General features: G+C 33.8%; 2 long non-coding RNA genes across 2 annotated transcripts; one reads left to right on the top strand and one right to left on the bottom strand.

Moving 5' to 3' along the window:
* LOC110256465 lies at positions 80,318 to 119,609 on the bottom strand. The gene is made up of 4 exons (XR_002338011.1): positions 119,484 to 119,609; positions 108,934 to 109,098; positions 93,521 to 93,701; positions 80,318 to 82,199 (listed from the first exon to the last, which is right to left on the bottom strand). It is a non-coding gene; the product is annotated as an uncharacterized LOC110256465 (long non-coding RNA).
* Positions 119,813 to 254,839, top strand: LOC102164036. The gene is made up of 3 exons (XR_002338010.1): positions 119,813 to 119,938; positions 179,280 to 179,344; positions 252,626 to 254,839. It is a non-coding gene; the product is annotated as an uncharacterized LOC102164036 (long non-coding RNA).

The following is a 288,358-nucleotide window of genomic DNA, read 5'->3' as shown; positions in this document are numbered from 1 at the left end:
ATTGATTGGCTTTTTTGCTATTGGGTTGTATAAGTTGTTTATATATTCTAGAGATTAAGCCCTTGTCCATCGCATCATTTGAAACTATTTTCTCCCATTCCGAAAGTTGTCTTTTTGTTTTCTATTGGGTTTCCTTTGCTGTGCAAAAGCTTTTCAGTTTGATGAGGTCCCATGGGTTTATTTTTGCTCTAATTCCTATTGCTTTGGGAGACTGACCTGAGAAAATATTCATGATGTGGATGTCAGAGAGTGTTTTGCCTATGTTTTCTTCTAGGAGTTTGATGGTGTCCTGTCGTATATTTAAGTCTTTCAGCCATTTGGAGTTTATTTTGGTGCATGGTGTGAGGGTGTGTTCTAGTCTCATTGCTTTGCATGCAGCTGTCCAGGTTTCCCAGCAATGCTTGCTGAATAGACTTTCTTTTTCCCATTTTATGTTCTTGCCTCCCTTGTCAAAGATTAATTTACCATAGGTGTCTGGGTTTATTTCTGGGTTCTCTATTCTGTTCCATTGGTCTGTCTGTCTGTTTTGATACTAGTACCACACTGTTTTGATGACTGTGGCTTTGTAGTATTTCTTGAAGTCTGGGAGAGTTATGCCTCCTGCTTGGTTTTTGTTTCTCAGGATTGCTTTGGCGATTCTGGGTCTTTTGTGGTTCCATATAAATTTTTGGATTGTTTCTTGTAGTTCTGTGAAAAACGTCATGGGTAATTTGATAGGGATTGCATTGAATCTGTAGATTGCTTTGGGTAGTATGGCCATTTTTACAATATTGATTTTTCTAATCCAGGAACATGGAATATCGTTCCATTTCTTTACATCTTCTTTGATTTCTTTGATTAAAGTTTTATAGTTCTCGGCATATAGGTCCTTTACCTCCTTGGTCAGGTGTATTCCAAGGTATTTGATTTTGTGAGGTGTAATTTTAAAAGGTATCGTATTTTTGTATTCCTTTTCTAATGTTTCATTGCTGGTATACAGAAATGCGACTGACTTCTGAATGTTAATCTTATATCCTGGTACTTTGCTGAATTTATTAATCAGTTCAAGTAGTTTTTGGGTTGAGTCCTTCTGGTTTTCTATGTATAGTATCATGTCATCTGCATACAGTGGCAGTTTGATCTCTTCTCTTCCTATATGGATGCCTTTTATTTCTTTTGTTTGTCTACTTGCTGTGGCTAGGACTTCCAAAACTATGTTGAAGAGCAGTGGTGAGAGTGGGCCATCATATGTATTTACCAAAGTATACATATATTTTGGTAAATTTAACTATGTTCTGAACTAATTAAGAAATAAAGCACAAAAACCAACCAAGAAAAACAACTCATTGATACCCCGATACCTTTCAGCTTAAGCTAAAAAAAAAATAGTCTAAGGTATTAACTTTATTGTTGATAAATATTATCTAATTTGTTTATGTAATTTATTATAAGAGACTTTTTTTTTCCCCTAGGAAAGATAACGCTGAACCTGGGTGGACTTCAACCTCTCCACTTTTCAATTCCTAACCCCTCAGAGGCAGACAGAGGTAGAATTTTCCTAAAAGGATCAGCAGAATGTATTTTCTTTTTTTCAAATAGCTTGCTCTCAAGAACAAGAATATTTTGAAGTTGTCTTGTGGCTCAGCATATTAAGGATCCAGCCTTGTCACTGCAGCGCTTGGGTGCACTGTTCAATTCCTGACCCAGGAACCTCCACATGCTGAGGGCATGGCCAAAAAGAAAAAAATAGAATAAACACATTTTAAGAATGTTAGCTTCCTACACTCTACACAGCCAAAACTTACTACTGGCTTTACAAACTTTCATCTGGCTTTCAAGTCACTGCTGAACTCCATGACCTAGGAAGCAGGTTCCTCCCTATAGTAAACCAAGATCAAGATCCACACTATGCTAAAACTTAGTCACCCCTCTACATGATAAAAATCAAAAACAGGCCAAAGGATTCTCTAAGAACAATCAAGGTTAAAATGCCTTGCCCCTTCATAAATCTTGTAGCATAAGAGTATGATGTTAAGTAATGCTCTAGCAGACCTGTTTTAAAAATATATTAATAGTGTTTCAGGTAGGAGAAATATGGCCACAGAGGAAAACATGGAAAGCTAGAAATAAATGAAGAGCAACAGAGATGGCAACTGTACAGTTAAATTAATATTCACTTAAGATTAAAACAAAGTTATATTTTATAGAGGAATAGAATTCATTAAAGCAATCACATAAATGTTGTGGGGGTAAAGTGTTTTAAGGTCATAATATTATCTGAAAAATGGTAATATTTCTCAATTGAAGGCCTAATATGCCAATAATCCATATTGCTAGGGTAACACTCAAAAATTAATTAAAGAGTGTATATTTGTAAATAGATAATACACAGAATTTTTAAAATCTTGATTAATCCCAAAGGAGCTAATATAGGAGAGAAGGAAGCTAAGAATTTGAGACAATGAAAATAAAATATAAAACGGTAGACCGAAATTCAAGTATAAGAAAGATAATAATGTATTTCAATGAATTAACTATTTGAATTAAAATATAAAACTTGTCTGCCCCACTTGTATGCTCAATTAAACCAGAAAACAGACTAATAAATTTTCTGTTGTTTCATATACATCTTTTCCTCCTAATTTTCTTTCTTTCTTTTTATTTATTTATTTATTTATTTACTTATTTATTTACAGCATGTGGACCAAGTTACACATACATGTATACATACTTTTTCCTCCCATTGTTGTGTTGCAATGTAAGTATCTTGACATAGTTCTCAATGATACACAGCAGGATCTCATTGCTAATCCATTCCAAGATAAATAGTTTGCATCCATTAACCCCAAGCTCCTGATCCCTCCCACTCCCTCCCTCTCCCCCCAGGCAGCCACAAGTCTATTCTGCAAGTCCATGATTTTCTTTTCTGTGGAAAGATTCATCATTTATGCCATATATTAGATTCCAGTTATAAGTGATACAATACGGTATTGGTCTTTCTCTTTCTGAAATACTTCACTCAGTACAAGAGTCTCTAGTTCCATCCATGCTGCTGCAAATGGAATTATATTGTTTTTTATGGCTGAATAGTATTCCATTGTGTATATATACCACATCTTCCTAATTCAATCCTCTGTCAATGGACATTTGGGTTGTTTCCATGTCCTGGCTATTGTGAATCATGCTGGGTGAACATGTGGGTGCATGTGTCTTTTTTAAGGAAAGTTGTTTTGGGATATATGCCCAAGAGTGGGATTGCTGGGTCATACGGCAGTTCTACGCATAGCTTTCTAAGGTCCCTCCATACTGTTCTCCATAGTGGTTGTTCCAGCTCACATTCCCACCAACAGTGCAGGAGGGTTCCCTTTTCTCCACACCCCCTCCAGCATTTGCTATTTGTGGACTTATTAATGATGGTCATTCTGACTGGTGTGATGTGGTATCTCATGGTAGTTTTGATTTGCATTTCTCTAATAATCAGGGATGTTGAGCATTTATTCATGTGCTTGTTGGCCATGTGTCTATCTTCCTTGGAGAATGGTCTATTCAGGTCTTTTGCCCATTTTTCCTTTGGCTGGTTGGCTTTTTTGCTGTTGAGTTGTATAAGTTGCTTGTATATCCTAGAGATTAAGCACTTGTCCATTGCATCATTTGACACTATTTTCTCCCATTCTGTAAGTTGTCTTTTAATTTTCTTTTTGGTTTCCTTTGCTGTGCAAAAGCTTGTCAGTTTGATTAGGTCCCATTGGTTTATTTTTGTTCTTATTTCTGTTTAATCTTTTCTCTATGGAGATTTCCTATCATATGATGATGAGATTGATGGGAACTGTCGAAAGACATATATATGATATATTTTTAATACTAAGCTATATGAACATCCAAAGATTTTGACTCAAAGTAGACTTTAGGTAATCAGAATTTGATTGTTCCATGATATACAGATTTAATCATTCTGGTCATAAAAATTCCATTTTCAAAATAAAAATGCCCACACATGATATTCTAGCCAAGGCTATTCTCCTAGTTACCCCAAACTTGAGAGCCTGGCCACATGTTACTTACTCATCACACACAAGTAATGGGCACAAAGTTACCATAATACATTTCTGAGAGTCTCTATGAGCCTGGTAGAATCAAAGATCAGTGTGTTCATTAGGCCATCCTTAACAAAACCAGATTTGACCCCTGAATATGATTTATTTCATCAAGTTTCTCTATCTTCAAGTTCCACATTCAAGTCAAGCATTGTATTTTAGTTAGCAGTTAATCCTACATATCATTTAGTATACTTATATATGGTAGATATACAACAAAAATACTTACTGAATTGATTAATTATTAAATATTCTTCCCTAAAAACAGAATTTTTCCAGGCATCCGAGAGAGATTTTTGTTTCAATTAATTATTTCTGTATGTTTATTAATGATAAAATGATTAGTAAAAAATAACAAAATATTCAATGCATCTTGAACAAAAATAATCTTTTAATTATAATATGTTTTTCTCTCACAAATGAAGTGACTATGAAATATTTTATAAGCCACTGGAAAAAAAATCCCCATTCATTCTTGTTCCAGGTTTTTAATTAGTTCTGCCACTTTTGTTTTCTTCAGTTAATTTAACTCTCAACATATTGCAGCAATTATTGCTGCCTACTCAAGCACATTTGTAAAATTGCTACATATTATGAATATTCATACTGATACATAAAAGTTAAAGTAAAATTGGCCAGTAAAGGACTTGTACAAGAAAATTTACCATCAGACTGATATCTCATACATAAAATATAATGACCAATTATCTCACACATACATACACACACACATACAAATACACAATTTGTGTATGCACAGAAATAACTAAAATTATGAATATGAACATGTAAACATTAGCACTGCCATTCAAAGAGTTTTAAGAAAATGTAATTTAGTTAATGCCATGACATTAACACAAAATAAATATCATCCTCTTAGAAAGCTACATTTTTTATTGAATAATAGAATGCAAAGCAGAGTAAATTAAGAAAAAATTCAGACAAATAAAAACATCTAAACAAAACAACTTGAAATGTGAGTCAGGTATTTTGAAGATCCTACTGAATATTCTAAATAGTATTATTAAGATAAAGCTCAATTAGGAGTCCCCACTGTGGCTCAGCAGTAACAAACCCAACTGGTATCCAGGAAGATTCAGGTTCTATCCCCAACCTCGCTCAGTGGGCTAATGATCCGGCATTGCTGTGAACTGTGGTGTAGGTCCAACATGAACTCGATACTGGAAACTTCCATATGCCACAGGTACGGCCCTAAAAATTGAAAAAAAAAAAAAGAATTTCCCAAAAAGATCAATTAAATCTATTTTACCAAAAAACTTATTGATAGAAGAATCTTAACATCTAGTAAATAAAATCAAATATACACTCATTTTTGAAAAGCTAATTTCTAAAATAAATAAATAAATAAATAAATGGCTGGGAATGTAAAAGAATTTGATCCATGTAAGAATTCATTAGGACAATTAAGAGCAATTTATTTTAGTGTTAAACTACATAATACATGGTATGAAGTTTTAGAAAAGAAAGTTTGAGAGTAAAATATAGAGTCATGTATTGTATATAAGGATGTTATATTTGTTTTTTTGTTTCCTGCACAATAAGCATTAAAAAGTGGATATCCTCAGAAAACACTGAGGAAATAAACTATCAAATCTGTGTTGAGCACATTTGTGAGAGAAACAGGATTCAGAAAAACCTGAAGAAAGGCATACAAATATGGCAAAATTAATAACTGTTCAAAATAATAAATGGCAAATTACTATCAGTAGGAAATTGCCAGGCAGAAAATGACATTGGAGATTGAAAAGAATAATTATGAGTTGGTAACTCCAAAATTGGATATTAGGATCACCACTAATATTTTTAACTGAATAGGAAATTGGGAATTAAGAGCAGTTTTTAGTAGGAAAAGAAATTATCACTTTGCTAGCCTCACTGAAATCACTGTAGATCAAAATGTACAATATTGAGAATGAACCCTGACTTTGGGAAATATGGTCTTTGGGGGTGACTATGTTGTGTCAATATAGGATTAATCTTTGGTAAAAAATATACCATTCTGGTGAGTGAGCTGATAACAAGGGAAGCTATGCATGTGTGCAGGGAGGAAGCACATGGTAAAGCTCTCTATCTCCTTCTCAATTTCATAGTAAACCTAAAGCTGCTTTTCAAAAAATAAGGTCTTAAGAATTAATTAAAAGTTTTAAAGGTATATACTAAACCATTATGAGAGATTATTTCTCAGTAGAGAAGTGGAAGTGGGGGCTCTAAGAGCACATTTTAAATGGGAAGAAACAAAACTAAGAACAATGATTCTGTTTTTCTATTTAAATTTACCTATGACTTATGTTACACAAATTACACAAATACAAAAATATTTTAAAATTTCCTAAAGCATTGTACTGTTACATATAATATAATAGTTAAGCACACAGTTTTAGACTCAGACTAAATGAGCATAAATTCAAGTTTCAACTGTTTTAGCCTTGTTTCTGTAGGCATGCAGTTAGCATCTCTAAATCTTTGTTTTCTCAAGTATAAAATAAAGATAATAATCACATTTTTCTAATAGCGGTAACCTGGATATTAAATGAGTAAATCATGGAAAGAGTCTCAAAAATGTTAGCTGTTTTTATTTATAATGTATAAATTTTTGCATAAATAAGCATTCAAGATATTAGCACTATTGTTCTAAGTACAATTCTTAATGTTTAAGCCTATCATCTCTTAAAGAAAAAAAATCTGACCAAGTAGGTATCTGCTATTGGTGTTATTTTATTATGTATCTGTAACTGCAGGAATGGAGAGAGATGAAATTAACTTCCTCACATCATACACTCAGTGAGACAGGGGTGAGAATTTGATGCCTTGCCTGTGTTGTAACCAATACATACACAGCCATATATGTATACAAGTATACATAAATTTTCACTGTCCTGCCTCAAATTATCTTTGGCTTTTTCTTATATGTTCTCCCTTTATATACTACAAGTTAAATATCACCCATATGGCTAAACAAAATTACAACAGCCTTCTTAATTATTCATAATACTCATCATAAACTGTACATTTCTTATATTATCCTTATTTATTGTCTGATTCTTTAACTTGCCCACCTAAAAATATCTTTATTAAAAAAAGGAGGAAGACTCTCTTCCTACTACGTGTGCATGAATCTGGCAGAGAGGATATTTGGTATATTTTGTCCCATGAATAAATATAAGTATACAAAGGTCAAGTGAAATTATTCATTCAGTAGACTGCATGATTGTCTTCACTCATTTACCTACCTGTCCTGTGTCCACTCTTTTTGCCATAAGATTAGTAGACTCTCCTATGAGAACAGTAATTCAACTTGGTATGCAGCTTGTGACTTGATTGGGCCATTAAAATGAAATGAGCCTGACAGTGTGCCAGCTTAGTTCTTAAGAGATCTTGTAATTTTTTTGCTTTCAAGTAAAAAGTGCCTGCCATCACCTTAAATCTTTTTAAGGACGTACATTTAAATCCCAGGTAGACTTCAGGGTTTTTGGCCGGAGCACCTGGAAATATGGGGTTACAAATAACTGAGTTAAGAAAGCCTGTCAGAGAGCAGGTTTTGGGGAGGAGTTCTGGAGTTCCAGTTTGCAGATGTTATCATTGATACCTCTATCATAGATCCAAACGGAAATGAGGGGAAGGTGGTAGGATATATATATGAGTTTGAAGTATTTGAGAAAGATTCTATCACCATGAGTTTTAAACTTTGTCTGCTAATAGTTTTCCTCTTGTTTATTATCTTCTAAAACTCAACTTAACTACAGACTACTAGCCATAACAGAACATGATAATTATAACTATTATAAAGTTATATTCCACATGACATTGCTATTAGAGATGAAGCAAGATTTTAGTTTAGGTCTTTTCATTTCAGTTTTATGTTTTCTCTAAATCTCCAGGAATTTGGGTGATGTGGATTGCTGATGGATGTTGGTGCTGTTGTGTTATTGATTTGTTGTTCATATTTTTCCCACAAAGGGGAGTGCCCAAAAGTCTCGGAATACATTTATCCCCCTAGGATGCTTTGACAATCGCCACAGCACAGCTTCCCTATGTTACCTAAACTGGTGGCATCCAAGTTATCTCACTGGCTTCTCGAACTTTACTCCCCCTAAATTTATTGCTCATGATAATTTTTTTTTTAATGAGGATACAGACATATTTCCAAACCTGAGTTAATAGACATGGGTAAAGTGAATCAGTCAACAAGGGTTTCTAGTCTCATTTTTTGTAGCCAAAAAATTCGAAATTCTCCTCTGTCGTGGCTCTGCAGAAATGAATCGGACTAGTATCCATGAGGACACAGGTTCAATCTCTGGCCTTGTGCAGAGGGTTAATGGTCCGGTACTGCTGTGGGCTGTGGTGTAGGTCGCAGACATGGCTCGGACCCCACGCTGCTGTGAATGTGGTGTAGGCTAGCAGCTGTAGCTCCGATTTGACCCCTGGCCTGGGAACTTCCATATATCATGGGTGAGGCCCTAAAAATAACAACAAAAATTCTCCTTCCCACTTTCTCATTTACAAACAACTGTAAATAATGATCAATCTCATCTGAAACTAGGACCCAATACTTGGAAACTGGGATTTCTTTACTCTATGTACTGAGGCCCTCAATATTGGGTATAGTTATAGCTGAAAGTATATTGAAGGGTGGAGGCAGAATTACGTACAAGAATAAGAAAGTAGAGTTAATCACCCACCTGCCAGGATTGTTGGGAGTTTAAAAGGAGGGGAGATACACTGTTGGTAGAAAAGTAAAATGGTAGAGCTGCTATAGAAGACAGTGTGGATATTCCTCAAAAACTAAAATACAATTAGCATATGATCCAGAAATCTCAGTTTGGGGAATTTATCCAAAATAATTGAAATCAGAATCTCCAAGAGATAGACACAATTCCATATTCATTATACCATTTATTCATGTTAGCCAAGATATAGAAGCAACCTAAATGTTCATCAATGAACAAATGGATAAAGTGTGGAATGTTCATATACATACAATGGAATATTATACAGTCTTAAGAAAGAAATCCTGTCATACACAACAAGTATAGACCAAGTTGGACCGAAGGACACTACTGTAAGCAAAATCAGCCATTCATAGATGGACAAATACTGCATGAATCTACTTATACAAAGATCCAAAATAATCTAACTTATAGAATCAGAGAGTAGAATGGTGGTTGCCAGAGGCTGGAGGGATAAAGAAACGGGGGGTTGAGTTGATGTTCAGTTGTACACTGATGTTCAATTGATGTTCAATTGTTTCAATTGTGCAAGAAGAATAAGATTTAGAAATCTGCTGTACAAACATTTTGCTATTGTTAACAGTACTGTCCTGTGCAATTAAAAATTATTATGAAGGTGGGTATCACGTTAATTGTTCTTACCACAATGAATATAACAGGAGAATGTTTATGGAAATTGACAAGCATATTGTTTGTAATTATAGCTCCTTTTATTCCTTTATTTCTTATGGACTTAGTTACTACCATCTCTTCAATTTGGAATAGAGAAAACGGCGCCCTTGCTATTTTGATCGAGAAAATGGTGCCCTTCAACCCTACCTTGAAAACCACTGGGTTTAATCCCAACTGAATAATGAGTGGTATGTTACAACAAAATTTGCTATCTTTGAAAGGGAAAGGAAATAACATAAGTTCTTATGGCAACAGAGCTTAAGATGCTTCACATATGATTTGTTCATATGATAGTGGTTAAAAAGTATTTTAATAAATTCCTATATCATTGTAAATGAAGGAATAATTAATTTAGCCCTTTATTTGACTCTTCCCATCCAAGGAATGTATTTACCTTTAGTTTCACTGTAAACATATTGGTGATCTTGAGGGTAGAAGAGGCTATGTTTCTGGAAGATCCTTTATTTTAGCCTGCACTTTCTTTGGACTCAAAAAAGCATAGCTTCAGGCAATAAACTTATACTTTGACCTTTGATGAAAACTCAGTCAAAGCCCAAACATAATAAAAAAAGGAAAAATCATAATAGAAGAAATAATAGCCTTAGGCACAGTTATGGAGTCCCTAGAGACTCCATAGTACCTATAAACACCTGAGAGGGCTATAGATGACTTTGTGTCCATGTTTAGTGACACTTGAAAATTGTCATCAATTGAACACCTAATAATAGAAGGATGATTGTGTTGGTTTCTACCACAAAAGATTTTTTAAACTAAAGCCCCTCTCTTTCTTTTCCCTTTAATGGAATGTTGTAGACAGGACGCTCTTTTCTCCTATCGTGCCAATCTCCATCTTTGTTGAACTATTTTCAGTATATATTGAACTGTGAAAACACCATGTCAAGGAAAATGCATTTAAAATTTTAAAAACAATAAAGTAAAACCATTGTTGAGCCATATTTAAAGTTTCTAACATTTTTTAAAAGGATACCCAAAAATGATGTCTTAAAATTTCAGAAATGTCCTTGTTGGGAAAGGAATATATGTTTATAGACAGTGCTCGTTTATTTATTCATGAAGTGCTCTACTTGTGCTTACACACTTGACTCAGATCTTTTCTGTGATTAAAAAAAAAATCCAGTTATGTCTGGAAGAAATAACTTCTATAAAACAGATTATTCATCAAGTTTAGCTCTAGATTTTTTTCACTGACTTTTACAGTAGAATGTATTTCTGGGTATTTTCATTTATAGACAAGCACTTTTTACATTTTGATTTTAGAAGAAAATAGATGTTTGTGATATGAGATATTTGTATGTCCTTACTTGAATACCTGTATGTTTATAATACACATATGAGCTGTGAGCTTATAAACACATGTATTAAATACTACAATTTTAATATCTTTGATACAAGATATTAGAGATATTTAGAGATTTTTAGTAGATGTAAACCATGAAAATATTATTAAAGTAAATACATTTAAGTTAAAATATCTTGACATACATATTTAGTAGGGAAATTATATACATATAAATAACATTTATATACCTATTAGGCATATCTGTGATATATCTTACTTATCCACTGAAAGTTTATTTTGTACTATTATTGTGATACTAAGAATTGTTTGAGTAGTGGCTCCTTACCTTTATTTACTTAATATCATTCCTGGAAGCCCCATCTGGGGTACTTCCATTTATTTTCAGCACATAGCCTGCTCTAGGGGCATTGACAACATATCCCCACAGTATTAAATCTATGTGTATGTGCAAATTCCAGAGACTAGCACTGGATACGTGCTCCATTACCTGCTCTCTACCCCACTGCTGTCTTCAGTCAAATTCATGCGCACTGACCAAGTTTTATTTAAATTTTGCTAATCAACTTACTTATTTTCCTCCAAGCATGTTGTGTTTCATTGTTCAGGTTTTTTTTAAAATCAATTGAATAAAAAATTGGATATCTGTTGTTATAATCCTGTCCTAAGTGTAGGAACTTTTATAAAAATAAATATACTGTATACTCTCTAAAAAAATCTGGAAAAAATTGACATATATGTTAGAGATTATATAGTGTCCATATCTTTGGGCATTTCAGTAATTTATAGGAGATGTGGTAGTGAGAGACTGTTCTAAAGATATCAAATTCAGAACTTCCTCAAAGATGGTGGAATAGAAGGACTGGAGCTCAACTTCTCTCCTAAAATCAACAAAATTCACAACTAAAGGCTGAGCAATCTCCACCCAAATGGACATAAAACCTTAAAAAAGATATCCTACTCCATAAGACAAAGAGAGGCTACATCGAGAGGCATGAGGGGTGATTATGTGATATAAGCAACCCTAATACCTCCTGTGTAGGAAGTCCCACAGACTGGAAACTGGTTCACAGAGACTCACCTACAGGAGTGAGAGTTCTGAGCCCCACATCAAACTCCCACCTGTGGGGATCTGGCACTGGGAGAAAGAGCCCCTGGGGCATCTGGCATAGAAGGCCAGTGGGGCTTGAGCACAGGAGATCCACAGGACTGGGGGAAATGGAGACCCCATTCTTAAAAGGTGCACACAGACTTTCACGTGCACTGGGTCCCAGGGCAGAGTGAGGTCTCCACAGGAATCTGGGTCAAACCTGAATGTAGTTCTTGGAGGACATCCTGGGAAAACAAGGGTGAATGTGGCTTGTTGTGAGGGAAGGACACTGAAAGCAAAGCTCTCAGGAATATTCAGCAGCTGCCTTTCTCTGGAGGTGGCCATTTTGGGAAAATCTGGCCCCACCTGTCAGTCAGTGCTGAGAAGCCCCAGGGCAAACAACAACCCAGGTGGGATCACAGCCACACCCCTCACTAAACAGGCTACCTAAAGACCTCTCAGGCACACAGCTACCTCTAATCCCATCCAAAGACTAAGCCCCACCCACCAGAGGGATTAGAATCAGCTCCACCTACCAGTGGGCAGGCATCAGCCTCTCCCATCAGGAAGCCTACAGCAAGCCCCCATACTGACCTTCAGCCACAAGGGGGGCAGATGGCAGAAGTAAGAGAGGCTACAACTCTATTGTCTGTGAAAAGGTCACCACACCAAAAACCTATCAAAATGAAAAGACAGAGAACTATAACTCAGATGAGGAAGAAAGAAAAAACCCCAGAAAATCAGCTAAACGAGGAGGAGAATCTCAGCCTCCAGGAAAAAGACTTTAGATGGTTGATGCTGAAGATGATGCAAGACATTTGAAATAAACTGGAGGCAAAGATGGATAACTTACGGGAAACACTGACCAAAGAGATCCAAGATATAAAACTTAAACAAGAAGAGATGCAAAATACAACAACTGAAATAAAAAATTCACTAGAAGCAGCTAACAGCAGAATACAGGAGGCAGAAGAACGCATAAGCAAGGTGGAGGACAGATTAGTGGAAATTACGGATGCAGAACAGCAAAGAGAAAAAAGACTGAAAACAAATGAAGAGAGTCTCAGAGAACTCTGGGACAACATTAAACGCACCAACATCTGTATTATAGGGGTGCCAGAAGGAGAAGAGAGAGAGAAGGGGACAGAAAAAATATTCCAAGAGGTAACAGCAGAAAACTTCCCTAACATGGGAAAGAGATCACTCCCTCAAGTCCAGGAAGCACAACGAGTACCATATAAAATAAACCTAAGGAGGAACACACCGAGACACATATTAATCAAACTAACCAAAATTAAAGACAAAGAGAAAATCTTGAAAGCAGCTAGGGAAAAGAAACAAGTAACATGCAAGGGAACCCCAATAAGGTTATTGGCAGATTTTTCAGCAGAAACTCTGCAGGCCAGAAGGGAGTGGCATGATATACTTAATGTGGTAAAAGGAAAAAGCCTCCAAGATTACTTTACCCAGCAAGGCTCTCATTCAGATTTGAAGGAGAAATCAAAACCTTCACAGATAAGAAAAGTTGAGAGAATTCAGCAACACTAAACCAGCCTTACAACAAATACTAAAGGAACTTCTCTAGGCAGAAAAGAAAAGACAGCAACAAGAAACAAAAATACCACAAATGACAAGGCTCACCAGTAAAGGCATATATACAGTAAAGATACGAAATCCTCCATGCACAATTATACCACCAAAATCAGAAATTGTGAGAAGAGAAGGGTAGAAATGAAGGACACTGGAGATGCACTTGCAATTAAGAGACCAAAAAACTTAAAACATTCTCTTATATATATTGACTCTTATATCAAAATGTCAGAGTAACTGCAAACCAAAAATCTACAATTGATACACAAACAAATAAGAAAAATCAACTCAAATACAACCAACACTAAAGATAGTTATCAAACAGGAAGAGGAGAGAACAGGAAAAAAAGGGAAGAAAAAAGACCAAAAAAAAACCAAATCAAAGCAATTAATAAAATGGCAATAAGAACATACATATCATTAATTACCTTAAATGTGAATGGACTAAATTCCCCAACCAAAAGACATAGACTGGCTGAATGGATACAAAAAAAAGATCCATATACAGGCTGTCTTCAAGAGACCCACTTCACTTCTAGGGACACATTCAAATTGAAAGTGAAAGGATGGAAGAAAATATTTCATGCAAACGAGGATCAAAAGAAAGCTGGAGTAGCAATACTCCTATCAGACAAAATAGACTTTAAAATGAAGAATGTTTTAAGGGATAAGGAAGTACATTACATAATGATCAAAGGATCAATTCAAGAAGAAGACATAACAATTTTAAATATCTATGCACCCAACATAGGTTCACCACAGTACATAAGGCAACTGCTAACAACCTTAAAAGGAGAAAATGACAATAACATAATAATAGTGGGGGACTTTAACACCCCACTTACAGCAATGGACAGAACATCCAAACAGAAAATCAATGAGGAAACACAGGCCCTGATTGAAGCATTAAACCAGATGGGCTTAATATATATTTATAGGACATTCCATCCAAAAGCAACAGAATACACATTCTTCTCAAGTGCACATGGAACATTCACTAAGATTGATCATATCCTGGGCCACAAATCCAACCTCAGTAACTTTAAGAAAATTGAAATTGTATCCAGCATCTTTTCCAACCACAATGCTACACGGCTGGAAATCAACAACAAGAAAAACACTGCAAAAAACACAAACACGTGGAGACTCAACAACATGCTACTAAACAACCAATGGGTAACTGAAGAAATCAAAGAAGAAATTAAAAAATACCTAGAAAAAATGTCAACAAAGATACAACACTCCAAAGTCTATGGGATGCAGCAAAAGCTGTTATAAGAGGAAAGTTTATAGCAATACAAGCCCACTTCAGGAAAAAAGAAAAAGCTCAAATAAACAAGCTAACTTTCCATCTAAAGCAGCTAGAGAGAGAAAAGACCTAAAGTTAGTAGAAGGAAAGAAATCATAAAAATCAAAGAAGAAATCAATGAAATAGAAATGAAGAAAACCATAAAAAAGATCAATGAAACAAAGAAAAAACGGGTTCTGTGAAAAGATCGCAAAAAAATTGAGAAACCCTTAGCCAGACTTATCAAGCAAAAAATAGAGAGAACTTGAAATAATAAAAGTAGAAATGAAAAAGGAGAAGTAACAGACATCACAGAAATACAAAGGATCATAAGAGACTATTATATGCAACTATATGCCAATAACATGGAATACCTAGAAGAAATTGACAAATTCTTAGAATAGTACAATCTTCCAAGACTAAACCAAGATGAAATAGAAAAGATGAATGGACCCATCACAAGAACTGAAATTGAAACTGTGATTAAAAAACTTCCAACATACAAAAGTCCAGGACCAGATGACTTCACAGGCAAATTCTATCAAACATTTAGAGAAGAGCTAACACCTACCCTTCTGAAACTATTTCAAAAAATTGCAGAAGAAGGGATACTCCCAAACTCATTCTATGAAGCCACCATCACCCTGATACCAAAATCAGACAAAGACTCCACAAAAAAAGAAAACCATAGGCCAATTTCACTGATGAACATCGATGTAAAAATCCTCAACAAAATACTAGCAAACCACATCCAACAATACATTAAAAGGATTGTACATCATGATCAAGTGGGATTTATCCCAGGGATGCAAGGGTTCTTCAGTATCCGCAAATCCATCAGTGTGGTACACCACATTAACAAACTGAAAAATAAAAACCATATGATCCTCTCAATAGACACAGAAGAAGCCTTTGACTAAATCCAACACCCATTTCTGATAAAAACCCTTCAGAAAGTGGGCTTAGAGGGAACCTACCTCAAAATAACCAAGGCCATATATGACAAACCCACAGCAAACATCAGTCTCAATGGTGAAAAGCTGGATACAAAATTAATACACAGAAATCGACGGCCTATCTATACACTGACAATGAAAGATCAGAAAGAGAAATTAGGGAAGCACTATGGTTTACCATCATATCCAGAAGAATAAAATACCTAGGAGTAGACTTACCTAAAGAGTCAAAAGACCTGTACTCTGAAAACTATAAGACACTAATGAAAGAAATCATAGATGACACAAATAGATGGAAAGACATACAAGGCTCTTGGATTGGAAGAGTCAATATTAGCAAAATGACTATACTACCTAAGGCAATCTACAGATTCAATGCAATCCCTATCAAATTACCAAGGACATTTTTCACAGAACTTGAACAAAATATTTTAAAGTTTGTTTGGAATCACAAAAGACCCAGAATAGCCAGACATCCTGAAAAAGAAAAATGGAGCTGGAGGAATAAGACTCCTGGACTTCAGACTATACTACAAAGCAACAGTCATCAAAACCAGATAGTACTGGCACAAAGACAAAAACATAGATCAATGGAACAGAATAGAAAGCCCAGAATTAAACCCACTCACTTACAGCCAACTAATCTATGACAAAGGAGGCAAGAATATACAATGGAGAAAGGACAGCTTGTTCAGTAAGTGGTGCTGGGAAAACTGGACAGCCACATGGAAAAGAATGAAATTAGAACACTCCCTAACACCACACACAAAAATAAACTCCAAATGGATTAAAGACCTAGATATAAGACCAGACACTATAAAACTCTTCAAGGAAAACATAGGCCAAACACTCTCCGACAAAAATGACAGCAACATCTTCTCAGATCCACCTCTTAGAATGATGACGGTAAAAACAAAAATAGACAAATGGGACCTAATCAAACTTAAAAGTTTCTGCACAGCAAAGGAAACCCTAAACAAAATGAAAAGCAACCCACAGAATGGGAGAAAATCTTTGCAAGTGAATCAACTAACAAGGGATTAATCTCAAAAATTTATAAACACCTTCTTCAGCTCAATACCAAAAAAAAAAAAAGAACCCCATCAAAAAATGGGCAGAAGATCTACACAGACAATTTTCTGAAGAAGACATACAGATGGACAAAAAACACATGGAAAGATGTTCAACATCAGTCATTATTAGAGAAATGCAAATCAAAACCACTTTGAGGCACCACCTTACACCAGCCAGAATGGCCATCACCAAAATGTCTACAAACAATTAGTGTTGGAGATGGTGTGGAGAAAAAGGAACCCTCGTACACTGTTGGTGGGATTGTAAATTGGTGCAACCAGTGTGGAAAACAGTATGGAGATTCCTCAGAAAAGTAAAAACAGAATTACCATCTGATCTAGCAGTCCCACTCTTGGGCATCTATCCAGAGAAACCGTGACTTGCAAAGACACATGTACTCTGATGTTTGTTGCAGCACTATTTTCAATAGCTAAGACATGGAAACAACCTAAATGTCCATCAACAGAGGAGTGGCTTAAGAAGAGGTGGTACACATACACAATGGAATATTACTCAGCCATTAAAAGGAATGAAATACTGGCATTTTTAGCAACAAGGATGGACCTAGAAATTATCATGCTAAGTGAAGTCAGTCATACAATGAGACACCAACATCAAATGCTTTCATTGACATGTGGAATCTGAAAAAAGGACAGAATGAACTTCTTTGCAGAACAGATACTGACTCACAGACTTTGAAAAACTTATGGTTTCCAAAGGAGAGAGGTTGGGGGTGGGGGGATTCACTGGGGGTGTGGGATGGAAATCCTATAAAATTGGAATGTGATGATCATTGTACAACTGCAAATTTAATAAACTCATTGAGTAATAAAAAAGATAGCCCCCAAAAAATAAAAATAAAAAAATAAAATTAACTTCCTCACCAAAAAAAAAAAAAGACATCAAATTCAGATTTCCATTTTAAGTTACAGGACACCATGAATTTCCATTTGTTGTTTGACAAAATTAAGTAAATAAAGACCTTAAGGAATAGGAAAATTGATTGTATATGAGGAAACAAAGTTGTAATTATTAGTTTTAAATGTTAACAATTTGAAGAAATTTATGTATATTAAACCAGTAGAGCTAAACTTGATGAATAATCTGTTTTATATAAGTTATTTCTTCCAGACATAACTGGAATTTTTTTAATCACAAAGAGCTCTGAGTCAAGTGTGTAAGCACAAGTAGAGCACTTCATGAATAAATAAAAGAGCACTATCTATAAACATATATTTCTTTCCCAACAAGGACATTTCTGAAATTTTAAGACATCATTGTTGGGTATCCTTTAGAAAAGGTGTTAGAAATCTTAAATATAGTTCAACCATGGTTTAAAATTTTGAATGTATTTTCCTTGACACGGTGTTTTCACAGTTCAATATATACTGAAAATAGTTCAACAAAGATGGAGATTGGCACGATAGGAGAAAAGAGCGTCCTGTCTACAACATTCCATTAAAGGGAAAAGAAAGAGAGGGGCTTTAGTTTAAAAAAATTTTTTTGTGGTAGAAACCAACACAATCATCCCTCTACTATTAGGTATTCAATTGATGACAATTTTCAAGTGTCACTAAACATGGACACAAAGTCTATTTTTTTATTTTATGTATTTTTTCCACTGTACAGCATGGGGACCAAGTTAACACTTACATGTAAACATTTTTTTTCCTCCCTTTGTTCTGTTGCAATATAAGTATCTAGACATAGTTCTCAATGCTACACAGCTGGATCTCATTGTAAATCCATTCCAAGAGCAATAGTTTGTATCCATTAACCCCAAGCTCCCAATCCCTCTCACTCCATCCGTCTCCTCTATTCTCCAAGATTATTATTTTCTTTTCTGTGGAAAGGTTCATTTGTGCCATATATTAGATTTGATTTGTAAGTGATATATGGTATTTGTCTTTCTCTTTCTGACTTATTTCGCTCAGTGTGAGAGTCTCTAGTTCCATCCATGTTGCTGAAAATGGCATTATATCGTTCTTTTTTATGGCTGAGTAGTATTCCATTGTGTATGTATACCACATCTTCCTAATCCAATCCTCTGTCAATGGACATTTGAGTTGTTTCCATGTCCTGGCTATTGTGAATAGTGCTGCAATTAACATGCAGGTGCATGTGTCCTTTCTAAGGAAACTTTTGTCCAGATATATGCCCAAGAGTCTATTTTCAAAGTTATAATCCAGCCTTAAATTATAAATATAGAAAGATTCTGGAGTTCCCATCGTGGCACAGTGGATATGAACCCAACTAGAAATCATGAGGTTGCAGATTTGATCCTTGGTCTCACTCAGTGGGGTGAGGATCCTAAAGACCCGGCATTGTTGTGAGCTGTGTGGTATAGGTTGCAGACATGGCTTATATCCCATTTTGCTGTGGCTGTGGCCTAGGCTGGCAGCTACAGCTGCGATTTGACCCTGGCCTAGGAAGCTCCATATGCCGCAGGTGCCTTAAAAAGCAAAAAAAAAAAAAAAAAGAGAGAGATCATGAGTCATCTAAAGAACTATTTAATGGCTGTGTTGATTTTCATCATAATTTCAGAGGATAATATCTACAAAGTAAAGTCATAATTTTTTTTGTAATAATTAAGATATTTCTATAGCTTACAACGTATGACATACACATTATATTTTCTAAACAACCAGGAATATTTATTCATAGGCTCTGCTTTTGAACATTTTCATTGAAATTTTATTTTATTTATTTATTTTTTTGTCTTTTGTCTTTTTAGGGCTGCACCTGTGGCATATGGAGGTTCCCAAGCTACGGGTCCAATCAAAGCTGCTGCTGCTGGCCTACACCAGAGCCACAGCAATGCCAGATCTGAGCTGCATCTTTGGCCTACACCACAGCTCATAGCAACGCCGGATCCTTAACCCACTGAGCGAAGCCTGGGATCGAACCTGCAACCTCATGGTTCCTAGTCAGATTCATTTCCACTGTGCCATGATGGGAACTCCTCATTGAAATATTAATATTGAATAAATTATACATTGCAATTCTACTGTTCATGTTAAGAGAAGAAGCAATATATTTCATTTTATTACAAGGGGGGCAGAAGTGCTGTAGCAAAGGCAAACTAGATTGGGACCAAGTTGGGAAAATAATTAAATTCTACTTAAAAAGGCTTAAACTTCAAATTACATGCTCTAGGAAGCTGGGGTGAGTTTTTTGAGTAATGAAGTTCACTATCAGATTTCTACATTAGATGGTAAACATGGAGGCAATTTGCAATACATAATCTAGCAACAGAAAACTGTATGATTCTATTGCAATAAAAGCATGTTTCAAAACAATGACATTAAATGCACAAGGAATCAGCTCCTGAAAAATGATGCAAAGCCATTCTCTTTTTTATCATAGAGCTTTACTTTGACTGAAAATAAAAGGAACAACTTAATATTTTTTTTTATTTTTTGCCAATATAAGCCATATAATATTAACATGCAAATTATAGAAAATTATGCAAATAATAAAATAAAAGAAAGCTAATATATATTGAACACCAGTGATGGCCTAAATTTTTTGCATTTGTAATCACTCAATTTTGAAAAAAAATTTGTGATGTAAATATTTCAATCATGTATAATGATTTATGACATACATGTTGTAAGTCAAGTTGTTTGGTACTCCCAGATATGAATAGCAAGGCCCATAGCTGGTCCCATTTGCTTTCAAAGCCCTTCCTCTGTCACTGTTTGCTAAACTGCCTCCCCGTAACTCTCTAAGACTCTGGAAGAAATAGCAAGGCCGTGAACTCAGTCATTGCCACTTCAATTCTGAGAACTTCAAAGAACAGTGATAATTCTTCTAGATTCATAAAAAAATTCAACAATTCCATGTTTTCACTTCATTTTGTTTTGCCTTATTAGCCTTTTCTTTCTTATGCTACCAGTTATATAGGACCTATTGAAAGATCAATGTATTTATTAGTGTTACTGGCTCTTAAAACATTATCAATTTAACTAAAACAAATTATGAAAACTGAATTGAATGTAAGGTCATTTATTAAAGAAAACAAGATTTTTTGGTGGCAAATCAAACTGTTAATGGTATAACCAACCCCGACATGGGGAGAAGGATATGAAGGTATCAATTTGGATCAAAGATATATAGATTGAAATAGTGCATACATGACATTTAGTTTGTATGAATAATGGGAAGTAAAGCTGTAAAAGTTCTCTTTTGGGGGTAATTCAATTATCTAAAAGTACATTTATTCTCTAAGTAATTCAGGATCAGTTTACATCATTGAAAATCACCTCATTAAAAGGAAACTATTTTTCCATTAATCCTATGACCACTATGTCACTAAAATGTCCTTATTCATTTCCCACTTTTCATACATATCTGTCAGCTTCTCTTTCCTCAGTCTCACAAGCTGTTCGCTTTCCATATTTTTTTTTCTGAGATGTTACTGGGGTCTAGAATCACTTTTCAGATTTGGTTCTCATCTTCACAGTTCCTATCAGAGAGACATATGGGAGTCATACACTTAGCCCTTAACACTTCTGAGATATTGAAAACATCCTTACTTTTTTTTTTTTTTTTTTTCTTTTTAAGGCCACACTCACAGCATATGGAAGTTCCCAGGCTAGGGGTCCAACTGGAGCTACAGATGTCAGCCTATGCCACAGCCACAGCAATGCAGTACCTGAACTGCGTTTGTAACCATGGCTCACAGCAATGACAGATCATTAACCCACTGAGCGAGGCCAGGGATCAAATCACGTCCTCAATGGACATTAGTTGGATTCGTTACTATTGAGCCATGATGGGAAATCTGTATCTTTACCATTCTTCAACATTTTAGGTCTTGTAATTTATTTTTCTAAGCAGATATAAGTACCCCTTAGACATATAAAAACAGACTTGATTTGCTTTATAACATGATTATATCAGTTTCTGGACAGGCTGGAGTGAGACACTTCCTCTCCTACCTAAAAGGATTAGCCATGACCTGTTTTAGCATCTAGCATCTAATCTTCCTTATCTTTATTGTAATTTTTATTATTTTTCTTCACCTATATAATTCCCAGTTTCCTAATCTATATATCTAAGATAAATATTTCAAAGCAGCGTTAGGAATTAAAAGAAATTAATTATGTAACAGAATAGCTAGTATATAATTGTGTTTCTTATTGAATCTCACATACAGTCTTAATATTTCTGAATCAGAAATTGCCCAGTAGAGAAACTGTTTCATATAGGTTTGAATACTTTATATGAGTTCAATGAATAGTAAATATCATTCCTATTTTGTACATGCTCTCAAAGGAATTTATGTTGGTCAAATGATAATAAAAATAAAGAAGAATCCATAAAACTATATAGAGATAGTGCAAAATAAGTGCTATAACTAAAGAAAGAAAGATAATATAAAAACAAAGTTCCATTACAGAAACCAAATTTAATTGGCGGCAAGAAAAAGATGGGATGAAAACGGAATGGTAATAAAATCAGTAAGGAGAAAGAAAATTGTATAAATAAAAAGTATAGAAAAATGGAAATAAAATTGATTTGAAAGAAGGTTGAAGCTGTGTATAAAAAATAAAAGAATAAAGGCGTTCAGTCCCTAAAGAAAAACTATTGCGAATGTAAGAAAATCTGCATTGAAAGAAATACTAAAAGAAAACATTCCCAAAATAAATTGAATTAAAGATATATGGGGAATATTCATTTATATTTAAAAAACATACCTATATTAATAACTTAATTCTAGAGAACTGATATTGCTTATCTGCATCAGAAAAGAAAATAAAATCACCTTCATAGATAGATTTTCCATGAAGTAAAAATGCTAGTTTCAGATTTCTCAATAAGATTCAGTGTCAGAGAAGATTAAAGTCTGCAGATTATAATAATTCACTTTATTTTTATGACATTTTATCAATAGACCACATCAAGAACTTTTAAGGAGAGTAGAGGAGATCAATGGGACCGACTGTGCTCATCCATTATGAAGCAAGAGCCAAATAGTTTTCCACTATAAACACTGATCGGTAGACTAACCATTCAAATTTTGGAAGTGTGGAAGAGGGTGGAAGATCACAGAAGTAATAACAGGTTAATTAACCCTATAGTGGAGACATCTGTTCCAAACAAAATCCTGGGGGAAAACAATCAACCAAATGAGGTCAACTTAATAAAAGTTTAATCCAAGTGTTCAGCAAGATTGAAAGGATCAGTTAAGTAAATTATCTTTGATTTAGGCTCATTTCCGAAGACTTTAAAATGCCAGATGATTTTTTTTTCTCAATAATTTTCATCCTAGTTCATATACGAATCAAATGGAAAATGTTCAGAAGAATTAAAGAAGTCAGATAATATCACTTCCATGAATGCCTCTAATAAAACAAACCAATATATAACAACTCAAACTAAGTAACACAAATAACTAATTTATTATGCTACCTACACAGGCAAAAGATAATTCAAAAAGACCCTGGAAACACCATTTCCAAAATGCTTATTACTTCTCCTACGGAATTTACTTAGTGATAATGGACTAGTAATTTGGATCTTCAATTTTGTGGGAGAGTGGTATTAGATCATATAACATTAGGAGATAGAAAAGTTGGCAGTCCACAGCTTGTGGACCAAATCTGCATTGCCATCTAAATTTTATTTTCCCATAAGCTACTAAAGTTATGGTAGTAAAATTTAGATTTTTTTTTACATGGAGGTCATCCAGGTTTGTGGAAAAGCAAAGAGTTTTATTTTTCCTATATCGAGTTAAGGATGACCAGCAACGTTAGACATCAAGTGGATAGCTGGGTGTACGAGTCTGGAATTCAGGGAGGAGGCCATTGTTGTTGCTAAACAACTAGTGTTTCTTTAATTAATATTCTTTATTTTTCAGAATATGAACCCTCTGTATTATCATTTTAGATTTTTATGTCATTTGTTTTTGCAATGTTTCCATTTAAATTCAGTGTTTCTTGGAGTTCCCGTCGTGGCGCAGTGGTTAACGAATCCGACTAGGAACCATGAGGTTGCGGGTTCGGTCCCTGCCCTTGCTCAGTGGGTTAATGATCCGGCGTTGCCGTGAGCTGTGGTGTAGGTTGCAGACGCGGCTCGGATCCTGCGTTGCTGTGGCTCTGGCGTAGGCTGGTGGCTACAGCTCCGATTAGACCCCTAGCCTGGGAACCTCCATATGCCGCGGGAGCGGCCCAAGAAATAGCAAAAAGACAAAAAAAAAAAAAAAAACAAAAAACAAAAAAAAAAAAAACAAAAAAAAACCGATGTCAGAGAACATTAAAAAAAATAAATAAATAAAATAAATTCAGTGTTTCTTGATTTGATAAAGGTAAAATTGTTTATGAACCTAGCAGTTCATCTTGATATATTTAACAGCAGCACTATATAGTTTCTATTCAGTTTTATCATTTATTTTTAGAGAAATGCACTTTGTGATTCAAAACTAATGGAGAAATTTTAAAATAAGGGCCAGAAAAGGTCCACCCAATTCATTAAAAAATGGATCACTTTATGAAATTATAAACTTTATGATATAGGCATAAATAAAATAAATTTTAGAAGTTTTATTTCATTATTTTGTTCTTTTTTTATGGCTGAGCAGTATTTCATTGCACATATATATATATATATATATGTTGAGTATGTGATATATATATATACATATATCACATACTCAATCCATTCATCTGTCGATGGACATTTAGGTTGTTTCCATATCTTGGCTATTGTGAATAGTTCTGCAATGAACACATGAGTGCATGTGTTTTTTTCAAGGAAAGTTTTGTCTGGATATATATCCAAGAGTGGTATTGCTGGGTCATACTGGTAGTTCTATATATAGTTTTCTAAGGTACCTCCATACTGCTTTCCATAGTGGTTGAACTAATTTACATTCCCACCAACAGTGCAGGAGGGTTCCCTTTAAAATTATATTTTCAGCTATTTATTTTTATGATAGAATTTTTAGATTAACTAATAACAATGTTTCTCAAATTTTTGGGTCAAGATAATCTTTCATTTTTAAAAATTAGTGAAGGCATAGAATACATTTTATCTGGGTTATATTTATTGCTATTTGCCATATAAAATTAAAATGATTTCATAAAATATTTACATATTACTTTAACAAATAAGAGTAATACAATTAGTAATAACATATTAATATCAATAATTATATATATATAAATTATTATTCTTTCCAATACAAATATTAGTGTGCACAGTAATATAATGTTACACTTTCACACTGTCCAGTTTAATAGAAAACAACTAGATTATCAAATCTATGCCTTTGGGATGTCATGAGTCATGAAGAACCTCTAGAAAACCTTATTTTACCATTGAGAAAATGAGAGTGAAAAATGTCTTAGTGTCATTAAGCAAATAGTTTGGAATTTGGAGGTAACTAAATTTTGAGACTTCTGATTTGTAATAGCACATTATTCTCTTTTTATTCTCTATTTTTCTCACCTCATTTTACTTTTTCTTTTTCAAACTTATTTCAGCTTTCAAATCTCTCACACACTTGAAGTGATCCAATCTTATTTGAGTCAACATCCTGAACCTTTCTATGGACATGGCCAGAACTGACTTAAAAGTAGGGATTTATCATCTGTGGTTGCTGAGATCAAGAATATTTCTTGGGTCACCCAAGAACTGGCTTCATGTAGAATTTTTAAGAAAGATGCTGACTTCTACTGTGGTGTTTGTGTGTGTATGTTTGCCTAAATTCAAAACAATTGCATATTGCCAACTGGGAATTGGCCATATATTTATTATAATAATTTAATGTTCTAAATTGCATTCAAGAGTGAGGGAAGATTTACAACTACACACATAGATGTTCCATGAATGAACGATGAAATGTTTGTAATAATTATTCCTGAACCATCTTTCTCTCATTCTGTCTCCATCACTACTAATTCCCATCTCTCATAAAAGTAGAATAAGAGAATTTCAATAGCAAATAAGAAATGCACTATGTTGAGAATTACTTTATAACTGCATAGACTTGAGGCCACATGGAAGGAATCAAGATATATAAATGCCTTTTTTGTTCTCACATGACTGATGTATTAGTGACAGTGTTGAATATAATGGGAAATCTGTGTTTGATTTTGAGTGATTTCATTTGTGGTAAATAACTAGGTGAACACAGAAAATGACACCGAGCTGACCCAAACTGTGTAAGAAAATAAAAATGGACACAACTCAAACATCTACCAGCTACTTAAGTTCAGCACATGTATTACCCTATAAGGCTTGTTTTACTATGCTTTCACAGACACACAGACACACACACAGCCAAGAGGTGAGATGGTAGTGAGAAACTGGAAATGCAGTTTATTTTACAAGGGCAAAAATGGGAAGCAAAAAATTATCTTAAGATATTTTGCCATGGGAATTCCTGCTGTGGTGCAGTGGGTTAAGAATCTGACAGCAGCAGCTTGGGTCACTGTGGAAGTGTGAGTTTGATCCCCAGCCTGGAGCAGTGGGTTAAAGAATCTGGCTTTGCCACAGTAGCAGAACAGATCACAGCTGTGGCTGATTCAATACTTGGCCCAGGAGCTTCCATATGCTGCATGTGCAGCCAAAAAGAAACAAGAACAAAAAAATTCTGTGCAATTTACACATCTGTATGGAGTAGTGGTGTATACACAGATATGTCTGCAGGTAGGTTTGTTTTTCTTATACGAATGTTCTCAAATGTTGTTTTCTTTTGCTTTTTATTTATTTTTTTAGAGCTGCATCTGTGGCATATGGAAGTTCACAACTTAGGGGTTAAATTGGAGCTCTAGCCACCAGCCTAGTAGGTCACAGCCTCGGCAATACTAGAAGAGAGTTGCATATGTGACCTACCCCCAGGTCAAGGCAATGCTGGATCCTTAACCCACTATGGGAGACAAGGGATCAACTCAGCACTCTCATCGATACTCATCGGGTTCATTTGTGCTGAGCCACAATGGGAATTCCTCAAATGTTTTTCAACATACATAATAGGAATTCTCATTATGGCTCAGCAGTAACAAGCCAACTAGTATCCATGAGGACGGGTTAAGGATTCCATCCCTGGCCTCACTCAGTAGGTTAAGGATCCGGCATTTCTGCGATCTGTGTTGTAAGTTGCAGATGAGGCCTGGATCTGGCATTGCTGAGGCTATGGTATAGGCCTGTGGCTACAGCTCTGATTTGACCCCTAGCTTGGGAACTTCCACATGCCGCAAGTCAGGTCCTAAAAAGACCAAAACAACAACAACAACAACAAACGTACATAATATACAACATTCTCACAAGACAAATTTTTATGTTTGCTTTCCACCATTTTACTGTCTATGGACCAGAAGAAATGGGCTGCCAGCGGTGCCAACATATCCAATAAAGTAACAAAAGAGTGACTACTGTCCTGCTGACTGATTCCCAGTTGACCACCATTTTATATGATATTATTTTATAATCAGTGCTCTATACATATGATAAACCAAAATAATGCCACTATTTTTGTTTGAAAAGAAGTGAAAGAGAACTATTTCCATAGTATTTGCTAATGTATCCAACTGGTTTCATGAAAAAAATAAATATATATATAAGAAATCAGTGAGCTGTCTGTAAAGAGAGATGGTGAGAGCGAAAGTTCCTGACTGGAGTCTCCTGGTGATTGTATTTGCCTGTTGGCCTCTCACTTTGGACATATCTCAGGAATATCAGATTGTCTGACACACAGAATAATTATCTCATATTGACTTATGCTAGCATTTATCATCTCTTTTTCTGCAAATGAAAATGCAATCACTTGCAACAAAGAAAGAGGGAAAATAGGTGAGTTAGTAATTGGGAAAAGAAGATTATCAACATGACTGATTCTCAATACATTTCTGTTATTTTAACATTACTCTACCCTACACACAGTAGGACTCACTTCAAAAGAAAACCCTGCATTCATGAACTCAATGCTGTAAAATTTAATTTCTTATTCTTTATGTAACTCCTTTTACTTGTTTCTTTCCTCTAATTATGATTTTTCTAATTCTCTTTTCTGCCCATTCCTAGGTACACAATAATTAAAAATGCTTATTTGAAAAATGATGTACTAGACACTCTCATTGCCTATCCCTTGTTTTTAGCATGGAAGCCCAATTATTATTATTTTTTTTTAAAAACTGTAACTCCTTAATTTTAAATTCTGCTTTCTGTGTAATCAGGTTGTCCTTTCTAGATTAGCATACCATAGAACTTTCTATAGGTAATGGAAGCTGGAGTTTGCAAACACTGGCACCTCCTTGCTTTAACTCTTCTCAGTTATCAAGGTCCTTTGAACCCAATTAATTTTGATAACATTCAACAGTGAAAATGTATGAAAAACCTCAACCCTATTCTTATTTGAACCTGTTCTTGTACGCTTTCCAAAATAAATATGAAACTACTGTATAAGTCGTTTCAGTAGTTGCAGGTCATACTTTAAATGATCACAGATTAAAATTAATGTCTAGAGGCATCATAGATGAAATAATGAATAATATAAACTTGAACTTTGAGTTTCAAAATGGAATTCAGAAAATGTGGAGACTACTGCTAATGTAAAACTTCCATTTTGGACTAAGTCTTGCAGTTAACCTATGTTTCAAGGTGTCCTTTACTTTAGTCATTTTTTTCCTATCCATTTAACTTACTTATTAATCACCCTATTAAGCTGAATTTGAAATTTAATTGTCAATTTTTGCTTGAGCCCTTATTGAAAAGAGGGTTTAATGACAGCACAAGATAAAGTTGAAATGGTGAAAAAATCTCAGGCAAAATAATATGGTATTTTAGTCACTTTTGACATGTGTTTCTAGTGTGTATAATAAGATGTGGTGAAAGACAGTTTGATATGCAAACCCTTAGATAATTTAAGATTATGCTGTATTGGGATTAGAAACTTTGTTAAATGCTTCTGTTATGTCACCAGAGTATAGTATGTGACACTATTGTATCATATTTGTTAAGAAAAAATAGATTTAAATGCTTATATATCACTTTGGGCCAAAAACATAACTTCTTTTGTCTAATATGGAGACTATTTTTCTTCATTTTTAAAAATGTTTCAGTAAAATTTTCATCATTAATAGCACAATGATGGCAATGTCATGTAAGGTAAATGATCACAATCTCACTATGCAAGAATAATCAGTATAATTATTTTGGAACTGAATTCAGAAATCAAATAGATACTCTGCAATGTTATGCCTATCTCTTTATGCAATTCATTTTCCTCTTCCTATTGAGAAAAGACATACTTAAAGTTTGACTCAGCAAGTCAACACTGGCAAGGCCTGATCAGTATATTTCATTCTAATTGTTTTTCCTTTACAGTGGATATATTTTTTTCTCTCCCATTGCCACTTTGGCAGGTTACTTGTCTCATCAGTCATTTAGGCATAACTGTGCTTGTTAAGCAATCATCAGAGTAAAATCAATATAAGCACTATGCTCTCTGCACTGTAAAAGGGAGAGTTGATAGAGCCAATCAACACAAAACTTGGTGATGTTTTGACCTAACTCTAAAGGTTTTTCAGGGCAAGGCAAGTTGCCTTAGAGTTGTGTGGTACTAGATTTCCACTCTCCTTGTCTTTATTTACGCCTCTCGACGCTCACTGTTTGTCACCCACTCGCATTTCTCCCAGGGGCCTGACACTGTAATAAGTGGTTTGAGATTTACAATTTTTATTTGCTCTTTGCCCTTAAAAGGCAATTTAATGGGATGAACAAATACAGGCAAATAGTTTATATTGCTAGGTTCATATGCTTAGAATAGGAAATAAACTGAAAAACAAAAACAAAGAAAAAATATACCAACTGAGGATGAGGTGTCTAAGACTTTTAGGTAATTCTGAGCCAGCTGGGGACGATATATACTTAGGCTTTGACATGAGATACCCATGCTCACTGCCCCAGAAACAAACTATTGTTTCAATCATGAAAACACAGAGTAGACCTGAACACATAAAATATATTTTAGGTATAATAGACCATTCACGGTTAATCTAGCAGGTGACAAGCAAACCACACAGAAAAAGAAAAAACATAAAACAAAAAAACAAAAATCTAAATAACCAATCTTCATAAAGTGAAAGAAAATAAATTATATATCTGGTGTAGTAATATCAGACATCTAAAAATCAAGAAGTATATCAAACACTGCTACTCTCTTGTTTCAAATATCCATACATAAAATAAAAGTACATTTCATTAACATATAGAAAAAATAATGTGAGTAGAAAGTCAGAAGCAAGGAGAGTACCGACATTGTTTTTCTTTAGACATCTTCAAACTCTTCTGATACTATCCCCTCCTGTCTTCTCTAATTTGCTATTCCTTTATCTCTGCCACTTCTCTGCTAATGAAACTCAATCCAGTATCATTATTACCTTTATTTTGTATTTAACAGACACAAAATGTACACACATATATTAAATACATATAAATAAATACACATATATAGAAGATATATATACATAGGAACTCAATTTGAATTATGTTTCAAATCCATGGTATTAAGGCAGACAGATTTGAAATTACAGTTTAAATCCACCAACTAACTGTATTATCTTGAAAAATTGTTCAAGATATTTGAACAATTATTCAACAAGAATTCTCTAAACCTCTATTATCTCATCTATAAAACAGTAATTTTTAGAATACCTTTCTCTTATGGTTGTTTTGAGGATTGAATAGTACTGATTTCAATGAATGAAACCAGAACTGTGTTTGACACATTGTAAGCTCTCATTTTAGTCAGTTTGGGCTGGATGTTGGAAAGTCCAAGATCAATGTGTGGGCAGTTTTGGTATCAGGTGAGAGCTTACCTCCTAGATGTCCATGTTTTTACTTTAATTCATCTGACGGGGCAAAGATCTCTCTGGGGTCTCTTATAAAAGTGCTGACATTTTAATTAAAGGGCTCTGTTCTCATAAACTAATGACCCCCAAAAGCCCCATTTTCTAATACCATCATATCGGTGATTAGGTTTCAATATACAAATTTGTGGCAGAGCTTCCTTGCTTGCCCACTTGCCTCTCTCACAAGCGTCCTATCCTAATAAGTCTATACACACACACACACACACACACACACACACACACACACACACAAATTTGGAGGAGGCACAAATAGTCTGCAACAACTCTCAATAAATGTAAGCAATGTGTGATATTATCATCATCACCTTCAAATTTGTGCATTACTTCATACCATATTATCAGTTAATAAATTCTGATAATTCATTATTATATGCTATCAACTATATATATCACCATATATCAAGTATCCTCTATGATAATACATGATGTACAGTAGAACTGGAAAAAGATTAAGTAGCCCTATTATTATGGCAGGTTATAAGGTTGAAGAATAAATCCTTGGGTGTCTAAAAATTGGCACTTCATCTTACTTTTTCATTTGATACCAGGTGCCCTGACTACTCCTGGCATATCTGCAGGTCTTATACTTTCTCTAGTGCACAGAAATTTTACTCATGAACTCTCATGGACTCTTCAACCTCCATGCAGCAACCATGACCTTCCAATTCTGCTACTTCATAAATCTACTCCAGTCCATTGTGGAAATTCTTCCTGTCTATTCCAATAATCCTAAAGTCAGACTCACAGAGAAGATAACTCTACACCATGTTGGCATATACCCTTCACTTAATAACTTTGGATTGCTAAAATAAAATAACTATATTCTGAGTGGCATATGTACAGAAATTTATTTTTCAAAGCTTGGGAGGCTATAAGTCCAAGGTTAGGTGCTAGTCTGGTTAAGTTTTGATGAGCGCCTTCTGGGTTAGAGATAGCTGACTTCTCACTGTATCCTCCCATGGCAGAAAGAGCTAGCTAGTTCTCTGGCCTCTTCTTATAAGAACACTATCCATTCATGAAAGCTCTACCTTCATGACCTAATTATCCCCCAAAGATCCCACCTCCAAATACTATCACATTAGGGTTAGGGTTTCAACATGTGAATTTTGGATTAGACACAAATATCAGCTCACTGCAACTTCCAAAGCATGTCTCAAAACAATGCTGCACTGTAGTCATTACATGGTGATTTCTAACTGCAATTATATGAATGTACCCATATTTTTTCCCTATTACAAACACTTATCCAACAAATACTAAGAACACATTTCATTGTATAGTATTACCAAAATTTTCACTGAGTGTATTCCTAGGAGTAGTTTAGGAAAAATGTAAATATTCAAATTTTTATATTCATAATCTGGACTAGTCATAATATTTTTATTTTTAATTTCAATGTAAATTGTGTCAGGATTGAACAATCTCAGAGTAGTTTTTAAGTAAATTCCAATTAAAATAAGAAAAAATAATTTTGTGAATAAAAAAGGTAATGTAGGTATGGTGGGTAAATTCATATGAAGTGTTTAATGTTAGATTTATAAATTTAGATTTTGCTGTTAGGTTTCTGACTTAAATGATATAAATATGAGATCTATAAAAATGAGAGACATATTGACTTACAAAGTTGATGTATGATGAAAATGAAAAAGAAAAATCTAAGAGTGTATTAACACATATGTAGTAACAAAAATCCAGATAAGAAAAAAATAAAAATAACTAGGATAAAATTGGTCTCTGCATATGGAACATGTACTAAACATGAAGGCTCTGGCTGGTGATAGTGAAAGTGATATTGATATTGAAGACTAACATTTAGCAATACCTATGACATGCAAGTGATGTTAGTTAGTTTTATATGGTTCTTTATTTCCAATATCTTATTTTTTCGGATAAGGAAAATGAGGCTGAGATATGCGAGAGCACAAAGAAAAAGAAAGCAGGAATAAAAATTTTTCTAGAAAAGTGTCTACATGGTTATCAGATAAACACTGTTGCCATTGACAGGGACGAAGATTTGGAGAAGAGGTTCAAGTTTGGATATATTGAATTTGGTTTCTGAGAGGATATGTTTTGTTGGTTATCAGAACATCTATTCAATTTCACATTGAATGAGTTCCCTTAAAGGATTTAGATATGCCTACTCAGTTTCGAGAATTCTTACTGGAGCAGAAGTAGAATCATATTTACTTTAAGAAAGATTATACTCAGTTCACTGTTTCTTATCAAAATACTAACAATCTAACTAGAAAGCTGAGTAAAGGGGAAAAAATGAAGCAATTGCAGATGGATAAAAATCAAGAGTATTTAATATTTAAATGTATAGAATTAAGCCCTCAAAAAGACATCATATTTAATGCATTTAATGCATTTTAGATTCACTTATATTTTATAATTCACAGTCTCGATTTCAATGCAAAAAAGCTGACTTTTAGAAAATAGATTCTTGCTATATATTATGTCTATAATTGGTACTACTCTTTCCACACTGTTAACTTTTTAGAGACAAAATGTTATCTTCTAGGATCATTAATAATACAACATATCCAATTGTATTGTTAAATTCGCTTAGCATGAAGAATTTACTAACTGCAAACTGAGGTAATCTTCTAAAGCTATTTTCCTTTCCACATCATGTATATGTATACTTATGCATATATTCTCAAGGGTTCATTTATTAATTCAGCCACCCATTTTTAGTGCTATTGATTCCTGGAACAGAAACTGTCAATTGGACAACTTTTAAACATATATATATGTGTGTGTATATATATATGTTGGAGTATATATATATGTATACACACACAATATTTTAGTGTTTATTTGACTCATTTTGAATTTCCACATATACCTGTATTTTCTAGGTATCCTCAAAATGAACACCCTAAGATTTGCTAATCATCAGATGTATGTTGCACTTTATCACTCAAATTAACGATTCTTTACTACATAAAAATTCTATTTTTTTTAATTCTTTCCTTCAACATATTTATTAGGCCTATGTTTTATGCTTAAATATACAAATTACTGGACACTGAAAATATACAAATCTCTTTACTTAATGGGCTAAATAGTTAATAGAATAGATACTTAACCATGAATTGTGATACAATATCACAAATTTTTAATCAGAGATAAACACAAAGTGCAATGTATACAAAGAAGAGAGAATTGAGTCTGTAGAGGTGTAATAGTGAAATCTTAAGTGAGATTCAGTCTGAGATAGCAAAATCACAACTTTGTGCTAGCCTTTCTCTTTCCAATGTCCACACTGCTGCCTCAGACATGGAATCCTGGATGAGGTCCCAACACATTCTCCACACAAATGAATTTGGAATGCAGATAGTATCTCTTTGTCACTTTTAGAATGAGAAGCCTGAGGAATATGGATTGAAAGCACTAAGATGCCATAAGAACTGAATGTTGACTGTACCAGTGATTACAAGATATTTATATAAGTAATGGGGAAGACTTGTGACAACTGCTTAAAAACCTGACTGTAAAATATATTATTAGTGTGTAATTCATATAATAGAGGAAATAAATATTAGTGGTTAATGTCTTAAAAACAATAAGACTTTTTTGAATGAGGCAGTAGATTGAGATGTTAACAGGAACCATGGTAGATGGCAACATTCAGAAGTTGCATGAATCTTAAGGTCAGAGTGAAGAAGAAAAAGAAAAATAGCATCTTGAAATTATAAGAAATTTTTAATTATTTTGAAGTCATTAGTGGCTGCTAAATATATATTAAGATTTTTGTTATATAACCTACATTTAATTCCATAAGATCACTAGATAAACAGGAAATCTGGAGTGCAGAGCAGAGGAACTGAAAAATGTATCACACTTTAGGAATAAATTTACCTGCTATTTCTTAGCAAATGAATGATAAATAGTAGTTAGTGAATAGCGAATAACTGTTTGAACAGTTTTCTGTTAATTTCATACTTTAAAATAAATAAAGGGCTATTTTCTTGTTTTGTTTTCATTTGTAGTTTTGTTGTAAAGAAACAGAGGATGATTAAGAAGTCAAAGGGATGCTTGTGTGAGTCTTTTCCTTGATACTGCAAGAGCATGAAGAAGAATATAAAATGGATTTAAAACAAATTTATCTTTGATTTCTATTATTTTATTTCTACTCAAAGAGAGTTGATTTGTGGATTTTAAAGAGAGAATCATGTAGAAGAGGTGTTCCTGCAGAAAAATGTATAAAGATTTTGGTTGTCCAGGAAAAACTGATTGATTGTAAAACAAGAGGTCCAGACTGAGAATCAGAAGCCCTGGGTTTGAATCGAGACACAACCACTAATTAGTTACATCATTTACACTCAGTTCTCATAATTATAAAAGTAAGAATTCTGAATTAAATCAGTTCTTTTTAAAGTAAATGTTATGGTTTCAGAGTTTACAATCTGAGGGCTATTTGTGTTCTGAAAGTGTTTCAGTAGACTGAAAAGGGTCTGAGAAACAAAGGAATAAATCTCAAATAATTGAGTTCAGATACCATAACAACCTGCAGGATATAAATTTTGGGTAGTTGGCCTTCCTGGTGCCCATAAAATAGCACCATATAGATTGTTTCTGAGTCCTGCCTACTTATTAAGGTCATTCCTAATAATAAGATGAACCATGGACCATAAGTCAGCAAAAGCAGTTGCTGGCGGTTGGAAGTCATTTTCACGGATATATTTAATAGAAATTACTCTTCAGTTCAATCTAATAATGCAATTATTATTGTCTAAAATTTCCCTATTAGTAAATAGCCAAGTAATTTTTCCCATTATGACACAAAGGAAAATTAAATACTAAGCTTTTAGTGCAAAGTCTTTTATATAGAAAACAATGACACAGAAATGTCTAGAGAATAATGTTTCAAACAACTGTGAAACAACCATCCAATATTAACCCTTAATGTTTCCATTATCTCTCTTCAAATATTAATAGAACAAGAAGTTTTTAAAGGTGAAATTAATGTCCGTTTTTCTTGAATCTCAAACTTTTATATCCTTTTCTTAACAGAAAAAATCAATAATTTTGCATATATCTATTCTGTCCATTTTATATTTAATTATAAAATGCCTATAAGTAAATTCAAGCTCAAATGAAAATTTGGTATATGATATAGTAGGTCTTACAAATTAGAGGGGAAAAAAAACAGACTCTACATTAAATCACATTGGGAAAATCACATCGGGACAATCACATCGGATGCTACTGTTGGGATCCTACTACCTAATGATCATTAATTCAAACTGCATTGTAATCATATATTTAAAAAACAAGCTTTAAAATTATTTAAAATAAAAGTTAACAGTAAAAAATGTAACATTTCTGCATTTGTATTTGGAAGGAATTTATTAGACAATTCATGGCAAGCAAAACTCAACACAGATAAAGATAAATGTGATTACTTGAAAACTTAAAACTCAATACAGTTTTCAACATTGATTTTATTTTTAAAAAAGCTCATATATACTGAAAAGAAATGATGGGAAGTAAGTCCTATAACTTAATACATTAATATTCATGTATCCTTTGACTATTAATAACATCTTTATGTAGAAAAAAAGCTTCTCCTTTTTCATTATGTGGTAGAAAGTACTAGAGAATTGGTGAAGTTCCTTAATCTCTCAGTTCTAGCTTTGTCATTACCAAAGTGAGTCTAATAACATCGATCTCACTGGTTTGTGTTAGGATTAGCTGAGATAACACATGCTCAGTGCTCAATATATCTTGGTTCTCTCATCCAGATGGGTGAAAATTTCTGTTAAGAGCTGTAACTATCACTAAAAATTTCTTATACTATCAATCCATAGCTGCTTTTCCTTCAGGCTTGTGTCTACTCTGGAGTAGGCAGAGCTCCCAGTTTAAAAATCAATGTGTAGTTTCTCAGGCCTGACCATAGGCAATTACAAAATCTTTTCCTGGCAGGTCTCAGTGGGGGAAAGCTGCCTTCCCTACAGTGACTTGGTACACAGCCAGTGCCTTGACTTCTTTGTAGAAAATTGCAGTCTAGGACTCACAAACCCTGGCCAGTCACAGTGATGCTCTTCACAAATCTGCATTCCTTGCCCAAACACCTTCATTCCTAAACCTCTTTATCTGAGGTCCTCTTTAAGTGCCTCACCTAAGGGCTCCTGGGGGATGGGGAGAGGTAAGGGAATGAGGGAAAACCCTTGAAGACTTGCTTTACTTTATAAGAAGTCAGTGCTTTTCTATTTCCAGTCCTACTCCCTTGCCTTCCCTCAAGAGTCCCTAAAACTGCCACAGCCTATTGCTTGAGCCTCCCTCAACCGTGAGATTATCCCAAGTCTGGGCTGATGTACCTGACTCTACTGGAGCACTGGCCCTGGGGGGAACTGGAACAAGGAGAGTAACGATTTCTCTGGTTTTGACTCTTACACACTCACAGTAAGTAATTAAAGGGTTAAGTTTTTCAGAGTTTTTTTATGATCCCCTTATGTTTCCTCCTCTCTTCTCAGGACTTATGAAGCTATTAAAAACCGTCTAATCATTCTTTCTTAACATAACTTTGAACCACACTGTCAGGCTATGGAAATGTACATTCTGAAAATATCAATTTTATAAGAATAGCAGAGAAAACATTACCCAGGAGCAAGAAGAAATCTCTCTCCTTCTCCCTCCTTATCTATCGATAATCTCTCTATTAATCATCTATCTACCTGCCTACCATCTAACTATCTCTATTTATATCTATCCACCTATAAAATATACATTTAACTATATAATTATTTTCTTTAATTTATAACCTTATATGTACATTCCAAAATTTCTAAGTTTGTGTAAAGAATTTGTTACTAAATTCTTAACATATTGTTTATAAAGGTAACACATATACCATAAATATAAACACACACAGAGTATATATATACATATATATAAACATACACACATGCCTATATACATGTATAACATATAAACATACACATATACATAGATATACATACATGTATACATTTATAAACTTGGAAATTAAACTTATAAAATCTGGATTCAGGAAACTTTGATGTACACCTCATATTACCTATCTTACTTTAGAAACTTTTGATAGCCTCTGTAAGCCACAGTTTCCATATCTGAAAAACTGGAATAATGATGTCACCTTCTTTGAATAATTAAAGTTTTTATTTTCTTTTGATGGCCACATCTGTGGCATATGGAAGTTTCCAGGCTAGGGGTCAAACTGGAGCTGCAGCTGCCAGCCTATGCCATAGTCACAGCCACAGAGGATCTGAGCTGCATCTTTGACCCACACCACAGCTTGTGGCAACGCTGGATCCTTAAACCACTGAGCCAGGCCACTGATCAAACATTCTCATGGATACTTTGCTAGGTTCTTAACCTGCTGAGCCACAACAGAAACTCCAGATGAACTGAAGAATTACAAGAGAAAATATACACAGAGTGCAGCACCACAGAGGTTCAAGGTGTTATTTCCATGTTAAGTCATAACTCCAAAATACATATTTCTCAAAAAAAAAAAATTCATGACAGCAATGAACAATCTGTAATATTTTATCTCCTTGTAAGTTACTTCATATCATCAACTCTAGATATCCTAGATGGCTTTTCCATTATTATGCATCCAATAGTATGTAAGGCTGAAACTCTAGAGAGGTGGTACAGCAAGACAAGAGTTCAAAAAAGGCAAGTGACTGGATTTGCTCAAAACCTTGGTCAAATCACATAGGGTGACAATGGTTTGTTTGAGACAGAAATATCAATGAATAAAATAGGTCAATCAATATGTACACGACTACCTGATTAAGTAACTGCACACATGGTTCTCAAACTATGTTCCAGGGCACCCTAGAGCATCACAGAAGAGTCACAGGATATTTTAAATTTTTGAGAGAATCATAGTGATATTTGCCAGAAACTATGCATATTATTGTGTTTAAGTTACTTAATGCCTTTCAGATTTTTTTTTTCTTTTTGCCTAGGAGACCTGTAGAAAAATTGTGAAACACTAGGGGTGTTCTGAATCAATGAAGTTTAATACGAAACACATTAGAAAAATACCATTTCTTCAATGCGAAACTTTGGAGTAGTCTGGGCAAGGTTACTTTTCATACAAACAAATTAATTACTTCTTATTTTCTTTTCTGACTCATCCTCTACTCCCACAGCTTCTTAGATTTTCCTTAAAGATAGAACCAAATACACATTTGACTCTACCTGTGATATAAGTCACACCAGGTGCCTGTAGTTTATTAGATTAAAATGGGATCATTATAGAGTGTAGTAATCATGGTATAATTTTTTGGTTTTACAGAGCTTATTTCCACTTGGTCAGATTCATACTGTGATGATGGTTTTATTTGCTCTTGGGATGTTTACAAACATGAAATCTACTCTAAAACTATGTTTTTGTTTTTGTTTCTCTATCTTACCCCTTTAAGGTCTAATTCTCTTTCATCAAAATTTGGATGCCCTATCCAATTTCTTTTTACTTTATTAACTTTTTGTGTCATTCTTTCCTTCTATATCATAGATCAGTATTACTACCCTCAAATCCCACTCCTTTTAGCACTTCCTCTCAAAAATTTCTTCCTTTTAATATGTTTTTCTAAAGATAGAGTTTATCTTATTATATAATTGAGTCATATTATTTCCATATGTCTTTCATATTGTATTTATTTTCCTATGTTGCTACTGCATTATGATCATAAAGAAAAATAATGATAACCCTTGTAGTATTTCTTCATAATAAACTGCAGAAAAATATCAAATTGCCTAATCATTTCTCTAAATTAGCATCTTTTCAGCCAAGCTGAATCATGACATACAAAAGAAATATCTCTTAAATTCTGTAGATATTATAGCCGTTCAATTTTTACAATTTCTTAACATATTCTTAAGCCAATTACTTTGTTCTCTCCTCTTCTAGTTATGATGGATGACTGCTGTGCAGTTTTCTATATGTCCACATTATAGTATTTCTACAAATAGAATCTGTTTATTTAATAGTAATTAGAGGAAGGACTTACCATATAATAGCATATAGTTCTATATAAATTTCTAAACTAAGAAGGGCCAATGATTTTTTGGGATTTCTCTATCTTTCTTGAATGATCCCAAGTATGCTATTTAAAATTACTCTTACAATTTGAAGGACACAGGTAACATGTGCTCTCTTGCCCCTAAAGAAAGAAGACTGCAGTCACACATCCCTTGTTAGCTTACTCATGTCTAGTTATCATCTTGACACATCCACAGCTTGTTTTCAGTTCTCTGTATACCAAGGTTAGTCCCAGGCAGCCCAGTATTAGATATACATATTTATATTGTTTTCTTGTTTAAAAATGCATTGTTACAAATGTTTATTCAAAAATGTGGGGCCCAGGATTCTTTGATGAGATCATTTGGGCACATTCTGAAGGCTCTCAACTATAAACAGTATCTAGCTCTGCTACTAAAAATGTTTCCAGAATCTTCTGTGCTAGGTAGGCAAAGTCTAAGTTACCATAATAGTCCACCAGTAAAGAGTAAACCAATTACCATAGAACGGGATGAGCAAATACACTGAAGGACAAACACAGAGCAAATATAGTGAAGGACAACAGGGTATGACTTTTTTTTTTTTTTAAAACTAACATGGTAAAGGTAGAAATTGGTCTCCTCGTGTTTATCCTGCTCTTTCTTATATACACTGATTTTAATTTCTGGTCTCATATTTTCAAGGAGATATTAATACAATATTAATTCCAATTATGAAAAAAAAACTAGCAGTTTACTCTCAGCATGATTCTCAAATCAACTGAACTTATAATCCAAAATATAGCAAATAAAATAAAAAATGAGGTGGGGTTCATAAACTAATTTCTAAACTTTAATAAATTTTGATTATTAATGTCATTTGCCATCCATACAAGTTTTTGTTATTGTTTACTTCAAGGGACTTCTCATAATAGGAACCTCAATTGTGTTTAAATGTTTGTATTTATTAGCTAATAATTTAAACACTTTGCAGAATAGCAAGTTATTTACATTATACTATGCTGTCCACACACAGACACAACTCTGGCATAACTGAGGTGCCACTCTTGCCTCTGAAAGCTGGTATTAACAGTATTACAATTTAAGAGAGTATTATAAGCATGTAAACATAAGTATCACTAATGGCATCTAGCACTCATCCCTAAAAATAATAGTGATATTATCCCTAGTAATCCACAGAAGGCTAATGGTGAAAGAGAGGCCTATTCACACATTTAGGACAAGAAACTTATGTCTCCAAAGTTCCTACTGATTTAATAGAAATCCGCCAATACCTAATATTTGGACTAATTCTTTTTTAGACATCCCAAAACTGAGTAGTGACATTTGGAAGGGATAGTGTTAAGCATTTAAAGATATGCTGATGGAAATCCTGAAGATAGTTCTATATTTCACAAGAATGGATAAGGATGACTTTTATTATGCAACATTTTTTTTTTATCACATCTCTCACCTATTTATACAAGGAAATGAGAAAAAAAAGTGCAACTCTAATAATACTTTTTTAAACATTGACAAAATAAATTATTTTCCTTGAAATAAAACTCAAAGAATTTATAAAGTTTGCTTAAGAGAACAGAATCAACTAAAAGTACAATAGGAACAGTAAGTAATACATAAAACAAACCTTATATTAGCTACAACAATGCTATCTTGTGTTTGGTTTCTTAGAGATTTACACATTTCAAAGTCATGTCTTACGTTAGAATACATGATCAAATATATTTTCATAGAAAAAATTAACAAGTTTATAGCATAGATATTGTGAAGACATAGAGAAAGGCTTAAAAATTAAAACAAATCACATGTTAATTCTGTTCTATTTTATCCTATGTTTTTAAATGCAACATATGGTTTTGTCATAAATTGTGAAGGTTCCATCTATTTCTATATTTCTTTCCAGCTGGACTTTTAATGAATTTGAATAAGCTAAATGTGAGTGGATGTACTAGTCTAAAATCGCTGGAAGTTTCATAATTAAAGGCTGTTTCTATCTCTTGCTTACTCTTTTCTACGGCCACTGTCAATTGCTCAGAATGTTGATTGGGGCAGAGCAGGAGTCTTAACACTTGTTTTTTGCAGAGGTATGCAGTGCAGACTGTTAAGGGAATAATAGGAGAGTCTAATGACAGATATCTGCAATCTAAACTCTGCATAAATACAGATTTTAGTGGAACTGCACTAAGCAATTTCTTAAAAATGGCAAAAAACTACTCCTTATCTGATATGATAAAAAGAGCTAGGCACTTCCAATGAGAAAGGTGTATATATATCCCTAGAGATAGTATTCTTTTCTTCTTAGAATGTTCTAAGAAAATGACCTGGATGAGTGGATAGATAGTTCTCCAGAGACTATCAATTACTCTAAGAAGAAACATATGAAAGAAAGAAGTACTGAGAAAAAAAGGAAAACTTGCATTCAGTTTAAAATTATCTTTTAATAGTAACAAATATTACCACAGAGGAAAAGATTAATATTTCCTTAACTTATCAAATTTGAACTTCATCTATTGTATTTCAATCTCAAGTTTATTAGTGGAGTTTAGGATATATTATATTAATTATCTGATGTCATTTAGATATCGTTCTTTGGAAACTGCTTTACTTCTGTGAGATACAGATTTATTTTTTTTTGTTTTTTTTTTTTTTGCTCTGTGGTTTGAGAACGTTTTTTTAATAGTTTTTTCCCCAATACAATTTTTTTTCTACTGTACAGCATGGTGACCCAGTTACACATACATGTACACATTCTATTTTCACACATTATCATGCTCCATCATAAGTGACTAGACATAGTTCCCAGTGCTACACAGCAGGATCTCATTGATAATCCATTCCAAAGGCAATAGTCTGCATCTTTTAACCCCCAAGCTCCCCAAACACCCCACTCCCTCCCCCTCCCCCTTGGCAACCACAAGTCTACTCTCCAAGTCCATGATTTTTTCTGTGGAAAGGTATCCAGATCTAAGTGATATCATATGGTATTTGTCTTTCTCTGACTTATTTCACTCAGTATGAGAGTCTCAAGTTCCATCCATGTTGCTGCAAATGGCATTATGTCATTCTTTTTTATGGCTGGGTACTATTCCATTGTGTATATATACTACCTCTTCCGAATCCAATCATCTGTTGATCAACATTAGGGTTGTTTCTATGTCTTGGCTATTGTGAATAGAGCTGCAATGAACATGTGGGTGCATATGTCTTTTTTAAGGAAAGTTTTGTCTGGATGTATGCCCCAGAGTGGGATTGCTAGGTCATAAAGTAGTTCTATGTAGAGTTTTCTAAGGTATCTCCATACTGTTCTCCATAGTGGTTGTACCAGCTTACATTCCCACCAACAGTGCAAGAGGATTCCATTTTCTCCACACCCTCTCCAGCACTTGTTACTTGCAGTCTTAATAATGAAGGCCATTCTGATTGATGTGAGGTGGTATCTCATAGTAGTTTTGGTTTGCATTTCTCTAATAATCAGGGATGTTGAGCTTTTTTCATGTGCTTGTTGACCATCTGCACATCTTCCTTGGAAAAATGTCTATTCAGGTCTTTTCCCCATTTTTCCATTGGTTGTTGGCTTTTCTGCTATTGAGTTGAATAAGCTGCTTGCATATTTTAGAGATTAAGCCCTGGTCAGTTGCATCATTTGAAACTATTTTCTCCCATTCTGAAAGCTGTCTTTTCATTTTCTTTTTGGTTTCCTTTGCTGTGCAAAAGCTTGTCAATTTGATTAGGTCCCACTGGTTTATTTTTGCTTTTATTTCTGTTGCTTTGCTTTGGAGTCTGACCTGAGAAAATATTCACAAGGTTGATGTCAGAGAGTGTTTTGCCTATGTTCTCTTCCAGGAGTTTGAAGGTGTCTTGTATTATATTTAAGTCTTTCAGTCATTTTGAGTTTATTTTTGTGCATGGTGTGAGGGTGTGTTCTAGTCTCATTGCTTTGCATGAGGCTGTCCAGGTTTCCCAGCAATACTTGCTGAATAGACTGTCTTTTTCCCATTTTATGTTCTTGCCTCCATTGTCAAAGATTAATTGAACATAGTTGTCTGGGTTTATTTCTGGGTTCTATTCTATTCCATTGGTCCATATGTCTGTTTTGGTGCCAGTACCACACTGTTTTGATGACTGTGTCTTTCTAATATTGAAGTCTGGGAGAGTTATGCCTCCTGCTTGGTTTTTGTTTCTCAGGATTGCTTTGGTGATTCTGGGTCTTTTGTGGTTCCATATAAATTTTTGGATTGATTGTTCTAGTTCTGTGAAAAATGTCATGGATAATTTGATATGGATTGCATTGAATCTGTAGATTGTTTTGGGTAGTATGGTCATTTTTACAATATTAATATTTCCAACCTAGGAGCATGGAATATCTTTCCATTTCTTTACATCTTCTTTAATTTCCTTGATGAATGTTTTATAGTTCTCAGCATATAAGTCCTTTACCTCCTTGGTCAGGTGTACTCCCAGGTATTTGATTTTTTGGGGTGTAATTTTAAAAGGTACTGTATTTTTGTATTCTTTTTCTAATATTTCATTGTTAGTACACAGAAATGTGACTGATTTCTGAATGTTAATCTTATATCCTGCTACTTTGCTGAATTTGTTGATCAGTTCAACAAATTTTTGGGTTTGAGTCCTTAGGGTTTTCTATATATAGTATCATGTCATATGCATACAGTGACAGTTTTACCTCTTCTCTTCCTATTTGGATGCCTTTTATTTCTTTCGTTTGTCTGACTGCTATGGCTAGGACTTCCAGTATGATGTTGAATAACAGTGGTGAGAGCAGACAACCTTGTCTTGTTCCAGATTTTAGTGGGAAGGCTTTCAGGTTTTCTCCATTGAGTATTATATTTGCTGTGGGTTTGTCATAAATGGCTCTGATTATGTTAAGGTATGTTCCCTCTATACCCACTTTGGTAAGAGTTTTGATCATGAATGGATGTTGGACTTTGTCAAATGCTTTCTCTGCTCTATTGAGATGATCATGTGGTTTTTGACTTTTCTTTTGTTAATGTGGTGTATGATGTTGATTGATTTGTGTATATTGAACCATCCTGTGCATCTGAGATGAATCCCACCTGGTCGTGGTGTATGATCTTTTTTATATGTTGTTGGATTCTGATGGCTAAAATTTTGTTGAGAATTTTTTGTCTATATTCATCAAAGATATTGGCCTATAGTTTTCTTTTTTGGTGGTAATCTTTGTCTGGTTTTGGAATTAAGGTGATGGTGGCATTAGAGTGTCTTTAGGAGTGTTCCTTCCTCATCAACCTTTTGAAAAAGCTTAAGGAGGATGAGGTACAGATTCTTATATGCACAATATAGATAATTCACTTTTTTCAGAGGGATATTAGATACAAATGTGCAAATATATTCTTTTTTACAGGATAAATTGTAAACACATAGCTGTTAAATTGCTTTATGCCTGAGTGGACTTTGCAAGTCCTCTAAGAAATTATTTTCTTATCCTGGAAGCCTCACCATTAAGTCTAGCAAAAATGCTGATTCACTACTCTCTGTAGTTTCAATAAAAATCACCAGATGATAGGAGTGTCTCGCTATAACTGCATCAGACCAATCAACCAAATTATTAATAGTTTTTAATGAGTTCTACATACAAGTAATAGGAAATACATCAAATTTCAAGCAATGAAGTACTGATTCCTAATGATTCTGGAGTATATATGCAAATCTTTTGCTAATGGCAATTTCGGAAGTCAGAGCCACAAAATTGACAGACAGGAATCAAGCACTTGAAAGTTGTTAGAGTACTCACCACCTAATGCTAAGACTCCCTTGCTAGAATAAGTTGGTCACAGAACAGACTAGTTTCACACTAGGTCACGTGCCATCCTCAAGAAAATATCTGTGCAAGGAGGTACACTGTGAAGCACCACAAAGTCCCTAATCCAGCAGCACATCCCTTTTAGGTATTAATTTGGGTCCAGGAGACCCAAGGCTTAGATAAAGAAATGAAACCCTCAAGTTTCAAAGAATTGAGTGCACCACCTTCTAGAACAACTGCTTATGTGTATATCTACAAGAATGGCAAAGCCTTACTAAAACAACCTTGAATTACAATAGCCACTATGGAAATGTTCCAATTAGACAAGACTGTTCATTTATGAAGTGCACTTAAAAGCAAAGACTTGCAAATCAAACAAACAGAATGGAACACCTATTTTAACCGGCATGCAGAATCTGCCAAAAGGCTTCAAGATGCCAAAACAGCTTCACTGAATGATTCATCATAAAAGGCTAATAAAAAATTAAAGACATATGAAATACTTAAATCAAAAGAATATAAAAGTGATGTTACTACTCATATTCTCCAAGGTACCTTTGTGTCTAGTCAGGAGTGATTAAGGGAGTTTTATATGTACTAAAATATTTTATATTAATTGTTTACAAATATATTACATAAGAATGTCTAATAACCTCAAAGTTATTGATCAGAGCTGACATTTACACTAGATTTGATGTTAACACTTTTTATCTCATTAGCAAGTTTTTACATAAAGTTTTAAAACTTATATTTCTAATTCTTTCTTTTTAAAAATAAGATTAACATGTTATGTAAGAAAAATCCTCACTTTACTAACATAAAAAATGAGGTAAGTTTATATTATTTTTCAACTTTTCTTTTTTAAATATTTGCTTACTTATTTATTTACTTATTCATTGGTCACGACTGGTATATGCAAGTTCCTGGGGTCAAGGATCAAACTCAAAACACAGCAGTGATAATGCCAACTACTTAACTTCTTGGCCACCAGAGAAATCCCTCAACTTTTAATTTGTTTTTTCTTTAGTATCATATGGAAACCTTTTTGTGTTGGTACATATGGATTTCACAGAAAATTTCTAGCTTTCTAATCCTTATTCCTTACCTAATCTTCTAAGGGAATAATCTCTAGTTATTTTGAACAATTTATTCCCTACACCATATCCAATGTCAACATACAAGAAGGTGCATTCAGTAAATCCAAGTTTTTTTTTCCCTAGATATTTCTTCCCCTCATATAGAACATCCATATTTTTCTCAGACATGCCATCTCAGAGTGGTTTTGTTTATTTGTTCTTTTTTTATATCAAATCTTTTCTTTCTTTTTTTATTGTAATCAATTATTATTTCCCCAATACATTTTTTTTCTACTCAAATCTTATTTTTTGTTACTTAAAATGCTTATTTTGGAGGCAATCAAGAAATTTTATTTTTATTATTATTTTTTTGCTGTTTTTTGCCATTTCTTGGGCCGCTCCCGCGGCATATGGAGGTTGCCAGGCTAGGGGTCAAATCGGAGTTGTAGCTGCCAGCCTACACCAGAGCCATAGCAACGTTATTTGTTCTTTTATCTCTTGTCTTGATTTTACAACTGTAACAGATATATGTGGCAGGAAAATACATTTTGAAACATTAGCAATTCTCCTTCTCCGGTATTTAGTTTTATATTTTGATCTTCATTAGGCTATTCTGAGCTTCCTTTTTCAGAGGAATGATGTGACAGCAGAAATTAGAGGGAAAAACTGGGTATATCCTGGATTTTTACTCATTAGAGGTCTAGATTCTTTCAGAAGAACAACAAAAGATATAGAAAGGTAAATGATCAATAAGAGCAAGCTTCCCTGTGTGCCCTCTGCTTTCTCACCAGCCTTTCCCCATCTGAGAGGAGAAGGGATGATTCAGAATAGTGGGTTGGAGAAGGGGACAGTAATTACATAAAGACCCGTGGCCTTACAGAGACGATGGGTTCCTGAATCATGTCCTGACTTGAGTGATCAAAGTAAACCTCATGTCCTCCAGAGGGACAGGGACAGCTGAAAAGCTATCAGATTTAAAAAGCAACACAATGGAGACCAAGGCCCTGCTGGCCCTAAAAAAGAGCCCTAAGAAAAATAGGAATAGTGTTTTTAGGCAAATTCAGATTTCAATACTCCAGGAAAATGAGGGCTTGAAATAGTAGTAACATTTTTTTAAAAGACAGAGAAAATTATAATTCTTATTCTCTAGGCCCTTAGGACTAAGTTTTTTCCTATTATACAAGTAAATTAATAGGCTTCTTCTAAGTGAACTTGAAATCAACTATGTTCCTTGTATCATTTATTTAAGTTGTATAAGCCTAAGTATTAGGCCATTTTGACTATAGCTCAATATACTCATGGAAGCATGGTTAATTGAGTTAAGCAAGTTTATAAATAATCAGGAATAGCATCTTTGTAAGAGATAGTACAATATTGAAAAGCGAGGAGTCTTAGAGTAAGCAGAAAATTAATGGCAAGTAAGATCTATGGACTCAGATTAAAGCAAAATAATGTTATTTTGATTCTACTTAAGAAAATGAATTTAAATTACAAAGTTGGATTTTAAGTGTCAATAAATGCGAAAGTCTTCTTGTTTAATTTCTTCTAGGTTCAATTATGAATATTAGTAATGAGACTTTCTTGCATCTTAATTTTATAAAATAACATTTTGTTTCATATTTAATGGCATGTTACACTTGTCATTATGCCTAAACCAGATACAAAATTTTCTATAATATTTTGTACAACATCAATTTACAAAATCTCTCATAAAAATGATGATGATGATAATGACAGCAATACCCTTCCTGACACTTACCCAGTCAATTATTAATGTGAACTAAACTAGCAATTTGTTAAATGTGTCCTCTTATGTTTCGATTTACTGAAAAATCAAACAATGCAGAATGACTAACTATATGGTTTTTATAAGCCAGTGAATGGCCCACCCATTTAAGCTTAAATTCACATCACCATGCTATTTTTATGTCATAACAAAGATCTTTGTCACTGAACCAGAAATCTTGTGTCTTTTTTCCTTATCCATGAATCTTCAGCAGGCTACCTTGTAGCATAAAAATCTCAGATGGTTAAGACTTCTTGACATTGCATACATCATATTTCATCTGAAACAAATGCCCTTATTTTTTGGTAAGGAACACTATCCCCATCATTTTGCCTGTATATTCTTCAGGTGAAAAAATTCTACCCAGCTAGACAGAGAACATACATCTCAGCTAGGGACATCTAGAGTATTGGCTTTTATTTAATGCAGAGATTAAATTAATGATAGAATTAGGACACAATTTGAACTGTTGAAAATGAGGTTTACGATTTTTGTCCAAATACTTTTTCAGGTATACAATCTTTTCTATTAGGTCTTACTAACTGTTGCTATTACGAAGCATCTTAATATACTATGCATCTATTTCTTTATGTATAAAATAGGGATACTATCAGTTTAACTTCATGGAGTAATTGCAAAGATGAAATGTGTTAATTCATGTAAATTCCTTGCAAGATTCTGTGGCACACTTAAAGCACTCAAAGATTGTCCATTACAATTGTAATTAAACTTCTGAGAATGTAAGCCAAAAGCATTTGGCAGCCACTATGATACCACATGGATCTTGACAATGAATCCAGAACAGAACAGAATTAGAGAAGAATATGTCCTGGGGAAATTATTTGAATCTCAGATTTCACATCTGCTTAAAGCTCATGGATTTTGAATTATGTATACCAATAAATTCCACCCACTTGTTTTCCAAGTCCTTCTGGTGTAGATTTTCTGTCACTTGAATCCAGAAAATTTCCATATACAAAATAAGAATAACCATTCTTACAACTCAGAATAAACTGAGTAAAATAGGGTGAATAAAAGTAAGAACCTCTGCATCTGGAATAGTGGAACAAGTGACTTCCATTTTAGCATTTATATCATCTATCATTCACCTAGCAAACAACTCCAAAATCTAGGTGACTTACACTAATACTTATTTCTTGATAATCAGTCTGTAATGTGACTCAGTTTAGTTCAATATGTCTCAGACTCACTCTATTCCAAGATTCAAGGTGAAGAAGCAGCTCTTATGGAACACAGCCGTTTTTGTGGCCAAAGGGAGAAGTTAAAAAGGGTGAGTCGAACCACTCAATCTCAATGATACTGTCTGCTCTAAATGGACATATAACTCTGGCATAAAGCTTAGCAGCTCAATTGTCATGGGTTAAAACAAGTGAAAAGACTGAGATGTCATCAGTTAGTCAGGGGAGTAATTATTCACCAAAAGCACAGGCAGACCATTTCTAGGTGGTGTTGTGTATGATCCTCTAGAGAGGTACAGGAATGGATATCTGACTAAGTAATATCTGAAACATTTAAGTACTTGTTACAAAAAAAAAAAAAAAAAAAAAAAAAAAAAAAAGACTTGTAATGCTTTCTACTTTGTTTCTATAACACTGTATTAAAAAGATATTATATCAGACTAAGCTATCCTATTTAGAAGCAGATGGGTTTGGTGGGAAGCTCTTTCTATCTATTGCCTGCAACTAGAAATAGATGGAAGAATAATTTTCTACATGGAGTTTAGTTTAAACTGTAGTAGGAAAGTCAAACTAGAAATAGACTGGAACCTAAAAGAAAATTTTCCTTTTTTGTGCTTTGAAGCTTCTCTTCTAAACAGTGTTGAAAAAGGGATACTTTGTTTTAAAGAAGCAGCTATGAGGCAGCTATGAGCTATGAAGCAGCTATGAGCTAGACTGAATTGCTTCCCCAAAGTCATTTTTATGTATTATCCAAAGGTAGAAGCCAGGTGAGACCTAGTATAACGATTAATCTAATAGCTAATGCTCATTGGGCATTTAATATTTTTTAGGCAGGAGTAGCATTCTAAACACTTTATACATACTAAATAAATTATTTAGTACTGCAACTCCATAAGGTAGGTACTATTAATATCCTCCTGTGTGATTAAGGAAAATTACGTACAGTTTGTTTAAGTAACTTGTTCAAATGTAACCAGATGGTAAATGGTGGAGCTGAGATTCAAGACTACCCACCAGCTCCTAATCTAAGTTAGTAACCAGTGAATGTCTTAGTATTTTACAGGATGAAGAAAGAATCAACAACTTTTATTGATGAGGAAGGAGAATTCCTCAAGAATACCTTTCTTGACAATTCTTATGGCTGGACTAATAATAAAACGGACACAAGACAGATTACAGGAGAAAATTAAACACATCTTAATTCATGAGCATGGAGGTGTCTTAGAAATGAGAACTAAGACGTGGCTAAAGCAGGCAGCTTTTATCCTCTTTAGACAAATAAATAAATTAAATAAATAAATAAATAAATTTGGGAGGAACCGACAGGACACAGAAATATAGGTTTTGGTGTGCTCAATTAGTGATGAATCTAAACAGAATTTGGCTTTGGGGTAGAAAACTAAAAAAGTCACAAGTTTTGTTTACACAGACTTCTTGGCCCTCAATCCCATATCTCTGGCAATAATGGGTATCCTTCTACTTCCAGACACAGGGAGTGCACCTTTCCCATAATAAATCAATTTCCTACTTTCAGGGAGTCAGAAAGGAGACTCAGAGTGTCTCCTCTTGCACTGGCAGTTTTGAAAACAATTTTAATTCAAAATTATCAATATGCCACTGAGGCACATTTTGGGGAAGCCTACCCCAGGCTCCAACATTACTATGCTTCTGAAATCCTCAAACCATATCTAGATTTAAATACTATGTTGTTACTTTACAGGAAATTTTTTAAAGTTAAGAACCAAAGCAAAAACTGAGCAACGTTTTTTTTTTTTTTTCCCCTCACCCATGCTTCCTTCACAGGAGCTAAGGCAGCCCACAAATTTGCCCATTACCTGCCTCCAGCCTCTTTACCTTTAGTGCAGAAGTCAGAGGGGGTCAATGAGCTATTCTCCTCAAAGCCAACACTCTCCTCCACACTATCACTGTTGGAACTGGAGAAGGCTCTGGGACCCAACCTGTTTCTGGAAAAAAAAAAAAACCCTCCCCCGGCCTCTAATTCTCAAAGAATTAGAATTAGAATGACTTTTCCTCTAGCTCTTTCTCTATTAGCTTAGAACTATCAGGGATGTTTACAATATTCTTTCAATTCCTGTTTCTTCTGGTCACCATTAAAAAGGTAGACGTCTTAGTGCTCTGTGTGTATAAACACACACACACACACACACACACACACACACACACACACACACACAAGTGCAATGAAACTCATAGCCAATCTCTAGTAAAATCCTCTTTCACTTTTTGTGTCCAGTTTATCCTTCCATTTCTATTCTCCCTATGAAATTATACCCCTTGAATTGCTGATCTCAGTCTCTTTTGAATTCACACCATTGAGTCCTCTTCTTTCTCACTCTACATCCATTCTAGGGAAATTATTCTGCAGATTAACTGCAACCTCCAGAATGTTTAATTATATGGACAGTTATTAAGCTTCATATTATTTGACCTCCCAGTAATTTCTAACACAGCTCATCTTTGAAATCTTTTCCTCATTCGGCTTGCAGGAAACATACTCCCCAGCTGATTCTTATTTTACTGACTATCCCTTCTAGATCTTTTCTCTCTAAAAAATCTTAAAATTTTTATTAAGTGACTCAAGTGTATCTCAGACTCAGTTATTACATCTAATACAGTCTATAGATGTAAATGCTATCTTTATAACTAATATATGTTCCCTCACCAAAATGCTATCTTCCATAAACTACAGACTTATGTATGTAGATTCTCAGTCTATACCCTTATTTGGATTTCCAATAGAAAGTTAATACCTAATATATCAAAAGTATCTTCCTTTAAAACTTGCTTAGAGACATTCTTTCCCATCTCAGTTAATGGTAATTCCAACTCACACAAAATGTCCTCCAACTCACTCAAAATGTACTGAAGTAAAATTCTTTTCTTTTTTTTCTCCTGCATCCCACATCCAATATATAACAAAGTCACTTTAGTCCTAAACAATATCCAGAATTTAAGACCTTCCTCAATTTACAGACACCACACTCTCCTACCTTGAAGCAAAAACCTCCTAATTGACCTCCCTGCTTCTATTCTTTCCAATGGTCCATATTCAACAGAGCAGCCAGAATAAAATGCTTATTTATTTATTTATTTATTTATTTATTGGAATATTGTTATCCTACTATTTAAGTCCTTCCAACAGCTTTACATTTCATTCTGGATAAAAACCAACACCATTTATGGAGCTCCCACTGTGGCTCAGTGGTAACGAACCCAACTAGTATACATAAGGATGAGGGATCGATCCCTGGCCTTGCTCAGTAGGTTAAGGATCCGGCACTGCTGTGAGCTCTGGTATAGGTTGCAGACACAGTTCAGATCTGGTGTGGCTGTGGTTGTGGCTGGCAGCTGCAGCTCCGATTTGACCCATAGCCTGGGAACTTTCATGTGCCATGGTACATGGCCCTAAAAAGAAAAAAAAAAAAAAAGCCATTTACATTACATCACTGTCCTTTCCTCTAACATCCTACTCTCTCCTCAGTCTCTTGACAATCAAGGGAAAATTGTTCTTCACATCCTTGTTACTATTTCTACTGCCTGGAATGTGCTTTAGTAGTTCATCTGAGCTATTAAAAAAATTCTATGTATAGAACGAAATGAGGATAAAATTACTGGGTAAGAAAAGGGATAGCTTTCAGTGGATAACATTTTTTTAACTGGACTTGAATGTTGGAAAATATGGTGCTAAGTCTGCTGGTATCTGTTGGGCCACTATACAGACCTGAGAATAAATTATCTTGGAGAAAAGTAGAACCAAGAATTAGAGAGAAACCAGATCCTAATTGGAGCTCTGTATTTATTACCTCAAAAAGTAATGCATGTGGGCTTGAAAAGGAATGGATATGTGCATATTTGTAGCTGATTTACTTTGCTGTATGCCTGAAATTAACACAACTTTGTGGGTCAACTATATTCCAATAAAATTTAAAAAATAAATTAGACAAATTTATATTTTAATTAGTAGTGAATGAACATGGGCTTAATTTACGCTTTAATATAAGTAGTTTAAGCTTGGTTTATATTTCTTTCATAACTAAAAAAAAAAAATAACCAAAGTTAACAAAAAATGAATTCAGATAGTATTTTATTAGTATTTCACTTTTGTTGTCTTCTGTGCTGACATTAAAATGAACATCAAACAAAAGTTAATACTAGATAAAATGTACACCATTTCTAGTTGAAAACTATCTGCAAAGAAAATGTAGATTTAGCTTCATTCTGTTAAGTAGACAAATTTATTCATCTCCCAAGTTAATTCAGGATAAAGACCACTGCCTTAAAAAAAAAATAACCAAAGTGGAGAATCTTCAATAAAAGAACTGAGTGGAAGAATAGAAACAGGGATGAAGGAATGAGCAATTGAACCCTCTGGTACACATGAAGCTATTTTAGCATTCCCTGTATCTTAAACAACTAGAAACTTTGGAGAAGTTACTATGGTCTCAAAATTAACACTAAATTTTAAAATGAGGGAATTTATCAGATTCCAAGAACAAAAAGTAATAAAAAGAAATATCAAGTAGGAATTTCATTTCAGTCTTCAGGGAAGGTGTAAGTTTAAAATATGAGCTTTGGAAAAAAAGAAGGGGGATTTAATGTCTCCAGAAAAATGAAAAGATCTATGGGAGTGCTCCTTGTGGCTCGGTTGGTTAAGAATTCAACTAGTATCCATGAGGATGCAGGTTCAATCCCTGACCTCACTCAGAGGGTTAAGGATCCAGTATGGCCACAAGCTGTGGCATAGGTCTCAGATGCAGCTCAGATTTGATTCCTAGCCTTGGAACTTCCATATGCCTCAAGTCTGGCCCTAAAAGAAAACAAAACAAAAAAACAAAACAAAAAAAAAAAAAAAAGAGAGAGAGAGAGAGAGGGAGAGAGAAAATCTATTACTTGAGAGAGCCTGGTAATTAGAAGAGAGATTATACACAGAGCCAAGTGCCTTGGTAGATTGTCCTATCCATAAAAATTACCTAAAAATTTGTGAAGGTGAAATAAAACACATTAACTAGATAAATCATGAAAGGACCTAGAGTCCACAGACATTTTCTGAAAGAACTAGTTTAGTTTTAAGTCAAAAGAATACTGAGCTGAGAAAATAAATGAATGAGATGCAAGATGCAACGGTATGCAAAAATCACTGCCAAAGTGATACATATAAAAAAGTGTTGATCAATGAAAATCACATACACTACTTTAAATGTAGAAAATAATTTAAAGCCAGGTAGAAGTAAAATGACAGCTTCTTTATTAGCAGGAGGGCAGAAATCTGTGTAAAATCTTCCTAAATGTATACATTGATTTTTGACGAGAAAAATTCCTTTCAAAAAGGTATATAGTTTAATTTGATTATATATGTTAAATGCTTCAAAGTATCAATTTAAAAATAAACAAAATATAAGCCTTTCAAATATGGAGAAATTTAAAAAAAATGGGAAGAGACAACCACAACCATATTGACTCTCCAAAAATACAGAAAAGATTGAAAGCAGAAGTTGAAAAAATACTCCACAAAATCAGAAAACTCAGAATAAGGCTGCAGTGATTAGTCTAATGATCACTAACAGTAATATATGTAAAAATGTGGTGTACGTTTTTTAAAGTGCAGCTACGAGTATCTCCTAAAATAAATGATATAGTAAAATTGGGTATGAATACATAAAAATTACCAAACACCAAACTGACCAAATGAAGGTATCAAAATATTAATATCAGAAATAATAGATTAAAAGATAAAAATGTTTTATGAGATATAAATAGGAATTATTTAATCATAAAAGGAACAAAAATCACTAAGAAGAACCATGAATGTTTACATATTTCACATAGCCTCTAGACTAATGTATTACATAGAAAATGAAAGAGACAGAGAGAGAAGGGAAGGGGATCTCATTTAAACAACACAGTACAACTTAATTTAGTAGTCACATGTAAGTATACTTATTCCATCAGACCTGATATATGTTTTAAAACACTGAATCAATAATTTTACTAAAGAATTATATTTATAAAATATAAGGGGAAGATACAGAATTATAACATGTTAATTCTTTGTACATTTTAAAATAAAATAATATTAGAAGGCAATACCAAAAAGATTGAAAGAAATCTAATTTTTTTCAAGAATTAGAAAATATAGTTCTAACTACTCCATGGTCAAAGAGATAATTACATTGCATATTATAAATTCCAGAAACTAAATAGCACATAAAATATTGCATTTCCTAATTATGATTTACAGTTGATGTGCCAAATGGAAAGGAATAATTTCAGTACAATTTGGAGCCAAATATTTTCTTAAATACAAAAAAAGTCAGTTAAAAAAGGGTTAAACAGGAAAAACAAATAATATAGAATGAATGGGTGAAAAAAGAGAACGAGAAATAATAGTGATAATGAAGAAAAATTTGAAATGGTTATTTGAAAAAATCGATACCAAGAGAAAAACTCAGGCAGAGGTATTCAACATAAAATGAAAATGCAAATAATATAAGAAAGTATAAAAGGAAACAAACTGCCAAAAAGGAAGAGATTAAAGTAATACATTAAATGTGTTCTAATATTCTAAGGAAATACTAAATTCTTAACTTGAAAAATATGAATTGCAAAAATCAACTATTAAAAATATATATATACATAAATAATCTATATAAATACATACACACACACACACACACACACATATATATATAAAAAACTTAAGGAAAATAAAATCTAAGTTCATGACCTTAGGCAGAACAATGGTACCAATTTAATCATTCAGGTTTAGCAACTCTTTAAGAAGTATATATTACCTATCTTATGCTGTCTGTCTTACCAAATGGAAGAGGAGAGAAATCTATGAAAGCATTCATATCAACAACACATAATGACTTATAAAATATAATTTAAACCTATTTCATTAAAATGTAAACATCTTCAATAAAACACACCCTATAAATCCAGATGGTTAAATTATGTGCATGTATGTGTGTGTGTGTGTGTGTGTGTGAGAGAGAGAGAGAATTCAATATGTGTGCGTGTATGTGTCTATGTCTTTGTTCATGCACCATGTATCTCCCTATAACTAAGATGATCCAAAAAAAGCAATGATATTTTATCATCAGAAACAAAATTCACTGCATACATTACAGAAGAAAATAAGTAGGATCTCAATAGACACAAAGATACAAATGGAAAAAAAAAAGTCTACTATAAACTACTTTATTCTAAAGTATAATATAATCCCTAGATAGTACAAAAGAAAATAGAAAGCAGAATGATTGAAAGGAATGAAGCAAAATCATTCTTGTTGAAAAATGTTACAATGATTACAGATAGCTTTTAGAGCTTCAGCAGAAAATATTTAAAGTAAAATATGAAACATTATGAGATCAGTTACATAAAAATTTAAAACGAACCATGTTGTATTTACTTTGTGGATGCAATTAGTGCTGTACTTCTTGTTATCAACTTGGTACTTTTATTAAAATCTGGGACTACATTTCCCAGAATAACCTTCTTATTGTGTCCTCTTAATGTCTACTAATGAAAGGAGCTCATTGATTTAGAAGCTGGAAGTGAAGTGGTAACCAGTAATTTCAGAATGTCAACATATCAATTCCTAGTGACCATCACAGGATCAACAGTACCTCAGGCTGCCCTTCTTCTATATCTTTCCCATGACTGGCAACCTCTCCACCACCACTTGCACTGTAGTGCTTCAGGATAATTCTGTTCATAATTTATTTCAAAAAGATTTTATTTTCTATAGCAGCTTTAGGTTCACAGTAAAATTAAGGGGAATGTACAGAGAATGATTGTTTCACTGATTCTCAGGCTTCAGCTCTTCCCTCACTGTTGTCTTTTTTCCTGTATAAAACCCCACTCACATACCACCTGTTGGTGATTTTGATATTCTGATTGATACACATACATGCATAGTGAAATTTAAACAAGTGGTCTGGAAAGATAAATAGCAACATCCAAATACCACTGGGTACAGTTACTCTAAAGCAAAGGCAAGGAGAATAGGATCAGCATGGGGTGCAAAGGCAACTTCCAACTCTGTTGCTTTTATTTTATTTACTAAGAATTAAACTCTGAAGAAAGTATGACAGATGACCTAACACTTGTTAAAACTATATTAGGTGCCTAGGTGTGTGTTAAAAATATTTTATGTATCATTCCAGATTTTTAAAAATATTTCATTTCCTTACAAGCTCTTTTGCTTGTAAACTGGTTTCTTTACCTTGGAGCTCCTTTCTAGTATTTCCTTTTAACTCATCAGGTTTCTTGTTTAACATACTCAATTATGGCCAGAAAAGTATAATTATACTGATGAATACGATAGATATAAAGCACTGAAATTATCATCTCGTCTGACATTAGGTGTCTAGACATTTTGCTATTAAAATGATATATTATTACTCTAAGAGGATTTCATGAATGAACTTGATTTCCATTTCAAATTCAAATTTTTAGTCAACCATAAAGTATTACAGTAATGTTTGCTAAATCATTTCATTGAAGTGCTATTTTAAACTCTCTCTGAAGAAACTTGAAATTTGAAACTTACTTGAGAGAGGGAATGAGCCCATCCCCATCACTTTTTCAAATGAGTATCGCTAAGTTCCTTCATGCTATTCATTTTACAGCGCAAATGAAGAGGGGGAAACTGCTCAAATGCCGAGCTGAGCTAACTATGTTACAATACTGTTCACAAAAGAAAGGACATTAGTTAAATGAAGTTCATTTGCAGTTTTCAGAAAAGGATAAAACATTTTGATGAGTTCTATCATCATTATGGTTTTCCTGAGAAGCATGGACATGGAGCGGCAGCATCAAAACCATTTGAAACTTATGGCTGCCTACACATACATGATGGGCTTGGTCTTAACCTTACTAACATCCTTTTCCACCCTGGTCATTTCTTCTAATAATTAGCCTTTCTGTATCCTAGTCCCCAAAAGAAGCCTGATGTATTATTTTTGTCACCTAAAATTGCAAATAAACTTCCTCTCCTGTTTAAATGCTTCCAGATGAAAGACTTGAAACATCTTGAGGACTGTTTAAGAGGAATGATTGGCCAACAAGGATCTGCTGTATGGCACAGGGAACTCTACCCAGTACTCTGTGATAATCTAAATAGGAAAAGAATTTGTAAAAGAATGGATGTGTGCATATGTATAATTGAATCACTTCATTATACAGCAATAATAATCACCAACACTGTAAATTAATGATACTTCAATAAAACTTTTTAAAAAAGACTTTTCAGTCATTAGTCATATATTAACCTCATCCTGTGAGTCAGTTAGCAATATGCTCACAATTATACTCATGTGAGCACACCTAAGTAACTCAAAGCTATTCTCAAACATACCTTTCATAAGCACCTTGACAAACTGGAAACAGAAGTTGCTTTCTCTAGTGTTTTGCGGATAGCTTACAAATTACCTGATTCTCTCCAGAAACGCTCCCACATATTTATTTTGACATCTGCGAGAACGGGAAAATGAGATCTAAATTTTAGCTCTTGAGAAAACCTGAGTATCTCATTTTTGACCCTTTCACCTCCCTATGCTCTTGCTCTTCCCAACACAATTAAGAGTCTTGAACTGGCATCAGATCACTAAAGTTGCTGTGAGTCATTCAAAATTTCAAATAGCTTAGATATTACTCCATAGCATAGCTGCTTCATGGAATAATATCACTTCATAGCCTAAATATTAGAAGTGATAGGACTATTCAAAAATGGAAAATCTTATGTTTAAAGAATAGAGACACTAAGATATTTGATTCTCTTAAGACATGAATAAGATTAAACAGGATCTTGAAAGATCTGAAGGTGATTATGGAGAAACAGTACTCTAAGCTGAGAAAAATGAATTTGAGCTTCTAGTAAATGAGATCTGGTTTCTGACTGAGTGTCAGGGAGTTCGAGGATGTTCATTGTGAGTGTCCTAAGTGTTCCTGTATCAGAGTGCCATACAGAGAGTATTAGGCATTTTACAGATTTAATCATTTATTAAAGGCTACTGTATTTCATATCCACAGTGTCCCAATCACTGTGCTGGGAATAGAAGCCTGTCGAAAAAGCCCATGAAACAGTATATAAAGGAGTAAACAAGCAAACAAGTAAATATCCCTCCAATGCAATGTCTAAGAGTATGAAGGGATAATACAGAAAGAAAGAGAGGAATTTAGCCAAGCTCCTTTCAATCTTGAAATTGAAGTGAAAACTTCAGTGTATTTCTTCACTTTATGAATTTAACTTGGATGTTATGTGGAAGAAGCTACTGAATACACGTGCTAGTTTAATTTCACTTGCCCTCTCAGTAATTTTTGACTAACAGATATGTAGGATGCCTGGAGAATCAGGAGCAGGAGTAACTAGCTACAAAGATTAAGGTATTCAATGCAGTGTGTGTAGACTATTTGGAGTAAAATGGAAAGAGCCAAATTTTCCACTTAATAACCTGATAAGCTGTTTTTTTTTTTTTTTTTTTAAAAAAACTATAGTACTAACTACTCATTCTATGGAGATGAGATTCTCAAAGTGGCTGCCTTAAAAATTTATGAGACTTTTTTATTTCTTAGACATATCCATTAATACAGTTTTTGAAATAATTTGTGACAATTAAATTCTGTAATAAATGTCTCCAGTAGAAATAACCATTCCTTTACTCCCACTCAAGTCACTAAATGGGTGACTCCTATAGATAAAAAAGAAACACTATCTCCTATTTTGTAATAGACCTACAATTCTTTTACATATAGGTAATTTACCATCACTATTACATGCTTACCAAGAATATTACTGTTCTTAGTGGTGCTGCTACTGAGACTATTGCCACTACTATTATTGCAGTGGCTGTTTTATTTCCTGAGTGAAGAAATGGAATTTCTCAGACATTTGTTTTAATCACAAATTCAAATTACAGTGAAGCAATCATAGTTCACGCATACAAAAATGGCAGTCATTGAGGATCTGGTTTCAGACCCATCCCTGCACCACTAACTCAACCCATCTCCAAACTGTATAAACCCGAAGGATACAACCAAGTGTTTTGGTAAATTAGTCAGCCACAACTTTATGATCTTGACGTCCTCCCTGTAACTGTTCCACAGTATTAAGACCCCAACAAATCCTTCCTTAACAAGCACCCTTGCTTCTTGTCAGCTCTGATTATAATTCATGACAAACAACATCTCCAATTTAAGTGTGATCTTGCAGATTTTGTCTTCCTGGATGCAGTCCTTACAAATCCCCCCAGAAGTCTCTTTATTTCAATCAGGTCCTCATTTCTGAAATTTTGGTTAACAGTTTGTTTGCTTTTGGTTTTGTTTGTTTCTAGCTATGTGTACTATCAAGTTCCTTCTTTTCTTTGAGACTGACCAGTGGTTGGAACACCTGATCTGTGAGGCTCTATTTGTTAACCTGATTCAAAAGATATGTCTGAAAAAGAAATATCTCAGGGTTTTTTGCTATGAATAAATCATGACAGAAGATGGAGAGGGTTTTTTTTTTTTTCCTAGAGCTAGCCATCAGGAGAGTCAATGCATACTTTTCTTACACAGCTTCCTTTCTGCAAAACTTCCTGCCACACTTTCTCTCTCTGTTTCTGTCTGTTGCACTCTTTATCCTATCTCTATCTCTTTTTCTATACATATATATATTATTTAAATTGTATATAATATATATAATTTAAATATATATGATATATATTTAAATTGTATATATTTAAATTATAATATATTTAAATTATATAATAGATATAAATTATAGATAATATATAAATTATATATATATAATTTTTACAGAAACAAATACACAGTTTATATAACTATCATTAAGATTTATTTTGTGAACTAGTTTACTAACATCTTGGTATTCAAAAAAGTATATTATATATCAGACCAGAGCTGAACACTCTGGGATGTATACAAATAATTAGTACTTATGCCTTAATATAAGCATATAAGCTTAATATACTTAAATTACTTCTAATTCTAGTACTTGTCCTGAAATATCTGTGAGACAGTATTATACTTCGTAATTTCCTATTTTTTTCTCATTTACAATCCCTTTGTCTTTGTCACATTTTGTTACTTGATCTTTTCAGCAATTCCTTTTCTTATATCTAAAATGAGTTGTGAAGATCACAGAGTAGAAAACCAGGAATTGTAAGTATAAAGGCTTTTACAGACAGAGGAAGTAGTACCACTGACAGGGCTTAAAACTGGGAATAAGGCTCAGAGACATTGATGGGGAAAAGTCATTCTGAAGGATAGTTAACTGTGCACATCATGCTGTGAATTTTTTATTTTAACCTGCAGTAATGAGCAACGATATAATGCTTTTAAGTTTTTTGAGTAGGATATGTATCACATTTGAGTTAAGGGAAGATAAATCTGAATGCAAAATAAAAACTACACAGAAGGTTTGTCAAAAATTGTTAATCAAATGCATTTTAAAACAAATTCAAGGTCTAAATTAAATCCTCTTTTCCCCCTAGAAGAGAAATATTCTATCCCCAAACTACTCATTCCATAAGAGAAAAGAGAAAGGAAAAATTGCTATGTACTCACTCACTGTCTTACTTCAGGTTCCCTAAAACACAGAGCCTGAGTAAAACCTATGTGCTGCTACTTTACAAGTAGTTCAGTCCTAGGGTTCTGAATGGAGGGGAAAAAGGAGAAAGAAAGGAGGGAAAGAAAGAGAACCAGTAAGAGGATACTTTAGTAATCAGATTGTGTGGTAGTGCTGACAGAGATACTAGGAGATAGGAAGGTGAATTCATATCCCAGAGTAGGTAGAGCTTCCAGTGAGTATGAATTTGCTGCTCTTTGCAGAGCAGGGAGGTATTTAAGATAGGTGACATGACACTAAGTATACAACTAGTCATTTTAAGGGATGAAGTCATCCTGACACCCGTTGTTGGTCCCTGCTAAAGGCAGGGTGGTTGCAGCAGTAGCAATTAGCTAGATCGGCCTACAAGCACTGATGCATATGTTGTAACTCACATGCATTGATTTCATCATCCACATAATTTTGTTGGTTGTGCACCATTGCCCAAACTTGGGTGGGACAAGAAGAAAGGTTTATTGAAAATCATAGCATTGGTCATGCTAGCATGTACTAACATGGAAAATAAAGATCCACACACATCGTGCCCATTTTCATGGGTCTATCCATATGTCCCTTCCCCATAACTCTGTATTTTTACCTTCCAGTTTTCTTTATTTTTTTAGTTACAAAATTGATCTAATCAGAACTTGTACCTCTGTTCTAGATTTCATGCGTACTCATACTTCTGGCCACTTCCCGGCCATAGAAAGTGACAACTAGGTGACCTCACACAGCTTTGCCCACTGGAATGATGTCCCTTGTAATACTTAGCATCACTCCTCTGTTATATAGATCTGTAGTGAGGCAATAGTCCCTTTTCACCTAACACAAACATACTGTAATAATCCGTCTGTGAATGGACTGAGATTTATGGCACTCCATCAATTGGTCATAGGGAACACCCATTAGTTCATAGTACAGAGAAACAAGTACATGGGCATCAGGGCTACCCGTTCATGTAATTTAAATATATAGTTGATCTGCTTGAGACAAGTCTCTACTGATGTTCCAATTTGACAAGAACCCTCTCTACTGTGCCTGACATTATGCAAAAAGTAAATATGATAAAACACATATCAAAGGGGACAGGTCCAGTCATGCAAATAAAGATTCACATGCTTTGTGCCTACTTTTCTGGCAAAGAATAGTCCTTACTAGGACTACAGCATTCCCTCTAAATTCTCTATTGCTTTATTGTTATCTAGGCCATTCTGGGTTCTTAGCTCTTAAGTATTAAATCCATTTCACCTCCCCATATTCTCTGAGTCTTCTGATTTCATCCTCACTACTATGTCAAGGAAGTAACAACATTTATTCTTAGTTTACTGTAGTTGAGGGAAGAATTTAAGTAGCCAGATTAATGGTTTATTAGGATGTTTTAGGAGTCCTTATAGCGGAAATAAACTCTTACGATTAATTAAGTTGCCCCCTATGAAACCATATTTTCACACCCTTGGATGAATACACTTGAGATCTCTGCCTAAATATTGTCCAATAGTTCCTGCCAGCAAAAATTAGCTAGGTTCTAAACTTCCTTTAATGTGTTTTCTATTTCCTTATGGAAGATAGATTTTATTTTCCTGTTTGGACTGTGCTTAATCCTGATGCTTATTATTGTCTTGGCAGCAGTGAAGGGAGGCAGGGACATTTATTTTATGGAAACAAGCTTCATCTCTTTAAGCATATGATTCAAGTGAGGCCATGTTAAGGTCGGGGGGGTCTGTTTTCCTCTAAAAAATGGATGGGCACAGCTTCAACTGAAATAATGAATTCAGTGATATTTGGGAATTCAAATTTATCAGATATGTCTTCAGTATTCCTCATCACAAATTTCAGAGTTTTACTCTTCAGAGTTCTACTCTTCTGTCAACATTCTAAAACAGACCAGAGAGAATTGTTGAGATTTCACACTTAACTATGTTATAGTCTAAACCCTTACAATTAAGTTTCTAACCTGAGATTGCAACTTCTAAAAATTTCTATAGAACCTACTCATGATATGTCATGAGATAGTATTTGATGTCCAGCTACTAAAGGTGTTGGCTCTTGCTGCCTTAATTCATAGAATTGTCATTGCCTCATGCAGTCCTAACATCATAACACCACATATCCCAATGCCCTAGATTCCACGTGAAATTTGTTCAAATCATTCTGAATACATTTGGTGCTATTGTATGACAAGAGTTATCATTATCTTCACTAGTAGCAATGGCTTCTTTTTCAGAATTGTAAGCATTTAAGCTCTTTGCTTTTAACCTTAGGGTCTTCTTTCTGGGGCTATATCTAGTATAAATTATCTTAACTTGGGCTCCCCAGAAAGCCTGCAAAAAGCATATACGTGCTAATAACTTATTAGGCAAAACAATCCTGGCATGAGTGAGGAAAAAGAGAGAGAAAAGTAAGAACAATTAAACACCAAACAATTTATCAGTGCTATGTTTTCATTTGGGCACTGCATGGTATTATAATAAACTGATGAATTTCAGGGAGTTCTTATAAGATGCTATATAAAATACAAAAATCTGATGGATTAAATCAAAGAAGAATTAAATAAATGGAAAGATATTCCATGTCTGTGGATAGGAAGATTCAATATATCAAGATGTCAGTTGTTCCCAACTTGACCTATAAATACAACACGATCCTAATAAAAATCCCAGCAAGTTATTTTATGGTTAACATAGGAAAAAAACCTAGGTGACCTTAGGTATGATGATGACTTTTTAGATATATATCCTAAAAGTACATTGAGGTATTTTGGCCCTTTATTATATGTAAAGGTTGTAGGACAGTGGTCCCTTGGTATCTATGGGGGGAAGATTGGGGGATTATTTCCTGGACCCCTTATGGACACCAAAATTCATGGATGCTTAAGTGCCTTACATAAAACAATGTATATAGGTGCTCTGTACCTGAGTGTTTGGCATATGCAGATGTGGAAAGCTGACTGTATTAAGAAAAATATGGATTCAATTGGTGTCTTGGTCAGTTTCTGCTGCTATAACAAAATAATACAGGCTAAGTGGCTTGTAAACCACAGAAATTTATTTCTCATAGTTCTGGAGTCAAGAAGTCTAAAATCAAGGTGTGAGCATAGTTGGTAAGGGCCTGCTTTCAGACTGTAGACTTCTTATTATAACTTTATATATCAGAAAAGGTTAGGGAGCTCAGTGGAGAAAGGGTACTAATATCAATCATTAGGGCTCCCCCATCATGACTTATTTTTCTCTCAAAAGTCCCACCTCTTGATACTATCACCATGGGGATTAAAATTGAGGAACACAAACATTCAAACCAGAATATTCCATCCTTTGCACCCCACCCCAGCCAAATTCATATCCTTTTTGCATGCAAAGTACATTCACTCCATGTCAATAGCCCCCAAAGCCTTAATTTGTTTCTGCATCAACTCAAAAGTCTAAAGTCCAAAGACTCATCCAAATAGCATTTCTATCATATTTGGGCGAGAGTCAAGGTAAGATTCTGCATAAGGCAAACTGCTCTCCAGCGCTGAACCTGTGAAATCAAAATTGTTGTATCTCTCCAAAACATGTGGGACAGGCAGAGGATACTCATTCTTGTTCCAAAAAAAAAAAAAAAAAAAAAAAAAAAAAAAAAAAAAGACAAATAGAAGAGAAAAAAAGAGTAAGAGGTCTAAGACAAGTCTAAAATCTAATAAGGCAAACCACACTAAACCCCAAGGCTTGAACAATCCTCTCTGGCTCAATGTCCTGCCTTCTGGACACTCAGGGAAGGGGTTGGACATCACCAAACCCACCCCACAGCTTTGCTGGTACAGTCCACTCCTCAGCTGTCACAGCTTAGAGTGGAACTTCTGTAGCATTGCCAGGATAGAATCACAACTCAGTGGCTCTTCTGGTCTGGGGTTCAGTGGGTGGGCCCACCTTCAAAGCTCCACTAGTCTTATTCTAGTGGGGACTCTCCGTGGTCGCCCAACCATACAGCAGCTGTCTGTTTCCACTGTGTGTCAAGTGGCTCCAAGTGGCTCCAACCTTTGAAATCTAAGTTAAGGTAGCCAGGTCCTTCATGCTTTGTAGCACAAGTCATAAAAGGACTTTCTGGAGCTGCACCTGGAGCGGCTGAGGAGTGTAGTATTAGAATGCAGGGAGTGGAGTCCTGACAGGAGTCAGCATCAAGCAGAGGTGGCCTCTTCTTCAAAATCCTTTTGCCCTATAGACACCTGCACTCTAGGGCTGTGACAGGAGGGGCAGCCTAGTAACCTCTGAAATGCCCCTGGGCTCATTCTTGCATTGTCTAGAACAATAGGTCTGGGCTTTTGTTTATAGGGCTGACTAATCTCTCCCATTTTCTTGAGGTAGCTCTTATCTGCTGCTAAAATGGCCAATCCAGATTCTTATTAAATTTGGCCATACCCTACATGTTTACTCTCAAATAAGCTTTTTTAAAAAAAATTCTTTTCACTATAGATAGGCTAAGAATTTCTAAAGTTTTTAAGTTCTGCTTCCATTTTGATTTGTAACTCCATCTTGATTTTTTTTTTTTTTTATTTTCACACATCTTACTGTATGCATTCAGGAGAAGCCAGTTCTTCCTTCAACATTTTGTTTAGATAATGCCTCAGCTATATATTCAATTTCATCTCTCACAAGTTTTACCTTCCACAAAACACTAGGTCACAAACACAATTCAGCCTTGCTCTTTGACATTTTACAGCAAAGGATTACCTTCCTCCAATTTCCATTAACATTTCCTCATTTCTGTCTGAGATCTCATAAGAATGGCATTTACAGTTCATATTTCTACCAACATCCAATTCACAGCCACTTAGGTATTCTTTAAAACTAAGTTTTTTTTTTTTCTCTATAGCTCTTCTGATATCTTACCAGAACTGTTTTCCATGGTCCATTCATGGCAATATAGACATTTTTTTAGCATGTACTTCAAAACTCTTCCAGCATCTTTTCTTAGCTAGTTTCAAAACCTCTTCCACATTTTTAGGTATTTGTTACTGCAGCACCACCACTTCTCAGTACCAATACCTTTATTAGTAAAGGTTTTCCAGAGTAACAGGACAATTAGGATAAATAGAGGCATATAAGAGGAGATTTATTATGGAAATTGGCTCAAGCAATTATGGAGGCTGAGATATGCTATAGCCATGCCATGTGCAAGCAGGGACACTAGAATAGCTGGTGGTATAACTCAGGCTGGATCCAAAAGTCTGAGAACCAGGAGCTCCAACATCCAAAGGCAGGTGGATATTTAAGCTTAAGAAGAGAAAGTGAGAATTCACTCTTCTTTCAGATTTTTACTCAGTGAAGGTCCTCTATAAATTAGGTGATGCCTACAATATTGGCAGAGCTATCTTTTTTACTCAGTCTGCTGATTCAAATGCTAATCTCTTTCAGAAACACCTTCTCAAAAACATCCAGAAATAATGTGTTACCAGCTATCTGGCCTTCTCTTAGGCAAGTCAAGTTGACATATAGAGTTAACCACACAATTTGTTACTTCAAAACTGCCCTCTACAAAAATACGATACCTTTTAAAATTGCACCTCACAAAATCAAATACCTCGGAATACACCTGACCAAGGAGGTAAAGGACCTATATGTCGAGAACTATAAAACTTTAATCAAAGAAATCAAAGAAGATGTAAAGAAATGGAAAGATATTCCATGTTCCTGGATTGGAAAAATCAATATTGTGAAAATGGCCATACTACCCAAAGCAATCTACAGATTCAATGCAATCCCTATCAAATTACCCATGACAGTTTTCACAGAACTAGAACAAACAATCCAAACATTTATATGGAACAACAAAAGACCCAGAATCGCCAAAGCAATCCTGAGAAACAAAAACCAAGCAGGAGGCATTACTCTCCCAGACTTCAAGAAATACTACAAAGCCACAGGCATCAAAACAGTGTGGTACTGGTATCAAAACAGACAGGCAGACCAAAGGAACAGAATAGAGAATCCGGAAATAAACCCTGCCACCTATGGTCAATTAATCTTTGACAAGGGAGGCAAGAACATAAAATGGGACAAAGAAAGTCTATTCAGCAAGCATTGCTGGGAAACCTGGACAGCTGCATGCAAAGCAATGAAACTAGAACACACCCTCACACCATGCACAAAAATAAACTCCAAATGGCTGAAAGACTTAAAGATACGACAGGACACCATCAAACTCCTAGAAGAAAACATAGGCAAAACACTCTCTGACATCAACCTCATGAATATTTTCTCAGGTCAGTCTCCCAAAGCAATAGGAATTAGAGCAAAAATAAACCCATGGGACCTCATCAAACTGAAAAGCTTTTGCACAGCAAAGAAAACCAAAAAGAAAACAAAAAGACAACTTTCGGAATGGGAGAAAATAGCTTCAAATGATGCAACTGGCAAGGCCTTAATCTCTAGAATATATAAACAACTTATACAACCCAATAGCAAAAAAGCCAATCAAGCAATGGAAAAATGGGCAAAAGACCTGAATAGACATTTCTCCAAAGAAGACATACAGATGGCCAACAAACACATGAAAAAATGCTCAACATCGCTGATTATAAGAGAAATGCAAATCAAAACTACCATGAGATACCACCTCACACCAGTCAGAATGGCCATCATTAATAAGTCCACAAATAACAAGTGCTAGAGGGGCTGTGGAGAAAAGGGAACCCTCCTGCACTGCTGGTGGGAATGTAAACTGGTATAGCCACTATGGAGAACAGTTTGGAGATACCTTAGAAATCTATACATAGAACTTCCATATGACCCTGCAATCCCACTCTTGGGCATCTATCCGGACAAAACTCTACTTAAAAGAGACACGTGCACCTGCATGTTCATTGCAGCACTGTTCACAATAGCCAGGACATGGAAACAACCCAAATGTCCATCGACAGATGATTGGATTTGGAAGAGGTGGTATATATACACAATGGAATACTACTCAGCCATAAAAAAGAATGACACAATGCCATTTGAAGCAACATGGATGGAACTAAAGAATCTCATACTGAGTGAAGTGAGCCAGAAAGACAAAGACAAATACCATATGATACCACTTATAATTGGAATCTAATATCCAGCACAAATGAATATCTCCTCAGAAAAGAAAATCATGGACTTGGAGAAGAGACTTGTGGCTTCATGATGGGAGGGGGATGGAGTGGGAGAGATAGGGAGCTTGGGGTTATCAGACACAACTTGGAATAGATTTACAAGGAGATCCTGCTGAGTAGCATTGAGAACTTTGTCTAGATACTCATGTTGCAACAGAACAAAGGGTGGGGGAAAAAAAAAACTGCCCTCTATCACCAACCAGCAGTTTACCATTGCTCTACCCTTCCTCACTAAATTTTTGCCATCATTCTTGATCCTTGACATTTTATTCTACATCATATTTTTCCCTATGCTTTGCCTGGTAGAACTAAACCTGAACTTAAAGAGAGCAAGTGGGATGTCTATTCCTGGTGAGAAAATGTCTAAACTAGGAGTAAATCCCAAATGAATCTCTTCCCACACACTGTGTGATTATATTACCAAGATCACTGGAAAGTCCATATCATTACAAAGGTCATGCTGACAACTAAGAATATTTGTTCCAACACAGATACAAAAATATCATTAGTAATCTCCAAATCAAATGGGCTTTTTTCCTTCATAATCTAGAAACCAAATATAGATAATGGAAGGGAAAATACATTATTAGCAATAGTATTAAGTCAGGAAAACTATTTCTTACTGATTTTCCTACTTCTAACATGAGAGTGTGAGCACTCATGTGGACAGTGCAACAGATGTGCCATATAAATGGGCATTCTGCCTTATTTTTCTGAATATATGCATATGCACACATATGCAAGTGTTTGTCATGCATGCATTATTCATTACCAAAATTTAATAATTTTAAAATATCTACAAATTATTGAATTATTACTATGAAATCTTTAAATAATCCTCAAAATTTTTTTTAAATCTTAAAACAAAATTTATATAACAGAGAAAATATAAATTAAATATTATAAATCTTAAAGACAATGCTAATATTTATCATGAGAATAATGTTTACATATTGTATTTAAAGACAGAATATGGCTTCTGAACATTCTAATGGTTATTCACAAATTTTAAACATCTCATAAGGTAACTCTTGGCCTTTATGATTCAGGTAATTTTTCTTTACCTTAACATTTTGGTTTGAACATTTATGCTTGGCTCTAATTTGAACTCCTTCATACCTATAATTGACTCATGAGAGCTCCAGGGAGAATTACACTTATTTTTAAATAATTTTACTTAGGGGAAAATCACAATTTTATAAATTGAGTCCAAAAACACCCTTTTCTTGCTTTCATGTAGAAATCCATAGAGAAGTTTTTGCAAAGTTGCCAAACTTGCCCAGTTTATTGATCAAATAAAATCACAATACTATGGCTGATAACTGAAGTATAAAGGACTAGGACTAAAGGACTAAGACTATACAAACAACATCTCTATAGTTATATCTGATTTCTTGGCTCTGGATCCAATCAGGAAAATATGGTACTCTTGGGAAGTCCATTTTATTATCTGTAGTCTTGTAACTTGCATTGGGTACATTATTATTAAAACAAAAACAAAAACAAAAAACAAAACTAGAAGAGTTTATACACTGGCTAAGCCATGATCACTGCTTGGGGAAATTAACTGTTTAACTCAGACTATAATTGGCCATCTATTGTTGAAGAGAGGTCTACAGAGCCTGAGTCAGCTATGCAGGCTAAGGCTGTTGAAAGAATCGCTTGACTACATACTCAGTTTTCCATTTCACATTTTAAGTTACATACTGTATGAGGAATGAAGAACAGGTTTTATTATTCTTATTATCGATAATGGATATCCATAAAGTTATTCAATCATGGTAGAATATCTATGTTTCAAATATGTGTGTTCACGCATGTCTGTGAAGATGTTGCTGTGGTGGCAGGAGTTTATTTTTTAATACTATTTATCATTTACTTGTTCAATTTTGAATAGTCTGAAAACACCAACTAAAAAAATATTAAGCAAGCCATTTAAGAAAATAAATATTTGGCACAGCTTGCCCTGAATTCTGGTTCAGGTTCAAAGAATAAATGCTCCAAGAGTAAACATTTGGAGCAGATATAAGTTTTTTGTTTGTTTTTTGGTGTCCTTTTTTTTTTTTTTTTTTTTTTTTTTTTTTTGCTTTTTAGGGCTGCACCTGTGGCATATGGAGGTTCCCAGGCTAGGGAATGATCTACAGCTGCTGGCCTATGCAACAGCCACAGCAACACCAGATCTGGGCTGTGTCTGCAAGCTACACCATAGCTCCCGGCAATGTCAGATCCTTAACCCACTGAGCGAGGCCAGGGATTGAACCCACAACCTCATGGTTCCTAGTTGAATTTGTTTCTGCTGTGTTATATCTGAGTTATATCTGAACTCCCTAGATATAAGTTTTTATTATCCAATATACACTATGAGAATCTGAAACTCCTAGCAGAAAAAAAGATTTTTTTGTGATGACAAAGACTTTAAAAAAAAAAAATCCTCCACAGTAAGAACGACGTTAAGGGTGACTCTTAGACCAAAGCTAGGTCATCAACTTTGCGTTTTGAAAGCCGAGAAGAAATACTGTTGAAATAAATTAAATTAGCAGGTTACCAAAAATAAATTTTCAAATTATTCATTATCTTCATTAACAAATCTTTGATGAATAAATTACAATGATATAAACACTTGTTTATAACACTTAACATGTATGAAGAAAGGAATTAAATGCTACACATAAATAAAATCATTTAATTTTCATTAAAAGTTTTCATTATTGTTGTTATAAAGAATTAAGAAAAAGTACCTATATTCTTGATTTCCCTACTTCTAACTTGAGATAGTAAGCACACTTGTGGACAACAGAAGCCAATCGGCTATTCCATATAAATGGATATTTTGCTTCATTTTTCTGATTATATGTCAAATATCTATCAGAGAGCGCAGGGAAATAATAATTATGAATAAGTTATCTGAATAAATGAATGAAAGGAACAAAAACAGAAGCATTTTAGATATTACTTTTAAGCATACTTAAAAATAATGCTTGTATCATTTTATTTGAAGAAGTGATTCTGTGTAACTGTAAAGCAGCCATTGCCCACCTACGCTGGCATTTTCCACATGTAGTGACGGTCCTCCCACATTTACCAAGAGGCAACCGTAAGGGGAATAAATAGGAACCTGAAGGTGGATAATGACATTTCATGACAAATTATTTTGATGGTCTCATTCATTATTATATCCAGTCTCTGCAATCATGCCAATCCTTAATAAAATTTCATTTTCTTTCACAATTCAGATAATGTGAGATTTCTTAAAAAAAGATTTACTTAATTGGAAAGTTTATAGCAATATATAACAATGGAAGAAAAGATATAGGTGCTTTGGTATTTTTATTCCTCAGAAAATATCTAAGAATACAGATGTCACTTAAAAAGTTTTAAAGGGCATTGTTTATATGACAAAGAATTTTCAATATTAATATCTCATATTTAGGTTAATTTAGGCTCAGAATGATAGTTATAAAAGTTTAGAGATTATAAGTTTTTTTATATAATTTAGCTGATATAGTTCAATTATCCTTCATCTTTTTGTGACACTACATACTTTTTGTTTGCCTGTATTTTGAAATTTAAGCTCATACTAGCTATTCAGAAAAATAATATGGAAGGGAAAATAATGAACTTATGGAAATATTGATTTTGGACAGACTGAAAGAATAAAATGATCTCTTGTTATAATTGCATATGATAAATCAGTCTGTCAGACTTAATAACATGCTTTATCCCTTTGAATTAAAACTATTACATTCATGTTTCAAGTACTTTTAAAGATGAAATCTTATATGGATAGGTGGAAAAATTATATTATCATTGCATTTCATTCTTAATAGTATTTTGTATTATTTCAAAAGCTAAAAGTTCAGCTCTGATTTGAAATTTATACTGCAAATCATTTCATAGAGTTTAAAACACTGACTTTCTGGTAAAATGTAAAACCAACCTTCAAAATGTCGGAAATATTGTATGCATAAAGATGTCATGTGCTTTCACAATTTTATTAATTAAAAACATTTCTTAAATTGTTCCAAAATACTGATGGGATATTTGATCTCTATCTTAAAAGAAGATGAATGTCAATAGGTGGCATTTTGAAAAAAATGGGTATACACTCATTCTTTTAGAGGGTTGAATAGTGAAAGAGATGAGGGGAAAAAAAATGAAAAGAGTACAACTTCGATCCAAATTTAGCAGTAATAGGAAAAACTAACTTTACTTAAGGTTATATACACAGATTATTAAGACATAATAAAATTGCTGCATACATTTAATAGGATTATTCAAAAGCAATGAATTAGAGAAGCGTATTTCAAACATGAATAATATAGGGTATTTCAATAATATTGGATATTTTTAATTTCTGAAATTCTCTTTAAATTAAATGCAGCTTCCTCAAGTCTACAGCTTCCAATTTCCAAATGCTAAATTAGGAAACTAAAGTCCTATTTCATGTAATTGGCTTTCAAATGAAAGCTGTAACTAAAATTAGGAAGTTTTGCACTTATACCTGATTTAAATAGTAGCAACAACAAATGTACATGGCCCTAGCACTAAAATACAAGAGTCATGTGCATGAGGACTCACCTGACTTCAAGATTCTTTTTGAAAACCCTATAGTAAGATTCATTCCATATATTCTATATTGTTCCATTTTTATTATCATACTCTTATGCCTTTAATGAATCACTCACTTTAAAAGAAACACTTTTTTTTTTTCTGATAAAGACATGCACAAGGAAGATATACAAATGGCCAAAAAGCACACGAAAAAATGCTCAACATCATTGATTATTACAGAAATGCAAACCCAAATTACCATGAGATACCACCTCACACCAGTCAGAATGGCCTTCATTATTAAGTCCAAAAACAACAAATGCTGGAGGGGGTGTGGAGCAAAGGGAACCCTCCTGCACTGTTGGTGGGAATGTAGGCTGGTGCAACCACTGTGGAGAACAGTATGGAGGTACCTTAGAAATCTTTACATAGAACTACCATATGACCCAGCAGTCCCACTCTTGGGCATCTATCCAGACAAAACTCTACTTAAAAGAGACACATAAACCTGCATGTTCATTGCAGCACTATTCACAATAGCGAAGATATGGAAATAACCCAAATGTCCATTAACAGAGGATTGGATTAGGCAGATGTGGTATATATACACAATGGAATACTACTCAGCCATAAAAAGAACAAAATAATGCCATTTGCAGCAACATGCATGCAACTAGAGACTCTCATCCTGAGTGAAGTAAGTCAGAAGGAAAAAGACAAGTACCATATTATATCACTTACATCTGGAATCTAATATATGGCACAAACGAACCTTTCCACAGAAAAGAAAATCATGGACTTGCAGAATAGACTTGTGGTTGCCAAGGGGTAGAGGGACACATCTTCCAAGTTTTCTTTGATAGTCAAGCAACATGTTTTATTCCTGATTTTTGCTGTCAATCTAACCACCCCCTATGCCTACTGTTTAAAATATAAAACTCTACTGATTATCAACAGCTTAAAACATACCATAATTTGGAGTTGTAGAAAGGTAAATGGATCATAGTTTGACAAGTAATAATTAAAAATCATCTAAAAGAGAAAGAAGTACTGAGGAAACATGCCAATACATATTTCTCAATGACTAATATGCATAAACATCCACTAGACAGGAAGAGAAATATACATGTAAATTATTATTTCATATACCCATTCTCTAGTTCTCTTGAAGTTAGATTTCTCTTTATATTTTCATAAGGAAATATGGCTTCACAATATATTTAGGGTATAAGACAAAGTTCTTTTGATGACTTAGAAGGCCCTGGCTTGGTGCTCCCTCTACTTCTCACCTTCCACTACTCTTCCCCTTGCTCACTGATTAACTCTGGCCACACTGTGTCTGAATATTCCTCAAAGCTGCTAACAATTCTCCCCATCTGTGCTTTTATACGTCCTCTTCCCTGAACCTGGACAGCCACATGATTCACTCCTGCACCACTTTCAAAAATGTTTAAATGTAACTTCAGTATTTCTATTAAAAAAAGAGTTAATTTGGAAGAAGATATAACAAAATCATTTACAAAATACTTATTTGATAGCGGTAACGTAGGAATTTTAGTGTGCTTATTGAGAGCTTGTTCTCTTGCCACTTCCCTCTACAGTGTGATAGCACAGAAAGGATCTGGAGGCCTGCCATTTGCAAGAGGTGGCAGACCTATAAATTACTCTTAATTATCAAAAATAGAATGCAAAAAGTGACTTTCACACTCCTCAGTATAAAACTTACCATCAGACTTCCTCTTACATCTATAATTCACTCTCTTGATTTTAGAGTTCTCAAAGTGCCTGATTTCCTTGGCTTACCTGTTTCTCTCTCCCTGTTACTCATTATCCCTATTATTCTTCTCCCACTGACTCTTCAATTGGCATATTTCCACACTCCCTATTATGCTTACAAATAATCTCACTGAAATCTCAGCTCACCAAAGAGCACTTGTTACATCAAGGATGGAACTGATATTAGATTCATTTTCGATAGGCAAAATTCAAGTGTTTTAGGAGAAATGTATCCTCACTTCCGGATGCTGCTCAATGGTTAAGTGTATAGCCACATTATTGACATCAGTTATTACCTGTCTGAGCGAGAAAACAGTTTACAACATGATGAGAGAATGAAAAAAAAAAAGTTTTGAGTGAACCAATCATTAACTGAAATATCCAGTACCTCTTGCGTCAAAGTGCTAACAATCTACAATCTAACAGAAATAGTGTTTCAAAATCAAATGCTGATTATCTAGGGGTATTTTTTTAGCACAATATCAAAAACCTGTACAATCTTTGTGACTGCAGGAATCACAAAGGCCCAGTTAGCAGCAAAGCTATGAAATTAAAAGATAGCTTCTGCCGTGGCAGAACAGGATTGGCAGCGTCTTTGGAGTGTTGGGACATGAGCACGATCCCCAGCCTGGCACAGTGGATTAAGGACCTGGCTTTGCTGAATCTGTGGCTTATTTAGAGGCTGTGGATCAGATATGATCCCTGGCCTGGGAGTTCCATATGGCATCACTTGCTGCCCCCCCCAAAAGAAAATAAATTAAAAGATAAAAAATATAAAAACACTGCATAATTAAATTTCGATGTCTCATTCTTGACTCTTTACTATTTCATTTTGATCCATTTTTTTTTTACTTACATATTTTAATAACAGGGTAAACTGGATATACCTGTGAAATGATGATTTGAATTTGAAATGAAAAACACACCCACCAAACACCTTGGTAGAACAACTAACTATCAAAGAGAAAGATGCCTAACACCTCCTCACTCAACTACCTCCTGCCAAGAGAAGTAGGGCTCCCTGCCTGCTTAGATAACAGGCTGGCACATCAAGTACAGGCACTTTTGCGGAGTGGGTGGTAGTGAAGGAGCACAGCAGGGGTGGCAGGGGTGGTGGGAAGGATTCTTGATAGACAGGCAATTGTACAAAAAGGTCAAGAGAGCAGTTGTTGATCCAACACTGAACGTACCTTCATAATGCCTGAGTTAGTGGCAGAAGGTAGACTGCAGAGCTCTGGCAAATTAATTTTATTTTTTTCTACACAGTACATTTGTAAAATTACGTAAAAGTAAACTTTGTTTCACAGATGCCTGTTGCCTAATATTGAATTTGGTTTCCATGCTCAAAGACAGAATTTACCCCTTCACTGAACCTTTACTTTCAAAGTTAAGTAACCATTTTTTATAGTTTGAGTGTCACTTGAGATTTAAAATACAATTATTTTCCTATCAAGGAAGAAAAGGTGACATCATGGTGAAATTATTCTAGCACTTAAATATCTAAAAAACCAACCTACCAGACCAATTCCAGCAGTCCCTTTCTCAATCACATAAGTAGAGAGATACATTATTCTTTTTCTGGTTACCATGAGGGAGTCTGGAAATTACACCACTATCTTAGGCAAAATCTAAGATCATTCTTATGTCTCATCAATCAGGCAATGGTAATTTACAGGCATCTTCTTTATAGTAAATCAAATTTTGACAATTAAAAAATGATTTTTCAAAGGAAATTTTGAAATGTATAATTCTAAAAAATGATGTATTTACAAAAAATGACATAAAAATGAATCTGCAACTGAATATAAGTGGCTTAAAAATTGGCTTCCTTAATTTCTCAATTTTTAAATTACAATTTCTTATAAAGTTTAAACAATATATAATAAAATTAAACTTATATACCCTATCTAAATAAGACTAAGCCTATAAAAACTATACAGAAAACAGTACAATATCCAATATGAAAAAATAATTTGGTGATATTTTGATGATAAATAATTATGGTTTCCTCTCTTTATCTGAAGTTTTCTATTTTTTTTTTTTTCTGCATCCATAGTATTCAGCCGTTTCCAGGCCAGGGATCGAACCCACACCACAGCAGTGACTCAAGCCACAGAAGTGAAAATGCTCAGTAATCTGCTGAGCCACCACAGAATGCCAAAAGTTCTCTAATTTTTAATAAGGCATATTTTTCATAAGATCAGTGAAATTTCCAGTGTAATAATTAATTAAATAGTGACACTGACAATGCTATTGGGTAGCTGTGTTTACCATTCCCACCAAATATTTTTAGATTTTTTCTTAATGATTATTTAGGAAAATATAATGATTCTGAGCATGTTTCTGTTCCTGAAGACAGTCTGCTTATTTCCTCCTCTGAGAAAGCTTATGACAGGAAAACTCAGGTATAATTAGAACAAATACTAGTGCAAATCCTAATGGACATAAGCATTCACTGTAACCAATGCCCTTCAAAATTCTGATTAAAAACCATTTAGGAAATTAGATTGTGAAACAGCTTTTTTAAAAAAATTATCCCTTCCACTTTAAATCCACTTTAAATATTTTGTTACTATAACAAAATAATGAAGCTTTTTTAAGTTTCTTCTAAATCCAATGCTATAGTAACATGTAACATTCTATCCAAATGAAGTAGATGCATCTCTACTTATTTCTATAATATCAAAGAAAACATTTTAAAAACAATCTTTAAAAGTAAAATTGAAATTATATTTTTATGGACACGGAATTAATAATCTCACAAAGTATTAGAATCAGGAGTACAGTAGGAGCTCCTGAGAGTATTGAGAAATAACAGAACAATCAGAAAGCAAGGTGCCTGAAATGCAGCCTGTGACTAGGCATGGTGTGGAGCTGTGGATTTTTCTTTCTTCTTTTAATTATATAAATTGGTATGTGGTTACATGTTCACTATGCCAATTTTATTATATTTTATTTTGCTTTTAAAAAAATTAACTTTATTGGAGGATAACTGACTTATAAGGTTGTGTTAGTTTCCGATGTATTTCAACTCAGGCTATATCATCTAGGAAAAGGTAGGTAGTCACATTGTGCCTCAGTTTCCTTATCTATACATGCATATAACAATAACAGTATCTAACTCACAAGGCATTATAAAATTCACATGCTTAATATCAGTAAGTTTGTATAGAATGAGTAGTTTTGGCCACTCCTTTCCTTTCCAACTAAGAACTTTAGAAAAACAGTAGAGCCTATTTGGTTTTTTATTTTATAAATAGTCACAATGCAGTAAAGTGGATATTCTACATAATCACCTTTCTTTTAAAAAAGTAATTTCATGATTTTTCAACATGTGAATTAATCACTAAAAATCATAAACATAAAAAATCTTTTGTTTTATATAATTTGATAGCAATATATAATCTTAAAATATAGTATCCCCAACAAAGAACCTCAGTACACTTCTTTTATTGATTTTTAAATTCCTTCAAAAAAAAGAAAATAATTTATCAGAATATCTACAATTAATGAACCACTTTAAAACTCATCCATTTCGGTCATTCAAATTACTTAACAGCACCATCAATATATTATTATTGCAAGCCAGTAATTCTATTTGTTAATACTGGAAATTTATTAAGTAACTTTATTTCCAAGAATATTACCAAATTATATAACAATAGTTTAGTTTTCAAATCCAGATACTAAAGGAATATGTTATTTTTTTGAAATAATTAACTCTTATTTTTCTTAGTAAATCAAATAAATTATATCTCATAGAAAACAATAAAAAGGGATATAGCGGTGGGCACTATTTCTATTTAAACCTTAAATGTATGACAGAGGCCTAGAACTAGTTGCTATTAGAAATGGAGAAACACTACAAAAAAGTAAACATAGAAGTTTGATAATGTGCTATCTTTTCTCTGGTGCTTCAGAACTTAAGTATTGTGCAAACTGACGCATGTCCTTTGGAATGCTGACAAAGTAATCTCAAGGTAAGGGAAATAAATCTTGTGTCTGTTTTTTTTTATTTCTTTTTTTTTTTTGCTTTTTAGGGCTACATCCGCAGCATATGGAGGTTCCAAGGCCAGGGGTTGAATTGGAGCTACAGCTGCTGGCCTACACCACAGCCACAGCAACATGGGATCAAGCCTTGTCTGAGACCTACAACACAGCTCAGGGCAGCACTGGATCCTTAACCCCCTGAGCAAGGCCAGGGATCGAACCTGCATCATCATGGATGCTAGTCAGATTTGTTAACCACTAAGCCACGATGGGAACTCTATGTCTCTTTTTAAAGCTACTTGATTATGGGAATTTAAATTTCCTTAGTGAGAACACATTTTCTCTCCCTTTGTTTATATTCTTTGAAACTCCTACATATGCTGAAATATTCTCTGTAAAGCACGTAGGACCCACACCTCCAAAAAAGGCTAAAATGTACAGAAACATTGTGCAATTGTATAATACACATAAATATATATATTTGAAAATTATTAGCAGTAGGATAATTATAACTAATAGAAATATTTAGCCTTCTATTCTTACTGATCGAAAAGTCTGCTATGTCTGTACATTTTGAAAAGTAGAAAATGTAAATGTTTTCTCTACAAAAGTACACTGTCTCCCAGAATAAAACTGGATTTTTGTACCAATAAACCATAAAAAAATTAATTTACAACAGCATAATGTATTTACCTTGAAATTTTTATTTTCACCTCTTTGTAAGTAGATGGTTTTCTTTTCTATAAACAACAATTTACTAACTGAAGAAAGAATGCATCTAAGCATCATTACTATTATTTGAAACACTCCTGATCAAGAAAATAAATTGGGAAATTAGCTATTTTATCAATATTACTTTTTCAACATTCATATGAAAATTTTATAGATATATTTCTGGCCTGGAATTCCCCAAATAAGATAAAATCTCTCATATATCCAGTAAATCATCTTTAGAAGTGGACATGGTTTTAAAGAGTTGAAAGGGTAAATTATAGTGTATAGCAGAATCTCTGATTAAGGAACATGATCTCTGAGAACTGACCAAAGTGGTCATAAAGGCTCATTTTAAGGTCTTAGTGGATGAGATTTATGTCACTTTTATTCATCAAGCTATTCATTCATATATTCATATATCGATTCTTTCAACAAATATTCATGGTGGTTCTACAGTATGACATGCACTGCTTTAGTGCAGGGAATAGATGAGGCAAAAAACAATCACTAATTAATCACTAAATTAATAATCACTAATTTTAGATGGTAATATGATTTATTTTAAACATGAAACTGTGTAAATAAGACACATGTCCCACTGTGTAAATGTGACAAGACTATTAGACATTGAGGTCAAGACTTAACCACTCAAGGAAATGGCATTTGAGCTGGGGCCTGAGTAAAAGGAGAGAGCATACAAAAGATCTGATGGAAGAATGTCCCTGGCAGAAGGGCAATGTAATCAGGTAGGAAGATTCCTAAAGTATTTGTGGAACACAAAGAAAATCTGGATTACTGAGATTGGTGTAGGATGTGGTTAGTATAGGAAATTACTGGTAAGCAGTTTGGAGGGATTTTTGCTAGGGTAAAACTATTTCAAAAGGTCTCCAAAAGTTAACTTTAATTAAGCCTGTCATTTACAAAACACTGTCCTAAGGGCTTGACCCACATTAAAATGTTTCTCAAAAATCCCTGTTAAAAGGTACTATTATTATTTCTGGGTGAAGAAATGGAGGTTTTGAAAGATTAAGAAATTTCCCCCAAAGTTGCACAACTCATAAAAATGGTCAGGGTATGAATGCCATAGTCTGTGTTCAAATCCTATGCTCTTTTTAAGTTGAACAAATATATGTGAAGAAGAGTTTATTACAAAGAGGTAGAAGCAAGGTTCTATGCACTGAATATTTGTGTCCTCCCCAAAATTCATATGTTGAATTCCTAATCCCCAATGTGGTTTTATTTGGTGGTGGGCCCATGAGAGATAATTAAATCATGACTATGAAGATATTTTAAAGGGATTAATGCCCTTATGAGAAAATATGTAAGACAGATTATTTCTATCTTGCTTGGCCATGTAAGGTTATAGTGAGAAGGCCTATCTATGAACTAGGAAGCAAGGCTTTCACCAGACACCTAATATTAACTTGGACTTCTCAACCTCCAGAATTTTGAGAAAAATGCATTGTTTATTTGACCTAGTCTCTGTCATTTTGTTATAGCAGCCCAGACTAAGACACAGGAATACAAGTCACAGTAATACAAGTCGAGCTACGGTAGTGTTTGGCATGAAGTCACATTATATTTTGGAAGAAATACTCGTAGGACTGTTAGACTATTGTAATAATTTTGGCTTATAAGATGAATAGAGTATTCAAGTTTATTGTCATCTCTTGGGCTTAAGCAATCAGATATGTGGTAATTCTATTAACCCAGTAGGGGAAGATGCAGGGTCAGTTTTATTTCAGAAATGTTAAATTTCAGGTACTTTTTAGATATCTTAGTGGAGATCACAAGTCAGCAATGGACAGAGGACCCTAGATATAATCGGCATATTGACGGAGATGAAACTCGTGGCAGTAGAAACGGTCACCTGGAAAGAGAATAGATGAAATAAGAATTCAGTCTTGGAGTTCCTGTCGTGGCTCAGTGGTTAATGAATCCGACTAGGAACAATGAGGTTGCGGGTTCGGTCCCTGGCCTTGCTCAGTGGGTTCAGGATCCGGCGCTGCCGTGAGCTGTGGAGTAGGTTGCAGACGCGGCTTGGATCCTGAGTTGTTGTGGCTCTGGCATAGGCCGGTGGCTTCAGCTCCAATTGGACCCCTAACCTGGGAACCTCCACATGCAGTGGGAGCGGCTCAAGAAATGGCAAAAAGACAAAAAGACAAAAAACAAACAAACAAACAAAAAAGAATTCAGCCTCAACCAAGAAATACTTAGAGATTATTCTGAAAGGGAGTATCCAATAAAGGAGACTAAAAGGTTTGGGAGCTGGAAGCCAATCAACAAAGTATGATATTACCAAAAACAAAGAAAGAAAGAAAGTGTTTAAGAAGGAGCGGTGCTCTAAGAAGTCTGCCTGAAACTGGAATAAGATATAATAGAAAAAAGCCATGATAATGTTGGTTTGATTGTCAGGAGGTGTTTCAGTCTGCAGGAGAGGATTAAAGACAGTATAGAATAATACATGGACAGAATGGGTGATGGAAGGCAAAAACAGGGTTTATAAATGCTTGTTATAAATGTCAACATATCTTGGTGGCTAAAGGAAAAGTAAATTTGATGGAATGTAAAGTTGAAAAAATATTTAAAAGGAATACAAAAATATATTGGATGCCGGTGCCATTAATTCAGTACAGAAGGGGAAATTAGTGACTGAGCAGACACATAACACATGCTGGAAAGAAGTCCTTTAGTAATCAGTTCTTACAAATCAATTAAAAAAACAGCAGCCAACCCAAAAGTAGTAAAAGACAGAAATAGTCATTACATAAGAAAAATTATTCAAAAGCCTTATAATATGAAGTGCTTAACCTCGAACATAATTAAAGACATATGCATTTAAGAAATTTTATCTTGTCATGTAAGCACTATTCACAATATGAAGATGTGGAAACAAACTACATATCCATCAATGGATAAATGGATAAAAAGACTGTGATATGTATATATGTTAATAATATATATTCATCCTTATAAAAAGAATAAAATCCTGCAAGATGTGACAGACAACATGGATGAACCTTGAGCACATCATGCTAAGAAAAATAAGCCAGTCGCAAAAGGACAAACACTGCACACTTCCACTTGTGAGAGGTATCTAAAATAGTCAGTCTCATAGGATCCGAGAATAATGGTAGTTTGGGGCCTTTGAAGATGGGGAGATGGGAAACTGCTAATCAGTGGAAAAAGTTTTGATTATGCAAATGAACAAGTTCTATAGATTTGATGAACAACATTGAATATAGTTAAAAAGCAGATCGCACTTTGAGTGCGTTTTTTTAAATTTTTTAATTTTTAGTTTTTTTTAAGGGCCGCACCTGCAGCATATGGAAGTTCCAGGGCTAGAGCTTGAATTGGAAATGCTGCTGCTGGCCCACTCCACAGCCACAGCAATGCCAGATCTGAGTAGCATCTGTGACCTACGCCACAGCTCATGGCAACACTAGATCCTTAAGCAACTGAGTGAGGCCAGGAATCGAACCCCCATCCTCATGGATACTAGTTGAGTTTCTTACTGTTGAGCCACAACAAGAACTCCTCATACCAAGTGACTTTACTACAATAAAATATAATTTGAAAAACAGCTACAAAACAGATGGCTTTCTAGAAAAAACAAGGGCAACAAAAAGAGCCATCTGGAAAAAAAGAACACCTTGGGGTTAATTCTTCTAACTTGATGACAGACAGATGGAGGAAAAATGGGTGGATGAATGGATGGAGGGGCTGGATAGACAAATATGAACACAGGCTTCTTACATATTTATGATCATGTTATTCTTAATATGCTGTAGCTACTCCTTTAATAAACTTTATATGGTGATAATTTCCCCATGTCAATCAAAGATTTTTGAGAAGTTAATATTTATGGCTAAATTATATTGCAGCCAATAGATGTACCATGAATTATTTCATGTATTTAAAGTGAAAACTATATTTTGCCAAGTATCATTCCAGGAAGATTATGCAAATCTAAAATTCCACTAGCTTTACACAAATGACTGTTTTACTATAAAAAAAAGCCAAGTGGACGGTTATCATTTTCAATGGGGGATCTAAATTTGGGAGATTGGGACTAAAAAGTAATACCACATTGTTTTTTTAGTTTTAGTTTTTAAATTATTAGGTAAAATATGATTTCAGAATATAATTAGCCATTTTTTCCCTTTTCTCATATTTGTTTTGGAATCACCTTTTCTCATTTTCTTGATAATTTATTGTCTCTCCTTATTTACTACAGACCCAATATTTATTACTAATTAGTTATTTTCATAATTTTTATGATATAATCATGAATATAATAGATTTCAGAAATAATGTTTACATTTTACAGTACTGTTTTATAAAATACATATAATACTGTAAACCATTTATACTATATGTATATCAATATATATTTTAAAATTTGTCTTATGCTTCATTCATCTTTCAACTTTATAAAGTTAGACATAATTTGTTTGATTAACCTATTCATTCTTAGCTCACTGAAAATATTTCATGACAAATCATTTTGCCTAGATTATCTCATTTATAAATTTAGGAATTTAACTGCATAAATTAACAAGGTGAGCTTCATTACAGAAAAAAAATTCCACAAGGACTAATAATTTTTAAAGAGTGAGTAGCAAAGAAAAAATATCCTCTTTCATATTTACATAAAGAACTATAGTTTTTTTCACAAAGTTCCAGTCTTTCCTGAAAAAGTACATATGTGACAAGAAAAGTAAGCTGAATCAAAGAAATTAAGGACAAAATGATAATGATATAAGCAGGATTTAGAGATAATAGGTGAGAGAAAGAGATTTAAGAGAGAGAGACCAAACAATTAAGAGGAGTCAAGTACCCATTAACAATGTGCCATTTGAAATGTAAGGGCTGTGGTGAAATGGAAATATTCCCCAGGGTCTATGAAATGAAATCAGAACACAGGCTATCTGATGTAGGCACATAACATCTGGACATGCTCCAGTGAAAGTTTAAACTTCTTTGAATTCTCATTTGTCTGGCAATATTGACTGGTTTCACTGCCATTTTAATAAGGCAATTGGAACGACTCTTTTCAATGACCTTCCCCACAATGTGCATGAGGTATTACTGCATCTGAGCACTGACAGGGCATTTTAAGTGAATTTGGACCCTGTCTTTGATAAATATGTAAATATCCTATGATTTCTGACTACTGTACACACGCATTATTCTCAAGTATGTGTGACTTTGAATCAAGTCCCTCTGCAATTAATCTAATGTAGTAACACTGTCCATAAACTCACTGACTTTTAGTGAAAGTCTAGCCCCTAATAAAAATGGAATAAAGTATCATGCTGTCAGTCCAGCATATTTTTCTAATGCACTGCATTTATGTAGTTCCTTAAACACATTTTAATTAATTTTAGTCCATACTAAATCGTTATGGCATGAACTAATGAGACATAAAGGGAAGGAAAAAATAACACTGTTCTAGATAAGGAGCAAAATCTCAACAATATCAAACAGCTTGCCTTATTTCAAATGACTAAAAACAAAAGAATTCAACTGTGAAATTCACGTCCTCTATCATTTAATTTCACCTTCCTTTTTGTTAAAATAATGAATTCACTTGTTTTAGCTCTCCTTAAAACTTAATTATCTTTACAATAATAATAGCCATCATTGTTGTTACTATTATTACTCATATCAAGAACAAATCTAACAGACTATATTTTTATCATAATATACAAAACTCACTATGATCTGTCTCTGGGCTCGGTACAATCTTATTGTTTATCACTCCCACAGGCTTCCTAGTCATACTTGATTCTTCAGCTGTATTGAGTAACTGGTCATACTGCTTCATATTTCTTTGTGCTTACACAGGCTGCTATTTCCTTCATAATAAACAATCTCCTTCAAACTGCTTTAACTCTAAATGTTAATAATTAAACATGTCCTCTAATAGAAAATCTCAGTGATCTCTCATAACAAATTCTGAATCTGGATCACTACCCTATCTGCATAGCATTTTATTGAGAATTTAAAAATTCTTTATTTTAAATTAAAAAAAAATAAAAACAAAATAAAATCTTTATTTTAACCACAGCTGTATTCATCAACTTAATAAATCTTAAGTTTCATGACTCCTTCCTTGGAATGGAAAACTTTCAGTCGATCCTAGCAATATGTTCTCACAGTATTTTTAAATAAAATCCAAGGAGAAGAACAACTTTTTTAACTGAGCCCATTATTCTGTATACTGCTTTTCCTCTTGAAGAATTGGCCAATTCTTATCTTAAGAGCCATGAAACTAATAACTGCTAATACACAGAGTAGTCCACAGGGTTAACCACTGTCACATGGAAATTAAAACTGGCACTCCAGACTTTCTAGGGTACTAGGACATAAAGATTCTAGGTGTTGAATAGAAGAAAGAAGTGAAGAAAGGAGCCAGGTACTTAGATTTCCCATGAAGACATTGGATGATTCCTAAACTTTGAAAGACATGAGGGACAAACCCAAGTAAAAAGTGAACAACGACAACAACAAAAGGTAAAGCAAAATTTTCAGCAGTCATATATTCCTGTAGAAATAATAACTGAAGTTCAAGATAGTGGGAATTCCCATCATGGCTCAGTGGTTAACGAACCCAACTAGTAGCCATGAGGTTGCCAGTTGGATACCTGGCCTCACTCAGTGGGTTAGGGATCTGGCATTGCCATGAGCTGTGGTGTAGGTTGCAGACGTGGCTCGGATCCCACATTGCTGTGGCATACGCTGGCAGCTACAGCTCCGATTTGACCCCTAGCCTGGGAACCTCCATGTGCCATAGGTGTGGCCCAAAAAAGACAAAAAGACAAAAAAAAAAATTAGTTCAAGATTGCAAAATGAAGGTGGTCCTCAATATAAACATACAAGTAAACAAATAAATAAAAAAAAAATAAACACTAAAACTCAATTGAGATCCCATAGGGTTACATTTAAGAAGTACAAAGAACCAGAGATAAGCCAAACTTTCTGAAAACTCCAATCCAAAAAGTCCTTGGAATGAGGTGACCCACTCCTCTGCTACTTAGAGGAATACAAGATTGGGAAAATACTTCAACCTAAGTTTTATGAGATATATATTTTTCATACCGCCTAGCATTCAATCAAGAATTTTTCGAGTTACCAGGCATGCCGCATAGAAGACCAAGGCATGAAACAGACTCAAAGACAGTGTCATTATAAAGAATAGACTTAAACATAACAGTAGTTAAATTATTCAAAATAGCAGAACTGGAGAATTTAATCAGTGGCTAGAAATCAACAGGAAAAAAACTGGAATTCTAGAACTGAAAAATATATAAAATAGTTGAAGACACATTTAACACAAGAATGATCACATCAGGAGTTCTCCTGAGATGCAGTGGGTTAAGGATCTGCCATTATTAACGCATAGGCCAGAGGTGCTACTGTGGGCACAGGTTCTATCTCTAGCTTGGGAACTTGCACATACCACAGGTGCAGCAAAAAAAAAAAAAAAAAAAAAAAAAAAAACAGTTATATCAGATAAGAATTATATTGCAATATACTAAAAGTTGAACAAACAAAAAATAACTGGAGATAAGTACAGAGAAAGAGAAAAAAAAAAAAAAGAATGAATCTACAGTAGAGAGTATAAGTTCTAGTTACAATTGCGGAAAACTGGAACATAACTCCACTGGGCTGCTTATAAACATGAAGTAAATTCTTTAGAACTACTCCACCAATGTAAAGATTCCTATAAAAGAAAGTCCATCCTTCTCTAATGCATTTCTTATTATTTTATAAAGGGAACATGCCTTAGTCCCACTGCTTAAACCTGATCATTAGTGGCTTATATAATGAATCCATTCCAGCATTCCCACTTGTCCAAATCATTCGACCTCTTATTTAACAGTCTATGAAGACATGCAGTAAAATGGTTAGGGCAAGATCTCAGGAGCCAGACTTTCTGTTTTCAAATTTTTACTGAGCATCTACCACCTCCATAATTTCAAGGAACTTAATAACTTCTGTGTATCTCAACTTTCTCCCCAGTATAAAAAAAAAAATAATAAAGTACATTTCATAGAGTTTTGAGTTAAAGAAAATAAGCTAACACCTGCAAAGTAGTTAGAATGAATGCTTTTATGTACTAAGTACTCAATAAATCTGTATTATTGTTTTATTATTCTTATTACTATTATCATATTTTAGCTCCATTATCAAGGACAAAGTTTATAATCTAAATATAATAACAGTAAAGGCATATACAGTAAAATTACAGCTAGGTACTTTTCTAATACTTTGCTATATTAACATATTTAAGACTCATAACAACTCCGAGATGGATAACCCAACTATCCCTTTCCACAGTTCATGGCAATGAGAATAATGGTGAGCAGAAGAGTAGCAAACAGTGAGAAACAGATCTCGTGATATGTTTGTACAGATAAAGACAATGTAATGGAGTTACCTAGATAACAAAAGAACATAACAGTGTTTGGAAATAAAAATGCACTGATAACAAGGAAGAACTGGTATAAAACTGTAGAGTGATTCATTGAAATGCTGTAGATTGATTAATTTTCCAGTAATGCTCTTGGAAGGCCATTTTCCATTTCATGAATTTTTGACACTTGCATAGTTATATACAAATACAATAAAGATATGTTAGAGGCAACAGACATAAGTATGGAGGAGACACCAAGTAAATTTTCACATGGAGTTTAGAAATGTAAACAATAAGAAAAAATAAATGTAAATCTTTATATCACAATTTTAGCCGTCAAAACAATAACATTCTAACAAATGTGCAGAATGACTGAATCCACTGTTGGGTGGGCAGATGCTTCTCATCTCATGAGAGCCCATTTGAAGTATCTTGCTACAACTTTGCAGAGATGTCAAGCCAGTAACATGAAATTGGTCATGGGAGAGAACTTACATACATAAGATGGAAAGGGTAAAATCCAATCAATTTTATATTTGAAATTAGGTTATGAAACATTTATCAGTAGAATACTGGATGCAACTCTTTGATGATTTGGGAAATATGAGGCTATATTTACTCTGAGTGTCTTCAGCAGTAACATGAAGTAAAATAAATACAAATAGGACTTTATTATATAATTCTAATGTAGGATGTATATGATAATTTTTTAAACTGTTTTGAAGGTTCAGTAGCTATGTAAAATATTATCACTGTTAAAACACTGTTTTCACTCTAAACAAAATTTATTTACCTTAGGAATTTGGTTAAACATAAGGGAGAAAGGCTGAGGGGAACATTCCTGGCTTGGTTTAGGCCATGTATTTGTAGTTTAAAGTTTTTGTGTGATAGTTTTACATTCAAATTTTAAAATATGCCCTTATTAATCCATTTAATTCTCTGTTAAGGGAATTCAACTATGTAAAAAAGTCAATAAACACAGCTTGAAAGTGTTCCTGAATGTTTAAAAATTAAAATTAAAACTTAAATATTATGTACAGTATCTTCAATTTTTCACAGCTTTAGCTAATTCCATTCCTGTGTGTGACTTTGTTGATTCTTGTTATATTCAAAATAGGGAAGCTAAATTCTCTCTAAAAGAATACCTATTTCTGCAGTAGAATGTAAAGTTTGCATGCACTGTTGGAAATACAGCAATTATTCTCAGGCAAATTAACTGAGGATTCAGGTATGCAGCACTGGCCTGTTCGTCTTGGGAAATTAAGAAGTCCTGACTAAGGTTCAGGGAGTTAAGTCAATCTGGGGCAATATTTTAGTCTCATAGAACAACTTAAGACCTAAGAGAGTAGAGACAAAGAAGACATTCATGTCTAGAACTCATAAGCTTATAAAAAACTCACCCTTGGAGTTCCCATTGTGGCTCAGTGGTTAACAAATCCGACTAGGAACCATGAGGTTGTGGGTTCGATCCCTGGCCTCGCTCAATGGGTTAAGGATCTGGCATTGCCGTGAGCTGTGGTGTGGGTCACAGACGCGGCTCGGATACCGCGTTCCTGTGGCTCTGGTGTAGGCCGGCAGCTATAGCTCCGATTAGACCCCTAGCCTGGGAACCTCCACATGCCAGGGGATCGGCCCTAGAAAAGGCAAAAAGACGAAAAAACAAACAAACAAAAAACCAAAAAACTCACCCTTTACTTATTAATGACCTCATTTCACCCAAATCTTAGATGATAACCCTTGCATTAAGATGTGTCATAACTGTGTGGCTATATGGAACAAATGGTGCCCAAGTGATTTTAGAGTATTAATACCTTTGCCAAAAGAAAAAGTGTATGGCATCAAAGGTGCACTGAACTTTTATTCAGGGAGTTCATTCCTGGAAGACAGATTACTCAAAAGAATTATAAGGCCAAGTCATGATGGTTTTGGAGAATAGCCTAGTCTGAAATTAATCATTTAAGAAAACCAGAAATGCTATTTAGTGTGATAGGGCAAGGGTTCATATTAATATCAATATGTACAAGGTATGAGTATTATCCAAAGAAAGGTTGTTTGCAGCAATATATAGAGAAGCAATTGATTGTGACCTCATGATGAAATATTAATATAATGCTGAGTGGTATTAAAGGGAAGAGCTTTGTTACTATATTCAAAAGACAACCATACAAATCTTACAAAATTACATAGCAAAAAAAGAATTTAAGAAGTACATCTGGTTACTAATGTCCTGAAAAACATAAATGAGTAATTGACAAATAGTTTACCTGAATATAATCTAGGATATATACATATATATTACTAATAATTTACATTAATAATACAAAATAAAACTATATAGAATGAATAAAAGTAATTTTTTTTTCTCAGTAATGCACTTTCAACTTTCCTGGGATTAAGACTACTTTTCTGTGAAAACATTGCTTTTGTCTCATTATAAGAAAAGGGAGTATTTAATGCCATAAAAATTAGAAATTAATCTTTGAGCAGATCATTGCATAAATGAATACTATAAAAGAATTTGTAAAATAATTTTTGAAGTGTAGCTACATGAAGGTTTTAGCCTGTGTTTTAGTTTTTAAGAAAACTGCCAATTCAATTCAGCAGTAGTCTAATCTTACTTTCAGTATCTCTCTATAAACACACTCTTTTTCTTCCAATTATCTTCCTATCACATGAAATGATGAGCTTTACAATAAATTTGTTTAGCTGATGATATATATTTCATTTTCAAGAGAAATCTGCATGGTTTAAACTGAATAGTTTTCAATTTCCTCATCTCTCAGAAAAACAAATGAGGCTCTCTACTTCCAGTGAGCAAAGTTACAATATGGAAATATTGCACGTAATGCAGTTAAATATATCAATAGTTAAACAAAATTCTACTGATTGGATGAAACAATTAGTTGGACAAAAAGTAAGTAAAAATTCCTTTATACTTAAGACATTCCAGTTATTTCTTGCCTTAAAAACTCCCAATTTAACTGAATGTGATTAACAGATTTAAAATAAAAATCACTGTTGTGTTATGGGGGAAGATTTGTTCTCTTTTCTGACAATGTTATTTCTCCCTGTTCAAGAATAAAGTCTTTATACTTCAGAGGAAGTAAGAAGGGTGTACACAGGTTCTGAAAACGACTAATATTTCTTAGGTCTCTATCAAATAGAGACCTAGAAATGAAGGTGCCTAGGCCGAGAATGTAGATATGCATAAAACCATGGCCAGCCAGGGTGGCCTGAGGCCTTGACCACAACTCTTTCCAAAGATAGCAGTGCACTGGTTGGGCACTAAGACTGGTATGAGAAGGGCAGATTTTCCTTGAGGCTAGCCAGACAAAGTCTATCCTTAGGCCTGAAACATCACATAAAATTTTTTAAGTAGGAGCTAGATTCCTCAGTATCCAAAGTCATTGAGTCCAAGACAAATTTTATTAATGTTATACACATTACCTATAGAAATATCTGTTTCCTCAATTTCAACATTAAAGAAAAAAAACCTAAAGCCTTCCCATGTTTTCTTAGTTTGTTTTTTCATTTTTGTATTTTCAAGTTCTTTTGTTTTTTGTTTCTTACAGGGCATGCACTAAGCCATGCTGTATTACTAAGGAGTTGTATTACTACTAGAAGATTCTCACCCATATCTAAAACCACATCCAAATGTTATCTGAGGAGTAATTAATGACCTCGGTAGAAAAAGCTAAGTGGAATTTTGTGTTGCCAAAATGCCTTTACCATATATCGTTTAATTGTAGTTACTCAACAAGTAAAATTTGAAGTAATTCAGACAGGCAGAAAAAAACAAACTGTAGTATAGGACTTGATGGCTGGAAGCAATATGATATCAAGTAATTTCTACTGTAAAATAAGATACATATGAAAGGAATATGAAAGGCAGCAGAATATGCCACCCTGAAATTCCACTTTGGCATTAATTTTTTTTTAAGTGCCACACTGGATGCATATCGAAATTCCCAGGCTAGGGGGTCCAATTGGAACAGTAGGTGCCAGCCTATGGCACAGCCACAACAACAAGCGACCCCAGCCACGTCTGTAACCTACACCAAAGCTCATAGCAATGCAGGACCCTTAATACACTGAGCAAGGCCAGGGATCGAACCCACGTCCTCACGGATACTAGCAGGGTTTATTAACCACTGAGCCACAAGAGGAACTCCCAAAAGCTTTTTTCCTTTTTTGCTTTTTAGGGCCACACTTGTGGCCCATGGAAAATCCCAGGCTAAGGGTCAAGTGGGAGCTGCAGCTACCTGCCTACACCACAGTCACAGCAGCATGGATCTGAGCCATGTCTGGGAAGTACACCACAGCTCATGGCAATGCCAGATTCTTAACCCACTGAGCGAGGCCAGGGATAGAATCTGTATCCTCACAGATACTAGTTGGATTCATTTTTGCTGCACCACCATGGGAAACCCCCCCCCCACAAAAAGATTATTTTTATCTCAAGGTAAATGAAAAAAACAGCAGACACAGAAAACTTTCTGTTTCCCCATATACCCTTTCTCTACCAGGAAGAGCAAGATGACTCTTAATCACCAGAAACAACTCAAGACAGAACTAGAGGAATCTACATAGCAGAGTTTTTAACTAGTCCTTACTTTCCACAAGTTTTCCCTATATTTGCCTTCCCTTGATTTGTTGTCCTAGAAACCAAAGTCCTTTGCCCTCTGCCTTTTTGCTTCTCTAAATACATATTATTCTTAAGCCGAGATGCTATATAAACCAAGTTCTAAGCACCGTTTTCAGTTACTTACCGCTAGGTACTTCCATGTGCTTGAAGATGCACACAGAGGTTAATAAACAACTTTTTAATTTTTTTCTCAGTCCTGTTAATCTGTCTTTTGTCAATCTTTTTCAATTTCCAGGGCAGCCAATGAGTCAAAGATGGGTAGAGGGAAAAAAGATTTTCCACTTCTAAATATACAATAGTATATTCTACAAAAACAAAATAAAATAACGTATTATACAACAAGCCAAGTTATGCAGCAGTAAAACATTAACCCTGAAATCTCTACGGCATAACACTATTAAATTCTATTTTTTGGTTCATTTTCAGGGTGTATCCATAAGTCTCATGTGTCAATATACCAATTTCAGAGTTCTTCAAGGCAGAGGAAAAGAAATCTGAGGGGTCACACACTAGGTTTTAAATGCTTTTGTCTGAGAATAACACACTTATTTTCAATGTCCAAAGGATAGAAGTGATCACATGGCTCTAAATCTAAAAGGACTGGAGAATCAGGGAAGAGGAAATTAATGGAAATTTGGCAGCAGTAAACGTCTCTGCCATCTATCTGTTTGTATTGGTCTAAATTTTTTTTAATACCAAGACATTATTGAATAATTCACTCATTTATTTTAAATTAAATTACATAACACCATTCATTAAACAAAAGGAAGAAGCATTATAGAATTACAAAAGCAAACATTTATTTTAGAGTTATAACATGATTGGGAATTCCAGATATAAAACAGAGACTGAGAAGGTTTTGGTAACATAGTTATTTTATGAAACTACACAAAGTTTTGTTATACCTGCTATTTAAATTCTTTTAAAATTTCTAGAGCATATCAGGTTTGCATTTATCTCCCAGCAGTCATTTCAATGAGATGTTCATGTTTGTATAGGCCAGAGTGGTGAAAAGAGTTGGATATCAAAGCTTTATAATGCAGAATAGAATCCTGTACAGAACATTATATTAGTGGATCAGGTTATTCAAGGTGTGTTGGATAGCATAATTTCACGAAATTATGAAAAAGGCATGGCACCATAAGAGATGCAGAGTATAACAGATGTAAAATATGAAAGCAATTTTCTAACTTACTAGGATCTTGATTATGGAATTAGTTTTTCTGATCTGTGTTCTTGCTATATCAAATTCTTACATAACAGTATGCCATATCATACCTAGTATAGAGATATGAAAATAAAATGATTAAACTTAATTTAGTAAAACACATAATGCTATCATTTTTATTAATGACAGTTTGATGATAAAACTTCTTTAAAATTCTGTCTTTAATGTTTTTAAGTTAAATTACAATGAAAATAGTGAATGATATCTATAATCCAACACAAAGCAGAATAAGATATATCTGTGGCATACATATCATTACCCATACAATGATAAGTATACTGAAATTGAAATGAAAGAGGTAAGACAATCAATAAGAAAACAAGTCCCAAACTTTCAGCAGCAGTGGCCCATTCCTAACTTACTCATTATTTGGACAATTTTGTCATAAGCTATTTTTTTAAAATGATGGATATCTTTAAAACAAAAAAATGATATTAAAATTTGAAGTATTTATATTGATAATGTCTCAAGTAAAAGTGTGACACTGTATTTAAGGTTGAAAGCATTTAAAAGGATTTAATGAAACAACATACCTGAGGCTGAAATATGACATTAAAATCATCTCAGCTGATTGTTTTGGATTCCTTCTTTCAGAGGCTCAAGTGATAGTCCAGTTATAACAGTATAAAATGTTATTTTCTAATCTAAGGAGAACACTTTCTTTTAATTGAATACATAGGATTTTATAGTTACAAATTTTTTAAAAAAGGCCTTATTATATAGTTCATAGGAAATCAGTTCACATTGAAAACATCTAAATTGGAGCTTTACCTTTTAACATGCAGCAGTATAAATAAAACACTTAAAATTTTTTTTCTGTGACATATTATGTACATATTTTTCTCATAAGATATAAATTTTCATTTGTATAATGTGAAATTTGATCATTCTTATCTGAGCACATATCTGCATCAGCCAAAATTTTAGCTTTGATTTAAAACGAGATTTGCCAAATAACTCTTAAAAATACAGTTGCTTATTCTTTTTAAAGTTTAAAAACCTTCCAAATATTCTAATGCCTACACAAGGGAAGGAAAAGGTTATAATATACAAGAAACTAGTTCAGTCGGGATAAGGTAAGTTTCATTAATTTGAGAATTGCTTAAGATGATATAGTTATGATGTTGGGTCAGTGAATTCTAATCTGAGGTCAGCACTTTGCAGCTATATACCGAAGCCAGCTATGTGCCACTTCCCCAAGCGTTGCCAAATATATTTATTGAATATGTTTTAGAGAAGGGAAATAGCACTTTACAATAACCATTTAAGGTTTACCTCAATAAGTTAACAGATAATAATAAAACAAGATTTTTTTGTCTGAGAACAATTTATTTTCAAAAGCTGAGAAGTATTATAAAATCACAGGTTCAGATAGCTGTGATTCTGGCAGCAGCAATGACCAGAGACAATCCTGAGACTATAGCTGTTGTCAAGGATTCCTTGCCAACAAAATCATGGTTGTGCAGTCATCATATATCTAGTATGGAAATCTGGGTGTCAAAGGCCCTAGAAAACTGAATGTTAATCTGTTGTTTCAGAAATGAGTGGTCATTTTCATTCACCACCAGTGCATGTCAACAAATAAAAGATGGATTTGGGGATCTTGAGTCTGGTCTTAGGCTAGATGTCCTTGTGAAAGAGAGATAACTTGCTCTTTACTGAGTTGCTCTTATTCAACAAATGAGATAACAATGTGTGATCATCAAGAAGGAATTCTTAAAATAAAAGAAAAACATTTAATAGGTAAAGGAATTTAACATATGTAATCATAAGTGAAGTATGATCATAGTATAAAATTCTTTAGATTAGTATTATAAATGTCAAATATATGTGCAAATACATATAATGGGATATTGCCACAATAACCATATGTGAAAAAGTTAATTTCCCATTGCCAAACTACTTTTGTGTATAAATACAACTACATAATCTATCAGTTTCACTTAAAGGGAGGATTATTTAACATTGAACATCTGAATAACTTGTAAGCTATCAAATATTTCCATCTGCCAAAATCAATTTAGTTTTACACTTTGTCATTGAGTGGGGTTAAATTTTCAGCAGATAAAATTAACATTAGTGAAAATTAATATTAGTGGAGTTAAAATCTCATTTCCTATTGAAATTATCAACTATGGTTGGTGTAAATAGAAATAAAATTTAGTGATCAAATTATATCCTAAGAAAACAAACTAAATAATAAGTTAAAACATAATTTATTATCTTAAAAGTAGTATTCTGAATCTTAAAAAAAAAGTTCCCATTGCCTACAGGAATAAGGTTAAGGATTAATATCATAACTAAAATAAAAGAGACAAACCTAATTTACTACACATTTATAGAGTATTCTATCAAAATGTAATAGATTCAACTTGTGAAAATTTTTCAGGTGTAGTTAAAAGTGCAATAGCCTTGATGAATTATTCTCTAGGTGGCCGTACATTTATTGATTTTGTTAAAGGTGTATTGAAATATTGTATTGCTGGGTCATACAGTCAAACGGATTTACAGGGAACACAGTTAAGACTCATTTGTCCAAAACTTAGAAATACTGGAGAATCACTACATTGTAGAATATAAGGAAAAAATTTCCATAATGCACAGTTTTATTATCATAAAATGATTTAGAAAAAAATACATCAAAGTGCAGTCATTCATTTAAAAAAAAGTGAGAACTTATTCTTAATAGTTAGCTACATATTAAATATTTCTTATCTTCTACAATTTTAAACATATTGAGACTGTTGACTTTTTCAAAGAACATATGAACTTGTCTTTGGGATAAGAGTCAATTTAACAGGAAGTAGCTTAAATAGAGTAAATATTTTTGAAAAAATGCTCAATATCATTAATTATTAGAGAAATGCAAATCAAAACTACAATGAGGTACCACCTCACACCAGTCAGAATAGCCATCATTAACAAGACAACAAATAATAAATGATGGAGAAAGTGTGGAGAAAAAGGTATCCTCCTACACTGTTGGTGGGAATGTAAACTGGTATAACCACTGTGGAAAACAGTATGGAAGTGCCTCAGAAAACTAAATATAGAACTACCATATGATCCAACAATTCCACTGCTGGGCATGTATCTGCACAAAAGTTTTATTCAAAAAGCTACATGCGCCTCTATATTCACAGCAGCACTATTCACAAGAGCCAAACATGGAAACAACCTAAATTTCCAATGGCAGATGAATGGATTAAGAAGATGTGGTACATGCATATAATTGAATATTACTCAGCCATAAAAAGACAAATTAATGCAAATTGCAGCAACATGGGTGGATCTAGATAGAGACTCTCATACTAAGTGAAGTAAGCCAGAAAGAAAAAGACAAATATAATATGATATCATTTGTGGAATCTAAAATATGGAACAGATAATCCTATCTAAAAATAACAAAAACAAACAAAAAACAGAAACAAAGCATGGCCAAGAAGAGCAGGTTTGGGGTTCCCGGAGGCGAGGCAGGGGGAAGGAAAGGAATGGGATGAAAACAAAGTGTCAAAATTTTTGATTTCCAGACCTTAAGTTCAGTTCCTGAGAGCCATATTTATTGGAAAAACCACTCGAATGCAAATTTTAACATGTAAATTAGGACTGATGTGATTGTAACCATAAGTTCTAACTTGAGTATTTTAAACATATTCTATAAATGAATAATATAAAATTTCTCTTCACACATGGATACTTGTAAATGTTCCATTTCTACCAAATGAATGAAAGAAAGAAGAATGACACAAATAGATGATTTGTCAAATATGAGACCAGAGTAGGAATTTTAAAGCTAAAGCTCAGGGTGCTTAAAAAACAGAAATAGAGTTACATACTAGGCCAGACAGGATATTATAACAGTAGGAAGAGTTCCAACCTAAAATAATCCAAGTGGGGAATTCCTGTTGTGGCTCAGCGGGTTATAAACCCGACTAGCATCCAAGAGGATTTGGGTTCGATCCCTAGCCCCACTCAGTGAGTTAAGGATCCAGTGCTACCATGAGCTGAGGTGCAGGTTGCAGATGTGACTGGGATCCCACATTGCTGTTGCTGTGGCATAGGCTGGCAGCTGCAGCTCTGATTCATGCAGCTGATAGGAGATGATGGAGGGCCCCAGGGAAGGGGAAGCCTTATAAAAGAGAAAGTAAGCAGTTCTAAGGGTAAATAGTTTGCAACAATTCTATAGACATATTTTATAAATAGCATGTTTAATAGCCAAATGGAGATGTTTATGATCCAAACAAGTCCACCTAAATGAACTGGAGAGGTGGCCCCATTTGTAGCTATTACAAGGTTTATAATATGAAAACAGTTATTTCTAGCCTTCATATAAAATATACTTCCAGTTTAAAATAAAACACAAATGTAGTACATGATATCTTTAAAAATACATTTAAATTGCATGTAATAAATAAGTTTCAAACATAAGGGATTTTAATTAAAATCTTATTTATTTCATTTCAATGATACCAAAAATACTACTGCAGATTTCCTAACATAAAGTGTTTTCATATCAGACAAGACAGATCTTAATAATGAATTAATAAGTTTAAGGTTCTCATAAATAAAACCCTCTTGGAACCAAAAAGAATCAATTTTATCTATAATAAAAATGCCCTAAGTTATAATATAATCGATTTAACTTTGAAATATGAAAAAACTCAAAATGGAATATGAGATAATTCTTTCTATGGAAGAATACATTGAAAGTTGATTCCATTTGGATAGTTTTACAGTTTTCCAAAATGCCTTGGGTTTTTACTTTATTACAACATGGAAATTATACTTGAAAACACTTCTCCGAAGTCAAATTTTAAATAAACTTCACAGAAAATACCTAATTAAATGGTTAATTAAGAATACTAAAACAATAGGAAATTAATTGCATTACTCATTTATTTTAAAATAAGATTAAATTTCTCTTTCAATATTCATGGGTTATAAAAAATGTGTTCTTGACAAATTAAATTGTCTTTTCATTTTTGCTTTTCCTCATGCATTGATGATTCTGAACAGGCACAGGAGGCTTGGTATTTATAAATAGATTATGACCTACCTGAAATAAGGAGGAAGGGAAACTTAAGAGTATTAAAATTCATTACGGAAAATATTTGCTGAGGTTGGAACGTGAAACTCTAGAATTTTAATACCTAGCGTACTTTAAATATCTTCTAAAACACCATCAACTGATCCAACATGTATATTGTATTCGGCAGGCAAGCATTCAATCCTGTGTGTAACATGACCCCCAAAACTTCACATTCATGACATTTACCAGGCTTACTGTTCAAATAATAAACTGAAAATAAAATATCATGTCTGACTGCCTGTGTGTCTATTTTTGCTGTATAAGCCCTTAACATATAAAAGGGTGAGTTGGTATATAGTTCAGTACTAGAAACATCTTAGAATTAATCAATGGAGACCATGTTCATGTCAGTCGGTGGTACAAAAGAGTTATTGACACTTCTGGTTATTTAAAAATTTTATCCTGTCAGACTGTACGATTTTTATCCATAGGCAAAATGGTGATGAGGATGATGACGAGGGTGAAAATGGTAATAATAACAATAACAATGATAACAGCAGCTCTCTACTGACAAAGAAAAAAAGGCACAGTCTGGTGATCATGCTGTAACACTCATTATTCTGTTTTGAGGTAATACTCTAGTTTTTCTAGGGCTTACAGTGTTGTCTTGAAGTACTACATTGTAGCCTCAATATTTTCTTGTAGTAGATTCTAAACTGTAAGCTATTTCATACCAAGTTTCATACCAGTGTGTGAATATCAACCTCAATTTCTGTCCACTATCTTGGGAAATAGTGTATTTCCCTCTGTGTATGAATTACAAGAGCAGCCAAACAATAAGCCCAGTGGAAAAGTTCTGTTTTAGGGAGCTATTCCAGTCTGCTCTTTGGTTGCCAAACCCAATGGTTCTTTCCTATATATGAAGATGCAGTGAGATAATTTATTGCCTTCAAAATGTAGACTCGACAATCTGTATTTTCTTTCCAAGCAAAGAGTTCGTGACATTTCAATAAAATACTGTTTTAATCTCACAATTTGAGGGCCATGCTTAGAATTATCTACTTTTTGTTAAATCAAGTAGGACTCTCAATCTTAATGATTTTCATTAAATGAATCACTCTATTTTGTAATGAATTCCATGAGCATGGATCACAATAGAAGTAAAAGACAGTCATCCATAAAGACAAAAAAATATTTATTCCATATAAGAAGCCTGATTTTACATAGAATATTTACTGTTCTAAACAGTACATTATTTGATCAACATGGGTATGTTACCTGATTTGGGGCTATCTGGTTTTAGAGACAAAAATCAATGCATCATATGTCTAAGAGTTTCCTGATCTTGTTTTTTGAACATCTTTTTCACTGAATTCATTAAGATTATTTTTCTACTTTCCCTTAAATAATACTTATCATCTTAGAGCAAAGAAACCATGTTCTAAATGTAGAATGCACATAGATTACAGCTTGCCCAGCATAGTTCTGGTTTATGCTGATTATCCTAGCATAATCATTAATAGTAATAATTCCCCATTTTATTTCCAAAAGTGTAATAGTTTAGGTGCAAGATTATCTGTTCACTAAATAGCTCTAGGATCTTAACCAAATGCCCCAAGTATCACACATCACCCTCAACAGGAAAATGCTTCCATAGCACAATTAGGAGACCATGTGGTTCTCTGTACAAGACCTCATTAAGGAACTTTACCTTGATAAAGAAGTAAAAGTTACAAACATAAATATAAATTAAATGAATTGAATTATTCATATAAAATTTAATCAAAGCATAAGAACATTTATGTTAGCTGTGAAAGAACTAAAAGCAGAGTCTTGCAATGAATGCACAGTTTTCTTGATAATTAGGGTATGCTACTGAGAGCATTCTGAATTCACAATGAGAGATTTTCAATGCGCATGAAATTGTCAAATGGTCAATTCATTATTTTCTATTCAGAATAAGCATAGCTTTTTATTCTATTACTTTACTGATGTTCTTGATAAAGCAAAAGTCTTTATTTCATGGGAAAATCAAGAAGTTAAAGCTAAGGAAATTGAAGATATACTTGAGAACTCCCTTCTATAATCCATACACACTTTAAGGAAAATATAAATGGATAAATCATGGAACCCACATATAGCATCAAATAAAAAGTTCAGGATAAGTTTCATAATGTTGTAAATAACAGTTGTTCAACATTCCAAAATTGATTCAAAAATCAATTCAAACACATTCACCTCTTGCTGCAGTTTATATCTACCTTGATTTGAAAAACTTTAGTCACATAAATTCTAATATGTCTTGCTTATCATAAAACAAGAAAATAGCAAGGAAAAGTGTGCAAATGAAAATTGAAAGTGTTAAAAACAAAAATACTGAAATTGTATATGAAACAAAGAAGCTAAAACCTCAGCAAATATCTAGATTTCATAAATTCTCCTTTGAAATATAAAAATTAATTATACAGTGGTTTACCTATTGACTTGGGCAGGATAAGATATAAAACATACAGAAATTTGATTAGCAGAAGGACCTATTACAACATCAATCACAGGCAAGCAACTGTTAAGACTTTGTGAAACCTTCTGCAAAGAAGGCAGAAAAAATAGAAAACATGTCTAAACACAAATTACTTGTCTTTCATTTTCCCTAGCCTGACAATCTCCGTTAACTCTTCTCTTATGAAATTTTGAGGAAAACAAAAACTCAAGTAAGAAGAGTGGCTATAATATTTCCTTTTGTATAATTCCAACGAGACAAGAATCATGTCTTACAAGTAATACATGTGATACTTATATTTTTCACACCATATGTTCAAACCACATTCTAATAATAATATTAAATATCACATTGGAAAATTCTATTAACTCTTGTTTCAGCATAAATAATAGAATAAATGTGATGATAAACTATACTTTTAAACAAAGGCATATATGTGCCTAACAGTAATGAATAAATGTTATTTGAAACATATATCATAATTTAAAATGACTTTCCACTTAACTGTAAAGGCAGACATATGGACAGAGTAGAGATTACCCATTATTCAAGCCAATAACTCTAATTAAGTACCCATTGTGTACCAACTCTTTGCTTAATTCTTTCAATAAATACTGATCTTTAATTCTCAGTTATATGAGAGAGAGAAACATAGAATTGCAAATGTAGATGTAGAGACTCAGAGAAGGGTAAGCAGCATTGTAAAGATCACCTGTCAGATAACAGATTTCCAAATTCAATCCAAGACTTCTGACTCCAGGTCCGGCACTTGTCCCACTGTAACTCCCCTCACTCTACAGGTACTTACTACCATGGCTTTCAGACACTTGATACAATTCTGAGTATGTTACCTGCCTCGCTCATTGATATTCTTATGCAGATCAAGTTTTCTCCATTAATGTATGGAATCCCTTTAAAATATTTGGTGACTTCTTTATTTGGTTATAGTCTCATCTAATGTTTGGATAAGAGGAAAAATATTTATCTTTTATTTAAACCATTTTGTGTCCATCACTGAACGTGAAGCACTTAGCAAAGAGAACTGTTCATTTCTTCTCACTATCCTTAATGTTAAAACATATTTTTAACCCAATCCCTAGATTTCTGTATAATAGAAGCTTTTAACTATCCAATATTTTATGATTACTTCCATGTGTATATCACAAATTGATATATCTTTAGTAAAAGAGCCAAGACATATCTATCTCATTTGATTCTGTTCTGCTGTATCATATACATGTTCATATTATTTCATTCATCTTGTAATACTAAAATATTCGAAGATCTATCTCTTCAGTTGGCCTCTCAGATCCTCAAGGACAAGGTCTGTGCCTTTTAAAAAAAATATCTCTATTTTCAGTACTTCACATTGAAATAGCAGAATGTGAAGGATTAATGCAATGGGTTAATAAACTATTGTGGCTTATCTTGTTTAAAGCCAGACTGTAAGAACTTAATGTGGCTGATATAGAAAAATTAAATTCTGAATTTTGCAGGTTATAGAACCCAAATGGAACATTCTAACAATTTATCTTTGACAATCACCTGTCACCCATGTGAATGACATAATACTCTCCCACAAAGTGGGCAGTGAAGACTGTTCAAGACCTCCACTTCTTTGCCAGTTCTGCTGATTTCATGGCTGCTGTGGTGCAAAAACTAATGCTATGAGATCAGAATCAGGAACATGCTAGACTCTTGCCTTTTATATTTGGGATTATTACAAGTTTTTATTTTATGTATATTTTATATTTAGTTAGTTATTATATGTATATTTTAGTTAGAAACTTGGGACAATAGTTTATGAAAAAATGGACTATCTTACCCAAAATATTCCCTTTGATACACCATGACAAATTTGCTTACATATGTTTGAGTTAAATTAAATTCTTGCTCTGATTAGTAGAAAACTTCTTCAGGTATCCCAAGGGGGACTTTATACAAGAGAGTAGGATTAACCTTTCAGTAGTCATCAGATACATTATTTGGGTTATTTCTTAGAGCTAATCAGTTAAGAAGAATGTGCCAACATATATGGCAAATCAAACAACATACTTTATTTTCTAAATAGAGATCTGTGGAAAATATTCAAGTGTTGGGAAAGAACTATATAGATTAAACATCTTCAATCTAAATAAAAGAAGAAATTGATTTTACTTGCTAGAATAGTTATTTAATTAGACATTAAACTATTTTTGAAGTTAAAATTTGATACTGAGATATTTTGTAGATATTTTAGGAAAATATTTTTCATGAGTAGTTTTGTCTATTACAAAGGAAGTGAAGTCTAGCTATATGCAGATGTTTAAATTGGATAAAACGGTATGACTCTCATATATAATATCCTGCTTTAAAAATGATTTGCTGTTGAAAAATTACTTAGCTGATATTCTCAGAACCTGAATTACAATAGCATTAAAATAAACAAACATGAAATAACCACAAAATGAAAGCAAAAACCACAAACAGACACAGAAGGAGCACTGCTAATGTTGCAGTGGAAAGTAAACTCTTTCTCTTTGGAGAAAAAAAAAAGGTAAGTTTTGTTTTTTTTTTTTAAGTAATAGGGAGAAGGACGTGATTGTTCTGTTAAAAATGAATAAAAATAGATCTGCATTCTTTCTTGAAGACAAAAATCCATTGAAAGATCTCTGTAGGAGCCCTATCTGGATTGAAACTAGAGCATGGTGCCTTTTTGCATTAAGAATGTGCCTTTATTCTTCTAAAGAGATTTTAAGAAAAAAATAATGACCAATAATTACTGTTAAAGATGTATAACAAACTCCCTCAAAATTAATAATTTTAAAACTAAAACATTTCAATATGGGCCTTTTAACATTAAAATTTTTTTTTCATTGTCGAGAATAAAGAATCATCATCAAATAAATTATTTCTTCCTTGATAGTCTTTATAATATTATATTTATTGATATTTAATTTGCCCTTTCATACAACAGGATAAGTAAGAATTCAAAAAAAATGCAGCTTTCCTTATCTTTTGCTAACTTGAATATCCAGGCAATCTTCACTATATTGAAAACTAAGCATCTAAGTAGTTTTACTTTAGAATAAAAAATTGTTTCTAAATATACAGATATAAAAATTATTGCTAAGTAATAGAACATACTGTGATTCTGAAAAGCAAAACTTTCATGAACCACAATGGCACATATTACAAGCTTATTGAAATAATTTCAAGGGCAATAAAACAGACCAGATGCCCAGATTTCATGTCTTACCATCCTTTGTTCATGTCAATGTCCAAAATACTCATCTATCTCACATTCATTCTTAAAGAGAAAGTTCAAAATCAAATATTATCTTCTAGACGAACCTAGGATCTACAATTTGTGCTATGTAACATATTAATGGAAATGGTAAGCAAACAAAATTTGGGATGTTCAGCATGTAAAAAGCAATTTCCACAGTGAAGAATTTAAAATGTTCTGCAATGAAGACTAGCTCCTCTTTCATAAACTTTAATAATTTTCAACATTCTTGATATGTTTTGAGAAAACATATTTGGTTGAAGATTATAATAGAAATATATAATTCTAAATCTGATCTGGTGAAAATTTCAGGAAACTATTTTGACCAGTCCACCATCTTCAGAGCAGTAAGTTATTAATGTGATATATGAAGCAAGAGAGTCAGATAACAAAGACATTTGAAATATAGACCTTTCTCTATATCCTAACAAGTTACTCTGTCTCCTATGCCAATATTATTCAACATTTGGCCAAACTAGAATTATATATGTAGTATATATTATACATATTATACATTATATATATAAAGAATTTTAAAGATAAGGAATATATTTTTTCTATTTAAGATCCACATGAAGATCTGTGGTAACATGGTTACTAAAAATTATAAGCGGTAATAAAAAATTTAAGCAAAATTCCCCTATATAACATTTTTCCAGTTTTTTAAAACTGTATTTTTTCTATTCTCCTTTAACGAGTTAACTAAATATGTTAAAGTAAGGCTGCAAAAACCATTCATTTCTACATTGCTAGTTAAGATCAAAATATGGTGACATATTTTCCCATACAACAAAGAAATGCTAACATACGATGCATTCGTGAGATAAACTGCTTTGAAAGTAATACAATTATAGTAAAAATCAATGCATTTATCTTCCCCTGAATCAGACAGGTTTCCACAGTTAATGGTTTTCCTTTCTGTTCAGCATGGTGACATGTCATTTTTGCTTTTCTGCATATATGGGATCTGTAGATATTTTATGAGTTAAATTAATGTTAAGCTTTTATGATGTCTACTTCAGAAGTTTGAGAATACTTTCAGGCCCCCTACAAAAATCCTTAATTTATACTGAGTTATAATATATGAATACATAGTGTAATTTCCTAAATAAATATTGAACCTACACTTATACATTTGCTTATGTTTTGGTTTTGCATGGATAAAAATAATTTCATTTTATTCTTTATTAAATTTTAAGTTCAATACAATTCCATTTTACAACCTGATTGAAAAACTCTGTATCCCACAAAAGCCTCACAAACTGTTGACTACAGATTGAAAACTGGATAAAAGGAGTCAGTTAGACAGCTGATGATACTGAAGTGTTAAATGTACACTGTGACACTACTGCCACCAAGAGTGTATTCTAATACCCAAGCTGATGTAACTCTCCATATTGATATACAAAAGATACCATCAGGTGCTGATGCTCTGTTGACTCTAAACCAAGTAATGTATCAGCCAAACTTTCCAATTAGAAGAACTTCATTACAAGAGACAACAGTATGACATGGTGGTTTAGTATGTAGGTTCTGGGACTAGAACTGGGATTGAATCTCAGTAATTTCACTCACTAGCTAAAATTTTCAGAACTTGTTTGTCCTTTTTTTCCCCCCTGTTTTGTTTTTTGGCTTCCTTTTTATGAGAGGAGATACATATTGTTCCTACTTCACAGAGTCACAGAGGTTTTATATAATTTCCCTAGAATGCCTTAAGGGACATCAAATATAGCAAGCACTTAGGAAGCCTGATTAATACACAAAAAAATCTTCATATCTTCCTCTATTTACTTTTAGTTTAATTTTTGGCAGTTCCCAAGTGTCAATCCATACTTCAGCTACAAGAAACTCTTGAGATTCCTAATTCAAAGTGTATTTTATTTTTAATTTGATATTAGTTTTATAAATTCTTATTAAAATTTGTCAGACTATTTTTAAGCTATTTGTTAACTAATTTATTTAACTCAACCATGCATATGGTATTATAGAGAGAGTTAATATGCCTATAAGAAGGCAAAACATGTTCAAATATTTAAGTAACTTGAAATATAATTCATTAATGATAATAAAAGTATAGAAAATGTATTACTCTATATCTTAATTCCATACTAAGTATATTATGTTTTCTTTCCTTTGCCTTTGTTCCAAACAATATCTCAAATATCCCGTTACACTCATTTTCCACTTTTTAAAAAGACAAGTTGGAATTCTTTCGCTACTGAGCATACTTTAATGCATCCAACAGCATTTTTTTTCCACATCCCTGTAATACTTCTTATATAAACTTCTGTATTTCTCAATAATTTCTTGGATCAAATTTTAATATTCTATCTACTAGTTTAAAATTCAAGTGAAGGTACTATATTTTACATGTCTTTATAATTTGTTAACTTAAGCAAAATCAGTAATATGATATTAGCAGGTGGTGAAGGCTTAAATTAATAATTTATTAATAATAACATATTATTGTAATATACAATTTATTTTATGAATAATCTTCATAAATGAGAAGCATGATGTGAATATTTAGTACTACTGGGCAAAGAAATTTGCTCTCCTAAACACTATGCAGCTTAGTTCTATTTTGGTCAAAACAAAATATATTTTGGTATGCTAATACAAACTAATGCAGTACAACCCCCCCAAAAAAAACTAATTATGATACAAATTTCACAACAGAAGCAATATGAAGGACAAGAGATTATCTGAAATAACAATAAACCCATTTTTATTAGTGAAGGTATGTGTCTAAAAAAACTTATTCTGAAATGGCAGTTAAAGCTATTTTTGTTTAAAATGTTAACTTTACCAACTATTTGCATGATTATCTACGACTCCATTTTTTCTGAAGGTTGTTGAGTCAGGAAAATATAATATCGAAACATTCATATCTATCTTTTTTTATTTTTTTTTTAGACTATGTCTAGAAAGACAAACGAGTTCATACATACAGTGTCTCTCACACTCCAAAGTTCATGTGATAGCTTGTACATAGGAGCTACCCTGTTAACATACGGGCTCTGATGGATCCACTCAATTCTGGATATCTAATCACGTCTCCTATGATGTTGATGGTATTGGTTTAATCTATAGACTATGTGTTGAGAAGCAAGATTTGAGGTGTTATCTTCAAGGCAGAATAGCTTCCGGTCCCAGGGAGATAAGACATGTAAAACTTTGTAACTTTGAATGTCTCTACTTATTATGGAGAAATTAGAGACCCAGTATTCCTGAGGGCTGAAATGATAGTCAAAGAGGCTGGAAAATGTCCCCCTAAAAGACTTTCACATTTTAATCCTGGAACTGTAGGTGTTATCTTACTTACATGTCACAAAAGGAGTCTTTGGAGATATGACTAAGTTAAGGATTTTGAAATGAAAATGTTATTCTGAATAATCCTAGTAGGCCCTATATTATATGCATCTTTATAACAGAGAGGCCAAGGGAGACTTTACACACACATAGGAGAAGTCTAAGTGAAGATGAGCAGGAAGAGATTTAAAAATACTGACCTTGATGTTTAGAATGATACAGCCAAGAGCCAAGGAGTTTCAGGAGACGTCAGGAGCTGGAAGAGGCAGGAAGGAATAGCCTGTAAAGCCTCCAAAAAGAGCAAAGCTTTGCGGACATGCTGATTTCCTCCCAGTGATACGGATTTCAGGTTTTGTACTCCAGAACTGTGAAAAAGAGTTGTTTGTTTTAAGCCAACAGGTTTGCAGCAATTTCTTACAGCAACCGCAGAATATTAATGTAGGGAGATTTTTTTTTCAAAAATTTCTAATTAATATTTTAGAATGTCCACACACGTTACCCTCATGTATTAGGGAAGGAATTCCCTCAAGAACCCAATGCTTATATGAATAATTTCTTTTAGTGATCATATATCTAATACAAGTTCCTTGGGAGTATGCCTATTTTAACATTTTGCATTGGAAGCTACAGAATTTAATTATGAAACAAAAATAATTACAAATTCCTATAACATTGGATATACAGATATAATGCTAAAAAAATCAAACCTAAAAAAAATTGAGAGCATTAGAAAATGTTCTTCAAATAAACCAAGGAGTTAAATCAGCAGGTATATTAAAATTATGCTCTTTAAATGTCAGTTAATACTGTTCAGTGATTAGGTTTTCCAAAAATGAAATTCAAGTAATAAAAAAAAAAAAATTGTCACATTGTCAATTCTAGCCCATCTGCATAAGTTTAGCTGCAATATGATTCTAATCAAATCACAAATGGAAATTAGATTAAGTCAATTTTGATTTATACCTGAGGTGTCTCAATCAGAACATTTCATCAAACTAATCAAACTAATTCCCACATAATGTTATGAAGGTAATTGGTGTAAAGCAATGGAAAAACAAATTTTCAATAAGCATTTTAGCAGCTACTTTCCATTACTATGTATTCAAAATCAATAGAAATAGAATTTACATATATATGCACATGTATGTATGTGTGTGCCTAGATGTATTATATCAATAATCCGTAATCTATGCTAACATGAAAAATCTCCAGAATCTCTCATTTTAACCCAATTCTAACAATTAATACTTCCTTTAAAAAAATCAAAGCATAAATTAAATAAGACACTCGAGGCCTGTTTTTTCTTTTCTTTTCTTTTTTTTTCTTTTGTTCTCATTTGATTTTTTTATCAACAAAGATTAATACAACCTGGAAAAAACAGTCATAAAGATTCTTCTATATGTTATTGTATAGACATGTAAAGAGTAGTTTCTTTTCCCTCTTGAACAAATGAATAATTGAAATGTAGCAAATATTTTTAATTTAAATTTGAAAATCAAATATTTAAGTGTAAATTGTTTAGTCATAGATACTATAAGGTTTATTCAGAGACTTTCTTCTATATGCACATGAATTACCAAATCTACAAATTTTAACTTTTTAGTTACTCTTATGCTACATAGTTGCTTTTATCTACTTAATGTACCTATCAGGTTACCTCTTAATTCTTAACTTTTTATTGCCTAAATCTTAAAGAAGAATGAGGTTCCCATTGTGCTCGGCAGGTTGAGAATCTGACTAGTTTCCATGAGGATGCAGGTTTGATCCTTGGCCTACATAAGTGGGTTAAAGGATTGGGCACTGAAAGGATTCCTCATTGCTGTGAGCTGAGGTGTAGGTCACAGATGCTGCTAGGATCCTGCATTGCTGTAGCTGTGGTATAGGCCAGCAGCTGCAGCTGATTTGACCCCTAGCCTGGGAACTTCCATATGGCAGAGGTGCAGCCCTAAAAGGAAAAAAAAAAAAAGAAAAGAAAATTTAGGTGCTTTGTAATATCACCTCCCATCATGAATACTGTCTTTTTCTATCCTCCCAACATCCTTATAATAAAAATGTTATTTGAAATACTATTCAGTGTATTTACTTTTATTACACAATTATTAAAAGTTAAGTCATTTATAGTAATATTTCCTAACTTATAGAATGTTCTCTTTTATTCAGAATTAATAATTTATATGTTCTACTATGTTTTTCCTTGCATCTACTCATTAATTTGAAAATCATAAAATTGGGATATTTTTCTTCTTCAAGAAAAAACACACTAAATAATTTACCAGTTCCATGTTTTTTCTTTCTTTTTTTTTTTTTTTTGCTTTTTTAGGGCCGCACCCACGGCATGTGGAGGTTCACAGGCCAGGGGTCCAATCGGAGCTTAGCTGCTAGCCTGTGTCACAGCCACAGCAATGCCAGATCCAAGCCACAACTGTGACTTACACCACAGCTCACAGCAATGCCAGATCCTTAACCCACTAAGCAAGGCCAGGGATTGAACCTGTGTCCTCACAGACCCTAGTCAGATTCGTTTCTGCTGAGCCATGATGGGAATTTGCCATGTTTTTTCTTAATGACAACTCTCTTACATCACATTATTTTAGATTAGTGTCCTTCTTTGCCCACACACCCTACAAATTTCTTTCTTTGTTTTCTTTTTAGTGAAGACTATTTTCTTATAGCTTTCTCAAAAACAGTTATTTGAGAGCTAAAATTGCTGTTTCCTGGAGTGTATAAAAATGCCTTTATTTACCATAATGATTTACTAATCCTGTTAGGTATAAAATTTTTATTTTATTTTATTTATTTATCTTTTTGTCTTTTTGCCTTTTCTAGGGCTGCTCCTGTGGCATATGGAGGTTCCCAGGCTAGGGGTCTAATCAGAGCTGTAGCCGCGATATAAAAATTTTAATGGCGAGTAATTTTACTCTAGAATTTCGAAATCTGTAGTAGTTGGCACTAATTATTTTAAGAGGCTTACATATTTACTTCCATTATTACTTATCCTCATTTCAGCTGAATTCATATTCTAGTAAATATATGACTATAGTAGCATGAATAGGAAAAGAAATTTTCTGGTTTTGCATTCTCATCCTAGCAGCCAACTAGTACACATTCAATGTTAGCTAAAACATACAACTGAGATCAGGAAATAATACATCCTCAACAAAGATGGCAAAGTATCAGTCAAAAGCATTAGTGAAATAAGATAAAGATATGATAGAGAAGAATTAATATTGTGCATCTAATGAATATATTTCACTCTAATCAAATAAGCAAATGTATTCTATTGCTCTTAGAACAAATCCTTTCATCCTTCAAATAAACACCATGGTTAGTATAATCAGGCCTCTATTTTCTTCTCTAGCCACACCTGATTCTCAGTGTACTATGTTTACCATTCTCTTGACCTATGAACTTTTCTTAGCTTCTTGACTCTTTAATTCCTTTTGTATAGTTAAACTTTAATAATGCTTTATCTCTCTTTATATTCTCTCTGATGGTGGCCCATGTGGTTATTGTGGATCTTCTTGTTATAAGACTTGATTTTCATTTCTAAGCATTTTAATATATTTATGTTACTTAAATTTATTGAAAAGTATTCATTTCAACTCTGTCTTATCTTAAAGGGATTTTATTTTTTTAATACTGTAGGTCCATGGCCCTATATACATGGCCCTTATATGCTGTTGAGGCCAAAAACTGACCTTCCAATTTTCTGATTTTCAAATACATGCACACACACATTACACATAAACATACTTCTTCTACCACCTATTACTGAACTGAAGTGTGATCACTAAGCATCTATCAGTATGGGTAGATTTCTTTTTAAAAAAACATATGACATAAAAATGTAGTGGTGACTTCAAAATATATCTCTTGTCTCTCAGTAAAAGCACAGCAGAATTTAATGCCATTTGCTAATTTATTTTAATGTTTAAATACTATGATTCGCCAGCCAATTCTTTTTGAATCTCATTTCTAGTCCAGCCAAGGAAGTGCCCTGAGGCTCTAAAAGTGTTTTTGTTGCAAGGTTTGTTGTTCTTTCTAGAATTAATCAAAAGAGCAGCCAAGTGAACAGTAACGATACAGAAAACATACAAAATTCAAGACTGTTAAACAAAAGTCAAGATGAATCATGGTTCACTGGGCATAAAGATGAGGATGCACATAAACCTGTCCTTTAACATTTATGACATATCTGTGACAAATATTTTTAAAACAAATTTTACTATATTATTCAAAAGTGCACTTGATTCACTTAGCTTGGATGACATGATTTTCTTAAGTTGAAAATTATCAAGTCAGATTAGTAGAATTGGTAGACAAATCTATTAGAGTGTTTTTGTTTTGTTTTGTTTTGTTTTATTTTTTTCTGAAACAAAGACATTATAAAATTCAAATTGAGGAGAGGGACAAGACAACATCTTAAAACACCACCAATTTTGCATCATTTTAATTTTATCACACGATGGGAAGTAAATGAAAGGAATAAGTGAACAGAAGACAGATCTAAACATGAAAATGTTGGGAAAAAAAGACATCAAAATCACACAATGTGGGGAAGTAAGAAAATATATAATTATATTAAAACAAATTATCTTGTTCTCTTGAACAATTTGCCAGCTAGTTTATAAAGGATACTTATTTTCTAGCTACAGTTCAATGAAATACTGCTTCCTATTAAGTAAAAAAAGTTGACTTAGAGTTAAGTCAAACAGGAGAAATTTACAGATTATAATTTTCATGAGAGTAGCTCTTTTATTTAGTCAGTACATATCTCACATGCAGGTTTCATTTTTATCTAAAACAATAAATCTTTCTAATAAACTATATTTCCTACTTTAAAAATTGGTTATATAATTTGGATAGAGGATTGATCTAATTCGATTTCAGCAATTTCAGCTTAATGTAAAATCAATATATTTTTGTTTGTTTAGTGAAATAAATCTCTAGTCTTGGAAAGTTTCAGTAAAACTTAACACTTCAAAATACTCTTTGTTAATTAAAATAGTGAATGGTGAGTATACTGAAAAGTTTTAGATATTAGATAATTTAAAGAAAGTCATGAGAATCTTTGGTGGATAAGGCTTGATTTCTTTTCATTTCTTTTGTTAGGGTACATATATGTGGCTACAAGCTACAAAAAAAAATTCATTGCCATTTTTATTCATTTTTATTCAAAATCCATTTAGAAACCAAGATTCTATCCATTTTTAGTTCTAGTCCTGCTTATAACATTGAGATCTTAACCACCGAGGTGAATGAAGGAGAAACAAAAAATGGATTGCATAAGAGAAAAAAAAAATTTTTGTGACTGGCCTGGAAATGTTATCAGTATGTGCATCCCATTAACCAGAACTCAAGCACATGACCACACTGAATATAAGGAAATCGGCTAAGTGTGGCTCAAGTATAAATCCAGGAAGATGAATGAATGTTATGGTGAGGAAACTGCAAATTTCTGGCAAAAATCCAGGTATCTCTTTATTAAAATGGTTTTATGCCTCTATTAATATAAATTTGGTTTCAGAAAGTAGTGTGGCATGCCAAAGAGTAGACTGCTATTTCATTTACCTATGCGATGTATTTATTTCTACAAATACACGTGGTTTAAGTAATTATTAAACATACCATAACTTTATATAAATAGGATATATATTTTATTTTTTATTTCCCTTGAGCATTATCTATACTATAAGCAATATACATTCTCATTTCTTTATCCTTATTAATAAGGGGCTGAATGTAACTATGAGAAATCATGCCAACTTTTAACAAAATACAAGAAAATTATAGTTACCTTACAAGTTAGGTTAAATTTAATATTAATTTAATAGTATATTCTAACCGAGATTATAATATAGTTCAAATTACTAAATAAACTGTCCCAGTGTTCAGAATATTTGACCAAAAGAATAGTGGAATGATTCACTTAACACTATTTATATTCATACTAAGCTTACATATATTTAAATAAAACCTTGTCTGCATCACTCTAGAAAAAATTGCAATATGTAGGTAAGAATAATGCAGATTTAACTTTATGAAAGGAATATGTGTTTTAGTAAATAAGACTATGGTTAGAAATTATGGCACTTATACCAAATTTGAATGTAAAGCTAAGTTTTGTTTTGGTACCTACTAACAAATGATCATTTATATAGTAAATATTAAGTAAATGGTAATAGTTGTGATTTTGTGACCTTGATCAAAGCACTGAATTTCTCTGTGCCTAAGCCTGTTCCTCATCTACAAATATGTATAGTTTTAGTACCAATGTAATAGGCTTATTGTGAGGATTGAGTTGAGACTAACTACATAGAAAGGTGCCTGCCATTTAGTGTTCACTCAATTAATTCTAGTTGTTTATATCTGCATGTATATTTTTTTAAATATATACAACCCTAGAAATTATTCATTACGTTACAATGAAAATAAGCCTCAGAGAGTCCTTCAATAAGTTACTCATCATTTCTTTATAAGTACTTAGCAAAGATTTTATCAAATTGAATAATAATGATATGAACTAGGATAAAGTTAATTATATATAATAGATAATGTATAAAACTGAGAAACAATTCAACAAAATGTTTAGGCTCTTTGTTAGTAAAATATTTCAAGTTATTTTTAAAGTGGCAACCATATATCATTCTAGATAATATTAAATGCATTACACCTTTAGAAATTGAATTTATTTCCCCAGCACCCAATTTCAAAAACTCTGAGACATACTTTTCATGCATTTAACAAGAAGTGATTAACTTACTGCATATGTTCTACTTTCTTTATAATGCATTATGACAATGCCCTGTGTGTGCTTTTACATGTGTATTTATATTTTTAAGTAGCAATTTATAAATCTCTAGCCTTTTTCAAGAAGCTAAAATACAAGCTAATGAAATATTTCTCCAGAAAAGTATAATGGAAATCAAATATAAAAAGAAGGAATCCCTGAGACAGTCGATCTATGCAGGAGATATGTGATTAAAAATCCCAAAATTATTACATTAAGAACCTACAGTTGGATTTCCATATTATATACGGAAATAGCATAAAATCCAAACAGCAGTCAGATGGCTGTGGATTCAAAGTAGAATTCTTGAGAAGAAAACAAATAGTACTGGTATGTTTAGATATTTAACTATATTGTTAAAAGACAGTGGCAGAATTATTTACTTATATAAAATTAATAATGACCACACAGAAGATCATGTAAGTGAAAATAATGACAAAAGTTAAACAAAAGAAAATAAAGAGATGTAAAAGAGAAGTCATCATATTATACTTTTTAGACTTGGTATTGATTCTTGTTTGCATAGACGCGTACCATAAAGATTATCTATTTAACCAAATGCTTTGATTTAAATATGAGGGATGATGAGGATGAAAATGTTGGTCAGACAATTTCTTCTACCTGGCAGCTTTCATGAGATTATGCATGAAACAGAAATCATGAAAACAGTCTTTCAACTGGAGAATACTGGTTGCAATATAATTTTAAAAAGAGGGACCACAAACATTATTTACACCATCTATGTTCCATCACCTTTATAGAAACTTACCTATCAAAAAGGCAATAGGTTAGCAAATGTTCTCCAATTGTGTCATCTACCTGAATGGCTATATGAAAGACTATCTTAAGAAATTCAAATTTATTTATGTTACAATGCAAAACTCTATTGAAAGCAGATACATAAAAAGCCAACTTTTAAAAGCAAAATAAAGTAAAAAGCATGAAGTTTGGGTCCTAAGATTTTAGTGATGTGATTAACATGATAATATATAAATGGATAATTTATATTTTCCTCAACTTTTGGTTGATGCATCTGAACTGAATGTAACAGAAAATGGAGCATATAATTCATAGATACCATTAATAGATTTCTAGCCCATATAGATTTTTAAACCATTTCTGTTATTTTCCCCCTTTTGGTATGCAATGTCTTATTAATGCATGCATAATTCAATAACATTTCAGGCTGCTGAACTTTAGAGCATAGCAGAGATATGCAATTATATTTGGGTAATTCACTTTGAGAAATTGCTGGCATGCACTATAATTCTATCATTTAAACCTTCTCGTTTAATTTTATCTGTTGATAATTTCAATTATTTTATATTGCCAATAAGTCATTGATGACTATACCAGTGAGATTTTGTTATAGATATTAGTCAAAGAAGCAAATTAGCTTAAATTATACACTGTGCAAAGCCAGCAATTTTTTGCAACAATAAGAATTGGTATTTTATATTAACTTCATACCTGGATTATTTGGGTGTACCATTCTTAGTAGACAATTTGTATCAGGTACTTCTTATGTCATACAAAGTTGTACATTGCTGAAAAACATTTTCAAGCTCTCTTTCTCATTCACTTGCCTTTTTTTTTTTAAATTATTTTCCAGGTGAAAGAGTTTTCTTATAAATATTTTGCTGTGGCAAATGCCTTTCAATGTTTTCTGTAATATCTGACTAATATTTATAAAGCTATTATATCATATCAAGCATTTTCCATAATTCTGCACTATTCTGTTTTTCCCAAAAGAGTGTCCAATTCCAAACTATTTATTACTGCAACAATTTCTTTGTAATCTGCCCAACAGGGCATCATAGAATCCAATTTTTAGAGGGCTCCACACATAACCTTAGGAAGTTTCAGTCGACTATTTTACATACATTTTGAAAATGCCGCCTCTTTGTTTATAAAATCACAACATTATGTATTTCCTAAATTTGAATAATATAATATGATACAAGGACATATAGTATCTTTAAGTAATATTATTTACCACTAGCTTATTAGTGTTTTATGTATTAAAGATTGAACTCAATGTAATTTAAAAATTTCTTGTGGGCATGAACCATATTTTGTATTTCATTTAAACCATGTGGTACCTCTTAGAGAGCTAACTATTTTGGTAAGTCAATCCAGCAAACCCATTTCACAATATTTATTACACTGTTATTTATTGCCTACCTACTATGTGCCAGAAACTGTACTGAATATTATGTACATTTGGCTAATATCAGGAAGTGCTATTCCAGTTCCTAAAAGCAAATACCAACTTATTAATTTGGAGACTTAAGGAAGAGCATAAATGCAATTATAATTTTATTATGTTTGCTGTATTGCATTTCACAGATATTGTATTATTTACAAATTTAAAGCTTGTGGAAACCCTATGCCTAGCAAGCCTATCAGCACTATTTTTCCAACAGCATTATTTTTAATTACGTACATTGTGTTTTTTTAGACATAATGTAACTGCACATTTAATAAAGTGTAAACACATTTTATAGGTACTAGGAAACCAAAAAAATCGTGTGACTCACTTTATTGCATATATTTTCTTTATTGCAGTGGTTGGGAACAGATCCTGCAATATCTCTGAGGTATTCCTGGATTTAAAAGCTCCGTACCATTATGCTTAGTGAAAAATACATGCTAAGTTAATTTTATTTTAGATTTTAATTTACTTGTTTTATCAATAAAAATTGGTGCTAATGAAGTATATAAAAACTATAAATGGGATTATTAAAATTAGATGTAGGATTGGGGGAATATATACATTTTAATACTTCACCAAACAGTAAATTATAATCTCTAAAATGAGGGAGGCTTAAGAGAATAGCACTCACTGACAGACTTTCTTCATCCAAAAGCCAGATGAACTATAAAAAGACTTCTCATTGGCACAAGCAAGGAAGAAAATGTACAGAAAGAAAAAAGGCAAAGTTCTGAAAGTCAAAAAAAAAATCACAAAGGGAAGCCAATTTCAGTAAAGACTGGCAGATACAGAAGAGATATACTGTTATATTACATGAGAGAGAATTCTCTTACTACCTGTGAAAATATGACCAGACATAGCTAGAAGAAAAGGAATTAAAGTGCTAAAGTGAAGCAATGTGGACTGCAAAATTTAAAACACAGCTATACAGGCAAGCATTCTCCATCCAACACTAAGTGACTTGGAAAGTTTAATTTTATGTGTCAACCTGGCTAGGCCACAGTACCCATATTTGGTTAAATGTGAAGGTATTTTTTTAGATGAGATTAACATTTAATTCAGAGGACTTTGAATAGATTATCTTCCAATATACATTATACTCATCTAATCAGTTGACAGACCTTAAGAAAGAACAGACTGAGGAAGAGGGAACTACCTCCAGACTGTCCTCATTCTCCAGTTGCAACATCATCTCTTACTCAGATCTCCAGCCTGCTGGCTGACTTGGCAGATTAGAATTGCCAGCCTCGGCAATCACTTGAGCCCATTATTTAAAGTAAGTTTCTCCTCTCTCCTAGATCTATAACCATCTATATCTATGTATGTGCCTGTCTATTTATAAACAAATATAGATCTATAGATAGAATAAAAATACGTAGATACACAGATCGGATGGGTCAGAGAGAGTAATGCTTTAAGGTTGCTCTTCAAGGGAAAGACTCCAAGAAAAGGCAGCAGTGGTCTCCTGGGATGAATTCAGACACCTTTAAGCCGCAGCAAGAAAGTACTGCTCTGAGGGTGTGCAAAGGAACATGTGTTCTGCTTAACGGGGCCTTGTATGTATGTTGGCAGAAGTCAGACAGCTCCCAGCTTCTGCAAGAGAAGCCTGCTTCCGGGCCTCGCGCCAGGTGGGCTCCTGGAAGAGGAGTAGGTTTGCAATCCGCGCTTGCGCACTTTACTAGTACATTCTGGACGCTGTCAGCCCCTCCCCTGCATGGCCTGCACCGGTTCCCGGTCCCCAGTACCTCGCCAGGCCTCCAGCAGACTCCACTGCACAGTGACTGAGCTGGGCGGGTGGCTCCAGGTGTCCACGAGTATCAAGGACGATAGGAACGCAATAGGTGGCAGAAGCCAAACTCCTTACTGAAAAATTCGCACGACGGGCCTCTGGCACGAGGGCACTCAGGCGCCAGGGCCTTCAGGCGCTTCTCAGGCCAGGGCTCCTTTGCCGGCTTCCGTAGAGCCTGCAGATCCCACGGAGATCCCGCGAGATGGGGCTGCTTGTGGGACGTGGTTGGCTATGGGCCTCACAGTCTGATACCGCGTTTCTCTGAGCTGTCTCCCCGCTGCGCAGCCCGGTTTTCTCCCTGGATGTCGATTTGAAACCTTGAGAGTCTCCTGGCTGAAGTCCGAAACTACCCTTTACCCTGTACGCCAAGGGCAGCGAGAGACCGAAGAAAAAGGCAGCCAGTCCAGACGGGTAGGTGGCAGTTTTAATAAGCAAAGGGCTTACTGACGGGACTTGTCTTGGGCAACTGAAAATGAGTTAATTTCCGTTCTCATCTGCCACAACCTAAAGCGTTTATATCGAGACCTTAACACGGTTCAGTCATGTGTACAGTCTAGATGGTCTCAACGACACATTATCCTCTTAGGACGTAACATTCCAAGGACAAGAAGGGGGTGGTAAGGAGCCTCTAACTGCCTTAATCCTGCTCACTGTTCAATTTGCCACCATATCCTACCACTGACCACCTTCAGCATCCATCCCCATTTTCCCACTGGCTCTTAAAATCTTACATGCCACCCCTTTCCCTTTCTGCACTGTGCCCTGAGTCGTCAGCAGGGGGTTTAATTAGCATGGAGGTGGCTAGTTTTGCAGCTTTCTAACTGCATTGGTGGCAGATGCCTCAGCAACAGTATAGGCGCACACAAAAGAAAGCGCATATTAAAATGATAATTTCCAAAGTAAGTATCAGTTTTTTTCCATCAAGAGCCTCATAATTTGAAAGACGGATTTGAGTCCCCTAAGCTGGGGGCAGATCATTTAGGGCATTTGCTTGCATCCTTATGAGGTTAATAAAGATGTTAAATTAACAGACTCAACAGATATGGACACACACCATTCTGTGTGGATAATGGCACAGGTGCCACCTTGTGAGACAGTAATCTTGTCAAAAACCATCCTATTTTGGAGGACAGCTTTCCTTGTTATGGATATTTCATTATTCCCAAAGGACAAGCTTTGTCATGTCAGGCTTGCCAGGTGAATTTAGTTAAGTGCTTCTATTTGTGCTGTAACATCCTCCAGGCCAATGGAGGAAATAAAGACAGTGGACAAATGATCGTATCAGTGGAAAACAAAAAATGACCATCTGACCTTGAGGAGAGGGAGGTTGACAGATTTCATTAACGTAGGGGCAGATTCTCCCCTCTGCCCAGAAAAAACCTAGGGTGTTGCAGCCCAATTATGCAGGTGAAAGGCATGGCCAGAGATTTGTACCACACAGCCACTGGGTCCCATTTGATGCCACCCAATAAAAACGTGGACTGCTTGAGCACTCAGTGCCAGACTAGTTGCTGTCCTTTAAAGTGGCAGAATAACTAGCTGGTTCCCATATCCCTGATAAGATCGGGTTCCGTTTATACTGATTTTGCTATTTCCAACAAAAATGTGCTTAAATGTTCTAATGTCCATAAACCTGGGGTAAGCCACAGGAATCCATCCTAAATCTCAGTGTAGCCACCTGTGGCTCTGATGCTGGTATTTTTAGGACCCTTCTGGTCAGCTCTTTGGCATGCTGCCTGAGTAGTTTGTTTCAAAACAAAACAAAAATACTCTCACCCAGTGTTTATAGTGTGTGCTACAGGCCAGGTTTCTGGGTCAATACTGGTAATATCAGATAAATTAAGAATTCTGGTCCAATTTTGTTCTTTCTTAATATACTGCTTTAGGGCCCTCCAGTCCCCTCCCTGGAATGGTGATACGACCAGGGAAATTCCTAGGAGCTGAGAGGAACAGCCGCCCACATACCCAGCAGTTGGATAGATATCCTTGCCAGGTATTCAAATGGGCCCACTGTTGAAACCTATTTCCACCAGATGCCCAGTCTGTGACTGGAAGCCACAGCAAGAAGACTAAGGTTGAAAAGGCAAATATTTAGTGAAAACTTTTATGGGAACATATTCCCTTTCAAGAATTACACTGTAACCTGGTCCTTAGATACTAATATGGCTGCAGCTTTAGGAACATGACGTAGTTGTGCATACCGTCCATGTTGACCAGGACAGGTAGCACTGTAAGGTGTGGGAAATAGACTGGATATGGGACCTGATGCCAGACCAAGTCCCCCACCTATGTTCCTCTCTCCCTCCCTTTTGTGCGTATTTAAATAGATCCATCTTAGAGCAGGACAGTGGAATTCTAGGGGAGACTAAGTAGTACCCTCTCACCAAGGGATGTGAAGTAATTCACCCATCTCACTAGGACATCCTACAGCAAATTCCAGTAAACAGTTCTTTTCCCAGGTGTAATGTGACAGGGTGTTCTCAGCACATTGATCCATGCTGAGAGGGGGCAGTGGCTATTTCTGGTGACTTGCAAAACTTTACAGTATTGGATGTCTCCCCATGGGTCTCCAATCTGGCATATGCAGCAATAGGCCATACTGGTTGATCATTCAAATGTATTTAAGTTTGGGATAGTACTTTAGTCTACCTGGTCAGCCTGGTTTTTACTTGTTAGTGATTTTTTTTTATTTTGTTTTATTTTTATTAGAGTATAGTTGATTTACAGTGTGGTGTCAATTTCTTCTGTATTTCGCAGCAACCTAGTCATATCCATATATATATATATATATATATATATATATATATATATATATATATTCTTTTCCTCATACTATTTTCCATCATGTTCTATCCCAAAAGATTGAGCATACTTCCCTGTGCTGTACAGTAGGACCGCATTGCTTATCCATTCTAAATGCAATAGTTTGCATCTGCCAACCCCAAACTCCCCATCCGTCCCATTTCCTTCCTCCTCCTCCTTGGTGACCACAAGTTTGTTCTCTATGTCCCTGACTCTGTCTCTGTTTTGTAGATCGGTTCATTTGTGCCATATTTTAGGTTCCAAATATAAGTGATATCATGTAGTATTTGTCATTCTCTTACCTGACTGACTTAGTATGAGAATCTCTAGTTGTGTCCATGTTATTTTGTTCTTTTTTATGGCATTATTTTGTTCTTTTTTATGGCTAAGTAGTATTGCATTGTATATGTGGACCACATTATCTTATAATCCATTCATCTGTCAATGGACTTTAGGTTGTTTCTATGTCTGGGCTGTTGTGAATAGTACTGCAGTGAACATAAGGGTGCATGTATCTTTTTGAATGAAAGTTTTGTCCAGATATATGCCCAGGAGGGGGTTTGCTGGATTATATGTACTTGTTAATAATTTAATCTGCTGCTTTAATATTCCATTTTTCCTGTCTACCAGTCCTGCTGCTTGCAGGTTATAAGGAAGAGGTAGTCTCTGTCAATAGTATGTTCTTTTGCCAGGTCTTGCACATCATGTTTGTAATCCCAAACCACGATTTCATTAGGTTATCTGTTCTTGTTACTCAGCTTCTCTAATCTCCTAAATGATGGCAACCTGGTTTGCACAGTAGCAGGGGAAAGCTTGAGTTAGGCCAGGAACAGTGTTCAAGCACAGAATAAAACTTTCACTTGGTGGGAGGTGGCCAAAATAATCAATTTCTCAATCCTTCACTTATCGGGAACTCCAGTGGATGGCCCTAGACTCTTTTGGAGTTGCGCGGCTGTTGTTTGGAATACATAGGACATGTTGCTACTGCATTAATCTAGTCATTGTATTTCAAGGGCAATCTCTAGCAATATGCCAACCCACCCTGGTACTCTGTGGACATTCGTTCTGTGCACCCAGTCTACTGCATCTACGGAAAGGTAGTTGTGACGACTCATACCCAGGCTAGAGCTTTACCTTCCTGATTGCCAGAGAATCAGAGCTTTGTGAACTGGTAAATGGAAGCCAGTGAGGACTGCCTCAGCATCTTGTAGGCAAACCAAGTCTTTGCACAAGTCCTCACCTGATAAGGGATTATTCATCATCATCTTCTCACTTCCCTTTGTCAAGCCATAAAGCCAGTCCTTTTAGAGCTACAGTCTGGGCTTCTCAGTTATCACTAACCAAAGCACCCTGAGCTTAGTCCATTGGCTACTGTGGTCCCTTTCTGTTTCCATCCAGATGGTGTCAGTGTTGGGCTGATAAATTATTGCAGTCCACCTGGACAGGTTGCCACCTATCTGTATATTTAATTATTTCTCATTTTTAATGAAATACTACACCTCTTAACCCAGTAAATTGTTTATTAGAACAGCATTAACAACAATAATAGAATTATTATTCTCACTATGTGTATTATGAAGACAAAGTTATTACATTTATTTTTGATGTCAACCCTTAAATTACCTAAAATTCGAAGTATCATAAAATTGAATAAATATTTTGATTAAAATTATATATTTTAACATTTTAATTAATAAGCATGTAAAATTTTCTATTTGAAGCCTACATTCTTCCATATCCTCAGTTTAATCTATTTGCTACCTTCAAAAGAACCTGAAAAATAAATGATAAATTTATTTTTGTCTTTCATAAATACTTTAAGGGTTGACTCGTGAGCAGGAAGATAAGCATGTGACCCAGTCATGAATCTGAATAAGTAAAATACTCTGAGAATAAATAGCTTTCCCAGTAAATCAAATTAATTTCTCCAGAACAGCAAATAATTTAATCATCTTTTCTACCTTTGTACATAACACCCTGCCCTCCTGAAACTTTTACATTTACCTTAGAGCAGAAAATTGCTCAACTCCTGAAATCTTTACCCATCTGACTCAGTTGTACTCATATTTAAGGCTCATTTTGGTTGAGAATTGACCCGACCCAAAAAAAAAACAAATATTATACCAGCACATTTTCAAATGTTCTCAATATTTTAAATGCTTTGTCTCAAAACACCTTAGTAATTATCAGAATAAATCCATTATTGTACTACTATAAATATACCTATATTCACTTTATTTTCAAACTGAATGAACAATAAATTACATTTACCTGTCAGATTTCCATTTCAGGAGACTCAGTAGGGAAGAGGGGAGATGTCATTAATGCAATTTAAGGGCTAAAAAACAAAAATTAGTATGAAATACTCTCCTGCCATTGATTTAGCAGAAAAGACTTCAAGAGAAAATGAGCAGTAAAAATATGTGGTAACAACAGGCATAAATTGCACATTGTTGTACTTAGCACAGCACTGCAGCCTACTAGTTTATGAAGAAGTACAGTTATACTCTCAACACCACAGTTTGATATCAATTGATTAAATAATATGGCTGTTAACACCTAAAGCAGCAGTAGCTTAAGTAACCCTATAATAAAGTGATTACTGTGAGCACGTTAGGTAGGCAGTATAATAAAAGTTTGTAAGGCTCTCTAAATATTATAATTTGTAGGAAAATATAAATGATGGTCTATTGATTTCTATGTAATGCTTCTGCTCTATGCAACTGTAATAAAACAAAAGTATCACATAAATAAGCACCTGCACTGGTAATATATTGAAAAGTATTTGTGAGAAATTTTCATTTTTTCACTAAGATTTTATTTCAAACTCATTGGTCTATGTATGTAAATTGCATAGCAATATTATAGGCAAATAGAGGAGATAAATAAATGGAAGGAACTTATTCAAACTTATTCAAACTTGAGGAAGACTACAAATCACAGTGAATTTCAGATTGTGACGTTTATTGTAAATGGCACTAAAACTTTGAGTTCTGTTGTAAAATTATTGTTTTATCTTCCAATTAAATGACAGCATTTATCAGAGGCTTAAACAATGAGGTTCACAGAAAAGAAGTATTTCTGTCAGATCAGGCAAGGATTAAGAATTTCTGAATTCTACATCTATCTCTGAAGGAATTCTACTCCTACATGCATTTGATTATCTGCAAAATGGAAAGGGCATGGCCTATATTTTCATTAACGTTTTGAAGGAAAGAGGATGGGCGTGCTTCTGTTCCTTGTGATAGTGCCACGGATATTTCTATGCTATCCTAAAATACAAACCTCTGAGTGACTTTCAACTTTCCTCTGCCTTTTACATATTAAATCAAAGGCCACTTCTTGCTTTGTTCCAAAGCATAGTTTTTATTTTATGTTACCTTAAAAGCACAGCATGAAACAGGACGAGGGCATAGGTAGTGTGTGTGTTGTGGGTGAATAGAAGTGAGGGAAGGAAAAGTCAGAGAGAGGCAGGAGAGGAGGAAAAGAGGTCTGCCAGTGACTTTCCTCATGCACGTTCATTGTGAGCACTGCATTCCTCCAAGACTTCTGAGAACCATAGTTGCCTCCCAGGCTTGTCAGTTCAAGGGGAGGTTGTCTGAGACAATTATCACTGGGCTCCTCTTGTTCTTGTTGGGAGGGAGAAGAGGCACTCAGACACTCCCAATGGCACTTGTTGGTGGCTTCAGTAAAGAACCTGTAGCAGAACATAAAAATGTACACTGCTCCTTGGAGTTGGGATTCTGAAGACAGAGGCTGGCCTAGAGGTGTGATGCAGAAAAAGGATCTGCCACTCAGAGCCCCGTTTTCCTCAAAATCTCTAAATGAGGGCATATAACACCATCTTTATGCCAGTGCACCTACCCCCTTTTAAAGGTATGCTTCACATACAACTTAGGATATATCATAAAATCAGAGTTTAGGTTGAAAGGAGTCCTACCATCCAAACTTAACAAAGCTTCCTCTGAATTTTAACTCTGTGTATGATAGGAAGAGAGACAGACAGAAGGTGACACAGTAATGAGAAGTATTAAACTTAGAAAAGTTTTATGATATGAGTTTAAAAAAGATGAAGTTGAAAAACCAAAAGACTTTGAGTGGAATATCTGGAATTTCTAAGAGACAAATGAAAGGACATACTTTCTTTTTGTTTTATAACTATATGACAAACATTTCCTCAATTTTTGAACAAATTATCCCTTTGACCTATACAAATGTTTCAAAACTGGAAAAAAAAAAAGTGTTAAAAAAGTGTTAAAAAAGTGTCCTGCTTTAACCATTCAACTATCACCATAGTTCTAAGCAAATATTTTGCAAATAGTGGTAAGAAATACATCTTTATCATAAGTCTATATCTGATGATGCCAGTTACCAGCTTTGTTCTTCTTTAAGGATATTGTATCTATTTCTGGCCTTAACATTTTTGTCGGCAATTTATGATCCATTTGTTAACACACACACACACACACACGGACACACAAACACACACACACTGCTGTGATTAGTTTAAATCAACAAATAGATAAATTTAGTGAAAATTAACATATTTAAAATATTGAATTCTGGGACTTCCCTTGTGGCCTATGGCGTAACTAAGCATTGTCTATGCAATGGTTATGGTTCGATCCCTAGCCTTGGAACTTCCACATGCCATGGGTGCAGCCATAAGAAAAATCAAATGAAAAAATAAAATATTGAATAATCTATACCATGTACATGATCTCTCCTTTTATTTATTTATATTTTAAAGTTTTAAAGTATCATTGCATATTGTGGAACTCTAGTGTGTATTTTGTTAGATTTAGATAGATAGGCATGTGATTTTTAGAGTCACAAAATTGAACAGAAAGTACACAGCCCCCAGACTTGAATAGACAATCTCACTGTCAATATCCCACACCACAGTGGTACTTTTGTTACAACTAATGAACCTATGTGACACAACATTAACACCCAAAGTCCTTGGTTTACATTAGGACTCACTCTGGTATTGTACATTCTATAGGTTTTGACAAATATAAGATGGCATGTATCCGTCATTATAGTATCATACAGAATAGTTTTGCTGTCCTAAAAAATCCTCTCTGTTCCTACTATTCATTCCTTCCTTTCCCCAACCCCTGGCTACTATGGATCCTTTTAATGTCTTCATAGTTTTGCCTTTTCCAGAGTGTTGTGTGTGTACTTGAAATTATACAGTATGTGGCCTTTTCAGATTTACTTCTTTCACTTAGTAATACATACAATTTCACCATGGATTTCTTTTATTGCCCAGTTTTGTTCTATTGTTTGGATGTACTGTTTTATTTATTCATTTATTTACATTTTGGTTACTTCTAACTTTTGACAGTTATGAAGAAAACTGCTATAAACATTGAATAAATTGTTAACATTAATTCAAATTTGCAGTATTTAAACTTGGCCATCACATATTATCTTAAGTTCTGCTCTACTCAGTTTGTTAATTTTGCTTAAAATGTTTGGATTTATATTTGTGACATATTTGGTGTGGGCTTTCTTGTACAGTCTTTGAAAGGTTTTAGTATTAATGATATGATAACTGAGAGTTTCTTTTCGTGTACTGTTGCTCCAAGGTTTAAATATTCATGATGTGCTAGCCTAATAAAATGTCTTGGAAACATTCCCTTTTTTTATTTTCTGAAAGAGTTTCTATGGAATTTATATTTACTTCTTCACAATACTGTAAGAATTCACTAGTGAACTTTTTTGGCAATGTTGTAAATAATTGACTCACATATTTCATAATAGAGAAGTATTTATATCAATAATTCTTCTTGAATTATCTTGAAAATATTTTTTTCAAGAAATATCTCTGTATGGTTTAAGAAATTATTGGTATAAAATTGCTATTCTCTGGTAACTTTTTTTTGGAATTGAAAATTTTTTATTTTTTTTTACAGAAAAAAATACATACATTTAAACACAATTACATTCACACAGATTATTATATCATGGACCTTAAGAAACAGATTAAGTGACTCCCTCTGGAGAAGTGGAATGGAAAATATGCTGAGACAAATAGGAAATTTATTCTATACTTTATCCCATTTCGTATGGCTTTCATCTTTACTATTTAGTATTATCTATTACATTTCAGTTTTTCTTTAAATATTAGCATTATATTAAAATTGTTATATTATGCAACTAAAATTTATAAGAAGAAAGCTTTATATACCATTAAATATTTTATATAGCATAATAAAAAGAATAACTTAACTGACAAGAATAAAAATAATACACCCTCTGAAATTAAGTAAAATATAAAATGCATAAATTAGTTAAAAACCAGTGTAACTATATAAATATGTCCTCACAATTTGTTACATCTTATTGATTTTTCAATATAGGCATTACACCATTCTAGGTGATGTGATAAACAAGACATTATAGACCTTACATTGTACCATGGAGAGAAATGGTTATTAATAATACAATTGTAGAACTGTATTATTTAACTGTACAGTTGCATTGTTTAATTATAATTATTATAAATTCTTTGGTGGAGAGGAAATCAGAATCAGATCTAAGAAGACTTCAGCATTCCAAGAATGATGTTGAATGACCTCCTTTATGGTGGATTATGCACTTATTTACTATGAGATATATTTCTTCTCCAGAGATTCCTTTTTGTGTATCAATTGTAGATTTTTGGTTTGCAGTTATTCTGACATTTTGATATAAGAGTCTATATGTATATGAGATTGTTTTAAGTTGTTGTTCTCTTAATTGCAAGTTCATCTCCAGTGTCCTGCATTTGTACCCACCTCTTCTCATGATTTCAGATTTGGTGGTATAATTGTGCATGGATGATTTTGTATCTTTACTGTATATATGCCTTTACTGGTGAGCCTTGTCATTTGTGGTATTTTTGTTTCTTGTTGCTGTCTTTTCTTTTCTGCCTAGAGAAGTTCCTTTAGTATTTGTTGTAAGGCTGGTTTAGTGTTGCTGAATTCTCTTAGTTTTGCTTATCTGCGAAGGTTTTTATTTCTCCTTCAAATCTGAATGAGAGCCTTGCTGGGTAAAGTAATCTTCGTTGGAGGATTTTCCTTTCATCACAATAAGTATATGATGCCACTCCCTTCTGGCCTGCAGAGTTTCTGCTAAAAAAATCTGCCGATAACCTTATTGGGGTTCCCTTGTGTGTTACTTGTTTCTTTTCCCTAGCTGCTTTCAAGATTTTCTCTTTGTCTTTAATTTTGGTTAGTTTGATTAATATGTGTCTCGGTGTGTTCCTCCTTGGGTTTATTTTATATGGTACTCGTTGTGCTTCCTGGACTTGAGTGAGTGGTCTCTTTCCCATGTTAGGGAAGTTTTTGGCCGTTACCTCTTGGAATATTTTTTCTGTCCCCTTCTCTCTCTCTTCTCCTTCTGGCACCCCTATAATACAGATGTTGGTGCGTTTAATGTTGTCCCAGAGTTCTCTGAGACTCTCTTCATTTGTTTTCAGTCTTTGCTTTTCTGCATCCGTAATTTCCACTAATCTGTCCTCCACCTTGCTTATGTGTTCTTCTGCCTCCTGTATTCTGCTGTTAGCTGCTTCTAGTGAATTTTTTATTTCAGCTGTTGTATTTTGCATCTCTTCTTGTTTAAGTTTTATATCTTGGATCTCTTTGGTCAGTGTTTCCCGTAAGTTATCCATCTTTGCCTCCAGTTTATTTCTAATGTCTTGCATCATCTTCAGCATCAACCATCTAAAGTCTTTTCCTGGAGGCCGAGAATCTCCTCCTCGTTTAGCTGATTTTCTGGGGTTGTTCCTTTCTTCCTCATCTGAGTTATAGTTCTCTGTCTTTTCATTTTGATAGGTTTTTGGTGTGGTGACCTTTTTACAGACAATAGAGTTGTAGCCTCTCTTACTTCTGGTGGCTGCCCCCCTTGTGGCTGAAGTCAGTATGGGGGGCTTGCTGTAGGCTTTCTGATGGGAGGGGCTGATGCCTGCCCACTGGTAGGTGGAGCTGATTCTAATCCCTCTGGTGGGTGGGGCTTAGTCTTTGGATGGGATTAGAGGCAGCTGTGTGCCTGAGAGGTCTTTAGGTAGCCTGTTTACTGAGGGGTGTGGCTGTGATCCCACCTGGGTTGTTGTTTGCCCTGGGGCTTCTCAGCACTGACTGACAGATGGGGCCAGATTTTCCCTAAATGGCCACCTCCAGAGAAAGGCAGCTGCTGAATATTCCTGAGAGCTTTGCTTTCAGTGTCCTTCCCTCACAACAAGCCACATTCACCCTTGTTTTCCCAGGATGTCCTCCAAGAACTGCGGTCAGGTTTGACCCAGATTCCTATGGAGACTTTGCTTTGCCCTGGGACTTAGTGCACGTGAAAGTCTGTGTGCGCCTTTTAAGAATGGGGTCTCCGTTTCCGGCAGTCCCATGAAGCTCCTGCACACAAGCCCCACTGGCCTTCAATGCCAGATGCTCCAGGGGCTCTTTCTCCCAGTGCCAGATCCCCACACGTGGGAGTTTGATGTGGGGCTCAGAACTCTCACTCCTGTAGGCGAGTCTCTGTGAACCAGTTAGTTTCCAGTCTGTGGGGCTTCCTACACAGGAGGTATTGGGGTTGTTTATATCACATAATTGCCCCTCCTGCCTCTTGATGTGGCCTCTCTTTGTCTTCTGGAGTAGGATATCTTTTTTAAGGTTTTCGGTCCATTTGGGTAGAGATTGCTCAGTCTTTAGTTGTGAATTTTGTTGATTTTAGGAGAGAAGTTGAGCTCCAGTCCCTCTGGTAACTTTTAAGATCTAATTGAAAGACTTCCTTGTATTTCATCCCAATTAATTATAAATTATAACTTTGATTTAATTTTTGATCAGTCTTCTTAGAGATATGGACATTTTGTTAATGTTTTCAGAAAACCAGTTTTTACTTCTTTATATGATTAATTACAACTCATTGTATTTTGTCTGATCTGATTTTTCCTATGTCTGTGGAGGCAGAGAAGATATGTACCTACTTCTTGTGATAGATGCTTAAATACCATTTTTTCAGCCTGACTTTATTTCTGTTAAGTGCATTTAACTATAAATTTCCCTGTAACAGATGATTTTGATGCATCCCCAAATTTCATCATGTTGTATTTTCATTATATACATATAATCAAACTATATGCATATTTATTTTTAGATTTACTCTTTACCTTACAAATTATATTACTTATGAATGTCTATAACTTACTTTCTAAATATATAAGGTGTTTAGGTTACATTATTATTATTAAGTTCTAGTTTAATTCTGCTGTACTGATACACTACATTCTAAATAATTTTATTATTTAAAATTGTGTTGACACTTGATTTATGGCCTATTATGGTCTAAATTTGGGCTGTATATATTTTATTTTGGTGACTGCCCCATGTGAACTTGAAAGTAAAATGTTCTTCTGTTGTTCACACAATGCTTTAGGAATGAAAATATGGTTTAGCTTGTCAATTATGTTATAACTTCTCTAATTTACTTACTGATATTATCATCTAATTGTCCTAAAATTTATTGATAGAGATATGTTTAAAATCACAGTATAATTACGGATTGGTCCTTATATTACAGTTTTCATTTTTAGATAGAATAAATAAAAATATAGTATTTTTGCTTCTTAGAATTTAGTGCTTATCAATATAAAATATCATTTTTTATCTCTCAAGTAGCATAGCTGGTCTAATCTTTTATTTTTTACAATGCTGATCATTATTTTTAATTGAAGTATAGCTGACTTTCATTTTTGTATTAGTTTTAGGTATGCAGTTAATAGTGGTTCAATATTCCATTCAAAATTATCATAAAATATTGGTTAAATTCCCTGTGCTGTAAATTATATCCTTGAATCTTATTTATTTTGTACCTAGTAGCTTTTTTATTATGTTGATTTACAATGATGTGTCAATTACTGCTGTGCAACAAAGTAACCCAGTTATAAATATATATATACATTCTTTTTTTCACATTATCCTCCATCATGTTCCATCGCAAGTGATCAGATGCAGCTCCTTGGACTGTACAGCAGAATTTCATTGCTTATCCATGCCAAATGCAAAAGGTGGCATATAGTAACCCCAAGCTCCTAGTCCCTCTTACTCCCTCCTCCTCCCTGTTGGCAACCACAAGTCTTTTCTCCACATCCATGAGTTGTTTCTTTCCTGTGGGATGGGTTCATTTGTGCCATGTATTAGATTCCAGATATTAGTGATATCATATGGTATTTGTCTTTCTCTTTCTGACTTACTTCACTTAATATGAGAGTCTCTAGTTCCATCCATGTTGCTGCAAATGGCATTATTTTCTTCTTTTTATGGATGAGTAGTATTCCATTGTGTAAATGTATCACATCTTCTTAATCTATTCATCTGTCATTGGACATTTAGGTTGTTTCCATGTCTTGGCTATTGAGAATAGTGCTGCAGTGGACATAGGGATGCATGTATCTTTTGCAGTTAATGCTTTGTCTAGATATATGCCTAGGAGTGGATTGCTGGATCATAAGGTAGTTCTATATTTAGTTTTCTGAGGTACCTCCATACTATTTTCCTTAATGGTTATACCAATTTACATTCCTACCAACAGTGAAAAAGTGTTCCCTTTTCTCCACATCCTCTCCAGCATTTGTTATTTGTTGATTTGTTAACAATAGCCATTCTGACCAGTGTAAGTGGTACCTTAGTGTAGTTTTGATTTGCATTTCTCTAATAATTAGTGACTTTGAGCCTTTTTCATGTGCCTATTGACCATCCATATGTCTTCATTGGAGAAATGGTCTTATGCCCATTTTTCAATTGGGTTGTTTGTTTTTTTGCTGTTGAGTTATATGAGTTGTTTTTATATTTTAGAGATTAAGGCCCTATTGGTTGCATAATTTGCAGCTGTTTTTTCCCATTCCATAGGTTGTCTTTTTGGGTTTTTTTTTAATGGTTTCCTTTGCTGTGCAAAGGCTTGTAAGTTTTAATAGGTCCCATTTGTTTATTTTTGTTTTTATTTCTATTGCCTTAGGAGACTGACGTAAGAAAACATTTTACTGTTGATGTCAGAGGATGTTTTGCTGATGTTCTCTTCTAGGAGTTTTATGGTGTCTTGTATTACGTATAAGTCTATAAGCCATTTTGAGTTTGTTTTTGTGCATTGTGTGAGGTTATGTTCTAGTTTCATTGATTTACATGCAGCTGTCAAGTTTGAACAGCACCACTTGCTGAACAGACTGTCTTTTTCTTATTTTGTATTCTTGCCTCCTTTGTTGAAGATTAATTGACCATTGGTGCCTGGGTTTATTTCTAGGCTCTCTGTTCTATTGCATTGGTCTGTGTGTCTGTTTTGGTACCAGTATCACACTGTCTTGATTACTGTATCTTTGTAATATTACCTGAAGTCTGGGAGAGTTATGCCTCCTGCATGGTTTTTGTTCCTCAGGATTGTTTTGGCAATTCTGGGTCTTTGTGGTTCCATATAAATTTTTGGATTGTTTGTTCTAGTTCTGTGGAAAATGTCATGGGTAATTTGATAGGGATTACATTGAATCTCTAGATTGCTTTGGGTGGTATCGCCATTTTGATATTAATTCTACCAGTCCAGGAGCATGGAATATCTTTCCATTTCTTTGCATCCTCTTTAATTTCCTTGATTAATGTTTTATAGTTCTCAGCATGTAAGTCTTTCACCTCCTTGGTCAGGTTTATTCCTAGGTATTTGATGTTTTGGGATATGATTTTTTAAAATATTGTATTTTTATTCCTTTTCTAATATTTCATTGTTAGTATAGAGACATGCAATAGATTTCTGAAAGTTAATCTTGCATCCTGCTACTTTGCTGAATTCATTGATAAGCTTGAGTAGTTTTTGTGTGGAGTCCTTAGGCTTTTCTATATATAGTATCATGTCACTGCACACAATGACAGTTTTACCTCTTCTCTTTCATTTTGGATACATTTTATTTCTTTTGTTTGTCTGATTGCTATGGATAGAACTTCCAATACTATGTTGAATAACAGTGGTGAGAGTGGCCATCCCTGTCTTGTTCCAGATTTTGGCTGGAAGGCTTTCAGCTTTTCTCCATGAGTATTATATTTGCTGTGGGTTTGTCATAAATGGTTTTTACTGTTTTAAGGTATGTTCCCTTTCTACCCACTTTGGTAAGAGTTTTTATCATGAATGGATGTTGGACTTTGTCAAATGCTTTTTATGCATCTATTGAGACGACCATGTGGTTTTTGACCTTTCTTTTGGTCATGTGGTGTATGATGTTGATTGATTTGCATACTTTGAACCATCCTTGTGAACCTGAGATGAATCCCAGTTGGTCGTGGTATATGATCTTTTTTATATGTTGTTGGATTCTGATGGCTAAAATTTGGCTGAGAATTTTTACCTCTATATTGATCAAAGATATTGGCTTTTTGTTTTCTTTTTTGGTAGTATCTTTGGTTTTGGTACTTTGGTGATGGTTGCATCATAGAATGTCTTTGGGAGTGTTACTTCTTCTTCAACCTTTTAGAAAAGTTTAAGAAGGATGGGTGTAAGTTCTTCTTTGTATGTTTGGTAGAATTTTCCTGTGATGGCATTTGGTCCCGGACTTTTGTTTGTAGAGAGTGTTTTTATGAGATACTCAATTTCATTTCTAGTGATTGGTCTGGTCGATCTATTTCTTCTTTTTTTCAGTTTTGACGGGCTGTAAATCTTTACAAAGTTGTCCATTTCTTGTAGGTTGTCAGATTTGTTGGCATACAATTGTTCATAGTCTTCTCTTATGGCTTTTTACATTTCTGCAGTATCCTTTGAGATTTCTCATTTTTCAGTTCTTATTTTATTCATTTTGGTTTTTTTCTCTCCTTTTCTTGGTGAGTCTGACCAGAGGTTTGTCGATTTTGTTTACCCTTTCAAAGAACCAGCTCTTGGGTTTATTGATTTTTTTTTCTACTGTTTTTCAAATTTGTTTTATTGATTTACTCTCGGATCTTTATGATTTCCTTCCATCTGCTGACTTTAGGTTTTATTTGTTTTTCTTTTTCTAATTCATTTAGGTGGTGGAATAAGTTGTCGATTTGAGATTTTTCTTCTTTTTTGAGGAAGGCCTGCATCACTATGAATTTCCCTAAGTACAGTTTTTGTGGCATCTCATAAATTTTGAATGGTTGTATCTTCATTATCATTTGTCTTGTGGTATTTTTAAATTTCCTTTTTGATTTCCTCATTGACCAATTGGTTTTTTAGTAGCATGTTGTTTAGTCTCCATGTAGTCAATGTTTTCGCATTTATTTTCCTGTGGTTGATTTCTAGTTTCATGGCATTGTGCTCAGAAAAGATACTTAAAATCATTTCTAAACCCTCAAATTTGTTGAGGTTAGTTTTGTGCCCCATTATGTGGTCAATCCTTGATAATGTTCCATGTGCACTTGAGAAGAATGTATATTCTGATTTTTTTGTATGTAATATCCTGAAAATGTCAATGAAGTCTAACTTCTCTATTGAGTCACTTAGCATCTCTGTTGCCCTACTGATTTTCTGTCTAGAGGATCTGTCCCTGATGTAAGTGGGATGTTAAAGTATCTTATTATTATAGTCCCATCAATTTCTCCTTTTATGTCTGTTAGTATTCGTTGTATGTATGTGGGTGCCCCTATATTGGGGCACACATATTGACAACTGTAATATCCTCTTATTGAATGGATCCTTTATCATTAAATAGTATCCTTCTTTGCCTTTCTTTAAGGCCTTCATTTTAAAGATATCACAATTGGAAAGCAAACCTTAAATAAGCCAGTTATATAGATGTAAGGGGAAAAATCAAAACTACTGTAAAAATGACAAAAAATACAAAGATGTTAGAAAAGGACTTCAAAATCATATAATGTGGGGAAGGAAAGTAAGAAAATCTAGACTTTTTTATTTTAGAATGTGTTTGAGCCTGTATGACTGACTATCAGACTAAAGCAAGCAGGGATTGATATAATAAGGGATTGATATACTTGAAAACAGGGCAACCATAGATCAAAACCAACCAAACATTACATTCACAAAAGCTAAAAAGAAAAGGACACAAGCATTAAATAAAAGGAAATCATCCAACCAAAGAAAGAAAGGAGCAAAGGATAAACATATAATCAACTGGAAAGCAAGGTTTAAAATGGCAATAAATACATATTTACCAATAATTACCTTAAATGTCAATGTGCTGAATGCTGCAATCAAAAGACATAGAGTGGCCAATTGGATACAAACGCAAGAGCTTAAATATGCTGTCTACGAGAGACTCATCTTGGGGCAAAGGTCATATATAAATTGAAAGTGAAAGGTTGGGAAAAGATATTTCATGCCAGTGGACAAGACAGGAAATCAGGAGTTGCAATACTCATATCAAACAAAAGAGCATTTCTTTTTATTTTTTATGTCTTTTTAAAATACACTCAACTCACAGTCACTTCAGAGTCTAAATTTCAATAATAGTCTCTGCACTTCAGTTACAAATGGAATTCCATGTCTGCTTCTTCCTACTAGGCCTCTACTCTCTTTATTTACTGTTTTGCTTTTCTTTCCCTACAGTTTCTTTGCTGATTTGATTGCTCTCTGCAGTCAAGAAAGTAATATTTTTTTGAGGTATGGGGGATTCAGGGTAATTTTACTCAGTGAGAATAGTTAACATCAGCTGCTCTGTCAAGTCCAGAAACAGAAGTTTGTGATAGTCTCTTTGTATACCATCTAACTTCCCCTCTAGTACCCACATGAATCTCTTCAGTAAATATTAGTTTAGTGAGGCATCAAATCACTTTAATAACATAGCATCTTAAAACTACATGTAAATGAGAGCCATGCAAAATTATGAACCTGTTGAGTTCTTTTGAGAACTACCCAAAATACGGAAATAATACTTTTAAATGAATTAACAATTAAAAATCTTAACTGTTGCATAACATTCTTTGCTGTAGAGAATCTGACTATAGTATAGATGAGTAAAATGATAGTGTATTTCAGTGAAGACATTCATATACATAGCAGAGAACCATCTGTGAACAGAGAGGAGAAGCATTTCTATATCATATTTTACTGGATGGAGAATTTTAGAAGGCTTCCATGAGGTCAAATTTTGCCTAAAACCTGAAGGCAAATTAATAATCTAAGTAAAGAATAAGGAAAAGGTCATTACAGACAAGAGGAATGGCGCATGTGAGGGCCCAGAGGTACAAAAGTAAATTTAAAACACAAGAAAGGTGAATGCAAATGTAACTAAATGCTAGAGGCATAATTGATCCCATTAAATATTAGTCAAATAAAAAAGATGATAGAATTATAAATCCTTGACATTTGTTAATCCCATAGTAATCAGCCCTGTGTATGAAAAGCCTTAAGAATATCTCTGATAAATTATAAAAGATATCAGGATATAGAGGAAGACCGAGTTACAGAGTAGTGGAACTCTAATCCATATCAGCTCATATGTTGGAGGAAGACTACTATGTCTTCCACGAAATATTCACCCCTGCTTTGTCAGATCAGTCATTCTACTAAACACGAAATGTATTGTCTTATGTAATAGATATGCTAGATAAAAAAGCCCAATGCTTTTTTGAGACTGTAGGTATGGTCAGATCTCTTATTAATTAGTAGTACTTGGCATTTAAAGTACAAATCCCATTTACCTTTTTCATATGAAAGTATTGATGTGTTTTATAAAAATACAGTGAAAGCAGAATAATTTTCCCCGCAGATAATTTTTGATTGGCAAAGAATAATGTATTATGCCCTGATCTCAGTTCTCAATGCTGCCATTAGTACTTATTAACTTGTAGTTAAACATATGAAAGCTAACCCCAAGGAAGTAGTTAAAATCATCCTTTTGTCAGCAATATTTAGGTTACACATTCTGCTTCTAGAAAAACTTCTTGTTCTATTATTTACATGTAACGAATGTAACATATAAAAATCCACAGATCCTCATTAAGAGCACCACACTTCTGAATGTGAAGGATATTTAACACTTTATTGTATTTTAAGCATATTTGGTAAAATTTAGAAAATAGATTGTTATAAACGCAGAAAAAAAACATTTTTTCAATAAATAAAACCTAAAGAAAGAAATGGCTTTTCAGTTTTTAAAAGCAGCTCATAGGAACTTGAAAACCTGAAATAAGAAACCTAACAACTGTCAGCTTAAATTTATGATTCAAAACTAGCATTAAAGAATTAGGTTTGCCTTATAAGTGCAGCACAGAGTTTCTAGGAATAATAAAAAAGGAATACGTTTAATTGCCAATATGTTACAAATAGGTTTCATTTTACCACTTTAAAGTGTTGCCCTATTTTTACATCCTTTTCTAATTAAAAGCCACGTTTTAAGAGTTTAATTGTTGATACTGCTTCACCCTTTTATTTTAAATTATTGATATGCACAGACCTAGAGATACATTTCTCAGGGCACATGCTGCCCCAAATGAATTCAATGGCTAATTTTCTAGGATAAATATTTCTATACCCATCTATAAAAATCAAAGAAGTGGAACACTGCAGACTTAAAACTGTCACCAGTTGTTCCAGCTCAGATTATGCTTCATAGGAAAATAAGTGGAGCTGCATACTGGGAGCTTCCTTAAATAGCCAAGTGGTATTGTGAGATATTTATGAATTATTTTAAATTACCCTGAAAATATAAATCTATGGTTACAGCTATGCTTAAGAAAATGATAGATCCTTGGAAGATAGTCTGTGAAATGATTCCTTTAGTAGTAGTTCAAAGAAATATACATTTTATTTTTTAAAAGCTTATCATAGTAATGTAACTTTTAAGTTTATTTAAAGCTGAATTTGTACATTTTCAAATAGTGACCATGAAATAATTAAAATAAAGATACTAGTTATCTTTATTATCAAAAATGATAGCATATTAGATGGTATCTTCATTTTTTTAAAACCACTAGAAGTAGCATTGCCTTTAATATAATTGGCTATTACATAATTAAATCATCAAATTTAGTGAAACACCATAGCAATTTGTTAATTTTACAGCTACTAAAAGCCTCTATTATCTCTTCATTTTGTGTAATTTTGATGTTTTTAAAATAGTGTTTCTGTTCCATTCTTATTTTTACTAAACTTATTTTTGTTCTAAAACTCTTAAAGTCAGTATTCATCAAAGTGTGCAGTATCTGGAGGCAGACAAGCAGTCCAATCATGTAAACCTGAAAATTTGAGAAGAAAACTGATTTTCTCTGCTCTTCCTGCATTACTGGCTTTATTTAGCAAAGTTAAACAATAATAATTGAAGAATGGCAACAAAAATAAATGTAAGAGACATTTGAAATTTTAAATTACACATTATGTCTCTGTCCTCATAATATATTTTTTAAATACAATCTTAAAAAAATCCTCAAGTGGCTGGTTGTTGAGGCAATGAAATGTCAAAGCATATCTAATGAAAGTAGAAATGGAAAGCAATCATTTGAAGTGTCTCTTCAAGGAAGTTTATGTGTAGTTTTGGTTTTCTTTATCTTTTTCTTCTGCAAGAAAGCTACTGATAAGGAAGTCTAATAAGTTCATTTGCTTTGATGTGTGAGTGAAATAAATCACCAGTTAGTTTTAGATCATGAATTGGTTAAGAATTTGTATCTGCAGAAGTGCTTCCCATGTTGTGGTTTGAGAAGCACTACCTCTCTTTATTTATTACATATAATCATTATTAATTATTTTCCAATTGAAAATTTTTGTCATATTTGGTTTCGCTCTCTCTCTGTCGAGAAAAGAGTATATAGATACGTATAGTTACTATACCCTGGTTATCAATCTTTTTCCAATGAGTCTTGGCATCTGTTACCGAATCTTATCTGAAACAATTGTTATTATCATAATCACTAAATGACATTTTTAAATAATCTCCATCATTGCATCATTCCCATATATTCTGTTAGGTGAAATTCAAGTCTAAATGAATATTTTTTCTCTCTCTTTACATAATCATCTATTTAAATATAAATGCATGTTTTCTCATTTATTCAGTTATAATTTATAGGTTTTGTTATTTATTTTGATAGCCAAAATGTCTCAGATTTATCCAGCGGGAGCCCCTTCAAATTGGATCTAGTATCCTTTTTTTTACATGCCCTAGTTTTCTTTGAGTACATCTTTAATTTTACTTCTCCAGATCTGAAATCAACCAATTATTCAAGAAGTCTTAGACCGTGTGTTCATACTTATACCCCCAGTTTCAGTAGAATACCACCAGTGTTATTTTATTCTCCCTCCATTTCTATGTAAGTATTACGTAAGCAATGAAATAAAAAGCTCCCTTTATCCATAAAAACTATTTTTCTCAAACCAGGCAAAAAAAAAAAGAAAGAATGAAAAAACTGAAAAATCAGAGAAGGTTTGTTATTTATCATATCACTGTCCCAGATCCAAAAATGTTAATTTTAATTTATATTTTGTCTGGATTATTTTTCTTTTTATTTGTAGACTGTGTACATTATCATTAAAATTCTGCTTTTAAAATTATTTTGGGAGATCCCGTCGTGGCACAGTGGTTAACGAATTCAACTAGGAACCATGAGGTTGCAGGTTCGATCCGTGGCCTTGCTCAGTGGGTTAAGGATCCAGCGTTGCAGTGAGCTGTGGTGTAGGTCGCAGATGCGGCTCAGATCCAGCGTTGCTGTGGCTCTGGCGTAGGCCGGCAGATGCAGCTCCGATTCGACCCCTAGCCTGGGAACCTCCATATGCCGTGGGAGTGGTCCTAGAAAAGACAAAAAGACACACACACACACACACACACACACACACACAAAATTATTTTGGCTAGTACTTACCTCTTTTTTATTGCAGTCATATTAGTCATTTGACATAAAAAGCAGATTTTCCCCATTCTTATTGATTTTATTTAATTTTATAGGATAGGCTCCAAAAATAAAAACTATGTAAAAGATATATTTAAATGTTTCAGAGCATGAGATTCAGTACTTCCATATCTGTTTCTACCCACTCACTATAAATAACTAATTACAATTTTGTCTGGCTTATGTCTGTTGGATTTCATTTTCAAAACTTATCAGATACATTAATATTTAATTACTCCTTTTTCTTATATAAAAAACTAAAATATATACACTCTGCAGTTTGCTTTTCTTTTGTAACAGTACATCCTAGAAATCACTCAGTTGCCAGAAATACTACACATTCTTTTTCAAAACTGCCTATTACTCCATCTGAGGATTTACTACGGTTTACTTAGTACACCTCCCTATGTATGGACATCTATTTTATTTCCAAAAATTTTAAAGAATATCATAATGCATGTTTTCATATCATTAGAAGGCTACCATCATTGAAGTAACATGTACATATGCAATTAATATAGCCAGATTTTCTTTCATATTGTATGAATCTGTGAGAATGCTCATTTTCTCACAGCTCATCAATAGATTACTTTACCAGTCTTTTCATTTTTCTTGATCTGATAGATGAGAAATGGTATCTCAGTGTAGATTTTGTTTGCATGCATTTATAATGAGTGAATGAGAACTTCTCATATATTTAAAGGTCATTACATCGTTTTCTGATGTATTTTGCACATTTCCTGGTCTTGATTCCTTCAATTATAAGAATGTTTTATACACTTAAAACGTATTAGCACTTTATCTGTGATATATGTTGCAAATTTCTTCTTCTATTTGTCATTTGTTTTCTGTCTGTGTTTATGGACATGCAAGGGTTTTTAAGTCTTTTAAAATTTTTGTGTGTCAGATATATTAATTTTTTATTGGATCTAGATTTTGAGTCAAATTTAGAGTTTTTCCCATGACTCAGATAAACTTACTCATGATTTGAATGCTTCATGTTCTTCTAAATGTATATCTAACTATTTATTTTACAATTAGATTTATTTTTCTTTTGTAGATTAATTGAACCCATTAACATTTATAGATAAGGTGATACATAGGGTCTCAAATTTAACATTATTTTATGTTATACTATGTTCATTATAAAGTATTTATTTTTCTTTTCTCTGTACAATGTAATTCCTTACATAATTAAAAAAATTCAATATTTAAGAAAGTTTGTATTTTTGTTCTAATAGTTACCCCTGTTCTTATACCTTTAAAAATTAACTTAGGCTCCTGTTATCTTATTTAGCCTTCATTAGTAATTCCAGACAGAGGAAGGTAAACACTGCATCATACAACTTATATGTGAAAAAAAATTTTTGAGCTTATAAAAACATAAAGTGGAGAGCAGAAAAGTGGTTGCCAGGAGTTAGCGGCTGGAGGAAATAGGGAGAGGTTGGTAAAAGGGTAAAATTTTCAGTTGTACATACAAGATCTGAGGATCTTATGTATAATATGGTAGTTATACTTGATAACACTGCTTTGATATTTTTGACTCACACCTATTTACTATGCATTGGGTAGTAGGATTAAACTATATTTTTTCTTTCTCTAATCTCCCTTTTTATTATATGAATTCTTCATCAGAGCATATATATTTATATGTTTAATTTATACATATTTATATATATATGTATATATCCATTTAAAGAAATTAGAACTACTTTTTAACTATATGAAATGTTAACCCTCCTTCTTTTTGCTAGTATTTTCACCATTATCTCTTCTTTAGATGAAGGTAATCCTTTTGTAGATTCTCAAGAAAGAATTGTGGGCTAGTATATTTCCTGAATGTTGCTTTTTAAATATGTTGTTATTCCTATTTTGTAGTGTTCTATATGCTGCTATAGTCTTAGTATTAGAAGGACAACTAACTTGGATATAAAATCCTTACCTCTTACTATATTTATCAACCTGATACTCTCCTCAACTCTCAAATAATCATATATATTCATATTGATCTTTGTTTATTTTTGTGTCTTGGATATTTTAGGCTGAAAGTTTATGTCCCCCCCAAATTCGTATATTGAAACTTAATTCTCAGTGTGATCGTATTTGAATGTGAGACCTTTGGAAGTGATTAGGTCCTAAGAACAGAGCCCGCATGAATGAGATTAGGGAGCTTATACAAGTGACCCCACCCCACCCCCGGGGCTCCCATACCCCTACTTCTAAGTGAGGACATAGCAAGAAGATAGTAGTTTAAGAACCAGGAAGCAGGCTATTAGCAGACACCGAATCTGAAGGATCCTTCTTCTTGGATGTCCCAGATATGAGAAATAAATGTTTGTTGTTGAAGTCACTCAATCTATGTTGTTTTTGTTATAGCAGTCCGAATGAACAGAGACATTTTTTTCACATGGATCTGCATTTTTAATTTCCTGTTTCATATCTAATTAGTTTTGTTTTCTTTACTTTTACCTCTAATCGTTTATGAACATTACCAGAAGTCTCTCTGTCTCTGTCTTTCCGCTACTGCCTCATGACCTGAATCTCTTTTTCCGTCACTTATTCTGCAGTACTCTGTCTCATTATTGGTGGAAAGGGAGAAAAGCATATAGTGATTAATTACCTCAGATAGCATTATTTATTTCTCTAGTCTCTAAACACATCACATGGATAATATCTATATTTTAATCATTTTAGTATCCTATATGGCTAGCCTATATCCACCCCTAGTGGATACTTGGTGTATGTGTAAAGATTTATTTAAATATTGACAATTTTCCTACTTTTAAAATTAATTTTGTGAGTAAAAAAATAATTATTGCTAATTTCAGGTAAGGATAACTCCTAAATTTGCATTTTATATCTTATAAGAAGACCAGCTACAGTAATTGAATCATGAAAATCATATGTTACTTTTAAGAACAAGTACATCACTGCTGTAACTATCCCCAACTTCCCCAGTGATTAAAATTGCACAGGTTATAATACCATATTCAAAGTTCAGAACTATGCACTTAGTATCCCTGGGATTTTTACTAAGAATCATGAAGAGGGCCGACAAGTGTGAGGAAATATGCAGAATGAAACACATTTCCAACAAATAAAAATGAATAAATAGCAAAATTGTTCCTAATAACTCAATTTCTAATGGTTTTCTGATTCCAGCAATCACCCAAGCTTATGGTACTGATAATTTTTCACTTTCCATACAGTGATCTCTGTCTGTCTTTATTCCTCAGAGTCTAAAAGCAAAAATTAACCCAGAAAGGAGGTGAGATTCAGAACAAGGTTGCAGAGGGCATATCTAACTGGCTTAGGCAAAGCCCTGAGCAGCAGACTATAGGGATTCCAGTGCCAGGAGACCAGGCTGGTAGTCCGCAGTTTGTGTTGCTGATGTACTTAATAAAGTTTTCAGTGGTCATTAGTTGGGGTCTAGATACCTAGAGATTTTTATTGTTGGTGATGTAGAGCAATTTAAGGAAAAAAATTGAGATGAGAGTTGTAAATTTTCCTAAATTATTTTCAGCAGGAATCAAATCCATTTAGTTTTATATTGTCTATTTATAAGTAAAGAAATATGATTTAAATTAAATTAGCTTACACATGTGAAAATTTTAAACCTACCCTGATTTATAATAAGCACAGAAAAGTAGTTGCTGCTGTTGCTCCTGAAACATTTCCTGGTATAGCCAGAACTCTGAGTCTGCTAAAAACTTTGTCCAAATAGTGACCAACTGCAGCCTGACATAAATTCTCTACTGTGTTAGGCTTCTCCGATTACAACTGCAATAAGCCTGGATATTGAAGCATAAATATTTGGAAGAATAAAATTAGTTAGCTATTTCTGACACCTCCCGTTCATCTCCTAAAAATATGTGCCATCTTCATTTGGTTTTAATTGTGCATGACCCCAGAGATATATCTGCTGGTGTTATTTTGACCTCAGAAAGCACATGTGGGAGTTCCCATTGTGACTCAGTGGGTTAAGGATCCAACATAGCGTCCTAGAGGATGTGGGTTCATTCTCTGGCCTCATTCAGTAGGTTAAGTATCCGGTGCTGCTGCCACATGTTGTGTAGGTAGCAGACATATCTCACATCCAGCGTTGCTGTGGCTGTGGCATAGGTCAGCAGCTGCTGTTTCAATTCAACCCCTAGGCTGGGAACTTCCATATCCTGTGGCCATAAAAGAAAAATAAATTACATGTGACAACAAAATACAGAAGAGTGAAATCATCATCCAGAAAAATTGTTAGACCAAAAAAAAAAAAAACCATGAAAGATGATATGCACATGAATTTTCTGAGTAATGGACTGAGAAATATAAAATAAGTAAACTTCAGGTAAAGATCTTTTAACAGACTGGAAGGTCCTCACAGGACTCTGTTTAATTCAATAATGTATACAGTTGACTAAAGTACTTTTCATGTGTTGACTTCATTGACATAAACATGACATAAATCTGGCAGTCACTGAAATAAGAAACATTCATTCTTGGATGCTCACTGGTGGAGTTGATTGAAGAGGAAGAGTCAAATTTGTACATTCATTCTGCTTTTGCTTTCAGAAATGTCTATGCCTATACTTAATTCCCTTCCTCAAATATTCTTCAGCCAAAATGTTCTCTGACTATTGTGACTGCAAGGCTTTTTAATACTTACCTAAATTGCACTCCATGGCACATTATTGTAATATGACAGCTATCAGTGAGATCACAGTAGTTAATTAAGTTAAATAAAGCTCAGTTTCTTTATCAGAAAAAAATGTATTTGCAGGGAGGGAGGTTATACAAGCCTGTTATGATTTAAAGAGAGTGTGTATTGAAATAGTGAGGGCCATAAAAAGTATCATAGGAATTTCTAAAATGTTATTTCTTTGTAGCTTGAGTATGTTTTATTTTCACATGTAAATAAATAATTCAAAGCCTATGTAGCCAAAATGAAGTAATTTTATTGTTATCTCCTTCTAAGATCTCAGCTACAACAGTTAATGTTTTTCATTGATTTATTTATTTTAGTGCCAGGGAACCATGTTTGACAATGGGAATGCAGTGATGAGTGAAAACAGACACAGCTCTGCTCTCAGAAAATTTCCATATACTGACCAAGAATTAACCCAATATATAAATAGATGGATGGATAGATAGATAGATTGTTTAAACTATGTGAAATGGATGGGAAGAGAATAAATTTTTCTAAGCAGATGAAAACATTTGAAAAGACACCCTAACAGGAAAAAAATAACGATCCATTCAAGAAGCAGATTATGATGATGATAGTAGGGGTATGAAAATTCAGGAGTAGTATCAGGAACCAGTGTGGCTGGAGAGAGCAAAGAGCAGGGCGTTAAGTCATGGAAGATTATAAGATAAAGCTAGAGTGGATGGCAGATGCCAGAACATGCACTGTTTTGCATTTATGAAAAATGCTTTTATTTTTATAAATCAGCAGTGAGGTAAAAACTAGCAAATAGGAAGTAGCAGAAATAAGAACAATATTCCAAAAGACAAATAAGATATATTAGTTTCCTAGGGATGCTGTAGTAAAGTACCACCAACTGAATGTCTTAGAGCAACAGAAATGTATTGTTGCACAGTCTAGAGGCTAGAAGTCTGAAATCAAAGTATTGTCAGGGCCATGCCCCCTCTGACTGTTTTAGGGAAAGATCTGTTCCAGACCTCTCTCTAGCTTCTGATTATGGCTTGTGACAACATAGCTCTAAACTTTACATGTCATTTTCCCTATGTCTATGTGTCTGTGTTCTAATCTCCCCCTTTTATAAGGACACAGTCATGTCGAGTTAGGCCCTACACTGAGAGCCTAATCTTAACTGGTTACATCTCCAAGGATTTTATTTCTAAATAGGATCACATTTTAAGTTTCTGGAATGTGTGAATTTGCAGGGGTGGTACGCAATTCAGCCAATGAAAGAGGCAAATCTATAAAGGTGCATAATTAGTCATTGAATCAAACAAAAATTTCCTTCTTATTTGTTAATGTATATTTTGTTTATTTACTTTTAAACATTATCCTTCATTTACACCTTATATTCCACCATATTTGAGGTCTTATAAAAGATTTAAATTCCTTGATTTTGCAAACTAAATAATAGTAAAGATATATACATCTTATAAAATTACTATTAGGGTAACTGCACATTTATTTTCCATAAACTATGTGGTCTTTACTTCAATAGATGTGCTAAGATTATATTGCCCTGAATATATTTTCTATAAAAGCTAAATATGGATTAAATGGCAGCCAAGATGCCCATGCATTCCCCTTATCTTTCCTAAGAAAGTAGCACTGTGCAGTAGTGCAAATGACAAAAGATTAAAAAAAAAAATAACAGAATTAGGAGGAGGTGAAGCATAAAACAATGGGGTGATTAAAAATCCTGGAGGAGAGAAGGGAAATAGAATTGGGAGGATACAAGAAGGTCCCACCGGGTATATGGTGGGACCTTCATATACCCGGTGAAAAAACAAAATAAACAGTAGAACACAAGGAGATATAAATAATTCAGGAAGCAAAACAAAACAAACCAAAAAGCATTTTATTTTATTTTATTTTATTTTATTTTATTTTATTTTATTTTATTTATCGCTTTTTTGTTTTCTTTAGGGCCACACCTGCAGCATATGGAGGTTCCCAGGCTAGGGGTCTAATCAGAGCTGTTGCTGTGCCTACGCCAGAGCCATAGCAATGCCAGTTCTGAGCCACATCTGCAACCTGCACCACAGCTCACAGCAACGCTGGATTCCTAACCCACTGAGCAAGGCCAGGGATCAAACCCGCAACCTCATGGTTTCTAGTCAGATTCATTTCCACTGCACCATGATGGGAACTCCAAAAAACCCATTTTAAATCAATATCGCATTTTTAATTAAAAATACTGAGGAGTTCCTACATTCAAATAACAAATAAGATATTCTAAACAGCTGACAATTAAAGAAAAAAGTTCTAGATATGATATATGTGATTGGTGAAAATAAACATCCTATAGGACAACTGATGGCTAAAAATCCTTAGATGTTTCCAAATTGAGGGGAGGTGGAAATCTTGGAAGATGTGAGAGAAACAAAACATATAAAAGCAGTACATAACAGCATATATATGACTGGAATCCCCAAAAGACAGAAGAAAACTAGAGAGAGGGGATTATTTATACACACACACAAATACACATACACACACATATATATAATATACATATATATAATTTATTATATAATATATATCAGTTATAAGAGTTTAGCTATAGCTGGAATCTTTAGATTGAAATTATTCAAGTAGATAGCATATTTTAAAAAAAAAGAAAAATGAGGTATTTTTATCCAATTATTTTTGACTGTAAAATGCCAAAATGAAAAATTGAAAAATTACATAGGTATCCTATAAGATGACTCTAGAGTCCACTTCATAGAAAATCTTGAACCCCTTCAGTAGAATATAAATATAATTTATAGGAAATATAAATAACAAAATCTTCCTGCCAGCAGAACCTCACCAGGAATGTTAAGTGTGATTTTATATCACTATGTAAATATGTCTTTATGACCTTTCAGAGATGCCAGCTGGAATGTTGGGTAAGCATGGTGTTTGTTACAGTTGGAAGAGAGTTGTTTATGTGCCCTTAAAAGTCATGTTGCTGCACAGATTATATTCTTCAGCTTATCATCCTTCCAGTTTGTGTCATTTAAAATGTGTGAGTGGTGACATCAGGCATAGTAGTTGGTTTTTTTTTTTCTTTTTTTTTTTTTGGATTTGCACCATAGACATAAATTGGACAACTTGAGAAATACAGTAGATAAGGAAACTGAAGAAAAAAATAAGTAACAAAGACCTTTGCATTCTTTAATATAGGGAAAAATTTATTCAATCCAGACTTCAGTTTGTTTATTATATGGATTTGCTCTGTAACCACTGCATTGATCAAAAATAATAGCTCATTGGGAGTTCCCACCATGACTCAGCAATAATGAACCTGACTATTATCCATGAGGACAAGTGTTCAATCCCTGGCTTTGTTCAGTGGGTTATGGTTCTGGCATTTCCATGAACTGTGGTATAAGTCATAGGTGAGCCTCAGATCTGGTGTTGTGGTGTTTGTGGTATAGGCTGACAGCTATAGCTCCAATTCAATTCCTAGCCTGGGAATTCCATACGCCACAGGTGTGGCTGTAAAAAGACAAATTAAAAAATGTTTTTCTTAAAGTTCATTTTATTATTTTTTAAAATTTTATTATTTTTAAATTGTTGATGTACAATATTATACATAGGTTTCAGATGTGAAAGTGATTCACAATTTTTTAAGTTTATTCTCCATTTATAGTTATTAAATATTGGCTGTATTCCCTGTTCTGTATAACATATCCTTTTAGCTTGGTTTATACGTACTAGTTTATGTCTCTTACTCCTGTGACCCTACCTTGCCCCCTCCTCTTTTCCCTGTGTCCAGTGGTAACCACTAGTTTGTTCTCTATACCTATGAGTCTGTTTCTTTTGTTGCTATGTTCACTAGTTTGTTGTATTTTTTTAGATTCCTCATGTAACTAATACAGTATTAGTCTTTCTCTGTCTGATTTATTTCACTGAGTATCATACCCTTCAAGTCCATCCATGTTGTTGCCAATGGCAAAATTTCATTATTTTTTATGGCTGAATAGTATTCCATTGCATAACCAATTCTTCTTTATCCATTCATTTGTTGATGGACATTTATGTTGCTTGTTTATCTTGGCTATTGTAAATAATGCTCTGTGAATAGTGAGAATCATATCTTTTCTAATAAGTGTTTTTGTTTATATGTATATATGTATATACACACCAGGGAGTTGAATTGCTAGATCATTTGGTAATTCTGCTTTTAGTTTTTTGATGAACCTCCATATTGTTTTCCACATTGGCTGGACCAGTTTACATTCTCATCAACAGTGTACTATGTTCTCATTTCACTACATCCTTGCCAGCATTTATTATCTGTGGTCTTTTTGGTATTAGACATTCTCAGTGGTGTGAGGTGAAATCTCATTGTGGTTTTGATTTGCATTTCTCTGATGATTAAGGATATTGAGCATTTTTGTATGTGTGCATGTTGGAAATCTGTATGTCTTCTTTGGGAAAATGTCCTTTCAGGCCTTCTGCCTGTTTTTAACTTTCTTTGACATTGAGTTTGTGAGCTGTTTATATATTTTGGATATTACCCCTTATCAGTTATATCATTTTCAAATATTTTCTCCCATTCAGTAGGTTGTCTTTTCATTTTGTTGACAGTTTCCTTTGCTTTGCAGAGCTTTTAAGTTTAATTAGTCCATTTATTTATTTTTGTTTTTGTTTCCTTTTCCTGAGGAGTTAGATTAAAAACAAATATTGCTGTGATTTATGTTAAAGAGTGTTCTGCTTATGTTTTCTTCTAGGAGTTTTGTGTTCAGACCTGCTTTTGAGAGAACTATTTTGAAAATATCAAGTTTACATTGCTGTGATAAAACACAAATTTTAACAGAAGTTTTACAACCAAATATATATATTATTAAAAATATAATTGTTCACAGTGTAAATATGTATTTATTTCATATGGATGACAGTATGTTTTGTCCAAGCCTAACTAACCTAGTCCAGAACCATAAAAATTCCTTGTTCTGTGTTTTGTAAGGGAAAGCATTGATCCTCTATCACTTCCTTATATGCTCTTCTGAAAGTGTAGTGAGTTTAACAGTGAACTTAAAGACATATAATATAGAAAATACTTTTATTTAATTCACTTGAATATTTCATTTACATAATGTAGTGTTAACTTTGCATGCATTTGTATCCAGTATATGAGAGGCTGATTATAAGTGATAATATTTGAAAAGAACTAAATATATTTCCAAAAATATATTAAAAATCCATCACTGAATGTAGGCAGAAAAGTAACTATGTTATTTTAATATATCTTTTAAATTAATTCTTAATGGTCTCAAAGTGAATTGTATTTTGAAAGAAAATGCTCAAAATGAAAAGTTTCCTAAGAGTTTAGTACATATTAGAATTTCTAGATTTGATCCAATTTTAGGCAGCCTCTTTCAATGGAAAGTAGGGGAGAAGGCAACTTTGTTCTTTCTTATTGAGATTATTGGCATAGTATGGAAGACACATAAAAACCAAGGAAGGTATTGAAAATGCCAAAGTTTAATTTTGTTTATTCAAAAATGTTGTCATTTATTATAAAAGAAAACATAGAAATTTACTTAACCAGAAATCACAATGGATCAACCAAATGGAATAAAAGATCAAAAATAGATATAAATATGTATTTGTATTTAATAGTTAGCACAAACATTTTAAATATAAAATAAATATGTAATGAGAAAGGAAAATAATGGAAACAGGATTTGTGACTTAGGCTAGGTGTAACTAGATATTATTGGCCTAATTTATTATGCATAAATGTCAACTCTATAGAAAAAAATCTGTGTATATCTAATATGTAACAGTTATATAAATACTTGCTAAAATAGGTTGCTTTTTAGTCTTTCTACTAACTAATCTATAAAAATTTTGTTCTTATTGCTTAGTTTGGTGATTTTTTTTTTATTGTTCAATTATGTAAGTAGCTTATCAGATATATCACCGTGCATTACTAAAGACTTGGGTATAGTTTCTTTTTTTTTTTTTTTTGTCTTTTGTTGTTGTTGTTGCTATTTCTTGGGCCGCTCCCGCGGCATATGGAGGTTCCCAGGCTAGGGGTCGAATCGGAGCTGTAGCCACCGGCCTATGCCAGAGCCACAGCAACGCGGGATCCGAGCCGCGTCTGCAACCTACACCACAGCTCACGGCAACGCCGGATCGTTAACCCACTGAGCAAGGGCAGGGACCGAACCCGCAACCTCATGGTTCCTAGTCGGATTCGTTAACCACTGCGCCACGACGGGAACTCCTGGGTATAGTTTCTTAGATTAGATTTTCAGGAAAGTGAATACCTTTAACTCCAAAGAGTCAGATTAAAACATCATCAGCAGTAATTAATGTGTTGAATTATTGAATTCAGATTGATTGAATGGCAATGAAATAGTTACTGTGTTTAGAACTAATAACATTTAATCAAAATTCCTATGAAGTACCAAATGTTTTATATATAATAAACATTTATTATATAATCAATTATATAATTTAATCAAAATTCCTATGAAGTACCAAATGTTTTATATATATTGATAAGCAAAATATTATTTACTAATGTTAATATAATTAAGTTTGAACCCTACAGCCATATAAATAGCAAGTTTGTAATGAACATATATGTTCATATATATACAGTTCACATGAAATTAACATTATATATTTGACATACTGAAATCTAAGACAATTCAACCACCAGGTAAAAAGGCCATGCGAATGCCTATCTTTCCCAATACCCCTATTTAAATAATAATGCCAAATGACTAAAGTAAAAATTGCATGACAGTAAAGAGGATATAAGGACTGGGGAGAGAATGAACCTTCAACATTGAACAAATAATTTTAGCTATATTCTTAAATAAGAGGTATTGAAAATGATTGTTTAAATATGAACAGAATGAAAGCAGCTGCAGCTTAGATAATGCTAAAAGGAAATGTGATATCACTCTTCAGGTTGAAATACCAGAGGGGAACTCGCAGGTAAGGTCAATGGGCAGGATATAAATGTAAAGATATAACATCAAGCAAGGAATTTAACTCTAGGGAAATTAAAAAAGATATAGAGCAATTCTCTAAAGAAATTACACAAGTTTCAGAGGTTTTTCTAGTGTCTGCGGGTCATCCACAGTAAACATTTATTTATGAAATACCATTGTTGGGGAGGTGACATATTTTCTTGTGAGCACTTTTATAATGAAGCTGTTAAGATAACATGCAGCTTTATCTGAATAAATATCCAGTTCATTTTTTTTTAAGATGTCCTTAAGGAAACAAACTTTTATAGACTAAAGCAGGAGAAAGATACCTTAGTAATTTAAAATAAGCAATCCAATATTCCATTCTTAAATATGAATAAATAACCAAGGAGACTGTTTTCATAAAAAGTGAAGATACATAGATAGAGAAATAAATAGATAAACAGCTAAGCAAAGAACAAATTGAGAAAAAAACTGGTAGTATATGTGGAAAAATATTTAAATTATAGATGAAAATATATGAAAAAGCTACCTAAGAGAGAGATAGAGATTAGATTATGTACAGGTATTACACTGTATACTCCTTTGTATATAGGGATATATTAATATAAGAAATATATTAATACAGGTTAAAAGGATATTGAAAAAATAAATAGGCAAATATAGAGTGAATTGAAATAAAACTTATTTACAGGAAAATCAGTGATTCAAAGGACAAAAAATTACATCCAAGCAAATTCTCCTAAAATTGTAAGCAAAGATAAAAATGAGGAAAATGTTGTGAGAAACAGTAAGAGATGCAGATAACTCCAAAGGATACAGTACCTGAAAATAAGAATTGAAGAACATGTAAGAACAGAAATCATCAACCAAACAAGATTTCAAAGTACATTTGAATAACTTTCTTTCTTAAAAAAAGAGGTCCACTGAGTACTATAGCAAATCATCTAACACACTATGGAGTCTCACTTCTGGAAGGATGCAGTGAATCCAAGTGTTCCATGTCACTTGCAAAGACATACCTGTCAGTTTGGCGTAAGTCTTGTATCTGCAAGTCCTGATGCTAAAGAACAACAGAATGATCTTCAGACTTTGAGAGGAAAATGGACTGCATTTTCATAGACTTATGATTCATAGACTTATTCATAGGTCTGATTTCATAGACTTATGTTAAAATCTATGAAAATGAATAATTAAGTCAAAGATGTCAAGAGAAATCATTAGAGAACCAGGACTTATGTGGAAACAGTGGAGAGGGTAATTCCAGAGCAGCAGCTTCAGTGTAACTGTGCAGAGTAGAAATGGAAGCATAAGACAGAGGACACTAGGAGAGATGTCTAGAAAGGAAATCAGGATCCTGCTAAACATATATACTAGTCTGTATAAGTGTGAAAATGGGGGAAATTCATCTTTTTAATTAAAAATTTAGAAACAATGCACACACCCAGGCACATGTACCTGGACAGTCACACAGATACAAGCATGAATGGCATAAAAGTATTAATCCATACTCACAGCAAACAAAAAATATGGCAGAGTTTTCAGTAAGTAAACTGTGTTTTAAAAAAGAGGGAATTCAAAACAAACAGTGGGGAGAATAGCAAGATAACCTTTAAGCTGTGAACATTCTCTCAAGTCCCAGGGTTTATGCTCTTTTATCAATGATAATGAAAATGAACTAAGGCAATAATTTCATGCTATGATAAAGAATTTTATCTAATATATAGAGGAATTTATTGGCTTCAAATTTACAACAAATTTAGAGAAAAGCACCATGGCATTTTATAGGCACGGAACTATAATTAACAGACTTGAAAATGTAAAAATAAATATAAAAATGATTTTTAAAAGATAAGGATAATGGTAAATAAAACAGATTATAAATAAATATATTTCTTTTTTTTTACTCATTACTTCATATTATTTATTTAATTTTTACATTAACTATGCTGTTGAGGTCATTTTGTCTATAATGTCTCCCTTTTTTATTTCCACAATACATTATTTTTTTTTCTACTTTACAGCATGGTGACCCAGTTACACATAAATTTATACATTCTTTTTTTTCACATTATCATGATCCATCATGATTGAGTGACTAAACATAGTTCCCAGTGCTGCACAGCAGGATCTCTCCTTTCCAAAGGCAATAGTCTGCATCTATTAACCCCAAGCTCTCAATCCATCCCACTCCCTCCGCCTCCCCCTTGGCAACCACAAGTCTATTCTGCAAGTCCATGATTTTCTGTTCGATGGAAAGGTTCATTTGTGCCTTATATTATATTCCAGATATAAGTGATATCATCTGGTATTTGTCTTTCTCTTTCTGACTTACTTCACTCAGGAAGAGAGTCTCTAGTTCCATCCTTGTTGCTGCAAATAGCATTATTTTGTTCCTATTTATGGCTGAGTAGTAAGTATTCCATGGTGTGTATATACCATATCTTCCTAATCCAATCATCTGTCTGTCGATGGACATTTGGGTTGTTTCCATGTCTTGTCTATTGTGAATAGTGATGCAATGAACCAGTCAGAATGGCCATCATTAATAAAGATATTTCTAGTCCTACACCACATGATGTTAAATTCTATAGATTTCTTAGTGCATTTTATGTTCTGTCATGCTTGACCTCACGATGTTTTTATTTTTGAAAAGTATTTTGACTATTCTCTTGTTTTTGCTGCTTTAGACCATTATTACATTAATTTCAATAAGTTACTACAAATAAAAAATAGCATTGGTTTTATGGTTGAAAATTAATTACATAGGTTGTTTGAGAGTAGCATATATTTTATGCCACTGTATTCTCTTTCTTTTTCCTTTAAGTGAATTTTTGTAGTATTCCTCAAATGACCCCTGCATATTTACTATATCTACACATAAATGTTTTCTGCAAATATGTAAAAAAGTGGTATGTGTTTGTGTGTGTGTGTGTGTATAACCTTGTCTTGATCTGACAAGGCAATAATGGCAATACGTTGCTAAATTCAATTTCTACAAATCGCTTATGGTTTCATTACCTGTATTTTGTAAACAGATAGTCATAGGATTTATACAGACTCCTGAAACTTCCTTTCAATTATGTATATTTATGTGCTTTTCTTTTGCCCTTCTGGAATTTGGCCCAAATTTCCAGAGTCTTATTTATTACTCATATCCATGCTTTTGAATTGACTTTTATCCTAACATTTCATTGCTAATGTCTTATATAAATAAGGTAGATATTTTACAGAACATATTTGTGTGATTATATGTTATTTTATCATAAACAATTGTTTTCTTGAATTTTATGAATTTTAGATTTTTAATATGATTTTATTTAGCTTATTTTGATTAAATATCAGTTTTTGTTAATTCATATATTTCTGTCATAATTATGAGTATGACAGAATACTCTGGTACTCTGTTGCCTTCGGATTTCTAAGGTTTCATTTGAAGTTTTTGTGTTAACATTTATTAATGTCATTGATTTGCAAAGTTTTTTGCTTTTAAGCAAATTTTGGTATTAGTCATAAGTAATTTTGGTAATAGTCGTAAGTGATTTATAATCTGTTAAATATTCATTTTTCTGTATACTCTGGAATATTTTCATCTACATTGTATTTTATGCATCTTGTAGAGCTACAGACTTTGAATCAAATATACTTTTTGTATAAGGGATAGTCTTTGGTTTATAGAAATCGTTAGAAGACTGGATACTGGAGTCAGGGAGGAATTCTTGACTGACAAGACATTGATAGGGATCCTGGAGTAATTAAATCAGCATCATAAGTCAGCATGATGCCAAGAACATTTTAAAACCAGTTGAAAGAAAGGTGGGATCTGAAACTAAATAATTCATGACGAAATGAAGGAAAACAATATCATGGGTGAAATGTAAATATTATAAAATAAAGAATATTTATTATTTTTGAGTGAAGTGAAGTGAGTGAAGATTCTAAGCACACAACTAGCCACATAAGGATTCCTTAGTCAGCAAAGCTTCCTCCTGGGAATATAATAAAAGCTGAAGCTATATGGGGTCTAGTAATTCTTGCCAGTGAATTAGTGCCCTGTGGCTGAGAATGTAGGAAAACCATCAGAATACCATAAAACAAATTCCTAGGAGTTAAAGGTCTGAAACAATAAAGTAGGTTTTTAAAAGCTACTCCTCATGACAATATTCCTTAAGAAATTATAAATAGTAATAAATAATAAAGGGCATTCCTATATAAACGGAAATGTGATTTCTGTGGTTTCCTATGCTGTGTATATTTTTTGTCAAAGTCTGTATAAGAGACTAACTTGTACCAGTCTTGCAAACTAAATTTTTAAAATAAAATTTAAAAAATGAGAGAGTAAACAAAGATCAAGACAAATGAAAACTACTGAAAGATAACAGGACTTTAAAAATTAGTGTTCTTCTTTCACCCAGCTACAATTGCATGTAGAAGCAGGTTAGCAACACTATTACTTCATGGTTGCAGTATTAGATTGAATATTATACAGAAAAAGAAATTAAAACAAAAAGTGGGTTTATATTTATTTTATTTTGCCAAATTCCAGGGAGGGCAGTATTTTAAGACATAACATATTATTACCTTTTTAGCTTGTTTCATCTTATTTTAAAGTAGAATTGGGTATCCTGGTTTTACTTGTCTGGCTAAAGTATATTTCCTTGTTTTAGGCAAATTAAAAAAGTTTTGAAACTTTTTTTATAATTATTTTTATTTTTTACATTATATCTGGTTTACAGTGTTCTGTCAGTTTTCTGCTATACAGGAAGGTGATCCAGTCACACATACATGTATACATTCTTTTTTCCTCACAATATCATGCTCCTTCATAAGTGGCTAGATATATAGTTTCCAGTGCTATACAGCAGGATCTCATTGCTTATCCATTCCAGAGGCAATAGTTTGCATCTGCTAACCCCAAATTCCCAGTCCATCCCACTCCTTCCCCCTTCCTGTTTTGAAACTTTTTAATGATAAATTTAATGTAGATCAAGATGACTGATTTGTTAAATCTATACCTAGCTTTTACTTAGGTACTTTTCAAATAATATTTTTATTTCATTTGGTTTCTTAGGTTTTTGTTGCTTCTCATCAACTTACTCTGAAAAGAATAGCAAAGCAGGATTTTATTTTACTATAAAATGAGAAGAAAAAAATGTGGCATAAAAGTGTCTAATTCCATCTCATTTTGCGAAACATCAGATTTTTTGGTTTGGTTATTCATATTACCAAAAAAAAAAAAAAAAAAAAAAAAGATCAGAGTTCCTGTATGGCTCAGCAATAATGACACCAACTAATATCCATGAGGATATGGGTTTGATATGTGGCTTTATTCAGTGGGTTAAGTATCTAGCATTGCTGTGAGCTGTGGTGTAGTTGCAGACTAAGCTTGGATCCTGCATTATTGTGGCTGTGGCATAGGCCAGCAGCCCTGTAGCTTCAATTTGATCCCTAGCCTGGGAACTTCCACATGCCACAGGTTTGGCCCTAATAAAAGCAAAAATAAATAAATAAATGATCAATAACTATCAAATGTAAAGAAAATATATTTATTAGAATATATATGTAATTTTCTACTTTAATATGTTATAAACACTGAAAATAAATTTTTTAAAAAGGTAGACATATTTTATATTCTCTAATTTAATGCTTCCCCAAATAGATAACTCATCAAATGTTTCAAATACAGTTATTAATTCAGCTATTTTTATACAAACATTTTTTAACCTTTAAATTGAATTTTTGTATTCATAATAGCTTGGGTGGGTATTTTTAAATTTATGCCATTTGATTTTTAAAAAATAAATATTTGACAGATTTTACAAAAAATATTCATAGCAATTGATCCTACTTTTCTCATTTTTTATACCAAACGCTCTGATGTAGGAATATTGTAGCAGATAAAGTACCTTAAAAAATTTTGAATTTGGATATATCTCTATTCAAATGTAGCTTAAATCCATTGTGTATAAATAACATGGCATGTAAAAAAAGTATAGATAAAAATGTATGGTATTATTATTTATTCTTCCTCTTAGGCTGACCATGTAAATTAACCCTTGAAATTTTAAGTAACCTACCCAAGTATAAGTATTTCTATGCTCAAATAGTAAGTTTCTTAACTCTATATTTTAATTATTTTAAGTCATCAGTGCCACACATCAATGTTAAATGAAATTTTAACATGAGGACCTTCTTACTAACTAAAAGTAAAATGACATGAGATCACAAATTGTGTGACAACTTTTTATGAAGAAATACATCATTCACATTAGTTTGAATCTGTGATTGATCTGTAAAATCTGTCATTTTCATTAAGTTTTTTTTTATTTTCAACTCTATTCAAATTATGAACCGGTTTTCTATTTTTGAGAAATATAGAACTTTTTATTACCAATGATGAGATTTTTTTTCCTGTGAATGTAATATTCCCAAGACAGAATCCAACCTAGTCTATCCAGGTCGCTCATTGTTCCTTTGATACAGTTGGTTTCTTAGATTTTATGATATTGAGCGTAAGTAGTCTTGAACATTACTGAGTATAAGAGTATATCACATAGTTAAGAATATTAAGCGCCAGTGAGATCAGGAAACAGCCCTGCAACATTCTTTATATATTATGATATTAAATCCTTGTCAACAAAATGATAAGCAGTGTACTCAAGAGTAGTAAAGGATTTCATTTGAACATTATAAATTTATTTGGTCAACATTACACAGTTAAAACAGGATAACACAGGAGAGTACAATTTAATCAAGGCTAAAGCAAACATATAAATGGCAGCACTTCTTTGCCCAAAAGTAATTTATTTTTTTTTTCCTTTTAATGGCCACACCTGCAGCATGGAAGTTCCTGTGATGGGTTGAATTGGAGCTGCAGCTAGCTAGGGGTAATGCCATAGCCATAGCAACACTGGATCCGAGCTGCATCTGTGACCTACACCATGCTTAGGGCAATGCTGGATCCTTAAACCACTGAGCAAGGCCAGGGATTGAACCCAAATCCTCACAAAGACAATGTCAGGCCCTTAACCTGCTGAGCCAGAACAGAAACTCCCTAAAAGGTAATTTTAAATTCCATATCACTGTTTAGAATTGGAAGAATATCTGAATCATTCATTTGTAAATAACCATATTATAAATCTCACAAATCCTTGAACAAAAAAAAATATTTAGCGAATTTCGTATTTGGATTTTGCTCTTTTCTAATCTGAATTATTGATATTAGTTTGTAATGTTCATTTATTCAACTAGTGATGTAGTAATTTATACCATTTGATGTGTTTTGAAATATATTTTCAAGTGCAGATATAATGTCTTTTACAATGTAAAGCAACCAAATTATGCCTATATAGCTTGGGAAGAAGTTGTGCAATGGCAAAACATTCAAATGTGTGAAAGTATCTACTTCTCTAGACCATGTCAACAAATATTTTGTCAATTTTGTTCACTACATTACTTCAGTGCCTGGAATTATGCTTGACACATACTAGTAGTTCAATAAGTATTTGTTGCATGAATAAAGAAAATCAATGAACAACATGGAATTATTTCAAATTGATTGCTTCTCTACTTCCTTTGCAAATAGTCAATGCATCTTTACTCACCCAGTGTAATGTTATGCATTTGCAGGTGCCAAATTCTGAAAGCTGATTTAAACTATTAACATGCCTAGAAAATAAGAAAAATATTTTAACACTCTGCATTATTAAAAACTAATTTATATGCTAAGAATGCACTTAAATCAGTCTATAATTACAGCATATATGATGTGAGCTTTAAAAAGGGAAGCAGAACTTCATAATTATTGCCTATAGAGTGTGAACCCAGTCTCTCTTTCAGTCTGTCTCTCTTCTTTCCTCTCTGTACCCCTTTCTCTCTCTCTTTCTCTCACCCACACACCCAAAAGAAGTGTCACATATTGTTATATGTGAGCCACTGTGTTAAACTTTGAGAATAAGGCAGTGAACAAGTGAGTAAAGGTCTTGGGCTTATGGAATTGACATTCTAGTGAGTGAGGCAGATATTTCAGTAATTTCATAAATTATTACTTAAATGAGGAGGCTCTAAGGGTAAGACAGGCAATGTGAAGCTCACTAGTATAGAGGTATAGATTCTAAAGAAAGGTGCCTCCAAAAGTAAACTCTAGAGTTTTGGAAATCCGTGTATGTTAACAGTTTTCTTTTTAGTGTGGAACTTCTTAGAGCATTGAAAAGACCCCCTATTTTGTAAGTCTGTGAAAGAAAGCCTTAGTAAGCAGCATTTACCAAATGAAAAAGCCCTAAGTGGAAATGTTTGAGATTCAGAGGAATGTCAAGAAGGCTAAGGAGCTTAGAATAAATGAGAGGAAGAATAGAAGCTTGGTTTGAATAGTTGGTTAACTTTGTTTTTTATTGATGTGGTAATAAAATGTTTATTAAAAATTTTTTTACTCTTTTGGAAGAGTCATCAGAACATAGTACGAACTCAAGTTTTATTTTTATTTTTTATTTTTTTTATTCCAAAGGCAATAGTTTGCATCTATTTAATGAAGCTTTAAACAGGGAATGTCAGGACCCAATTTTGCATTATACAGAGCCTACACTGATGTCTTTTAGGAGAATAGACTGTAAAAAAAAAAAAAAAGTAACAATGGAAGATGAGAGATTAGAAGGAGGGCTGCTAAGGCAGACCAGGTAGGAGAAGATAATAGTGTGATGAGGGTCCTAGGGATAAAATTGGTGAGAAGTGATCTGATTTATAATACAGCTAGTAGATGGAGAACAGTAAGATTTGTTGAGGGTGTGAATGGTAAAAGAGAGCACTATTTCTTTAATTCTTTGTAAATATAGTCAATGACGAGAATAATAACAAAAGAAACAAAATTACCCCCCAATTTTTTGTTTTGTAACTCCTATAGAACCTCTTTTCTTTAATTCACAGAAATGCAGCACTAGCAAAAGGAAAACAAAAACCTCATATTTATTAAATATGCATGAAATAAAGGCTGCAGAAAGCATGGCTAAAGAAAAGGGGAAAAAATATGGAGAATTAGGTCAAAATAATGTAAAAGTTGGCCATGCCAGATATTACATGGAGTCTATAAGCCCAGTCCAGAAATGGTGAAGATTAACCCTGAAGCCAGTAGGAGAGTTTTGTGGGCGCTCTAGTTGTTTTTCAGCAGCAGATGTCTCTGTTCAAGAAAAGTCGTGTTTTATAGCCAGTACATATTAGAGACCAAAACAAGGCTGCTTGGTTTGAAGCAGATTGATGGATTAGGCCCCGTAAGCCATAGCTCCATGGGTAGGGCTCCATGTATTCTGAAATAACCACTTTGCTAATTTCTTTTGATCAGAAATATCCCCCATACTTTCTATATTTGTAAAATAAATTAGGCTATCACTCATTTATTTAAATATATGTAAAGGAAGGAATAAGGTATAAAAAGTCAAAAATATTTTTCGAAGTGATATGATGGAAAATTGACATCCAAGATGAAAAATTTTAATTTGAATTAATAATTAGTTTTATGTGACCAGAGTGTTAATAAACAATAGGAATGAATGCCACCTTTAGAATATTCCCTACTGAGGCCTTTAGACATAAAGCTATTTGCATGTTGCCATTTTTTTAAGATGGCTAAAAGTTAATAATACCTGGAAACAGTTCTTTTTCAACTATTTCTTAGAAAGCTTCAACAAATACTAAATTTAAGAACAAAACAAGATATATATTTAGGGTAATATTAAAAAGTATTCATACTCTGTTAATTTGCAAACAGAAAGATAAGTGTTAGCCGCTTATTTTTAAGTGTTTATGTAATTAGAAGAATAAATATTTTTTGAATACATAAATTATTTCAGTTCTATATAATATATCATGGCATTTACCTTTAGTTCTTCTCTAAGTAGAATTTTTAAATTAACTTTATTTTCACATTAATGCCTAATATTAAGACTAATTAAAGTTATATATCATAGATATTTCCTCAAAAGAATATACAAATAAAAATTTAACATGGGAAGGAACCAAATGATGAATGATAGGTTTAGCAAGAACTTTAAAAAAAAATGTTGATTAACAAATGAAATGAGAAAATTTCATCCACGCACCTACAGCCACCTAATCTATGACAAAGGAGGCAAGAATATACAATGGAGAAAAGATAGCCTCCAATAAGTTGTGCTGGGAAAACTGGACAGCCACATGGAAAGGAATGAAATTAGAACACTCCCTAACAACATACACAAAAATAAACTCCAAATGGATTAAAGACCTAGATATAAGACCAGACACTATAAAACTCTTCAGGGAAAACATAGGCCAAACACTCTCTGACATAAACCACAGCAACATCTTCTCAGATCCATCTCTTAGAGTAATGACAGTAAAAACAAAAATAAACAAATGGGACTTAATTAAACTTAAAAGTTTTTTCACAGCAAAGGAAACCCTAAACAAAATGAAAAGACAACCCACAGAATGGGAGAAAATCTTTGCACATGAATTGACTGACAAGGGATTAATCTCAAAAATTTATAAACACCTTCTTCAGCTCAATACCAAAAAAAAAAAAAAAAAAAAAACTCCGTAGAAAAATGGGCAGAAAATCTTAACAGACAATTCTCCAAAGAAGACATAAATATGGACAAAAAACACATGGAAAGATGTTCAACATCACTCACTATTAGAGAAATGCAAATCAAAACCACTGTGAGGTACCACCTTACACCAGCCAGAATGGCCATCATCAAAACATCTACAAACAATAAGTGCTGGAGAGGGTGTGGAGAAAAAGGAACCCTCGTACACTGTTGGTGGGATTGTAAATTGGTGCAACCACTGTGGAAAACAGTATGGAGATTCTTCAGAAAACTAAAAATAGAACTACCATTTGATCCAGCAATCCCACTCCTGGGCATCTATCCAGAGAAAACCATGACTTGCAAAGACACATGTACTCCAGTGTTCATTGCAGCCAAGACATGGAAACAACCTAAATGTCCAACAACAGAGGAGTGGGTAAAGAAGAGGTGGTACATATACACATGGAATATTGCTCAGCCATTAAAAGGAATGAAATACCAGCATTTTTAGCAACACGGACGGACCTAGAAATTATCATGCTAAGTGAAGTCAGTCATACAAGGAGACACCAACATCCAATGCTTTCACTGACATGTGGAATCTGAAAAAAGGACAGAATGAACTTCTTTGCAGAACAGATACTGACTCACAGACTGAAAAACTTATGGTCTCCACGGGAGACAGTTTGGGGAGTGGAGGGATTCATTGGGGTTGTGGGATGGAAATCCTATAAAATTGGATTGGGATGGTCATTGTACAGCTATAAATACAATAAATTCATTGAGCATTTTAAAAAAATAAATTCCATGTATTTAGAAATGACAAAAAGCCATAATACTATTAATACAAATAATTCTTATAAATGAGTCATGTATTCAATGGTGAAGGAAGTGGTATTGTCTTATAACTCTTCATCTAAATTAAAGAAAAAGCTCAGTGGCAAACATTAAAAATAGAATCTGTCAAACATTAATTTTAGTATTTCAAAAATAATTCATATAGCTGTGTATTTCCTGTTGAATAAGGAGTGGCATGAGAAAAGTAATACATATTGAGGCCCCAAATTCCCAAATAAAATTATTTTTTTAATTTCTATTAATAGAGGCTGAAAATATGATTGTATAGGTATCTACAGCTTTTCTTCTAAACAGCATTTCAAACATATATCTGAACACACAGATCACACAAGTGAGCTTTTTTTCATTTTTCTTTATGGAGAAAAGAACCAATGACAATTAGTGAGAATTCAGAGCAGGCAGTCAGAGAAGCCCTGAATTTGTAGGGTTAGGTGTATCAGAAGAACAGGCAAGAGAGAAGGAGTCTCAGGAGTTTCTGAGTACCAGAGTCAGGGGCAAGGACAATTTCCATAGGACTCTCAGTAAAACATGTCTTATAACCCTTTAATTTTTTCAAAAAGCATTAATGACTGAAATTTCTGTTGTAGCCGCCAGATAGTTTGAAAGATGCAATACATTTGGGAATCTTGAGAACTCCCTATTCCATGAATTATTTTTTGGCCTCAATCTCAGGTCTCTATTTCTTCTCTGTCATATAAAATCATTATCTGGATCCATATTTGGAGTACAGGACAATCACAGTACAGCCAGTGGTTCTTTTTGCCCATATAAGAGCACTCACCCAACCTACCTTCTCTTTTCTTAAAACACATTTAAGGAAGAGTCTGTTAAAAGTCTATTAAATTCTCAAAAACACAAAGATAGAGCAAGTGTTCTGTGTGGTTCTGGTGAAGCTCAATTTCCTAGGCTTGAGGTGAGGTACAAGTACCTCCTACGTACAATACAGCTAACAAACAATGCTACCATTAACCTACAATATTATACAATACTACTAGTACAGTTATAGACCTTATTCAGATTCACTAGGTTTTATATGCACTTTTTTCTTTTTTTGGTGTATAGAACTATGTAATTTTATCACATGTATGGATTTGTGTAAGTATCATCCACAATTAAAAAAAAAAAACCTCTTCCATCACAAAAAAAAACTCCCTGTGTTACAGTCTACTCCAAACCTTAATCTGTGATAAATACTAATCTTTTCTCGAGAAAAGATTAGTATTTATCTTTTCTCTATGAACATTGCCTAACTTGAAAAGGTTATATATAGATCGATTCTCACATTAAGTAACCTTTGAGGCAGGCTTCTCTTCACTCAGCATAATGAGGTTGAAATCCATCAAAGTTGTATAAATCAGTAGGCAATTCCTTTTTTATTGTTAAGTAATATTCATATGTGAGGTTGTGCCACCATTTGTTCTTGCATTCACCCATTAAAAACATTTGGAGGAGTTCCTGTCGTGGCGCAGTGGTTAACGAATCCGACTAGGAACCATGAGGTTGCGGGTTCAATCCCTCCCCTTGCTCAGTGGGTTAACGATCCGGCATTGCCATGAGCTGCGGTGTAGGTTGCAGACGCAGCTCGGATCCCGCGTTGCTGTGGCTCTGGCATAGGCCGGTGGCTACAGCTCCAATTGGACCCCTAGCCTGGGAACCTTCATATGCCATGGGAGCGGCCCAAGAAATAGCAAAAAGACAAAAAAAAAAAAAATTTGGATTGTTTCCCATCTTGGACTGATACAAGCCCATATCTACCATGAACATGGATGCACAGATTTTTCCATGAACATAAGTTTTCATTGTTCTGGGATAAATGTGCATTAGTGTGATAGCTGTGTTGTATGGCAGATGTATGTTACATTTTTATGGGTAACTGCCAAATTGTTTTCCACAATGACTTTCATTTTACTATCCACTAGACATGTAGGACAGATTCAGTTTCTCCACATTCTCACCAGCTCATGAAACAGAATCAGTACTTTTTATTTCACCCTTTCTAATAGGTGTATAGTATTCTCATCATGGCTTTAATTTTCAATTCCCTAATGACTAGTGAATTAAATATCTTTGCATGTACTTTTTTCCATATGCTATCTTTTTAAATGAAAGTGACCTTTCAGCTCCTTTGCATATTCTGTAATTGGATTGTTTTCTTACTGTTGAGAATAGAAAGCGCTTTATGTATTGTGGATAAAAATCCTTTGATATGTGATTTGCAAATATTTTCTCCCATTCCGCAGCTTTTCTTTTCATCTAATTAATAAGGTCTTTTGCAAAGCAGAAGTTTCTAATTTGTCTGATATGCCATTTATTGATTTTTCCTTCATGGACCTATTTATATTTTAATTTCCAGTTCTGATCATTTTGTGCCCTGAATGTGGTAATGTTGAAAGGGTCACAAACTTGTGTTCAGGAAACTTCTTTGCTTGCTTATACTTCACTTTGGTATATGAACATTTGATATTTTATTATCTTGAACTTATATGCAAAATTTAAAAAATTTATTTTAAATAGCCTGTTTTAACAATCATTCCTATAATTTCCATCAATGATTAGTGGCTGAACTATCTTTTAAGGGCAAGGGAGAAAATTCATATATTTTTCATATATATCTGAAAGATGAGAATTAAAGGCATTACACACACACACATCCAAGCTACCAAAAGTATACCTTAAGGAATCATAGACATTAAATTCATTCTATATTTAATGCAAAATATATTGTTAAAATCATAACATATATATCAGTATCCCTGTCACAGTTAAGTCTGATTATTTGCCAAAATATTTCCTAAAATTGCATATTATCAATGAATTATGGGAACCCCAATTTCTATTAAAATTTTTATGATATATTCTGAATTTTAAATTAATAGCTTTTCATCATCCTTGATGCACACTAACTCATACAAAGCCAGTAAGGTCAGATACTTTGAGCCTTTATCTTTATGGTCTGACACAGCTAGAGTTTAATCTCTTCATTTTATAGCCCATAAATTTAGTGATGAAAATGGAGAAACCACATGCTGTAGGAGATCATCTTGATTCTTGAATCCTATTTTATGAAAGAATAGAGCCTAAAAAATTAGATCAGTTTTAGAAAATAATAATCCAAGTGCATATTTTATTGACGTTAATAAAAGGTTAGTAACTAAATACGATGGTTAGTTACATGTAACTGTCAGTTATTCAGGAAGTATCTGTGTGGTGATAACAAAGTAACTTTTCTTCTTGATAAGAGGTGAGATTGTTTTGATTTTAAACAAGTCAGCATATGACTTTTTGCAGGGCATTTAACCTGTGTCATTCAGATACCCTTCTGTGTGAAATGCTTGATGATTGGTACTATTACCACCACATCTTCGAGTGGATTTTGATGATTAATTAGCTACATTCATGTATAGGAGTGTGTGAGTGGGTGTGTGTGTGGGTGTGTGTATGTATGTATATATATGAAGATCAGGTAATAGAGTTTTTCATGTCCTGTTTGTTTAGTAAGCTACTTAGACTACTATTAATATTAACATTGGGGAATTTTAAAAATTTTTATGTCAGAAAAATAATGGGAATATTTTGGTCAATGAGTAAAATTATTTCCTGGCTCTTTTTTTTTTCCATTTTCATCCCATCTAACACAAACGGACTTAAATGACAAAAGAACAGAAATGCAATTGATTTTGTTGTATTAGAATTTTGGCTGAGTGCATTTGATAATTCAATCAAATCATTCTGTCAGTACCAATTTGTTACAGCATTTGATATTCTAGTAACAATAAGATTTATTCCATAATAATATGTCCTTATCCAAGCTAAGAATAAAGCTTCAGTGCATCAATTCCAAGGAAATGAGTGACACTCTAGATTGGTTAGTATTTTTCAATTTGACTCTTACAATTTTACAAGAAAAAAGAAATCACATTTTAAATTTTATTAGACAAATCAGCAATAAGTTGTACTCTTTTTTTTTAATCTGCAATTCTGTATCTGTTTTGTATCAACATTTTTTTATATGCATAGATATGTTTCTGGACTCTTTTATCTCTTTTAACATGTATATATCTTCTTTCCAATGCATCATTTCCTAATCTCCATGATTTTGCTGCAAATTATACTGCTGTAATGCATACTGCCACCTTATGAATGAATTCAAACTTGGAATATAATGACAGCAAGCATTTATTGTCTCACAGTTTCTTTGTATCATCAGTCCAAACATGACTTCATCATGTGCCTCTAGGCCAAGGTCTCTTATGTGGTTGAGTCCAAATATTGACTGGACAACAGTGTCATTTGACTATCAATTTGGGAGAGGACTATGTTCAAACTTGGTTGGTCTTGGATCATCATTATTGGGGCTCCCCATAGAGCTGCCTCATGACCTGACAGCTGTATTTTCATCTCACAGAGAGAGCAATTTGAGGAGGCATAAGAAAGAATACATCCAAGACGAAAGTTACAGTCTTTTTATTAGCTAATCTCTAAATCCGCATTACATTATATTTGCCCTATACCATTTATTTCATACAAGTCAGTAAATTCAGGAGACAACTTAAGTGGAATGGGTTACACAAGGTTAGAAGATTGGGAAGTAGAAATCACTGAACTTCATCTCAGAAGCTGCTTTCCATACAATGTATTTATAATTAGAAGATCTGTCTGATAGGGCAGATAACACCAATATACCCTTCTTTGGGAGTACCTTGAATATACTTGGAATTTAATTATTTTATATAATATTAATAAGCTTACTAAGTTTCCAAAAAATAAACTTCTGTTGCCATTTGATTTAAATTGTATTAAATCTATAACCTATTTGAAGAGAATGATAAATTTATAATGTTGATTATTCTTATCTGTAAAAATGGAGTAAATGCTATTGATATATGTATCCCTTAAAGTCTTACCATAAAGTTTAAATTTTTTCTCCTTCAAAATTTTCATATTGTGTGCTAGATTCATTAATTAATTGTTCATTTATGTGTATATATAGTTATTTATTTAATAGCCATTATTGTCATCCTGTCTACTAAGCAGGACACAGAATTCAACAAACAGACAAATTTCTACCTTTATATAATTTATATCCATTTAGAAGAAATAAACAGAGAAGAGAGTATAAACAAACTGAGTAAATACAATTTATAGACTACTAGATGGTGAAAAGTGCTATAAAAATGAAGCAAGGAAGGGAGAAAAAGTGATGAAAGAAAGAATGTATTTTTCTATATAATGTTTAGGTATATACCACTGAGAAGTTAACATATGAAAAAACACTTGTAGTTGATCAGTGAAAAGCCAGGTGAATACCTGGAGAGAGAGCATTTAAGGCAGAGAGCCAGGGAAGTGACTAATCCTGTCTGTGCAGGTTTGGTTTGATTTAAATAATCAGTGAGTTCTTTGTGACAAGATCAAAAAAAGGCATGGAAGATGACACCAGATCTGAGTGGGAAGCCATGCCCTGTCGTTCTTGTTATCCATGTTAATTGTCATTCATTCTTCCCTGACTGAGATATGAAGTCCATGGATAGTCTTTGAGCAGAAGAGAAACATAATATGACTTACTTTTACTGGGATCCCTGTGGAGGCTATTGCTGGTAGCCATATGGAATAGAAATTTAACCCAAAGTTTAGTAATGGATGTATTGATAAGTACTCAAATTCTGGATATATTATAAATGTATAACTAAAATTTTCAGACAGAGCAGTTACAGCTTAAGAAAAAAAAAGAGATTTCAAAGATGATCCTAAGGGAGTTTTATATGATCAACTAGGATGTATTAGACATCCACAGATTTGGGAATATGGAGCATATTGAGGTGGTGAGGGAAGATGAGTAATTCACACTAAAACATTCAAATGACAGGGTTCCCATCATGGCTCAGAGGAAACAAATCTGACTAGTATCCATGAGGACACAAGTTCGATCCCTGGCCTTGCTCAGTGGCTTAAGGATCCAGCATTGCCCTGAGCTGTGGTGTAGATTACAGACAAAGCTCATATCCTGAATTGCTGTGGCTGTAGCTGCAGCTTCGATTCAACCCCTAGCCTGGGAACTTCCATATGCTGTGGGTGCAGCAGTAAAACAAAACAAAAATTCAAATGACTTTAGAGTTTAATACAAAAGTCTAATGTCTAGAGCATTTCAAAAGACAGTGTCGTCGGAAAATAATGAGAATTTGTGAGAATAAGTACTTAAAGGATGTGTGTGCAGGGCTTATCATGTTTTATAATCCTTTTTAGTGTTAGGGCTTCATTCTTACTGCTTGGGGAAATAATTGAAACAGTTTAAGCAGAGAAGTGACATAAATACTTTTGTTTGGAAAAGTTTATAATAACTGGCTATATGGAAAATGGATTGTAAAGGCCAGGCTTAGAAACAGAGAGGCCATTCATTAAGTGTGTATTACTTTAGTCTAGGGAACAGATAGCAGTGATGTGGATAGTTGAAGTTGGGATGGAATACATGGGGACTTAATATACATTTCAAAGATAGAGATTGAAGAACTTGATGACAGATGATATAGAAGTTTAGTGAAAGGTAAGGAGCAGAAAGAAGGCCTTGATTTTTATGTTGAGTAGATGTGATATTATAAACAGAATCAGTAAAGACTGAGGAGGCACAGATAGCAATAGCGGGGGATGTAAGAATCAGTAATTCTATTTCATGTACATATTAACATAAAAATACTAGATTTTTTGAAAAGAAATGTCAAAGGAATTTGTGCATGCGATTCTGGAGATGTGTGGAGAAGATGGAGCTGAAAATCATGGATTTGAGAGTCAACAGTATGTGCAGTATTTCCAGACGGGGCAAAATATCGGAGATGTGAAGTTTGAGAAAAAAATGCAGATGGGGCCAAGTTATTCTTTTAAATCATATGTATATATGTATTGGGTTAATTGGAAGTGAAAATACTTGAAAATACTCTAGTAGTTGTATCAGAATCTTTACTTGTTTATGTAACTTAAGGACTTTTTAATATATTTCCTTCATATCTAGAGTATTACCAGTTAATATTAGAGAGGTCCTACCACATTTTCAACTTTTATTTCCTCAGTCTTTCAAGCTACGTTTTCTCTTACAGCCTGTCTCTAATATTGAGTGACCTTTTTCTATAACAAACTGGTCTGAAATACTAACATGGTATAATGTCAAAGATCTTACACCATCTGTCTTTGTAGGTACTTTGTATTAATCATTCACCCAAAAGGTTTTCATATATTCTTTAGAAGGCCATAGACCTTTAGATCCATTATTATTGTTCCCAGCATCATTGTAATGTAATAACTCATAGACTATGTACATTTAAAAATATATACTTGAAAACCACAAATAAAACTAGCCTATACAATTGAATCAAGGTTGAGCATGTTTAACTTAGAATGCATTTATCACCAAAGACATTTGGAATTATAATAAAGTTAGTTAGAAATGTGAATGAAATCAATTTAAGATTTCAGCTGATACAGAATATATGGGAGGAAATTATTTGATGATCCACTTGAAAACAAATGATTTTGATTAAGAACATCAAAAAATTTGAGCTGTTTCTTATTAAATTCCTTTTGAACCATCATGTTGTTAAGTAGAATTGGCTATTTTGCTTTCCTGCAGACCAAGGCTAATCTTCTTAATGTCAGTTAAACAAGTTATAGCACTTTTTCTTCCCATTACTAAATACATTTGTTCTGTTTTAGTCAAAAAGATCTTTATTATGCTTTTACTTCTTCTCTAAAAGGAGATTTGGATGTAAAAATGTCTCACATTTATAATTACAGTCTTAGCAATGGAACATTTAACTCTTTTCCATATGTAACACTTCTAATAATTCATATATAAAATGATCTGGAGCCAAAAACTCATACTGTTTTTAAAATATATTGCAAATTGTACAAGCCAAAAATTCAATATAACTTTATTAGAATGTCACATTTTCAAATTTGGTTTTCTAAAAGTAAATGTCATAAAGAAAGAAAATACTAATTTTGGTAAATCTCTGTCACATCATAATATTGTATCTAAAATATTGTGAGTCCTTTAAAGTCCCTATATTTTCTTAATAGTAAATGCACAAAGGAAAAGACATATCTGACCCCCTATTGCTCTGCTGCAGGTTGTATTCTTTCTTTCTAACCCTGTTCCTAATGAGACAGTATTTTTCCCAAAATTTTGAATCAGTACTACTTTAAATACTTTTCTCCTGGTAGCTCTTAAATGTTAAAGAAAATAATTTCTTAAAGTTGAAAAGCTCAACATATTTGATAAAAGTCAACCTGATATACATGTATGAGTTAATCTGGAATACTATCACAGTCTTACTTTAACAAATCTAGCAAACACTTACAAAATTATTTTACTTCCAGGGTATTGAAGTTATGTGTGAAGTGAATTTAATAATAGCCATTGTATATTTAAAAAGCGATAAATCAATCTCAACCTTTGACACTCAGAAAAAAACTTCCTATCAACTGATATCAACCTTTGTTGTGTCTATTTTCATAGGAGAAATGGTGTATAATTTTTTAACTCACATTTATAAGTAATGTTTTGTAATATATATTTTAAATATTGTATCTCATCACTTTGTTTTCTGACTGCACAGTGAGTTCTAAATATTACTGTTTTTCCATTAAGAAAGTCAAATTTAACTTGCCCAATCTATCCAAATTTGATACCCTTGCACGAGAGTTTGAGAGAAAAGAGGAATTTTGTGGGGTGCAATTTAAGCTTGCAGCATTCTAAAAATGTGAATATGTAGAATGTTCTTGACAGCAATGTTTAGTCTTGCATTCTGACATAAGACTAAACTATTACTCAATTTTGTTTTTACATGTTAGAGTGATTCAGAAGTGACTCCTCCCCCCAACTGATTATAAAGATCCATTGAATTGTAGAGATTCTTGCATTTTCCTGGATTTGGGTATTATCTTCTGGCATGTTGTTTATATAGGGTATTTTGTGGAATCATATATCTGGAAGAAATTCATGTCCCACTGGAAAAAAAAAAAAGGATAACATAAGTGATGATATTGCAAGATTCATGTAATTCTTGGGATAGCTTTTCTTTCTTCATAATTTATGGAAACTGTAAAGATGTGTATTTGGATTTGAGACTAAAACATGGTTGATGCACATGTGTATACCCATTCTCTACTAAATTCTCACTCGAAGATATTAGAGAATAAAAATTGTGCACACACAGACAAAAATAATCAGAAATGTGAGACAAAAAAAGGGCTTGGGAAAATGGAAGGTCTTGAGATAGAAGTGTGCTAAATGACTTGCCAGAGAGGAACAGGCAAAATCGGATATGAGAGCAGTATGAATATATTTTAAGATATGCAAGCCGTTAGTATATTACAATTCTCCTTTCTTGGAAGATATACTCCATAATAAATAATAAAGTAAAACAAGCAAAAGAAAGTCTTAGAGCACAGAAATCTAAATGAGGAATTTACATAAGATTTAGAAACAAGTAGTTCCCAAAGTAACTATGAGGGAACATCACAGAAGGACAGCTGTGGACATACCAGTACGACAGCAGTGAAACATAGCTACAAGCTGGAACTGGCAGTTCAATGTAGAGTAAGAGGATGTTGGACCATGGGAGATTTCTTTTTGATGAACCTGAGGATAAATTTTACAGTTTCCTCTTTTTTAATATTTGATGCTGAATTAGCAGTGCTAGAAAAACTGTGTAAGCAAATAAATTAGTCAATTATTAAAACTAGATCAATGGAACAGCAAAAAAGCATGCATTAGAATGTGAGCCAAAAAATAATAATAATTTGGGGCCAGCTGTAATTTGTATTTATGTGAGTTATAACAGTAATTCAACCAAGCAGTTATCATGCAATCTTATTTATAAAGTGGGTAGAACAGGTGTGTGTGTGTGTGTGTGTGTGTGTGTGTGTGTGTGTGTGCATATTAGAGCATGAATGCATTTTGCGTGTGTGTATGTGTGTAAATGTATAGTGTAATTCACTGGTTATCACTTTCAAAAGAAGAACGTCGATAGTCAATAGTTGACTAAAATCATTTTCTAAAGGTAAAAAAGGATGAGTACAAGCATGTTTTAAAACGTTTTGCCTAAACACCAATAAATATATTATTAAAAATGGTTTTCTCACTACCAGAAAAAAGAGCTAAAAGGAGTTGGAAGTTCTGCCTTTGGGAGGTAAAAAATCAAGAGGGCAGGAGAGTGTGGGGAAGAGAAGTACTGTCTGGTTTGGTTTGGGTTTGGGTATGTTTAAATGATGAGCCACTTCACTTAAAGGATTTCATAGAGTTGTAATTTGCATGTGCCTGGAACTTTTGCCAGCTTGTTTCATACCAGCTAGCCACAGCAACAGTCTGTTTTGGTTCAGCCATGCTGCAGCTCCGGCAGCGGGCACAACCCAATGTCATTTTTACCGCATGTGTAAACTAGTCCCTTACCCTCCTCAGTTTTTCCCTGGGGCCCTGAAACATGAAAATGCATGGGACATGCCTATTACCCTCACTTGCCCCACAGTGATGAGACACCAAGCAAAGTTCTAACCAAGGAGAGATATAAGCCATCAGATAAATTCTCCTTCCACTCCAGGGCTGAATTTGTTTGTAGACCAAATCACTCAAAAGACTTCTCAGAAAAATGGTTTTACTTGATAGAAAGTTTGTGGTAACCACCCTGGTAACACATGGTTTTATTTCTCTCTGACATTCCTTGTGTCACTCACATTTTCCCCATCTCTGGTTTATTTAGGATTGGACTTCCTAATAAAGCATTAGCCTATGAATATTGGCCTCAAGTTCTGCTTCCTGAAAAGCCCACGATAAAAACAACTGATATCAGAAATGAGCTAGTGAAAATATGCCATGTATTCACATCACAAGTGTTAAGGATTTCACCTTTGATTAATGGGGATGATATGTAAGTGGATGGAGAGGTGTGGGATATATGGGAACGGTGGCACTTGAATGATATGAGGGCAGTGGTAATGATAATGACTGAAGAGTGGGCTGGCTTCCATTAATGACATTGGAAAGCCCACGGAAAGAAAATTATAGGCTCAGGGCAGCCAACTGGAAATTGAAGGTGTGCTGTAAAATTGTAAAAGCAAAGAGCTTCTATGGCAACTTTGGAGTAGACTCTCATCTCTTACAGGCTTAGGGGCAGCTTTTATGGAAAATTAAGCCACAGATCTAATCGTAAAGTTATCAAAGCTGACAATTAAAATTAATGGCCAGCCTTGACAGTGTTCATGCATTATAGCAAGGTTCTGATAAGCAAATATTGTGTACTTTCAACCTGTCACGGAGACTGAAGAAGTTGAACCTTAAGGTATTGAACCCTTGTATTCTCCTAAACCCTCTGGGCTGAAATAAACAACACCCCCTTTCCATGAGGAAAAATGTCCTCATGCCTAAACATGTGCAGTGACCTCATGGGACACAAGTTCCTCATAGGTAATGCTTTTTCTCCTCAATATCTGTCTGTTTCACCCCTCTATGCCTTCAGGCCGTTTATCAGGATCACTTTTTGGAAGAGTATCAAAAGGACAGCGTAGTTCATCCAGCAAAATAAAATAGTTTATTTTCTAAAGAAAATAATAATCTGTAAATAGGCCCTGCAGAAACTGGAGGTAAATCTCCTGAGTAGACTGGAAGAATATATGAATGACACAGTGGGATATAAGCTTGGATTGGAAAAAAAATGTATTTATGAGACCACACTGTTGCTCAAGATTTCATGTACTAGAATGAAAAATGAGACCTTGTCCTCATAGCTTTCTAAAACATCTCCTTGAAAGTTTAACTTTAACCTTGAAAGTTTAACATTATAGTGGTCTAGAATAAGTGAAGTGAAAAGGACAGAACCACTTGTAGCAATATTGAGGAAGGGGAGAGAAGGTTCAGACTATATTTAGCATGTACTCTCTAAGAATTGAGTTTCCTGGATGAGCCCAGAAGACACTCCCTTCACCGAGGAAACAAAGAATGCCCTAGTAAGGGGACCTGGTATCTTTGAGAGACTCCATTGTGGCTATCTTCTATAGATAAGAGTTGGTGGTGGGTGCTGTTGCCATGAAATTTGAGTCCATTGTATTAATAGATATGGAAGGTTTCAGAATGGCAGCATTTAACTGTCAAAAGCAAGGTGAAAGTGATTGCTATAAAAGAAAGGAAGACCAGAGTGAAAATCAGGGTATTTGACTCTCAGTGACCTGATATATTAACATAATATATTATGGTGTTCTTAGGGACATTCTGCATACACATTTAATTACAGTGTTTCTTGAATAGTTTAAATTTGAGAAAAAATAAATTAATAACAAAACAAACAAAAAATAAATAAGAACTCATGAGAAAAAAATCTAAAGACTGTCATTGCATGGAAAGTCATGTCCCATCCAGTGTCCCAATGTAAATTAGTCACAAAGTCTCCTCATCAAACAGTGGTGAGGTCTCTTGAACAAAGACACTTAAATAACACTGCATGTATGGGTGATAAATATTCCTCAGATCTCACCCCAAAAAATCAGTTGTACACTCTTACATTTTGAATCTTAGTTGACACCGCTATAAGGACGTGACAAATGTTATATGAGTCAGATAATTAAGTGGGCTTACTGAACTCCACAGAGCATACTCTTATGAGGCTTTATTGAAGTAAACAATATGATATAGGAGGAAAAATGAGTATAAACAAGGTTTGAGGACTGGAAGACTCTCAGGCATATCCACCAGGGTTCTTTATTAGAAAGTTTTTTTTATCGCAGGATTTTGAGTGACTAAGACTTGCATGAGGAATTTTGATTTTAGAACACTCTAAAAGTTTCTAGCAGTGTGTTTCATGTCCTTACTACACAGACACCAATAAACAAGCCAGCCTTGGGAGCCACTGTGGAATTTTAAAGCTTTAAGCAGCATATTATAAATTAGTATTTAGCCCTTTTGACATTATTTTGGCTTAAGTATAATAATTTCAAGCTTCCTCAGAGATAAGCAGGGACAATCTCAATGCAGCAGTAAAATAACTTTTTACACCAGGTCATAAGACACTATCAAGTTTTCTACTTAGTCTGTTGCTAAACGGAGTTTTGATTAAAATCTGTATCACATCAAGTTCAACTTGGAGGAATATACTTAGAATCTGATAGTATTTTCATGTCTGTGATCCCATATTTGGAATAAAAGGACATTATTGTAGTATAATAGCTTATTTCTGAGGAAGATATCAAACTAAAAGCAATATCAAATTTCAGATGGAAATAAGATTTGGGTTCTAATGTCAAAGTCTTCAAGAATGAAGGGGTAGTGCTTCTCATCAATCTCCATTTAATTTCTCTGATCTCTATGAAAATCAGATGATTATGGCATATGAATAAGATAGTATACATGAATAAAGTATATGTTAATGGGTCCATCCACCATATTGCCTATCTCACAACTATAGACCTATGGAGGTTTCTCTAGACCAACTGATAGAGAAAGAATGAATATAAGCCTGGCTCACAGGTAAGTTAGGGAATTGTGTTGGGGATAGCCAGGGAAAATAAAACTGTCACACTGTGTCTCTACTTAGGAATGCCTCCCAGTGGGCAGAATTATGAGCATTACATTTGGCCATGTGATTTGCGTGGATTTCTGCACAAGAAGAAGGGGCCTAAGTGTGAATATATATGGTCACCTGATGAACAACTAAGTGTTTTGGAAAGACAAGACTTGATGGAAAATGAGGGAGGTATCAAGGTATAGAAGTATAGGAAGAGGAGGTATAGCGGTAAGCACAAAATATATAGATGTTTGAGATTTACTGCAACTGCCAGCAGAGAAGAATGTCACAGTCATCTTCTCTTCTTAGCTACTCCAAGGTCACTCTAATAACCTCATTAACAGAAAAGTCATCGTGGCAAGGATGGCACCTATGAAATGATCCAATTTCATGGGCTTCCTCTTTCCAAAGCTAATTCTAGCCACTGCCACCAACAAATGTCAATGTTATACTCCAGGTACCAACAGTGAGTACTTCATAGTGAGCCATTTAGTCATTTGGTAGTCTATCACTTATATCAGTTTTTCCAGCCTGGTGAAGAAAGCCTTACCATCCTTGATAACTATTGTAGATAATGAGTGATGTAATTTTCTAGATAAGTATTTGTCTTCCTCATATTCCGTGCCTCCTTCATCTCCACTTTCAGAGGGCTCATGGACCATTTATTTATGCAGTATCTTTCAAACAGTGCCATCTCAGAGAAGGAGATTGAGTTATGGCAAAATGATACTGACATAATAATGAATTTATATGTATATATTAATAATATATAATATTATATATTATATAGTTAATATATAATAATGACTTTATATGTATATATTCATCACCATTAGGCCAGTGCAATAACACTTAAAGGTTCTTGTAATGAATCAGCATGAACAAAAAAACCCATATAGGATTGAAGTATTGTTTCTAGGATTTGCCCATGCACTGTTCCAAAAGTTCCATAGGATGGTGTGTCTCAATAGCAGTAGATGTAGAATCAAGGAAGCTATGTCATTTCCAATGTGTGCTTCACATCTTTGCAGCCTTACTACTACATTTAAGGTCTTTGCCCCAGGGAAAGAATACTTTCTTCAAGAAAAATATGAGTTATACTGAACTCGAAACAGAATGGACCTTCTTGCCATACTGGCTTCCTCACTCATACCAGTGAATCAAGAAAAGAGTATTTACAAAACTGGTTGAGTAATCAACCCTGTTTGCCCGGGTGGGCTATAATTTCCTATACTCAGAGGGGAAAGCGAGAAATATGTCTGGACCTTGGTGACTTTGTGGGACATATCTTAATATATCCATACCCAAGAAGAATTGAAAATGCTACATTGCAGCAGCCACCTGATAACAAAGGCAAATTAACTGTGAGAACAAATATCTCAGGGATGAAGGTCTGCAGACCCATTACTAGTCAATCAACCAGGCCAGTATAAATTCTGGCTGAAAGTGAAGGAAATTTTGAATGGATTGAGGAAAACACAATCACACCTTGAGAACAGCTGTAACACTGTGGAAATTGTCTCACTAAAATTCTCTCACTTGGTCTTTTCAGATATTGCAGCTGATCACCAATTTGAAGGAAATTCTGTGACTGGATTTGCATGTCTACTCTATCAGGTAAGTCAAAGAATATTATTCTCATAAAAGTTGGAAACTACATAATGTTAAAAGAGAGATTGCTTATAAAGACACAGATGGATCTGAACAAACAACATAACTGTACTTTTTAGATATCACCTAAGATCTTGTATCTGCTTTATGGCCCTTGGCCTTTTGTTTCATCCTAGATTCCACTGGGGCAACAGACTACAAATAGGTTTTTCTCATTGTACATCAATTTAGGTGTAAGTATTCCATCTCTAGCAGTTATGTTGATCATCAATTATTAAATTGAATGATTTTGGATGTTTTTATCCTGTCAGTGTCTGGGTATTTGAAATGATGGAGGATGTGTTTACTCATTTGGCAGAAATTCAGAAAACCTTTTTTTTTCTGAAGTTCCATTTTAAAAATTTATTTTTCTTATATTACCTAATATGTATTTATTAAAATAGATGTTTTTGATATGAATTACTGTTCAGCCCTAATCACCAGGGATTAAGATAGATTCATTCACAAACATTTGCTTGTTAATGTTTCTCAGGAATCTGAAGCATGATAATATGCAGGACATTTATAGATCCAATAGAAGAGAGAAAGTGGAAAGCTAACATCTAGGGTAAATAACTAATAAGCAATACCTTAATAATCAACTTGACCAGACTAGGCAGTATTCCCTCATCTTTCTCCACCTAGATATTAGCTCCTCTTTTCATAAACTCACAACTTTTAGAGATGTATGGAAAAATGAGAAGAAACATAACCATCAGTTGTCATTTTTCATATCTTCTCTTTGATAAAAGGTTAATGGTAAAAATATATATGTATAATTTGCTAATAAGAATGTAAGATTATTTCAGCTATCTTTTAATTTGTCCATGCTATGTTAACATTAACTATATGAACATAAATTATATTAGAAGCATTCATTAACCATAACATATCTGTTCTCCTGGTATAAAAAACACAAGTTCTTTCAACTTGTGCATTCAGTCTCACTAACTTAAATATATATATACATATATATATATACATTATTTATATATATATATATACACACACACGCATAGACACAAGAATAGAGAGCAAAAGAATGACGGAGAGGGAATTTTCTTCTGATTTAAAATACTATGTAATTTGTGTAAAAAAACACAAGTATTACAGAAAGACTGGTCAGAAAAACATACACATATTTTCTAAAGTGTGACTTGTTTATAGTGACTTATATGGAGAATGAACTCATTTATTATAAAAAAAAAAATTACCTCAAAGGGAACATAGATGCGGATTTGAATATATGTTAAATTCTGTAGCACTAATTTAGATATGTGTTAAAATACAGTTCTTTAACCCCCAGATTTTTATATTTTATAAAGTTAAGCATGTGTCTCTCCATTTATACAAAACAAGTCTTATTTAAATGGAAATAATCCTTGGAAAACTGATTATTTAAATATATGTATGCAAACCGAAATGCTCATTTTAAAATTCTGTTTAAACCATGCTTTAAATTGAATTAAAAATCCTCCTGAAATATTTTAATATGAAAATTAGTGCTCTCCCAATAAAACCTGAAGGAATCATTTTTAAAGTTTATAATCTCCATGAACAAACAGCACATTTCAGTTGCAGTGAATATACGCAGTGATTGTGTCTAAGCTACTTTGGGAAAAGGCTTCTTACCATGATAGTCTATTTGGTATTAATAAAGTACTTTCTTGACAAGAACCTCAAAAGGCTTTGCAAATATTATTTCATTAATTCCCCCAGTACTCAGGTGGCATGTATGTGGCAAGAATGATTATTCCACTTTGTTATACAAATGAGCTAAAGATGGCCCTTGTGTATTAGTTCCTAGGTTGTTGATTTATGCACAGCAAGCCAACACCTGTTAGTTTGAAAACCCACCAGTGCCAAATTCAAAATTTACACACCCAATTATTTTAGAAATAGCCCCCCACCCCAAAGCAGAATTTTAGTTATTTACAGCACACCTACTTTGCTTAGCTGTGAAACTTAAGCTTGCATTGATAGTTGTAAGGCTCCAGGCTTCCATGACCCTCTGTAGCTCTCTGACACAGAGGCTCTCTGCCATGCTTTGCTGAGCAGCATCACCTAGACAGGTCAGCATCCTCTCTGTGATACTCCTCTTTCCTGAGAGCTCCCCTACCCTCCTTTCCTTTTGGATGGTGACCTTCACCCTTGAAGTCTCTGGATGGTCTCATACTGTCAGGAATTTCCCCTCTCATGCAATCCGGTCTAAACACTGCTTAGTAAAGCTTATTGTGAGTCAATGCCTCTTGTGGTGATACCTTTTTTCCTTAATCAACTCCCAAGTCCTGTGAACTTCCCATGCACTTTTAGAAGGAAATGAGGCATGTACAACTGGTGGTTGTATAGTAGGCTGATGGCAGACTCACCCCCTGTGGAACTCAGCTCTGCAACTCCTGGCTCAGCACTTTATCCAGACACATTCCTCCTTTAATACATAATGCCACATGTTTTATGGAAAATAGTAACCTAAATACATATGATCCTTATAGTGTGCTTGTCTTAGCTTGTCCTTTCACTGTTTCTAGAGTAGTTAAGGGAGGAAGATGCAGTATGTAACAAAATTAAAAAGACTACATTTCATATTGGGTTTTAGTTAATGTTTATAGTGGGGTATTTTTCAGAGAAAACAAAGTTAAGGTATAAGCTTGACTATTATATCAAAATAACCAAAATGGCTATGGTTATACATGGCAATATTCTTTTATTTTCTCATGTAATTAAAACTATAAAGAGTGATTATTAACATTAGGGAAACAGCATCATGATTATTTGTATTTTATTTTTAATATTTATAATCCAGGTTTTTGTATGGGAATGTGTCTGAATAATAACAACCTAATTTGAGGGAAGTGATTCTGCTTTGAGTGACAGAAGAAAAAATTGCAAGGGTAAAGGTCATAGAGAATACAGGACATTTTCTAAACATTGTCAAGCCTGTAGGTCATATTATAACAGCAAAAGTGGGATAGATCTTTGTATCACTGAAATGCTGGGATCAAATATAAACTGTTACTAAACCTGCAAGTCTCACACCAGAAAAGAATGAATAATCCAAAAAAATAGGGAAAAAATAAGGACACTAGGGGAAACTGAAGCCTCTAGCACCTATAGCTATAGCAAACATTGAATACAGTCTAGCCTAGCTAGATTAAAATAGTTAACATATAGGAGAGGGAGAGGGGGAGAGAGAGGGAGAGAGAAAGAGAGATTTATTATAGAAATTGGTTCATGAGCTAAGAAGTCCCATGATTTGCCATTTGCCAGCTAGAAATCCAGGAAAGCATATGGTATAATTCAGCCTGAGTCTGAAGGCTTGAGATCCGGGAGCATGGATGTGAAGGGCAGAAGATAGATGTCTCTTGTATCTTTTTTTGTTATGAGGTAGAAGATCACTAATATTTTAGATTCAATTTCATGTGATATTTGCGACTCAGAGATTTTTAAACCAAATTCATGGTTACCAAAGGGGAAATACGGGGTAGGAAGGATAAATTAGAGGGTTGGGATCTACATGTACACACCTATCATATGTAAAACAGATAGGTAACAAGGACCTACTGTATAGCACAGGATAATCTACTCAATACTGTGTAATCACCTATGTGGGAAAATAATCTGAAAAAATGGATATGTGTATATATATAACTGATTTGATTTACTTTGCTGTACACCTGAAACTAACACAACTTTCTTAGTCAACTATACTCCAGTAAAATTTTTTTTAAAAAAAGAAAAAAAGCAATATAGATGTCTTGGTTCAAAAGAGAGAGCAAATTTGCCCTTCCTCTACATTTTTGTGTTAGAATTATCTAATGGGATGCTATAGCAAAGTATTTGTAAATAAAAAGATTTAGATGCTTTTTCAGAGTCACACTTATTTAACCATATTGGAATCAATAGAACTGAAACCTTCATGGTTTCTATAAAAATAACACATTTGGGCAAAGATTTGTGATGCCAAGGAAATTAATTACCCATCACTGTTTTAACTAAAGGAGCAGATGATCTGCATATTTGATGTATCTATACTAGGTCATAATTGCTGAATAATGTATAATTTAGACTTAAAAATTAAAATAGAAATATTGAATGGGAAGAATAATTCTATTTTAAATACCATTTGCTTCTATACTCAAATATTTCAGAAAGTGTAAATGCTATTCCATGTGTTATAACAATGTCCTTCTAATTCACCATGCACATGTAGATGCATTCAAATATATTAAAAAGAGAATTCCAATTGTATCCCACTGTTTTGAGGAATGCAGATAATTTTCATATGCAAATATTCCATGAACAATTATAAGTTCAATTCAGCACAAGAACTTGCCTCTTTAAAGAGCCTATTGCAAATTTGTCCTTTTGATCTCCATTTAATTATTAGAATGCTTTTAAAATAACTGTTTTTTCTCTTTGTGTTTGAAAGAACTTGCAAATGCTTGACTTTTTTCCAGAGCTCATAGGTATTTCTTTAGCAGAAAATAGGCTTTGCTAGAGACCATGACCTCACTGTGAGGTTGTTTAAAGATATTCAAAATAGATAGAATTATGATTGTGTACAATAGGTCTGGCTTTAGTTATTTCAAAACAGTTATTTCTGTCACATATAACGGTAGGAAAAGAGATACAAAAGTGGTAGGTTATGAACCTGATTTGCATTATTGTTCCTATTGCTGTTATTTTTTATGAAAGGAAAGAAACCAGTGCCTCATAATTAAAGATATTTTTAATTCTGTAATTCTTTTATAATGCATTTTACATAGAAAAAAATTAAACATTAATGATAGATGCAAAATACTAATGCTGTTACTTCTTTCAGTACATGCTATAAAGAACCAAAGATGTATCTTAAATTCCTTTCATTTTGTGGGGTGAGGGAGTTTAATTAGCAGAGATTTGGGATGGAAATGACTGACTGAAGAACTTGTGGTTGAGAATAATTTCTAAGTGAGATGGTGAGACTCATCTGACTCGCAATTCCTAATTAGGCCAACTAGCACTATCTGAATACAAGGTAACATGGTAGAAACTATACATACTACACTTGAGCAAGGAGGTTCTGATAAGAGGTATGAGTTTTGAGTCATTTCTCATAGCCACTGAGGGTTCAAGCCTCAAAGACAAGGTATTTAAGGCCCTTTTCTTATCAGGACAGAAATTATGGGCATTGGATTGTTGCCCTAATAATTCAATATGTCCTGTCCTCTGCCTGGGATTTTTGGAACTTGGAAAATCTATACAATCGAGACTGAGGCATGGAATAATTAAAACTTGAAGTCATTTTTTGAAATATAAAACCAGCCATACTGCAGCCTTTGATGAAGTATCCCTTCTTTACCTGTTTGGGTACTTTTCTACAGGGATAAGAAATTGACATTATAATTGAAAGGTTACTATTAAATGTTTAAAATAGCAAACAATTTAAAGTTGACAGTTTATACTTTAAATATATTTTCATGTACTGCTTATATTACAGGCTGGTATTACAATTAATTTGACCAAGAAAGCTAAGCATAGTTCTAGTTGATAAAAGAAATTAAGGGCCAACTTAACTTAGGTTTTTCAGTTGTACACCCTGTACGATCAAATGCAGAGGTTTCTGAGGAGCAGCAACTAGTATTTATACAGGCTAAAAGGACCTGAAAATACCGTTATCATGGGTACCATGTTGTTACCTTAGACGCAAGGACAAAAATTAAGGAAATGAAAAAAAGACTAAGTTCTTGGTCTGGATTTTTTTTTTTTTTGTCTTGACTCTGTTTTCTCAAAAAGAACTTGACTTCTATAGTCATATATCTATAAATTTACAAAATTTCCCTTTTCTTCCTGCCTTCCTCCTCTCCTTCCTTCTTTCTTTCCTTCCTTCCTTCCCTTCTTTCTTTTGTTCCATTACTTTTATATATAAATAATTTTAAGGTATATAATTTTGTCATATAAATCTCCCACACCTGCCATGACAGTACTCATTAAAGTAGAGAACTTTTGTAGACATTTGTTGTGTATATTTTTAGAAAGAATATCTTTAAAGAGTATCTTTCTTTCACCCTTGCCTACCTAGGAATGACTTTTAATTTATATAGCTCTGATTTATTTCTTTTGGTTTATTTATACCTGTGGAATTGATACTTCAAAAAATCTCTTCCTGTTTACCAGATTGCTCAGAAAGATTGTACTGATGTACAGTTCTATAATCATAAGTGAACCTGTCTACTTACTGCTACCTACATTAATCCAAGAAAGTAAAATTTTAGCACATTAGGGAAAATACTTCATTGTTCAGTGAAATATTTTATTGCTGGTGAGGTTTAATAGAGTTACATTTTAATGTATTATTCGTATTTCTTCTTTTGTGAGTTTCTTCTGTCCAGTTCTGTACTGAGGTCAGCCACATATATTCTATGGCCTGAGTGCTCTGCTTATGCTTTTTGTAGGAAGAATGGTGGTAGTTTCTTTAAAAGACATAAGTTCTAAGGTAGTTTTATGTATAAGTAGACAAAATTTGTGGTTTTGTATATAGGATTAGCAAAATCCTTTATTAAAATATTTATATTTATTTGGTAAAGGAATATAAATATAATTTACTGAATATAAATATGTACTATATCTGGGCTTTGCTTTATGAGGGCCTGGACATAGATCATCTTTATGAGCAATGTAGGTGTGAAATTGTCTAATCTAGACCGCCTTTACGTGCAGCCCCCATCTGTTATAAGGGTTACCTGGTAATGGCTCAGAGCTGCCAGATATCTCCAGAGAATTACCCAAATTAACTAATGGGACCTACCTCACTAGGAAACATACAAAACCACTCCTCCCTCAGGGAATGGTCTTCAGTCTGTGAAATACAGTATGAGGACTTGAAAGCTCTACCCTCTTACCTAAAATAAAAGACAATCTTATATGTGTGGTGTATAGTCCAGAGTTCTCTTCCTGTGGATCAGAACATCATTGCTCTTCTCTTTTCATTCCCTGTACTGCCTCAGTTCTTCTCCTGAAGAATACTTACCCCCCAGATTCAATCACACCTCAACCCTATCTCAAGCTCTGCTTCTAGTGGACCTGTCCTAAGTATCCATCTCTGTTTATGTTTTCAAAGAAAATTTGAATCACTTAGAGTGTTATAAATAGTGTTAAAGTATAGTTTCTGAAAAAGAGTAAAATCATGACTTTCATAGTTATTAAATTAAAACTGAGTTAGAGATTTTACTTGAGGTAACCTAGTTCATGTGTGTTTCTGCCTTTTTGTTCTCAGAGAAGCATTTTAAATGTTATCTCTCTCTCTTTCTCATATATACATGTACACATGCATACAGGGAAGCACATGGTAATATATATCTTAGATACTTAGCATTATAGCCAAAACAGATAAAATTTTCACATTGTTCTGAAAATAAATCAATAATATTTATGTCACAAACTACAAAGAGCTTTCTTGTTTCTTTGAGTGTTATACAGGTAAATCTGGAAGTTTTTTTATGTTTTTCTAAAGAGAAAGCTAGTTTTATAATGCATAGATGATAAAGTAAGCTATATATTGCATCTGTCGAAATGTACTGATAAATTTAAAAAACACTGTTAATTACACTCATACAAATATTTGCTCAATTTGATTTTATGCAACACTGAGTAAATTAAGTTTAAACAAATGCAAATATTTAGGGAACTCTTGGTACTTATCCATAAATTTCAAGTAAAATTATCATCTTGTACATTTATATCTACCACTAAAAGTGAATAAATTTGCCTAACCCTGGATATCTTATTTTATCAAATCTCTTTCCAGTGATATTTCTATGTTCCAGAATTATTGTATCTTTTCAAAATATATTTCTAAATGTTAATATTATTTATTAAGATGTAATTTACACGCAGTATTTAACTTTTTTAGAGGAAAATTCTGTGAGTATTTATAAATGCATATAATCTGTAATCACTACCACAGTCAAAATAGAGTCTATCATCCCAGCAAATTCTGCTATGCTCCTTTGTCGTTGGTTTAACCTTGTGAATGTTCATGAGAATATGGGGAAACTGGAACCATTATAAATTTTCTCCCAGGAATTCTACTTTGAGGTAAATACTCCAGGGCAGTAGAAACATACGTTGACATGGAAGTATTGTATATAAATGTTCTTAATATCATTATTCATAATAGCAAAAGAGATAAAAAAAGAAAAGAAAATGCCTGTCAAATGATGAATAAACAAAATGTGATATATTCATACAATGAAATATTATTCAGCCATAAAAAGCAACATAACTATTACATGTTCACAAATGTATACATCTTAAAAACGTTATGTTCAATGAAAGAAGCTAGGCCAAAGGGGAAAAAAATCACATTTTATATCACTTCATTTATGTGAAATGTCTGAAATAGGCACATCCAATGGAACAGAAAATAAATGAGGGGTTGCCAGTGGCTACATATGGGGAAGATTGTGGAATGACTGCTGATATGGGTTTTCTTTAAGATGTGATGGGAATGTTCTGAATTACTAGCAATGGTTGCACAACCTCTCAAGTATATTAAAACTACTGAATTGTACACTTTAACAAAGTGTATGGTTATGTGAATTGTATCACAATGAAGAACAAACATAGAGACTGGAAAAAGATCAATTTCCAGGTTGGGATGGGTGGGAAGTGATTGACTATGAAAGGTCAATGAAGTTGACATTTTAGGATAAATAAAATGCTCTCTGTATTATGGGATGAAGATATATGACTCTGTGAATTTGTAAAAATTCATAGATCAGAGTTCCCATTGTGGCTCAGCAGAAGTGAATATAACTAGCATCCATTAAGACACAGGTTTGACCCCTAGCCTTGCTCAGTGGGTTAAGGATCTGGCATTGCCATGAGCTGTGGTATAGGCCAGCAGCTACACCTAGTCTGGGAAACTTCATATGCCATGTGTACAGCCCTAAAAACACAAACAAAACAAATTAATAAATCAGTTCATCACAAATAGTGAACCTTAATATGTACAAATAACGACAAAATCAAGCAGGAGGTGAGAGATTCTAGGATGGGATATATGCTGTGACAAATCTAACTATATTACAAATGCATGGCATAACCACATAGAAATGGTTCAAGGGGGAAAAAGAGGAGCTGGCCTGAGTAATACTAGAAAAGAACATATTCTGAAATTGCTTTCCATGTATACTCGGTTGAACAGATATGTAAATGTATGGTTTATGATGAGAGCAAGCTTCTCACTGTTGGCATAGAAGCTGCAGATAAGCAAGATGGGAAGGCTAGAATAAACTGTTATATTAAATTGAAGACAGTATGGATTTATGATTAATATAAATGCACATGGATAAATGGAGAAACACTTAGAGACATGCATGTATACATGGGTCAGTTTACATAAATATGTTACTAATTCTCTGCTGAGAGGATGTGAGAAATGGCTAGTTGTACAGCAGGCAAAGGTCAAGTGAATGATATATATGGAACATAATGCATTGCTGAAATTTAAAGAAGTGCTCAAAAAGCAAAAGGGTAAGAGATGTCAAAGACACAGGAGCCAAACTAAAATAGCCCTCAATGGCCAAATCTGGAAACATGTGAGAAAAAAAAAATAGATTATAAGTCCTAGAATATAATAAATATACATTGAAATAAATAAATAATTGAATAAATAAACTCTATGGAGGAAATACTCTTAAGAGTGAATTCCAAATAATATATGTAGGTAATCCTTCTCCAGAAGGAAATATTTAATATTTCCCCCTTTAGTGTGTAGTCTAGACTTAGTGACTCACTTCCAAATCATAAGTGCAGAAAGGGAAAAGTAGTAACTGTATAAGAGAAATCTGGAAAGACCTGGCAAACACTACCTTAGCCACATTATCAAAGTTAGCATCACTAGTGTGTCATATGGATATCTTATAAATTCTAATATGAAGGGATGAGAAGGTCAAGTCCCCCACTGTGGAATTCTTTCAAAAACCCCTGAATGTACTGTAATCATGAAGAAAACATCACATAACTCTACTTGAGGAATGTGCTACAGCATATCTGATCATGACTTGTCAAAATTATCAAGGTCATGAAAAACAAGGAAAGTGGGAGAAACTATCACAGACTGGAGGAGATGAAAAAGACCTGACAACTAAATGCAGTCTATGTCTCAGAGCAGAAAAAGAACTTTAATGTAAAAACTAGTGAAATCTCCAGTTTAGAGTTCAGTTCATAAAAAACAATTTAGACTGTGCTTCATGTCTTGCCTTTAAAAATAAGTATGACAGGAGGCGGATCACGATGGTGGAGGAGTAAGACATCTCGCTCACCTTCTCCCACAAACACATCAAAAAACATATCTACATGTAAAATGACCCACACAGAACATCTACTGAATGCTGGCAGAAGAACTTAAACCTCCAAAAAGGGCAAGAAACTCTTGACATAACTGGGTAGAACGAAAGAAGAAAAGAGAGAGAAAAGGAATCAGGACAGGACGAGCATTCCTGAGAGGGAGCCATGAAAGAGAAAAGGAACCCACATCCTGGGAAGCCACCTAACCGACAGGGAGATCAGCCGAGATAGAGGGACCTCAAAGTTCCTGAGAAAAGTACAGCAGCTAGACTGAGGAGGGCAAAGCAGTGTGAGAGCCACACAGATCATCTGAACCACCACGCCAGACACCACAGCCTGAGATTGGGCTGGGGCTAGGCACTGAGACTTAAGCTATGAAAGTCAGTCCCAGGGAGAGAACTGGGGTTGGCTGTGTGGGGACAGCCTGAAGGGCTAGGGAGCGGTGTGCTCTGGGCTGGGAGTGGAATGCCATGGCAGAGGGAACCCAGGAGAAGGTCTGGGCCCATAGAAGAAGGAAGCCACCATTGTTGGCGCGGGCAAGAGAAGGAGGGGAGGACTGCCATAGGAATCTCCTTGTACACATGTGCAAGCCCTCAAAGGGTGGGGAGGCTCTGGCACAGGCTACAGGTGGTGAGAAGCCACTTGCTTGGGCTACAGGAGACTGGGCACTTTTTGTGTGGGCTGCAGGTGGCCAGGAACCACTTGTGTGGGCTGGGGGCAGTTGGGGGGGCTAAGTGTGACATGGTGCCTTCTGTGTGATCTACAGGCAGCAGGGACAGATCGCTGCAGTCTTCTCGGATGCTGGAATGAGGTGTGGCCTGCCAGCACTGGGGGCCTGTGAGTGGGCTCCATCTGCGGTCCCAGTCATCTCAGGGGTTGGCAAAAAAAAAAAAAAAAAAGAGGGTACTGCAACCAAACACCACAAGTTGTTGCTCTCCAGCCCTAGGAACACAGCCACCCTGCAGGTACCACTGCCAAATGGTCGGGGTGGCACACAGACACTTGATCACTGTCCCTTCCCAAAACCCTACAACCAAGAGCAGTTGGTGCAGCACTTCCTGTGTGGGCTAAGTGGGACAGGGTGCTTCCTGCACAGTCTGCAGGTGGTGTGGGCAAACCACTGCAGTTATCACTGACTCCAGAGGTGGGCGTGGCCTGCCACCACTAGGAGTCCGTGAACAGGCACCACCTGCAGCCCCCATTACCTCAAGGGCACCGCAGAGGAGAGCACTGTGACCAAACACCACCAGCTGTTGCTCTCAAAACCCTGGAAGCACACGACCCAGTTGCTACAACTGCTGAACACTCCAGGTAGTGCCCAAATGCTTGATCTCTGTCACTTCCCAGGATCCTGTGTAGCACCTCCTTTGTGGGCTAAGGGAGACAGGGTGCTTCTTGTGTGGTCTGAAGGTGGCAGGGGCAAACCATCACAGTTATCTCTGACTCCAGAGGTGGGCATGGCCCACTACCACTAGAAATCCCTGAACAGGCACCACTTGCAGTTCCAATCACCTCAGAGGAGGGCATTGCATTCAAACACTACCTGTTGTTGCTCTCACCCCCCAGGAACTCACACATCCTGCTGCCGCCACTGCTACATGCTCTGAGCACCTCGTTAATCTGCATGAGGCTTATTATCATCTCCGAGGGTCCTGCAACTAGGAGTACGCAGTGGCACCTTCCTGTGGGTTCTTGCTGCTGTTAAGAGCCCAGCAACCAGGCACTGACTACTAGCCATACCCACTGCCTCCTTCTCCCCAGAAACACACTCAGCACCCTGGTGATAACAGCCTGCTCACACCAAAGAAAGAGACACCAAATAGTCAAACTCCCAACACCAAAAATAAATAGAACCCCCCAGAAAATACAGAGGGGTGCTCTTGCATAGAAGTAGCCCTCCATAGTTTGTTTTCCCTAAACTCACAGAAAAAGAAAAACATAAGCAACATGAAGAAGCTCAGAAATCATTCCCAGTTAAACAAACAGGAGAATTCACCTAAAGCAGTAAACAATGAAATAGACCTTACCAGTCTGATAGACATTGAGTTCAAAAGGGAGATAGTGAAAATACTGAAGGAATTAAGGCTGAATATCAATAAATTAAGAGCAGAGATAAAAAGTAATGCAGATTCCTTTAGAAAGGAACTAGAAAATATAAGAAGGAACATAGAAAAATTATAAAATTCATTTCCAGAGATGCAAACTGAGCTAAAGGCACTAAAGAGCAAAATGAATAATGCAGAGGAACAATTAGTGACTTGGAAGATAGTATAATGGAAATCACCCAATCAGGACAGCAGAAAGAAAACCAAATGAAAAAACACAAAAGCAATGTAAGAGATCTATGGGATACTATAAAGTGGGCCAATCTATGCATAGTAGGAACTCCAGAAGGAGAAGAAAAAGAAAAGGTGATTGAAAATATATTTTAAGAAATTATGGCTGAAAACTACAAATCTAAAGGAAACTGATATCAAGATATAGGAAGCACAAAGGGGCCCAAATAAGTTGAACCAAATAGGCCCACACCAAGATATATTATAATAAAAATGGCAAAAGTTACAGACAAAGAGAAGATTCTAAATGCAGCAAGAGGGAAAACTAAGCATTAATTATAAGGGAACCCCTATAAAGCTATCAGCTGATTTCTCTATAGAAACACAACAGGCCAGAAGGGAGTGGTAAGATGTATTTAAAGTACTGAAAGGAAAAAATTTGCAGCCTAGAATACTCTATCCAGGAAGAATATCGTTTGAAATAGAGGCGAAATAAAGAATTTCTCCAACAAAAGCTAAAAGAGGAGTTCCCGTCGTGGCGCAGTGGTTAACGAATCCGACTAGGAACCATGAGGTCGCGGGTTCAGTCCCTGCCCTTGCTCAGTGGGTTAACGATCTGGCGTTGCCGTGAGCTGTGGTGTAGGTTGCAGACGCGGCTCGGATCCCGCGTTGCTGTGGCTCTGGCGTAGGCCGGTGGCTACAGCTCCGATTCAACCCCTAGCCTGGGAACCTCCATATGCCGCGGAAGCGGCCCAAGAGATAGCAACAACAACAACAAAAAAAAAAAAAAAAAAAAAAACAAAAAAAAAAAAAAAAAAAAAAAAAAGCTAAAAGAGTACAGCAATACTAAACCCATTCTAAAAGAAATACTGAAAGGGCTTCTCCAAATAAAAAAGAAGTAAGAACAGATAGAATGGAGGAAACCAAAGTTAGAAAGTAGTCACCTAAATAAGCGAGCATATAGATCTAAAAGAGGAGAAAAAAAAAAAAACCTACTGTAGAAGTGATGATAAACACAAGGACAGTAAAAGGATACACATGAAGATGTTAAAAAAGGGCTACAAAATCATAGAATGTGGGGAAGGAGAGTAAGAAAATATAGATTCATTTTTCTTTTTCTTTTTTTTTTTTAATGTGTTTGAACCTATATGACTATGAGGTTAAAGCAAGCAGATACAGAATGGAGTTAACATACTTGAAAAATAGGGCAACCGCAAATCAAAACCAAACAGTACATTCACAAAAACTGAAACATAAATTAAGCATAAAATAAACGGAAATCATCTGATCAAAAAAAGACGGAAGGAAGGAAATACATAGAATCATCTGGAAAACAAGGTTTAGAATGTCAATAAATATATATTTATCAATAATTACCTTAAATGTCAATGGACTGAATGCTCCAATCAAAAGACACAGAGTGGCAGAATGGATAAAAAAGCAGAAACCTACAAGAGACTCACCTTAGGGCAAAGGACATATATAAATTGAAAGTAAAGGGATGGGAAAAGATATTTCATGACAGTGGACAAGACAGGAAAGCTAGAGTTGCAATACTCATATCAGACAAAATAAACTTTAAAATGAAGGACATAAAGAAAGACAAAGAAGGACACTGTTTAATGGTAAAAAGATCCATTCAAGAAGAGCATATTATAATCGTCAATATATATGCCCCTAATATAGGACCACCCAGATACGTACAACAAATACTAACAGATATAAAAGGAGAAATTGATGGGAATACAATCATAGTAGGAAACTTTAACGTTACACTCACATCAATGGGCAGATTCTCTAGACAGAAAATGATTAAGGCAATAGAGATCCTAAATGACACAATAGAAAAATTAGACTTCATTGACATTTTCAGGATATTACATCCAGATGGCTTCACAAGGAAAGTCTACCAAACATACAAAAAGGAACTTATACCCATCCTCCTTAAATGTTTCCAAAAGGTTGAAGAAGAAGGAACACTCCCAAACACATTCTATGATGCCACCATCACCCTAATTCCAAAACCAGACAAAGATTACCACCAAAAAAGAAAATTATAGGCCAATATCTCTGATGAATATAGATGCACAAATTCTCAACAAAATTTTAGCCATCCGAATTCAACAACATGTAGAAAAGATCATATACCATGACCAAGTGGGATTCATCCCAGATTCACAGGGATGGTTCAACATATGCAAACCAATCAACGTCATACACCACATTACCAAAAGAAAAGTCAAAAACTACATGATCATCTCAATAGATGCAGAAAAGGCGTTTGACAAAGTCATGATCAAAACTCTTACCAAAGTGGGTATAGAAGGAACATACCTTAACATAATCAAAGCCATTTATGACAAACCCACAGCAAATAGAATACTCAATGGAGGAAAGCTGAAAGCCTTCCAGCCAAAATCAGGAACAAGACAGGGATGGCCACTCTCACCACTGTTATTCAACATAGTACTGGAAGTCCTAGCCATAGCAGTCAGACAAACGAAAGAAATAAAAGGCATCCAAATAGAAGAGAAGAGGTAAAACTGTAACTGTGTGCAGTGACATGATGCTATATATAGAAAATTCTAAGGATTCAACCCCAAAACTACTTGAACTCATCAACAAATTCAGCAAAGTAGCAGGGTATAAGATTAACATTCAGAAATCAGTCACATTTCTGTATACTAACAATGAAATATTAGAAAAAGAATACAAAAATGCAATACTTTTTAAAATTACACCCCAAAAATCAAATACCTAGGAATAAACCTGATGAAGGTACAAAATCATGGACTTGGAGAATAGACTTATGGTTGCTGATGGGGAGGGAGTGGGATGGATTGGGAGCTTGGGGTTAATAGATGCAGACTATTGCCTTTGGAATGGATTAGTAATGAGATCCTGCTGTTTAGCACTGGGAACTATGTCTAGCGACTTGTGATGGAGCACGATAATGTGAGAAAAAGATGTATACAAGTATGTGTAACTGGGTCACCATGCTGTACAGTAGAAAAAAAAATAATATATTGGGGAAATAAAAAAAAAAAAAACCTGACCAAGTATGTGAAAGACTTATATTCTGAGAACTATAAAACATTAATCAAGGAAATTAAAGAGGATGCAAAGAAATGGAAATATATTCCATGCTCCTGGGTTGGAAAAATTAATATTGTAAAAATGGCCATACCACCCAAAGCGATCTACAGTTCAATGCAATCCCTATCAAATTACCCATGACATTTTTCACAGAACCAGAACAAATAATCCAAAAATGTATATGGAACCACAAAAGACCCGGAATCACCAAAGCAATCCTGAGAAACAAAAACCAAACAGGAGGTATAACTCTCCCAGACTTCAGGCACTATTACAAAGCCACAATCATCAAGACAGTGTGGTACTGGTACCAAAACAGACATATGGACCAATGGAACAGAATAGGGAACCCAGAAATAAACCCAGACACCTGTGGTCAATTAATCTTTGTCAAAGGAGGCAAGAACATAAAATGGGGAAAAGACAGTCTTTTTAGCAAGTATTGATGGGAAACCTGCACAGCCTCATGTAAATCAATGAAACTGGAACCCACCTTCACACTATGCACAAAAATAAACTCAAAATGGCTTAAAGACTTAAATGTAATACCAGACACCCTCAAACTCCTGGAAGAGAACATAGGCAAAACATTCTCTGACATCAACCTTACAAATGTTTTCACAAGTCACTCTCCCAAAGCAGTAGGAATAAAAGCAAAAATAAACCAATGACTCCTAGTCAAACTGACAAGCTTTTGCACAGCAAAGAAAACCATAAAAAAACCCCACAAAAATACAACTTACAGAATGGGATAAAATAGTTTCAAACAATGCAACTGACAAGAGCTTAATCTCTAAAATGTGCAAACAACTTACACAACTCAACAGCAAAAAAAGCCAACCATCCAATTGAAAAATGAGCAAAAGATCTAGATAGATATTTCTCAAAAGAAGATATTGAGATGGCCAAGAAGTACTTGAAAGAAAGCTCAACATCACTGATTATTAAAGAAATGCAAATCAAAACTTCTATGAGGTACCACTAAACACCAGTCAGAATGGCCATCATTAATAAGTCCACAAATAACAAATGCTGGAGAGGGTGTGGAGAAAAGGTAACCTTCCTTCAGACTTGGTGGGAATATAAGCTTGTACAACCACTATGGAAAACAGTATGGAGGTACCTTAGAAATCTGTATATAGTACTACCATATGACATAGCAGTCCCACTCTTGGGCACATATTCAGACAAAGCTTTCCTTGAAAAAGACACATTCACCCATATGTTCATTGCAGCACTATTCACAACAGCCAAGACACGGAAACAACCTAAATGTCCATCAACAGATGATTGGATTAGGCAGATGTGGTATATATACACAATAGAATACTACTCAGCCAGAAAAAAAAAAAAACACACAAAATAATGCCATTTGCAGCAACATGGATGGAAATAGAGACTCTCATACTAAGTGAAGTAAGTCAGAAAGAGAAAGATAAATACCATATGGTATCACTTATATGTGGAATCTAATATTGGCACAATTGATCTTATCTGTAAAACAGAAACAGATTATGATCATGAGAGCAGACTCATGGTTGCTGGGAAGTTGGAGGAGGGAGTGTGATGGATGGCAGATTGTGGAGTTGGTAAATACAAACTATTACGTTTAAAATGGATAAGCAATGAGGTCCTACTGTAGAGCCCAGCAAACTATATCCAACATCTTGAGATAGAATGTGATGGAAGAGAATATGAGAAAAAGAATGTGTGTGTGTATATGATACATGACTGGGTCACTATGCTATACAGCAGAAATTTACAGAGCACTGTAAATCAACTGTACTTTAATTAAAACATTTTAAAAATAACTACAAAATACAGTTATTTTATTCCAGTAAATACTTCATGTTAGAATGGTTAATTCTCCCATAATGACAGAAATTGTCCAGAAAAAAAAATAATCATTTTATCATTTTACTGGGCTGTAGATTTAACTATTAATTAAATAAAATTTAATGAATGGAGAAAACACATCAATGTATATAATATTTTTGAAGAAATGTAAAAAATGCAACATTTAGGAAATTCACATCAAATGATTAGCAAATTAATTACCTTGAATTGTTTATTTATCTGTTTACACATCTGTCTGTTAATTTATTTAAAATCTGTGTGCTTTTTTTTCCTACCTCAAGTCTTGAATTTCCAAAGAAGGTTATATTTTAAAACCTGGATTTAATCTTATCTATAAATTTTAAGTCCAAATTAATGCTTATATCTTAGAGTTAATCATAAAATAGAGTCACAGAGCCTTGAAATATTTTAAAATGAATATGTGAAATGCTTGTTAATGATAAGTAAGAATAGTGCAGTGCTATACACACCTAATATTTTACAAAATAATTCTTTTTTTTACCTTTTATCAGTATAAATTAATTTAGCTATAACTCTTTAGTATAGGTGGTTGTTCTTTTTGCGAGCGAGGGGGTGCGGATAAAGCCAACACACAGTTTTATTTAAGTCACCAGTAGAAGATTATTGTTGGTTGATTTCATTGATTTCACTATTGTGAAGAGTAATTATGGAACTCAATATGTTGAACTCAGTATTAATTCTACCACCTAAGATGGAAGCAATCACCACTGTTAGTAGAGTCTTAACACAGAGGTTTAACCTTTAGGTGAATGTTCTAGGCAATAAGTTATTGAAGAACTGTTTAAATATTGTCTCAAAAGTAAAATAAAAGAAAGGCTTAAGGCTATAAAGAGGAAAGTAAGGTATTGTGATGCGAAAGTGGAGTTTATAATGTCCTCTTACTTTTTTTAATATATATGGGACCAATCACTCTCCCATTTTTACTGGTCATGTCAATCAGTGCAATCTTTTGGTTCCCAATTCTTCCTTTTCTGTATGTTTTTCTGTTTACCTCTTTGTTATTGTTTTGGATTATTTGTTTTATAATCAAAGGATTGTATAATCAAATTTGGAATTAATCATAGCAGATAGCCAGTTCTGTTTTAACCTTTACTGTAAGAACACACCACCTTTTTAAAAATGTGTATTTATGAAATGGGGAAATAAATTAAAAGAATTAAGGCAAGCTATATGCATGATCATGGTTCAATTTATATGTCAAATAATTTTCACTACTAATAATTTTAGGATGCTTCTCAAGCCATTAAAATTAAAAAGGCACCTTATTAGAGACTGAATGTTCTCTTTCAAAATTGCACCTATTTTCAAGAGTTGTAGAGTAATCAAACATCAAAACTACTTCATAATGGAACAGAATGTATTAGTCACAATTAGATTGATGTCATTTTATTGAAGTAATTTCTGAAAAATATTATAAATACATTTCAGTATCTTGTTTCTGGCCTCTTTATTTTTCCTGTTGCCCACTAGTTATTATTTTAACTATCAAAGCAATTAATTTCACTGCTTCTATTCTTGAAGCAACAGAAAAAGGGAGTATTAAATACATCTATGTATAAGTCCTTTAGAGATTGCATTCTGTTTAATAATTTTCTCTCTATATATAATAAACTACATGTATATAATATATTTAATATGTAATATATTATATATATATATACATAGATGTATATATAATACAGTAGTCCCCTGTTATTTGTGGTTTCACTTTGCACTATTTCAGTTACTGTTGGTAAACTACGGTCCAAAAATATTAAATGGAAAATTCCAAAAATATATAGTCTCTTTTAAATTGTGTACATTCTGAATAGTGTTATGAAATCTCACATGGTCCCACTCCATCCCACCTGAGATGTGAATCATCCCTTTGTCCAGTGTATCCCATTAATTAATTAGTACCTGTCTTGGTTATCAATTCACCTGTCAGAGTATAGAATAGCAACTCTCATGTTGAAGAAGCTCAGTTTATTTTAATGGCTCCAAAGCACAAGAGTAGTGATACTCGCAATTCAGATATGATAGAGAGAAACCTTAAAGTGCTTCCTTTGAGTGAAAAGGTGAAAGTTCTAGACTTAATAAGGAAAGAAAAAAAATATTATGTTGAGGTTGCTAAGATCTACAGTAAGAAAAAAATTCCTGTCCATGAAATTGTGAAGAAGGAAAAATAAACAGAAAAAAAAAAAAAAGAAAGAAGGTCAATGTGGTTGGAGATAGAATATGAGGGAAATAGTTGAAGGAGATAATGTCAAAGAAGTAGCCATGGGTCCACATAGGTAGGACTATTTAGGCCATGTTAAAGCATTTGGAATTTGAATAATACTAAATGTACTTGAGGTCCTAGTGGTTTCAGAGTTGATGATGCTTTTATTGATATATTCTATTTAGCCTATGCTTTAACCTTGTGTTAAAAATGAGCTATGGTAATAATCCATAAAAGGCTCACTTAGAGTTTCATATCTTAAATACCATAACTGTACTTTAGCTAGAAATACAAAATTATGTCTTAATATTAAATTCCACATATGTTTTTTACTTATATAAAAGCCACTTTTATAATATTGGTTTCCAAATTTATAGCCATTAAAAATATAAATATTTAATTGAATAATTGAATATATAATTGTATTTTTAGGTTTCTACTTGTTAAATAGCCAGGAAATATCTGGAAAGAGTAAGAATCAGACATAACAAAAGTGAACTAACACAGTTCCCCCACAGTACTGATGAATGCATCAGTGATGCTGTCTTCCATATTTTGATAGTTTCTCATGCTGAGGTCCCCTGAGTGACCTCTGAAGTTCAGGTAACTAACTATTCTGTTACTTAGAGGCATCAATCATAGTCTCACATGTTGTTAACATATTTTACACACAAAAATTATGTGTTGATCGGGAATCATTATAGTGACAAGCAGAGTGGCATGACAGAAAAGAAATTCAGTTTTGACTTAGTTCCAAAATACTACACCTCCGCCTTAAATTCACTGCACCCTTAAATTCACAAGGTCAGGTTAAGTCACAGTAGTCAGAGCCTCTTCTCTTCAACCCTTTCTCTTTCACTTTCTCCACATTTGTGCAGAGATTGTTGGCTGTTTGATATGCCCCACTGATGTAGTCTATTAATGTGATAAAATTTCACATTTTTCCCTTTTATGGGTAGGAAGTAAAGAAGCTATTTAGCAATTTCTATCTAAGAGAACCTGGTCTGATGTCATCTTTGTTTTTCTGATGGCAAGCACTTTGAAAGAGACAAAAGTTTTCAGTATAGTATATAAAATAAAATGGAAGGAAATTGTCATAATGAGGGGTTCAAGTATCTTTCAGTCCATATAGCTGTCACTGTGACTACTATATATTTGAGGATACTTCTATTAATATATATACTCATGAAATAAATGAAGACCACTAAGGGAGACAGACAAAGTTTATTCAGAGCTTTCTAGAGCAAGTTTAAATTTGATGGAGAGGCAAAGGCAGGCAAGGCAATGGGAATGCTTTACAGTGAAAACAATGGAAGGCTTCAGGGATGCTCTAACTGGAAGTCATTGTCATAGGGATACTTAAACTCAGCTAACTAACAGCAGAACATGTTATATGACTGGTTTGAAACAAAAATAGATAAACTGTTAGGCGCAATGAACTTATAAACATTTTGGGTCAATTGATATGGAGGCTGTGGATTGGCTTTTTGGGCTTCTTTTGTGGGTCATATGTAGTCTGGTCATTGTCTATTTTGTGTATTCATTCTCTCAGTTCTGTAATGTATTATTTCAAACCAGTTACAATGAGCTTAAAATATGCTATAATCTGTCACTTTATAGTTATGTTTTACATGCAATTCTTTGGTTGTAAATAAAAATTATATTGTAATATTGATTACATTAAACTTTTATTTTTATGGTGGTATATTCTCTTAATATATATTTCTGGGGTTTTTTGTTTTTTTGTTTTTTTAGAGGCATACCCACTGCAAATGGAGGTTCCCAGGCTAGGGATCAAATGAGAGCAGTAGCCACTGGCCTATACCACAGCCACAGCAATAGCAGATCCAAGCTGCATCTGTGACCTACACCACAACTCACGGCAACTGCAGATCCTTAACCCACTGAGGCCAGGGATCAAACCTTCATCCTCATGGTTGCTAGTCAAATTCATTTCCTCTGAGCCATGATGGAAACTCCTCTCTTAATATATATTTCTATTTCTAAATACTGTCATTAACTATTTACTGTATGGTCAAAATAATTTGAGAGAGGTGATATCAGAAATGTGACAGAATAAAAAGCCCAAGACTTTCTTTCCCCCTTAACGAGGCACTGACTCAAAAACAATACATGAACCAATTCCCTTTGTAAGAACTCCAGATATTAGTTAAAAGGCTCCTGCACCATAGAAGAGTGCAAACCCAGATACATCAAAGCCACTAAGAAAATTATTGGCACTCATTCACCATAGTCCCTCCCTCTGAAATCAGTGCCTTATAATTGTAGGAAATTCCCAGTTCTAGGCTTCTTCCTGGAGATGGAAAGAGAAAACTGAATTGTACATTCAGTATTTTGCCTTTTCATGGGAACTGCTCAAGGGACTAGCTTCTGTCTTGGCTATGTATAAGTGCTAACAAGAGAGACTACCAGACATCAATTAGTCTGCTGAGAACAAGGTAGTGGTTTGATAGACTAGCACGCACTGATTCACCATAGTCCCTCCTCTTGGCTTAGAGTGGAAAAGATAGGAGAAAACCTTCAACTCCCAGCTTCTCTCTAAGGAGGAAAAAAGTTGGAGTATACAGTCAGTGTTCTGGCTTTTCAGGGAAAAGGGAATAGTTTCTGTCTTGCCAAAATGGCAAAAGTAATTCCTTCCCCATCAGTAATCACTTCAAGTGTAAATGGATTAAATACCCTAATCAAAAGACATAGCACTGAATAGATTAAAAAAAAAAAAAGATCCAACTGTATGCTATTTACTAGAGACACACTCTTTAGACGTAATGACACAAATAGGCTAGATGTGAAAGAATGGAGAATGATATTCCATGTAAATGGTAGCCAAATGAGAGATGGGACAAAACAGACTTTTAAGTGAAAAAGTGTTAGAAAGGACAGGAGTTCCAGTCATGGCTCAGTGGTTAACAAATCCCACTAGGAACCATCAGGTTGCAGGTTCGATCCCTGCCCTTGCTCAGTGGGTTAAGGATCTGTTGTTGCTGTGAGCTGTGGTGTAGGTTGCAGATGCGGCTTGGATCCCACGTTGCTGTGGCTCTGGCGTAAGCCAGTGGCTACAGCTCCGATTTGACCCCTAGCCTGGGAACCTCCATATGCTGTGGGAGAAGCCCAAGAAATGTAAAAAAGACCAAAAAAAAAAAAATAAGAGAAAGGACATTATAAAATGATAAAAGGGTCAATTTACCAAGAAATATATCAATTATAAATATATATTCATGCAACCCAAATACATACAGTAAATATTGTCCAAACTAATGGAGATAAAGATAATAACATACTCCCAGTAGGAGATTTTGATATCCTACCTTCAGCCGTGGATGAAAATATCCAAAGATGATCTATAAGAAAATAGTGAACTTGTACAACACTCTAGAGCAAATGAACCAGTATGGAGTTTCCTTAAAAAACTAAAGGTAGAATTACCGTATGATCCAGCAATCCCACTCCTCGGCAGCTCTCCGGAGAAAACCATAATTCAAAATGATACGTGTACTGCAGTGTTCACTGCAGCACTATTTACAATAGTCAAGATATGGAAGCAACCTAAATGTCCATCAACAGAGGAATAGATACGAAAGATGTGGTACACTTATACAATGTAATACTACAAAAAAACAACAAAACAAACAAAAATTAAAGCTGAAGCTATAAAACTTCCTGACTTCAGAATGTGCAGTAGTTATGGCAAACCGTGTGGAGATTCCTAAAAAAATTAAAAATACAACTATCATATAATCAAGTGATCCTGCTTCTTGGTATATATACACAAAAGAATAGAAATCAAAATCTGGGTTAAACATTTTCACTCTGTTTTTGCAGCATTGTTCACAATAGCCAAGATGTTGCAGCAATATAAATGTCCATTGACAGATGAATATATAAAATATGAGATAGATGCATATAGATATACACACACAAATGTAGTATTATTTAGTCTTAACAAATAAGGAAATTTTGTCATAGGCTGCCACATGAATGAAACTTGAAGCTTGTGATTTTAATAAATTCAGGTTAAAGACTGACAACCTGAATTTATAAGTATTATCTTTATTTTCTGTATCTGTTCATGCACAACCCAAGTGTTTACGTAGTATAACAAGCCAAAAAAGAGTATTCTGCTTCCAAGAATTTTCTCAGACTTTCACCTTAAAAAGCAACAAAAAATGTCACATGAGATGAATAAGAAGATTGGTTAATTTTGTACACCTTTCTGGTGCTGAACTATGACATGAATCTTGTAGACTAAAACAGAGTAGTTTAAACCAATGTACAAAGTAATTTTAAAAATATTTTTTGCTATTAAATTCTGTGAAGTTTTCATTATTTAAAACAAATTTACAGAAATACGAAATGTAATGTTTCAAATTGCAAGGTAATATGTAATCTCATGTTTGTAAAATATTCTTATCTAATATTAGCTAGTAGTATTTTGATTTGTTCACTCTATTGAATTAGTTTAATAATGTAAGTTCAGACAAATATTGATAGGAAAATGATGCCTGTAGTATTTTTGCAAGTATTTGAAGTTCAGTATATTTTGAAAAAAGTATTTAAATTTTGGGTGTCAGAAAATGAGTTTCCCAGAGTCCATTGGTGGTAATGAGTAGGTCTAGTAATATTGCAAAGGGGCATTAACTGTACACCTTATTAACAGTAAGGCGAATAACTGAATAAAAATTTAGAATATATATATATATTTAAATTTCAGTTCCACTCAATTAAGACATTGACTGAATCAAGGGATTTTGGAGGAAGAGAGTAAATTTTGGTTTAGAGCAGGTTGAAAACCATGAACTATAGCTCTTTACTATTAAACTGAAGTAGTAGTTAAAACCTTGGGCCTTGGAGATAGAGGATGGTTAATTTCATTTCCTCAATTTACTGCACTCTGGCTATGTTGTGTAGGGCAGATAAACTTCTTCAGGTCTCAAGTTTCTTCATTTACAAAATGTTGTAGTATGAACAGAAGCAATCTTTTGTGCCTGGCTAGGAATTAGAACTCAATACATGACCACTGGCATGATTATAAGGATTAGAACCATCATTATTATCAATTCTTTTTCGTATACCTCCCCACACACACTTATTTGAAAATCAAATAGTTTTCCTAAGGTCATTAATTGTATTGGGAAATTAGAAGTTAAGAACAAAACTTGTTTGTTAATTATTATAATTATTCTTATATATATATATATATATATATATGAGCATTGGCCAGTGTATAGTCTGTAATTATATAATGTAAATGTATTATTTTTAAAGTATAATGTCTTTCAAAGAGTGACCATGGACTTAACAATTTGGAATTTGTACAATGTTGCTGTTACCAGAGTGAGTAAAGTTGTACTACTCAAATCTAGATCCAAGTAGATATAAGTTTGGCCTTATAAAATGAATCCATTGCCCACCAGACTCTCTTAACATACACTTTCTGATGTTCATACCTTTCTTTAACAAACATATCCCTCACTATAAAATACATTCGGTTATACAGCAATATGGAAGTAGTTTCAAGTATTTTAATGGATTTGGGTCTTAAATGATTTGAGTTTTTAAGATAGTTCTAACATTCAGAATTTAGATGGGAATAACTTTGGCCATTGCATTAGTTTTTTGTTGTTGCTGTTGCTCTGTAACAAATTATGACAAACTTAATTGACTTAAAAGACATCCACTTATCTCAAAATACCCATGGGTCAGGAGTCTAGGCATTTGTGTTAATTTGATTCTGTGCTCTAGAGTTAATCTGGTTTGAAATCAAGGTATAAGTTGAGCTACCCTCTTTATGGAGCATGGGGTCTTTTTTAGAGCTTATTTGGGTTTTGATAATATTCCGTCTTAGTGATTTTAGCAGTCAGACCTGAGTGTTTTGTCTCTAGCTGTTGGCAAAGGTCCTAGAGGCCAGCTTAAGCTCCTCACTACATTCCATCTTCTTAACTAGCAGTGGAGTCGAATTTCTCTTACATTCTAGATCTCTTCCTTTTTTGGATCCCTTCATGATTAATGCAGGCCCTCCAGAAAATTCCTTTTTTATTAAATCAGAATCAACTGATTTGCTACCATAATTACACCAGCAAAATCCTTTCATGTTTGGTGTGTAGTGTAACCTAATCAAATTGTGAAATCTGTCATATGCACAGACTAGGATACAGTCAAAAGGAAGGATTTATAAATACATTTCATGTCTACCATAAGGCAGGAATTTTGAGGTCCATCTTAGAACTCCAATTACCATCATCAGATAGCAGATAATAAAATTGATACATCCCGGGAAAAGATCAAAATAGTATACAATATTCCAGTGTATACAAAAGAAATTATTATATGCTATTTGGATAAATAAATAATAAAAATTATTCTAAGAAATTTCTGAGACCAGTTAAAACATAACCTGATATTTACATCATCAAATAAATTATATTAGACATTTCATTAAATGATTTTTCCAAGAAAGATTTGAATATGCTTTGCTTTTTAATTCTCCTATCTAAATCTTTTAGTTACCTGTAATGAAAAAAAAAATGTAAAATAAATATATCAGGAATTCTCTTGTGGCACAGCAGGTTAAGAATCCAGCATTGTCACTGCAGCATCTTAGGTTGCTGCTGGAGTGCGAGTTCAGTCCATGGCCTGGGAACTTCCACATGCTGTGGGTGCAGCCAAAAATAAAAAATAAAATAAAAATAAATCAATAAATCTAATTAGCAATGAATATAGTGTCTAAATAAAATAGTTATTCCCATTATTTTCATATCCATATTTAATCAGAAATGGATGGACTTTTAATATTTTAAAAATATTTGAAGGAGATGCCGTGAATATAGGAGTCCTCAGTATTTAGAATCACATAAGTAGGTTTTTAAACTATGCCTATTTTCCATTCATAAAAAATTCTCTTCATTTGTCACTTCTGTCCATCACCTCCAGTGTCACCATATACTCTTGCATATTGCTCACATATATTCTCTCTGGCTTTGCTTCCTTTCCATACATCCCAAGCCAATCATATTCTGTTCTTCTGTTTCTTTACTTCCCTCAAGCAACATTGGCCTTGTACTGTCAGTTCTCAAAAATTCTACTCCCCACTTTGCTTATATTACCCCTTCAAAATTTCTTAGGTCACTGCTTAGTCCTCTCTTCTCTTTAAGCAATATTCAGGGAATAGCTGTAGCTATGGGAGAGAGTTCTTTATAAATTGGAAATAGTTTCTTTTCATTGTTTTTCTTAGTCTCTACTCATCACTGTAAAATTTAATGGGAAGATTTACATGCTACACATTTATGTTTAGGGATAAGTTTGGGGATGTAGCACTCATTAATATCAGAATGTACCACATAATAATTTCACAGAACATTTTCATGATTATGTAAGTTTAAATGAAAAACAGAAGCTGAATAATAGATGCATCAAAAGCACTTTTTCTGTATTCTCAAGTTTATTTTATTTTCAGTAGACTTATGAAATGTTTTTTACTTTATATATTTGCCTTATTTTATACTATATTCTTGAATGAGTTCCTCCTCTTGCTTTTATTTTCTTTTAAATAATCTACTCATGTCTTCCTCTTTTACCTGATAGCCTTTCCTGCCATCTTAATAATATCCTTATAGCACATGAAGTTAACTTTAATAAAATGTCAAGGCACAAAATATTTATCACTATTATGTTTGGATAAAGACATAGAACATGACCAGTTCACATGATCTATCAAGTCACATCTCCAGAAACTTCTACAAAGGTATCTACCTTCTCAATCACTATGTATTCCTTCCTGCCCTAAGCCAAGCAAATATCATCTGTCTTTTTACAGTCACAGTCAGTTTCTACCTGACCTCCCAGGTAGTCTTGTTTTTCCAGAGTTAATTATTATTATTCTGCCAGGGCTTCCTATAAAATGAAAATAGATTTTGTCCTTTCTTAGCTTAAAAATTTTCAATTTGTTACCATTTTACTTACAATGGTATCTACACTATCTATGAGGACTTATTTTACTCCCAAGTAATCTATTGGGAACAAAAGATCCCAATCATTGTTTCTCTCTCTGAAGTCTCTTTCGTCTCAGTAAGAGTCCAGGCATACTAGCCTTCTTCTGTTTCTCAAATCTGCGAAGTTATCCAATCTTTCTTAAAGTTTGCATCCATCATAATTCTTCTCTTTACAACTATCTTCACATTTCTGATTCTTTTTCAACCTTCTAAAGAAATAAAAACATGTTTTACAGAAGACTTCTCCATTAAGTTATATTCCATATTATTTTCTTAGAACTGTAGTGTCCATCTTATTTTGCATCTGAACATTCCACTGTAATTATTTACTTGTTTTTTGTTTCCTTATTTTCTGATGTTCTCACTCCACTGTAAGCATTGAACAGACAAAATCATGTATATTTGTTTAATATACTTTCAACAAACTATTTGGAACACAATTTGAAAGTTGGAAAATATTTTTGAATGAAAATATGAATAAAGGTTTACTGGTTGGTACCACTGTACTGGAGTGCTTTTTTACTCATAATATTTCTAAATGTTTTTTGCCAAAATGGGATAACGTATCTTAAAAGTTAAGCTCTGACCTCCCATCTAATATCCCATATTTATAATGTAGTGGTCTTCAAGGAGAGGGGTCTATGAGAAACTTTGTTCCTAAGAACACAAGCTAAGTGAGGGGTCATACTGGGATGGCTGAGTTCGGATAGGCAATTAAAACTGTTTTATCTATATACCACATCTTCTTTATCCATTGAACTGTTGATGAACACTTCAGTTGCTTCCATACCTTGGCAATTGTAAATTGGGAGTGCATATTGTATTTTTGAATTAGTATTTTTGTTTTTTTGGATGTATAGTCAGAAGTGGAATTCTCAGGTCATATGGTAGTTCTATTTTTAGTTTTTTGAGATACATCCATACTCTTTTCTGCAGTGACTGCACTGATTTACATTCCCGTCAACACTGTAGGAGGGCTCCCTTTTCTGGACATCCTCAGCAGAATTTGTTCTTTGTTTTCTTTTTGGTAATAGCTATTCTGACAGGTGTGAGGTAATGTTTCATTGTGATTTGGATAAAACATTTTGCCATTTGTAGCAACATGGATGGATTTGGAAGGCATTATGTTAACTGAAATAAGTCAAAGAAAAATACTGTATGATATCACCTATATGTGGAATCTAAAAATCACATAAAATGTGATAAATAGAATAAAAGAGAAAGATACAGGTATAGAGAACAGTGATTACAAGAGGGGAGAGGGAAGGGAGAAGGGACAGTATAAAGATAGGAGGAAAAAGGGTTATTATGGGACTATATGAAATTATGTGTGTGAAACTTGGAAATTTTGTACAGCACTGTAGAATTGAAAGAATCTTCCATTCAGTTTTAAAAATGCATTTTTTAAAAAAAATCTGCCAAATTAGAAAAACTTTGCTATGGACAAGTATGAATTCAAGCAATAATTTGAGAACTAATTTTGTTCTTTGTTTTTATTGAGCCAGTAAAAAATTGAAAAAAAATTTTAAAAATGAGTACAGAGCACACAAATATTTGTCAAAAATAGGTATTTACATCATACCTGTACTGAAATACATTTTTCATGATTGAGAATATCTAGAATATAAATTTCTGTCCTAGGATCAGAGGTGGGAAATTAAGAGGGTGGGTAATTAATTCTTGTTTACCACCGTTTCCACTCCACCACTATCTCTAGCAAATAACTTTTGTGTTTATACATTTTATGTTTGTATCCTTGCCCCTCCACTGCTGCTGGAAGCTGGTATCAAAACTACTTGATTTCATGGGGCCAACTAGATGGAATAGACTTACAACACTGCAGGTGATGACTGAGAGTTCTTTCTGCAGTGATAATGACTGAAATGTGGCAACATCAGCTCTGAATTGATTGTATTTTTTAACCTCGGGTTGCAGAGGGCTGAGTAGCTGTAAATTGTGAAAGCTATATGATGTAGCAGAAAGTAAATAATGCATTTTAATATTTTAATGACCTGAAAATTTCACATGCTGGGTATATAAGCTGTCTCTTAGTTGTATTTAAAAAATTTTAATCCTCAATAAATCTTGTTTTGAATGTAAGGCATCATAATTAAGATTATAGGCTTTCAGATAGTAATAGAAGTAATCAGTAAGTGCATAACAAAAATAATTATTAGCTTTCTAGGTTTTCTTAACATATAGAATATTATTTTACCATTAGATGAAACACTGCATTGTTATTGTTACAATAACAATAGAGATGATTATCAGGCTCTTTAAGTGAAAAAACATTATTCACAACATTTAAAGAATTTGAGGTAAATATTTTTAAAGATGTGAAAATGCATTATAGATAAATGGCATTTCATCCACCATACTATATTTAAAGGTGCCCACCGATTAAAATAAGTAATTTTCATCTTTTGCTAAAATTTTGTAACAGTTTTGTCATTAGCAAATAGAAAAAGCTTCTCACTCCCATAGGAACATGGTTTTATATAAACTTATAATTTTGAATATGTACCTTTTACAAATAAGGTATGGATTGATCACAATAACTGTTTTATTTATATTTTTTACCTTCAAGGTATTTCTGGTTGTTGGTAGTACTCTATTACTAGAGTACTATTAGATATATTACTCTACATTATTGTATTAAGTCCGTAATATAATTTAAAGCACTGGATATAATTATTTCAGCAAACATTGGTTGTATAAAACTTTGTATTCATTATGTGTACAAGACATCACGGCTGTCTCTTTGTGTATTACAAATATGATTTTGACACACATCTTTCCTGCTAGAACCCTATACTCAAGTGTGAGCAACAGGTTCTCTGTGGTCAAATTTAATGCCATGCTTAATAACTCATAAATATGAATCATTGGTGATTAATTTAAATAAATATTCCTAGACTGGAGTGGCTTAACGTGAGTTTTATTCAAAGAAGAGCTAAAGGCACAGACTTCTCTGTGAATAGTAGTTTTGGGAATGTGATACCAGAAAGCAGAGGTGAGAGATACAGGAGTGAAACAGGAAGGAGGAAGAGACCTGTAAAGATTGATTCTCCCCAGAGTTCCTGTCCTGGCTCAGCGGATGATCTCACTAGTATCCATGAGGACAGTTTCTATCCCTGGCCTCACTCAGTGGGTTAAGGATCTGGCATTGCTGTGAGGCTGTGGTGTAGGTTGCAGATGGGGCTCAGATCGGGCTGTTGCTGTAGCTTTGATGTAGGCTGGTGGCTACAGCTCCAATTCAACCCCTAGCCTGGGAAACTCCATATGCCATAAATAAATAAATAAATAAATAAATAAATAAATATTCTCTTCAACAAACCACAAGATTCTCACATCATGAGATGGCTACTTAATGAGATGATATTACCACAGCTGCAGGACAGTTTGCGCTAGTTACTTGTATATCTAAAAAAATGTTTCTTTAAAGCAATGGCAAAATATTTTTCAGCAAAAGAAATATAAAAAAATCCCCTCACAAAGTCATATCCATAACGGTGGAGGTTTAAAAGTAAACCTAAGTATAGACACAGGTATAAACAAGACATTCATATGCACAGGTGTTATAGACTAAAGAAGATAGTTCTTAGTTCATTGATTAATTCAAAAGACAGTTACTGAACATCCACTTTGTATTTAAACAATCTCAGAATTCTAAAAAGTTGGTTAACTTGTCCCTTAGCTCATATTTGGTATTTAAAATGATATCTTAATTAGAATTTTATTCTGTTTGTACTCTTATCACTGATTATTAAAATAGTAGAGTCAGTATTGTGCCTTTTACATGTAAAAAATCTTGAATTTAACCTTGCAATTGGCAGATCTTTCTGGGCCACATCTGGAAATATCATTTTTCTTTTTTTTTTAAGCATTTATCTTTTCAGTGATAAGTGTTATGCTATGATTCATTCCTGACAAGCAAAGCTCTTGGGTGAAAAATGTTTGCTTTGCATGTCACCCTGATAATATCTCACAGAGGAAGATTTGACAGGTTATGTACCGTGCTCTTCCTGGTTTATTTTGAATTATTTCATGTGATTTTTACATTGTAACAGTCCCTATTTTGAAAAGAGATATGATAAAATGTCTTTTTAACAGTAAAGGTTCAAGGCTGCATAGAAGTTTTATACGACATCACAATGCCACATGTGTTCAAGATATTTGATTAAAAGAATGAATTATAACTTTACCAGTTTCAGAATTAGTGAAAAATTCCACTGTCTCTACTGTTTACATCAATATAAATATATAACCTATGTATTTAAAAGAAGACTGATATAACTTAAGGATAATTTCTCCTAGTTCTTTTCAAATAAAGAGAATGATTAATTTTAAATTGCATTGCTAATCTCAAAAAATATTTCCTGTGTTAATTTAATTAGCAAGAAAATATTATCATAGTTTTGTAGGTTTTAGGATTTAAGTATTAGGGAGTTTATTATCAACATAAGTAGCTAATAAGAAACACATCAGTTTCAATGTGCAGTTTGGATGCTTAACAACTTATGAAATGTGTGACTTTTTGACAAGTATTCACTCTATCTGTTTCTTTTGTTGTAACATGCTGGTAATAATTGTTTTATGTCAAAATTATAAGAAATAACATATATAATTTGTCTGAATATCCTCTGAGAATTTCTCAGTAAAGAATGACTACTATGTTTATACATTGGAGATCGCACTTTGGCTCATACTTTACTTTTATTATCACTACTTAAAAATAAAATGCTTTTTTACTTTAGACTGTCAAAAAAGTCAATAATTTTACTTTCTAATTTTCAATCTAATTTCACTTTCTTTTAAAATTACAACCTTCCCTAAAAAGCAGTATCTCATTTCAAGTGTCTTTTAATGATAAAACACTATGTCATACTAAATCAGTGGTACTAAATTCAGGGTAAGCTTTTTTGGGTGGTTGTTGTCAACTTGGTGAAAAGATTTTTGGCTTATATATTTCTTTCAGAGGTAATACTGAAAACCCTCTGGACTCATCTTTTCAGCTGTATTTTTGACTTCCTGTCTAAGTTCTGGGCAGCTGTGATACTTGTTTGTATGGAATATATCCCTTGCCTCTTACCTGTAATCATGTCATCCAATAGATTGGTCTTCCTGAGTCATTATGATATCCCTTACAAATTGCATCTCTTGATCTTTCATTTTGTAGAAACAAACCACCCTACCTCATGGAACTTTGGAATATCTTTGTTATCTCAGGTTATTCAAATTTAAAAGTTACTTAAAATACATTTTAAAATAGAAATAATAATTGAGCGAATTATTATTCTCTGGTAAGAGAGGAAGGGAAAAGGAGAAAGAGATGAAGAAAGAAGAGAGAGAGTTCATAGCTAGCTAATTACCAAATACTTCTTATAAAAATTAGCAACAAATTTGGTCACTTGGAACAAACTAGAATGTTACATTACTACCTCAGATTTTTAGAACTCTTTGAATGATAGCTCAACTACAAAAAAAAGAGTTAAATATAAGAAGTGTTTGCTTCTGAGAAAATTTATCATTATTATTTCCAAATAAATAAATTTGTCCTAAAACTCATCTGCATGATATTGACAGCATGAAAATTTATATTGTAATTATTTATATAAATTTCAAGTTGAAAAGATCATCTTTCAACCAAGTTGAGCCCCTAACAAATTGCCATATGCAGTTTCTTGAGAAAGCTCAGAATGGAAAGACATGCCTAGATAGGTGTAGCCAGATTTCAGTGCTATTTGATTACCCCAAGTGACAGTCTCTTTATTTAACATTTATAGTTTCTGCCAAGAAATAAAGTAATTTTCATTTTTATTACTGTATTTAAGCAGAATCTTTAGTAATAACATCCTCTGAATGTTTAAAAGGACACTTTGTGGCCTAGTGTCACTATCTTAATTTACTATAAGTCTTCCTAAAACTGTTTTTATTTAAACTCTTTTAAAGAAAAATGGGTTTGCCCCTAGAATATTTCCAAGTATGTGATACTGGAGAATTAAATTTACTCTGTTGGAGCACCTTTTACATACTCAAACTTTAAATTATGTTTTGAGGGGACCTCATTTTAAAATAGTGTTAACTTGAATAAAAGACTCACTTCTTCACACTTAAACTTTTTTAAACTTGAAAATACTCCTAAATTATTCCAGTGATTGATCAATAAATACATGAAATATTAATAATAACAATTATTATTATTATGAATTACTCTTGGTATTTGAATAAAATATTATTTTTCATTTACCATCAAATAAGTATTTGTAAAGCAAAATTAAATTATAATAATATACATTAATATTGACTTGTGTAACTTTTAAATGAAAATTTTAACTTAAAATCATAAGATAAATTAACTCACATTGTTTTCTCATATGTATATATTCTATTTGTAATCATTAAAAATGATTAAAATATTTAGAAACAGAACTTCAAGCACTGGGTCATATTGAATAGTTATTACCAAAATAAATGCTCTGCTGAAAATAGCAATAAAAGCAAGGAAATACACAAAATACCCTTATAGAATGTATGAGACAAAAGAAAAGTCACATAGAATATGAGAGGTTTCAGCATTATGCAGAGAATGGAAGTGCTCTCAGGTGAGCTTTTTTTTTTTTTTTATTTCCCTTACAGGGAATTGCCAAATTTTCAGTGAGAAAAATAGAATCCAGAAAGAAAGATGTTACTTTGGCCTTAAAGTAATCTCACCTGATAATGTAGACTGATTGAAGCTAAAACTTGGAAAGGCAGCTGGATCTCAAAGAGTTGAAAACCTTCTTCATTCAAAAGTTCTGCATGCTTACAATTCCCCATGAGTCCATTTGTCACCTTCAAAGCTGGGCATGTGTCAGTAGGAGTTGAGATATGAAGCAGAAAACAATAGCTAGAGTGCAAAAAACTTAGCAGAGACTTTATTAGTATTGTCCTAAGGATCAGAGTTAAAGTATAGGCCATGCCATGGTAAAGTGATAATAGTACTAGATTGAAACTATGAATAAAGTATACATAAAAGATTCAAAGACATTCCCTTAATTCTAATAATAGCCAGAGCAAAATGAAATCATTCCAAAAGAAGAGGATCAACTAATGACTGACAGTTTTTACACAAATTAAAGAGCTTTTAAAACAAAATTTTCAGACATGCCAAACAACAACAACAAAACCTACCAGGATCAACGTAATAAATCCTAAAGAGAAAAATAAAAAATACACAGAGACAGAGTAATGAATTATAAATTCATCAAGCTATTTTTTCAACCATTTCTCTATTGATATTCCAAGCTGAATATTTTTGACTTATTTTTCTTCAAATCCAATCATAACAGAAAAACAATTTTTAATTAATTTAAAAAAGTCATAATGGACCTATAGGACCTTGTAAAAATGTAATTGAATTAGAGACACAAAAGTAAGTGATTTTTGTTAAAATGTAGATACTTTTTTTTCAAAATAGATGGAAGACCAAAACCTGTGAATTTAAAATGTGTGAACTCCAAGTAGGATAATTACAAAGAAAAGAAAGCCTCAGAATAGCTTAGAATAGTAAAACTTTTAAATGTCATTTAAGAGGAAAAATCTTAAAGTGGCCAAATGAAAAAGCCATATTACATTCAAGAAGCAAAAAGAGTACTGACAGATGACATTTCAACTAAAATTATGATAATTAGAACACAAAGGAATTACATTTTAATGTTTGAAGAGGAACAAATGCCTGCCAATGTAAAATTCTATACCATGAAAAATTATTCTTTGAAGATGAAGTAGATATTTTTAGACAAGCACAAAAGAACCCTGAAGGATTATATTAAACAAAAGTATTAAATTTTCTGATATTAGACACTATACCACAACTGTACTATGGTGACATATGAAACTAAAGTGTTTCTAAGGAAATGCATGCTGAAGTACTGAGTTCAGAAGATGATATAAGCAACCTACCGTCAAATGCTTCAGAAAAAAATTATATGCATATTTGTTAAAAGAAGAGAAAACCTGAAAGACCTATAATGGATGCTATCAGGGTTCTATTTACACCCGGTACCCTACTCTGAAGGGCACCTACAAATAGTTACAGTGCTGGCCAGAGTCTTCGTGAATCATTTTATCTTGGAGAGTTTTCTAGCTACAGGATCATAGTTGCTTTCATATGGAAAGATGAGAACCTTAACAAATAGGAAGTGAGATGATGGGCAAGTGTCTGTGTGAGTTTTTATTGCTGGTACAATACTTTACCACAAACTTAATGCCTTAAAATAACAGAAGTTTATTACCTTGTAGTTCTTCAGGTCAGAAGTACAAAATGCATCTTACTAGACTAAAATCAAGATTTTGGAAGGGGCATGTTCCACCTGGAGATTCTGAGGGGCAGTCCATTTCCTTGTCTCTTCCAGATTGTGGACACTGCCTGTATTTTGTGGTGTGTGGCTCCCTTCCACCTTCATAACCAGCAAGAAGTAGTTGAAACATTCCTTTGATGCCATCTTTGGTTCTGACACTTCTACCTCTCTCTTTCCAATTTCACTGGATCCATCTGAATAATCTAGGATACACTGTTTTTTTAATTTTTTAAAATCAAAACTCTGACCCTTTTGATACTCAATATCAAGGAAATAACCCCATTTTTATTATGTCAAATCTTTCCAATAAAACTTGATTCTTTGTCATTACTAACATCGACAAATTCTGACATCATGGCACACCAATATTTATACTAAATGTTGAAGGATCCCATTTTTACCTGTATGTTCTTTCCTTCTACTAACTTTGAGGGTTTTGTTGTTATTTCTCTAGTTGCTTTAAGTGTAAGGTTAGGTTGTTTTGATATTTTTCTTATTTCCTGAACTGAAATTTTATTGCTATAGACTTCCCTCTTAGAATTGCTTTTCCTATATTCCATAGGTTTTAGATCATCCTTTTTTTTTCCATTTTTATTTGTCTCTAGGTATTTTTTGATTTCCTTTTTGATTTTTTTCAGTGATCCTTTGGTTGTTGAGTAACATAATGTGTAGCCTCCACGTGTTCTTAGTTTCTTCCTTGTAGTTGATTTCTAATCTCATTATGTTTTGGTTGGAAAAGATGCAAGATATAATTTGAGTTTTCTTAAATTGATCAAGGCTTGCTTTGTGGCCCAGAATGTAATCTATCCTGGAGAATGATCCTCGTACACTTGAGAAGAGTATTTATTCTGCTGCTTTCAAATGTAATGTTCTTAAATATCATTTAGGTCCATCTGATGTAATGTGTCATTTAAAGCTTATTTTTCCTTATTGATTTTGTCTGGATGATATGTCCATTGATGTAAGTGGATTGTTAATGTCACCTATTATTATTTTATTACTGACAGTTTCTCCTTTTATGGCTATTAGCATTCGCCTTAGTCTTGAGTTGCTCCTATGTTGGGTGCATATATATTTGTAATTGTTATGTCTTCTTGGATTGAATTGTTGATCATTATGTAGTGTCATTCTTATCTCTTGCAACAGTCTTTATTTTAAAGTCTATTTTGTCTGAAATGTGTATTGCTAACCAGCTTTCTTTCAATTTCCATTTGCATGGAATACATTTTTCCATCCCCTGACTTTCAGTCTGTGTATGTCCCTACATCTAAATTAGGTCTCTTGTGAACAGAATGTATTCAGCTTTTTTCTTTGTTTGTTTGTTTATCCACTCAGCCAGTCTGTGTCTTTTGTTTGTACCATTTAATCCATTTACATTTAAGGTAACTATTGATACATATGTTCTTATTGCCATTTTGTTAAGTTGTTTTGGGTTTGTTTCTATAGGTCATTTATCTTCCCATCCTCCTTTGTTCTCTTGTGTTTTGATGATTATCTTTAGTGTTATGTTTGCATTGCTTTTGTTTTTTGTTTATGTAACCACAAACCAAATATTGACAGTAGATATTTTCTTCTACTGAACAGAATATTTCTTTATTCTGTTCTGTGGCTGTGATTTCCAATAATCTGTCTTCAAGGTCATTTATTAGTTTTCCTGCCATATTTATTCAGCTATGGTTTCCTTCTCATGTGTTTTTCATTTCATTTATTATATTGTTCATCTGCGTTTATAAATCTTCTAGTTATTTGTTCAGTATTTCTTATAATTTCTCATTTGCTGCCTGCTTCTCTTTCCAGGATTTTGGATCATCTATCATTACTCTGATTTTTTTTTTCTTTTCAGGTAGATTTTCTATCTCCTCTTCAATTAATTGTTCTTCTGGTGTTTTATCTTTGTTTTTTCATCTGGAACATATTTCTGTGCCATCTCATTTTCTGTGTTTGTGGTCTTTTTGTCTTTTTTCCACAGGCTTCAAGAATGTAGTTCGTCTTCCTCTGGTAGCTTCCCCCTGGTAGGTAAGGTTCGTCCAGGGGCTATGCAGGCTTGCTGATGGGAAGGACTAGTGCCTGACCATTGGTGGGTGGAGGTGGGTGTTGTCCCTCTGGTGGGCAGGGCCATGTCAAGTGGTGTATTTAGAGGTGAAGTGGCTATGGGCTCAGGGTGATTTTAGGGAACCTGTCTGCTCATACATAAGGCTGTGTTTCCACCCTGTTGGTTGTTTCACTGATGTGTCCCGGCACTGGAGCCTGCAGGCTTTTGGGTGGGGGCAGATCATAGTGCCAAAAGGGTGACCTCTGAGAGAGCTCACACTGAAGAATATTCCCAAGGGCCTCTCTGTGACTATTTTTCTTACCCCAGAGTGAGCCATAGCTCACCCTTGCCTCCCCAAGAGACCCTCCAAGACCTGAAGGTAGGTCCAGCTCAGGGTCCTGTGGAGTCACTGCTTTGCCTTTGGTCCTAGTGTGTATGTGCCATCCAAGAGTGGAGTCTCTTTCCCCCAGTTCTGTGGAGCTCCTTCAGTCAAGCCCCACGGGCCTTCAAAGCCAAATACTCTGGGGACTCCTCCTCCGAATGCCAGACCTCCAGGCTGGGAAGTCTGACATGAGGCTCAGGACTCTCACTCCAGTGGAAGAACCTATATGATGTAATTATTTTTTAGTTTGTGAGTCACCCACCTAGGGGTATTGGATTTGATTATATCATGAAAGCACTCCGTTACCATCTCAATGGGTTCTTCTTTGTCAAAAAGATGTATAATATCTTTTTTGGTAGGTTCCACTTTTTTTTCTTGATAGTTGTTCAGCATTTAGTTTGATTTTGGTGTTTTCATGAGAGGAAGTGAGCTCAAGTTCTCTGCTATCCACTATTAACTTTCAAATTTGTCTCCTTATTTAAGGTTGACTGATTAGTAAACCTAATTCCATCTGAAATCTTAATCCTCCCTTGTCACATAACCTAAAATGGTCACAGATCCTTGGAGTTAGAGCATAGACACTTTTGGAGAAAATTATTTTTCCATCTCCATACTCTAACTTATTTGACCCCGTGTGTGAAAGTTTGAAATTTGTTCTCAATGCCTAGTGGATTGAGTCTAATTTTCCTATAGAATTAACTCATTTATTTATATGGCTTTCTTACCTTTTCTTGCTCCTTTTCTTAATCTACCCACTTCACAGGCTGCGGGGAGCCGAAAAGATACAAGGAGCTGAGGAAGGGAGCTTGTCTGAATGGTGCAATTCCGAGGGCAGGCTCCTAATCAGAAAAAGGGGCCTGTCTGAACAGTACAATTCCGAGAGCAGGTTCCTAAACAAGGGGATGCCTGCCTGCACGGCACAGTTCCGAAGACAGGCCCCAGAAGACAATAAGGCTCGCCTGCTAACATTGGTGGGGAACTGAATTTTCCAGAAAACAATTTCCATTTTGTGCTGCTGAGTGGGGATTGTCCCATGGATGACTTAGTCTTTTCTGTTATTCTCTTGCTATTCAATTTTCCTCAGTCTTTCCTGATTATTTGCTTATTATTCTTATTTCCCATTCTTATTTTCCTTGGTGATTTGTGATTTAACAAAATTACAACAATAGTAAGAATTTCATCCTGAAAGACTTTCCCCTATTCAAATCCAACTTAATTGAAACATAGTGTTTATCTACTAACTAGTTATACAGTAAACTTTAGAGTTAGGATTTTAATGAGGTTCATAAAAGTTAGACATATATTATTCTTGATCAAAAGAAACCCAGCTGTGAGTTTTGTCCTAGATTTTAGAAGCTTCTAAGCAGTAGCTAATTAAGTTGATTTATATTTTCTTATACTGTCTTCCTGCCATAATGCTTAAAGATATACATTAGTCTAAAAACAAGATTTGTAAATGCCAGATTTTTGTGTCTGTAACCTCTTCAGCTTGTGGAAATTGGCTGGCCATGAGATGGTTTGTGCTGAGTCTCCTCTTTCCCACATGATATGCTACACCTGTTTGTCCTTGAATTGTACTCATTAGATTTAGTTAAACTAAAGATCTTAAAACATGATGTATAGCTGCTATACCATGTAATAGTTAACCAATGTACTTTTAACACTGTGATGTAATCTGTAGTAAAAAACTTTCTATATAATCAACCACTTATGCCAATAAAATTTGAGCAGTCCAGCACCCTGAAAGAAGGGACAAAGAGGCTGTCTCCGTATGTACAGTCACTGACGCTGTGTCCCTCTCCTATCAGGAAAAAGTGTACACTCCCTGGCCACGGGAGCTGGCCTCTGGCAACAGGCCTTCCTTGGATCACTTTCCAGATAAACTGCATAAAAGGAAATCTTTATCTCACATTCTGCTTTTGTTGGAAATCAAAATTTAATAAAGTATGTCATAAAATGGAATACTATAATATTTAATTTATTAAAATGCACTTACCATTATTTGTCAAAGTTATATAAATTAAAACCACAACATGTCACAGTATACTGATAAGAATGGATTGCAATATGCATAAACAGACTTTCAAACTACATACCATAAGTATATAAAGAAATAGGAGTTCTCACAGTTGGAATTATATACAATATTCATTTGGAAAATTTCTGGGTAGTATCTTCTCAGTATCTCAGATTGCATTGTTCTAATGAAATAAATACTAACGTACTAAGGAGTAAGGGGTATCATGTAATCAATCTATTCTCAAATTGCTCATAAAACCATATATGTTAAAAATATACACAAGACTTTACCAATCGTACAACAGTTTCTGTTGTTAACCCACTCATACCCTCTGCCTTACTCTGGAGGTCATTTACATGCATAGGTGTAGTAAAAATATACATTAAAGCAAATTTGTTCATAATATGCCTAACTGGAAGCAACTGAAATATTGTTCAATAACTAGGTGCAAATTATTGTCTACTTATAAATTAAAATATTGTATAATAGTGAGAGTATACAAATTAAAGTTAACATTCCAAGTAATATTTCTATTGCATCATGTTTTTCATATTGCAAATCATAATTAGACATACTCAGACTCTATATTTGTTCATGTGTCAAGTTTTTTGCATGGCATCATGACCACTTGAGCTTTGAATTAACTTTAGCATTCTCCCTAGTTCCCAATTAATACCTGCTGTAAAGCTTAACTGAAATATCTTGCTTCTCCCAAATCTCTTCTCATGGAAGAAGACATCGTACCTTTACTTATTCTTCCTTTAAAACTGGCCAGCCAGCCCCATGAAGTCTTCTCTGATCCCTGAATCCTCATTAATGTCCCTATCCTCAAAATTCATCAAGTATTAATAATCTGAAGAATGTAATCTTGAGACAATTTTCTCTGATGATTATTGGTCTTATGAAACTTTAAATTCATCTTTGCATTTCCCAGAGTGCCAAAATTAAAATACTTAAACACAACTCTGCTTTATCAAAGGGAAATATAAAAAAGTATATTTTACATTTTTCTATTCAACAGTTTGTTTATCTGGACACATTGATGAATGAATGAAGTTATTTATATTGATGTTGCTGGGTTTTAAGAAATAAATTCTGCCTTGCATGGTACCTTATGCAGACATTTCCTAAAACATTATATTCTGGTTTTGAATAAATAGGTGCATAGTATTTTAACTTTAGCCTCTAAAATCTTTCTCAAGTTTTTACTTATGAAACATAAATTACTGCATTTATATACAAAGGATCTGACGTACTGAAACTTTCCACTGAATGAATTACACATGCATAGGAGGTATAATCATAATTTCCAATACCTCTATTAGTTGTTTACTCAAACCAGGTTTATTTTAGTATGCCTGGCTTTTTTTATTTCTTTTTAATTAGTTTAAAAGTCATGATTAGTCCTGCTTCTCCAGTCAATGCTTTTGTCACATAATGATCAAGTTGTTATATATTATGTGTATATATAAGTGATAGAGCAGGTTTGTTTTGTTTTGTTTTGTTTTGTTTTTTCTGAACTTGGCAGAAAGCTTTAGCAACCCATCTTACAAATATCTGTAAGTTCTTTTTGAAAGTCATCTAATGAGTATCACTGAGAATTGCTGCAGTGTAGGCTGTACCTTAAACATTGCTAAAGAAAGGTGTAACATTTAAAAGCTATATATTTAATAGGACCTGTGGCAGAGTGATGTTATTTGACAAGAAAACAAATGCTACTATAAAATATATAAAATAAAAAATAGACGTTACGTTAAAATATTTATTAGAGGAGTAAGTAGGTAGGTTATTATTGGTCTATAATACTCTCTAAAATGTAGATACGATGCTTTCAGAATGAAAATTAGTGAAAAACAGTACAGTGAGACAAAAATGGCAAGCTCTAGGTCTTTTGATTATTGTTTTAACTACATGAGAATAACGTATTTGATGTATATCAAGAGTATCTGATATAATCTGTTTATACTTTATTTTTCATTAAGAAAGTATACAGGAGTCAGATTTTCAGAAGAAATGTAATGAAAGTGAATAGAATAAAATATATACAACCCATCATTACTATTGTTAATGCTTTGTATATTTGTTCCAGGCACTTTTTTCCTATGCATTATACCATAGATACAGATTTGCAATATTTTATCTCACTACATATTTATCATTATCTTAGGTCAGTAATTTTTTATCTATACTTTTTCTTTAAATAATGATACTACTCAGCAATTCACTCAACATGCCCCCATAGGATCTATATGAATCACTTCTGTTTGGGAAAAATTGGTATCAGTTGCTTGTGAAAATTCATCTTCCTTTTATAGTCCACTGTTCATTGTGGGATCCTTATCTTATCGATGCCTGCTACCATAAACCCAGTAGCAGTTCATCTGAAACCTGGAAGGTGAACTTGATCTTTTCCCCTCCTTTAATGAGCAGAGGACATGAATTTAATTACCTTTCTTGACCCCCAGTGGCATTATAGTTTTCAAAAACAACTTCTTGGAGTTCCCGTCGTGGCGCAGTGGTTAACGAATCCGACTAGGAACCATGAGGTTGTGGGTTCGGTCCCTGCCCTTGCTCAGTGGGTTAACGATCCGGCGTTGCCGTGAGCTGTGGTGTAGGTCGCAGACACGGCTCGGATCCTGCATTGCTGTGGCTCTGGCGTAGGCCGGTGGCTGCAGCTCCGATTGGACCCCTAGCCTGGGAACCTCCATATGCCGTGGGACTGGCCCAAAGAAATAGCAAAAAGACAAAAAAAAAAAAAAAAACAACAACAACAACAACTTCTCTCTAAAATTACTACCACCATTTAATTGGTATGCCCTCCCACTACTCTCCAATTTATGCTTCCCTATGTAAAGAAATTCTTATGAAAACTGATTATGGCTTTTTCCTGTTTAATATCCCCACTGATTTCAGAATGCAAACCAAACTTCTCAAATATGGATTCCAAGTGTCTTAGTCCATTAGGGCTGCTTTAACAAAATACTAAAGATTGGGTAACTTAAAAACCACAGACATTTATGCTTAGAGTTCTAGAGGCTTGACATCTAAGATCAGGGTGCCAGCATGGTTGGATGAGAGCCGTCTTCTGGGTGTCAGACTTCTTATATCCTCACATGGTGGATGTGGTAAGAAGCTATCTCAGGCCACTTTTGTAAGGGTACTAATCTCATTTGTGAAGCCTCACTCTTCATGTCCTAAGTACCTCCTAAAGGTCCATCTCCTCATATTATCATCATTGGGGGTCAGGATTTCAACACATGAGTTTTGCAGGGGGACACAAACATTCAAACCATAGCATTAAAGCTTTTTATGACGTGTTGACCTAAGCCCCTTTATGACCTAGAGACACTAAAATTTTTCCTAGTCACCTCTTCTCTGGCTAAGGAACTTCTTGCTTATTCTTTTATCAGATTGAAACTTTTCTTTGTCCATCCCACATGAGTATCACTTCACCTGGAAATTTTTCTTTGAGTTCAATTAGTTTAGGTTGGGGGATCCAGTTGTGTATACTGCTGATTGTGTCTTCTATGCTAGTTTTCAGATGAGAACAGAATGCACATGAATTTATCTCAAAGTATATCAGATGGCCAGGCAAATAAGCACTTAGCAATTTCCTGTGGAATATGTGAATAAATATTTTACTCATTTAATCCCTCATTATTCAAATACCTATTTAAAGGGCACTGTGGTTATTTCATTTTTTTACTGCAATAAGCAATATTTTTGCTAGTGTTATGTTAACATGTGATGATTTATGTCACGATTTTTTAGAACTTAAATCTTGGCAAAAATACTTTTATCTTTGACAATTATAAAGTAACAGCTCAGAATGTGCTTGTATTATAACAATTCATATCAGAATAATTTTTTTCAACATCATGGTGCTAAGCTGAGTTTAATATACATCACACACTAAAAAATTATAAGTAATAAAGTGAATTTTTGAATTTGAAGTGAATAGCTACAAATAAATAACAAGCAAATAAATGGGAAGTATAAATAGATTCTCAACTTCACAATTGGGAATAGAGAGTAAATATAGCATACTTAAATATCATTGTGACTTCTGTAAGTATTTCATTTGTCTCAAAAAAAAGGAAAAACAGTGATAGGAAATGGCAGTAGTTTTCAAAAATGTGTCAAGGAAAAAAACAAAGTATTTAATATGTCAGTAGTTTTAATAAAGTCACTTGTAAATGAAAATGGGAAAACTGTATTAAAATTAGGAAAGTCTGAGTTCCCATTGTGCCCTCACTCAGTGGGTTAAGGATCTGGCATTGCCACGAGCTGTGGTGTAGGTCACAGATGTGATGCAGCTGGGATCCAGCATCTCTGTGGCTGTGGTGTAGGCCAGCAGCTACAGCTCCGATTCGACCACTAGCCTGGGAACCTCCATATGCCACTGGTACAGCCCCAAAAAGACCAAAAAAAAAAAAAAAGAATTTGGGAAAGTCACTTTCTCATTTATAATTTCTGTAGTAGGTAGGTAGCTTCTGAAATGGCTCCCAATGGTTCCCACTCCCTCGTATTTATGCTCTTGTGTGCAGTGCCCTCCATTTCAATATAAGCAGGAACTAGTAATTTGCTTATAATAAATATAAAGTGGGAAAAGTTACAATATGAGAAGTTACTTCCAAGATTAAGTTTAAAAATATTAAGGTTTCCATCTTGCTTTCTTGTCATTTGCTCACTCTGATGATGCTAATGGTCATGTTGTGAGTCTCTTAAAAAGATGCCCACGTAGTGAGTAGCAGAAGGAGGGATTTTGGCCAATAGTGTGCAAAGAACTGAATGGAGGACAACCACATGAGTGAGCTTGGAAGAGCTCTTTTTATAGAGTTTTGAGACAACTGCTGGTTCATCTGGTACCTGGAAGGTAGCCTTGTATGTAATAAGAGTCATAAGACCCAGTTTAGCATCACTTAGCTTCCTGACATACAGAAAGTCAGATGATAAATGTTGCTATGAGCCACAAAGTTTAGGTAGAATTTGTTATACAACAATTGATAATAAACACATTATTATGTAAATTATGCTGACTTCCTATAAGGACAGATTCAACTGTTCTGAATTCCTAGCTTATACCCTGTAATCAGTCAGTATAGAGTAAAGAAAGAAAGGAATTAAGAAAAATGTAAAGTAGATATGCATTTCCTTCCTATTCCTGGATAAAATATTTTCAATAATTTAAAACTATTCATCAGAATTATATGTATACTATATTGATATTTATAAGGAAATCAATGCAAGATTAATGTATATTGTGGGGCAGTTTGTCATTCTAGATTGATTGCTTTAATGTCACCATTATCGCCTCATTCTAATCACTAGTCTTCTAATAACTAGCTGGACTTTTATGTAACAAATCTGTCCCACTGATGAAGTTACCAGATGAGATGGTCTTTAAGATATATAACAACTATAAAATTCTATGATTATAAAACGTGAGGTAGAAATTATCATTGGAGATACACAAAAAATATGGATTAGGGAAAAATTAAAAGACATCAAAACAAAAAAAAAATGAAATTTCAAAGACAAGTTCAGCAGTTTTTATACAAAATAGTTTGTAATTTAAAATCAGATTAATTAAAATAATACTAACCATTTTAACTGATAACAATATTCCAGGCTCTGTTCATTTATATATGTACTTTATTATTCCAAGTTATAGACAAAAAATGACATTAACTGTCCTTAGAGGCCTGTAGGACATGCCTTTGGACACACATTTACAAAAGAATGGAGATAAGGTTTAAACATTCATTCCTGAAATGGTATTGAATATGTGTAAATAATGCTATATTTTTTTAATTTGGGTTTAATTTATTTTTAAAAATTAGTTTTGCGTTAAGTAATGAAATATGTTTTAAACACTTACATTTTACAGTAAAATTAGTTAGAAACAACCAGAAATATCTTAACCAAATCAAAACTACATAAAATTGTTTCATAATTACAAAAATAGGAGTTAGCATGTATACAAAAATTAACACTGACTTGATAAAAATATATAGATAACTTGTGAGGCACTTGCCAGAATAGTTAGATATTTCTTACTAATAGTCAAAAGGAAAATTGGATCATTTCTTTAATAGTGGGCACAATTACAGCTATTCCCCTTTAGTAATAGTGAAGCATCATTGCCTTTCCTCTAAACGTACAAATTCAATTAAGATTGTGTTTAATTTAAATATCAAAGTTTTTTTTTAAAGCCAAATAAATCCAATTCATTTTAAAGAGCAATTTATGTGCTGGGTAATAAGCATGACATATTGGCTCCTCAGGTGAAGCAGAAAGATAAAGACAGCTATATTTAATTTTTAAGAGATGTGACATATAACGTAATAACTGACCTTAATAGAAAATCTCTGTGATTATATAAATCAGAGAGCTTCTAAGATATGAAATAAAGCCTCTGGGTAACGAATATTCTGAGAGTTATATTGCTGAAGTGGAAAAAAGAAAAGCTGACAGTCAAGGAGATTAAGCAAAGGGCATATAGTGCACATCCTAATGCTTAATTTCAAGAGGCACTGTGATGTAACAGAGCCTCTTCCCTATCAATGAACCAAAGGGGCTTTCACTCACTATTTTACTGTTTCCAAGTATTCTTTCACAAACTGAAAATGTTTCATAGTATATATTCTATAGTATTGACTTTCTTCAGGTTTACCAAGAAAGACTCAAGTTCCTAACGTCATGTACTCATTACACTCTTCCAGGGAACAATAAAATAGATACTACATAATTGCTTTTTATGTGTTTTGTAGTATGTCAGTTACTGGCAATTAAAATGACTTCCAATATCTCATTTAAGGGTAAATGGGGGGCACATATATAGTTAATTGAACCAGTCCAAAAATTGATTGGTCTCAGCAGGTCAGTCATTATCATTTTAATCTGATCTTTTGATAGAAGGATGAAGAACAGCATAAGCTATGGCTCAAAAGATCATTTCACCTACTTAAAAATCAAAGTTAATACTGAGAAAGGTCATACATACATTTGAAGAAATTAAGCATGAAATTGTAATTATATTAAAATTAGTATCTATGGAGTTCCTGTCGTGGCGCAGCAGAAACAGTTCTGACTAGGAACCATGAGGTTGCGGGATCAATCCCTGGCCTTTCTCAGTGGGTTAAGGATCTGGCATTGCCGTGAGTTGTGGTGTAGGTTGCAGACACGGCTCGGATCCCACGTTGCTGTGGCTCTGGCATAGGCCAGTGGCTACAGCTCCGATTAGACCCCTAAACTGAGAACCTCTGTATGCTGTGGGAGTGGCCCAAGAAAAAGGCAAAAAATAAATAAATAAATAAATAAATAAATAAATAAATAAATAAATAAAATTAGTATCTATAATCTTTGAATTTTAAAATAAATAGTTAAATCACATGGGGATATTTGTTGAGCTGATATTTTCTTGTTGCTGACATTTTCCGTAATTAAGTAAATAACGTATATTGAAGTAAACAAATAGGCCAAATTTTCACAAAGACCAATATTTTGATTTTTCTATTCCTTCATTTTTAATTTTTAGTATTATTTGCTTAAAGTTTTCAGTTAAGCATAGTTCCTCAGATCATTCTAAGGTATGCAAATGCATATCTCCTCAGAGAATTTTAGACCAACTTTATTATAATTTTTTCATAACTTGATGTTATTCTGTCCAATAATTAAATGATAAATCTTGCCACTTTCATTACTAATGAATGTGTCTACCTGTTATCAAATAGTAAAATTACTTATTTAAGGTTATTCTTTAATTGCTCTGCATCTAGCCAATTATTCTATTAAATTGCTAAATTAAAACAGGCAAGGAATATAATTCAAGAACCACATTGGCTTTATATTTAAACTGACATTTTGTTTCATTCTTGATCTAAACTGAATTTATCTAATCCTTTTCCCTTCCAAACAGTGAACAGTTTTTTAGTGGCTATTAGCAGCAGCCTTTGAGAGGACTATACTTTCTATTCCTTTTAACACACAAACACACATATGGAAATCTGTCACTACATTTATGCACACAGAAACACGTGTAAACATATATTTATTCATACAATGAGTCACACCAATTAGGATACATTAAAAATAAATGACCAAATTAATATATTTAATAACTTTATTAATATTTTATAATTTTAATACATAACTCAATATTACTTCAGATCCTCTTTTTCTGGTATGTTACCATTTTTTTGGAGACAGGAATCATTTGCAAATCCATTACTTTAGATATTTTGTATGCAATGTAAAAAAATTTTTTTTTAATTGAGGACAAAATTTATTCTTGAAAATTATAACCTGTAGGGTTTAATTTAACAAATACCCTGTATTTAAAGATTATTCAGTTTTTATGATTGATTACATTTTTACCATTTTCTTCTAATTTTTCTTATCAGTGAAAACTTACTGACTGGCCACCTGAGCAGTAATTACTATGAAAGCATTAAGTTTCATGATGCCATTTGTGGTCTGTGATTAGTTTATTTATTCCATGACTCATTTCATTTTTCAAGGACATAAAGATACTCAGTGACCTACATAAATATTTGCTACTACTCAAAAATGATAACTACTATTCACATATATCTTCAAATTCTTCAAATATTATATTCCACTATTGAACTTATCTTCCATAGCAGTTAAAACTTATTCTAGTCAAAGACCTTTGGATTAACCCTGTCCCTCAAGGAGTTAAAAAATAAACATTTACAATTAAAGTTAATTATAATTTCATTGAAAATAAATAGTTTATTTCTAGGTGACAGATGCTATTTCAAAAAAATGCATATTTCTTCATGAAAGAAAATTCTGTGATCTGCTTAACTTGTAATATTTGACTTGCAATATACATATTGAGATTAACGATTTACAATTTCACTAAACAACTCTTTTTAAATTACCAAATATAAAGGGTTAAGTGGGGACTGAAAACAATATTGTTTTCAAATTGTATAAATAATTTTTAAGAGAATGTGGACCATAAGATTTTTAAGTATTCTTTATAACATTAGTTTTAACTAGTTCAGCTCATTTTTTAATAAGTAGCAAATATGCCTATTGGTAGTTTTATACTCCAGTAACTTCCTTGTCACCAATGTGTGAATATTTTTTAGGTTTTTACAGTTGTCAGTTTTCACCTAGTAATTTATTTGTGTCTTTTATAAAAAATGTTAGCCAACAAATGAAAACCTCTCTAATATAAATGCAGTCATTTACAAAAATGAGGACAGTTTAAACTGGAATGGAACAGAAGACTGACAAAAACATCTTCTAAAGGAATGGAAATATAGTGGCTTTTTGAGGAAAATATTTAAAGACATATGTAATCTTGCTAGTAAATAATTTGAACATCAGAATCTGTCTGAAAATACATTTTCCTTGTATTGGGCAGAATTTTAAGATATCCTTTGTTCAAGTATATGGTCTTCAAAATTCCAATGGCATTTTTAATAGAAATAGAAAAAAATATTAAAATTCCTATGGAATCACAAAACAATCTTGATAAAAGAACAAAGCTGGAGGCCTCACACTTCCTGACCTCAAAACATATTATAAAGTTACAGTAATCAAAATAGTGTGGTACTGGCATAAAGACAGACATATAGTCACTGAAATAAAATAAAAAAGCCCAGATATAGATAGATAGATTTTTTTTTCAAATGATCTTTGACAAGAGTACCAAGGGTACACACTGAGAAAAGCCTAGTCTGTTCAACAAATGGTACTAGAAAAACTGAATATCTACATGCAAAAGAATGAACTTAGATCTTTATTTTACACCATGCCACAAAAATCAACTCAAAATGGTTTAAAAACTTAAATGTACAACCTGAAACTGAAATTCTCGTGGTTTCATAGCATAGAGGAAGAGATTCATAACACTGGTCTTTGCAACAACTTATTGGATATGACACCAGAGGCACAAGTAAAAAAAGCAAAACAGACAAGTGGGACTGCATCAAACCAAAACGTTTCTGCATAGGAATGGAAACAACAGGATCAAAAGATAACCTATGGAATGGGAGAAAATATTTGCAAACTATATATCTGATAAGAATTTAACCTCCAAAATATATAAGGAATTTCATTAACTCAATAGCAGTAAAATAAATAAATCAATTTAAAAAGTTGACAAATAATTTGAATAGACATTTTTCCAAAGAAGACATACATATGGCCAATAATTGCATGACGAAAAGCTCAACATTGCTTATCATCAGGGAAGTGCAAATCAAAACCACAATGAGACATCATCTCACACCTGTTAAGATAACTACTTTATCAGAAACAAAAGATGACAAGGATTTGAAGAATTAGAATCCTTGCATGCTGTTGGGGGAATGTAAAATGGTACCTCCACCATGGAAAATACTGTAGAGGTTCCTCAAAAAAATTAAAAATAAAAATTACCATATATCCTGACAATTGCACATCTGGGTATATTCCAATGAGTTTGAAATTATGATATCAAATAATTATCTACATCCTTATGTTCACTGAGGCATTTTTCACAGTAGCCAAGGTATGGAAACAGTCTAAATATCCATCTATGGATTATTGAATTAAGAAAATGTAGTATATACATACAGTAGAATATTAGCCAGTTTTATTTATTTATTTATTTTTATCCAGTTTTAAAAAAGAAGGAAATCCTGCCATATGCAACAGCATGGATGAACTTGGAGGACATTGTACTAAGTGAAATAAGCCAGTCACAGAGGACAAATCTTATAAGACTTATATGCGGTATTTAGAATCATCAAAATCATAGAAGCAGAGAGTAGAATGTTCATTGCCAGGGGAAATGGGAAGCAATTCACGAATATAGTTTCAGTTATGCAAAATGAATATGTTCTAGAGATGTGCCATAAAACACTGTGCCTATTGTCAGCAGTACTGTATTGTGAACTTAAAAATCTAAGATAATAGATCTCATGTTAAGTGTACTTAGATTTTTTAAAAATGATTTTTGAAATCTTTGCTTCTGGTGTTACTCCTGTAATTATTTTATAGTACATGGCAAAGGTGGATTTTGCAGATGTAGTTAAAGTTACTAATTTGCTGATCATTAGAAAGAGTCATCAACTGGGTGGCCTTAATCTAATCTTGTGCATCCTTAACAAAGCAGAGAGTTTTCTCAGGCTGGTGGAAGAAGAAGTCAGATCTGAAGCATGGAAAAGATTCAATCCACCATTGCAGGCTGGAAGATGAAGGTGACTATGTGACCAGGAATGCAGTAGGCTGATGAAATCTGGGAGTGGCCTCTGGCTGACAACCAGAAAGAAAACCAGGACCTCAGTCCTACAACCAGAAAGACCTGAATTATACCACAACCTGAATGAGCTTGAAAGTAGATGCCTTCAGATAAGAGCCCAATCAATAGACATCTTGTTGAGAGTCTACAAGGTCCTTAGCAGAGAACGCAGTTGAGTCTGACGTGTCTCAATCTACAGACTTTTCAAAGACTTATAGACAGATCTGTCTGCCAAATATTTTAGCTTTGTTGACTACATGCTTACTTTAGTACTGTACTATAAAGACTCAAAGGGAAAAAAACAACACATAGCTCTTGAACCTTGAACCTAGCAGGGCAATTACAACAACATAGCATATCTAAGCTACTCCCTCCTAAACCTACAAAATACCTTTCTCAACATTTGCATGTGTGCACATATGACACTCCATTCTCCAGCAAAAGCTATAAGATTGACTATCTTAAAGACTAGCTTTGATTATGTCTTTATTCTGCATATTTGATTATGTCATTAACTGTCCTGCAGTTACTTTCTGTTACAAAATGAAGATTTATTCTTTGGTTTAACAAAAAACAATCAGATATATATATATATATCAGACAATCAAACAAGTATTCTTTTTTCTTGGCCTACCAAAAATCTAGAGAATGGATGATCTTTCTATTCTATTAGGCCTGCTGTTTCTTTGTCCATAACACACACTAAGGTCATATTTCTCTTATATATATTTGTTCTGTGTAATTTCTTCCTTCCAATTATATTACTAAATTAACTAAGCCATCTATACTAGGAGGGAAAGAACCAAGAAAAAGTAGATTGAATAAAGAAAGAAAAAGGGAGTTCCTGTCGTGGCTCAGTGGTGAACAAATCCAACTAGGAACCACGAGGTTGTGGGTTCGATCCCTGGCCTGTGCAGCCTTAGATCTAAAGACAGAAGAAAAAAAAAAAAAAAAAAAACCAAAAACCAAAGAAGTTCTCTCTATAAAAAAAATAAATAAATAAATTTAAAAAGGAGTTCCCATCGTGGCTCAGTGGTTAACGAATCCGACTAGGAACCATGAGGTTGTGGGTTCGATCCCTGCCCTTGCTCAGTGGGTTAAGGATCCGGCGTGGCCATGAGCTGTGGTGTAGGTTGCAGACAGACGCGGCTCGGATCCAGCGTTGCTGTGACCCTGGTGTAGATTCGACCCCTAGCCTGGGAACCTCCATATGCTGCGGGAGCGGCCCAAGAAATGGCAAAAAGACCAAAAAAAAAAAAAAAAAAAAGAAAGAAAGAAAAAGGACAACAAACACTTTCATTGAACGAGAGAACTGAGAATTATTTCATTTGTTTTTCAGAGCATGACCATTCAATTCATAATTTATTTCACAGATGTTTATTGACCACTTTCTGTATGCTAGAAAAACACTTGGCAAAGCAACTTTCAGAGTTTAAGTATAAGGTATTTCCTTTTTACATGTTATACTGGAAAATGTTCAAAAAGTGATTTATTATTATTACTGACATTAAATATGTAAAACACCTTCTCATCTCTGTGGTCAACATTTTGCCTACATTTATAACCATTCCAACTTTGAAGCCTATTTTTATTTTTATTTTTTATTTTTTTCCTTTTTAGGACCATACATGCGGTAAATGGAAATTCCCAGGCTACAGGTTGAATCAGAGCTGCACCTGCCAGCCTACATCACAGCTTTAGCAATACCAGATCCAAGCCTCCTCTGTGAACAACACCGCAGCTCATGGGAACAGTGGATCCTTTAACCCACTGGGTGAGGCCAGGGATCACGCCTTCATCCTCATGGATACTAGTCAGGTTCTTAACCCACTGAACCACAATGGTAATTCAAAAACCTATTTATTTTAATTGCACATTAAACAAAAAAAAATCAATTTTTTGTCTCACATAATTTAAAAATCAGGCAAGGATAAATTTGGATGCTAAGATGATGTCTGTTCTCTGCTTCTCCTTTTCCCTAACTCTGGACTCCATTTCCCTTGATTTTAGTTATTTTTTCGTGGAGAAGTGTTGGTTTAAGCAAATTTTGTTGCAAATATTAAAGTTTAGATACCAAATAAGGCCAAATCTGATGTCAAATTTATCTTTCCAAGGACTCTATCTCCAGAAATCCCAGCAGTTCTTTACTTCTCATCATCAAAAATCATAGAGGGAGTCTAATTGACATTCTTTTGTTCATTTTTCTCTTTATGAACAAGTCACTTTGTCCAGAAGACTAGGTCATCTGGTTAGATCTAGCTCACTTATTATTTCTTGTCTCAGGTTAAGACAATACACTAACTCTCACCAACAAAGAGGTTTTCTTGCCAGAAAAGGGAAAAATGAAAAACATATAATACAAACCTCTTTTCCACTATAACTTACTATCAGCCAATAGAGTGTATCTACTTTGATCTGATGGCATTGGAGTTTGCAAATTTTCATTCTTGCTATTTTATTCATATATATTTTCCCATTTATATTAGAGTATGCTGTTATCTAGAATGCCCTTTATCTTCTCAATTTTTTCAAATTTTTTCTATCTTTGAAAGTATAGTTTAGATTTATATACCTTATATGAAAAATTTTCTACTCTTTCTAGGTTAAAATGATCTCTTGTTCTCTTAATACTTTGTGGCATTTATTGTCTATTTATTCTGCCAATAACTTTACTAATAGCTTTGCCTTAATGCCAATAAAAGCTTAAGAGACAATGTTATATCTCCCGCAATGTGCATATTATGATTTTGCGTATTATGAAAATAATTGATTTTCTTACAATTCTCAAATAACTTGTCTTAGTTACAAATAGCTTTCTAAATGGAATCCCATACAAGTACAGATATATGCAGATACATGCAAAGCTATTACTTGCCCTAAGATGGAACATTAAATATGACTATTAAAAGACCCTAAGGTTATTTACTTTTAATTATACAGAATAAAATTAACTTATTCTGCCACGGCACTTAACAGCTGCTTAAGTGTGTCTATCTCATCACGACAAACATCTCAGGGCATCTTCTAATAGATTCTTGTTTTGTTTATCATACTGGAATTGAGAATTTATGTAAAATAAGTGTAATAAATTTGTTGATTTAGAGCACATATGTCCAGGGGATACCAAGTATGACTTAGATGAAAGGGATTATTTAGGTGAGCTAAAGATATATTTAGCTAACTTTTGTTCCTTCTTAAAATGATAGGCCTGCCCTTTATTTGTGGATCAGACATTTTAATCATACTGATTTCTACAAAGAAACAAAATCATTTTTGACACTATCTAAAACCCCTGGGAGATAGGTTTGCCTATGTTTGTTAGGCAGGTCATTGAAGAAGTTTGCCAACCATATTCCTAGTTCATACCTAAAGCTTCCTGATAGGTCATGAATGATGAAACATCTGAGAAATGCCACTCTCAAGTTTTCTGATACTTGGACATTTTATTAGGTAACATGATGATATGTTGGTTATTCAGTTAGTTTTAGCCCAAAATGATTTAAAAAGATAGAGACAAATCTTGTACTCTCAAGTTAAAAAAAAAAAATATATATATATATCCATCTTATAGAGACCTCAACTATGTGGTAAATAGAAACAAAGCTAAACTTAAAATACATTAACTGGGTAACATATATAAATGCATGAAGACATAAATATAAAAGAATGAGTTATAAATTTCTCTGAATCCATAAGTGAAATACTAAAGTGGTGCTGTTTCATGCTTTGAGAGCATGTCTTTGTTTATGACCCAAGAAAATTCCTCTGAAAGAAATTGGGTTTTATGCAGAATTTGTTAATAAAAATCTTAATTTATCCATCAAGTTATATGTCTCCCTGAGTTCTTCAGAATCTACTGAGTAAAAAAAAAGTCAAACTTGACTTTTGGATCAAAAGGATGAAAGAAACTGATTATGTGTTAGAATTTTTTTTATGATTTTCATTGCTGTGTAAGAAAAAATGCTGATTACTTTAAAAATATTGATTAAAATACTTAAAGATTTTCTAACTGAATATTTATATATATATATCTACATATGTAATTCCTTTGAAAATTTTCTCTATTACTATAATATTTTAAGTGTTTAAAATTATATAATTTAAATAACTGTATTCTTTCTTATTCTAATGCAAATGTATAGAAACTAGGATTTCAAAATGTTTATTCACATTTTATGCTACTTAAGAAAAAGTATTTTCCCTTAATATAATTTTAATAAGATTTTAATATCGATCATATGAAATTTCCTTCTGCAGTGTATTCTACTGGAAGAGAACACAGGCAAAACATTCTCTGACATCAACCTTATGAATGTTTTCTCAGGTCAGTCTTCCAAAGCAACAGAAATAAAAACAAAAATAAACCAGTGGGACCTAATCAAACTGACAGGGTTTTCCACAGCAAAGGAAACCAAAAAGAAAACAATAAGACAACTTACAGAATGGGAGAAAATAGTTTCAAATGATGCAATGGACAAGGGCTTAATCTCTAAAATATACAAGCAGCTTATACATCTCAACAGCAAAAAAGCCAACAACCCAGTTGAAAAATGGGCAAAAGACCTGAATAGACATTTTTCCAAGGAAGATGTACAATGCCCAACAAACACATGAAAAAATGCTCAACATCCCTGATTATTAGAGAAATGCAAATCAAAACTACCACAAGATACCACCTCATACCAGTCAGAATGGCCATCATTAATAAGTCCACAAATAACAAATCCTGAGGGGGTGGTGGAAAAAAGGGAACCCTCCTTCACTGTTGGTGGGAATGTAAGCTGGTACAACCACTATGGAGAAGAGTATGGAGGTACCTTAGAAATCTATACATAGAACTACCATATGACCCAGCAGTCCCACTCTTGGGCATATAGCTGGATAAAACTTGCCTTGAAAAAGACACTACACCCAAATGTTCATTGCAGCACTATTCACAATAACCAAGACATGTAAACAACCCAAATGTCCATGACAGATGATTGGATTAGGCAGATGTGGTATATATACACAATGGAATACTACTCAGCCATCAAAAAGGACAAAATAATGCCATTTGCAGCAACATGGATGGAACTAGAGACAGTCATACTGAGTGAAGTAAGTCAGAAAGAGAAAGACAAATACTGTATGATATCACTTATATCTGGAATCTAATATATGGCACAAATGAACCTTTCCACAGAAAAGAAAATCATGGACTTGGAGAATAGATTTGTGGTTTCCAAGGGGGAGGGAGTGGGATGGATTGGGAGCTTTGGGTTAATAGATACAAACTATTGCCTTTGGAATAGTTTAGCAATGAGATCCTGCTGTGTGGCACTGTGAACTATGTCTGGTCACTTATGATGGAGCATGATAATGTGCAAAAATAGAATGTATACATATATGTGTAACTGGGTAATCATGCTGTACAGTAGAAAAAAATGTATTGGGAAATAACAATTAAAAAAATATAAATTAAAAAAATTTGTTGTTTCATTACTGACTCTCCTCATGCATTCCTATATGTTCAATGATTTATGAAGTTTATATTTTCATATTCATATGTATTGAGATATCATAAAATATTTACAATTAGTGCTGCATATCTTAAGCACTGCAATAAAATGTGTATGTTTGCTATGTCAAAGAGCAACATGGTATGGACTTATTTGCAATCTCAGAAGAGTTTCAGGAAAGGACTAGATATCAAATAGTTGGAGCATATTTGGTTGAGTTATAGTTTCTTTAAATATACTTACTTATTTTACAGATAGCCAAAATTGAACAACCATTCTTTCTACTTAGCCTTTAGTGCACTTTGTTTCCCATTAGGCATGGTAAAATTTTTAGCTTTAGTACAGTACTTTAAAATGTATTTTTCTTAAGTAGACATAATAATATATTTCGAAAGCTTTTCTCTGTATAGCATTCATCTGTAAAGCTGACGAAATAGTTGTGCTGTGAAATTGATTACTTGGGCAATGAGGCAGAGCCTAATCCTTGATATTCAAAGATAATTCTCTGTCCTGGCACAAAGTAGCTCTATTATCTAAAGGCACTTTCTATTTTCCATAGTGCTAGATGCTCAAAAATGGGAAATGAATTTGTAGTTTGAATTCAAATATATATATCATTAGTAAAATAATTTTGTATGTAATCATTATATATTAAAATATATCAATCCCTTTATTGATTTAAAAGGGACTTTTATGAAATCTGTTTTTATATGTAAAAGACCTGTAGTATAGTGATTGACATAAGGAAAATGTCTAAAAATTAGGTGAACTCATCTATGTATGTCTAGATACATACTCATCTGTGTAAACATGGGACTTTTTAAACTAAATAACAATAAAAAAAAGTTTTAAATAAATACATAAATAAAACTTATTAGGAGTTCCCACCATGGCTCAGTGGTTAGCAAACCTGACTCGTATCCATGAGGACATGGCTTCGATCCCTGGACTTGCTCAGTGGGTTAAGGATTCAGCATTGCCATGAGCTGTGGTGTAGGTCGCAGATGTGGCTTGGATCCTGCATTACTGTGGCTGTGGTGTAGGCTGGGGTCTACTGCTTCGATTGGACCCCTAGCCTGGCAACCTCTGTATGCCATGGGTGCGGTCCTGAAAAGACAAAAAAATAAAAATAAAAAAATAAACTTATTAGGCATAACTTAGACACCTATTTAAACGTAAAAACAGACAAACAAAGGGTCAATGCATTTCTCATCTCTTAGCCATTTCTAGAAATATGTAATACTATAATTTAATTTAGTTATTTTAAGTGATTTAGATACCTCAAAGAATTGGATTGTCAAATCAAGCTCCCATGGATCAGAGATATTACCCAACATCAAGCCTTACTAATCATTTCAAATTCAGGAGAGATCAAGCTGCACAGGTGAAGCATGGAGTCGAGGGAATCCTTGGTTCATCTCCCAAGAAAGCGTCTTAGTCTTTCTCTGGCCCAGGTTATTAGATGAGGTTTCTACATGAGGTGTACACCCAAATGGAACAATTTAGTTTCAAAAGCATTTCCATTTTACACTCAGACTGTTGTGTAGCTTGCATTATGTTTTCCAGGGAGACATGCAGGCAAATTCAGAGATTCTAGGTTTGTTTGCTTTAAGCAAGCCTAGCCAACCAGATGGATTCTACTAAAAGCATTCCAAAGATAAATTCTCTATTGCTGCCAAGACCAGTATGTTTGTCTCTAATGTTCTTAACAGGAGGTGCATCTTATAACTTGCCTTGTTTCCTTTTTTGAAGTGCCTTTCCCTCTATAATAGGATTAAAAGTTGTATAGTCCAGCTGCTTAACTCTTTCCTTCCTAGTAATATATGAGAACTTAAAACTTTCCCTTTCACGCTCAGCAAACTGTAAAAAGTTTCTGTTCAATCGTCAAGGATGGCATTTAACGGTCAAGAATTGGATTTGTTCACTGTGTCACTGATTTACTTGTGGTATTATGTTTTTCAGTTATTTAACATTTATGGATAGTTACTATATGACAGAATCATTTACCATGATTATCTTGAGGCCAATACAGATAAATTTTTTTGTCCCTAAAGAAAGCAGTTATGACTAGACCATCAGCCTCAATTGAAAGGAAATAAGTTTATGAAATAAACATGAATGATGTAGTAAAATGTTATAAAACATTCTAGAATAGGTGACAGTTATTTTTAGAGTTTTCATTCTAGCTCATATCAATATACAATATTAATATTAGGTCTCTGCTTAGTTTCTCATAGGCCTAAGTCAAGATGCTAAGTTCTTACTTGGAGACTCTGAGGAAGAATTTTATTCCAAACTCAGTTGTTGGAAGAATTCAGTTTCTTTTCATTGTAGGACTGGAGTCCCTATTCCCTTTTTGTCCAGGAACTGCTTTCCCTTTCTAGATGCCACCTGCATTCGTTTTCAAATGCTCCCTCCATTTACAAGCCAGCAATGACACGGTCAGTCTTCCTCGTACTTCAGATTCATCTGACTTCATCTTCTGCCAACAGTTAAAAAAACTCTTCTTTTAAAGGGCTTATAGGGAGTTCCCGTCATGGCTCAGTGGTTAACGAATCCGACTAGGAACCATGGGGTTGCGGGTTCAATCCCTGGCTTTGCTCATTGGGTTAAGGATCTGGCGTTGCCCTGAGCTGTGGTGTAGGTTGCAGACACAGCTCGGATCCTGTGTTGCTGTGGCTCTGGCCTAGGCCGGCGGCTACAGCTCTGATTAGACCCCTAGCCTGGGAACCTCCTTATGTCGCAGGTGCGGTCCTAGAAAATGCAAAAAGACAAAAAAAAAAGGGGGGGGGCGTTATATAAGTAGATCAGCACCGTCTTTTTTCTGGTCAACTTCTTTGTAATCTTACCCACATCTGCAACATCACTTTTCTATGTAATGTAACAAAATCATTGGAATAACACCTGGAGGTAAAGGTCATGAGGGATATCTTAAAATTCTGCTTAAACAGGGAAAATCCATTTTCAGACACATTTAATATTCAAATTCCTTTAATAGCATAATTACAGATTAGCCTTTTAAATATTTTTCCTTGTAAAGCTATCAGATTTCCATTTCTCTTGGGGATTTTCTCCAGTTTGCTGTTCAATGACACTAGTTAAGTTTTCTTCATTATTATTAAGAATTGCATTTATATTAGAGATTGTTATTCATTACTTTTTATCTCTTTTAAAAGACATAGGCTGAGTTAGTAGATGAAAGCTACAGAATATTTCACCAAAATATTATGCATTTTCCCCACAAAGTTGATACACTAAGTACTGTCATTGGGTATATCTTGTCACTCCTTAAAAGTAAGAACTGAAGTACTTAAAACTAATGTTGTGAAGAATACTAATATAATGGAAACACTATAGATGTGATGAATATATCTAGGGTCCTATTTAGATAATTAATTTGTGTATTTACACAGACTGTATAGCTTAGCAGAAGAATCCAAGCCAAGGGATATCCAGTACTGACTTTGCCACAGAAAAGTTATTTATAATAAAGTCCAGTCTTTTAAAGCAGGGTAATGGAAAATTTCCAATTACAGAGCATATTGTTATACAGATGTTGCTCTGTCTAGAGTAAGATCCTACCACAGAGATTAATATCAAGGACACATGATGATAAATGCTTCAAAAAACACCAAACCCAGATCAATTAACCTATGAGACTATATTACACTCTATCTTCTTTCTTTTGAAGCATGAATGACTGTAATTGAAGATCCAAGGCAGCTTAAGGAAAACCCAATTTTTCCATGAAGATTTAGTCTTTTGTTTAGAAAGTGTAAAGAAAAATAGCATTTATGAGGATCTGAAGAGCCTCTAAAATAGTCACTAACATGGCCATTTTAAATATAAACACCCAAGTTGGAAATCTCCACAATATCTTGAGCCTACCTACATTCCATGTTATGTGGCTGCCTCCATTTTTAAGCCAGTGATGGGATGATGAAACCTTCTTGTGCTTCACATCTCACTGCCCAGCTCCCATTAAAATGTCAGTCTCAGAGTTCCTTTGTGGCTCAGTGGGTTAAAAACACAACTAGTATCCATGAGGATGTGGGTTCGATCTCTGGCCTTGCTCAGTGGGTTAAGGATATGTGGCTTGAATCTGGTGTTGCTGTGGCTGTGATATAGATTGGCAGCTGCAGCTTCCATTTCGCCCCTAGCCTGGGAACTTCCATATGCCACAAGTGCAGCCCTAAAAAGAAAAAAAAATGTATCAGTCTAGCTTGCTGCAACCATTATCCAAGACATTGCTACTGTGAGATGGAATGTTAGATATTATGTAATCAAAGAACCACAGGCTCTCCCATCCTCCTACTGGTCATTGAATGCCAAGTGCAAATGTTGAGACTCTAGCCAACCATAGATACTGCCTCCTCCCTGAGTAGCTAAAATGGTACCTTGCCATTATGATCTTGGGCTAGAGTTCCCACCAGTACCCAAGCATCATCTCTAAAAGGCTCTGGGAATAGCTGACCTCTGTGTTTTATTTAAAGAGCTATAAAAGTTAGTATGCAAGTGGATTTTGACAGAGGCAGATTTCTCAGACTAGTATCCTCACATGACTCTAGTGCGTAACTTCTTTTATTCTTCATTCTTGCTAAATATCTATTTCCTATAATTGATTTTAAGTCTTAAGTTTACTCAAAGTAGCTATATCAAAACAGCACCTACTCACCATACATGCTTTTTTAGCCAAACAATTAACTCCTCTTATCGACCACTTTTTCCTCTGTCAGATATTATGCTTCTTTCTGAACAGATAAAATACAGATGCCATGAGGCTGAAAAAAAGCGAGGTACTATATCCTTTCTTTTTTCCAATACTGACTCTAACCTTTCCATGCTTATGTTCAAGTTGCCAGACTATCCGAAGGAGCTTACCCTAACCATAATTTATAAGAAGGTCCTCACCTCATCAGCTATTTTTACTTACTGCATTTAAACATACATTTTTGCCATTCCACTGAATGGCTCATAAATGTGACCCCCATAAACCCACTGATTGCTCAATCAAATGGATATATTTTAATTATTGTTTAATCTTCCTGAAGTGTTTTATACCACTGGCATGTCTTCTATATTGTGATTCTTTCTCTCTCTCTCTCTTTTTTTTTTTTTTTTTTATTTAGGACATCATAGTTTCAATACAGTTTTTCTGAACATTCTTTCTCAAATGTCTTCATTCAGTCTCCTTTCCTTGTCCTCTCATTATTGATGATTCCCAGAACCCCATTATCAAATTGTACCTTCTAAAGTTCTTTATGAAACAGTATATATCCCCTCCTAATTGCTTTTCATTTATTGCATATATTCTTATAATTATCAAATCTAAACTTTATTTTAAACCACTTTTGTCAATTCCAGATATATATTTCTTTTTCAGGCATACACTTATTGCTCCCATCATGAAATTCTTCAGACATTCACATTCAACATGATCTGCAGTTGGAATATAATGGCTTCAGCCAGATCTCACTGAATGTGTATGGATATTTCATATTTATGGAGACAAACTTTATTTCATTATTTTAACATTTTACAGTGTAATTCTATATAAAGCTTTAGTAAAGTTTATTACAAAAGGCACATGAACATTTAGTTTAGCTTTTTCTCTAGAAGCAATGGAACAAAAAAGTTTTCAGAGAGAGAGAGACATGATAAATAAATAAATGGAAAATGGACATTGATGCTCTCCTCCTTGTGGTATGAAATCAGGACCAGGTGAAGGGGAAGAAAAGGTGATCACAACTATGATCGGTGAAGTGGTGTGTTTTTAACTTACTAGATAACCAGTTATACCATTCATCTATTACTTATAGCAGTGACTCTCAAAGGAAAAGAGAAAGTAAGCATTCAAAGACAAGATAGAAATCATTCCTAGCTAGTCAAATGGCCCATTGCAGAATGTATCTAAGTGGTAAGACTACTTTCCTTGTATTTATAAAATTATAATGCAATAATTATGTTGGACAAAACAAATGTTTCTTTTAGTCAAATGAATCCAGTAATTCTCCTTTGAGTATTGTGCCAAATTTTTATATAAATGGATAAATTACCTATATTAGGATCCTCTTTTTATATATCACAAAAAAGGATACTAAGAATAAAGCATATGCCTGCAGAATATAGTAGAATTAGCTGAAAAACAACTGTTTCTTCCTGCTGAGTAAACTTTAAATCACCAGTCTGCTGAGATAAAAAAGCAGTACATATTTTGGAAATCATCTAAGAAACTACAAAAATTATAGGGAAATCATAGGATTTTAGATCGTGAAGGGGACTTAAAATTTTAGTCTGAATAATTTATTTCAGGAGCAAAGAAACAAAAGACATAAAGGGTCAAGTACAATCTGAAATACTCTAGAACTATTCTAAGAATGCATGCATTTTTGGATTTGGCAACCAGTTCAATTTTCCATACTTCTAGAGATTTTCAGTTTTCCTTTGAAATAAGTGAATTCAACAACTTCTACTTTGCACAAAAGTACAAGACTTGAAAGTGTGATCTTTCAAACTGCCGTGGAAATGTCTAATTGCTACTTTTTTAACGCAAATTAATTTTCTCATATGCTCAATTTAAGTATCATCCAATTTTCCTCTCAGTGGCCTTTTGCTTAAGGAGTAATTACATTGCTGACATTTTTAATTAAAATAGTGCAATCTATTTTACAAAGCATTAGGCCTGTCATTGATTTTAGATCCTGAATAAAATTTTGGTTGATGAATCAGGATATATGTCTTAATACTCTATGAAGCTTATATGTATTAGCATACAATTTAAATTGAACAGTATTCAGATAAAAAGTCATTTTTAAAAAAAATCAATAACATCATTAAAATTAGGATCCTAATACAATGAAACAGATTATATATATATATATATATGGGGGAGTCCATCTTAATAAAGCTTTGTATCTAATAATTTTAATGTACAGTTGGACAATAGAGATTTAACATTTTGGCACTCGTTGGAGCTCTGAAAAATAATCTGTGACTTATTATATATTTATTAATATATTTCTGAATTCTAAAGTATGTTTTAAACTCTTAATGAAGAGAAGCTGTGAGTCACTTGTCCAGTACACTGAGACTGTTGGTAATATAATAAATGATGCTTCTAAACAAAGGGTGGGGAGGGAATGGACCTGTGCATTCTGAAAGATAGTAATCTCAGTGACAAAGGAATCTCAGTAATCTGTAAATGAGGACAAAGCAGAGATCTAGTCAGGTATGTAGCAGAAGAAAGTCACCTAAAAATTCCTCAAGCAAAGGCTGTGAAACCTAGTTAGAAGGGACTCTTAATGCATATAGATCTATATTACTTTTTAAAAATTTTTGTTTTATTATTTTTTTAAATGGCTGCACTCACAGCATATGAGAGTTCCTGGGCTAGAGGTAGAATTGGAACTGCAGTCCTCAGTAGCCTACGCCACCGACACAGCAATCCCAGATCCAAGTCACATCTGCAACTTGTGGCAATGCAGGATCCTTAACCCAATGAGCGAGGCCCATGACAAAACCCACATCCTAACAGACACTGTGTCAAGTTCTTAACCCACTGAGCCCCAGTGAAAACTCCTGGATCTATATTACAAAGTGAGGGAGAGACTATGATCAAGCCTTGGTAGTTCAGTATATCTTACGAATTATCTAGTATTGTACATAGTCAGACATAAAATTACTCAAAAATTAGACTTCTTTCTCAAATTCAGATCTTGGGTAAACTTACCACATTTATGACTTCATTCTGTTAGTATTTATTTAACCCAACAATACAACATAAACTTAACTTTCTTCCAATAATATCCTTTGATGTAAATTCCTCCACTATTAAATTTGGTATGTTCCCTATGTGGCCAGGGGCTAAATGTGATTTTTTTTCCCACTGTGAGAGATTATAGGTGGTAGTATATGTTTTCAAAGCTTTAATTTTATTCTCTAATTTGAGCCTCTTTCAGATAATTCTCATGTTTTTGCAGCTCTAGGCATTAAGCAGTGGGTGGAATTTAATGATGAAAGCAACTGATTTTATTAATGCAAATACAGCAGCTGCATCAAATTCCTATTTACCAGATGTGATAGTTTGGAAGGGGGATAGTGAGAGCCTTTCTTATTGCCTCATGACTACTTTTTGGACTGACAGAATACACAAAAAAAATTCTGCCCCATTAGGGAAATTTGAGAAGTCACAAGATGAGATGAAGCAAGAAATCAAAATATGAGAAAAAATATTGAATATATCACCCATAAATCACCATTTGGGTAAAAACTGCATTTGTCAATTATTGACTTTACACAGGAATAACATTCCTTGGTAATGAATAAAATTTCTGGAATTAAAATTAAATAAACTCATTGACATCTGTTCAATCTAGCTATGAGAACAATAATATATTTCTAAGTTTTATACTAATTTAAATTTTTTCTGAAACATTTTAAAACTATAAAAATATTTTCATTTTAGCCATAATTGTCTCATTTCATAGGTTTAAATTCAAATGATTCATTCCATATAGACTGCATCTTGAATCTGAATCCTGAGGGGTATAAATATAGATCTTTGGGTATAAGGAAATTGTTTACCATGTCATGTTAAAATTTTTTCTTGGGCATAAGACAAGATAAGACCAGAGAAATGATTTAACTTTTCTCTATTTATATAAATATACAACAATATTTGATCACTAAATACTAAAGATCAAGTAATTTAAAGAATAGTGTAATATTTTTGTATTTTATTTGTATTATATCTAATAACCTCATTGAATTTCTAAATTCTGCTTGTAGAGACATAAATTGGTACAAGCTTCTTCTCAAAACATAGAATATGAGTCAAAGACAAAGAGACAATAAAACTTTGATATAAAAGTTGATTTGCTCAAAATTCACTCTATAAATCATTTGACTAATGTCAAAAGAAAATAATACAGGACAATCTATTGTAGTTTTCCTTACTTTTTGAAGTATGCAATAGAGAATGGAAAAATAAAAAAGACAGTTTCAGGCAGGGTTGAGTATTGTAAAGGAAGTAAAATATAAGATAGTGTTATAGTTGAACATAATGAGAAGAGACTAAGTAAGGCACTTAGGGAAGGCTTCTCTGTGCAAGTGAAATTTGATTTGATTCTTAGTAGTTGACTAATGCAATAGTTCCAGACAAAGTGTGAGCAAATGATAAATAACTAAGGTGAAAATAAGCTTAACATTTTCAAAGATAAGAAAAATGATCAGTGAGAAAACTGATCAATGACAAATGATCAACTACAAAAGTGGGAGGAGAAAGATTGGACAAGGGCCTCATAATCTTGAGTGATAGATACCATGAAAGGGAAGTCTTAAAATCAGAATCTGTTTTTAGTAGATATGCATTTCCTGTTGGAAATTTGGAATTAAAATGCCAGAATAACACTCTGGAATCAGATGATGAAACATTTTAAGCCATAGGTAGGTTTATGGATTTATTTAAATGTTCAGAGAAGGCACCAGTAAGATTGGAAGCACCTCAACTTTATATTGTGAAGGACCATGACTTCTGTTGGGTGAATGTACTCTGATGTGGGAATATGTTAACATTTGAATCAGTGAGATATGTTAGATGCAGATATAATAATATAACTTACATTAATATATTTATGACCGTCAAGAATATGTTTAATTAATTTTTTCATATTCATATGTATTCTGAAAATTGTGACAACTATAACAGTTCCACTGCAACAACTAGAAAAGCTCATTCCACTGCAAAAATTCTAAGTTTTAAAGACACTAAAGGGCCCTAGAAACAATAAAGAATAAGATTGGAATTCCAGAGATAGGGGACTCTTCTTACATTAGCTGACTATCATTTCATTGGCTAATTTCTCTTAGTGACACTTGCTGATTATAAGCTGAGGCCAGGGAAGTGCTTGGCTCCGTCTTCATACTAAGCCTATGCTGAGGAACACCCCTGAAAGTAACTGTAAGTCTTTTGGAGCTTTATAGAGTTGATGCAGGAAACAAAGTAAGAATACTGCCCATATAGTCATATTTCCCCAACGGACAAATTCTGAATCTCAACTTGCCAGCAGGTAGCTTATTTACTGCTAAACGGAGTAGTATCTCCTACAGTTGTGTTGTACTCAAGACAAGTCCCACCAGAGAAATGGAGCCTGTCTCAAAACACAGTTCTTTTTCTGCTCAATATATCTGCAAGATTTACAAACAGGAGGAGGCAAGAATCTGGGGAGCTAAATTTAGATTTCTGCAGGTCAGAATCTCCCAGATTTTCAGGGCTGAGAAAAGAGAGATTTGACAGGCTCCAGTCCAAAGATTAAAATGTCCCAATAACATGCTCAAAGAACAGAGATAGAGCAGAGGTAGGTAGATTGAGTCTTATGTAGAATAGAGTCCAGAGACAAGCCAATACAATCCCTATCTAATTCAAGATCGACTCTTAACCTATCTTCCTAGAGAAGGAAGGAAAGCCCTCTCTTGCATTAGAAAACCTTCTGGTAGTTCTGGTAGTTGTTTTGTTTTGTTTTTTAAATCAGACCTACAAAAAAGTAAGTAAAAGTTGACTAGTAATATAAAGAAGCAGACAGAACAATAATCCAAGTAGTGAACAGAATATAATGAAGAACTTATAAATGTACTTAATATAATGTAAGAAATGACAGACAAATGGATGAAAAATGAAAAGTTCAATAGAATGTGTTAATCTGTAAAAATAGAATCAACTGTAAAATAAAATATCTGTAAGAAGGAAACCAAATCTGTTGAATGAATTTAACAGACTATACACAGAAGAAAAATTTGTGTACTTTATACATATATATAATACATATACGTACATATAAAGCACATGTATAAAGTAAATAAAATGTAAACATTGACTATGGGTGGTATACATAAGCATTAACAGTGATGATGTCTAGAATTGCTGATTAATCCCTTTTATTCTTTTTCCTCTTCCTTTTTCTATTTCATTTAATATCAAGTATTGTTTTAGACTGAATAATTGGCAGTAGCTACTGAAACAAATCTCCCCCAGATCTCACTCTATTAGCATAGCATTTTCTCCTTTCCCCTGATAAATAAAATGCTGATATTTCTCATCAAGTGGCCCTCCTGAACAGCTGTCCACTAAGTGGTGACTGCGAGGCCCAATTTCTATTGTGTCCCATTGTGACTTCCACAGTGACACAGGTAGGTCCTCAGAGTCCCCTGCATCTTAGGGTTTGGCAAGAAAAAGACAAACTTGGGAAGATTGTGCCATAATCACATGCACCCTCAGTGACACACACAGCACTTCCATCCACTCCCCTGTGTACAGTGGTATCATGGTTCCACTGCAAGCAGGGAAATGGAGTGCCTGATAGGTGGGTCACTCCCTGAAACAGCTCGACACAACAGAAAGGGAGCATAAATCTGTGCAGTTCAGCAAGCAAGATTTGCCACAAAATAATTCATGCAATGAAGCAAATTACCATCGACATGCAAAATAATAACATTGCTTCTACATTTCAACTGTCTAAATGGTTACTTAAATTATGTCTTCTGTTCTTCTCTATGGTTATCCCTTAAATTGTGCCTATTTATTTAATTGAGCAAAGGAAATTTTGCACAACTTCAGTGTATCAAGAAATTGTCTTTAAAAGTTTTAATTGCTTGTAATTTATCAGAGAAAGAGATTACTTATATTTTTCACATTTATCAGTCTCTTTTTAATGTACTCATTAGATTTTATGTTTTCCACAGTTTGAATTTACAAGCAAAGGAAAAAAATTATAGAGTTATTTTGAAAATAATCTTTATGTATACATGATGAATTGGTCACTTTTCATACTTCTTTCATTCCAAAATAATTTTTGACGGGGCAAAATTTGTAATTCCGTAACAGTACATTATCATTTTAACCTGTTTTCTGATCATTATTTCTTTAAAAAATATTATTTTTATCTTTCTTTATATTAAAAAATAATAAAATACTTTTCAAGAGATAATATTTGCTGTGGATTTCCTCAAAATATAAGTTAGTGGTCATACATCTTCCACACAGCTTCTGTTTGACTTTGTGGTCCGTGTCCCCATCCCACTCTCTCAGCAAAGTCTTGAAGCCTAACTTACATGACAAATTCAAAAGACTCCCACAACTTCCTGTTTCCAAACAGGTTCAGCCAACGGGAACCCCAGAAGGAGCTGGACAAGGGAGCATAGAAATGTCAGGGTGCTGCTTCTTCTGGGTTTATCCATGACCCAACACTATGAGCTGCTGTGTCTCTGAACCGAGTATTAGTGCTTCTCTTAAGGGTGATCTCTTCTATTTCAAATTAAGTAAAGAAACAAAAATACCCATCATCATTAAAACATATATATACTAAATTATATGTCTATCCCCACTGGACCTCATTATTATTTGGTCATAAAAGATTTTAACCATACCATCACTATAACTTTATGTATACTTTTTTACAGGCAGAGGCTTTGATTTTTCTGTCCTTTATTTAAACATTAACAGGATCACAGAATATTGTTAATGGAAACAAAATACCAGTGTAGTAAAGAGCCAGAATGTTGATGTGTAATTCAGAAACACTGATCACATTTAAAGTGATATTTAGTCACTATCGTAAATTCTCACTTTAGGAAGGTTATGAGAAAAAAAAAGAAAAAACCTCAAGAAAAATATATAAATAGAAATGTGATGCATAGCTGGAAGAAAACCAATTTGATAATACATCTGAATATTTTCTAGCCTTCTTCACTATACTCTAAAGTGAATGCAATAGAGAGATGATAGATATAAATAGATGGTAAAGAGATTTTATAAAGTTATGTACTTTATTAACATGTTTTATGAACTGACTATATCTTTGCTTTTTTCCTGATAAATAGAATTGTATTTTTATTCATTTTTTTGTCTCTCTCTCTCTCTCTCTCTCTTTTTTTTTTTTTTTTTTTAGGGCCACACTCGCAGCATATGGAGGTTCCCAGGCTAGGGGTCTAACTGGAGCTGGAGCTGCTGGCCTACACCACAGCCACAGCAATGCAGGATCCAAGCCTCATCTGCAACCTACACCATAGCTCACAGCAATACTAGATCCTTAACCCACTGAGCAAGGCCAGGAATCGAACCTCTATCCTCATGGATGCTAGTTTGATTTGTTTCCACTGGGTCATGATAGGAACTCCAGAATTGTATTTTTAGGTACACTTTTTAAGCAACACATGGTCATAGCTAAAACTGTGACATATAAAAAGTACATCCTTTTAGAACTTAGCATGCTCATCCAGATGTCTAGCTCTCCTTCTGCGAGCACAGGGAATCTGAACTGTCTTACCTCCTCAAGTGGTAGACATGTGCATGCTACTTGCTTTGGCCTATAAAATAGACAAATTGTATATATGAGTAGATATACGTGTCACGTCCATGAAGAAGCATGCACTTTATGGTGCTAATCTTTTCAAGTCTCTCTTCTCTTGCAACAGAGAGAGTAAAACAATCTTTCTGTCTCCATGGAATTGGCCTATTCTGTAATTTCCATGTAAATGGAACCACACAACATATAACCTTTTATGTCTGGCTTCTTTCCTTTAGCCTAGTGTTGTTAAGATTCATATTGAAGTATATTCCTCCCTCTTTTTGATCCACTTTCTGAAATTTTTATTAAACACAAATGATGCAATGCTTACTATCTTATATCTTTTTATTGAATTTTCATCCACTTTATATTATCTATTTACCATTTCAGGAGTAGAAAAGTGTAAAAGATTAAATATATTTGATTTACAGCTGATTATTATCTGACTAAAAAGTAAATATTAACCCAAAGACAGTGTTGGAGCTTAAAGAAAAATACAAAAACTCTTCTTGCTATTGTAATATATTCTCCTAAATGTTTCTAAAAATATCTTGGAGTTTTAAAAATGTATCCACCTTCTGTAACTCATTTGAGAGAAAATGTGACTCACATAAAAATTTAAAAATTTAAGTAGATATCTTCTGTGAAAAAAAGCATTAAAGTCTTTATTTTGATAACTGATAAATTTTTAGATAATTTCAATGAAATTTTAATGATGCAGAAACTGTTCTTTTTCATAAATAGAAATGAACTATATCCAGAAGTCTTAGGATCAAAAGGCATTACATTTTACTTTAATATATGTGAAGATCTAAGATACTACTCAATACTAAGAAAGCTACAAATGAATTCTTCACCCTGGGTATTACTGACAAAAAGGATTAAATAAATACATTTGGTTTCTTTTATTTCTTCTAAAGCATGAGCTAGCTACAATAGCAGAGTAAAGCTTCATATTTCTTTTACTGTCCTGTATTGCAAAGTCTTATCTAATATAGATGGGTATTTAACAACTTTTTCTCATGCCTATAGGATTTTGCACTTTAAAATTATAAATTTCTCTTTCAACAGTCTTAAAATTATTTTGCCTACTATAAATTTGTTTTTACTAAAAATGTGTTTTCTCCCTCCCTGCTGCTATGGTATTGCTTCTGTTTGCTACTTTTTTCTTATTCTACCTCTTGGCATTCCCATGGATTCTTCAGTATCATGATGATGCATTTAATCCTATAATTGTTCATCGTTCCAGAACTTCAACTTTTTAGAAATTATTTTTGTGAGTCCCTTGGTGGCTCAGTCTGTTAAGGATCCAGCATTGCCACTGACGTGGTGTGGGCTTGATCCTTGGCCTGAGAACTTCTGCATGCCGCTGGTGCAGCCAAAAAAAAATATTTTCAATATAAATGTTAAGCTGTAAAATGCATTTGGCATAGAAAGAGCAAATATAAGATGAAATATAATTTGAGGCATCAGAAACCTATCATTTTTAGTGATTTAGGATCTTTCAACCATGTTGTTAGTTATTATTTCATGGTTATTTATAGGAGCTTTTTCAAATATAGAGACTTCTGAACTAAATATATATAAGCTGTTATCAAGGCAGATCTAAGATCTGTGTACTACAACACTGCTAATAAAGTGAATGCAGTTCCAGCATCTAAAAGATGAAGGGCCGAATGCTAAACCATCATTTGCACAGATACCTAAATATGTTTCTCCAACAATCTGTTCCAGTTTTGGGCTCCCATGCAGAAGTACAACATGGGCTTTCCATTAACTTTTGAAGCTTTATCTGAAAACAGTGGCTTCCAGTAATGTAGTAACTCAACATTTTTCTGCATTTTCTACTCTGTAATATAGATATGAGGCAGTCGCAAAGATTTATCATTAGCACCTAGCAATATGCTTGTGTTGTCATTCAACTTTGTGAATTTTGCACACATAAGTTTATTTATTGAGTCTATTTGTTTAGGCTACAGTCCCTACTTATTTAATCAAACAGAATTCTAGGTATTACTATAAAGCTATTTTGTAGATATGGCTATTGTGTGTATGTCTAGATGTAAAGTCATTTGACTTTTTTTAACTCAATGAATTTTATTATATTTATAGTTGTACAACAAACATCACAAATTATAGAAGGTAGTCTTTATATAAAGTCAACTAATTTTACTGATCTGATGCTGTAAAATCAGTTGACTTTACGAAAAGGAGATTACCTTCTATAATGTGGGCAGGCCGCATTCAATCAGCTGAAGGCCTTAAGAACAAAAACAGAGGGTCCCAGAAGAAGAAATTCTGCCTCAATACTGTAGCATTAGTTCTTATCTGAGTTTCACATGCTGAACCACCCTACTGATTTTAGACTTGGTAATTTCACAAACATGTGAGCCAGTTCCTTAAAATAAACCTCTTAACACATACCCACATGCATACTTTTTTTTTTTCACACATACCATGTCTGTGTATGTGTGTGTATACATATGGATGTCTGTATTTGTACATATATAATCTTCTGTTGATTCTGTTTTTCTGGATAACCCTGACTGATACAATCATTGTCTTTCTTTTCTTCTGTAGCTTCCTGGTTCTCATCCGAGTTCTCATCCCATCTCCTCCCCTCTCTCTCCTCTTCTGTGCAGCGGTGTTTGTGTTGGCCAAGGTGATTGTTGGGATCTGGCTGAGGGGGAAGATGAGTTGGAAATATATATCATTGATTTTTGGTGGGATGTATGTATGTGGTTTTTCATGACTTTTCTCTAGATTTGTCTTCTTTCTATACGTTTCCTTTCATATAGCCAGACCTGTGTCATTTCCTCCAAATACTTCTTTTGCCCACTGTGCTGACATTGTGAAATAAACATGCAGGGCTAGATGCTATAGCACAGCATGAAAATGCACTCCATAACCTGAGTTCTGAAGTAGAGGAGAAGAAAAATATTTGAAAAGCTGACACAAAAAAACTCATCTTTGGAAAATTCGGACACATCTTACAGATGCCATAAAATATTATCTTGACAAAGTTTTTTTTTCTGAATTAAAAAGAAAATTCTAAAATTTGGATAAAGAAATGTGAAGGAAAAAAGTAATAAGAAATCTAACTTGTACAAATGATAAGTAATAAGAAATATATTTTAATAAATCATGAGTGAAAGATCTTTCTTTTCTGTAGACTGTATTTAAAAATTGTTGCATTATGTGGTAATCCAAGAATATGCAGCAAACAGTAAAAAAAAAATTATAGCTTTGTCTCAAGAAGTTAAGTTTTCATTTTTATGGATTCTGATGTTTGCAGTATTTGTAACTTTTTCCAAAAATGTATTTTTAGAATATTTCTCATTCTAATAATCATGTATTTTCATATTGAATATTATATTCATAATGGGGTACACTTTAAGTTAAATTTTAAATTAACAAAGTATACAAATTTTAGGTGAAAATAATCCTTGCAGGGAGAAGTCCCTGGTTCCTGTTTCTTCTTTGTTACTGTAACTATGGCTTCTGTTCTAATTACCTGGGCTGCTACAGAGTCTCAGTCTGCCATCATCTTATAGTGAACCCACAGCCATTAAAGCCTGCTCTTTCATGGCCTCACAAGCAGCTCATAGCAGTTTCTACCAAAGTCACTGCTGAGGAAGAGTATCTAGAGGCAGGCCATCTGTATATATTTTTCTTGCTACAGAAGAAATAACAAGTGACCTAAGTGCCATGGTCCCTTGATCAGTGGTATCTGGGTTGTGTTGGCTCTCTATAAACCTGAGTGCAAGAGATTCCTCTTCTTTGTACGTGTTTCCTTTCTCTCACTATAGAAAAGTATTGTCATTATAAGTACAAATAATTTAATGGAATTTAATTCAAGGGAATGTCATTCAACCTTGAAAAAGAAGAAAGTCCTGACATTTGTGACAACATGGATGAACTTGGAGGACATTATAGTAAGTGAAATAGGCCAGACACTGAAAGACACATACTACATGATCTCATTTACAGATCTTACCTTAAAAAGTCAAACTAATAGATGCAGAGAATAGAATGGCAGTTGCAAGGGGCTGGAATGAGAGGAAAATGTGAGGATGTTGGTTAAAAGGTACAGTTCTGGGAAAAGATGAGTAAATTCTGGAGATCTAATGTACAACACGGCCACTATAGTGAATAATACTGAGTTATGTATTTGAAATATGCTGAAAGAGTACATCATATATGTTCTCACCCCCCCCCACACACACACACGTGCACGCACACACACACACACAAATGATAACTATGAAATGGGATGGATATGTTAATTAGCTTTGTTGTGGTAATTATTTTACAATGTACACTGTAAATATATACATTTTTGTCAATTCTATATGAGTAACACTGAGAAAAAAAAATTATAGAGGAAATAAAGAAACATTCAATTGTGTTAGAGGCTAAAGAGAAATATCACTAAAAAGAAAAGTATATTGGTGCAGACAAGGAATCAACCCCAGGAGATGCATCCATTCGCTAACCAACTTGGATCAAAACAAATAAAATTAGTTTCTGTCTAACGCAAAGCCCTCTGCAAGGTCACATATTTCTTGAGGACACCTCTCCTGAGTGCAGTGTCTCAGTGAACTTGATGACCTTAATACTATATTCTCAACACACCTCCCCCCTGAGGAAACAGACTGAAGTATCAGAGAGCTGTCCTCACTGCCTCAGCTCCAAAACACATCACACATCATATTATATTTGCCAGGACAGTCACGTACAGACTTTCATATAGAACCAGAAAAAAGGGAGATATGGATATTGGTGAGAAATGGATACTGGTCTACCTCAGGGATGTAGAAATAAACTTTGATATAGCAATTATTGGGTTGTAATGAAAGGAAAAAGACTTCCTCTGCAGCTATTCAAATAAATGAAAAACTAATGCATTGAGTGCTGGGAAAAATCATGAATGTATTTTTATCAATATTTTATTTGTTGTTACATTCCAAATTCTCCTTTTTTTCTCTATAGACCTATGTATTTCATACTATAAGACATATTAAATATAAAATATTAATTTAAAAAGACTCATTTAAACTCATAAATTATCACCTGGAATATAGAAGGAAATACCAGATCAGCATGAAGTAAACAGTTTACAGACATAGATTATAATGTTCCTTGCAGTTTCTAAGCCTTTGGAGTCTGTTTTGAGGCATGGCACCTTTAAACTCTTGGGGCTTTAACATTTAAGTTTTCTCCATAGACATAAAAACATAAAATTCACTCAAACTTTCCAGATCCAGTCACATACATGGCAGAAAACTAAAATAATCACTTTTTAGAAAACCTAGGTAAAAATGAAAAAGATGCGTACCGTTTGCATCCCCACCAAAAGCAGACAGGGATTGCCTTTTCTCCATATCCTTGCCAACATTGTTATCGCTTGTCTTTCTGATGATAGTCATCCTAACAGGTGTGCAATGATATGTCACTGCAGTTTTGACTTGCATTTCCATCTTGATCCAGAAGCCCTGTTGATTTAAATTTGTATCCCCAGATCCTTTTATCCATCTATGCTGGAGAACTACATGAAGATATTTAATTGGCATCCCAAAATTAACATGTATAAAACAGAACTAATATTCTTTTCTCCTCACTCCAGCCCATCCCAGAAGAGTGATTCTGGCCTCATATTTTTATTTTAATTTAACCAACGGTACAACTATTCAAAAATTCTCAAATCCATCTTACTTCTCCCCCTATATTATGAATAGCTGACGAATCATCAATTCCTGACTCTTTTACCTTTTATATTGATGACCTTTTTGTTTACTTCTCTCCATGTCTATATATTCACCAGCAGCCTACTTCAGGCTTTTTTCTTGTTTAAGTAGGTTTCTGAGGTGGCTACCAAACTTATTTTCCTGTCTCCATTCTTAAACTCTTTTGATCCATCATTTGAAGGAGCCAGTATTCTTACTCTTAAAATGCAAATCAGCTTATTCATTCTAGTGCTTTAAAACTTTCACTGGGGGTTCTATTGCAAATGGAAAAAAAAAACAAAAAAAAACACAGTTGTTACTTGGATTAGAAAAATCTGCATGATCTCTCTCTTCTTTGCTCTACAACACCGGTCTCTCTAGTGGGATATATACACCAAAAGGTAACAAAGATAATCCATCAAGGGCTGGAAGAAAAAATTCAACTTCTTTATTTTTTCTAGAATTGAGAAATATATTAAATTGAGTATCACATGTTTATTGTGCAAGTTATCTTGTCTCCTTTACTTGGTCTATATGTCAGAAAAGTTCTCTGGAGAAAGAATAAGGGTTTCAGATGCACAGAAGTTAACAATTATCCTCACATTCTTTTCCTTTAGAGTGTTCTGGCATTTTGCAGTTAATCTGTGCCTGATTTACGAATTACATCATTTAGGTAGACTGACACTTATAGTATGCAAAACTCACTTAAAAGTTTTCTGTCAACCCATTCCTCACATTCAAGGAATTATCATTTAAAAAAAATGTAGTGTTCACATTTTCTGGCTTTAATGTAAGATATCAGTTTGATTATGAAATGCAGTGGAAATTGAGACATAACAAAAGTTAGGTAAATAAAATAACTTAAATGCCACTTTTAATTTTTATTAATTTAAGTGTATTAACCTGCATCTTTGCCTTAAATATATGTGATGCCTTCAGATATTAGCAGATGATAGTGTGCACAAAGAAACAACATAGATGAGGTTCAGTAAGTTTAAAACCCATATTTTAGAACATAAAACTCTCAGTTGTTTGTGAGAGTAACTGAGTGACCAAAGAGAAGGTAAAGGAATAAAGCTGTTCTTTTAAAAATACAAGTTTGGACGATGGAATTGAAACCATGTGCCTATGATTTTAGTATGCCCAGCTGAGAATACTGTTGTACAGTCTGGTATTATTACAAAACTGTGTTCAGTGAAAGCAAGGGAAAAAAAAAAAAAAAAACAGGATTGTTGTTTCCCTGATAAATTCAAAAATGATTTTCTTCACCTCAATCTCATTGTTTTACATTTATGTCTGGCATGTTTTGATAACATACACTACTAGTGCTTATACTTAGATAATAACTTAATGTAACTAAGTAACTTTATGTGCTATGAAGGAATACTCAATATTATGACATGTGAATTCAAAAAAGCTTGAAGACCCCTACTCATCCCATGCTGGTTCTCCTCTCCTTGCAGTTCATATTTTAATCCCACACAGTCTTCCATTACTTGAACCTATTCCTTACTTTGTCAGTTCTTCCCTCACACTGTTCTTTATGGATCCTAAATTTTAATTTTCCCAACTGAGAACATTAGCCAGAAAGACAAATATATCTTAATGTTTGTTCAAAACAAGACCTCTATGTCTAGTACACTGCTTGGCACATATTGGCAGTAGCTAGATTTTTCTTCAGTGAATGAGCTTGTATTTTCCTGGTTTTGCTTATAAAAGCAAAAGCATAGCAGTGCTTTAAAAGATTGAAGCACATAAACTTTCCAGTTAATTCATTAGCAGAGACATTTAACATTACTGTTACAATTTTCATACATTTACTATTTAATATTCAGTCCGTCCTAAAGGGTACTTTGGGGAAGTGCCATTTAAAGAAAATAGAAAAGGAGAACTTAACAATTTGGCAAAGTTTCAAGATTTGGTCAATAGCAGAACCCTTTCCAAAGACCTAGGCTTGAAGTTTCTTATTCCTGTGACTGCAACTAAAAGTTAAATGATTCAATTCCATGAAAAAGGAGGAAACTAACTCATAAAACTATATCACTTCAAGGATCTTTATAGGTCATCTAACCAATCCCATTTTTCTAAAACACAACTGAAATCAAATGTTCTCATCCTTGGAACTAAATTTGAATATGTTCTTACAGAACAATGCCAATAATTTTCACATGAATGCTAAAATAGAACTGAATTTTTTTTATTTCATATAACTGTTTTTCCAGAGAATAGTTTACAATAATATTATAGAAATATAATCCATTATCATCTAATACTCCATTATCGATATTTAAGTACAATGGTCATTTCTCTATTTCTATCAGAATTGCTCTTATCATAATTCTGGGTTAAGAAAGTCTCAAGCCCACTAGTTCTACTAGGTTAATAATATCAATACAGTCTAACTGCTTCATCTGACTCAACCACTACTTATCTGGTTTTATATTTCCTAATGTCTTTGAGAATGAATAAGTAAGAGCATTCCTTATAGAGGAAACCTAGTGAGAAATAATCCAGTAACTGAAGAACTTAAAATTCCTTCCAGGAAAGTGATAAAAAGAGCTTGTGATTATAAGCAGCTTTACTCCTTATTGGATTGTAGGGAGCGAAAGGTAGAGAAACAGAATCATGTGGCAGAGGTAGACAAGAATTAGATCACTTGGCACTGACTTAACTTGGACATCATGTTAAAGTTATTTATCCTGATAAAATGAGAAACCATTGAAGGATTATATGCTTTTAAAAATGTTCACCCTTGATGAAATAGATAATACACTAGGTGAAGCTAACAATAATTGAAAGGAAATCCACTAGGAATATAGTGTGTAACTTAAAGAGATGGTGATACTTGGAATGGTAGTAATAAATACTTAGAAAAATAGATTTCCTGAAGAGAATATAAGACATAATATTGACAGGACATGATGAGAGATAAACTTGAGCATTAAAGTTGGAGAGTTATTAAAAATAATCACTTAGTATGAGAGTCTCTAGGTCCATCCATGTGGCTGCAAATAACAGTATTTAATATATGGCACAAATGAACCTTTCCACAGAAAAGAAAATCATGGACTTGGAGAATATACTTGTGGTTGGCAAGGGGGTGGGGGAGGGAGCGGGATGGATTGGGAACTTGGATTTAATAGATGCAGACTATTGCTTTTGGAATGGATAAGCAATGAGATCCTGCTGTGTAGCACCGGGAGCTGTATCTAGTCACTTAGGATGGAGCATGATAATGTGAGAAACAAGAATCTATACATGTATGTGTAACTGGGTCACCATGCTGTACAGTAGAAAATTGACAGAACACTGTAAAGCAGCTATAGTGAAAAAAAAAATAAAAAAACATTATACAAAAAAATTTAAAAAATAAATATCAAGTTCTGAATTATACAGCAGTATCATTATTAGTGGATTTCCACGGACTATTTCTCAATTCTCCGTACTCCACAACCTTGATAGTGCCAATACATTTTTTTTTTGTCTTTTTAGGGCCACACCTGTGGCATATGGAGGTTCCCAGACTGGGGGTTGAATTGGAGCTGTAGCTGCTGGTCTGTGCCAAAGCCACAGCAGTGCCAGATCCAAGCCATATCTGCGACCTACACCACAGCTCATGGCAGTGCCAGACACTTAACCCACTGAGTGAGGCCAGAGATTGAACCTGTGTCCTCATGGATGCTAGTCAGATTCATTTCCACTGAGCCATAATGGGAACTCCTCAATACACTGTTAAGGGTAATAATAGTAAGAGATGCTTTCCTATGAAAATATAATCAAGACATACAGTTCAGATAAATAATTGTTTTATTTTATAAGCATAACATATTAAAACATAAAGGAGTAAGTATATTAAAGCTTGCAATAATATACATAGATGCTTTAATACTAACTGGAGTTTTAAAGATCATTTATACCCTGAAATGTAAATAATTATTATTAATAATGATGGAATGCTATATTTACAGAAAGAGATTGTTCTAGATTGAATGTGACTCCCCAAAATTTGTATCTTGAAACCAAATCCCAAATAGAATGGTATTTATTAGTGGGGATGTTGTGAGGTAATTATGTCATAAGGATGGAGCCCTGAAGAATAGGATTAATGCCCAGAGAATCCTCTCTCCCCTTTTCCATGTGAGGATACAGAAAAAGACCCTGCCTATGAACCAGGAAGCAGGCCCTCACATACACCAAATCTGCAAGTGCCTTGATATTGTATTTCCAGCCTCCAGAACTATGAGAAATAAATTACGTTTATAAGCCATTCAGTCTGCGGTATCCTATTACAGCAGTACAAATGTACTGCAAGATAAAAAGAGGCAAGTAATCCAGAATCATCACTTCTTTTTTCAGCAGAATTAATAATCTAAAAATTACTACTCTCAAATGTAACAAATATCTTCAGATCCTAAATCAGAAAAGAAAGTGCTAAATCTTTTCACCTCAATAATACTCTCAAATTACTTAAATTATATGAGAAAATCCTTAAAAATAAAAAAAAACCTCCGGATTCAGAGATAACAAATTATCTGAGCCAATAGGAGAATTTACTATTTCCAGGCAAAAACAAACACATAAGCAAATAAAAACATTAAGGAATGGTTTTCCAATGTAAGAACAAATTACGAACATGATTTCTTTTTTTTTGTTTGTTTGTTTTTTTTGTTTATCTTTCTGTCTTTTTTGTCTTTAGGGCCACACCCACAGCACATGGAGGTTCCCAGGCTAGGGGTCAAATCAAAACTGTAGCAGCCAGCCTACTCCACAGCTGCAGCAATGCTAGATCCTTAACCCACTGAGCAAGGCCAGGAATCGAACCTTTGTCCTCATGGACATGAGTTGGATTGGTTTCCACTGAGACATGATGGGAACTACACAAACATGCTTTAAGTTATCCTTGAATATGTTGGTTAACTGATTGTTCATCTGAATTGCTTGTATTCTTCCTGCACTCTAGTATTTTGAATCCAAAACTAAACAACACATTCAGATTTGATCACATTTGAATCCTAACTAGAAAAGAAATATTCCTCTAATATGTTCTCCCAAATTCAACCAAAATACCCATCATTGAAACTGATCCAGTTTGCTCTTGACTAGTCTTGGCTATCCCAATATCTGGATACTAAATTATTACATTTAAATGCTATTTACAATAAGCTCATAATTTCATTTTTTCCTTATAAGCGAGATCAGCATTATACAGGCAATATCAAGCTTTATTTCCAAGAAACTTTAAAGAAGTGTGGAACAACAGATGGATCTAAATCTTTCTAATGCAAGTCTTTTTGTAAATAAAAACAGACTTAGGGGCATTTTCTGTTAAAAAATAGTTTTCAGTAACAGTTTAAAAAATTAGTGCAACTAGAATATTCCAGCAATGTTTATTTTTATTAGCCAAAATGTCAGCCTACCCTATTTTACATTTTATTTTGTTCTTAAACTTAATAAACGTTTTGTATAATTATGCAGTTTCAAACATTCCTTTTAGCTAATATAGCATATGATCACATAGATATGACCAAAGGCTTTATATCTTTCAGAACCACACATACTGAGCTTGTAGAAAATATATTCTCATTTTTAATAAAGAACAAAATATAATTTTGTTAAGGCAAATTCTCCTTAGTTTATTCTCTCAAGGGGTAATATTACAAACTGGTTATAAACCTATGGAGGATTCCTAGAGGCTGAATTAATATACATAAGATAGGAAATGGGAAAAAAAAAATTCTCCTGGGTAGTCTGTAATGGCATAGGGAAAAACAGTGAAATTGGGCTCAGGAGTCTGATATTTTGTCCTCCCATATGGAAATCATAGGCTTCTCTTTCCTTTGGTTTGTGACCAGCAAGGCTGGGACTGCAACTATTCTGTTAGCCTGATTCCCTCAGTGACTCTCATGAATGGGGTTGTCAGAAATAATATAGAATATCCGGGTAAATTTGATTTTCAGTTAAAAACAACAAAATTAGTATAATTATATCCCAAATATTACATGGGGTGTACTTGTACTAAAAAGGTATTCATTTTTTTTCTGATATTTAAATTTAACTGAGTGCCTCTTATTTTTATGTGCTGAATCTGCCCATCTTTTTTTTTTTTTTTTTTTTTTTTTTTTTTTTTTTTTTTCCTTTTTGACTGCACCCATGACAAGCAGTAGCTCAGTGCTTGACTGACCCACAGCAATGACAACACATGATCCTTAACCCTCTGGGCCACCACAGAACTTGTATCTAGCCATCTTAATCAAGGTTCCCTGACAGACACAATGATCCATGTAAAACGAGCAAAAAAATTACCTATAGAAACCATGAAATTATTGCAGTAAATTCTACCTAATTTAGATTGATGCATCTACATTAAGTCAAACATCAATGCCAGAAGAGAGGTAATCGTACTCAGATTTTGGATTAGATACATAAGACTGTGGGATATTTGAATGTATATCTTGACTCTTTCTCTAAATTACAAGGTTCCATATGCTTCACAGTTAAGAGAATCATCCTAATTTATGTCTTTATAACATTCATTTGCTCCAACAGAATAATTGACGATTAAGCATTGCTATTTATTTTAATTTTTATCATATGCACATAAAAGTTAAATGTATGTTATGCACTGAAATATGTATTTCTAACATTGACTCTGCATTGACGAACATGTTTTAAAATTAATGTTATACTAAGTCACCAACAAATGGCTATCCAGTAAAGCACTCAGTGCACTCTAGCCAACTTTGAAGAAAACCTATCAAATGACAATATTGAAAAGCAGTGCTGGATATATCTACATGATTATGTTGAAAGACTACAAGGCGACAGATGTTGAATGCACAGAATCACTTTTGCATTTCACTGAATCTCACTGTGTTTGGATATTCGCATTTTCTATATAACCACAGGGAATCATTCCTTAGAAAGGTAAAAGAAGAATGAAGAAGTACTTTAAGAGAACACTTTTGGATACTCTGCATGCTTTTGCTGTCTGTTTTCACATGAGGGTAATAAGTATGCATCTTTGAAATTGCAGCGAGACAGGATATTTAAAATTAGTTCATTGTAGACTCAGAAAAATTCCATTTGAAAAAGAGGCAAAAACAGTTTTTCAGTTATCATACACAGAGGCTCTTGCATCAGCTTTGAAATATATCTCATAGCAACTGGGACTGGCACTGATTGATAAAATAGAAAATCTTACCTCTAACTTGAGAAAAATGCTTACTACTCCACAGGTTTTCAACATTGCTTTAAAAAAATCTTATAATAGTTGATCAAAAAGGAAAAAAAAAAAGGAAGATAGTTGAACACTGGGAAAAAAGAAAACTGTATATTATAAAGTCTTCAAAAAATGGCTGCGTTGCCAATTTAAAATTTTATTTTTTACAAGATATAGACTAAAGTTTTATGATAAGGTATTTGCAAATTTTCATCATATTGCTCGGAAAGCAAGGAGGATTTAAAATAAAATCAGTAATATTTCAACACTTTTTTGAATTTTTTTTTGAAAAATCAAAAATTCTTTTTTTAATTAAAAACTCAATCATTTATTTCAACAAAAATATACTAGGCACAGTTCTGTTAGTTTTGAAACAGCTAAATAGCCGAAACATAACACATATATAGTTTTCATTCTAGTGGAGAATCATAGAAAATAAACTAAAGTACAGGTATTCCTCAACTTATAATGGGGTTACATCCCAATAAATCCATCTTAAGTTGAACACTTGATGAGTCAGAAAGGCATTTAATACCTAACCTACCAAACATCATAGCTTAGCCTAGCCCACCTAAAACATACTCAGAACACTTAAATTTGCCTATAGTTGGGCAAAATCATCTAATGCAAGGCCTATTTATAGTAGTGAATATGATTTAATTTATTGACAGCTATACTGAAACTGAAACACAGACTGGTTGTTAGGTACAGAACGGTTGTAAATATATCAGTTGTTTACCCTGGTAATCGAGTAGCTGCCTGAGAGTTGTGGTTCACTGCCACTGCCCACCATCCGGAGAAAGTATCATTCAGCCTATTATTGCATGCCCAGATAAAGGGCAAAATTTTAAATTTGCAACAAGATTCCTACTGAATGCATATCACTTTCATGCCAACATAAAATACAAAAAAGAAAACATAAAATGAACCATCATTAGTCAGGGACTAGTGTAAATAAATAAAACATGTGTGACAGATGGTAGTCATTGCTAAGGAGAAAAAGTAGGGTAGGAAGACAGGCAATATTGAAATGAGAGTGACTGTAATAGGTCGAGTGGTTGCACAGAGAGGGTGATAGGTTTTCAACGTACTGAAGAATGTGAGCAAGTGAGTTATGTTGAGGAAATGGACAGTAAGACAGACCCTGGAGTGGAAGTCAGCTGCCATGTTCAGTGCTCTCACAATGTGACTAAGACTATGAATGTTGGGGAAGAAAGTGAGAAGGGGGTCAGAAAAGGAGTGGATGTTTGAATCATGCAGGATCTTGTAGGCTATCCTATATTTTTTTTAAAAAAATGGGAAACCATAGTAAAGTGATAAGCAGATATATGACAAGATCTGTTGCATATATATATATATATATATATATATATAACAGATATATATATGTTACAAGACTGGACTTTCAGCACATGGAAGTTCCCAGACCAGGGGTCAAATAGTCGCTGCAGCTGGCAGCCATAGCCACAGCAAGCCAGATCCAAGCTGCATCAGTGACCTACACCAAAGCTCACGGCAATGCCAGAAACTTAACCCACTGAGCGATGACAGAAATTCAACCCTTATAGTCATGGGATACTAAATGGATTCTTAACCCACTGAGCCACAACAGGAATTCCTCTGTTTGATATTTTTGAAAGATAATTCTCATTTCTATGTTGAGTAGACTTTGGGGCTGAGGAGTGGGTAGTAAAGATTAGAAACTGTGAAATCAGGAGTCTCAAAATTCAAATGAAAGATAATAATGACATGATCAGGGTGATGGTGGAGTGTAGCGAGGAAATTGTGTTCTGGAAATACTTTATTACTAGGTAAAGCCAATCATGTTTATTAATGCTTTAGTTTTGGTATGTGAGAGGAAAAATAAAGTTGAGAAGTATTACATTCCAAGGTAATTTGTGTGAGTAAATGAGAAAAGGAAAGGATGAAGTTGTGTCCTTAACTGAAAAGAAAACCAAATGAGAAGCTTTGATGTGGTAATAAATGTAGAATAGGAGTTCACTTTTATTTATTTTATTTATTTTATTTTATTATTATTATTATTATTATTATTATTTGCTTTTTAGGGAAAAACCTGTGGTATATGGAGCTTCCCAGGCTAGGGGTCCAGTCGGAGCTATACCTGCCAGCCTACACCACGGCCCCAGGAACATCAGATCTGAGTTGCATCTGTGATCTATTCCACAGCTCACCTCAATGCCAGATCCTTAACCCACTGAGCGAGGCCAGGGACCAAACCCGCAACCTCATGTTTCCTACTCGGATTCATTTCCACTGTCCATGACAGGAAGTCCGGAATTCACTTTTAGACATGAGAACTTTGAGCTGCAAATTAGACATCTAATAAAGATGTGTGGTAGAAATTTAAATATACATATCTTTAACTTAAAGGAAACTTGGAGTATCCTGAAGTTAGGAATTTGCAAATCATTAACTTATAGATGTTAATGAAAGCCCTGAAGTTGTATAAGACGTGAGAAGACAGTTTTGATGATGGAAGAGGGAAGAGACATACAAAGTTTGTACAAAGAGCAGAGGATTGGGAAATGGTGAAGGGAAAGAGAAAGCTAAGAAGAAGCAACAGGAAGAAGTAGGAGGAAAATCATGGGAGGTCCAGGTTCAGGAAGATGTCCAAAGAAAGAGTTTCAGGAATGAGGGAAGGATGACTTTGACAAAAACTGCTGAAAGGTCAAACAAGGTGTGAAGGCAGGGATCAGAATAGGCCATATTCCTGACCAGTCAAACTGTGCAATTAGAAAGAAAGGAAAGAAAGGAAAGAAACAAAGGAAGGAAGGAAGGAAGGAAGGAAGGAAGGAAGGAAGAAAGAAAGAAAGAAAGAAAGAAAGAAAGAAAGAAAGAAAGAAAGAAAGAAAAAGAAAGGGAGGGAGGGAGGGAAGGAAGGAAGGAAGAGGAAGGAAGGAAAGAAAGAAAAGAAGGGAAAGAGAGAAGGGGGAGAGGGAGAAGGAAGGAAGAAAAGTAGGAAGTGACTGAGGGAGGGATGGAGGGAGGAAGGAGAGGAAAAAGAAAACCATGTCAGGGCTTCTTTCAAGTGTTTGATTGAATTGCTAATCTCTACAATCACCCTAGTAGAGGCAGTTGTTTTGATCAGCACTATTTATTTTTAGGAGAAGGAAATTTAATGGGGTTTGTTTGAATTTTTCAGCACAGAATTCATTCTTCAAAAGTTAAGCAACCACAGTGGGAAGTTTTCCTATTGCAGAATGAGCTATTCCAAATACTCTCCAGACTAGAAAAAATAATCATAGGATTAGTTTGGTTTTAGGTTCCTCTGGGCCTGTTGGGAAGCAGATATCACTAACATGCCACTTATAATTTGCATTCTCCCTAGCATGTTGGGACCCCTGGAATCCATCATGATAAAGAACATCTATTCTAAAGATTACTACATGTCTGAGTATTTACCTTTTCCCAGGATGCATATGGAAAACTGTTTCAAATTCTTATAGAAGAGGGACGTTTTGAGTTTTTACCTTGAAAAATTTATCATCTGTGATAGGCTGTTAGCCTATGAAAAGACTTGTATCTGAGAGTTACTAACAAGCTAGGAGCATATTTCATAGTAGAACAAGAAAGCATCTAGTCAACATATGTGTTAATTTTAGTCATTAAATCTGATATAAGCATGATTTAATAAAAGCAAGGATAGAATATTCAGAGGAATGATCCAACAAGGATCTTTGACCATGCATTCTTGGTATAGAATACTATACAAGAGAAATTCAGTCTTTTATAACTTAATTTTGGACGTGGTACACCTTCGCCTCTGCTGTGACATATTGAGTAGAAGCCAGCTGTTAGGGTTAAGCCCACATTGAAGAGGATGGGATAAAAAAGGCAGAAATACTAGATAATGAGGATCAAACAGGGGCATCTTATTTGTTTAACCAGAACAAACATTTTTTTTCCAAGAGGGAATTATAGGTACAAGACTAATGTCATTTAAAGTTATATGTATGAGCAGTTCCCTTTGTGGCTCAGCAGTAACAAACCCAACTGGTGTCTATGAGGACGCAGATTCAATCCCTGGTCTTGCTTAGTGGGTTAAGGATCTGGTGTTGCCATGAGCTGTGGTGTGAGTCACAGACGTGGCTCGGATCCTGCACCGCTGTGGCTGTGGTGTAGGCCAGCAGCTACAGCTCCACTTCAACCTCTGGCCTGGGAACTTCTTTTAGGGGTGCAGCCCTAAAAAATAAATAAATACATAAATAAATAAATAAATAAATAAATTTAAAAATAAAGCTATATGTCTGGGAAGATACATTTGTATGTTTAACTTAGCCCTTATGTTATTAAAAGAGATGGCAAATGACTACAGTTTATATGACCTAAGATACATAATTGTATTTTTAAATTTGGAAAGAGATAGTTCAGTGACTTTCTGTTACCTTTAGGTTAAAGATATCTATTCTCCCTATTCTTCATGTCTTTAAAATATTAATATTAATGCTGATTATATTTCTAATGTAATAAAATTATTTGTCAATAAAGTTAAGGTTTAGATTGTACATAGTGTTATTTTGACTGAGAGCTGAGGAATACCTGAAAACTGCTTTGCTAATCAGCACTTCTAACAGTAGGCATATGATAAAAAATAAACAAAAATTGAATCCAAGAATCCTATTATATAAATTATGTCCATGTTAAGTGACCCTCAGTGCTGACCCTGATAAAGTTGATTTAGGGAGAGGAAGATGTGCATATGTAAGCAGACAGGGAGAAAATAAGAGAGAGTAGCTAAAGAATTTACTGGTGATAGATTCAGGAACCACCTAAGAAGAGATTTTCCTGACTTCACTTACCACTTTGAGGCAATAAACAGAGGAGTCAAAAGATTAATGAGCGTTTTACTTTCTTGCCAGTATTTTTTTTGACAATAATAGCATGTATAGAAATTTTCATATAAAAGATAAAATGAAAGAGATCTTTGGAGAAAACGTTTATTAGTTTGAAGGAAATTATTCATGAAAACGAGAATATCAGACTGACAAAAAAAAAAGACTTAAGAACTATTCATATATGCTTGGATAATTGTTTTGATTCCTTTAAAGAAATTCTGCAAAGCACTGTCTAAAAGACATATATTAAGCAGAAAAAGACATTCATCATTCAGAACAAATGGAACAGGAATTGGAAACATAGTACATTCTCTTCTTAATTGAGAGTAAAAATATATCTTGGCAATGAATATTTCAGTTGAAATAAAACTTTTTAGAACTTTCATTTGAATATAACATATAGCTAAATAACCAATTCAAATGGAATAAAAGTGTCAATAACTTTATTTGGTTCCTTTGACAAGAGAATCTTTAAAAACAAATTTTTTTTTTCAAATTCAGGAATGGACAAAAATACATAACAGAAATGTCTTGTCTGGCCTACTTTTCTGTGATCAATAATTTGAAATGTTAGCTAATTGTAATAAGGATCATTTGCAAGTCAATCAAATGTTAGATTGCATTTTTTTTTAGATCGCTTAATAAGAGATTGAGGAGTTTTCTTTATGGTTGCCTGCCTTTACATTGTCCATAGCCTAAATCCAAGGAAAAGTGTGACATATTTGAGGCTACCTTCTGGAATACTTCTACAAGTGAAGGTAGTTAGGAACTGCAGAATTAAGGAAAGAGATGAGCTTTTATATTGGAACATCCCTCTTGAGATTAAGGCAAAACAGAGTGACGAAATTGTAGCTGGGAGGAAGGCCAAGGTTATAAATCTGGAAGGACAAGATTGTGGAATGGTAATGGTTTAGCAATATAATCTATGAGAGAGCAAGTTACCAGAAGAGTTACAATTTTGAGTGAAGAGCAAGGTTGCAAAAAGAAGCAATAGGACAGTTGAGCAAACTAAATTTCAAATATTACGCTTACAGTCACAAATACCATTTAACAGAACACAGCTTGTAAGGTCATACCACAGTCATGGTGTGATTTTTGATTCGTACTATTAGAATTTGACAGAAAACAATATAGAAGACATGACCGTGCAATTAACGAATAGCTTATATGTATGTGCTTATTTTTGTGTTTGGATATATGCAAAATCCTGTTCTCCAAAATTAGATAATTTGCATATTTTCAAGTACACATTTTTAAAAAGTACAAAAACTAACCATATGCCAGAGGAATAGAGTTTCCATATACCAATAAATTGATATAATACTTATCACCACACCTTTTACCACAAAGCAATAAAATGATAAATTAGAACCCAATTATAAATCTAAATCTTCCCTTTAGTTGGAAATTAAAAGTGGAAAAAAAAACACTTTTCTAAGATATACATGAATCAAAGAAAAGATATTTATTGAAATGAAGAATAATTGAATATGAAGTATAATTGAAAATGAAGTATAATTGAAAATCTGAAAATAAAATGTATCAGTGCTTATAGGCTCCGGAGTTGTAGTACCATGAGAAATAATTCTAATTTTAAATGCTTTTGTTGAAGATGAGGCTCTTTGAAAATTGATGTGCAAACTTAGAAAAAAATGACAAGGAAAAAACAGTGAAGCTGTAAGAAAAAACAACACAAATAAGAGTAGAACTTAATGAAAAAGGAAATAAAAAATTAAATTTTTCAATGAAATTAAAACCTACAAAGGAACACAAAGTAGAAAACAAAATGGTTGTCCTGTGTGATGGTAAAATTTTACAGTAACACCAAATGTTTATGAAGGAACACTGTGGGCACATTTCTAGAAGCATTTGCCATTGTTGCAAGCACAGTGCTCCTCCCTAACCAGTCACAATTATGAGAGGCGGAATCTCTTGCTTCCTCATGAATCTGTATCCTAAACCAGACACAGTTCCCGGTACATAGTAAGCTCTTGATGTAACTACCTGCTGAAATAATAATGAGTTATGTAGCAGTTCGATAGAACAATTAAGGAAAGAGAACTGGGACAGCTGTATAAAAATTTACTTTCCACAGAAAGGCTAAATACTCCTTTTAATTTTGTCTTCAACAAATTTAACAAATAAGCTTATGTTTTTAACTTTGGCCCAAGGCCAAATATTTGAAGGTCTCTTGGACTCAGTTATAACAATGTTTACAATAAGGAAGGGTCTATAACATTATACCATTACAATATATATTGCATATTTAATTCATAATTATAAATATATACTGTTTATTTGAATAGATTAAGAATTTGTGATTGATATAATTTCACACTTAATATCTTTGCAGTGCTCCTGTTCTTTCCATTCTTTGCATCATACTTCTTGTATACCTGCCCACTTATGCTCATATATGTATATTATCTAGTTTCAACAAAAATCAAGAAAGCTTTTGAACTAGCTTTGAATGATATCTAATGCAAGGCCATGTATATATAAACATTTACTTAAAAAGTTAAGTGATGAAGATAAAGGTGATATAATGTAATTATATCTAAAGCTACAAAGTTGTAATTAAAATAAATATTAGTGAAACTCCCATATACCACAAAAGTTCATAGATCATGAGCTAATAGTAAATTTTCAAGTAGTTGTTCCAATATAAACGTAGCCATCATTAAGGCTAAATTTACACAAAAGCAATTATGGAATGTATGAAATAGTGTGATAAAGCTGCAAGGCTAAACATATAGAGACCCTCCCCCTGACAAGCCTACCAGTTGTCAAATAGGTTGACTAACTCAAGCACAGATTGCGATAAGTGGTTAATTTTCTTGATTACATGCTACTTATAAGATATTCCTGGTCTGTTTTACTTTTATAACTCAGAGATCTTTTTTTTTTTCCCACTAAATAATGTATTAGATTTTCAACAAGTTGCTCAGAAAAGACTATAATGTATATATGAACAAACTTCCATCCTAGAGTAGAAATGATAAGGGTCAGTATTATGATACATTAAGTACACATTTGCTATGGTCTGAATGTTTGTTTTTCCCTAAAATGCCTATGTTGAAATCTTAAGGCCAGTGTAATAGTAATTGGAGGTGGGGCCTTGGGAGGGGCTTAGGTCATGAGGGTGGAGCCCTCATGAATGAGATTAATGCTCTATAATAAACGGGACCTCACAGGCTCCCTAGTGACCTTCTGCCATGTGAGGATACAACTGAGAAGTCTGAAATCTGGAAGAGGGCTCTCAGCGGATCATGCTAGTACCCTGATCTTGGACTTAAAACTTCCATCCCTATGCGAATCAAATATCGGTCGTTTTATAAACCTCTCAGTCTGTGGTCATTTGTTACAGTAATAGGTTACAGTCTGAATGGACCAAGACATTATTTTAAGTAAATGTTTCTCTTTAATGTTTTCATTTCCAGGCTTATCTTAGAGAATTGGCATATAACTTTCTCGGTAAATGATGATATGTTGGTAATTGAAAAATAAGTAAATTGAAGAAGTAAGGGGAGGAGAAATTTGATGAACATTAGTAGAAATAAGTGAACAATAAAATATTTGATCCTAAAATATATTCAATTTATTTAAAAAGTGAGTAATCATACACACACATGCTTTCAGTGTACAGAAATTTCCATCTAGACAAGTTTTCATTTGTCCCCAAAACTTTCCTCCTATTATACAGATTACTGTCTTTCAAAAAAAGGTGAGCTGATAACTACATGTAAAAATAAATTTCCAGTGGGAAAATATAAAAAATAAAATAAAATAAAAATGAAATCATGAAGACAATAAAAATAAATAAATAAATAAATAAATTTCTAGTCATATCAAGTAACTATTCATTTTAGTCAACAAGATTCTGTATAACCTGGGGTTGGATATATTTTATGTGCTGAGAGATCAACCGTAGCAAACCCTCAAGAAAAATGTACAGCTTTTGTCATAGAAGAAATGCACAAATGACTTCATATTTTTAAAATTAACATTATCAGTGATAAAACTGAAGCATTTATGATACTTGCTTCCATAGAAGGATGACTCAATTATTAAATTTTACATTGTGGTGATATCTCTTTCTCATATATTAGCTGTGTGTATGGCAGTCTCTTTCCAATAGAAAGACATATTACTTATGGAAATAATATATCCTTTTGTCTATGGAAAAGCAAAAATAAAGAAAGCTTAAAGTAGTTTATCTTACTACCAAAAGATTTATAAATGGAAACTATAAAAAAACTTTCCTTGAATTTGATTTAAAAACATGTGTTTAGAGATTCCAGCTACATTAATCTTGATAAAGTTCTTGCTATACTAACCATGAGATTTATGTTGGAAAAAATCGTGTATATCTTAGCCTTGTTTGTAAATCGATTATGAATGGAAATAATAGCGTGTGATTTCCTTGAAAGTAATCCTTCTTTTCTGCTTGCCCCATCTTGTGTTTCTGCTATCATGATAAAAATGACATGCATTGTGTAACCTGCTAGGTCAAGGTGCATGAGAGGTCTATCCTATAGCTTATTGTAATCAAGTCCATCTCTACTCAGTCTGGGGCAGCCATACTCAGCTGACCTGAAGAAAAATAACCAAATTAAATATTTTTCTTTTAAACCACTGAGAGTTAGGATGGTTTCTTACATAGCACCATTGTTTCAGTAGGTAACTGCTACACATAGATGGAAAGAAAATATTCACAGTGGTGACTTCTATTTTGCAATTTATTTTGTATTGTACACTTTCTGCAATGAGCATACCTCATTTTAAATTAAGGAAATCATAATTAAATTATTTATTGAATGCATAGAAACTAGGTGTGAATTAAAGTTTCAAGATGAAAAATAACTAAAACTCATGCCCCAAAGGTATCTAATAATTGTTACTAAAAGTTGTATATACAAAATAAGTATATGTGAATTAAGAGTACACCACACAGACAAATGTACATAAAGTCAGCAAGAAAGTTTATACTCTCTTCTAAATCTTATTTAATTCTAAATGTTTATATTCCTTACATTTAATCCCTCCTTCCTTAACAAAATGGCATTGTTATTTATCTCTTCTTATTGTCTCACCAAAAGGATTTCCTCTAGGGGTGTCTTTGATATTGACGGTGATAATTTGATTTCTTTCATCCATCATCCGACCGTAGCCTATTAGTAGAATGGTACAAACAGCATTATTTTCTTATGCTCCAATATTATGCTATTATTATAGTACAATACTTTTGTGATTTCAAAATGTTGGGAACTTTTACTTCTAAACCTTATTAACAAGTTTATGCTCTTATATAAGTTTTATAGAGCTTCACCCTCATGTCATCATTTTGCTTGAACTTGGCATTTAGCTTCTTTCGAAGGCAAACCTGTGTGCTTTGGAGGGTGTGATTGGATTGGGCTGCTAAGTCTACATTACCTTGTTATTACATATTATTTCTTCTTGATTTATTAGAGTCACAGTCTCCTTTGTCTTCTATTTTTTTTCAAGCCAGTATTATGATTTTTTTAGTAGAGGTATATAAAATCTTTTAAAATCTTTTTAATTTTTCAGTAGAAGTATGTAAGATTTTTTACTCAAATCAGCCTGAAACTAAACTGCTGTCCTATCCTTGATTATCTGTATGAGGCCAGCAAGGTATTAAACTTATTGAGCTTCAGTATCCTTATTTATAAAACTGATTTTTAAAATAGTTCAGAATTTTATTGTAGACACATTTGTGAATATCAAAAGTATTAAATTTTTTAAATATTAAATTTTAATATTTAAAATATTAAAAATGTGTAGTACACTACATACGACTCATTTTTTTTAAGGTCTTCATGTCAGTAGGGGGAACTCAAAGACAAAAATGGAGAAATAATTTAGAACATGTACTTTTACAGCTACAAGACAGGGAGATAATCTGTTCCAACCCTCTCATTTTATAGATGGCTAAACTGAGGTCAAGAAAGATTTAGTGTTTTGCCTGAAATGTGTCAAGAAGAGAGTGGGAGGAAGAAGATGACTGGTTCATAATTATATAATAAATCTAAAAGCTAAGAAGAGGATTTTGAAATTTTGCCTTTTCTCTCAGTAAGGGAGACCAATCTATGTTAGCAAAGCTATGTTGTAATATAATTTAAGATTACCTCCAAATGATTAAAATGTTACAGCAAATTATTACATTTATTCCATGTTCCTAAAACACCCATTTCCGTTATATCCCCACATTGAAATCTTGAAAAGTCTGCTATGCCAAGTAAATATTATGCAAAAGACAGAAATAGTGCAAAATAAGTACAATTTCTTGAACTTTTTTTGTTTCAGCTTTAGGTTTTGAGACTAGCCACTCTTTTTTTGGCCAAGCCTCTGACCTAGGTCACTAGAAGGGTCAGATGACACCCTTGAAATATGCACTATCTTTTCATTCTCCTTCTCTAGAAATAAAAGATTATAGATCAGATTTGATTTTAAAAAATCATCTGGATTTGAATTATTCCCATTTCAGCCTTTAAATTATAATAGTTGGTTCAGTGGGTTTGGTAAAAGTGGAAACTCCTTGGGCTAAATAAAATTTTAACTTCACTAAGCACACACATTTCAATGCTTCTTCCATTACAGACTCTGGAAAGACTTGGTATTCTTGCTCACATGTGGATTTATATGTCCCTAGGTCCTGCATTTGCTAGTCTTTGCTGAAACTATAGAGACACTGCTCATGTCACATTTTCTCCCCAGAAACAATCCTGGATTACTAAAAAATCTCACAAGTCATCATGTTTTTTGAAAGATTTACAGCAAGATTTTCTGACCAGATATGTTGGATAAATTAGTTTCAGATTTGTATCTGAAATGAACTCCTTTACCATTGAAGGTTTATCATAGGCAATACCATCAAAAAGTAGCACACATAGCTTACTTTCACTGGCTTGAAAGAGCTTTGGCAAGCTGCCTGAAGAAAAAACACCTGCAATTCGGAGAATTATGATGACTTTTTTTAAAGCTTCCTTACCTTTTCAATGTTTCCACTGAATCAAGGTCATTTAGCTCTGCTCTCTATTTTCACATGGCTTTAACCTACCCGTATGAACCTGCCTACAAAAAAAGAAACCCATGGTAACTAGGATTTTTAATTATTCCTCTCAGGTTTTGGGTGGGGGTGTCGATATTCATGTTCTGGTAAATGATAAAATCCCTTAAGTGAAAGGGTAGTTCTGGAAGGCAAGGATTTTTCAAATGAATGCCTTCTTTTGCCTTCTAAATTGGCCAGCACCCAAATTTATTTGTTGGATTTCTGAAAAAAATCACTGTTCTTTTGCTTTCATGTTTGAAGAATACAGCAGCAGCCATTTGTACTCAAACACACAATTTTATCCTATTATCTTTAATTTTCTTAGGAATTAGCATTTGGAATTGAATAGCAGTTTCACAAATGAGCATTTGCTTGTTTTCCTCTCTGTTACCACAGCACCTTCTCTTCTTTCTTTATGAGTTGATGGAATTGCAAAGACCAAGCAAATCTGGAAAATAATTATTTGAGATGGAGTCCTCAAGTACAGGAAATAAGAAAGTAAAGGCAAATATAGGTATCTGTTCCTTCTCGGAATTACTGGAATATTTTGCATCAGCTCTTTTCTTCTCAGTACGTTCCACATGTGCACACACTATGAACTTAGGCTTCCTGGATCTCTAAAGGATGAACAAGTTACTTATTCTCTTGATGCCTCAGTTTTTTCATATGTAAAAATGATAGAAGTGATGGTTCTTATCAGGTAAAGTGTTTGAGGATGGCTTAGGACAGGATGTGATGCACACAAAATAAAACAGTAGATGGAATTCCCATCATGGCGTAGCAAAAACGAATCTGACTAGGAGCCAAGAGGTTGTGGGTTCGATTCCTGGCCTCACTGAGTGGGTTAAGGATTCGGCATTGCTGTGAGCTGTGGTGTAGGTTGCAGACACGGCTCAGATCTGGTGTTGCTGGTGCTGTGGTGCAGGCCAGCAGCTGCAGCTCCAATAAGACCCCTAGCCTGGGAATCCCCCTATGCCATGGGTGCGCCCCTAAAAAGACAAAAGACATTTTCTGTTATTGCATGAAACTGCAAAGTACAAGTTAGCATAAATTAAAATGACCCAATTATTAGAGGCATAGAATTGGGCAAAGGGAAAAGGAGTAAAACATACCTTTTGACTTCTCTAGTTCCCTAACTTGAATTTGGCTTGACTAACCTGGAATTTGTGAAATCACAAATCTTTACTAATTAACCCCATCTTTCCTAGGGGGTCCCAGCGTTAGACTCTGAAAAGCAGAGGAGTAACAAGAATAAATTAGCTGGATTCACAAGTGTGAATCACAGGGAGAATAAAATAAAAGGTAAAAATATCATGGCCAGATGCAGGCAAAGGAAGATCATTAGTAGGCATGCAAAATAAGGAAGAAGGAGGAATTTTCTCTGAAGGACAAATCATCCCTACTTTTAGTGAAATCAGGGAGGTGGTGAGCTTTCGCAGGATACATATTTCTACAACATTTTTTTTTTCTTTCTTTCTGTTTCCTCGGGACATATTTCACATTTTTAGTAAACCTTGATTGAATAAATTCATTTATAAAGTGATGTGAATACTTTGGATTACATGAGATCAAGTACTAGTGATAGTCAATTGAAACAAAACCTGACAATGAGTTTTTATGTTACTATTTTATCTATTTCCCCCAGGAAATTTTTAAAATATTTCTTTAGTCATAGAGCAAAAAGAGGATCTTCAAGTCATTTTTTTATGATTCTCTTGAGGTCTTTATTATTAACATAAAATTTTAAACTGCTCATATTTAAAATACATAATTGAGAAATTCTACCATATGAAACCACTGCAATTCCAGATTGTGGACATATCCATAAATCACATATTTCTCATGCCTCTTGCGTTTTTCTCTCCCCACTCTTATCCCCTATCTTTTGCTGCCCTTAGGCAACCACTAATTTGTTTCTGCAAGATAGATTAAATCAAATTATCTAGAAGTTATATAAATGTATCATGTGATGTATACTCTTTTTTATCTCACTTTTTTACTCATTATTATTTAATTCATCCATATTCATGCATAATGCAGTGGTTTACTTTTTATTATTACTAAGTAGTATTATGTTGTACTAAAACAGCAACATTTGTTTCTCCATTCACTTAATAATGTATATTTGGGTTGTTTATGTTTTAAACCATTAGAAATAACATTTGTATACAAGTCTTGTATGGATATATGCTTTCATTTCTCTTGGAAAATACCTCGATCATGTAGTATGATATATTTACTTTTTAAAGGGACTATCTATCACTTTTTTTTCCAAACTGGATATATCATTTTACATCTTCACCAGCAGTGTATGAGAATTCCAGTTTGTTCGCAATCTTTACATTATTTGATAGGGTCAGATCTTTTGATTTTAACCAATTGAATAGGTGCCTAATGTTATATTATTATGGTTTTGATCTGCATTTCCATAAAGACCAATGATACTTAGCATTGTTTTCATATATCTATTTGCGTTCCATTTTGTCTTTGGTGAAGATTCTGTTAAAATATTTTGTCCATTTTTAACTTATTTTTTAATTTTTTTAATAATTCAGTGAATTTAAATATATTTATAGCTGTACAACCATCATCACAACCTAATTTTAGAACATTTCCATACCAAACCCCCAATTTACTCCTCTCTCTCCCCTCCACCCTGTCCCCTTTGCTAACCATAAGTTTTTCAAAGCCTGTAAGTCTGTTTCTGTTATGTAAATAAGTTCATTTCTATTTTTTTTTTTTTTTTTTTTTAGATTCTCATTCTTTGAATTGGATGGGTTTCATTGAACTTCTTAGATCTACTTTGGTTTATAATTTTCATTGAATTGGAAAATCTTCAGCCATCATTTCATCAAATATTATTTCTACTCTGTATCCTTCAGTGCTCCAACTACATGCATATTTGCCCCCCTTGAAATTTTTACACAAATTTGTTGATAATTTTCACTAAATTTTTTTCTTTGTATTTCATTTTGCATATGTTTATTTCTGTGATTTCAAGTTCATTAATCTATTTTTTTCAGTGTAGAGTATGCTGTTACACCCATCTAGTGCATGCTTCATCTTAAACATTGTAGTTTTTATCTCTATAAATTCAATTTTGTCTTCCTTTTTTCCTTTTTCTTTCTATTGTTCATGCCTCTTCTAAACTTTTGAACATATGGAATACATTTATAGTAACTGTTTAAATGACTTTTAAATTTAACCTCCTTGGCAGTTATCAGTTGAACTGAATTGTTTAATTTTTCTTAGTATCAGTTGTTTTTTTCTGCCTTTTAATACTTGGCAATTTGTTAGTGGGTGATAGAAAGTGTGAATTTTGCCTTTTGAATGACAGATATTTTTATATCCCTGCTTGATCTTTGGCTACAGTTTACAGTTTTTTTGGTTTTTGTTTTGTAGGCAGTTTGGTCCTTTTAGGTATTGCTTTTAAAATTTGTAAGGCAGAACCAAAGTAGTGTTTAGTCCGTTTTTTCTCTTTTTCTTTTTTTCCACTATTAAGGCAAGATATTGCTGACCATTGTCCAGCAAACCTATAAATTGTGAGGTTTTCCACTCAGGATGTTGGGAACAGGCGCTGTTTTCTTGTGTGAGCGTCAGGAACTGTTTCCTCTGTTCCCTTTTGACGGTTATTTTCTTAGCCTCAGGTGGTTTCTTTCCACCTACTCGCTGATCAGTAAGTGCTCTGTTGAATTCTTGAGGAAACAACTTCTGCATAGCTCTAAAGAACTCTTTCTGTAAAGACCTCTTCTCTCCAGTACTGTCTTCTGACTTCCAATTCCCTCGTTCTCCTCAAAATCTTCTCAGCTCTCAGAAACTACAGAGTTCCACTTATACTCAGCTTTCTAATATCGTAGCCTGGAAACACTGTCAAGGTGTAATCTGGAACAATAAGTTTACTTACTTTTGTCTGTTTCTCAAGTATCACTGGTACCTGGTGTTTTGAAGACGCACATTTTATATGTTGTGTCTCCTTTGTTATTGCTATTTTAGGCAAATGAGTAAAACAAAAACCCCCTCTTTACTTGCCCCTCAAGGAGGAAGACCACTTTGCATAATACATATAGTTGGTGTAATACCTATAGTTGGTGTAATATGTGATATAAGGCACATATTACACACTGTGGAAGTGGTGCACCTTCCCTTTTTCTGGGGAAATATCTCCAAAGTGTAGCACAGGGAAGTAAAGGCCGAAGAACCAATGAAAAAAAAAAAAAAAAAAAAAAAAAAGCTAAGAAAATGTGCAAAAGGAGAAAATAGTGGAATGTGAAGGAGGATTTTACTAAATTACGGACAATATGGTGACTAGCGTGTCATTAAATAACTAGAAGGAGCTTTTAAAAATATGGTCAGGGAGTTCCCATTGTGGCTCAGTGGATTAAGAACCCAACTGGTACCCATGAGGATGTGGGTTCAATCCTTGGCCTTGCTTAGTGGATTAAGTATCCTGTGTTGCCTCAAACTGCAGTGTAGGTCACAGATGCAGCTTGGATCTGGCATTGCTGTGGCTGTGTTGTAGGATGGCAGCTGCAGCTCCAATTCGACCCCAAGTCTAGGAACTCCCATGTGATGCGGGTGCAGCCCTAAAAAAAAAATAAAAAATAAAAATATGGTCAGGAGTTTCTCTTGTGGCATAGGGGGTTAAGGATCAGGTGTTGTCACCACAATGCCTCAGTTTGCTGCTGTGGCGCAGGTTCCTGGCCCAGAAACTTGCACATCCCTCAGGTGTGGCAAAAGAAAAAAAAAAAAAAAAAAATCTGGTCAAAGTACAAAATACTGCAGAGTTTAAGTAGGAAAAGCACTGGAAATAGTTCATTTGCAGTAGAACCTCTGAAGTGATTAAAAAGTCTGCCTTTACTAAAGTATAGTGTTAGAACTCATATTTAAGAATCTAAAAGCTGGAAAAAGTGAAGAGATAGTGACAGTGGTGGCTACTGCTAGTAACAAACATTCCAATAACATAAGCACAGATAATAGAATGGCTTCTAGCAGTAATAAAAAGATCAAGTAAAGAATTTAATATGATAGTACAGAACTGTGTCTTCTGCTCAAAAGAGGAAAATACCATAGAAGTAATATCATAGATGATTTAATGACAAAATAAAAGTAAGAATGATGTTGCCTAATTTTTACTTTTTCTATCATATAAAATCTCCCAGAGTTCTGAAAGTGTCTGGATTTTTTGACATGGCATTTGGTGGTAGTCAAGTTTTCCCTAAATTGCAGAAAATATTTCACCTGCTTGGCTGGCTTGTCACACTTCCATGGATTTGACCTGTAAGAATACAATGAGCACAGATAGACTGAGGAAAAAAATAAGAAAGATCTTCATGGTGTCAGCTTCCAGTCTCCACAAGGTAATACCAAATTCAAAGGGGCAGACACAGATGACAACTCTGTCATGGAGGAGCTGATTCTACGCTGCAAGTAAGCAGTTTTATAGCCTGTAGCTGTATCCTAAGGAGGATGCCATACAAAGCTCTGTGGCTTACTGGAACCAGGGAGATTAATGAGAAACTATGCTTTCTCCCACAAATTGAAAAAGTGAAGGGGGAAATAGCCCCTCCTTCCCGAGACTACCTATTTGCCATGTCCCTGGGAAGAATACAGGGTGTTACACAAAGACTTGGGTCACACTGCATGTAGACTTGTCAGCTTGGCCGACGTGGACACAGGCATTGTAACCGTGGTGCCATTGTGGAGCTGTTTTTCTAAAGTGATTCTTCTCAGTTACAGACTAGGTGGAGGGTAAATCAAATGAGATTAAAAGTCTAGGGATAGAAAACGCTACAGACTGAATGTTTGTGTCACAAATTAGTATGTTAAATTCTCTTCCCCAAAGACCCAGTATTTGAAGGTAGGGCCTTAGGGAGGTGATAGATTATAAGGGTGGTGTCCTTACTAAAAGGAGAAGTGGCCTAATAAGAGATGTTGGGGAGTTCCCTTGTCCTTTCCACTATGTGAGGTTACCATGAAATGACAGCTGTCTATGAACCAGGAAGCTATTCCTCACCAGACTCCAAATCTGCTGGTTCCTTAATTTAGGCCACCCGTCTCCAGAACTGCGAGAAATAAGTTTCTGCTGTTTATAAGCCATTCCAGTCTATGGTTATTTTATTACAGCAGCTCAGACAGCCTAAGACAGAGAAAACCCCAAGCCTAGTTTTCCTGAAGGAAAAAAAAAAATTGTAGAAACACAAATGAATAAAATGCTACCATACTCTTTCTGGGAAAAGAAAACAGTCCTCAATTCCTCTAAAATTAACAGAATTAGAAGGGAAAATGGGAAGTTGGCAGATTCCATTCCTGTCACTTTTTATTAAAATAGAACAGTATATTATGTATTCTTTAACACAGACTGCCTAACAATGGTCATTAAAATGTTAAATGATAAATATTTTTGCTTTTTATGTGAAAGTTAGGAGAATCGAAATATACCAAATCTATTGAAGAATTAGTTATAGCCATCATTTATCTTTATACAACCGTTGAACAAGGAGGAAGCATATTGTCATTTGAAATTTCTGGTTTTGAATACGTTTAACCATTATGGTATAGCAAAGTTCCTTTGAAATGTATAGCTCCTGATTTAATAAGTGCTATAAATATCTAGAAGTGGAATAAAGTTAATCTAGACCAACGTTCTCATTATATAGATGAGGAAAGTGAAGTTTGTTAAAGATATACTTTTATTAAATGCATTGGCTACTAATAGATAGATGAATAGCACACTCGCATTGGCAGTTTTTTGTTTGTTTGTTTCATTTCACAAAACTGCTGAAAGTTTATGCATGGAAAAGAAACCTTCCTTACAAATACCAAGAAGAAAAAAAAAGAGGAATGCATTAAGATTTTTCAAATATGTTGCCATACTTCCAGAACTCATAAAGACTAGTACTGCCAACTTGTGTCTTTATGGCTATTTATCAAAAAATTATGTACTTGTATCTATTTTTATAGAAAATCATATGATGATACAATCAAAGATACATTATATAGTATACACAGCTGGCATTTCTAATATTACTATTGCTTTGAAATAAAAAACATTTCATCTTAAAACTAAGATGATAAATTTTAATTATATGTCAGAATAGGATTTAAGTAAGTTATTATTAGAGCAAAGAAAATATATCTCCTGGAGTTCCCGTCGTGGCGCAGTGGTTAACGAATCCGACTAGGAACCATGAGGTTGCGGGTTCGGTCCCTGCCCTTGCTCAGTGGGTTAACGATCCGGCGTTGCCGTGAGCTGTGGTGTAGGTTGCAGACGCGGCTTGGATCCCGAGTTGCTGTGGCTCTGGCATAGGCCGGTGGCTACAGCTCCGATTCAACCCCTAGCCTGGGAACCTCCATATGCCGCGGGAGCGGCCCAAGAAATAGCAACAACAACAACAAAAAGACAAAAAAAAAAAAAAAAAAAAAAGAAAGAAAATATATTTCCTGTAGGTATTTTTTTATATATCACATAGGTTGTGACTTTTAATATATAGAAAATTACATAATAATGATAGGCAAAGGCAGAAACATATCTATCCTGTATATTAATGTTTATTCTGTATATTAATACATACATAATTATATATGCATATTCATTTTAATAACACTATAGCTTGGGGTTCAGTGAAATATTAAATATATATTGAACAGAATTCATTTTTAACAAAATTTTGCTCAAGAAAAATACTTTAATTGTAAAACTAGGAGAAATTTTAAACTATAATCATAGAAGATACTAAACATGATTTAAATATTTATTTTTGTGATGAACATTTTCTTTGATAAAACCTGATATAACATCAAAATATTGTAATTTTCAGATTAAAATTATTTCTAAAGTAGACAACAGTAAGAATTAATTTTTCATTAATGCATTTAGTATCCATTACATTCAATAAAAATGATAAATTTACTAGTTAATAAAATGTTTATTACAATCCTTGGAATAGAAAATATAATTACCCTTTTGAATATTATGGACTTAACTCTCTAAAATAATAGGTGAATATTTGAGGTCAAATAATTAGCAATTAGAGAAGTAAAGATCTTAGCCCCAGTGTTCTGACACTGAGTCCATCTATCTTTTAACATCACAGCTGTCTCCCTCAAAGCTATCTATAATCTATCCCTTATTAAAGTATACAGTTAATAAAATCAATAATGTATGTGCATATCTTACAAAGGAAACCATTAACCACTGAGCCACTAAGGGAACTTCAAAAATTAAGTATTTTAATTAGGCTATTTTTGTTCCCTAAAGCATACTGTTTAAATTACCTCAAAAATATAGAAGTTTATGTAGCCATGCAGCGAAAAAACTGGAATCTATCCCTATGAAGAATAGGAACCACCATAAGGCAGATCACCGGAAAGTAGAACTTGGCTGGCATACACACCAGATTAAAAAATCTCAATCTTTACAGTCCTTAGTTACTGTTTTTCAGAATATCTATATGGGCTTGTTCTTCTCTGACCCACACTTCAAGTAGAAAACTTCTATTTTTCTTTTAAGTATCTGTTCCATAGTCAATGGAAGCTCATTGTCTTAGCTCTGGCTTTCAACCCATAACTATTGACTGCCCTACCTAGGAAACCAACTTAGACAGTATATATTGACCATTCTTCCAATATTGGCTAATTTCCTGAGCAGAAAGCTATGTGAAGGGGCAGTAAATTCAGCCAAAGGTGTCAGCTTCTGCTATTTGCTTACCAAACAAATAAAAGCTGATATTAATTGGCCTATGTAAAAAGGAAATTTCTTTTATACATACAGTAAAATTTTCACTGGGTAGGCTGGCATAAGTCAAGACTGGCTTCAAGGCTCAATTTTGTTAACATGAGTCAGTTTCACTTCCTATTTATTGCTCAGCATTGCCTTTCACTGCGGTAGTTTTATTATCAGGTAAAATATAGCAGACTGAACTTCAGCCCTTTCAACTTTTATGTGTAGTGTATTTGGGAAAACAGTGAGTCTCTTACCCAGAGTTCTTATCAAGAAGCTTATTGAATCATTGTGCCTGATTATGTAACTATATATATATATATGTATAGAGAGAGAGAGAGGCATCACTGTGGTCAAGGGAATAAAATAACTGTTTTTCTTAAATCTGAATTTGTAATGTAGATCCCCACCAAAAATTTATGTGCCAATATGGAGAGAGGGAGCTCTCCAAATTGCTATTTAGTGGAAATAGAACTAAGAGGTCAACACATTGAGTGCATAGAAAATAAATGCAAGTTAAACTGGGGAAAAAAAAAAAAACTGGTTTTATCAGGAAGATAACTATCATAGCTAATTAGTAGCATAAAATGTTATAAATCAGTATTTTTCTTACAGTTCTGAGATAAGAACATGCAAACATTGAATTCCTTTTGACAAGAGCAGCATTATTTAACTCTTATTGAATTTATTAATTTGGTATTTATGATGTTTATGAGATAACTCTTAGTGCTTTGCAGAAAATTACTGATATATTTCAAAATAGACTTTTATTGAAGATACTGTCTTTCCTTCCCTGTATATTCTTGCCTCCTTTGTCATAGATTAGTTGACCATAGGTGTGTAGGTTTACTTTTGGACTTTATACCCTGTTCGACCAATCTATATTGCCAGTACAATTTTTTTGATTACTGTAGCTTTGTAGTATAGACTGAAGTCAGGGAGCCTGATTCCTCCTATTTTGTTTTTCTTTTTCAGTATTGCTTTGGCTATTCATATTATCTTACCATAAAAATTTTCAAATATTTTGTTCTATTTCTGAGAAGACTGTCCCAGATGATTTGACAAGGATTGCATTGAATCTGTAGATTGCCTTGGGTAGTATAATCATTTTGACAATATTGATTCTTATAATCCAGGAGCATGGTATATCTTTCCATCTGTTTGTGTCATCTTTGAATTATTTCATCAACATCTTGTAGTTTTCAGGGTACAGGCTTTTGCCCCTTTAGGTAGGTTTTATTCCTAGATATTTTATTCTTTTTGATGATAGGGTAAAAGGGATTGTTTTCCTAATTTCTCTTTCTGATCTTTCATTGCTCATATATGGAAATGCAATAGGTTTCTGTGTATTTGGTATCCTGCAATTTTACTGAATTCATTGATGAGCTCTAACAGTTTTCTGGTAATGTCTTTAGAATTTTCTGTATGAAGTATCATGCCATCTACAAACAGTGATAGGTTTACTTATTTTTTAATTTGGAATACTATTTAAAATTTCAAGATATGAAAGAAACCTAAATGCCCATCAGCAGAGGAATAGATAAAGAAGATAAAGAAGATATATATATATACACACAAGGAAATATTATTTGGCCATAAAAAAGAATGAAATAATACCATTTGCAGCAACATGGATGGACCTAGAGATTACCATACTGAGTGAAGTCAGACAGAGAGAGACAAATATCATATGATATCACTTACATGTGGAATCTAATAAAAATGATACAAAATAACTTACTTAGAAACAAACACAGATTTTGAAACCAATCTATGATTACCACAGGTGAAACCATTGGTGAAAGGGAAGAATTGGAAGGGTGGGAATAATATATAAACAATACTGTGAAAAATAGATGATTAACAAGAACCTACTGTATAGCACAGAAAGATCTACTCAGTAGTTTGTAATAACCTATATGTGAAAAAATAATGGATATATTTATATGTATGACTGATTCCCTGTGCTGTACACCTGAAATTAATACAACATCAACTATATTCCAATTACTTTTTTAAATATTTATTTATTTATTTATTTTGTCTTTGTGCCTTTTTCTAGGGCCGCTCCTGCAGCATATGGAGGTTCCCATGCCAGGGGTCTAATCAGAGCTGTAGAGGCCTGCCTATGCCAGAGCCACAGCAATGCAGGATCAGAGCCATGTCTGCAACCTACACTACAGCTCATGGCAACGCTGATCCTTAACCCACTGAGCAAGGCCAGGGATTGAATCCACAACATCATGGTTCCCAGTCGGATTTGTTAACCACTGTGCAACAATGGGAATTCCCCAATTAATTTTTTAAATAAACTTTTAATGTCATATTTGATATTTTTCAGTAATTGCTTTATCTTATTTTTTTAAAGTTTACAAAAAATAAGTTAAATAATTACCTTAAATTTTAATAACAGATATTAGGGTTTTTTCAAATCAACTTGAAACCTCTTGATTACTTCTTCTGAGTTATGCTAAAGACATAGGTTTAAGGAGTTCCCGTCGTGGCGCAGTGGTTAATGAATCTGACTAGGAACCATGAGGTTGCGGGTTCGGTCCCTGCCCTTGCTCAGTGGGTTAACGATCCAGCGTTGCCGTGAGCTGTGGTGTAGGTTGCAGATGCGGCTCAGATCCCGCGTTGCTGTGGCTCTGGCATAGGCTGGTGTCACAGCTCCGATTAGACCCCTAGCCTGGGAACCTCCATATGCCGCAGGAGCGGCCCAACAAATGGCAAAAGACAACAACAACAAAAAAAAAAAGACATAGGTTTAAGCAGTGAAACTCAGAGGCACAAATTATGTGAGGATATACATCATATATATATGCAGAGATGCAATGTATGATTGAATTATGTGTTGCTAAAGATAGAACATATATTAATAATGTATAGAATATATAATGTATTGATGCATTGTGTTAAAATATGAATAAACTATATTTTATACATATATAATATATAAATCAAACATATATTTATACTATTAACTACTTATACTATCAACTATTTATATTATTAACTATATTTATGCTGTTTTATTATATATAGAAAATCACCTGAATTTTCAGATATTATGACCATCTTATATATCAAAGTAAAGCAAAATTGTTTTTTTCTATGACTTGAACTATTGAATATAATTTAAAATAATTGTTTACTTTTTCCCTTTCTTTCGCATGTTAAGTTATTGTTAGTTCATAGTAGTTTAGTGTGCTTCATTGTTTTCCTCTTCAAAACACTAGATAAATCAAAACTGCTATAGCAAGATGATCAGTGAAATTTAAAAGGCATGCTAAAAAGGCTGGAAGGTATTACTTTAGAGAGCCAAACACAGAGAGTTTTTAAATTTTAATTAATACCAATGATAGCACTTGGAGAGTAGCAGTTACTTACAACTTAACTGCACATAGTATTCTAAAGGAAGACAAACTTCTCTAAGACCACAGAAAAGAAAATATATTGCTAGATGCTCATGTCTAGCATTTAGCTGTGTGTTACTAATGAAATGACTGATTCATGTACAAAGTTTCACCCAGAGTCTAGTAAGTATGAAAATTACATAAGATTAAATTATTACATTTAAATCATTAAGGAAAATGATTAAAATTAATATATGATGTCAGAAATAACTTAAGAACTCAGATTAATCTAAGTAGATATATAGATTCTCAATGCAAACATGTACAGATTTGTTCTGAGGTCATATATGAAATTTGTGCTTTCTAGAGGCGGAATGGCCATTTTCCTTGAGGGCAAAACATCTACAATGATTTTTTTTTTCTTGATAATACGCAGGCAGCCATGTTGTATAGCATAATTTTCACATGATTCTAGGTCTCATATAAGAAAATTAATGGGAAATAACTTTTGTTCCCAGTCACAATGGAACAAAGTTAGCACATGAGCTCTGCCATCATATCACCCCCCCTTTCCCAGTAGCAGAATATTCTAACTGGGTTTTGTAATTAGGAATTTTTCAGTTGTCTGTCCAGATGATGATCAGCTGAGGGAGATGCCCCTGTTGAATGGTCCTAAGTAAAATTCAAGCATCTGCGGGGCCACATCTCTCTGTTATCCTGACTATTAAAAGATAAGGGATGACCTGACACATTCGAACTGTAAGTTATACCTTCTTCTAATTGTTAAAGCCCAGCAAAATTCACGATGTCAAGGTGTCAATTTCAAACATAACCCATCTCGTATGGATCTAACTCATACATTTATTTGAGAACATGGAACACATAAATGGTGTACCAGTATCAACTCTGAAACAGCCACAGGGGGATATTTCAATTTTGACTCTTGCTTATAAGGAAATTTTTACAAATAGGGTGATGCTTTATCAATTTTATGTATTTCAGTACAAATCCATCTGCCAGGATATCATTAAATATGAAGTTACAAAAAAATCCAAGAGTGAGGTATATTTGAACCCATTCAGGATTCATGGAGGCTTTCAGAGAACATAGTATAGGCATCTTGCTAAAAATAAAACCTTTAATCATACCTAATAAAAATGTGGCTGTAAAAAATAATCAAAATGTACCTGGAGATAAATGAAAACAAAGTCACAACAATCCAAAATCTACTGGAAATAGCAAATGCAGTTCTAAGAGGGAAGTTTATAGCAAAACAAGCCTACCTCAGGAAACAAGAAAAATCTCAAATATTGAACTGCCAACTAAAAAAGATAAACAAAATTGATAAACCTTTAATCAGACTCATGAAAA

This window comes from Sus scrofa, chromosome 13 (assembly GCF_000003025.6).
Source record: "Sus scrofa isolate TJ Tabasco breed Duroc chromosome 13, Sscrofa11.1, whole genome shotgun sequence".
Lineage (NCBI taxonomy): Eukaryota > Metazoa > Chordata > Mammalia > Artiodactyla > Suidae > Sus > Sus scrofa.
Note: the sequence above shows the minus strand (reverse complement) of the source record. Positions and strands in the feature narration are given on the sequence as shown.